We start from the raw sequence: 212,571 nt of genomic DNA, 5'->3' as shown, positions 1-212,571 counted from the left end.
CCAGGCTCTACCTGGCCTACAGGAAGCACTGAAAGCATTGCGTTTGTTGGTATCATTATATTCTCTCCTCCTCCTCCTGTCTTATCCTTATCCTTCTTCACCCCATACTCCCCACTTCTCCTATTTCCATTTCATTGCCTTAGTGCCAAGGAATACAAGGGAATAGGTGCCAAGTCCAGTAGGAAGTAGGACTTGGGCACGAGGAGGGTATAGCTCCTGGATATTGTGTATTTGTGGGGGGCAGAGGCTGGGGAGGGAGTAAAATCATGGAGCTTCAGGAAAATCCTTTCCTTTCCTGGACTCGAAGTGGAGTATATTGGCACAGAGAGGAATGTGCAGATGGACAATGGACAGATTCAGCTCTGGAAAGCCCTCTGTCTATTGAGAAGAAGTTGCTGACCTCAAAGAGATCCCAGTCTGATAGTGATCTGCAATCCTCCATCCAAGTCTGAGAGTGGAGGGCGATGGAGTCCCTTCCTTTGGGCATCTTTTTTTTTTTTTTTTTTTTTTGAGAGGGAGTCTCGCTCTGTCGCCCGACTGGAATGCAGTAGCGCGATCTCGGCTCACTGCAAGTTCCGCCTCCTGGGTTCACGCCATTCTCCTGCCTCAGCCTCCTGAGTAGCTGGGACTACAGGCGCCCGCCACCACGTCCAGCTAATTTTTTTGTCTTTTTTAGTAGAGACGGGGTTTCACTGTGTTAGCCAGGATGGTCTTGATCTCCTGACCTCGTGATCCGCCCGCCTCGGCCTCCCAAAGTGCTGGGATTACAGGCGTGAGCCACCACGCCCGGCCGCTTTGGGCATCTTAATTTGGTGGAGGCAAGTTGATGGGCTGGAGAACAGAGAGCAGACCTGGCCCCAGGAATCTCCTAGTCACAAGGGGGCAACCCTATCAAGAACTGTGAAGGATCTGAAATGTTATCTTACTTGCAAGCTACTAAGTTAACCAGTTGTAGTTTCATGGGTGCTGCGAGAAAACACGAGGCTCCAGGTCAGAGACAAAGGACTTTATTACTCGTGGCACAGCAACTTCGGCCTATTTGCCTCAGCTTCCCTTGCTTTAATGTCCGATGAGTGACACAGATGAGTGCCAGTGAATACTGGTATATGCAGAGGTTTGCATTACTAGGGAAATCCCAAGCTTTGGAAACCTGAATCTTTTTTGGTGGGGGGCCGGGGGGGACAGAGTCTTGCCGTCGTCCAGGCTGGAGTGCGGTGGTGCAATCTTGGCTCACTGCAACCTCCACCTCCTGGGTTCAAGCAATTTCCTGCCTCAGCCTCCCAAGTGGCTGGGACTACAGGCGCGTGTCACCACGCCTGGCTAATTTTTTGTATTTTTAGGAGAGACAGGGTTCCACTGTGTTAGCCAGAATGGTCTCGATCTCCTAACCTGGTGATCCGCCCGCCTCGGCCTCCCAAAGTGCTGGGATTACAGGCCTGAGCCACACTGTGCCCAGCCAAGAAACCTGAATCTTTTATAATGGGTAGTGAGCAAACCTGCTGTTTGCTCAGGAAGGAGGCACTACGTCTATTTTCCAAGATTGTTCACTTATACAAAAACCCTTGAAAAGTCAGGGTCTCTGCTTTCAAGACATGCATAAACACAAAAGGCCCAAGGAGAATTGTCTCCCAACAAGCTCATTCTCCTTAAATTTCCTGAAAGCATTTGTAGCCACCATGGCTCTTGATTGCAAAATTCAAAAGCTCCCTCTGGTTGATTTAAAGAGAAAGAATAGCGAGAGCCCACAGAATGACCAAAAGACTTGACAACTGGATAGGAATCAAGGAAGGATGGAGAATAAGAACATAGTCAAGATCACATTACAGGAACAATTCACTTTGGAGGCCACTGCTGGGGGTCACCCATGGACACTGGCACCATGAGCAATCTCAATGAGACACTCACTAAGATTTAATGCCCCTGGCAGGCACATCTAAACCAGTGAGCCTGTGCTATGGTCTTTAGGGAGCATCTAACCAAGACACCACAACAGAGTGTCCCCTGGCATGGTCATTCTTCTCATCCTGCTTCCCCAACCCTAATCTGCCCAGTAGCCATCCATCCTTAGGATGTGCATTCCCTCTTCCCAAGGCTATTTTGGGTTTTCTGGGACCTTCATAAAAAGTCAGATTTTCAAACAACCCATACTAGCATTAAAGCACCACTAAAATTTATTTTATTATTATTATTTTTTTATTTTTGAGATAGAGTCTTGCTTTGTTGCCCAGGACGGAGTACAGTGGTGTGATCTCAGCTCGCTGCAACCTCTGCCTCCCAGGTTCAAGCGATTCTCCTGCCTCAACCTCCTGAGTAGCTGGGATTACAGGCGTGTGCCACCGTGTCCAGCTAATTTTTGGATTCTTCGTAGAGACGAGGTTTCACCCTGTTGGCGAGGCTAGTCTTGAACTCCTGACCTCAAGTGATCTGCCTGCCTCGACCTCCCAAAGTGCTGGGATTACAGGTGTGAGCCACCGTGCCCAGCCAGCACACTAGAAATTGATCTCACAGAGGACTAGTACAGTCTTCATTGAAAACATGAGAGCAAGCAGGTAATCCCACTGGCCCCAGGAACATATGCATGCCTCCTGCACTCAGACATCAGCTTGGGAGACCTCTTGAGAGGGGCGAAACCGTCCTGGGAATGAGTGAAAACTCAGAATTGACTGAATCTCTGTCCAAAAGAGACTGTTTGAAACCAGAAGAGAATGGGCTATATTTTATTGGCAAGCTCAAGCATTATTTTCTGTTATTTATGGAAATCATACCTAAAGGACAAGACAAAGTCAGTTATCACAGGTAAAGCTACAATTTTTTCATATTAAATTTTAACTTTTGAAATTAATAGTATAAATAGCTCCTTAACTTCTAATAGGTATAACACGGAAATGCAATATCAGTTTTGGCTGGGCCATAAATATAACTTAAGAGAAAATAATATCTAAGTGGGGCACAGTGAGGGGAACCCATAGTCCCAGCAACTCAGGAGGCTGAGATGGGAAAATCACTTGAGGCCAGGAATTTAAAGCTGCAGTGCACAATAATTGTGCCTGTGAATAGCCACTGCACTCCAGCCTGGGCAACAGAGCAAGACCCCTGTCTCTTAAAAAAAAAAAATTATTAAGAACAATAATCCAGTAAGATAGCATGTAAGTGCTACTTGATTGGGAATATTTGTAACAACATCTTACATTTGTATAGAGAAAAGGAATGGGGCCTCCTAAACTTACAGCATCACGTCAGTGAAGATGTAACTGGCTAGTAAAATCCATAATGCCTAACTAATAATAGCTCAAACTTTATAAAATGTATTAATTTACTTAGTAAGGGGCTCCAGGATTGGTTCAGTGTCTTGCTGGAGTTATTAAGGGCCCTGCTTATTCTCACCTTTCCTCTTTGCCTTCTTTGTCTCCTCTTGGTGACAAAATGGCTGCTGCAGATCCGGGCACTGCGGCTTCATGCAGCTATGACCAAAGCAGGAAGAAAAGGAATGGCAGAGACTTCTCAGAAACTCTCCAACAGACTTCTCTTTGAATCTCATTGGCCAGAACTGGGGCACAAACTCATTCCTGAACCAACTTATGGCAAAAAGAGGGTTGTCAAGATTGTCCTAGACCAGTTGTAACTGGTACCTTTGATCAAGTGGGACTCATGGAGTATAGTTATAAAACAATTTCATTTTTGTCTCCTACAGTTTTTTAATTTAATTTTATTTATTTATTTTGAGACAGAGTCTCCCTCTGTTGCCCAGGCTGGAATGCAGTGGCTAATTCTCCTGCCTCCTCCTGAGTAGCTGGGATTACAGGTGCCCGCCACCAAACCTAGCTAGTTTTTACATTTTTAGTAGAGATAGGATTTACCATGTTGTCCAGGCTGTTCTCGAACTCCTGACCTCAAGTGATCTGCCTGCCTTGGCTTCCTAAAGTGCTGGGATGACAAGCATGAGTCACCGCATCCAGCCCAGTCTTTTTAAACATGCTCAAGGGAGGAAAATACTTCTTCCCTTGTCCCTGGAGAACTACTCAGACAGGCCCTATGACTTATTCTGAGTCCTCTTAGGAAATAGAAAACCCTGAGGCTTGCCACAGCCAGTGACCTGCAAATAGGATGGTGTGGGAGGCAGAAGACATGGTCCCTCTACCCTCTTTCCCAGCCTGTCTTTTCTCCTCAGCTGCCCAGCTACTGGTCTCTGTCTTTCCCTGCCCCAATCCATGCAATTCCTTGGATACAGGCTACACTGAATTCTGGGGTCCCTTATGCCCTCTGTAATCCTTAGGAGTCTAATCAGGAACCAACCAGATGATGATCCACTTCCAGCTTCCTATCCACTGAGGCCGGTCCACTTTCCAGGAGGGTCCATTGAATGTTTTGTGTTTGTTTTGAGATGGAGCCCGGCCTATCTTGCTATTAATTAAGGTGTTCTCCGCTGGGCACAGTGGCTCAAGCCTGTAATCCCAGCACTTTGGGAGGCCAAGGTAGGCAGATCACTTGAGCTCAGGAGTTCGAGACCACCCTGGCCAACATGGCGAAACCCTGTCTCTACTAAAAATACAAAATTAACCGGGCGTGGTGGTGTACCTGTAATCTCAGCTAGTCAGGAGGCTGAGGCAGGAGAATTGCTTGAACCCGAGAGGCAGAGGTTGCAATGAGCCAAGATCATTCCTCTGCACTCCAGCCTGGGTGACAGAGTGAGGCTCTGTCAAAAAAAAAAAAAAAAAAAAAAAAGAGGAACCTGGTCCGTTCTGTCCTCTCTGTTCTACTTCACTGCAGCCTGAGGACAAAGTTCTGGGAGGTCGGCATTGACTATGTAGGTAACAACAATGGCCTAAAGAAGCAGCAAGAAAGGAAGCAAGTGCCTGGAAAACTTCATGGAGCAGAGCCACTTGCCTACTTTGGATCATCTGTCTCTAAGAGAGAGAAATAAACTTTTCTCTTGTGTGAGCCACTGTTTTCAGTGGCCTTTTTGTTATATCTAGCAGCTTAGCTTGGCCCTAACTAATAAAGGAAGATACGTGACTGCCTCTATTGCAGAAGGGCTTTCCCTGTGTAATAGGAATGCATCCCCCAAATCTTCGCCATCTGATTGGGAAAAGAACCTGGCCCTATAGCTCCAATTTTAAAAGCCCAGGGAAGGGCTGTTTGGACTAGCTGAGTCCCATGCTTACCTCCTAGATTAGTGGCTCTCAGTGGGGAGGCAGAGGGACATTGCCCCCCAGGGATATTGTCCCCCAGAAGACATTGCCAAATGTTAATGTCTGGAGACATTTTCGGTTGTTTTAATGGGGGCAGGGGGCCAGGCATGGTGGCTCATGCCTGTAATCCTAGCACTTTGGGAGGTCAAGGTGGGTGGATTGCCTGAGCTCAGGAGTTTGAGACTAGCCTGGGGACATGGTGGAACCCCATCTCTACTAAAATACAAAAAAATTAGCCAGGCGTGGTGGTGTGCGCCTGTAATCCCAGCTACTCAGGAGTCTGAAAGAGGAGAATCACTTGAACCCGGAAGGCGGAGGTTGCAGTGAGCCAAGATTGTGCCATGGCACTCCAGCCTAGGCAACAGAACGAGACTCCGTCTCAAAAAATTAAAAATAGAAATAATAATGGGGGCAGGGGTGCTACTGGCTTTTGGTGGGTAGTGGCCAGGGATGCTACTAAATGTCCTACAATGCCCAGGACAACCTCCACAGCAAAAGAATTATTTCACCTAAGATGTTAATAGTGCCAAGGTCAAGGAACCCTATTTTGGACCAATCCTATTAACTTTTCAAGGTTACATGGAATGTGACTACTTGTCATCACCTCCATAGGCACCACTTGGTTTAAGACACCCTTGCTGTGCCTTGGATGACTGCAGTAGCCTAACTGTCCCCCTGATTCTGCACTTGCCCCTGCAGTTCTTCACACAGCAGCCTGAATCAGAGCATGTCCCTACTCTTCTCAAAACACTCCAGGGCACTTCTCATTTCACTCAGAGAAAAAGTCAGACTCTTCAGAGTCACCTATAAGGCCCTGCATGATCTAGGACCTCGTTTCCTAGACTCTTATCCTATATACTCTACCTTTCTTTGGGATTCTTCTACCTTTCTTCTCCTTTTACTCTTTTTCTCCTTCTTCTTCTTCTTCAACAGGATCTCACTCTGTTGTGGTGCAGTCATAGCTCACTACAACTTCAACCTCCTGGGCTCAAGCAATTCTCCTGCAAACCTCCCATGTAGCTGGGACCACAGGTGTTTGCCAACCACGCCTGGCTAACTTTTTTTGTTTTTGGGTTTTTTTTTTTTTTGAGACAGAGTCTCGCTCTATCGCCCAGGCTGGAGTACAGTGGTGCAATCTTGGCTCACTGCAAGCTCTGCCTCCCAGGTTCACGCCACTATCCTGCCTCAGCCTCCCGCATAGCTGGGACTACAGGCGCCCACCACCATGCTCGGCTAATTTTTTTTTGTAGTTTTAGTAGAGATGGGGTTTCACCGTGTTACCCAGGATGGTCTCGATCTCTTGACCTTGTGATCCACCCGCCTCGGCCTCCCAAAGTGCTGGGATTACAGACGTGAGCCATCACGCCTGGCCACGCCTGGTTAACATTTTTAAAAAGTTTTTGTAGAGGCCGGGCACGGTGGCTCACGCCTGTAATCCCAGCACTTTGGGAGGCCAAGACGGGCAGATCACGAGGTCAGGAGATCGACACCATCCTGGCTAACATGGCGAAACCCCATCTCTACTAAAAATACAAAAAATTAGCTGGGCATGGTTGCAGGCACCTGTAGTCCCAGCTACTCAGGAGGCTGAGGCAGGAGAATGGCACGAACCCGGGAGGCAGAGCTTGCAGTGAGCCGAGATCGCCACAGCACTCCCGCCTGGGCGACAGAGTGAGACTCCTTCTCAAAAAAAAAAGTTTTTGTGGAGATGGGGGTCTCAGAGCGTTTGCACTGGCTGTCCCTCTGCCTGAGCACTCTTCCCCTAGACAGCTGCAGAGCATGCTTCTGATCTTCTCTCAGGTCTCTGCTCAATTATCACCTTATCCCTGAGGCCTTCTCTAAGCATCTTAGAGAAAATTCCATGCACACCCTCGCCTCCTTTACTCCTTTATTTGTCTCCCTGGTATGGATCACCATCTGACTTACTATAGATTTATTTATTTATTTATTTATTTATTTATTTATTTATTTATGAGATGGACTCTATGTCGCCCAGGCTGGAGTGCAGTGGCACGATCTCGGCTCACTGCAACCTCCGCCTCCCAGGTTCAAGCGATTCTCCTGCCTCAGACTCCCGAGTAGCTGGGATTACAGGTGCCCGCCAGCACACCTGGCTAATTTTTGTATTAGTAGAGGCGGGGTTTCGCCATGTTGACCAGACTGGTCTCGAACTCCTGGGCTCAAGTGATCCCCCCACCTCAGCCTCCCAAAGTGTTGAAATTACAGGCATGAGCCATGGTGCCCGGCCTTAGATTTATTTGTCTATCTGTCATTCACCACTCGGTAATATGGAAGTAGCCCCCATAAGGTCAGGGACCTGGTCTTTTTTGTTTATTTCTGTATCTTCAGGCCTGCAGTAGTGCCTGGCACATAGTTGGTGCTCAAGATTTTTTTCTTTTTTAAGACAGGGTCTTGTTCTGCTGCCTAGGCTGGAGTGCAGTGGTGCAGTCATGGCTCAGTACAGCCTCAACCTCCTGAGTAGCTGGGATTATAGGTGCATGCCACCATGCTTGGCTAATTTTTTGTATTATTTCTGTAGAGATAGGGTTTCATCATGTTGCCCAGGCTGGTCTGCAACTCCTGGCCTGAAGTGATCCTCCTGCCTTGGCCTTCCAAAGTGCTGGGATTACAGGCAGCACTTACACCGTGATCAACCAAGATGTTGGTTGAATGAATGCATTGCTGTGGCCATGAGGGTAGGATATTATGACCGACAGCCTGCTCCAGCACAATCACATGGTTAGTGTGGGCAGTGGGGCAGGTTCTTCAGAGAAAGTGGGGATCGTGGTGCTAACAGAGCTGCTGGGAGAACTGGGACCCACCCAGACCTGTGCCTGCCTGTGAGTTCTGATGGTCTGACACTTTCTTTTTCTTTCTTTTTTTTTTTTTGAGACGGAGTCTCGCTCTGTCGCCCAGGCTGGAGTGCAGTGGCACGATCTCACCTCACTGCAAGCTCTGCCTCCCGGGTTCACACCATTCTCCTGCCTCAGCCTCCCGAGTAGCTGGGACTACAGGCGCCCGCCACCACGCCCGGCTAGTTTTTTTGTATTTTTTAAGTAGAGACGGGGTTTCACTGTGTTAGCCAGGATGGTCTCGATCTCCTGACCTCGTGATCCGCCCGTCTTGGCCTCCCAAAGTGCTGGGATTACAGGCTTGAGCCACCGCGCCCGGCCAATGGTCTGACACTTTCACATACATTATTCCTTTATCCCTCACAACACACCAAAGAGGTAAACATTATTGTCCCCATTTTACGGTTGAGAAACTAAGGCACAGAGAGGCTAGGTAGTATTTGATGGTCACACAGGATTTAAGGCTAAACTCATGAGTGTCGTGCTCTATTGCTATGTCTGTTTCATTCCCATTCTCCTGTACTCACTAAACACCAAGGGGTATGGCAACTCCTACCCCTGCTTTCCCTGCACTCCCCCAAAGTTCCCACTTGGTCAGCCCCGTGAGACAAACCAGCCCCAGCCTCTCCTCCCTCTCCCTCTGTTCTGCAGGGCAGTCCTTGCCTGCTGGGAAGGGTTAACAAGGAGTGTTTGTAGCAGCCGCGGTCTCCAAGGAGAGGGGAGGAAAGCAGAGTGGGGAGGCCGGCAGCCACCCCAGGCTCTGTGGCCGCAGCCAGCAGAGGGTAGGAGGCAGCCAGCTTGATCTATCCAGCCCTGGGGGAAGAGAGGAGTGTCCTCACCTCCACCGGGCCTGAGAAGGGTGAACTCTGAGTGGACTGGGCAGCCTGAGAGCAAGGTCGCTGCAGGGCCACCAGGGAAAGCTGTGGCAAGGACTGAGGAATGTGGGGGAGCAGGGGCTGGGCCTGGCCTGGTGGCTGAAGCCAGTGGCAAGTAGCAGCGTTGGAAGTCCGGGGCTCTCAGCGAGTACAGGGGAACCTCGGAATCAGGGAGAACCCAGCCGAAACCCAGCAGCGGTGGGAGGAGAGAGGTGGCAGTGGGAGGGGGGAAGTGTCCACCTCCTCCGCTGCTGGGGTCCAGCCATGTCCCAGCCTGCGGGAGGCAGGAGGAGGCCCGGGACCCTAGAGCCACCTGTGTGCAGTATCCGGCCTTTCAAGTCCAGCGAGCAGTACCTGGAGGCCATGAAGGAAGACCTGGCTGAATGGCTTCGCGACCTCTATGGGCTGGACATCGACTCGACCAACTTCCTGCAGGTGCTGGAGACGGGCCTGGTGCTGTGCCGGCATGCCAACGCTGTCACTGACGCTGCCCTGGCCTTCCTGGCTGAGGCACCTGCCCGAGCCCAGAAGATTCCCATGCCCCGGGTCGGGGTCTCCTGCAATGGGGCCGCCCAGCCAGGTACCTTCCAGGCCAGGGACAACGTCTCCAACTTCATCCAGTGGTGTCGAAAGGAGATGGGCATCCAAGGTAACACGCTGCACCCCCTTCCCCATCCCAGATGCTTATCTTGGGGGGTATTCATCTTTTCTCAAATGCACAGGCTAGGTCTGAGGGGCAGGATCCTGGGTCCTCATTCTAGATTTGCCTTGAACCACCTCTTTTTTTCATGCCTCAATCTCCCCACTTCATAGTAAATTCTCAATAAATAAATATGTTGATGATTGATAAATGCTGATGATTACTTCAGTAAGCATATATCAAGCACCTGTTCTGTGCTGAGCACTTTGCTGGGCGCCAAGGACACAGAGGAAAGAGACCCAGCGCCCAGTGAATTCATGGTCTAGCAAGAGAGGCAGAAGGCCAGGCGCGGTGGCTCACGCCTGTAATCCCAACACTTTCGGAAGCTGAGATGGGTGGATCACCTGAGGTCAGGAGTTCAAGACCAGGCCGGCCTAACATGGCAAAACCCTGTCTCTACTAAAAATATAAAAATTAGCTGGGCATGGTGGCAGGCTGAGATAGGAGAATTGCCTGAACCCAGGAGGCAGAGGTTGCAGTGAGCTGAGATGGCGCCACTGCACTCCAACCTGGGTGACAGAGGGAGAGTCTGTCTCAAAAAAAAAAAAAAAAAAAAAAAAAAGAGAGAGGCAAAGGGATAGATATGTAAATTAAAGGCCTGAAGTAGAGGTGTACTGCTGGGAGCCAGGGGAGGAAACAGCAGCCTGATTAGGTGGAATGGGGTGGAGAAAGGTTGCCTCATAAAGGAAGGAGATTTGGCCTGAGTCTTTTTTTGTTTGTTTTGTTTTGTTTTTGAGACTGAATCTCACTCTGTCACACAGGCTGGAGTACAGTGGCGTGATCTTGGCTCACTGCAACCCCCACCTCCCGGGTTCAAGCGATTACTTGTGCCTCAGTCTCCTGAGTAGCTGGGATTACAGGCGCCTACCACCACGCCTGGCTAATTTTTGCATTTTTAGTAGAGATGGGGTTTCACTATGTTGGCCAGGCTGGTCTCGAACTCCTGACCTCAAGTGATCCGCCCGCCTTGGCCTCCCAAAGTGCTGGGATTACAGGTGTGAGCCACCACACCCGGCTGGCCTGAGTCTCGAGGAATAAATATAATTTTGTAGGAAGGAAATTCTAAGCAGGGGGGACGACAGGGGCAAAGGCGCAGAAAAAGCACAGTGTGTGAATGACTGGGGGGAGCCTGGTGGGGAGGGCACAGGGCTAGGATGAGGAGAGAACACAGGAGGAGACAGATGGGATGACGCCAGGGAGGGGCACCGTCATGCTGGGGCTTGTAGAGTTCAGGGAGTGACATGTCAGGATCCTTCATCTCCTTGGCCTTGAAACCAGGAATGGGATAAGACTGGATGTTGCCCCATCCTCCTGGCCAAAAGTGGCAGGGGTGAGACTGGGGAAAGGGTGCGGCCTGGGCTACTGGCTGGTGGCTGGGCACTGAGGAGCAGAATTGGAAGGTTAATAGAAGCTAGTGCTTTAAGGAATGCTTGCATGTGCGGAACATTGTGAATGGTTAACAACTGTTAGCATATCCAATCTTTACAACAACCCCATGAAACAGACTACATCCCCATTTTACAGAAGAGGAAACTGAGGCTCAGGGTCTAGCTCAAGGTCATGCGGTTGGTAGTGAGTCAGGACTCCAGCCTTAGTGGTTGGCTCCAGAGCATGTCCTCAGTGTGCCTGGTTGGGCCTGGGTGGGAGCTGAGTTTGTGATGCCTGGCGGAGATTGGAGGGGAGAGGCGTGGGTGGAAAGTGGAACAAACCGCTTCCTGCTCCTGGACCCACCCAGGCAAACTGAGTGGGGAGAGGGGAAGGTGGAGTTTATCCTTCTCTCACTCACACTCACAGCCAGTCTCCAGGTGCCTTTCCTTTGCTGTCACCTCTTCCCACCCGCAGCCTGTCCTGTGAGATGAGCCGCGTGTCTGTATCCAGCACCTGAGCAATTCTGCCCAGACCCCTCCTAGGGGGCTGACTTGACCCCAAGATTCTGAGACCCAAACCACTCCCCATGTGACATGTCAGGATCCTTGCTGCCCCAGACCGGGGATGACCCCAGGGCTTTCCTCCCCGCTCGCCCCTGCCCGGAGGCTCAGGTCCTCTGGGGGCTCACGCTGCTTCTGCCCTTTTCTCCCCGCCTCCACTCCAGAGGTGCTGATGTTCGAGACGGAAGACTTGGTGCAGCGCAAGAACGTGAAGAACGTGGTGCTGTGTTTGCTGGAGCTGGGCCGCCGGGCGTGGCGCTTTGGCGTTGCGGCGCCCACCCTCGTGCAGCTGGAGGAGGAGATCGAGGAGGAGGTGCGGAGGGAACTGGCCCTGCCTCCGCCCGACCCCTTGCCGCCAGCGCCCCCCAGGCGCCAGCCCTGCCACTTCCGGAACCTGGACCAGATGGTGAGGGGCTCTGCACATGCCCTCAGGGCCCCCTTCCTTTTGTCCTTCGTGCTCCTCTCCCCAATCCCACTCCAGCCCCCTCTAATCCACCCGCTTCTTGAGCTCCACTGTCCACCCTGACACGAATTCACTGTGTGGCCTTAAGGCACGGTTCCACTCTGAGCCTCAACCCTAACCACCCGTGGTAATTAATGGCCATGTCATTTCTCAAGCATTCTTACCAGCCCAGCACTGGATGCCCCTCTCATTTAACCTGTGCTGGGACAGTTTTCAAGAACACCGACGGTGGCACTCTCTGAGACACCTTGGTTCAAGTCTTAGTTCCACTGCTTTGCAGCTTGCCTGACTTTGGGCAAATTATTTAACCTCTCTGTGTCTGGCTTCCCTTATCTGCAGCATGAGGACAGTAACAGCACCTACCTTCATTTAAACGAACCAGCACATACAAAGTGCTTGGAACAGGGTCTGCACAGAGGGTCGCTTCACAGCAGTTAGTTCTGTGTGGTTAACCCCTGGGGAAAATGGAGCTCAGGCAGGTTTCTTAATGAAAAGCCTATGATGCGGTGGATGCAGGGCACTGACCCCAGCCTGTCAGATCCCACAGTCCCCCCGTGACACTCCGCTGCTTCCATCAGCTGACCCATGAGGGCTCTGGACCTCATGGTAGGTAGGTCCATGGGTGACCACCCAGGTCTCGTTCTCACTGGGTCATTTACAGCCTTATCCACTCCCTCCTTGCTTCTCAGCCCGCAGCCCTGACCTCAGCAGAAACCTCAGGGGTGACTGTGGGGGCAGGTAGGCCCCCCATTTTGACCCAGAGTGGAGAAAAGAGAGGGCTGAGTTCACCACCCGCCCGCAGGTGCAGAACCTTGTGAGCCACTGCACGTGCCCGGTGCAGTTCTCCATGGTCAAAGTGTCTGAGGGGAAGTACCGTGTGGGTGACTCCAACACCCTCATCTTCATCCGGGTAAGTCCAGGCTGGGGGTCAAGGGACCCCCAGAATAGGGTTTCTTGGCCAGGCTTGGGACAATGACAGTAAGTCCCCCAGAATATGGGACTTTGCCCAGGCTTAATGGCAATGACAGTAAGTCATCATTCACCCCAAGCCATCAGGCCTTGGAGCTCTCCTTCTCTCCCTGGGAGAATTCCAGGAGATCCCTGGCAAAGGTGACAAGACTATCTCTTCCTCCCATCAGGGCAGCCAGAGCCACCACCCTCCCTCGTCTCCGCCACCATGGCCCAGTCTAGAGCGTGTTCTCAGGCGGAGTGGGGTATGGAGAAGGGTGCTCACACTTTTCCATTCCACTCCACCCACAGGCTTGATTAGAGGAAGCAGCTTGAGAACCCCAAGTTTGGTTTCAGTGCGTGGCCCCAGCCACACAGACCCCGTAATTCCACCCCCACCACTTGCCTGGGGGTACATTCAGCAGTGAGTAGCAGCACAGGTCTGAAATGTGCCTTCCACCCCAATACCTGGCCTCACCAGAAACGATCTGTACCCACGGGAGTGGCTAGCAGCTCGGGTCATGGCCCAGCCCTTTCCTGGGGCACAGGCCACACCTGGGAGCAGAGCCAGCCTTCTGGGCCCTCCCCTAGACCTGAGGCAACAGCCCTGTGATGCAGATAGGGGCAAGAACTTGTGGCCCCACTTTCCAAGACAGGAAGCTGAAGCTTGAAGAGACATGTAACTTGCCTGAGGGTGAAGTGGGATCAGGACTCCCATGGGCTCTCCCACACAGGCCACAGAGGCAAAGCCAGTGGCATTAGGGTCCCATTTTGGACACAGGCATGTGTAGATGCAAAACCGTTTACAGCGAAAGGAGCGCTCTGGGGGCAGCCTCTGCAATGCTTTTGGGATCCCTTGTCCAGTTGCGGGACAGCTTGCAGCCTGGCCCCCACCCTTGACCGCATGTGTTATCTGATGCCAGTCATGGAGGAGGAGATTTGGGCTGCCTTTTTACGGCACACACATACATCTATGTGTGGATGAGTACCTGGATGAGAGCATCCCCGAGTGGGTGCCGGAAGCCCGCAAGCTGGTCCAGGAAGAGAGGCTGCCCTTCACCCTGCCCTCAACCTCACCCTTGCCCCCTCAGATCCTCCGGAACAATGTGATGGTACGTGTAGGGGGCGGCTGGGACACGCTGGGCCATTATCTGGACAAACATGACCCCTGCCGCTGCACATCCCTCTGTGAGTCCCCTGAGGGTCCTCTCCCTGCCGGGTTGGTTGGAAAGGCGTAACTCTGGGTTGGGAGGCTGGAGGCAGAGGTGGGAGGTATGTCTGATCTCCAGGGGGAAGAGGTATGTGGGGAGGCTGGAGGAAGGAAGGCAGTAGTTGGGCACAGTACAGTACTAAATGTCACCACAAGATGGTGTGCAACACACGCAGAAGCAGCATTTGGCCAGGGTGCATTTTGGCAGAGCTTAGGTCTGGCTCTGGGATCCACAGTGTTGGTACCAAGTGTGACTTGGAAGGTCTTTAGTTCTTCCAAAATCTCCATCAATGCCTCCAGCCACTCCAAATAAGCACATGCTCTAAGGGAAAGTTGTGTACCTGCCCTACAAACATAGCTTTAAACAAATCCCCCAGCTGGGTCCCCAAGCCCCTCCTGTAAAGAAACTCTGGTGTTGCCACTGTAGGTCCCACTGTTTTTAGTGTGGGGTGTGGGGCATGGGACCACTGGGGGAGGAACAATGGGCCCCATCAGCAGGAATTGAACTCTTCTCTCCTCTCCTTTCTCCGGGGCACTGTTGGTAGCACACAAGCCAGGCAACTTCCTGAAGCCCCCGGCCCCACCAGTGCAGCATGAAGTAAGGGTACAGGATGGACCCTTACAGACCCAGCCTACGATGACCATCAGCCGCTCACAGAGCCCGCCACCCCCCGTGGACTGGAAGACATATGCCTCTTCAGGCCGAAGGCTGAGGTCCCCCACCCCATCCTCCTCCAGACCCCGCAGGGAACGGGGAGCAGGGATGGGGGCGTCCAGAGACATGGCACCATTCCTGAGGTATGGGGAAGAGATAGGGAAGGGGCTCTTTTTCCTTTGGAGTGCACATTCTCAGAGGCCACCACACTCCAAGATAAGAGGAGCAGATCCCCAGCAGTGACTCTATCCCGAGACCACAGGTGTTTGGAACCAGAAGCACACCCAGTACCTTTGGGATAATGTGGTTACTTCATATGCCTTCCCATTTCCCAGATGAGGCTCAGAAATGGAACAGACTTACTCAAGGTTTCCTACCATTTCACGGTAGAGCACAGACTAAGACAACCCATGCACTCCCCTCTGTCTCTCCACTGCCCTGCAACTGATCTGGGGCCATCCCTCGAAGGATCTGAAGTCACCTCAGGCCAGGATCAGGCTTCCTTCTATCTGCTACACAGGGAACAAGGGCACATAGACTTAGGCAGTGACTGTCATAAGGAGGATTTCAAGGCAGTCAGGGAGGAGAGGGAGCATAGGTTTCATTCAGCGTGAAGTCGAGCCCCCTGGGTGTTGTCACTGGGGAAAGACCGTCACTTCCCCGAGCCAGGGACCACACTAGATGACCCTGCCGGCCTGAGGAGTCTCCCTTTGCAGCCTTGTGATTCTCCCTTTCAGGTGCCAGGAGAGGTCTCTCACCCCATCTTGGAGGCAGCCGACAGCTGGGGACAGCCCACCCAGCCCCCAGTCCTCGTCTTCCCAAAAGGGCCGAGACCCACAGTGCACCTTGTCAGGAAAGAGGGAGGATAGATACCCCCCTGGACTCCCCAGGGGAAGGATTCCCACATCTTGGGTTCATGAAAAAACAGACAGCCAGGGAACTGATGCCCGGAACCCCACCCCACAAAGACTCCGAGACATTGAGGCCACCACCAAAGGGATATCAGCAAGAGGACTATCTCCCCTGCCTCGTTCCTGTAGCCCAGCCGAGCAACTGGGCCTCAGGCTGCCACTCCAGGATAAGGCCAAGGGTGCGTTCTTCCAGTTCAGGGAGCCAGAGTCTGTCTGTTCTCCAACCCCTGTCCAAGACCTAACCAAGATCCCCATCCGGCTGCCCTCTCCTCACCCCCCGACACCAGGAAGGAGCTTTCCTGGTGCTACAAGTAGAAGTCCCGGGACAGAACTTGGGAGAGACCCCATTCCACTAAGGGCCGTCACTGCGGACCTGGCTGGGTCCACGCATGGGGACTGCTCTGTGAAAGTGAGGCAGGAGGGCCAGCAGTTGGACATCCAGCTCATGGCAGAGGCCAAAGTGTCCCGGGACCTGGGCCCACAGGAGCAGGAGGGGCAGTACACACCTCTGCCCCTGGGCAGGAACAAGGAGCAAGCCATCTACTGTAGCCTTGAAGAGGAGATTTTGGGCAACATGAAGCTGCTAGAAGTCGGGAGTGCCTGTCTGCAGGGCACAAGGTCTGGGGTCATCCCTCGCAGTGGGGTCTATGTCCCCAGCCTGGGTGGGCGGTGGCCTGAGCCTGGGGGTCCTTATGACAAAGTCATCCAAGAACTGGCTCAGGGCCCCCCACCCCTCCTTAAAGTGGACCTGGAAGCCTGGAAGGCAGCCCCGACTGGCTCCCCTAAGCCAGCTGTTACCCCAGGACCGGGAAGCCTCAAAGGGAAGTTGGGAGCCATACAGAGTGGGCCCAGCACAAAGGCAAGCCTGAGTGCCAAGGGCACCCACATGAGGAAGGTCCCACCTCAGGGAGGGCAGGACTGCTCGGCCCCTACTGCGTCTGCCAGCCCAGAGGCCCCCACACCTTTGCCCTTGGACCCCAACTCTGACAAAGTCAAGGCATGTCTAAGTGAGGGCAGGAGAACTCTCCGGAAGCCCAAGAAGGTCCCGTCCATCTACAAGCTGAAGCTGAGACCCAGGATCCGGCCCCGAAGAGACCACAGGCCTGAGAAGCAGCCTTCACGAATCCCCAAGCCACTGGCCTATGTCTGCCTGGGTCCAGCCAGGCCGCCCCGCAGGGACAGACTGTTGAGAGCTGTGCTGGGCAGCAAGGGAGGGGAGGCATCCCGGGTGGACGGAGCTTCAGTAGGTGAGGAGGAGGAGGAAGGAAAGGAGAAAGAGCCAGCCGCTCCATTGGAGAGCAGGCCCCAGACTCCAGAGGACCTGCGACCTCACTGGCTTGATCAAGCTCCACTTCCACCTGAGGAGGAGTCCTGGGTCTGAGGCACATGAACGTGTCGGGGAGGAGGGAAGCAAAAAGAATGGCCATGTATACACTGGATTCACAGCTGTGGGAACAGAAGGGACGTTCCCTCATCTCCACACAGGGCCTTGGGCAGGAGTGGGTCAGAAGACAAATATAGACTCCATCTGCTCATCTGAGCAAAGGGGCAACCCACTGCTCTCACTCCAACTCCAGAGGTAGGCCAGGGCAGTGAGACCATCCTATATCTCATGACTCTCCCTCAGAACATCTCCCCACACTCCTGGCCTCTGGCCCCTGGCCATGCCCACCTGTTTCCATAACTCCCCTAAGTTATTAAACGCATGTGATTCTACCTTGAGCCCCAGCTTCTTTTTTTTAAAGTTTAGAAACAGAGTCTTGCTCTGTCACCCAGGCTGGAGTGCAGTGGCACTATCATGGTTCACTGCAGCCTCGAACTCCCAGGCTTCAAGTGATCCTCTCACCTCAGTTTCCCAAGTAGTTGGGACTACAGGTAGGTGCCATGACACCTGGCTAATTTTATTTTATTTTATTTTTTAGAGATGGGGCCTTAGTATGTTGTCCAGGCTGACCTCAAGCGATCTTCCTGCCTTGGCTTCCCAAAGCACTGGGATTAAAGATGTGAACAACTGAGCCCACCTCCCCCTTCCCCCTAGCTTCTTGAGCCCCTCTAGGACTGTGGTGGTGCGGGGAGGTATAGCTTCAGATGTTATCCCACTGCAGGAGATGGGGACTAGGAGGAAGGAGTTGGTGGTGAGAGAGGCTTCCTCTTTTGAGGCTCAGCCAATCTTTACAGGCAGCCCCATCTTTCCTGGAAGTGGCTGGTGGGTCAGCACCACGGACAGAGACATCCTGCCCTCAACACACACGCTCCTGGAAGGCACCCTTGCCCAAGACTTCAAAGCTTTGCTCTGGAGTTTGGGTCCTGAGATCACTCAGGGACAAGACGGGTGGCTGAAAGTGTTCCTAACACATCTACATCCAAGAAGTTATGACTGAGAGGCTGCAAAGTCTCAGCCTTGAGTGGGAAGGACGAGACGCAGACGGAGAAGCTGGGATTCAGTCCCATTATGGAAATTTTCCAGACAGGCAGGGGAGAAGTTCTGCTTCCCTTCTGAATGGTTTGAATTAGTTGGAGGGTTTGGGGTTAGGTGGAAAGGTGATACGTCCCAAACTCTTCACCAGTGGTCTCCCTGTTGACCTGGGCTTTGGGACTGGGGGCCACCTCACCACCTTCACCCTCCTTCCACACGGAGCTCAGCAGGCAAGCCCTGTGGGGATCCCTCCCCTCCTACCATGAGGAACGGAGCCAACACCTTGGTACAGAAACGAGGGAAAACACTCCCTGATTTTTAATCTGACTTCGGATAACAGCTCAATGGGCGTCACACACACTTCCAGACCCTGTGGTGGGAAACCCTGGGAGGGGGTGGGAGGGGAAGGACAGAGACTCAGAATGGGGGTGGAGGGACCTGAAATCCAAGACCTGGGTTGAAGTGGAGGCGGGAGGGGGCCTGTCAGAGGATACATTCCAATGGCTCCCACAGGGGAGCAGCCAGAGGCCTGGGCCCCCTCCCCCCACCTCAGGTGCCTCAGAGTTGGGGGTGATGGGGCATGTGAGATGCTGCCATCCCTCATCCCCTCCCTCTGGTGAACCAGGAGACAGGGGTGCAGGAGACTAAGGGGCAGGCCCTCTTTGTTACCCTCCCAGCCACTCTAAGGTGTGGGGAAGGGGAGCCACCTCCTCTGTGTCAGAGGGAGGCTCACAGAGGGCAGGTCACTTGCCCGAAGTCCTGCAGCACAGCAGGGACTAGAACGCAGGAACACTAGACTGCCCAAGGTCAAGGCGGTTGCTGTGGGGCTGTGCTACCCCCACTTGGTGGACAGAGTGGGAATCAGCCGGGGAAGCAGAATCATGGATTCCCCCTACAATGGATGTTGGTGATAAATTCCCCACCCACGACCCTTCCCCCAGACTCCGCTCCATCACCACTCTGGGCTACCTGATTTCCTAGTCTATATGCTGCAGCCTTGGCTAAGTTGGCCAAAGTGGAGTTGTCCTCTCTGCCCGTCTTATAACAAGGGACCCTGCTGTCCTCCCACCAGGCCAGGGCTGAGGGCTCAGCCTCAAGGACAGCTTTCTTTGGTCAGGGGGCAGGGGACAGGGCACCACTTCTCCCTCCCTCCAATTCCCGCATCAATCCCTTATGCCATTCCTAGAATCTTCACTATTATTGTTATTTCTAAATCGGTACAAAACTGACAGTGATCAGCTCCGGTGACGAGAGGTAGAAACCCGGCCAGGCAGCCGGAGAAAATGGGGCGGAGTGAGTTAGGGCATAGGGCTGACTGGTGTTGGGACAAGAGGGTGTCAGATCCTGAGGGCCTCCATCTGGGGCCGGCGGGGGGAAGATGCAGGTGTGTCTCCCCCAAGCACAGGGGTCCCCACCATTCTTTCCCTGGCTCTGTTCTTCCCCAGATTAATCAGGATAGTCTGAGATCTGAGGCAGGCAGAGTCTGGGGTAGTCAGATGGGGTTGAGACGGGGCAACAGAATCTTCACTGGGACAACCTGACCCCCTTCTGGGCACCATCCTGCCCACGACCAGACCCCAGAACCTAACATTCCCCAGTCTGACAGACCAGATTGCAGTATGCAGGAGGTAATAGAAGACTGGAACCTGGCATCATGGAAAAGAAACTATCCTTTGGGGGATTCCCTTTCCACACTCTGTCCAAAAAAAAAAAAAAAAAAAAAACGTTTTAACCCAGGGGGTGATCTGGCTTTGGGGTCAGGAAGAGTGAGGGGCACCTGGCAGGGACGGACCATCGAGTTAAGGCTGGAAGGTAGGTTGTTGTGTCTCTGGGGGCTGCTGGGCGGGGAGGTCTCCCTGGAAGCCGGAGAGCTCAACCTTCTCCCCTCACTGATCTGGGACCTCAGCCCCCGGACCCCTTGATGGTGGTCTTTGGGCCACCCGCATCTCTGCCCTGTGCCGGTGGTGCTGACAGTCAGAAGGCCTGGCCTCACAAAGAAGCTGCCAGGATCTGCGACAAGGGGATGGACGAAATGAGAGCCCTGTGAGCGGAGCTAGGGGGGACTGGAGGGTGGGTGAGACAGGTAAGGACCAACAGACGCTTGGGTGGGCGGACATGGGAAAGGAAGACACCCGGCAAAGATAGACACATTCTGGAAAAGACAGGTGGGGGCCCGGCCAAGGCGGCACCTCGCCACCCCCACCCTCCATTGCACGCTCACCCCCATCCCAAAAGGCTGTGGCACCCCCGCGGGTCGGGCCGGGCACTGCACTAAATACAGCACTGAAGACGGCTGTCCCAGGAAGCCACGGGGGCAAGGGGCAGGGCTTAGCAGTTACTGGGGGCTCCCTCTCGCGCTTTGCTTCTCACCGGGAGATGCGTGGCTGCAGGGGCTTCAGGCCGGGACCGTCACAGTTCCATTTCCCGCCCGCTCCCCGCCCCAGCCCCGCAGTACAGCCCCACCCTCCGCCCGGCCAGTGCCGGTGCAGCCCGCGGGGCGCGCAGGTGTCACATGATGGCGCAGCGGTTTCGGCGCAGCGCGCCCTGGAAGCGCAGGGCAGCGTGCACGTGCTTGCACCGGGCGCAGCCGACGCTCTTGAGCAGCTCGCTAAAGAGCAGCAGGATGTGCCAGTTGTACTTGGCCGAGCATTCCACGTAGCCGCACTTCCACGTCTTGCGCACCAGGTGCGACACGTTCCAGCGCGGGATCACGCGTCCACGCTGCAGGTCCCGCTTGTTGCCCACGATGATGATGGGCGTCTCTGAGGTGCCGATCACCCTGCGGGGCGAGGCAGGAAGCTCAGAACTCTGTCAGTCTCACAACCGCTGTACTCCCAGCAGGGCAGGCTGTGCCTGGCCAATACTACCACCACCGTATGTTCTGCTCCCGGCGCAGCCCTAAGCCCTGGAGGTGTTATAGTCTCTGATCAGCACAACTGATCTAAAAGATGGGTTCTACTGTTATCCCCATTTTACAGATGAGGACATAGGCTTAAATGTTTACTGGCTTCAAGTCATGCAGCTGAGTGGCCCTGGAAGTCTTGTTCCAGAAGTCCCAGTTCTTAACTACTGCACTACTCTAGCCACCCCCACAGCCAGGGTCCCAACATGAGTTAACAGAAATGGGGACAGCACAATGTATGCATGTTTGAGTGTATGTGTGGGAATCTTAGAACACATATACCTCTGGCTCTGTCCCTATACTGTCCCCTTTTCACAGGGACTGGCTAGCACTGGGTCATCCACAGAAGTGGCAATGGACTGTGTTCCAGCCTCTCACCTCGTCTCCAGGATCTGCTGGCGGATGGTCTTGACGTACTCAAAGCTGTCAAAGCAGCAGATGTCGTAGACCAGGATGTAGGCGTGGACGCTCCGGAGTCCCCTGCAGCAGGCGTCTGCCCACTCCTGCAATATCCCCAGCCAGTACCAAGGTCAGAGCAGCCATGAGGGCTCCCCTATCCCCCAGACATCTCCCATCAGAGGGGCAGTGCTCTCACCTGCCACTGCACCTGAAGCCTTCCATACCTGCTCATCCCCAGGAGACCAGGCCCAGGGAGAATGGAGGAGCTGTAGCCTCCCCATTCCCAAGCCAGGATGGAGCAGGTCACATTGTTTGACCTTTGTGCACATCTGGAACTTAGTTCTGCCCTGCTCCATTTTGTCCCCTCATCCATCCATCGAGGCCTTTTTTCAACAAGTACATTTATTAAGTACCTCTTAAGAGTCCAGCTCTGAGCTGGGTGTCGGACCTGTTAAAATTCTATCTTCCAAGGCTCAGCTGAAGTGCCACTGCCTCCAAGAAGCTTCCTGATTTCCCATCCTTCCTGCAAGCAGGGGACTACTCCCTTCATCTCCTGTGTTCTAACAATCCTTCGATTACACTTTCATTAGAGCTGTTCCATCTCCAGTTCCCCACTTCTGCTGTGAGCTCCTGAGAGGGCCACAGCCAGGCTGTCCTCATTTTTATGTACTCCCTCTTCCTCTCTGAGTGTCAAAGCAGGTGCTCCTTAATGCCACTACCTGGGCTGGTGAGCTCTCCGTAGCCCCATCTGGGATCAATGCAACTCCTGCCTCTGCCACTGCCCTTAGACTGCTACCTGATGTGTCCCTTCTGTATGCTCATCTCTGCCCTCAGGCTTGAGAAACAGAAAAAGATTCGGACTGGATGCATAATGGGCTGATGTAGAGCAGGGCCCCAGGGAAGCTCCAGGGAGATGAACTTCCTGAATGTTTGTGCAGCTTCTCAAGGGATTGCGGGGTACAGCTCAAGATGAAGAGACTCCTAGAAAGGCCAAGTACACTAAAGAGAAGTTTCCTTAAGAGATTCATTAGTCAACGTGCCAGTAGTTACAACTGCAAGAGTGGTTTCAGGCAGCCAGTGTGTGGAAAGAAGTGGGTCCCTAAAGTTGGGGGACAGAGGCCCCCAAGGACAAAGGAAACCAGTCTTCTCCCACCAAAGCTCAGGCAAAAGACTAGAAGAAGGTGGAGGTATGTCTCCTGTCCCAGCATCTGAGTCAAGTGGGGCAGGGGCCAGGCACAAAGGAGGACTACAGTTCTCCACTTCCAAGAAGGATCAAAAGGAAATGACTTTGGTGGCAGTAGTGCAGAGTTAAGTCCAACTTCAGAACAGCACTTCCCAACTCAAAGGCTTAGAAGATGCTGCAGTGGATTTCCCCAGGGAGATGATGTGGCATCTTTTCTTTGCGCTGAGGTTTAAATTTTTGGTGCAGCAGGAGGATGCTGAGGACAAACCTAAAACCATAGGAAACTGAACTGGTTTCTTAGGCCAGGGAAGACTGCATTCTGCTAGACACAGTGATCTCCAGGAGCCTGGAACCTGTGCATACAGATGCTCCTCTGATCTCCCAAGACGAGTGGAGATCAATGAGAAGTGGGAGGGATGAGAGGCTCCCAGTCTCTTCAATCTCTCTGCTGGGGAGAGGGAGCAGCTGCCAGCTTTTGAGGGTGACAGGCCCACCTCTCCCCCAACATGTTGCCTCCTTGAGGGGACCTCCTGGCTTCCTCCCACCCACTCCTCTCTGGGGGTTCCTAAAAGAGAGAGGAGGAAGGCCCCTGATTGGTTAGCTTGTCCCTTCCGCCTTGATTGAAGGGAGGAAGCAGGTTTCCAAACTGTAAAAGGTCATCTTGGGGCTGTGTCAAAACAGAGAAGGAGCAATGGAAAGGGAGTCCAGTTTCAGGGACATGTAGTCTGAGAGAGGCTCAGTCACCTGCGTCTCAACCATGCATTTGCTGATAATTCCTTTGGTGGTTTGCAAGCACCTGATAATCTCAGCTTCCTTCTCTGATTGAAGGGGCTGCAGCAGACACTGAGGCTCACATCCAGGAAACACTACTCTCCTGGGCTCTATCTCATCCGGCATTGGAGAAGAATGTATTACTTTATTTTCAGATGGTGGCCATCAGGAGTCTTAGGTTTTATACCTAATCTTTGGCACCTCGAGGATCCCTTTTTCACAGCATTGCTCTGCCGAAAGTCCCTTACTGGGCTCCTTGAGTGAAATCTTGGATATTCTAGAGTCCAAAACTCAGAGTCAGTCAAGAAGAAAAAAGCCAACAACCCAATAGAAAAATGGGCAAAGGACATCAATAGTTCTTGAAAAAAGAAACACAAAGGCCCTTAAACCTATGAAAAGATGCTCAATTTCACTCATGATCAGAGATGCAAATGGAGACTACAAGGAGAATATCACATCTCATCTCTCAGATTGTCAAATATACTGTCAAAAGTCTGACAATATACTCTGATGGCAAGACTGCAGGAAAACGGGCTCTCATATACATTGCTCACAGGAGCACAGCATACACCACTGCTATAGAGGGCAATCTGGAAATAACCTCCCCTCAAAACTCCAGTTACAGTCACACTTCTTTTTTTTTTTTTTTTTTTTTTTTTGAGACAGGGCCTCACTCTGTCGCCCAAGTTGGAGTGCAGTGGCACTATCTCAGCTCTCTGCAGCCTCAACCTCCCAGGCTCAGGCGATTCTCCCACCTCAGCCTCCCAAGCAGCTGGGACCACAGGCATGGACCACCATGCCCGACTAATTTTTTGTATTTTTGGTAGAGATGGGGTTTTGCCATGTTGCCCAGGCTGGTCTTGAACTCCTGAGCTCAAGTGATCTGCCCGCCTCAGCCTCCCAAAGTGCTGGGATTATAGGCTTGAGTCACCTCACCTGGCTCTGTATTCACCATACCATTTCCAGGCATTGTGATCCAGCAACGCCATTTCCAGCAATGCCATTTCTGGGAATTAATCCCACAGATATACCTACTTACGTTCAAAATGACTTATCTACAAGGCTATTCATTGTGGCACTGTTTGAAACAGCACAAGACTGGATATCACCCACTTGTCCAACAAGAAAGGACTCCATGGTACAGCTCTTCAATGGAGCAGGGTGTGGCCATGAGGAAAGAACAAGGAAGTCCTCTAGATAACAGCCTGGAAAAATCTCCAGGTTATAATAGCAAGTTAAAAAAAATTGAGGTACAGCGCCAAGCATAGTGGCTCACATTTGTAATCCCAGCACTTTGGGAGGCCAAAGCAGGATTGCTTGAGGCCAGGAGTTCGAGACCGGCTTAGGTAACACAGCAAGATCCATCTATACAAAAAATTTTAAAAATAAAATCAAGGTACAGAACAGTATGGTTCTTGTTTTTGTTTTGTTTTGTTTTGTTTTTTGAGATGGAGTCTCGCTCTGTCGCCCAGGCTGGAGTGCAGTGGCGCAATCTGGCTCACTGCAAGCTCCATCTCCTGGGTTCACGCCATTCTCCTGCCTCAACCTCCCGAGTAGCTGGGATTACAGGCGCCTGCCACCACACCCGGCTAATTTTTTGTATTTTTAGCAGAGATGGGGTTTCACCGTGTTAGCCAGGATGGTCTTGATCTCCTGACCTCATGATCCCCCCGCCTCGGCCTCCCAAAGTGCTGGGATTACAGGCGTGAGCCACCGCGCCCGGCCTCCATTTTGTTCTTTATGTAAGAAGCAGGGAAGAATGCATTTTCTTACTTGGGTAAAGAAACACTGAAAGTATGGATAAAAATCTGATAAGAGGCCAGGCACGGCGGCTCATGCCTATAATCCCAGCACTTTGGGAGGCCTAGGCAGGCGGATCACTTGAGGTCAGGAGTTCGAGACCAGCCTGGCCAACATGGTGAAACCCCATCTCTACTAAAAATACAAAAATTAGCTGGGTGTGGTGGCAGGTGCCTGTAATCCAGCTACTTAGGAGGCTGATGCAGGAGAATCGCTTGAACCCAGGAGGCAAAGATTGCAGTGAGCCGAGATCATGTCACTGCACTCCAGCCTGGGCGACAGCGGGAGACTCCATCTCAAAAATAAATAAATAAATATATTTTAAAAAAGAAAGAAAAATTCGATAAGAATGGTTATAGAGAGTGGGGCAGGAATCAGGGTAAAGGGGGCAAGATGAAATAAACAAAAGTCAGTGTCTAGGCTTGGAGCAAGATTTGAATGTCCAATCAGGTGATTGTTAAAGTCTCCTTTAGAAGAGAACTAGAAGGCCCTGTGCCCAGACCGTTTGCCCTGATAGGCTCAGCCTCACTGCTTCCAGGGCAGAGGCGGGATCAGGCTTCCATCTTGCTGCTGACCCCAGGCGCCTGGGATGGGTGAACGGGTGTCTCCGGCAGATTACGCCAGGGCCCTCCTGCCTGGTGTTGCTGAGAGTGCTGAGTGCCGAGCTGCCCGCCGGCTCCCAGCCCAGGGTCGCAGCCTGAGAGACTGCTTTATTTGCTCCGTTACACCTGGACAAGCCTTGTCTCTTGCCTTCTGGGTCTCCACCACTGTGCCTGTCCTTCCCGGAAAAGCTCTGTACACTCTGGTCAGAGGCTTCCTTCAGTGAGCAAACATGTCTTAGAGCTCAGCTTCCTTTTTCTCTCCACTCCCTCTCGAGTCAGAGGTTGAGAGAGGGCAAGAGGACCTGGTTCCAGCAGGCAGTGGGGAAGGAACACAATAAGTGAGGACCCTGGGGGCATTTAAATCCAAACCTGGCAGGGAGGGTACCCAGCAGGCAGGTCTGAGGTCAGGGGCAGAGCATCACTTAAAAGAAGAGGGCCTTGGGCAAGAGAGCTGACTGGGGTCTCCAGAGTCTCTGAGAACACACCTTTCCCAGGGCCCTGTCTATTCTGTATTCTGCTGCTGTCCCTTCTCCAGGGGACGTGGAGTGAGGCTATGGTAGGCACAACCCCGAATACTCACTGCAGCCTAGTGTTCCCTGCCCTTTTCTCTACTGCCTCTTACCTGCCTAAAACCTACTTAGTTGAGACATCACCCTCTGTGACCCCCCAACTCCACCCCAACACATCTGGATGACCTGGATGCCCCCTTAAGGGCTGCTCCAGCTCCCTGCTCCTCCAATCATAGCACTTGTCACACCATGTAATAGTTGCCTGTTAGCCTTTTCTCACCAGACTATGAGTTTCTTGAAAGCAAATTCCATCAATTGTTTGCTCACCATTCTGCACCAGTGCCCACTGCAGGGCCTGGCACACATTAAACAGTCATCAAATATTTGTTGAATAAACTAGTACACCAGTGAATGAATTCCTGGAACGACTCTAAGCACGGTGGCCCAAGGTGCAGTGTGGAGCTCCCAAACTCAGTGACGCGGCCCTGGCAATAGGGCCCGAGCTACAGCAGGTTGGAATCCAGGCTCTCCCCTACCCATCCATTTCCCCACTAACCCATGCCCCCCAGGGTCCTCCTACCTGGAGCGTATTGACAGGGAAGGCGCTGATGGGCGGAAAGTCGAGGATCTGGAGGTCGTGCACGTGGCCGTTCATCACGACAGCAGGCAGGTAGAGGCGGCGGGCGGTGGTGGGCACGCAGACCTCGCTGAACTCGTTGTACAAGAACTGGCGCACGATGGCACTCTTGCCCACACCTCGCGCCCCCAGCACGGCCACCCGGTAGGTGGAGACCATGCCTCCCGCCCCACTCCGCCACCTCGTCCTTGCCGCTGTCTGGGGCTCCCCCGGGCTGCATATTCCAGGGGCTGGGGGCTCAGCCACCGTCAGGACCAACCATTGCTGCCTCTGCTTGCCCTGGGCCCTCTGCGGCCTCCACCTGGACTGTGGGGACAAGAGGTGGGCTTAGTGCACCAGCTTATCCCTGGACATGTCCTGCACTTTTCCACGTTTGGGACTTTGCTCAAGCTGTTACCGCCACTTGGAATGCCTTCCCTTTCCCAAAACCCCGGTGGCCACCTATCCATAACCTCTCCATCCCTCCTCCATTTTTCCCTGCATTCCAGTAGTAGGACCCAATCTTTCTTGACTGATGACCTGACTTTTCTCCAGGTCCAACTCCAACCAAAACAGGCTGCAGAGCAGAGTGGGAAGGGCACTGGACTTGGTTTGATCCCAGCTTCCCCACAGAGCCTGGGATAAGACGGCAACACCTCTGAGTCTGTGTCCTCCTGAGTGGCTGGGACTGGGCAGGTGTGTCTCAGTGCCGGCACTCCTGACGTTTTGTGGGGAGAGAACTCGATTGTGCAGGACTGCCCACACATCGCAGGACATTTGCCTTCCATGGCTCCCAAGAGGGAGCTGCCAGCAGCAGCCTCCAGACACCACGATGACCAAAAACTCCCCCTCCCCCCATTTCCAAATGCTCCTAGTTGAGAATTCTGCACTAGATGACCACGTTGCCTCTGGGGTGCAACACTGCTGAGCACTTACTCTGCTGGCATGCCCATATGGGTATCCTTGGTCAGTACGACATCTCTGAGGGATAGGTACTGTTATTCCCACTTTAGAGACAAGCTTAGAAGCAGTAAGAAGTGTGTCCAATCACAACCCGAAGGGCAGCTACTCCTTTCTATGATGTCGCAGTACTTCTTCCAACTTTCAAGTTCAGTGATTCTTTTTTTTTTTTTTTTTTTTGTTCCAGACAGAGTCTCACTCTGTCACCCAGGCTGGAGTACAGTGGCATGATCTCGGCTCACGGCAGCCTTCACCTCCCGGGTTCAAGCCATTTTCCTGCCTCAGCCTCCCAAGTAGCTGGGATTACAGGCATCTGCCACCACGCCCGGATAATTTTGGTATTTTTAGTAGAGATGGGGTTTCTCCATGTTGGCCTCGATCTCCTGACCTCAGGTGATCTACCTACCTCGGCCTCCCAAAGTGCTGGGATTACAGACACGAGCCACCGCGCCCGGCCAAGTTCAGTGTTTCTAATCGATGAATGCATACAGGCCAAGGTCTGGGTCTCATTTTCTGGCATCCCCTAGAGCCCAGAGGGCCTGGCACATATTAGGTGCCCAGAAAAGGGCTGCTGGGGGTTGGCCTTGATATGAATTCATTAGCTCCTTGCCTGCCCAGTTTCAGTGACTTTAGGGCCTGGGTATAACTCTCAGCTCTGGTGTGTCCTTGCTGCATGTCAGTGGGCAAATCACCTTCTCAGCTGGAGCCATGCTTCTGCACATAGGTACAGTGAGGTAAACAGCCCCTATTTCTGAGAAAATCCACGTAAATCTCTTAGCCAGGAAAAGGAACCTTTCTTCTTTTGTTGGTGATAGTGACCAAAGAGGCTGTTACATGCCTGAGACCTCCTGTCTGGATTCCCAGGAGGGTGACATCAGCACTTGCTAACTGCGTCCAGGGCAGGTGGATTCGCTGGATTCTGGCAAGGCCATGCTTTTCCTCATGGGTGCGTACTTTTCTGCGGATGCATGTCCTTTCCACACATGCACAATCCGTAGCTGAATGTCCCCCAGGTTGTCCTGGTTCAGAGGACTCACTCCACAGGGTATGTGCGCACACAGCATAGTAAATAAAGGTCAGGATGTGGAGTGAGAACAACTAGGGCTTGATTCCTAGCTCTGCCATTCACCTGAAGTGTGACCTTGGGCAAGAAACTTAACAGAGTGTTATGATGTGTGCATGTAAAGCCCAGGGCCTAGGCCAGCATAGGTGTTCAATAAACAGTGATCACTGCTATGGGCAGGGGTCCTTCATTCATCTAAGTTCCCCACAAATTTAGCAATGGCACCTCCTAGCAATCCCAGGAGGGCTTGCTATCTACTGTTGCATGAGCTCACATGCATGCAGTGTGTGTGTGAGAGATTCTTCTCATTTTATTGAAGATTTAAAAAACAAACACACTCCAAAACAAACCCAGTGACTTAGGGAAGTGAAGACCTCATAGCCAGTCAGTTGTTAACTAAGATTAGGACCCTAAACTCCTTCCTGCCCCATGCAGTGTCCCTTCTCCAACAGGTGTTTATACACTTACATGGGCTCCCAACTAGGGGGAAGTACCTATCGCTCCTTCCTATATGTCCCTCCAGGTCCGAAGCCCCTTAGGCATCCCTGGACACCACCAGCATGGCAGAGAGACTCAGCTGGGTTAATTACATAACCAGCACAGGCAGGTGGGGAGTGGGGAGTCCTAGGGGAGTAAGAGAGGGCAAGGAACGCCAAGAGGAGTCCTGGCCTCTCTCTGGGTGTGGCAGCTCAGAGGTTTCCAGGATGCATCCTACCTGCAGACTGTCCCGGACACCACACTCCCTGCCCAGAAACCAGCCCTTTCTGGGGAGTGGCAGGGAAATGCAAGAGGGGCACTGCCCAGGAGCTAGGGAAGGGGCGCACGAGGCCCCTAGGCTGGGGCCAGCCTCCTGGAACTCACCAGGCCCAAGTGTGGCCCTGTCCCCAACTCAGAAGCGATCGGTGCCCCTTCCTTCTTTCCAGGCAGAGGTCCTGGATCTAAGAGTATATTAATCCAACACCCTTGGCTGGGTGCGGAAGGGAGGGGGCTGTCCCAAGAAGCAGGGCCCAGGCCCCTGAGCGCTTTCTCCCCAAGGCCTGCTCTCTGCAGTGAGTCTGCAGACAGCGCCCGGCAAGAGACCGCCCGGCAAGAGAGCCAAGAGACCAGAGACACACAGAGGGGGCAAAGCCTAGTTCCGTCCCCTTCCCTGCGCCTGGACAGCTGGGTCGCTGCCCAAGACTGACAGCGGGGGCTTCGCGGATCCAGAGGGCCGGGTCACAAGTCTGCCAGCTGTTTGTTCCAACCACGTTCGCCTGGGGGTGGGTTAGGGGGCGACAGAGGATGCTGCGCTCCCCATGACCTGATTGGTAGGAGTTTGGGGGGGATGTAGAAGCCCAGCTCGCTCTCCGCCTCCAGCACCTTGCAGGCACCCCCACCCCCAGCTCCAGCTCTCACGTGGCGGCCCCGCACCGCTTCCCCGCCAGCCCGCCGGCCCCCTCCTAGTCCCGGACTCCCTTCGCCCCGGCCGTCTCCTCCTCCCCCGACCCCGGCCCGACTCCCCCAGCCCCTGCCCCGGCCCCGCTCCACCCCTGACCGCTTCCCCTCCTCCCGCCGCTTACCCGGGGCCGTCCTAGCTGCCCCCTGCCCTGGCCGGCCGGTCGGCGGGGCTGCGCTCCCCCCGGGCTCTGGCGCTGCCCCCCGGCTCCCCCGCCCGGGGGGAGAGAAGTGGGGGCGCCCCCGCCTGCCCAGTCGGGGCGGGCTCAGGGCGGGCGCGCGGGGGCAGATGCGGGCCGCCGAGGGGGTAGGAACCTCCAGCCCCAGCTCTCCCTCCGGAGCGCGCCGCCCGCTCGCGCTGGAAGGAGGAGGGGGGCGGGGGTGCGGGCTGGCATTCCGCTGGGTCCCTGAGCCTGACATATTCGCTAGGGCGGCCCTGGATGAATTCTTTAATCCCTGGCCTCGACCTTCACACCCCTCCAGACTCTCCCTGCGAGAATTTAGCTCTAACCTGGAAGAGATGAAGAAAGGCATGGGAAAGCCCTCAAGGCCTTTGCTTCATTCCGACTCTTGGCCTCATATGCCCCTGGCCCAGGCCTGTAACCAGGCCACTGTGTGCCCTGCACTGTGTGCTCTGCACTGTGTGTTAGAGACATCCAGGCTCTGCTCTTCCACCCTCCTCAAGGGCTGAGCGAAGGGTGATCACTCTCACCCTTCACTGACGCAGTGAAAGGCAGAGCTGGCTGGCACAAAGCAAGGTCTCCCCTGCCAATGGGTGACCTCCATACCCCTAAAACTACCATAGGTCTCTTCTCGCCAGAATGGGAGATACCAGCGTTTGTCAGGATTGAGGGCAAAATCACCCAGGTATTTATTCTAACACTCATCATCGTCTAACCTTTGATGATCAATGTCATGTCATAATCAATGTCATCACTGATAGGCAACCTCTATTTTGCCGGTGTGCTACGAGCTTTGCATGCACCCTCAGATTGAATCCTCACGATTCTATGGGGTAGATTGTTTCCCCTACTTCACTGATGAGATAGTTGAGGTTCAGAAGCTTGTCTCACTTAGATGTAAAATGTGAATACAACGATTGAGAGTCACTAGCTGAGCAGTCACTGATGAGTTTGGTATGAGGCTCACAGTCCAATGTGAGACCAAAAGCAGATACACAACATTAAAATGTGCTGTGTGCAAAGTCAAGGCTCTGCGGAGGGCAGGGGAAGTGGGACAACTCATTAGAGGAGTCACTGAAGCTTCGCAGGAGGCAACTTTCAAGGAAGCAACCTTGAAAGAAGTAGATTTTGGGGGCTGGGGGGAGGGAGATTGTAGCAGAAGAAAGCTACAGAAGTTGGCTGGGCGCGGTGGCTCACGCCTGTAATCCCAGCACTTTGGGAAGCTGAGGCGGGCAGATCACGAGGTCAGGAGTTCAAGACCAGCCTGACCAACATGATGAAACCCCCGTCTCTACTAAAAATACAAAAATTAGCCAGGCATGCTGGTGCGCACCTGTAATCCCAGCTACTTGGGAGGCTGAGGCAGGAGAATCACTTGAACCTGGGAGACAGAGGTTGCAGTGAGCCGAGATCAGGACTCTGCACTCCAGTCTGGGTGACAGTACAAGACCCTGTCTCAAAAAAAAAAAAAAAAAAAAAGAAAAAGAAAAAAAGAAAGCTACAGAAGTCAAGAGCAATTACATAGGCTTGAGAAGTGAGTCTGGGAACCAGACAGGAGCCCACAAGGCTGGAAGCATGGTGGGTGAAGAGGCCAGAAGTTGGTCACAAAGGCCCTGATTGACAGGATGAGGAGTTCAGATCCAGCCCTGTGCTACACAGGAAGTCATTGATGAGGTTTTTTTTTTTTTTTTTTTTTTTTTTTTTTTTGAGATGGAGTCTTGCTCTGTCACCAGGCTGGAGTGCAGTGGCACAATCTTGGCTCACTGCAACCTCTGCCTCCCGGGTTCACGCGATTCTCCTGCCTCAGCCTCCAGAGTAGCTGGAACTACAGGCACGTCCCACCACACCCAGCTAATTTTTGTATTTTTAGTAGAGACGGGGTTTCACCATCTTGGCTGAGATGGTCTCAATCTCTTGACCTCAGGTGATCTGCCCGCCTCAGCCTCCCAAAGTGCTGGGATTACAGACATGAGCCACTGCACCCGGCCCTATGGAAGAGTTTTAAAGCAGGGAAAGTGCCTGATCAAATTGCATTTTAGAGCCTCCAGGGCAGGAGGAGGAGCAGGAGCACGAGAGATATCCCAACTGTTTTTACCCCGGGACCCTGCATCCTCCACTCTGACCTCCTATTATCGTGTGCTCCCAAACAGAACTCAGTTTTCCTCCACACTCTGACCTCTGCATTTTGGGCACCCTCCCAATTCCTGCCTTCCTTCTCCTGTTCAGTCACAGAGGAGAATGGGTATGAGCCTGGGCTTCAGTATCAGACAGAGCTGGATTTCAATCTTGGCTCTGCCACTTGCTATTGTAACTGAGGCAAGTAACTTGAAGTCTATAGTCTCATTTCTTAAAAGGAGTGTGATTAGTTGTCCCTCACTGTTGTTGACAGGGTGTAGATGAGCTGAGGTGTGTAAAGTCCTTAACACAATGCCTGGCATGTAGGAAGTCTCAGCACGGGGCCTTTATTTTTTGCCTTTTTTAGGGACATGCAGGCATCCTAGGGGAGGATGAGCATCACCGTGGCACAGCGGTTCCATTTATTCTAGGTAGGCTCCCAGAGGGTTGGGGTGGAGGTATGAAAGGACCAGGGCAGCAGCTAGAAGCAAGTATAGGGCTGGAATGAATTTGGCTTCCTCCTGGAACACCACTTTTGGGGAGAATAAATCAGATTTTAACTGGCCCTGTGGGATCACATGGGGTCGCTAAGAGCCTCTTGATTGCATCACTTATCCCTCCACTGTATCTGAAAATCTCTAATCCTCACCCTGCCTGAGGATCCCAGGCTTTATGTCTGCTCCCCCAGGCTGTGGCCCTCCATTCCGAAGGTGGACTAGAAGGAATAAATTAAAATACACTGGGCGCAATGGCTCATGTCTATAATCCCAGCACTTTGGGAGGTCAAGGGGGGCAGAATATTCGAGCCAAGGAGTTCAAGACCAGCCTGGGCAACGTGGTGAAACCTCGTCTCTAAAATACATACAAAAACAGCCAGGCGTGGTGGTGTGCACACCTGTAGTCTCAGCTACCTGAGGGGGATCACTTGTGCCTGAGAGGTCAAGGCTGCAGTAAGCAGTGATAGCGCCACTGCACTAGGGAAACACAAAGCCACAGGTTAATTATGGGACCTCATACTGGCCTTCAGTGAAAGGTCATTTAAAGGATTATTTTTATTTCAAAAAGCAAACAGCAATTCCATCTACATAAAGTAGAAGATTTGCCCGAAATTAGGATACAGATGTCATCTTGGTTTGCTGAGAGTCACTTTGGCCTAAGAACATGCACCCCTAGGGGCCTGTTCACTCTCCCCTATCATTAGGAGCACTTTGATGGGAACATGTGAAAAGACTCTGTACTTGGGTCTGACCTTGAGCCTCAGGTGGGTCTGGCTCAGCTGAGGATGCCTGTTCGCTGAGGTGCAAACTCAGGGAGCAGACACATGAGACTGCCTGCAGTAGCTGAGGCCCACACACGAAGTGGGATAGAAGTGTCAAAGACCCAAACCTGCCTACCTCTGCCCCTGCTCCATCATAGCTGAGGATCCTACTGAGCTTTTAGAGGCTATTTGGCCAGATCTGGGGTTTCCGACCATAAGTGAAGAGTAAATGAAACAAGGGAGGGTGAGCCAAAGGCTGGACTTGAGCATCATCCTCTAACATCTACCCGGTGGGAGAAGTGGGATGAGTGGAGTAATCCCAGCCCCAAAGCATTGAGAAATGATCCCAGAGATGGCAGTCTTGTCTCAAAATGATACTTTTGGAAACAGTCCTTGCAAGCACTTTTCCAGCTGAGAATCTGGGTCTAACCAACCCCCAAATTAGCCTTCCCTTTGTTGGCAGCATCAAGCACGGCAGGGCAAAAGCTAAATGAGAAACTGAGATGGTAAGTTTGGAGCCAACTCGGAAACTTTTCAAGAAACATCCTTGTTGCTAATAACATGTCTGAGGGCTGGTTGGGATTCTAGGATTAGTGTTCAGGAGATAGAATTGGGTAACAACGGGGGAGGTGTGATCTTTTCCAAGTGCCATACCAGGTATTAAAATAAACAGGCTCTTGCCTCCTGGAGCTGGGGGTGGCAGGGAAAAAGAATCTGGGTCTAAGCAAAACCAGAAAAAGCATTAATGCATGAAGTGGGAGTAGAAAGCCCAAACCTGCGAGTCCTCAGCTGTTTTCTGGCCTCAGAAACAATGTACCTGAGATCTCAGTGTTTCCTAGTTGTCACTTTACAGGCAGAGAAAGACAGTGTAATCTCAGGTGCAAGTCTGGGACCAGTGTGCTCTGAACATACTGGTATCCTGGGGGCTTAGCAAGGTGGGATGTGGCTGAGAGCAGAGGTAGGAGAGAACCTATTACAGAACCTCCAGTGGACGAAGGAGGAAGCTACAGTGTAGTTCTAAGGACGCAGAGAGGGAGTCAGAAGACGTGGCTCTGTCACATCTTATCTGTAAACTGGAGATGAAATTAAATTCATGAGATAGGTAAGGGAATAAGCTGGTATTGTACATATGAAAGTGCTTTAACCATTTTTCAACTGCCACAGAACATGAGTATTACTGTAGAAGAGGAAGTAGGCGAACAGGTGTGAGCCTCTCTCTGGCAGTGATTCTTGACCTTGACGGCAAGTTAGAAAACACCTGGGGAGTTTTAAAACATGCTGATTCCCCCAGGTCCCATTCCAGACTGAACTGAACCATGTCTTTTTCGAAAGCTCTCCAGGTGACATTAATGTCATTCTTAACTGGCGACCCCGATTTGACCCCACTCTCACCAAGCGTTTTTCCTATTACAGCCAGGGCCAACTGCAGCCGGGCAACACAGACAACCAGAAAGTTCCTAGCTGCCAAAGGCAGTTTGCTCATGGGGTTTGGACATCCAAGTAATAAAGGCAGCTACGGTTGCTGAGCACCCACCAAGTCCCAAATGCTGCAGGGCTTGATCTACATTCACTCTAGTGGTGAGAGAGGTTCAGGGACTTGTCCAGGGGCATCTTGGTGTTCATTCCAGCCTCTTCCCCCAATTCCAGGCAGTGGGAGATCTCAGCAGCTGTCAGCTTATCAGAACCTAGGCTTGCGGGGGGGCCTCCTGTCTTGACAACAAATGGGTCACATGCCCCCAGCAACACAAATGCAGGCCTCTAGTCTTGGAATTCCCTGGGAAACTTGTTTTAAAGCAGCATTAATTCCATTTGCTTGGGAATATGCAGGCCCTGAGGCTAGGTCTGAGAGACTTTTGTAAGTTGAGAGATGATTGAGACATCCTGGGTAGTAAACTGATGAGAAGCTCTGCCGCATTCCTCTCGCCCTGGGTCCTGCTGGCTGGATGCCAACTGACAAGTCAGAAAAAGGCCCTGTGGCTCCGGCTACTGCCCCTGGGATCGTCTGCCTGGGGCCCCAGCAGGGGAACTGCCAGGAAAGACAGATTGGCTCCTCTGAGCACTCCCTGTCTGTAGAGATGCCTGGAGTCGCAGGGTGGTTTGGGGCTTGCTCAAATGGAGCCTCCAGGAGGTATATGATTCTCCCTTAAGTTACTCTTAATTTCATGTGGCTGAATCCCTGGGAGGGCTGGGGCAGTCAGAAAAGTTTTAATAGAGTGGTTATGAATGTTCTGTCCCTCTCTGGCTGGCTGTGTTTTCTCCTAGAATGTTAATTCTGGGGGGGAAAAAAGTACATATCACAAATTTCATTTTGTGTAAATGTGAGTTTATTGACGAAGACACAAGGTCAAGCTTCCCCCAACCCCCACCCTCCCCAAAAACAGGACCCAACAAGAACAGAGGAATGAGAAGCATTCTTAGGGCAACATTTCCCCCACCCCCCTCCCCATTTCTTTCCAGAGTCTCAAGCTTCACAACACAGACACACAGAGCAGGCTTGGGTGAGGACAGACACTCAGGGAATCTCTGACCAGCAAAAGAGTTCTGGGTGTTTGCTTCTCCTGCCCTTTGTATGATGCCAGCTGACATTACAAAGACACACTCAGGCAGAGGAGGGGGGATGCAGGGCAACCTCCACCCCACTCCCCTAATTTGGCCAAGTTTGGAATGAGCCGAGAGGGAAGCTGTGGTGGAGGCACCAGGTTCTGCCCCTCAGCAGAGGTCCTTTTACGGGAAGTAGGATTCCTCCCTAATTCTGCTCAGGGGTGTGACGGGAGGTGGCCTCCCCAAGGAGTGCAGAGTTCAGGGGTTGGCTCAGTCAGGTCAGCTGAGAATAGGAGCTGTTATCCATCACTGGTGGGGAGGCTGACAGAAGCCTTGTTTTGGGGGTTGAGGGACATATTCTGGTAGGAAATTGTGTTGTCTGCTTGCCCCGACACTTTTCCTTCTGGAATGATAGTTTGCTTTGAGATGAGAACACTATTTGCAGTGTGAACCTTCTTCACTACTTGTATCCACTGACTCCAGGAATGAGTCCCAAGAAGGGAACTTTACCAACCTGCTTTTCCACCCCACACATCACCGACCTACCCACCTCCCACATACAATCCTGTGGTTTCCTACTGCCATGTGCTTGAGGGGTGGTGTGCAAGGGATATATTTCCTCCCTCCCTCCCCAAATATTCTTCTCTTGGAGATTCTCAACGTTTAAGAAAGTGCTTTGGGGGACCACTCCCCACAAGCTTTGCAACTGGTATGAAGCAGGGTTATTTCAGACATGAAATAGGGGTGTGGGGTAGTTTTGCTCTTGTTTTCACGATTCCTCCTCTGAGTCCAGTGAGTTAGGTCTCAGTCCAACATGAGGCCCGTGGAGCCTGAAGTGCCCCAGATTTAAGCAGGGCATCTGAGAAGAACAGTCTTAGTCAAGGACCCTGAATACTGGGTGCCAGGCAATGCAACAAGTGCCCGCAGATCAAACAGTATAACACTGTTAAACAGGTTGGTATTTTGGGCATGAAGCATCCTTTGAAAAATCACATCCAATGTGTTAAGGGGGGTAGGGGGAAGATTTCATATCCCCCAGTCTTTTCAGAGATGACAGGAACTGCCTGAACCTCTGGGATGATCTTAATATGCCCTGCAGCCGAAGCATCATTAAGAAAGAGCAGATCAGAGAGCTGAAGGGATAAAGAGCATTTGCGACATCTCTAAGCTCACTTCATCTCTGCACTTATTCTGCTGGCCTCAAGAAGTGGGGCTCCGGGGACATATGGGAAACACCGGCTACGCCTTCATTCTGGCATCTGGCTTTACCTTCGAGTAATTCAAAAGATACTCAGCTACCACCTGATGCCAATAAACGGGGCGTCAAAATCAATATGGAATATGTGAAGAGCCAAAAAGTAGGCACAGAAAAGGCAGGAGAAGGCATTAGGGGAAAACGACAAGAGAGAGTCCTGTGGTGAAAACCACACTGACGGGGACTTAGGAGACTCAGTCTCGGCTCTGCTACTACACAGCTGACAGGCCTTGGCAGTGACCTTTGTGCCTTTTATCTTTCTCCTTTGTAGAAAAAGAGGGTTGGTAAGTTATTACTCTGTTTCAACTCTAAAAGTAGGATTTTAGATTTGAACTGGACCTGAGAAATGCAGGAGAGGGGGTGAGGGGACAGCATCTGGGTTCTTGTTCCCCATCTCTACTCAAATTCCTGAATTAGTGGGATTAGCAGGTTTGTTCAGGGGAAAGGAAAGGAGTAAGGTGTAACTTCTCTCAGCTTTGGTGCTGACAGGCTCTATAGTTTTTGCACCCTGAAACATCATTCAAGAAGATCACCGTTCCCAATTGCAGAGCAATCAAATGAGATTATGATATGGAATGGGGGAAACATGAAGGCTTGGCCAAGGAAAAGGAGTCTGGAGGGGAAAAAAAAAAAAAAGCAAACTGAAAATCCAAATGACCAGGGATAAGGCTATCACAGATAAGACAACCCCTCAAAAGCTAGGGCAGGTAACTGCATCTCTGCCTCCAGGACTGTGTGTTAATGACAGTCATTTCAATGCTTTCTACCGGTTGCACTACTCCCTTGGTTTCTCATATGTACAAAAGTATAAAACAATAAAGTGCAGTGTTTCAGTGACACTTTTCCTTGCTTTAATATTTGTTGTCTTTTTCTGCTTTTGAAATGAGCTCTCAATTACAAAATACCAAACTACACTCAAAAGAGGGTGTAGAAAAAGCCAGCCATTGGCACAGCATGGAGAAGCCCACAAGTAAGGACAGATAGCAGCAGCAGGTGGCAAGAGGTGGGAGGTGACTGAAGCAGTGGTTACAAATGTTCACAGGAAGCTAAAACTATCCAACAGGTTGTGCCCTAATGTTAGCACAGGTTAGACTAGTTACTACCTTGCCGGGTGGCCTCAGTGTGTTTGGGTTCAGATTCTACACAGCAATACAATTTCTTCCAGTTAAGAGTTCTTGGCTTGCACTGATCACAGCATGATTGAAAGGTACTGGACCAGTCTTGTTAGTTTTTCAAAATGCTGTCGTAGACCTGATAGATGTACTGAGAGACTTCAGGAGCTCTACACTTCAGTGACAGCTGTTAGGAGAAAAAGGAGATGGAAGATTAGCACAGAGGTTGGCATTAACTCTAAACGTATCCAAGCACTCAGTTCAAGAAAACTTTTGATACAGTGGGAGAGAAACTTCTATCACAGGAGTAGCCAAACAAAGAGATTATGTTAATAAGTACTGTGGGTTTTAGCATTTCAATTTAATCAATATCGAGTTGTGCTGTGCTTCTACCTCCATTCCATGTGGGTCTATAAGATTAGGAAATAATCCATACTAAAAACACCAAAGCCACTGACTGCAGAGGAACAGCTGCTCTAATGCTTTGCTAAGAGTTATAGAGATTATTATTAAATGAAAAGGGAAGGGCTAAAGCCCTTAACTTGTTGATGGTCATTTCAGCTGCCTTCCTCAGTTTCTCAGTCTGACAAGAGGATGGCTATATCTCAGTCCCAACTTCAGGAGGATGTACAATCAATCAAGTGAAATAAAACCATAAACTAGGTAGGTCCAAGGTATTAGTCCTTTCTGTATTATGAGAAGAGTATACACCCCTAAGAGGGAAGACAAGAACATGAAAAGACACTCACTTAGTGTAACCCAACCTTAATTCATGTCAACAGCTTAATCTTTTATTTTCTGCCTCTTTAGACAGGCAAATCAGACACCTCTGATACCCCTCTACCACCCCCTCTTCTTTTAGTCTAACGAATACCAAATTAAACATTAATATTAAAAAGATCTTAATGGTGAATATTGAGAATTTCACTTTGTGAGTCAGTAAGGACAAAATTTAAACCCAGATTTAGAATCCTAATTGTATTAGATTAGGCAGAATATTATTAACAATAACATAGGCATGCAAAATGCACTCTAGAACCAGCAAATTTAATAGCTATATATTTTATATTGCTGACATCATTCCTCTTGTTAATTAGGGCAGGTCAACAAAAATTTTCTTGAATTATGTAGCACCACGAGATTTTAGACTATTTTACCTCTTTATTCTCTTATTAGAGACTAAGGACAATTTAACATAGTGCAAAAGGTGAGACTATCTTTGAATAAAAGGTCAAGAAGATTTTGGTTAATCACGAATTTCCTAAAAACTAACAACCTAAAAAGTTAAAGTAAAATTTAAAATGCAAAAAAAAACCCCAAACCAAACAAAAGAACATCAGAAGATATTCTACTGATTTACAGCTTACAGTCTCCAAGGCATTCCCAAAACTGCTGCTTGGTATAAGTCAGGAAGACAATTCTGATAAATGTGAAAAAAAAAAAGCAACTAACTTAAGAACTAACTTTCTATATATAGAAAACAGCTCCCTACTTTGGTCCAAGTTGCATCTTTAGGCATTTCCTTGACTTTCAAACTCCCTATTGAAGGAATTCTTTTTTTGAGACAGGGTCTTGCTCTGCCACCCAGGCTTGAATGCAGTAGCATGATCTCAGTACACTGCAACCTCCACCTCCCGGGTTCAAGCGATTCTCCTGCCTGAGCCTCACGAGTAGCTGGGATTACAGACGCATGCCACCACACCTGGCAATTTTTTTTTTTTTTTTTTTGTATTTTTAGTAGAGACGGGGTTTTGCCATGTTGGCCAGGCTGGTCTCGAACTCTTGACCTCAGGTGATCCACCTGCCTTAGCCTCCCAAAGTGCTGGGACTATAGGCATGAGCCACTGTGCCCGGCCTGAAGCAATTCTTGTACCTCCTTCTCTACAGCCTTCTCTACTGCCAATGTTGTGGAAAATTCTAGTGGGAGAATATGTGGGTTCAGAAATGGAAGAGAAGAGGAATCTAAAAAGAGAAACAACAGCTTAAGAGAGTTAACTCCCAGACGAAAGAGAGGTAGTCCCCAAATACTCCCCCAAAATACTATCTTGTATTTTTCCACATCTTTGTAACAATACTTGAAGTTCCTCCAGCTGGAGGTTCATTTTTATGTTTACGACTAGTAAGGAAATGTTGCCTTCCTCAACAACGGCTCAAACTGCCAAGGCTGGCATTGGTGGGGAGTCATGGACTGACCAGACCCTAGGCCCTGGGCATTACAGCTGGTCTTTGGAGGATGGGGAATAAACTTCTGTCTCTGGACTCTTAATATCCACACCTCCCCACTCTGACCTCCATCCCAGCCTCTGACAAAGTGTCAAGTTTATTAAATACAGCTAGGACTCTGGGTCTCACTTTGTATGGCTCCTAGGGAGAAAGAGGCCTTCCCTGGGGCTTAACTTTCCAACTGCTAATTGCTTATGTGACATATCTTTAACATCAGCCACTCAGGAATCCAGTCCAAACTAGACACACCAAGGGCAGAAGAGTCACCAGTCCTGCTTAATTAAAGTTAAGGGGCTACGCATCCACTTTTGGCATATGGTATGGACCATACACTGCTTCACGTGGGACAAGTTATCTTTCAGGTGAGGCTTACTTACTTACAGAGATATAGCCTCACCCTTATAGGAACAGGATAAACCTATCTTGTTAACAAAATACAGTAAAAACTGGGGTTTGGGGAGAAGTGTTTTATTAACCCCTCTTAGGAGACTAAGGTACCATCAGTCTGTCATGCATTAGTGCTGGCTCAACCAGATTTCTTTTTTTTTTTGAGACGGAGTCTCCCTTGTTGCCAAGGCTGGAGTGCAGTGGTGCGATCTCGGCTCACTACAAGCTCCACCTCCCGGGTTCATGCCATTCTCCTGCCTCAGCTTCCCGAGTAGCTGGGACTACAGGCGCCCGCCACCACGCCCAGCTAATTTTTTGTATTTTTAGTAGAGATGGGGTTTCACCGTGTTAGCCAGAATGGTCTTGATCTCCTGACCTAGTGACCCGCCCGCTTCGGCCTCCCAAAGTGCTGGGATTACAGGCGTGAGCCACCGCGCCCGGCCTTCTTTCTTTCTTCTTAGCTCAGATCAGATTAATAGTGTAATAGGAACTTAGGGTGATGAAGGGAATGGATCAGAATGACTTTAGAGTCTGGGGTGCCACTTAGGGGAACAAATTAGACCTATTTGTCAAGTGCTATGATGGGAGATTTAGATGGTATTATGGGCAGAGAGAACCTAGTCACCAGATAGGATGAAGAATAGGAAAGGGAGCAAGGAAGTATAAACAAATTCACCATTTAAAAATATGGGGTTGGAGGGGGCCGGGTGCAGTGGCTCATGCCTGCAATCCCACCACTTTGGGAGGCCGAGATGGGAGGATTGCTCGAGGCCAGGAGTTTGAGACAGCCTGCACAACATAGCGAGATCCCATCTCTCTCTCTATATATAATACACACACACACACACACATATATATAAAAAATAAAAATATATGGGACAAAGGAAGGTGGGTGTGGCTAAACCATGAGGACAGAATCTATTTTTTTAAACTTTTATTTGCATTTATTCCATGCTGAATTTATTCCCAGGCTATACATTTGTGTTTTCTTCAATTTCTTCTGGGATATCTTTTTCTTCCCTGCAAGCCTCTCTTCTGGTTTAGGAACAATTTACTCTTTTTCAGTAAGGATTATTTCAACATGTGGCAGGGGAGTTTATGGTGGGTTAATGTGACATGAGCTCTGTAAGTTCAGCAACATATCCTGGGGCTTTGTTCACCTGGACATGCTCAATGACCAGAGAATCTGCATCTAAACCCTTAGGGTCAGTATTACTCTTTGCCTTTTTAAGCGTGTACAGCCCAAATGTAGCACTCTTTTTGGGCTACCTATCATCCTGTGCCCAGCCCCTCTGTTTGGCTTAGGCACACCTACCAACTCCATTATAATAATATGGAATGACACACATTGCTTCTATAAAGTGACATCTTTCAAGTACTTGGTGGCTATTTGGATATGCATACATTTGATGGCCTGGGCACTTCCACGGGTGTTCTTAAAGTAAACATGAAGATTTGAATCTCTTGCTTTGTATGATTTTAGAGGTTTTCTAGGCCAACTGAACAGAAATCATCTCAGGCCACTTACAGGAAGAGCTCACTGTATAATTTCTTTTAAAAAATATTTTTTAATAAAAATGGGGTCCCACTATGTTGACCAGGTTGGTCTTGAACTCCTGTCCTCAAGCGATCCTCCCATTACAGCCTTCCAAAGTGTTGGCATTACAGGCATGAGCCACCACACCCAGTCACTGTATAATTTCTCACAACTGCATATGACTTTACAATTACCTCAAAACTTTTGTTTAAAGGAGAAAATATTCTTCAAAGGGTGAATGGAGAAACTGTGGTACATGGATATAGTGAACTATTACTTGGTCATAAAAAAGAACAAGCTATGGATAAATGTAACAACTAGGAAGAATGTTATGAGTATTATGTGTGCAAAAAACAATCTTAACAGGTTACATGCTACATGTGTAATTTATACAACATTCTAAAAATGACACAATTATAGTAATGGAGAAAGGCTGCCAGGGGTTAGGGCTGGGGTGAGAGTCTGACCATAAAGGTATTTTTTTTTGTGTGTGGTGACAGAACAAGTCTGTGTCTGGACTCTGGCAGCAGTTATCAAATTGATACATGTAATAAGAGTTCATAGTACCATACACTACCAATTTCCCACCCCCAAAAGTAATGTAAAAACTGGTGAAATGAGAATAATGTCTATAGTTAATTATTATATTGTAATAATATCTATTTCCTAGTTTTGAAAATGTAGTATAGGTGTGTAAGATGTTATTATTAATGGGGAAAACTGGTAAAAGAGATGTAGAAACTCTCCTGTTCCATTTAAAAAATTTGTTAAATCTTTAATTATTTCAAAATTAAACATTTTTTTAAATTTTAACAAACTATCTTTAGGACAGTGATACTAAGCAGCTCTTCTCAAAATCAAGAATATGGTGTTAAGAAGAGTGTCAAGAAACACCTGAATTCTAAACAAAACTCACCTACCAACAAATTACATGATCTTCAACTAGTCACTAATCATTCTTAGCCATGGTTTACTTATCTGCAACCTGGGAGTAATCATGCTTCTTTAACCTAGCTGAGATGGAAGATTATATATAATAAAATAATGGACAGTAAGCAAAAAGAAAAAAAGGAAAAAAAACCACACACACACACACACACACACCCATATACAAACTTTTGGCAAATTTTTAGAGAGTAAATGGAGTTATTCTCCCCTCAACCCTTTTTTTCTTCCAACTGAGACAAGGTCTCACTATGTTACCCAGGCTGGTCTTGAACTCATGGGCTCAGGTGATCCTCCTGCCTCAGTCTCTCCAGTAGCTGGGATTACAGGCATGTGCTAACTTGGTTTTATAGTAAAACTTGTCCCGCCAGAAACAGCACAGAGGGGTTTTCCTTTCTTGGGAAACTCAAAATAAATGACAGCGTATGTTACTCTTCAAAAACAGATGAGACTGGTGGGGGGTTGGGGAGAGGAGCACACATTTTATGAGGGAAGCCTAAAGTTTTTCAGCTCATAAGTGCTTGGGCAAAAGTCTAACCTGATATGCCTCAGGAGCAAGCGTGCACACATACATACACACACACACACACACACACACAGACAACCCGCACTACTCCGACTTACTTCAAGGAAGGGAACTAGTGGGAAAAACACCAAGAATGTTCAGTTCTGGATGGTACTATTCCTTTGATATATGCTAGTGAAAACAGACCTAGCTGTCAAAATTAAGGAACGGGTCACAGACTTTTCTCAGCTAAATGACTAAAAGGCTCCCTTAAGCTACTGACTATTCAGCTTCCTCAGAATTAAATAGCTCCCTCTAAAACCCTCAAACACAATAGAGGAATAAGATATTTCTCCCATCCCAAGGGTTTTTTCTTTACTTTTCAAAATGCAGATGACAAGCAGCATCCTATTGGGAAATTGCATTTTACAATAGCAAACAAATGCCTAGTGCTTGGGTATCAATCTTTGCTGTTTAACAAAGCAACTGCTTCTGCCTTATTATTGCCACAATTTTTACTTTAGTTCAGTGTGATACTGAAGGAAGTTTCCCAAACTAAAGTCCCCCTATGCGCTTCCAAAGGTGTGTTCCATTTTGCCTTACCTTTAATAACAAGTATTTCAGGTCATACAATGCTGCTGAAAAAAGTTCATGTGTTAATGACTCTGATAGCCTTAGGTCATGAACTCCAACAGCAAGAAAGGTCTTCTTGACAATAACTATGTAAACAATCCTCTCGGCAGCTTGTTATAGTACCACATGCACAGATACACTAGATTCATATTAACTGATATTGAGGATGAAGATGCCAAGTTTTGTGAGCAGCTCTGTATACACCAGAGGGGAGGGATGGATTTGAGGCACTTGCCAGAGGTACCATCCCTGTTGGATGGGGCAGACACTGCAGAGAGGAGGTCTTCCATTGAGGCAAATGGAAGCTTCTTCACTGACTACTTATTTTGTATATCTCGGGTTTGAAGCACCTCCTCCAGGTCTTTCTAGGGTACTAAGTAAAAATGAAAGGGCTGTCACCTCCCTCTTCTAATCCATCTTACCCATTCTGAGAAAGGCCTTACCGTATAATTGGGGTTTCCTGGCTGGATACGTAGCTCAGCCAAAATCCAAATGCCATTAGTGAGCTTCAGGGATTGGTACAGCATGTCCTGCCCTTCCACATTCCTCTTGGCAATAGTATAAACATTGTTGTTTTGCAACTTGCTGGAAACAGTGTCTAGAAATACAGATTCAAAATCCAACACCTTCAGTTAAAATCTCAAACAAATGTATACTCTATTCTCACATCCTTATGAGCCACGTGTGTTCAGTTCCCTGACAAGTACTGTCACAGGGACATGTGTACATTTCAGAAGCCATTCTCCCACACAACAGCAAAAAGTGAAGAACAGGTTCATGAATTGTCTGCCTATCAGATTCCAGGACTGAACACAGAATAAGGTACACCTATGGATTAGTGTGAGTTACCTTTGGAGATTATGAAATTGGTGGGCCTAAGGAGTTGGCAATCTCAAATTAGGTGCTAGACAGGTAAAGAAGGCTCTGAAGAGGACAAAGACAGAAATGAGTGTGTGGGTAAGCCATAGTGACTGTCATGTTGGTATTTGTTTCTGGATGCTGGCTCCAGATCAACGGGGACACACAGACTGATGACCACATCCACAGCGCTACTTCCCAAGTCACTACTACTTCATTGTGAGCCACTCGGGCCTCAACTGCCAGGATCTGGAAGGGCCCAGAGCTGCAGAATTCAACTGCAAATCAAATTTATTAACCTAGATGTTTAAGATTTTTTTTTTTTCCTCAAAGCAGGCAAAAATGATTTCTTAAGCCTTTAGGGAATACTATGCCTTGAAAATAATAACAGAACAAACTGTCTCAACCACAGATTTTGAGAAAGACTGAAGCTGTGCAAAGGTGACTGCTGCTAGATCCTAAGATCCCAGCTGCTGCTGCTGGTCATGACAGAAGTTTTCATAGTCACCAACTCAGGGTAAGAATGGGTTGGTGTTTTGGCTCTTCCTCATGACTATAGCCTCAAAAAGACATAACATTCCAGAATTAAAGGTTATTTCTCTCTTTATGAGATGTTGCTGTTATCAGAGAAACTTTAAGAATAGAGATGACAAGCACTGCTTCTTTGTTGACTGTTTATTATATTCATTTCTGAAGACAGCATTCAAATTACTCATGCCTACTTCAAGAACTAAATGCTCCCCACATAAAAATCTGTCATATTCTATTGTGCACTCTGGGAAAAGGTTGCCATGATGGATGGTCTTTCTACCCTTCTGAACAGTAAGCTCTCTGAACAAAGGGATCCTGCAGTTTTTCATCACTGTGTTTCCCACGTTATCTGCGATACAACAGGTACCTCTCATCACTATCTGCTCTGATAGGTGTTGGAGATGCCAATATTTACATAATACCATAGACATAGATGTGAACTACTTTTGCAGGTAGCTCTCACCCTGGTGTCTTTCTCCCACATTCAAACCACTGACAGCTCGGGAGAGGAGGCACTAAGACTCCTTTCATGAGACGTTTTTAACACACTTAGTTATTACTTAGCTTTTCCTCTTTTATTTCCAAGGTTTTCATTAACACCAAGCAGAGTAGTCAAGAAATGGCTCTATTTGAGGAGTCAAAAAATGTATCTCAGGGTACTTACATGCAATATTGCTGGAAGAAGGGGCCTTAATATGCCCTTTTAATCATCTAGTGGGGGATGAGGCAGTTCTGGCTGCCATCCTGGTTCCCACAATGAAGGGCTCTTGCAGCTTTGACTGGGTTGCTAGGCAACATCATCAGCTAGGGTTTGGCTAATGCCTTTTGACACGATTGTCTTGAACACAGAGGGGCTTGCTTTAAGTTGTAAAAATCATTCCTAACTTTCCAGGCCTTTGCTCATTTCCCAGGAAACCCAAACACACACAAAGTAGGAGCCTTTGTTGAACAGCCACCTTGCTGCACAGGCACAAATACATTCTAGCGTATATATGTGGCAAGGGCCAGACTCCTACAGAAATAATTATGAAATAATCTCAATTATTTCACCACCTAAGAGATGACAGGCTAAGAAACTCTCTCTCACTCACTCACTCTCACTCTTCTAGAATTAGAAAACATGGCAAACAGCCAGGAAGAATAAGCAAGTTGAACTGATGTAACTTTAATACATTTGGAAGCATTCTGGCCAGCAACCTAGCTCTGTTCCTAATGAATGACTGCACTGTGATTTTTATCGGAAGGCTAGAGGGTTCCATAACATTAGTATGTGTGATTTGATTTTTATATATTTTAGGTATTAGGTTTCAGTTTGAAGATTTACAGATTGCAGAATGATCAGATTTTGCTAAATGTATGATTAAGAATGGCAAGGGAAGCCAGATATAAGGAGGCTTCCTGGTCAGACAGGGATATAATTCTTGACAAGATATTACAGTTTTTAATTTTTTAAAACACATTTTGAACTTCTGGGAAACATGACGGAATCTTATAGTTGTGAGACTTTGAGAATGAGCATGTAATGTAATGTTGTTTCAGTGTGTGCTTAAGATATCATCTTAGGCATAAGACACTGAGATTTATCCCAAAGCACAGAATAAAAAAAGATGGTCAAATAGAGTTACACTTCATTCAAGATATGATTTCTTTTCTTTTTCCTTCCTTGCTTTCTCTCTCTCTCGACAGGGTCTTTCTTTGATGCCCAGACTGGAGTGCAGTGGCATGATCACGGCTCACTGCAGTCTCGACCTCCCAGGCTCACATCATCCTCCTGCCTCAGGCTCCCAAAGTGTGGGATTACAGGTGTGAGCCACTCAGCCCAGCCAAGATAAGATTTCTTATGGTTCTTTTGTATCCTTCCATAAATTTGGCATTTTGAATCTGGGGTCTGAACTCTTAGAAGGTATGGATGTGATCTTCCTTCCTTTATCTTTCTACTTTAGTTAAGGTCACACATCCTCTGACAGCAATAAGGGTGAAGGAGGTACTCATATTAGAGAGTGGGAATGGGGGAATTTACATCTGTGGACCTGCTGTGGTATTTATTAGCAAGTTCAAAACCACTATGATTGCTGAAAAGAGTGCTTTTTACCATTTAAGCAACCAAATTATAGTTAGGTGCTAGCTGGAAGTGTTTCCATTTTTGAAATATTCCAAAGGATGGGGAAAGCCACAACAAAACAATGAAACAGAATTCACCCTTACCTAGCCCCCAGGCTGGAACAAATACTGGTCTCTCATTACAGTACCTAACTAATGAAAATAGATACATTAAGTCTCTGAGCTTTTCTTAATATTATAAACACTTAATTTAAAAAACAGATTTGTAGAACTGTTTGTTACAAAGATTCCTTTCCAGATATGGCTGGAGAGGCAACTACTTCTTGTGCACTTAAGACAGTAGTCCCAGATACCTATTAACCCCAAATGTAGCTGTAATGGTAAGATGTAAAACAGATTCATAGAGATCTCCCAACATCCACAGAAATGAGCAGTGCTAGAAAGGAGAGAGTTCTGTCAGCAGCTTTCTGATCTAACATTTTCTAGTACTTAAACAATTAGTGGTATCATAAGCACTCCCATCATATACTTTTCTCTTAAGATCTGATTAATTATTAAGACTTGGGAAGACGGTCCGTTTCTTTATTCTCTAGAAAGACATGAAAGAGCAAAGTAAAGCTCAGTGCTAAGTTGGTAAGTCCTTTAAGCCTGTGACTTCCTGTAGCCCTCAGAGTGTTAGTTCCATCTGTCAAATGTCTATGCTAGCACAGAAAAGCTATTTAAAGTGTTGGTGCTATTGTGATTAGGGCAGATCAGCTGGAAAGGATGGTATTTTTAGCTCTCAGCTAGACCCAGGGTGTTAAATCAGAAGGCACTAAACCCGAAAATGTTCACGTTAATAGAGCCCTTGAGACTGGAAGGAAATCTAAAGGCCAGGGCACTCCAGACCTGGGGGTGGACTCAAAGGAAGAGCTGGAAAGGATTAGTTGCAGGAAGTGGTCTTGCAAGACTAGCTGTGATTTAGTGTGGGAAAATGATGGACTCCTGGAGAAAATGAAATGGCTGTTTTCCCGTTTCATGTGCGGCATGGCCACAGAGCAATGTATCACTGGAATCTGATTCACTGGTATTTGCAGCACCTACAGCATGGAGCGACTGGCGTGAGGCCATGACAGAATTGATCAAAACTGAATTTGCTCTGAGAAACAACATCAAAGGGCACAGCCCCACTAGGAGAAATGCCAGACACTTCCTCTTTGATAAGATCACAAAAACATGCTGAGGTGCAATAAGAGTTCAAAACTCCAGTCTAAAAGCAGGAGGATTTTTTCATTCTGTTACTTTGACACACCAAAGTCCTCAGTCACCCAAACTTCTATTTTCTTTTTTGAACAACCATGTCCCTTTCATACTGAACATGTCTGAAACCAAACCTGCTTTCCAATCACTCTGGTTTATCTTTGCTCTCTCTCAGAGAGTGTTTTCCAGATCATGTTCAAGGAACACTGGTGGTCCACATGATGTTACTAATAAGCATTTTGTGATTTTAAATTCCAAGGCCAAATAAGTTCAGTTAACACACTGAGTTAAATAGGTTTCTTCAATATAGCACTTCTCAGAACTTTTAGTCTGCTAACGTGCAATGGCAATTTCTAGGTGAAGCCTAGCATATGCTGTATATTTCAACTTTCATTGATAACAAAACCCTTTTTCTTTTCTTTTCTTTTTTTGAGATGGAGTCTCGCTCTGTTGCCCAAGCTGGAGTGCAGTGGCACAATCTCGGCTCACTGCAACCTCCGCCTCCTGGATTCAAGCCAATTCTCCTGCCTCAGCCTCCCAAGTAGCTGGGACTACAGGCGCCCACCACCACACCTGGCTAATTTTTTGTATTTTTAGTAGAGATGGGGTTTCACTGTGTTAGCCAGGATGGTCTCGATCTCCTGAGCTCGTGATCCGCCGGCCTCGGCCTCCCAAAGTGTTGGGATTACAGGTGTGAGCCACCACGCCCAGCCCAAAACCCTTTTCCTTAAGGGAAAAGTGTTCTGAGGAACATACTATTTGAAATGTTGCCATTGAACCAAGTCCCACAAAGGTGAATATAACCAGGGGCCTGGTCTCTTCCTAGCTGGGTACAGAGGCGGCTCCTCTAACAGGATCCACCAGTGAGCCTCAAAGTGAGGGACAGATGACACTGTCATCTTCTTCAAATATGGCACAAAATGAAAAAAATCAATTATTGAATTAACTTGAAACAATTATTATGATGGAAATTACAGAAGACCATGCTTCAAACACCTCTCCAAGAGCTCCAGAGGCATGAAACAATTATTATCAGAGGCAAACATCTGCCTGAAGTTTCTATATGCAAAGATGCCTGTCTGAATGTCTTTTGAGGGTTCCAGGAGGGCTTCAGTCTCCTGAATGTCTCAGAGAGGGCCTATAGGAGCATCAAGTTTAAAAGGTATCACAGGAAGAAGCTGATCACTACGATGTTGGGTTTCAAAAGGCCTAAAAGATTCATCTGAACACGGAAGATGAATATTACATAGAGCCATAAAAAACTAAAATTAAAAACAAAAAGCTGGGCTGGGTGCAGTGGCTCACGCCTGTAATCCCAGCACTTTGGGAGGCCAAGGCAGGTGGATCACGAGGTCAGGAGATCAAGATCATCCTGGCTAACAGGGTGAAACCCCGTCTCCACTAAAAAAAAAAAAAAAACAAAAAAAATTAGCTGGGCGTGGTGGCGGGCGCCTGTAGTCCCAGCTACTCCAGAGGCTGAGGCAGGAGAATGGCGTGAACCCAGGAGGTGGAGATTGCAGTGAGCCGAGAGTGTGCCACTGCATTCCAGCCTGGGCGACAGAGCGACGCTCCGTCTCGGGGGCGGGAGGAGGTGGGGGAATCTGGAATGAGAAGGCATTATTATTATTATTATTATTATTATTATTATTTGCTTTCTGTAGTGCCGTGTTGCCTCCTTCCCCCAGCGCTATGCTCCAGCTGCAATGGGAGGACGGCAGTGTGCTGCAAATCCCTTATGAGAACCACCAATGTATGCAGGAGTAAATGAGGGGTAAATGAGGAAAGAGGAGGTACCGACCAAGCACCAAGGCTCACTTTCATTCAAACTCACAAAGCCTAGTACTAACCTCAAAAGAGAGAGAAAGAAAAAGCTCTAAAGAGAAAGAGAGCAACAGTGAAACAAAGGCAGGACTCTGAATAACTTAGGGCTCCTTTCATTCCTGAGAAATCCTTGAGAGAAACACAGCCCAAGGGACTAATAGCTGCTATTGTTTCTCTTCTTGGGATACCCCTTTCAAGTTCCTTTACAGTAATAAAGTTAACTACGAAAGAGTACAGAGCTTTTTAATGGTGATTAAAGAGGTTAGTATCATCATATGAAAGCTGGCACAGGGCAGTGTAGTAAAAGGTTACCAACTAGGCTTTTTTTTTCTTTTAGAGAGACAGGGTCTCACTATGTTGTCCAGGCTGGTCTTGAACTGGACTCAAGAGATCCTTCCGTCTTGGCCTCCCAAAGTGCTGGGATTACTGGTATGAAACACCATGCTTGGCCCAACAAGGCTTTCACTAACTATGATACATTATTTAATTATAAACACAGGGTTCTAAGTACAGAATCTCAGAAAGAAAGTTAACCTTCCTCCAATACCAAAAATTGATATAAAAGAAGAAATGGTCCTTTCAATTACTAGGGGAGTGCATGTTCTCAAATGCCACTTCAGTTTTTGATTATTAGGATGTTTAAGTAACAGAACTAACACATCTTTAGTGAAGAACACATCTTTAGATGGGTCGATTCTAGCTTGTTTCTTAAATCTGTTAGCTTGTAAGTAATCTAGTACCTACATCAAAACATACCTACATCAAATATACCTTTTTAAACAGAGGTTTCCAAAGTAATGTATCTACCATATACACCCACTAGAAACATAGTAGATACAGGGGAGGATAAAAGGGTAGGCAAAAGAAAGATTAAAATTTCAAATATCTAATTTGATTTACTAAGATGAAAATGAAATTTAGAGTATATTACTCACCAGCATTTAAATGACATTCTTTAATCTGAAATTGAAGTTCATTTTCATTGGGAATATCCTTCCATGTTGCAAGGAAGACCTGGCGCTCTGTATGGGGAAGCAGAGGGGAAGGATGGATGTGCATAATCTGTCAGTATTCTGATTTTTGATGCCTTGCATCATATTTTCCTTTGTCATGCTGGCCCTTGCAATATAGCTAGCAGCAGGCTAGGACTGGAGCCAATGCTGAGTTCTGCAAAAGTGCTATACTTCAGATCAATTAATCCCTCATCAACAACACTAGGACACATTGGAAAAGAGTCTACATCTAGGGTTTCATTTTGGCTCGTTTTCCTATTTTGGTGACTTATGACCTTTCTGAGCCTTAATTTCTTTATCTATAATTACATCTGTCCTGCCTACTCCAAGAGCTATTGTGAGAATCAAATCAATTAAGTGCCAACATAGTTTAATATGCACCAATATAAGCCAGTTTTATTAGATTGTGGTTCATAAATAAGGGAAGAGAGAAATGTCAATAGGCACGTCGGGAGTTCTGATGGTTTATTACAAATTACTGAATTCTTAGCTTGAGGCAGTATGAACTTAGTACAGAGTAAAGTGCTAAATTTACATGTATTATCTCATGAAATAATTATAAAAATTATTTGCACTGCAAATTTGGAAATGGAAGTTCCAAAAAGTATACCACTTTGACCAGTCACATAGCAAATAAACGGCAGAGCTGAGACTCGAATCCATATTTACCTGGTCCCCAAACCTCTTACTCTGTATCCTGGGGTGACTGGATTATTCAGATATTGGGCAGTGTGATTTAGAGACCAATGGCAGAGCAAGAACGATTGTGACACAGAAGAATAAATAATAAACAATTATTAAGAGCTTTAGAATATCCTTACTCAATTTTTTAACCTCAAAATAACTAAAAACTTCTGGGGCTATGCTTTGACTGACATGCAGAGGAAGGGCAAAGGTATATTCAGCAGGATAGGCAGGAACGTACTTACCCATTTTGCCATCTTCTACAAAAAGCACATTGAGTGGGATGAGGCAGCTGAAGTAGAAGACATCGATATTGTTTTTCACAGCCACCTGCCAGGAAAGCAACAAGGTAAAATGAGGACATCGCAGGGAGCCAGGTAGGAGGAAAAGAACAGCGTTGTGTCTAGAAATATGCATCCCTATTTCCTTTCTCTTTCGGTCAGTGCAGGTCTCCCCAAATCAAGACAAACTGGCCCATATAATGCAAAGTACACCCTTATTTACTCCATTGTCATAGAACTGTGACAACCTGCAACTCTACCTCCTTCTAGAAGGCCTGTCTTCAAGGCACAACTTGTATACCAGGAATAATCAAGTCTGTGATTTTTTTTCTCTATGATTAATAGAAGCTGCTACCACTTACTAAGTTACCTATTAATGATATTATTTCTAATTCACATTACAATGATCTCAAACAAAGTAGATATCATTCCTCTCTCATTTCACAGATAACGAAACTGAGGTTTAGAAAGACTAACATCCAGAGTCACGTATGTGGTACACAGAATTAGGATTCAAACAGAAATTTGATGCTAAACCTTGATTTTTATTTCTCCCCACAATAACTAGTGCCATACTACCTCTTATTTTTTATTTTTTAAAATATCAGTTTTAAAGTTGTTTCTTTTGTAAAACCTTATTTCCCAGGTCTTATGGTTGGAAAAAGCTTGTTGGGCTCAACATTGGTAAACCTGATGACTATAAGAACAAAAAACCTCTAAGCAAGCAAATAAATGAATTTTCTTCTCATAATACAAACTTCTTGACTATGATTCTACCATAGCCTACTTAATTCAGAGCATGCTGTTTTTTAAAAAAGCTACAGGAAGTACTTTTATTGAGGGCAACGCTGATTGGTATATACATTCAGGAACAGGCAGATTGCAAAGCAGCAGATTATAAGGCCCTTATACTGTAAGAGGGAGTAGGAGGAGACTTGCTCTAAGTCACCACGTCCTACTGTTTTCTGTCACTAATGACTTTCCTAGCTATGCTCTTAGCGCTGTAGGAAAACATTTATCTGAGCAAGTTCTATGATCAGTAACTATACCTGTTTCTCTCTCATTTTGCTCTAAAAACAAAGTTAAAAAGTGCTTGTCTAGTACACTATTCTCACTCTCTGCCTTTCATGGCAAATGTCTACACTTCAACAGCATACTGACCTCTTAAAACTGTGGCTATGAGATCCAAATAGCCTCTTTCTCAAGTACTTCCAGTCCTTCTACATTTAGTATCAACTTACCTTCCTTACTTTAAATGGTGCCTGTATTCCCTTCTCCATAATATGTGTGTTCTCTCTCCCAGAAGTGTCCATCCAACTATTTTCCTTGCTTTTAACCTGTCAACTAACAAGGCTAGGAGTTTGTGACCTATATATAACATGGCCTGATGCCCAAAATGCTGAGACAGGATTCTCAAAAAGCTTGAATCTGGTGAATTTAAGCAGAGTAATGTCAGGAAAGAGGAACTAAAGGTATTCTTTAGGATGTACTAGAGCATGGGTGGGTGTGGTGGTTCAGGCCTGTAATTCCAGCACTTTGGGAGGCTGAGGCAGGCGGACCTCAAGTCAGGAGTTCCATATCAGCCTGGCCAACATGGAGAAACCCTGTCTCTACCAAAAATACAAAAATTAGCTGGGCGTGGAGGCGCGCAGTTGTAGTCCCAGCTACTTAGGAGGCCGAGGCGGGAGAATAGCTTGAACTTGGGAGGTGGAGGCTGCAGTGAGCTGAGATAGCGCCACTGCACTCCAGCCTGGGTGACAAAGCAAGACTGTCAAAAAAAAAAAAAAAAAAAAAAAGGAAGGCCGGGTGTGGTGGCTCACGCCTGTTATCCCAGCACTTTGGGGGGCCGAGGCAGGCGGATCACGAGGTCAGGAGGCTGAGACCATCCTGGCCAACATGGTGAAACCCTGTCTCTACTAAAATACAAAGAAGTAGCCAGGTGTGGTACCACGCACCTGTAGTTCCAGCTACACAGGAGGCTGAGGTAGGAGAATTGCTTGAACCCAGGAGGTGAAGCTGCAGTGAGCCAAGATCGTGTCACTGCACTCCAGCCTGGTGACAGAGCAAGACTCTGTCTCAACAAACAACAACAACAAGGGATGTACTAGAGCACTACTTTCAAAGATTTATGCCAGCTGTGGGCTTCTGGGAAAGAGGTATTTTCTAACTCATCTGGTACTTGGCAGATAAGAGAGGAGAACTCTTATTTCAAATAAGGGCACAAAGAAGACCTTGAGACAGCGCTAGGCTCTGTAAAGAACATTTAGAAGTGAAAACTGGGGCCAGGTGTGGTGGCTCATGCCTGTAATCCCAGCACTTTGGGAGGCTGAGGCAGGCAGATCACCTGAGGTTAGGAATTCGAGACTAGCCTGGCCAATATGGTAAAACCCTGTCTCTACTAAAAATGCAAAAAAAAAAAAAAAAAAAAAATATATATATATATTAGCTGGGCGTGGTGGCGGGTACCTGTAATCCCAGCTACTTGGGAGGCTGAGGCGGGAGAACCACTTGAACCCAGGAGGCAGAGGTTGCAGTGAGCCGAGATTGTGCCACTGCACTCTGGCCTGGGTGACAAGAGTGAAACTGTCTCAAAAAAAAAAAAAAAAAAAAAGTGAAAACTGGGGTGATGGGGGTAGGCTAATGGTGGGTCATGTAAAGGTCTCATGTGAAATGCAAGTGATTATCTTTGACTATAAAGTAGTATCCCCATTCTCTAGAGGATACTATTAGTGGTTCTTAACTGACGACCTATATCAGAATCATCTGGAAAGGTTTTTCAAAACAGATGCCAGGCCCTACCCTACATGAAATAATTATAATCTCTGAATCTGGGACCTGGCATAAATATTTGTGAAAAAGTTCCCAGGAAGATCAACCGGATAAGCAATTAATTTAGAACATTGTTATCTAAGAAGTCTGAATGGGTTTGTAAACATCTTGTTCTTCCAAAAGAATCCTTATGCCAACAGGAGCCCTTTAACAATGGAAAGGACACGATAAGGTAAGCAGTGCTAAACTCTTCTGCACTGTAGACCCTTTGGACAAACAGAGGAAAGCCACTGACTCTCTTGCTGAAAAATGTACACACAACATTTTGCCATAGAATTTCAGGAGTTTCGGGACACCCTGAGGGCCTTCCTGGGACTTCTACTGTAGAACAATTTTCTGAGGAGCTAGGATACCCATACATCAGAAGCAGCAGATACAGAGGTTCAGAGCATGGACTTGGGAGCCAGAACACCTGATTTCAAATTCTGACTCTGACAGTTTCCTGTCTGTAAAATGTAGATCACAAAGTACTGAATTCATGGGGTTGTTATGAGGATAATGAGTTAATATTTGCAAAGCACAGTGAACAGCCTTGACTCATAAGTACTGTAGTAAGTGTCTGTTCAAAAAAGAAAAATTCGGCTGGGTGCAGTGGCTCATGCCTGTAATCCCAGTAGGCGTGAGCCACCATGTGAGCTTTGGGAAGCTGGGGCAGGCGGATTACCTGAGGTCAGGAGTTTGAGACCGGCCTGGCCAACATGGCAAAATCCCATCTCTACTAAAAGTATAAAAATTAGCTAGGCATGGGGGCATGTGCCTGTAGTCCCAGCTACTCAGGAGGATGAAGTGGGAGAATCAGTCGAACCCAGGAGGCAGAGGCTGCAGTGAGCCGAGATTGCGCCACTGCACTCCAGCCTGGGCAACAGAACAAGGCTCCATCTCAAAAAAAAAAAAAAAAATTCACTCTGCTTTCACCATCTCCTGTTTTACCTCTTTTACTCAGAATCCTAATTAAGGATAACCACATTAGACTTATCTGAAATCTTACACATGCTCAGATGTAGTACCACTATCACGTTAAAAAAGAGATTAGAAGAAATTTTTAAAAAGGCTTATCGGCAAATTGTTAGCTTAATGGTTCCTTTTGCTACTGCCTTGGTAAATTATCATCTCTTTACAGGATCAACTACACAGGTCATTCATTGGGGAAAGCAGTTCATCTCTTTTACATTAGCTTTTCAAAATCTGTATTTTGCAGCTCTCAAATTTTCCCTCTAGGCTAGAACTGGGTTTATTTCAAGAATATAGGCTTCCCCAGATCTGACTCCTGCCTACCTCTCCAGCCTATTTCCTTAACTACAAATACATCAAAATTACTTCTTATTCCTCAAATACTGGAAGTCACAGCTTTGTACCTTTTTTATATGTTGTTCTTCCTTTTTTTTTTTTTTTTTGAGACGGAGTCTGGCTCTGTCACCCAAGCTGAAGTACAATGGTGCGATCTTGGGTCACTGCAACCTCTGCCTCCCAGGTTCAAGCGATTCTCCTGCCTCCTGAGTAGCTGGGATTACAGGCGTGTGCCACCACGCCTGGCTAATTTTTGTATTTTTAGTAGAGACGGTGTTTCACCATTTTGGTCAGGCTGGTCTCGAACTCCTGACCCCGTGATCTGCCCACCGCAGCCTCCCAAAGTGCTGGGATTACAGGTGTGAGCCATCACACCCAGCCTATATGTTGTTCTTTCTGCTTAATAGTGTCTTCTGCTTAAGCTTAGTACTGTCTGGAAAATACTTATTTAACCTTAAGGTTCAGTTCAAGATTAACACTTCCCAGAAAGCTCTAACCCCTCCCCACAGCACCCAACGCATTCAATTCTACGATAGCATATAATAACGGCTTACTTCCGGCTCACCTATAATACAGTGAGCTCCTTGAATGCAGGGTCTGTCTCTCATCTTCGCTAGCATATTGACTACCTCAATAAATATTTGTTGCATGAAAATAAGGGGAAGATGTTCAACAAATAAAAATGAAACACTGTGTTTCTCAACATTGTTTCTACCTCAACATCATTCATATACATAACAGAATCCCATCAGTAACATCTCTCATTAGGCACACTGATTCTCAATGAGGCAGGAATGGGGGGATGGGATGATGTATGGGTTCTTTTGGTTTCAAATCACTGAGCTAAATAATATGTACATGCTAAGAAAGGATAAAATAGGTAGTGGATCACAATCCAAAGAATGCTAGGTTCTCCAAGGATATGCCAATCATATTTTGGGTGTCAAAAAAGAACCAAGGGAAAAACACAGTACGAAGTCAGTTTAATTCCAATCCTGATGCTGACTGCTCTTAAATATAACTAAATCAGCCTTAAAGAGCATGATATTGTTGTTGGAGGGAGAGAGGAAAAGAGAACGACAGTTTCTTGTTTTCTTATTTAAAAATTCACTATCCCAACAGGTATAGAGAGTAGGAAGATAGAATCCAGACAAGTTTCTAAACTATTTTCCAACAGCTATAACATCATGCCTAGATTGCCTGAGGGAAATCAATGATCACATATATATCCAACTGCCTACTTAATATCTTCACTTGGATAATAGGTTGCTCAAAAGGAATATGCCTAAAACCAAACTTTTTTTTTTTTAAAAATTAACTTTTATTTCAAGTTCAGGGGTACATGTGCAGGCTTGTTATATAGGTAAACTTGTGTCATCAAAGTTTGTTGTACAGCTTATTTTATCACCCAGCTATTAAGCGTAGTACCCATTAGTTATTTTTCCTGATCCTCTCCCTCCTCCCACCCTCCACCCTCTAGCAGACCCCAGTGTGTGTTGTTCCCCTCTTTGCGTCCATTTGTTCTCCTCATTTAGCTCCCACTTATAAGTCAGAACATGTGGTATTCGGTTTTATGTTACTGTGTTAGTTTGCTAAGGATAATAGCCTCCAGCTCCATCCATGCTCCTGCAAAGGACATGATCTCATTCTTTTTTATGGGTGCATAGTATTCCATGGCATATATGTACCACATTTTCTTTATCCAGTCTATCACTGATGCGCATTTAGGTTGATGCCATGTCTTTGCTATTGTGAATAGTGCTGCAATGAACATATGTGTGCATGTGTCTTTATGATAGAATTATTTGTATTCTTTTGGGTATGTATCCAGTAATGGGATTGCTGGGTCGAGTGGTATTTCCATTTTTAGGTCTTACCTTTTTTTTTTTTTTTTTTGAGACAGAGTCTTGCTCTGTCACCCAGGCTGGAGTGCAGTGGCGGGATCTTGGCTCACTGCAAGCTCCGCCTCCCAGGTTCACGCCATTCTCCTGTCTCAGCCTCCGGAGGAGCTGGGACTACAGGCGCCGGCCAGCACGCCCGGCTAATTTTTTGTATTTTTAGTAGAGACGGGGTTTCACTGTGTTAGCCAGGATGGTCTCGATCTCCTGACCTCATGATCCACCCGGCTCGGCCTCCCAAAGTGCTGGGATTACAGGTGTGAACCACCGCGCCCGGCCCATTTTTAGGTATTTGAGGAATCACCACACTGTCTTCCACAGGGGTTGAATTAATTTACACTCACACCAATAGTGTATAAGCCTTGTGTTTTTCTCTACAACCTCACCAGCATTTTTTTTTTTTTTCATTTTTTTAGTAATAGCTATTCCAACTGGTGTGAGATAGTATCTCATTGTGGTAAAACCAAACTCTTAATCTCCCCTCCCCACCTCCAAGTACAACCTCCTGCTGTCTTTCCAAACTCAGTAACTACTATGGGATTCTGCAACGCCTTTAACAGTCTCTCTGCCTCTCCACTAGTTTTCCAGCCACATCCCCCTATACCTTCCCTTCACAGCACCTAGCTTCCCCGGTATATGCTCAACATAGCAGCCAGAGTAGCTTAAAATGTAGGTCAGCTCACAAATACTTCTCTGCTCAAACCTTTCCATCTCACTCAGAATAAAAACCAAAGTTACAATTGCCTATAATCCAACTCCTCCAACCTCTCTGAGGTCGTGTTAATACTCTCCTCCTTGCTAGCTCTACTCCAGCTGCAGGAGCCTGTTGTGCCTTCCTTGCACATAGCAGGTACATTCCTACTTCATGGCTTTTTGCATTTGCTTTCTTCTGTCTACAATGTTCTTCTTCCAGAAATCCACGATTCTTTCCCTGTCTCCTTTGAGTCTTTGCTTTAACCAAATATTATCTTTTCAGATAGGTCTTCCATGACCAACATATTTTTGTAAAACTGTACCACCCAACCTCCAACTCCAGTACTTCTTTTATATTTTTCCACTGTCCCCCCTACCATCTGATATACTATGTATTGTAGTGATTTGCTGGTTTATTGCCTGTCCCCATGCCACATACCCCACTTGTGGTAGAATATAAATTCCATGAGGGAAATAATTCCTATCTTCCATTTGCCACAATATTCTCAGTTTTTAGAATAGTGACTGGCACAGAATATGTGCTGAATAACAGTTGTAAAATAAACTGTACAAAGTTTCTGACCTCACTTGGGTTTACACAATAATGAACTTAAAAGTTCTATGGGGCTTGGTGCAGTGGCTCGCTCCTGTAATCCCAGCACTATGGGAGGCCAAAGGGGAAGGGAGGATCACTTAAGGTCAGGAATTTGAGACAAGTTTGGGCAACCAGAGTGAGACCTTGTCTCTACCAAAACAAAACAAAAAGCCGAGTGCAGTGGCATGAGCCTTTGGTCCCAGTTATTCAGGAGACTGAAGCAGGAGGATAAGAGGATAGGAGGATAGGAGTCCAGGAGTTCAAGGTTACAATGAGCTACAACTGCACCACTGTACTCCAGCCTGGGCAACAGAGTGAGATCCTATCTCACAAACAAACAAACAAACAAACGAAGTCCCAAAAGCACAGTATTTCTCACATTTTTCTAGTGTATTTCCCTTAACAGAAGAGGAAAGAATGGACACATCTGGGAAGGAGGCAGGGGGATGGGTCAAGAATAGTGGTATAATATGAAGTAGACTATCATAAGAACAAATCTCTTTGAAGTTCCATGCTAAATTCCATAATGTACCCATATATGTTTGAATATGTGTTTTTCCCTTTAACTTTGAGTAAAACTGATGCTCTAGGAAAATGTGCTATTGTGTATTCTTTAGCTTCCATAAAGAATACACATGGTATTTGGTGGGTCACAACCAACTGGTAGTCCTTAAAATTAACTAAGTGGGTTGAAACTGGCATTAAAAAAATAAAATGAAAAATATCACAGTCCATCTCATGAAGAGTAAGTAATGTTTCCTGAAACTGTTCAGTTTTATGTATTGTATGTGTGTATACACTATGTAAAATACATTTCTTACTGTAAGTGGCAGTCAAAAAAGTATAAAAGCCACAATACACACACACCAAAGTAAACAGTGAGAAAGGGTTCAGTGAGTAAAGGAACAGAATGCACACCTCAGCTTCTGCTTTGAGAATGCCCAAAGCAGACCACAGATGGTACCAAGATTACCTAATCCTCTGTTCCTTTGGTATGTCATGTGCAACATGTGACCATAACAATATTAACGTGCTTCTTACGGACATCAATAGGAAAGCAAACAGAAATTATAAGGCACTTTGAAAACATAAAAGTGGGCTATAAATGCTTCATAATAACAGTGATTGTTTAAAGTTACTTTAAGTGGCTGCTGAGGAAAGAGCAACCTGTCAGCTTCAGCCTGTAACCAGCTATTAGTTTCTTTCCATAGTATAGGAAGCCTGCTGCAGGAGCTACAATCTCTTTATGGTGGGACAGCTGGAGATGAACAGGCTAAATTAATATTCTAACCTTATACCAATATACTCAAAAGTACTATAAAAAGGTACAACATGAACTCAGTCTGAACTCTGGCAAATTAGGCCTCTTACCCCACCTCTCACCACAGGTAACCAAAGGAGGCACTGCCACGAGGAAAACCAAGTGAAGTAGTGCAGGGCTCGCCTTTGAGATTGTATCATCTACTCTTCCATAACGTCACTTGTGACCTTTCCTCGTTTCTGAAGAACTTTTTTTTTCTTTTATTCCTCTTCTCCATTTAGCTTTTGGAAAGATTATTTGCAGGCTGGTCCAAGCTAGGACCAGGGAGTGACGTCAACCATCTCCACTTCTCTGAGCAATGATGATTCAGATGTGTTTTAAGTACCACACAACCTAGTCAACAGATCCTAGGGGAATGGCTCTGAGTGACAGGTTTTTAATGGTACTTACTCCAACAGTGTGATATATATCATCTGAGACTCAAGCAGAAGTGGCCCTTTCTGCTAGGTGCTAGAGTTAAACTGACGGGTAGTTCTGCATTTCTCATCAACACCAAAATAGATCTACCATCTTAAGTTTATTTTATCTTTTTTAATTTCTTTTTTGATACAGGGTCTTGCTCTGTCACCCAGGCTGGACGGTGGAGGCATGATCACAGCTCACTGCAGCCTTGACCTCCTGGGCTCAAGTGATCCTCCCATCTCAGCCTCATGAGTAGCTGAAACTACACATGTGTGCCACCATGCTTGGCTAACTTTGTTGTTTTTGTAGACATTAGTCTATATACTAGACTAGACTAGACATACTAGTCTTACTATGTTGCCCAGGCTACTCTCAAACTCCTGGACCCAAGCAGTCCTCCCATCCTGACCTCCCAAAGTGCTGGGATTACACAGGAATGAGCCACTGTGCTTGGTGATCCAAAGTTTAAATAGCATTTCAAACTCTATTGACCAATAAATTATCTGGGAATTCTCAGAGACCCTGACAAAACAGAAAGGTCTATCTATGATATTAGACAATATCTGATAGAGTTAAAAACATAGCAGAAAGAGTCATGAAATGTCGAATGACTTTCCTTCCAGTACTAATTCCATTTTAAACTGAACAGCATCTTTAGTTCACTTCCAAGGCTAAGATTCAAACAAGAACTCTCTTCCCATATTCTTTCTTAGTCCACCCAATAGATCAGGTGGATTATATGATAGCTGAGGAGGCCTCAAATGGTACCAAACTGCTGTTCATCCTGAGTATAAAGCCATATTGATTTATTCTCAGGAGACATTAGGACGTTGTTCGTTAAGAGTATGTGGACAGTGGAATCTTTTACAGGGAAAATTTGACAGATTAGGCAATGGTTCCATGTCCCTAATATGCACTTCAGCGTCTGAAATTTTCATATGTAAACAGTTCTCAGAACCAGAAATGAAAGCTTTGAACAGAGCCTCCAGATGATCTCTAAAATTGTAAATCCTCCAGTAGCACATATAATTATTGGACTTTAAAAAGGCAATGAGCTCCTAAAAGCCAATCTCTCTTAGTAAGCCTTGATTCGAAAGGAAGCCAACAGAAACCAAAAGACACTGAAACTGAAATACTATGACTTCTCCTGTAGTCCCCATTCTGCTATGAGATCTGCTTAATCTCAATCTCAAAAAACTCTCAAATAATTTAGACCATGAATTAGAAATGTCCGCAAATTGCTTTTCCGAGGCAGCTGCCGAAGATGGCGAAGGTGCAGGTTCTGGTGCTTGATGGTGGAGGCCATCTCCTGGGCCGCCTGGCGGCCATCGTGGCTAAACAGGTACTGCGGGGCTGGAAGGTGGTGGTCGTACGCTGCGAAGGCATCAACATTTCTGGCAATTTCTACAGAAACAAGTTGAAGTACCTGGCTTTCCTCTGCAAACGGATGAACACCAACCCTTCCCGAGGCCCCTACCACTTCCGGGCGCCCAGTAGCATCTTCTGGCGGACAGCGCCAGGCATGCTACCCCACAAGACCAAGCAAGGCCAGGCCGCCCTGGACCGCCTCAAGGTATTTGACTGCATCCCACCGCCCTACAACAAGAAAAAGCGGATGGTGGTTCCTGCTGCCCTCAAGGTCGTGCGTCTGTTTGCCTACAAGAAAGTTTGCCTATCTGGGGCGCTTGGCTCACGAGGTTGGCTGGAAGTACCAGGCAGTGACAGCCACCCTGGAGGAGAAGAGGAAAGAGAAAGCCAAGATCCCGTACCGGAAGAAGAAACAGCTCATGAGGCTACGGAAACAGGCCGAGAAGAACGTGGAGAAGAAAACTGACAAATACACAAAGGTCCTCAAGACCCATGGACTCCTGGTCTGAGCCCAATAAAGACTGTTAATTCCAAAAAAAAAAAAAAAAAAGAAGAAGAAAAGAAATGTCAGCAAATTAAATCTCCAGAACACTAAAGATTAGATAAAGATTGTAAAGTGGTATGAATAGACATTGCTTTAAAAGACTTTGGATTACACTGTCAAAATCACCATTGGAACAGGAGAAAATTAGAATGACGAACCTTTAGGACTGTCAAATGGGAGAAGTCCAAAGCACAGCAAGGTCAGAACTACTTAAATCAAATTTTGTTAACTATTTTGCAACTGAAATAGATTCTCAAGTACTGCTTTAAAAGAGAATCCCCTGCCCCGCCCCTGCAAAGCCATTTGGGAAAAGGGTGAGTAGGTCACAATTTTCATGAAAGACTACCTTTGTGGAGGGTAGAAAAAGTAGCCCACCCATAGCCATCACTACAGCCATCTAAACTGTGGAGGCCAGGCATGGCTCACACCTATCTGTGATCCCAGCAATTTGGGAGGCCGAGGTAGGAAGATTGCTTGAGCCCAGGAGTTTGAGACCAGCCTGGGCAACATGGTGAGATTTCAACTTTACAAAAATAAAAATAAAAAATTAGCCAGGCGTGGTGGTGGACACCTACAGTCCCAGCTACTGGTCAGGTTGAGGTGAGACAATAACTTGAGTCTGGGAGGTCGAGGCTGCAGTAAGCTGTGATCGCGCCACTGCACTCCTGCCTGGGAGACAATGTGAGAACGCTGTCCCCACCTTGCCCCCCCCAAAAAAAAGAAAAGAAAAGAAAGGTAAAGAAAACTAGGGAAGGTCAGGCTAAATTCACACCCTCAAAGTTGCAACACAAACTCCAGTGCAGCTGGGTGGTTCATTTTTTAAGTCTCATTAAGTGAGACTTTAAAAAATTCATTTCCAAAGTTGAATTTCAGTTTATGGGTCTCAGTCTTTTCACTCCTTATCTCTCAATTTCTAAATAATCACGCCAATTTCCCACCAAAGTAAGCTTTCTAATAGCAAGTAAAGAAAAATCGGAAATTGAAAAGTACTAGACCCTTTTTAAAAAACCTTTTTTTTTCTGTTTAAAGGCAAAAGACTGTTTTGAGTATCTGAAAAAATTGTTTTCTTAAAAGCAAAGAGAAATAATGAATACCTATTGCCAAAAGACAACTTTTTTTGCCTTAGCTTTTGAGACGGAGTCTTGCTCTGTCACCCAGGCTGGAGTGCAGTGGTGCGATCTCGGCTCACTGCAGCCTCTGGGTTCGTGTGATTTTCCTGCTCAGCCTCCTGAGTAGCTGGGACTACAGGCTCATGCCACTATGCCCGGCTAATTTTTGTATTTTTGGTAGAGATGGGGTTTCGCCATGTTGGCCAGGCTGGTCTTGAACTCCTGACCTCAAGTGATCTGCCGCCCCAGCCTCCCAAAGTGCTGGGATTACGGGCGGGAGCCACCGCGCCTGGCAGGCCCTTGCTTTTAAAGTTTGCCTCCTTACACCTTTGTGTTTATCAGGATTATGAAAAAGACAGGCTTTTCTGTTTTCACAGTAAAAAGGGCTTGCTCAGCGCCATTTCCTATTGGGCATCTAAATGATTTTAGTTTTTCCTGAGGCTCCAAAACACTTGTAAGAGCATCCTTGAACTTCTTCATTTACTGAGTTTGAGCTTCCAAATTTACTCTAGAAATATTAACCAAAATAGTCTAAGGCTCTTTAGGATAATAATTTAATAGTCTCATGGTGGCAATTTGGTTTTAAAGAGACATACAGATATAAGTTAGCAACAGAAAAAATTCCCAAAATGTGAGCACAGTTAACTTGTGCTATGTTCCTAATCATCTCCAATTTTGAAAATAGGGTCCATTAATGTGCTGTGATCTTGCCTTTCCTAATATCAAGGAAGCAACAGCTTCTAATATTTGTTCTGCTTTCTTGAGAGAAAATGAATTTGTGATTATAGTCTTCAGATTAAACTTGGGACCAGGACCAGACCTATCCAGATAAAAGGGTATTATATCAGAGTCAGAGGACAGAATGCAAGGCTGCTGAGAAACAACAGGCAGAAGCTGTGTTTAGGGGTACTCTGTTAAGATGAAGAGATGGCCTTACTTAGTTTGGTTCAAGAACTAGATGAATCTGATGTTGGTTAATACTTTCTTAAATGAAAGCAAAAAGACTCGTTCAACAACAAATATTTATCTAGCACCTACTGTGTGCTAGACTTCATTCCAGGCACTGGGAGACAGAGCAGTGGGGGGAAAAACATAGACAAAAACTGTTGTTCCTTTGGAATTTGCATTCTAGTAGGAGAGGGGCAGGAGGTGATAATAAATAATTCAGTAGTAATTAAAATATAATGAAATGCTATGGGGTAAAAATAAGGGAGATTGGTAGTACTGGGAATGAACGGAGAAAATCTTATTAAAAAGGTACTATTTAGCCAGGCGTGCGGTGGCTCAGGCCTGTAATCCCAGCACTTTGGGAGGCTGAGGTGGGCGGATCACTTGAGGTTAGTTGTTCTAGACCAGCCTGGTCAACATGACGAAACTCCTGTCTCTAATAAAAACATAAAAATTAGCTGGGCATGGTGGCGGGCACCTGTAATCCCAGCTACTCGGGAGGCTGAACCTGGGAGGTGAAGGTTGCAGTGAGCCAAGATGGCACCATTGCACTCTAGCCTGGGCAACAGAGTGAGACTTTAAAAAAAAAAAAGAATTTATTCCTTCTATCTAACTGTATGTTTGCACCCATTAACCTACTTCTCTTCATTTCCCTCACCCCCCATCCTCTGGTAACTATCATTCTATTCTCTTTTTTGGGTACTACTTTAGTAAAAACCTAAAGGAAGTAAGTAAGCTATACAGATACGGAGATTGGGAGAAGGCACATTCCAGACAAGGACAACAGTCAATTAAAAGGTCATGAGGTGGCAGCATACTGTATTCTAAGATCAGTGAGGAGACCAGAGTGGCTACAGTGAAGGGGAGGAGTAAAAGATGAAATCAATGAGGAAAGGAGTGAGAGAAAGGCATAGCTAGATCACCCAAGGTCTTGGAGACCTTTGGTAAGATTTTGCCTCTTCTGCTTAGAAACTATTAATGCAAATTCTTCCAGGTGGGGAGATGAAAGTTGCTTAATTCTTGCTATACCACTGGCTATACCAGTTATACTCAGGGTTACCTGAGTTTAACAGTAAACTCTACTTAGCAAATAGCTCAAGTTGTCCCTCAGCCCCACCCCACCCCCACTATTAACATAAATAGTATTCAAAGATGAGACAATAGCAACCAAGGGCACATCAGCCAGTACATGCAGCTGTGTAGCTATCATTAAAGGGAAAAGATAAGACTGGTGCCTTTCGGCTTATCTGTTAGGCAGGCTGAAAGGCCTGTGAAATTATTGCTGGCTGTTTGTGGCAACTGAAACTATATAGAGTAATTCTGTTGTAGGCTGCTAGAAGAAGAGAGGATTAGGGGCCAGTAAAAAAGATTGGTCAGTATAGTATCACAGGGGGATTATACATTGGCAGAAAGCAGTCACATATACATTTGCTGTAAGTTAGGTATCTAAGTATAATAGGTAACCTACCTGAGGGTTACCTGAGTGTAACAGGCCAGTGGTATAGCAAGAATTAAGCAACTTTCATGACTCTGATAGGACCATACCTGTGTCACTGGCAGCTGTGTGCCTCACAGGGAACTCAGGGTCAAGGGAAAATCATGCGAAGATACACTGCATCTGTTCCTACTCCTGGGTAGCTTCCTCATTTAAAAAGTTTTATAAGTTAAATAAAATAAATCAAGAACTTATAGCAAATGTATATGTGACTGCTTTCTGCCAATGTATAACCCCCCTGCGATACTATATTGATCAACCCAGTTACTCTTCAGAAATCTTACTGGCCCCTAATCCTCTCCTCTTCTAACAGCCTACAACAGAATTACTCTAAATAGTTTCAGTTGCCAGAAATAGTCAGCAATAATTTCACAGGCCTTTCAGCCTGCCTGACAGACAAGCCGAAAGGGACCAGTCTTTCTTTTTCCCTTTCATGATAGCTACACAGCTACATGTACTGGCTGATATGCCCTTGGTTGCTGCTGTCTCATCTTCAAACATTGTTTATGTTAATAATCAGGGGTGGAGAGAGGGGGGTGGAGGGACAACTTGAGCTATTATTTGCTATGTAGGCTTACTGGGTTTTGTTTTGTTTTGTTTTTGGTTTTGGTTTTGAGATGAAGTCTTGCTCTGTTTCCCAGGCTGGAGTGCAATAGCACAATCTGGGTCACTGCAACCTCTGCCTCCTGGGTTCAAGCGATTCTCCTGTCTCAGCCTCCTGAGTAGCTGGAATTACCGGGGTGCACCACCATGCCCAGCTAACTTTTTTGTATTTTTGTAGAGACAGGGTTTTGCCATGTTGGCCAGGCTGGTCTCGAACTCCTGACCTCAAGTGATCCACCTGCTTCGACCTCTCAAACTGCTGGCATTACAGGCGTGACTGTTAAACTTTAAAAATGCATTTAGGCTGGGTGCGGTGGCTCACACCTGTAATTCCAGCACTTTGGGAAGCCAAGGCAGGTGGATGGCTTGAGCCCAGGAGTTCAAGACCAGCCTAGGAAACATAGCCAGACCTCAAGTCTACAAAAAGTTAAAAAAAAAAAAAAAAAAAAATCACCTAGGTGTGGTGGCATGCACCTGTATTCCCAGCTACTTGGGAGGCTGAGGTGGGAGGATCACTTGAGTCCAGCAGGTTGAGGATGCAGTGAGCTGTATCTGTGTCCCTGAACTCCAACTTGGGAAATTCAGCAAGACACTGACTGAAAAAAAAAACAAACAAAAACATTTAATAATACTGTACTGAATCAAAAAATCCTGAAGGCAAGACTAGAAAACTACCAGTTAAGGTGATTAAAATTCTACTCTAATTTAGTATGTCATAGAAGACCTAGTAGAAATTCAATAAAAGAACAGACTTCAGTAATAATAGGCAGTAATAGGTGTCAATCTAGAATCAAATCTAGGTTCTAGATATTAAGCATACATCCTCAGATTAGTTAGCTGCAAGTCAGAAATCAAATGGGTTCACGGTTGTGCCTATGTTCGGCCTGGTGGACAGTACAACTTTACATGGACAAAAGGAGGACACGTGGCTGTCAAGATGACTGGACAGATGGGCAGGCCACTGAACACACATGCTGTCTCTGGGTAGTTCCACTGGGGAAGCAGGTCATATAGAGGGACATAAATTACTGTCAGGAGCACAGCGGGAGCTATGGAATCGAGAAGTTCTGTGCTTTCCTGTTCTGAGTACTTGCCCTTCAACTCCTTCAGGGGTTCCTGGAAAGGAAGGCTGCTACCAAGTCAAGGATCATCTTTCATTCACACACTTTTCAAAAGTGATTAGATAATATTTTCCTTCAGTCTCCAAACTATAACTGATTCCAACTATATTTACCAGGGTCCCTCCTTCTAAATGGATTTTCTTCTAAAATTAGAACAATAAAACTGACATTATATAAATGTCCTTCCATAAACTTAGGCTTTCCTGAAGTAGAAAAAAAAAAAAGAAAATAAATTCAGACAAAGAGTATGTTTTCATTACAGGCCCACCTGATTGACTTTCAGGCCCTGGGTGCCTTGATTCAGAAACTTAATCTATAAAAATCTCAAAATGGGCCGGGCGCGGTGGCTCAAGCCTGTAATCCCAGCACTTTGGGAGGCCGAGACGGGCGGATCACAAGGTCAGGAGATCGAGACCATCCTGGCTAACACGGCGAAACCCCGTCTCTACTAAAAACACAAAAAATTAGCCGGGCGAGGTGGCGGCGCCTGTGGTCCCAGCTACTCGGGAGGCTGAGGCAGGAGAATAGCGGGAACCCGGGAGGCGGAGCTTGCAGTGAGCTGAGATCTGGCCACTGCACTCCAGCCTGGGCGACAGAGTGAGACTCCGTCACAAAAAAAAAAAAAAAAAAAATCTCAAAATGTAGAACTAGGATCTACAGATAGAACCTAAAGGAAGACATTTTATTTCATATAAACTACTAGGTGTGGTGGCTCATGCCTGTAATCTCAGCACTCTAGGAGGCTGAGGTAGGCAGATCACTTGAGGTCAAGAGTTTGAGACCATCCTGGCCAACATGGTGAAAAAACCTCATCTCTACTAAAAATCCAAAAAATTAGCTGGGCGTGGTGGCGGGCACCTATAATCCCAGCTACTTAGGAGGCTGAGGCAGGAGGATCACTTGAACCTAAGAGGCAGAGGTTGTAGTGAGCAGAGATCACACCATTGTACTCCAGCCTGGGTAACAGAGTGAGACTCTGATTCCCCCCACCCCTGTACCCTCCCCCCTCAAAAAAAGAAAACAAAAATAAAAAAACGCCAAATAAAAAACTGCCTAACAGAGTTTTATGAAGACAGAATGGGTCATATAGGGTAGTAAATCACTGGTGGCATTCATGTACGCACTGATTTTCCCATCACTGCCAATACAGAGTGAATTCCATCAAAAACAGATAGGGTTTGAAATAGACAAAATTAAAGACCATCCCTTCCAACTATGAGATTTTACATTCCTTATGTGTACATGGTCACATGGCTCAAAGCTTTTCTGCAGTTTTATTCAAATATGTATGGACCTTAATACTACAAAGCCTATGCATAACCCCTTCATTAAAAATTATGAATAATGCACTTTCTTCCCCATCTCATTAAACATCATGCTATAGCAAAATATAAGAGAGTAAACATGAATGAGAGCAGGGTATGGCTCTCAAATTCAATCCAGCTGAGGAAAAATCTGAGTGAGTTCTCTGTATTTCCAACCTATAATCTAGGTTTTTATCAGCCGGGACTAGAAAGAGGTAGCTATTTTACATCCAGAATTCAAAGTCCTCTACTGCATTACAAGGTTAAATCTAAAGACCACAAGGTTAAATCTATTTCTAATCATTTATTAAACTAGAAACATAAAACTGATTCCATTATTCATCATTAACTCCTCGTTTATAATCATGATAAAAAGATGGCTGTGAATTTAACAAATAAAAGCCCACAAATCACTTTTATTACCATTTTAGAACTACTGTGTGAAATTCATTATCCTTTCTCAGGATGTCAGCATGGATTTCTATTACCTGGGTAATCTGACCCAAGTTTGTAATATATTGAATATGAATACTGAATATGAATACTGAATACGAATATATAATATATTGAATTTCTCAGATGAGATTAAAGAATATGTTTATAGTCCTGATGGGACATGAAGAATATGTCAAACTGGAAGTAGCAATCTCAGTAAGTAATCTTCTATTTTATTTTTTGAGAGCACAATGTTTCAATCTTTCATAATTAAGACTCCAGTACCTACATACTGCTTATGGAATATTTTAGGAGGAATATTTTTAGGTCTACAGGGATCATTTGGATAGCAGATCCAACATTGGATCCAACTGTCTGACGTGAGAACCTCTATATAGCTCCCAAAAGATCCACCACTTCAAGGACTCATTGTCTATTCAAGCAGCATCATGGTCCCACAAATGCAATCAGTGTGTGCAGTCCTCAATTGTGGATCTTGGAAGACCAAAGAAGGCTTCAACACTGACTTGTTTGGCTTGCACAACAGTCAAAAAACGTCAGCAAATGCCAAGCTGGTTTGCTTCATTTGATGGAAGCTGCTGAAAAGGTCTTCCGTTTGGAAGCGTCTACCAGTTTTTCTGGTATAATAGCTACAGCTGTGGGCTTTCTGAGTGTGAACGGACATATGCAAGACATGAAATATCAGGGACAAGCACCATCTGCAACTAACTGTCTCACAGGCTGGAACTACATGTAGGAGTAGCAAGGGACAGAATTTCCTCAGAGCCATATACTAGCAAAATTTGGCTGACAATGATCTTAAGACATGAGTAAACAGGATTGTAAGATCATGTCCTTTGCAGCTAGTGTCTTCGACACTTTCTGCCCTAATCAAAGGTTAAATGAACAGACTGATGAATATTGCCTTTAGAAAGATATGCAAAGAAAAAAAAAACAAACAAGAGACATTGTGTCTATTTCTTTTCTCTAATTAATATTCAGCCTCTCATTCAACAATGTTTATGTGAGATTTAAAGGCAATAAAGACAGGGATAACAAAAACTATACATGGGAAAGGGTTAATTCTTTCTCCACAGGTTCACTTCTAAGGTTCCTAATTATAAAGTTGTATAGCAGGACGGAAAGGAAGAAAAATTTTTAAGGTGCTATCAGACCTCTAGGCAGAGACAGTAGATTGAAAAATCACATTTAAGTTTCTTTTCTCTTGGAAAGAGTTCTGCCATAACTAAAGGAAAATAAAAAATTTTCAAGGTATAAATTCATAGAGATAGTAAGAAAAAGATATAACAGCAACAATATCTTGGTACCTGGAAAGCAGATGGATTAGCAATACTACCACAGAATTCTCAAAGGCTTAGGACTGGTAACACCTCTGGAACTGTATGGTGGGGAGTGTTAAAAGAGAGAGGATTAAGATGTCAATAAGATTTCTAGATCCCAACCTCGATTCTACACTGCTGGACAGCTCTTAGGTCTCTAGGCTCTCCATAAAACTGAAGATTGATTCTTTTGGAGATGATAAAATAGATGGCACTTAGAAGTAAAAGCCAAACATGGCTGAGGGGTGGTGAATGAAATGAATTAATGCATACTGAATGCTAAGACTCTCCAGCCCTCTTTCCCAACTTAGCTCCCCATGAGGCTGGCAGAAAGCCTTTCTATTCTAGACAGAGACTTAAAGATAACTTTTGAAAGAACTGAGCCAGCCCAGAGAGGAAAATTCAGCAAAAAATCAAATCGAAATCCTAGAATTAAGAAGTACAATATCTGAAATGAAAATGCTCTGGATTAGTTTAACAGAAGGTTGTTGCCTATAGAAGAAAGAAGCAGTGTACTTGAAGACAGATCAATAGGAATTATCCAATCTGAAGAACAGAGAGAAAAAAAGATTAAATTAAAAAAAAGCAGCCTCGGTGATCTGAGGGATGATATTAAGTGGTCTAACACATATGTAACTGGAGTTCTAGAATGAGAGAAGAGACATAATGAAGTAGAAAAAAAATGTGAAGAATGACAAAACATTTCCAAAATTGGGGAAAACTATCAACTTGCAGATCCAAGCTCAGTGAGCTCCAAGCCAGAGAAATACAAGAAAAACACCTACATACATAATAGTCAAACTGCTGAAAACCAAAGGTAAAAGAAATACGGAAGAGGAGGCTACAGATTGGCACTGCCAACAGAACTTTCTAAAGTAAGGTAAATGTTCTATTCCTGCACTACTGTCCCATCTAGTAACCATTAGCCACACATGTATTTGAAATGTGGCTGATGCAATGATGAAACTGAATTTGTTTGATTTAATTTCAATTTACATAGCCACATGTGGCTAGTGGCTATCATATTAAACAGTGTAGCTAAAGAGACTTAAGAGCCTTAAGGGCTATCAACCCACCATAATATGTGCACTTTACTGATTCAAACACAAAGTAATAATAAAACAAAAAAAATTACAATAAAATCTGAACATTGATTTGATATGTGATATTAAGGAATTCTTGCTAATATTTTAAGTTGTGAGAATAGTTATCGTAGTTAAATTTTTTAAAAGAGACCTGTTTTAAAGATACACACCGAGCTACGCATGGTAGCTCACGTCTGTAATCCCACAAGAGAGGATCACCCAACGTCAGGAATCCAAGACCAGCCTGGTTAACATGGTGAAACACTGTCTCTACTAAAAATACAAAAATTAGCCAGGTATGGTGGCATGTGCCTGTAATCCCAGCTACTCGGGAGGCCGAAGCAAGAGAATCACTTGAATTAGGGAGGCAGAGGTTGCAGTGAGCTGAGATCACACCACTGCACTCTAGCCTGGGCAGCACAGCGAGACTCCATCTCAAACAAACAAGCAAACAAACAAACAAACAAAAAAACAAGAGCTACTGAAATATTTACAGATTAAGTGATATAAATTTCTGGGATTTGCTTCAAAAGAATAGAGTAGGGTTGTGGGAAGGGGTATAAATGATATTAACCGTGGATAATTATTGAAGCTGGATGATGGGTACACAGGGACTCATTATACCATTCTGCTTATTTCTGTAATGTTAAAAATATTTCATAAAAAAGTTTTTTTTTTTTTTTCTTTTTGAGATAAAGGCTCACGGCTCGTTCTGTCACACAGGCTGGAGTGCAGTGGCGTGATCTCAACTCACTGCAACCTCTGCCTCCCTGGCTCAAGCAATTCTCCTGCTTCAGCTTCCCGAGTAGATGGGACTATAGGCGTGTGCCACCATGCCTGGCTAATTTTTGTATTCTTAGTAGAGATGGGGTTTCGTCATGTTGGCCAGGCTGGTCTTGGACTCCTGGCCTTAAGTGATCGCCCTCCTTGGCCTCCCAAAGTGCTGGAGTTACACGTGTGAGCTACTGTGCATGTCCCCATAAACAAGGTTTTAAAAAGTAGAGCAAAAGGAAACAGGGATGGAAAACAGGAGGGGAAAACAGAGTCAGTCCAGGAGAATCAATATCCAAATAGCAAGACTTCTGATAAGAAATAGAGAAAATGAAGGGGAGAGCATCAGCAAAGAAGTTAAAGAAAAATTCCTTGACTTGAAGGACATGAGTTTCCAGTTTTAAAGAACCCAATGAGTACCCAGCATGATGGGTGAAAAGACAGTCAGAGTCACAATGAGGCATATCATTGTGAAATGTGAAACACTGAGGACAAAGTACAAGCTTTCATTGAGGAAAAAACAGGGCAAAGGCAAGGATCAAGAATCAGAACGGCTTCTGATTAGGAGGAAAATGATTTCTAACCTAGAATTTTATACAGCAGCTGTCAAACAAGTATGAAGACAGACTAAAAGAGATATTTAAAAACGTGTAAAGGCTCAAATCTATGGAATAGTCTACATACCTATTCTCAGGAATCCACTGGAAAATGTGTTTCATCAAAAGAAGGAGTAAACCAAGAAAAGGACACTGTAATAGGAGACCCTGAGTATGAGAGAGCTGATGACGGGAATGAATCCCCAGGGTTAAGATGAAAGGAGGTCCCAGGAAGATAGCTATGTTCCAGGCATTCAAGTAAATCATTCTAGAAGAGACTTTAAGAGAGGGAAACTGATAGTATACTTTGAAGGGTCTGATCTCAATGGAATTTGGGATTAAATTATAGTTAAAAACACCAACAGAAACGAGTATGAACTCCAATTATCTACAAAAAGCTTTGCTGAGGAAAAATCACTTTAATACATGGCTCAGCTTCAAAGAGTATATACAGTCATAATAATGTAAACACTGGGCAGGGTGTGGTGGCTCATACCTGTAATTCCAGCACTTTAGGAAGCTGAGGCAGGAGAATCACTTGAGCCCAGGAATTTCAGACCAGGCTGGGCAACATAGTGAGACCCCATCTCTACATAAAAATAAAAAATCAGCCAGGCGTGGTGGCACACACCTGTAGTCCCAGCTACTTGAGATCCTCCTAAGGCAGGAGGATCGCTTGAGCCTAGGAGTTTCAGGCTGCAATGAGCCATGATTGTACTACTGCCCTTCAGCCCGGGTGACCAAGCAAGATTTTATCTCTAAAAAAAAAAAAGAAGAAAAAAAAAATTGATGTAAACATTGAACACTGATTTAAGTAAATTTTAAGATAGTTCTATCAGAAAAAATGGGAACATGAAAAGTATGCAGATGATGGCAGTGAGTGGAGAGATGTACAGGAATACCTACAACAGAAAAATCCAGCTGGGTGTGGTGGCTCGCACCTGTAATCCCAGCGCTTTGGGAGGTCAAGATGGGAGGATTGCTTGACCCCAGGAATTTGAGACCAGGCTAGGAAACATGGAAAGACCCTGTCTCTACAAAAAATTTAAAAATACACACTTTGGGAGGCTGAGACAGGCAGATCATGAGGTCAGGAGATGGAGACCATCCTGGCTGGCACACACACGGTGAAACTCTGTCTCTACTAAAAAAAAAAAAAAAAAAAAAAAAAAAAAAAAAATACAAAACTAGCTGGGTGGTGGCATTTACAGTCCCAGCAACTTGGGAGGCTGAGGCAGGAGAATGGTGTAAATCCCGGGAGGCAGAGCTTGCAGCTGACCAGCCACTGCACTCCAGCCCGGCAACAGAGCTGCAGACTCCAGCTCAAAAAAAAAAAAAATATATATATATATATATATATATATATATATATGTTAGTTGGTGGTAGGTTCTGTGGTCCCAGGCCATATTCGGGAGGCTGAGGTGGAGTGACTGTTTGAGCTCAGGAGGTGAAGGCTGGTTGCGGAGCCATGACTGCACAATCAGCCTGGGTGACAGAGTGAGACCCTATCTCAAAAAAACCAAAATAAAGAAAAATCCAGGAGTCCCAATATGAGCATGTTACTTAGGTAATTATCGAAAGAATCAAAAGAGGTGAACGAAATTGGCTTTGTGGAAGGAGATATTGGAGGTCTGGTTAGGGAGAAAAGTCTGGGGACTGGGTTTTTCTTAAATAACTGTAGAATTAGTTGGCTCTTTAAACTGTGCCTTTATCATCCTGAAAACTTGAAAGAATGATGCTATCAATGTTCTCCTAAGAGTTTATGGCCCTGTGAAAACAGAGGCCAAGCAGCTGTGGGAACTCTGCAGCATCTACATAAAGACCATAAGCATGACCCTGGAGATGAACACATGTTAAATCATAATTCCACTGTCTCCTTACAGACACTGATTTGAAAAAGCAGTCACTTGCCAGGTGTCAAGTTTGAAGAAGTTCATTGGGAAACTGTTTCTAAGCACAACTAACACATGAAATGAGAAACAGGGACATCAGAGTCAGAGAAAACTCATTTAAAGGAAATACATTTAGACACTTACTAAGGTTTTTGCTTTATTTAAGCAGAGTATCAATTCTCTTTTTAAGGAATATAATTATGTGATACAAATAAACTCAAGAAAGGCTCCCAGTAGGAGCAAGCTTAACTTTACTTTGTATAATGTTCATAAGTTGACTCACAAAAGCTTTTACAGTCAATGTCAGTATAGCAGAAAAATTCTTCCAGGTTCAAATCTCTACTAGGTATTTAATTCCCATATTTAAGGCATAATGTATTTTACACTAAGAATGAATGGGCAGGGCATGGTGGCTCACGCCTGTAATCACAGCACTTTGGGAGGCAGAGGCAGGTGGATCACCAGCGATCAGGAGTTCAAAACCAGCCTGGCTAACATGGCAAAACCCGTCTCTACTAAAAATACAAAAATTAGCTGGGTGTGGTGGTGTGCGCCTGTAATCCCAGCTACTCAGAGGCTGAGGCAGGAGAATCGCTTGAATCTGGGAGGCAGAGGTTGCAGTGAGCCAAAATTGTGCCATTGTATTGGAGCCTGGGTGACAAGAGTGAAACTCTGTCTCAAAGGAAAAAAAAAGAATGAATGGTATCTTTTTAACTTTTAAATAGTGTTTCAAATAGTCTATAAGCCAATAAGTAGTAATGAGTGTTTTGATGAAAAGATTTTATAATAAGTTTTATACTACAGTTCTGGCAGCTGGGCTTGATTTAATTGTTCTACACATTGATATTAAATTAGCCAAAACAGCTAAAACCCACATGGAATTCAAAATTTCATTTCCTCAATCCCCAACATTTTTTTTCCCCTGATTTTATGCTCTGTAGTACTAGAAAAATACTAATTTTCCCACATGAGCTCTTGAATGTAAACATTATACAAATATATATAAAAGCTAGATTAATCTTTATCTGGCTTTATCTGGATCTATATAGTTTAACCTTGTTGGAATGACGTTTTGATTTTCTTCTTGTTCATATGGGGAAAAAGGCAGAATGGAAGCTGAAATCTAAAGTACCCTACATATCCCTAAGCTAGCCATTAGTTTCAACTCTCACCAGCATACACTAAGTAGAGCTGCTCACAGGGGGAAAAAGTTTTTCTCTTTCCAAGTTTTGTTTATCATCTCCATTGGGAAATGCTAATTAATGAGAAAATAGCCACAATTATGACATCCCCAAAAGAAGAGAATCCAAGGGGGAAACTTGAAAAATCAGTAGTTAACTATAGATGGAAAAATTTAAAGGTTGCTTCTTATAATATCAGGTTTATGAAAATTAAAACTTACTAGTTCTAATATCATATCAATACTTTTGAGGACAGGGTTGGACTAAGATTCAACTTCTCTTGTGAGGATTCCTATTCAGGAGTTAGTCAAACGGAAATGCCAATAGGAAAGTAAACTGACATTCATTAATTTGTTTACTGTTTCTTTTTTTCTTTTCATTTTAAGAGCAGGAAATTTGCCCTGGTTTCTGTGACCCAAATTCTCTTTCCTACTCATGAGGTAAAGCATTCTTGCGTGCATGCTGACTGTCCTCAAATATTAGGCTTGAGGCTCTGTGGCCAATGGGAGGTTAGATTTCAATGAAAAGGGAACAGATGTAGATTTGGGTTAAGTTTCTTCAGGATCCTGTGCTGGAAAAGCCCCTTAACACATTACTGTCATCATAGTAACAGCCAATTCCATCTGCATAGTAATCCTTGCTTTATTCTTCTTGTCTGAGCCAAGTTATATTGTGACTCACTCGTCTACCCTCTCAATCGTTACTCCCTTTGCTGAAAAAAAGGCAGTCAACTACTGTGGCAACAAGGTAGTTAGTGAACTGGCAAACAGGCCTGTTGTGCTGGTATTTAAATGACTGAAGAATGTTTAGTTTTAACTCCAAGATACTTTACTCTTGATGTCTCACCATCAGTACTAGTATCTTACACTGGTATTTCTAGAAGATTAAACAATGGGATCCCACCTGTCTTGACTGGAAAGTGGAAAGCTGACATTTTTCTGTCATCATTTTAAACATAGTCTCATTCAGACTGTTCTATCTTAAGTTCTAAGTGGGGGTGGGGACAGTACCAGTCCTCCTCTTTGCAATGTCTTTTGACTATCCTTCACAGTGCATCTTTCTCTCTCTCTCCTGTTAAAGTGTGAGCTCACTTTCAGTAGAGATTTTCTTTTCAGTTGGGGGTATTGAAGCCCCTAAATTTTACAACTGTTGTTAAAGGGCTACTTTGTATTTGCTTCTGACAGGACTCTAGGTTTTACCAGTCCTGGGCCAATTTTACATTAATGTATTGATTTGGAGGTTACTACATCTACGTAAGTAGTGTAAATTTGGACTATATAACTCATCTATGGTATTGATTGGGCCTTGAATTTCTCATAAGGGGCTATACCCAGAACCCAGCTCAGAACTTTCCTGTCATTTTTGGGGGATGGCGAAAACATTTTCCTAGTTCTCCTTTCTTTGAGGGAGCTGCCCTTCCAGAGTCTCTGCTTTATGCAGGGATCAATTACAGTTCCCCATTTCAGGGTAGCCCAAGGCTTTCTTGCTGTTCTTGTGAACATTAAAACCATAACCGCTAGCAACCTCCAGGGTTGCTACAGCTCTGACTTATGAGCTTACTGCTCTGCCTTCATGCTGCCTGAAGCCCAGAAGGTTTATATTTCAAAGGAAACTTCAAGGTAGGTGAAAACTGAATGAAATTCTAAGCTGATACCCAAGCATTCTAAAAAATTCAACATTTTCAAGATAAAGAGGCTCTTGTATACCAGATAAAATTCCTCTAAGATGCTGTTATACTTATCATAGATACATGCTAATGGGGTCTTGTGGTCCAGTGTTCAATGATAACCTCCACATAAATCTCTTCTTATATGAATGACATTCAAATTTTGCTGTAAAAGTCTTAAGGAAAAAAGGTGTACAAATAAGAAGAAAAAAGTTTCTAAATGTTTGTTGAGTAAAAGAATGAACATCTATGTCACGCATGACTTTTGTTTTTCTTAACAACAAAACATAAAACTCTCGTCCACAAAGATTTATCTCAAATCCTATTCCATGACTAACTCAAACCTAAGGAAGAAAGAGGGACTTTTTTACACGTAAATGAAAAATTGGGCTGGGCACAGTGGCTCACGCCTATAATCCCAGCACTTTGGGAGGCCCATGTGGGCAGATTACTTGAGGTCAGGAGTTCGAGACCAGCCTGACCAACATGGTGAAACCCCATCTCTAGTAAAAATACAGAAATTAGCCAGGTGTGGTGGCTTGGGCCTGTAATCCTAGCGACTTGGGAGGCTGAGGCAGGAGCATCGCTTGAACACAGGCGGCGAAGACTGCAGTGAGCCGAGATCGTGCCACTGCACTCCAGCCTGGGCAACAGCGCGAGACTCTGTCTTTTAAAAAAAAAAAAAAAAAATAATAATAATAATTGGTAAGATATTAACTTGTACCACCTGAGTGAAGTAAAACTCTGACCTGGAGGTTATTCAGAGGTTCCATCTTCATGACTGGGCCCAAGGTATTGAGAGGCAGGGAGACATCAATGCTCTGGTTTGGCATCAGTGGTGTATGGATGGCCAGAGGAGTGCTGGGGATGACACCAAAGCTAGAAGAGGGCATACATAAATCACAGAGGTTAATCAAGAGGTAGGATTTAGGCTGGGTGTGGTGGCTCACGCCTGTAATCCCAGCATTTTGGGAGGCTGAAGCGGGTGGATCACCTGAGGTCAGTCAGGAGTTTAAAATCAGCCTGGCCAACATGGTGAAAGCCCGTCTCTACCAAAAATACAAAACATTAGCCAGACGTGGTGGCGGGTGCCTGTAATCCCAGCTACTTGGGAGGCTGAGGCAGGAGAATCGCTTGAACCTGGGAGGCAGAGGTTGCAGTGAACCGAGAGTGCGTCATTGTACTCCAGCCTGGGCAATAAGACCAAAACTCCATCTCAAAAAAGAAAAAAAAAAGAGGCAGGATTTTGCCATATCTTTGAGTTTTAATGGCATTTTGCTCCATTAAAAGGAAAACTTTTTTTTTTTTTTTTTTTTTTGAGATAGGGTCTCATTCTGTCACCCAGGCTGGAGCAAAGTGGCGTGATCTCAGCTCACCACAGCCCTCACCTTCCAGGTTTAAGTGATCCTCACACCTGAGTCCCCCAAGTAGCTGGGACTATAGGCATGCACCATCATGCCATGCTAATTTTTGTATTTTTAGTAGAGATGGGGATTCACCGTATTGGCCAGGCTGGTCTCAAACTCCTGAGCTCAAGCAATCTGGTCACCTTGGCCTCCTAAAGTGCTGGGATTACAGGCAAGGAAACAAAATTTTTAATACAATTAAATAAAAGGGGTAGCAGGAATCAAAGTGCTCAATTCCAATTTGCTGTAACATTGGTTACATCATAACTTCTGTTTTCCATTAAATGGATTTGAGGAAGAAAATATCCATAAATGCAGAACTGCTTTGCTAGTGCTATGACTCTGAAAGTTTCTTCTCTTTAAAATGTCACTAAAGGGACAAGTTTGATAATACATTTTTAATAAGTCTTTCCTTAGATAATTCTTCAGAGAAAGAAGAATTTCTTTCTCCTGAGGCCAGGTGTGGTGGCTCACGCCTGTAATCCCAGCACTTTGGGAGGCTGAGGCAGGAGGGTCACTTAATACAATGAGACCCTGTCTTTACTGCCCACCCCCCACCAAAAAAAAAGTAATAAAAGAAAACAAATTAGCTAGGCATGGCGGCACAGGCCTGTAGTCCTAGCTATTCTGGGGGCTGAGGGAGGAGAATCGCTTGCTTGATCCTGGGCATTAGAGGTTGCAGTGAATTGTGACTGCATCACTGCAGTCCAGCCTAGATGACATAGCGAGACCCTGTCTTTAAAAAAACAAAACCAAAAAAACCCCAAAACCAATTTCTACTCTGTAAAGAGAAGTACAATAAATTATTTTACAGGCCTGATAACCTGCCTGATAAGTCCAGAGGATTATTTACTGGTAATTCTCACTTTCCCTTTTTTACACAGGACACAATCACTGGGAAAGAGCTAGTCTAAATGGAATTGACTGGCTTATAAATTCCAAATAGTTAGGGTAAGTTGTGGAGCCAAACATGGCCACTTACTAAGCTTCAGGCAGGCAATGTATAGCCACCAGTTTTCTCCAGGAAAACTTGTTTAATAATACAAGAATGGTAAAGAGATGGGAAACTCAGCCTGAATCTGAAGTTAAATAGGAAACAAATACATGTGTGGGAAGACAGATGGTCTGAGAAGTATAAGGATAAAATTTTATAGGCTAGGGCTGGGGACAGTGGCTCACAATTGTAATCCCAGCACTTTGGGAGGTGGCAGTGGGTGGATCACTTAAGGCCAGGAGATCGAGACCAGGCTGGCCAACATGGTGAAACCACATTTCTACTAAAAATACCACAAAAATTAGCTGGGTAGTAGGCAACTGTAATCCTAGCTACTCAGGAGGCTGAGGCAGGAGAATCGCTTGAACCTGTGAGGTGGAGGTTGCAGCGAGCCAAGATTGTGCCACTGCACTCCAGCCTGGGCGACAGAGCGAGACTCTGTCTTAAAAAAAAAGAAAAAAATTATAGGCTAGGCATGGTAGCTCACGCCTGTAATCCCAACACTTTGGGAGACCCAGGCCAGGCGGGCGGATCACTTGAGCCCAGCAATTCAAGACCAGCTTGGGCAACATAGAGAAACCCTGTCTCCGGAAAAAAATTACAAATATTGGCCAGTGTGGTGGTGTGTTCCTGTGGTCCCAGTTACTCAGGAGGCTGAGGTGGTAAGATCGCTTGAGTCCAGGAGGTTGAGAACTCAGAAGGTTGAAGTTGCAGTGAGCCTCAACTGCACCATGCACTCCAGCCTGGGCAAAAGAGCAAGACCCTGTTTCGAGTAGGGAAAAAAAAGAAGAAAACAAAATTTTATAAAGATGGAGCAGAAAGAAAAAAGTGGGCCTAGAAGATAACAAACAAAATGATACAAATTTATATTGAATTTATATTCTAAATAGCCTCAGGATGGAAGATGGGACTATGACGTTTATAAAATTAACTAAAGAGTTTATACAAGCTGGTGCAGTGGCTCACGCCTGTAATCTCAGCACTTTGGGAGGCCGAGGTGGGTGGATCACCTGAGGTCAGGAGTTCGAGACCAGCCTGGCCAATATGGTGAAACCCTATCTCTACCAAAAAATACAAAAAAAAAATTAGTCAGGCATGGTGGTGGGTGCCTGTAATCCCAGCTACTCGGAACCTGGGAGGCGGAGGGTGCAGTGAGCCAAGATCACGCCACTGTACTCCAGCCTGGGCAACAAGAGCGAAACTCTGTCTCAAAAAAAAATAAAAATAAAAATAAAAATAGAAAAAGAGTTTACACAGATACTCTTTCAAGAGTTAGAGTGGCTAAAGAAATATTTTCCTTTTCCCTAAACTACACCTTAAGAGTACCAAATTGTAATAATGAAATCATCTTGAGAATTCATATCACTCATTTAGGGGTAATAGTTATAAGGCAAAAAACCATTTTATTCTTTTTATTTTGCTCTCACAGTCATCAAAACTCTGTCATGAAGTCAATATTGGGAAACATGGCAGCAGCATAGTTCCAAATCTTCCAAGTGCTCATCTGAGAAATGAAATAGAGGAAACAAAGAGGGAGAAAAAAGTCCCTATAAAGCTGTAATTTCACCTTCTCCAAAACTACTAGTTAAAGAAAGCCCACAGAACTGGTGAGATGCTCTAGTGATACAGTAGGAAAGCACAAGGAGTTCAGAGGAAACCAGCAGTAGTAGCAGGTCTCAGAGACTGACCACAAATATCCATTCTCAGAAGAGAGCCCCATTCCCAGAATAGACCAAGATCAAACAGGAGCAACATATGAATACGGTTGGAGAAAAAAAAAAAGTAGCAAGTCCCTTTCTACCTAGGGAGCCCTGGAGAGGAAAGGGCTCAAGAAGCACCACCTTCTAAAGAGGAAACAAACACCTTGGAAGACAGGGCTTGAAGGCAAAGATCAGCCCTCTAGAATCAAGTTAGATTCAGAGAGGCTAAGAAGCTGTGGCTACACCAGAGCAAAGAAGGAAACATTCTTGAGGAGTAAAGTCTAAAAAACTACCCTGCCTATCTTCTTTTTCTATAGAAATCTACTAATAGCTACTCCTGCAAATTCCAACTCATTCAAATATAAGTATCAAAATGGTAAAAAACACAGCAACCATTCAAAGCCCTAGTATAAAAAAGTGGAAAGACAGCAGTACAACTTCCTTAATGACAAAAAAAAAATACTTGAAAAAACAAAACAAACAAACAAACAAACAAAAAACAGTGCTACCTACCAAGGAAGACCACACAACAGTAAAAAAAAAAAAAAAAAACATCTGGGGAAGGGATGACCAGATAATGTAAAGTGAGGGACAGACAACAGGAAAAGGTAAAGGGAGCCAATCTAACTCAGGAAAGAAATAATAAAACAAGTAAATCATGTCAGAAATGAAGACTAAATATATCATGAACACAGATGTAAAAAAATTTTTGCCAATGAACTCCATCAATACAGAAAAAAAGACAACACATCCTAACCAAGTAGGATTTATCCCAGGAATGCAAGGTTGGTTTAACATTTGAAAAATCAACTGATGTAATCCATTATATTAATGGACTAAAAAAGTTCACATAATCATTTTAGTAAATGCAGAAGAGGCATCTGGCAAAATTTAATACCCATTCATAATAAATCTCAGAAAACCAGGAACAGAATGAAACTTCCTCAAGCTCCACAAAAAAACCTATGGCTAACGTTACACTTAATGATGACAGACTGAATGCTTCTCCCATGAATTAGAACACTTTTCTTACCACTCCCACCCAACATTTACTGGAGGTTGTGTTAGTACAATCAGGCAAGACGGAAAAATAAAAGGCATAAGATTGAATAGGAAAAGATAAAACTGTCTCTTTTTATAAATAACATGATTGATTGATTGATTGATTGATTTTTTAATTTTTTTTTTTTGAGATGGAGTCTTGCTCTGTCGCCCAGGCTGGAGTGCAGTGGCCAGATCTCAGCTCACTGCAAGCTCCGCCTCCTGGGTCTACGCCATTCTCCTGCCTCAGCCTCCCGAGTAGCTGGGACTACAGGCGCCCGCCACCTCGCCCGGCTAGTTTTTTGTATTTTTTTAGTAGAGACAGGGTTTCACCGTGTTAGCCAGGCTGGTCTCGATCTCCTGACCTTGTGATCCGCCCGTCTCGGCCTCCCAAAGTGCTGGGATTACAGGCTTGAGCCACCGCGCCCGGCCACATGATTTATTTATGTAGAAAACTATAAGGAATTTACAAAAAGGCTACTAGAAAGAAAAAGTAAGTTTAACAAAGTTGCAGGAGACAAGCTCAATATATAAAAATCAATTATATTTCTATATACTAGCAACAATAAAAAATTAAAATTAAAAATACTATTTACTGATGGGCCCAGTGGCTCACACCTGTAATCCCAGCACTTTGGGAGGCCAAGGGCGGGCAGATCACCTGAGGTCAGGAGTTCAAGATCAGCCTGGCCAATATGGTGAAACCCTGTCTCTACTAAATATACAAAAATTAGCTGGGCATGGTGACGGGTGCCTCTAATCCCAGCTACTCAGGAGGCTGAGGCTGGAGAACTGCTTGAACCCAGGAGGCAGAGGTTACAGTGGGCAGAGATCATGCCATTGCATTCCAGCCTGAGTGACAAGAGAAAAACTCTGTCTCAAAAAAAAAAAAACAACTATTTACTATAACCTCAAAAATCTGAAATACTTAAATCTGACAAAAGGTGTGTAAGATTTGTGTATAAAAAATTATAAAACATTGCAAAGAGAAATTAAAGACCTAAACAGAGATATACTATACTAATGGATTAGAAGACTCAATACTGCTTAGATGTCAATTCTCCCCCAAATTGATCTACATATTCACTGCAATTCCAATAAAAATCTCAGCATTTTTTTTGTAGAAACTGACAAGCTGATTCTAAAATTTACAGGGAAATGTAGAAGACCAAGAACACCTAAAACAAGTTTTGAAAAGAAACAAAGTTGCAGGGCGTAGCATGCCATCACAGTTTCTTTTTTTTTTTTTTGAGGTAGTCACCGTGACTGTCGCCAGGCTGGAGTGCAGTAGCCTTGATCTCGGCTCACTGCAAGCTCCGCCTCCCGAGGTTCACGCCATTCTCCTGCCTCAGCCTCCCTGAGAAACTGGGAACCCTGGCGCCCACCGCAGCCCGGCTAATTTTAATGACACAGTAGAGGCAGGGGCCCTCACTGTAGTCTCGATCTCCTGACCTTGTGATCCTTAGCACCGACCTCCCAAAGTGCTAATGGCGTCAGCTTCCCACAGCCTCCCGGCCCCTGTTCAAGACCTATTATGGAAAAAATTTTTACATTGACTCTTGATTTACAACATACTTAAAAATGATCTCAAAGTGAATTTTAAAACTAAATGTAGGAACAAAAACTGTAAGGCTTATATTTAAAAACATGCCAAAAAAATCTTTGTAACCATAGGGTTAAGCAAAGATTTCTTAGAACACAAAAAGCATAAGCCATAAAAAGAAAAAAAACAGATGAACCTGACTTTATTGAAAACTTTCAACTGGGTGCAATGGCTCATGCCTGTATTTCCTGTACCTTGGGAGGCCAAGGCAGGATGACTACTTGAGCCCAGGCCATTGAGACCAACCGGGGCAACACAGTGGGACCCCATCTCTACAAAAAATAAAAAAAATTAGCTGGGTGTGGTAGTGCACAGGTGTAGTCCTAGCTACTCAGGAGGCTGGGGTGGGAGAATCACTTAAGCCCAGGAGTTTGAAGCAATAGTAGGCCTTGATTGTGCCACTGCACTCCAGCCTGGATGACAGAGCCAGACTCTGTCTCAAACAAACAAACAAACAAAAACACCCTTTTGTTTTTTTGAAGACATTATTAAGAAAAGGCAAGCCATGGACTGTGAAAAAATATTTGCAACAAAGGATTTGTATCCAGAATATACAAAGAACTTTAACAACTCAGTAAGACAATCTTTTCTCTCTCCCAAAAAACAACAAAAAGTAAAGATTTGAGCAGATACTTAAGATATAAAAATGACCAATATGCTTATTTAAAAAAAATGCTTAAAATTAGTAGTCATTAGGGAAATGCAAATTAAAATGAGACACTACTACACAGCGACAAGAATGGCTAAAATTGGTGAGGATGTGGAACAGCTGGAATTCTCAAACTTACCATATAACCTAGCAATAACATTCCTAGTTATTTACCAAGGAAAATCAAAAACATATGTCCAACCAAAGATGTGTACACAAATGTTCATGGCAACTTTATCATAAAGATGAAACTGAAAACAACCAAACTCTCCCAACTTGTGAGCACGTCAACAAACTGTATATTCATCAATGGAGTATTATTTAACAACAAAAGGGAAATCAACTGCTGATATACGTATTTCAAAAGCATGATGCTAATCGAAAGAAACCACACAAGATTCCATATTATGTAATTTCATTTATAAAAAAATTATAGAAAAGGTATAATTATAGTGACAAAAAGACTGACTTACAAAGACCAAGGAAACAGACACCATAGTAAACATGGTAAGAAACAGAATAGAAATGAGAAAAAGCAAAAAAACCCAAAAACCAAAAACCAAAAAAAACTACAAGAGAAACAGGATTTGCAATCACCACCAATTATGAAGTCTTTCTACCAGAATATGAGCCTAAATCTGATAAATCTATAATCTGCCTCCAATTTACAAGCAGAATCAGCAAGATTTGAGATTGTGGGAAACTCCACACATAAAAGACTTAATTTCTTCTACAGATAAATTTTAAGGAACAAAACAGAGAGGGAGGAGGAGATAAATTTTAAGGAACAAAACAGAGAAGGAGGAGGAACCTATAGATTTAAAGGGACTTAAGGCACTTATCAACTAATTGCAATGTATGGGACCTTACTGGGACCCTGTTCAGACAAAGCAAACAGTACAAAAACATTAGACTACTGTGAAAATCTGACACTAATTGGATATTTGCTGATATACAAGAATTTGATTTTTTTTAACGATTAGAGAGAAAACAATATATAAAAATAAACAAACAGTCAATAAATGAATAATTGAAAACCCCAAAGAAGAAAAACAAAAGCAAAACAATGGAACAGAATGAAAGAGGTTGCAGTGAGCTGCCGAGATTGCTCTACTGCACTCCAGCCTGGGCAACAGAGTGAGCCTCCATCTCCAAAAAAAAAAAGGGGGGGGGGGGAAGGCTAGAGATGAATGCAGACTCTGCATCTGCAGATTTCCTTCATTACAACAATAGATTCCACCAACAGCCTTGGCCTATTTATTTACTTATTTTCCCAACAGCCTTGACCTTTAACAAGGCCAGCTCCTCAAAAGTGGCTGGAAATATTGGTAGTCTTGACAGAAAGAAACACAGACTTTCCAGATAGTTAAATGATTTTTAACATGCCAAGCTCTCAAATTCAGAGTACAAAAGTGTTTCCAAATGATGAGAAATAAATCAGACAGTCACTGATGCAAATTGTTATTGACAAACTTTATTAAATCTGCTTTAAGGGTCCAATTACTACTTTTTATATGCAGGGTTAAATATCCTGTATTTACAAATGAATGGACATGCCATTAAGGTCTAACAGCCAGTTTCCTGCACCATAAAACTGAATACAAACCACTGATGTTTCAAAAAGAATAAGGCATTAACATTTTACTTCTTCATGCTCTCTTCCTTATTAAGGCAGAGAATTGATTGCTAAAAGGAGGTTGTCAAGGTTTATGTGATTATTTGGTCAGCATATACACTTCCATATTTCTTACATCAACCAAATATGCTAACTTTCCCCACCAAAATGTGAACTTTCAGTCAGGAGCTTTGTTTGATTCACTACTCTACCCCTAGTACCTAGAAATGTCTGACTCATACTAATGCTAAACAATGATTTGTTGAATAAATGGATTTCAGTTAAAAATTTGTCAAAAATGTTCTAATCCTAGAATCCAAGATAGTAAATTAAGTTCTGGTTTCTTCATCGCATTTGGATGAATTTCCCAACAAACTCCCTAGTGCCTCCAGAGTTGAAGCTGATAACTGAAAAGACTTGCAAGAGCCAGGGCTCACTCTACATACAGCATCTGCCAATATGTGAGGTTTGGTGTTCTTTTTGAGATGGAGTCTCACTCTGTCGCCTGGGCTGGAGTGCACTGGCGCCATCTCGGCTCACTGCAACCTTGGCCACCCGGGTTCAAGGGATTCGCCTGCTTCAGCCTCCTCAGTAGCTGGGATTACAGATACCCGCCACCATGCTCAGCTCATTTTTGTATTTTCAGTAGAGACGGGGTTTCACCATGTTGGCCAGACTGGTCTTTTGAACCCCTGACCTCAGGTGATCCGCCCACCTCGGCCTCCCAAAATGTTGAGATTACAGGCATGAGCCACTGCACCCGGACCAATATGTGAGTTTTTAACCAGTGCTAAATGGAAAGTTCTCTTGTTGGTTCTAAGGCAAACTGTTGTCTCAACGTCAAGCTAGGGACTCAGATTTCTTACCTATTCTTGTTAAACTGGATTGCAAAATCTGTCATATGCTGCAGAGCTTTATTGGTGAAGTTCATTTCCATATAGATGTGCCCTTGGCGGTGAGTAAATGTTCCTGAAATCTCCAAGCCTTTAGCCTTTACTGCAGGTAGCCAGACCTGAAACACACAATAAAGCTCAATAGAACCAGACAAGATTTATCTTGATGCTACATATTTTTTAACAAATAAAGAACAAATTAAGATTAACAATTAAGTGAACAAATTCATTTCCTTAGGCAATTATAGTAAATTTTATACCATAAGTATCAATCCAGTGCAAAAGACTCTGGATAGAGTCTTATTTTCTGAATTTTGAGATCGTTGTCAATTATTTAAGAAGCAAATAATAATAATTTTGAAAAACCAGTCTTTAAACGACCCTGGCTTCTGCTCTATCTTTTGTTCAGCTTGGTTATTTTACTGCTTTTAAGAGTACTGCTACCAAGAGGAAAAGAAAAATTCCAATGAGTATAATGTATTTTTCTGTTAGTTTTGGTAAAATGGTTTAAAGGGAACAAACTGCATCTGCTAATGAAAATAGCGTGCCTGTAATCTTTGAAGATTTTTTTTCATCATTTCCAACCAAAGCCATTATTGGTAATTTCCTTAAAGGCATCGACCATGTCTTATATACATTTTTAACTCTTGCTACAGTTTGTGGTAAATAGTAAATACTCAGATATTGCTCATATAATCTGAATGCCTATTCTATCTATCTAAATAAATCATAACACACCCCTTGGACCCGGAACCTGTGATACATCTGGCCTATACTATGAAAAAAAATAAAGATAAAAAAATTTAAGGCTGGGCGTAGTGGCTCATGCCTGTAATCCCAGCACTTTAGGAGGCCCAGGCAGGCGGATCACGAGGTCAGGAGATCAAGACCATCCTGGATAACAAAAATACAAAAAGAAATTAGCCGGGCGTGGTGGCGGACACCTGTAGTCCCAGCTACTGGGAAGGCTGAGGTAGGAGAATGGCATGAACCCGGGAGGCGGAGCTTGCAGTGAGCCGAGATGGCGCCACTGCACTCCAGCCTGGGCAACAGAGCGAGACTCTGTCTCAAAAAAAAAATTTTTTTTAAATCAGGAGTCATGAGCTGTTCTGACCACCTAAGACAGAATACCAAAGGATCTGTGGGTGGGGAATAATCATGGTAATATACTCAGCCACACTAAAAGAGTGGCAGGTGGTGGGGAGGACCAGGGAATAAACTAAATGTTCATTAACAGAGGAGTAATTAAATAAATTATGGTGTATCAATTCAGTAGATACATGGATTCAAAAGAATATGGCAGAGAAAAAACCAAGGTGCAAAATAGTATATATATTCCATTGACACAGAATGTTCAAAGGATACAAATATACAGCTATATGCATGATCTTTTTCTTTTGAAAGGACACACAAGAAAGTTAACAGTGTCTATACATGGGAAATGGGGGACGGGGAAGATAATTTTCCATCTTACATTTTCACATTATTTACATTGGTAATTTGTATACATTACTTTTATGTTAGTAAATGAGTGCATCAGATAACTAATAATTAAAAGTCTGAAGATAATATCCAATATAGTAAACCTTACAACAAAGCTACTGAGGTGTGCCAAAACACTATGGCTCAATTTTGAATATCTTCGGTTTTGCTATGTACTGTAATAACTATATACACTCAGTTATCACAGTTATGACTCCTGGAATGGACAACCGGTCTACATCTCTATAGCAGGGATCCCCCATAAGGAGTCAGATTAGTAAGCAGAGAATTCAGGAAGCAACCAGTCATATTGGTCCTAAGAAAGGCAAGACTATATGAAGCCTGGCCTAGCCTGGATGGTGCTTTTCCCAAGGGCTTAAATGAGCTTCCTTAACCGGGAGTCTCCCCTCTTGAATTTCACTGTGAGTGACATCAAGTAAGGTTAAGACAAGACAAGAAGAGCCCCAATGACACAAACCTAAATCGGAACTCTAAAAAGGTACACTAAAATCCATGAAAACCAAATCTGAGCAGTGGCATTCTAGAATCCATATGTAATACCAATGCGGAAAAGGGAATAAGAGAAATGACTTCTCTGTATTTTTTTCTCCTGCTGGTGCACTACATACCACTAGATTTTCACTAGATTGACTTCAATATTGACAAACTAGACAATATTTCTAAACACGGGAACAAAACTCAAATAATTAATATTTCTAATTTTAAGTCTAATTATAAAAAAGTTTAACAAGGATGCTAATGGTGCTTCCTACTGCTAAGTTTGAAGCCACCTTTCATCTTCCTCTTAAGTCCTCCAGAACAAGGGCCCAAACCTTTGATTTATTACCAGTAGAAGTAATACAAATGTTAAAAGTGAAACCATTTGGGTCCTGTCCATTAAGAAAGTATTGCTATGTTAACTCTTTACTTACAGCCTTAGGAGCCACATATCCACCGGGTGCCATGCCTATGCCTGTGGAGAGTTCAAACAGGTCATTCAGTCCACTGCTGACAACAGCAGGTGTAGGTGAAGGAGCAAAGGTTGCAGGCACCGATGATGGGATGAAGGATTGTCCCACCTGCAGGAAAAAAAAAAAGGGGGGGAGAGGAGATTGGGAAGAACCGATTAACAGTCCTTAAAATATTGCTACATATCTTAGTAGTTTTGATAAATCAATTTAAAAAACCATAATTACAATATTCTTAGGAGTCAAATTAGTATATTCTTCATCTTTTTAATCATGACAGTTATTTTTTCATCATTGATAAGACACACTCATTCTGTAGAAGCTTTATCAAGAGAGTACTCAGTAGGATACAGGAACACAGTGATTCAAGATTTTGTGTTTGTTTCCAATTTTAGCTTCCATGATTCTGTGCAAAAGGCCTACAGGTACCCTAAGAAAGGAGGAGTTTGTTTTTATAGAAAGAGGGAGAAGTATCCAACTTAAACAGCAGTTCCATTTCCACCTGGGTTCAGCAAAGTAGTATTTCCTTTCCCATTTTGACATAAATATCTAGTAGGAAGCTCTCCTCTGGGAGATGGACATTCACACCCCCGTAACTAACTCATTTATAAGGAGAGTCTCACTCTGAGTCCAGCTGACCCTCTCAAGTTCTTTCTAGGTGACACCAGGGAATAAGCATTCTCCAGTCAAGATGGAAGGGTCCATTTCCTTTAGCTCTTTAATATCAGAAAGACAAAGATCTCTGTAAGCACTGGAACATTAATCCTTAAAGATGTCTCTACACCACGTGGTGCATGACCCCAACAATTCCAAGTAACCCTGTACTATTTTCTACTCCCCATATACTGTTAAAGAGGTTTTGGTGTGCAATGCTAGACAGCAGCAGTGGCTGGTCTGATAATGTGTACATAGGAAACGCATCAAACAGGGGGCAGTGCTTCTCATGGTGAAAAAAACAGATGGCACTTACTGCCGGACTTCCTCCAATGCCCCCGCCAAGGTCACTGCCAAGCTGAAAGAGAGAAAGGAGAGAGAGGAGAGAGAGGTAGAGTTCATTTAGCTAAATACTAGATGCCCATATAGAATCTGTAAATTGCTCTACCAAGTTGCTGGAAATACATGCCATTCAACTTGTCTCCCAAAGCCTAAAAAAATTGTAGATTACAAAGAAATATGTATTAGGGGAACTAAGTGGTGGTAGTGATGGTGTATTAGTTTGGAGAAAACTTGGAAAGAAGATGGAGCTGGGACATCTCAGGGATGTTTCAGATCCAATCTTTCCACTGGGGTACACAGGCACAAACCCAAACAAGATTTAAAGAGTACGCATATTCTAAGAAGCTCTATCCCCAAGCGGCAACGTTTTGAATATGCTTTATTTTTTCTTTAAAAGGAAACTTATAGTGGGGGGCGGACAGAGGGGGTGGGGAGGTGTTGGAAAAGAAAAAGCCAAAAAACAAAACAATTAATGTGTTTTAATTTACAAAACCTGCTGCCCCACTGAAAAAGTAAGAGCCAAATTAGTATTGAGCTGCAATTTCAAGCTGCAAAAATTATAGGTGGAACAAAAGTGATTTTTAGAGTTTGGAATGTTCCTAAAAAAGAAAATATTTGGACTGTCTACGGAGGAAGTGGGGAAGCATGCAGTGCTTCAAATCTCTTTCACAGTCAGTTCTACTAAGGAGAAATGTGATTTGGAGATCATTTAAAAAGGACGTTAAGCATTAGAGAATGAGACTAACTGAATTACCTAGCTGACAAGAAAATAACTCCACATGGTCTTAGTCTTGCTTTTTTTCTCAGGATTCTGATAAGATATAATTCACTCTGAAGTCGGTCTTCCTTGACAAAAACATTAAAGAACTCAAGCTGAAAACAGGTGGCATACACGCAATGTAAAACACACATAAATACAACTAATGGAGCTGTTTCAAAAGCAAAATCTACTTTTTGCTACAGTTCCACAGTTGTTTCTTCCTAGTTCTCACTGTGCGTCTAAAACACTTTCTTGAATCATCAAATGCTTTGTCTGCTTTAAACACACTCTCCTTTATAGTCATTTAGTGGTAGGAACTTGCAGATCATTGAGTTGTAACAATTATTTTGTATCTTTAAGACTGGGAAAAGAGGATTTATCTTCTCAATGAACAGAGAGTAGTAGTATATAAAATGGCATTCTCAAAAATCTAAAAATTAATCTTAAATATTAAAAAATAGTGAGGACTACAACAAAGTTTTGTTTAAACCATGACAGAAAATAACCCTGGTGGGTGCTTCATAACTGGCATTAGCAAGCATGCTCTGTTGTAAACTATAAAGCACTCCCAACCAGAGCTAACATTTCCAGAATCTGATTCCTGAAGACTACTTAATGGTTGCACAGGGGATGAAAATCACATATTTAAACAAATAAAAAGGTCATCCTTGACTGGGCGCAGTGGCTCACGCCTGTAATCCCAGCACTTTGGGAGGCCGAGGTGGGCGGATTATGAGGTCAGGAGTTGGAGACCAGCCTGGCCAACATGGTGAAACCCCCATGTCTACTAAAAATACAAAAAATTAGCTGGGTGTGGTGGCGGGTGCCTGTAATCCCAGCTACTCGGGAGGCTGAGGCAGGAGCATCACTTGAACCTGGGAGGAGGAGGTTGTGTGCTGAGATCATGCCATTGCACTTCAGCCTGGGTGACAAGAGCAAGACTCCATCTCAAAAAAAAAAAAAAAGAAAAAGAAAAAAGTCATCTCCAAATCAAGAATTTGAGTAACTGGAAAAGTGTGAAGGGCATAGAAAAGATATTACACATCTGTTTTCTCCCCAGTTCTATAATAGCACACATCTGCAGCATGACATCTGAAATTTCTTTTATTCAAACAAACATTTACATAACATTTACTGGATGCAAAGCATTACAAGGGATATAAAGATGCCTGGCAATTAGGGGACTACATAGGTAAGAATAAGGCTTTGCAAACTAGCCGGAGAAATAAAACATGAATGCAAAACCATACAGAATATACTAAAGCAAAAAAGGGAAGTTCTGAAAGGAAAAACCTTCCTCTGGCTGAAAGAATGAAGCTTCAAAGAGGTGGTAGTGTGAATTTATAAAAAGCAAAAATGGGGGAAGATCATTTCTCAAATAGCATGAACAAAGGCAGAGAAAGCATGTAGAATGAAAAGGCCAATTAGACTAGAACAGAGGGTTGATATGTGTTAAAAAAAAAATACTCATATGAAATAAGTTTGCAAAGGCGGTCTTTAATTTTTAATTTCCCCTTCATAAAAACCTGGAGGTTTCTTAGACTAATATCTAAGCTTTCTAAGAATACTAATAACTACATCAATTATGTTTCGGTAGTGTGGTTTCAACCTTGGATACACAATGGAATCAACCATCTGTGTGTGGGGGTTGCAGAGAGTAGTGCTTTAAAAACTACTCGCCCCCGGAGATGGTAATTTAATTGTTCTGAAGTGTAGCCTGGGCATCAGAATTTTGAAAAGCTTCCTCAGTTGATTCTAATGCACAGCCAACGTTGAAAACACTGCCATTAGAGAGCTAGTTATTTAGAATCAGACAAGATTTCATCTGCTTAGAAATGACTTTGGAACTTGTGACTAAAAAGGAAGTCAGGATTTCAGCAGAGAGGCCAGGCGCAGTGGCTCACGCCTGTAATTCCAGCACTTTGGGAGGCTAAGGCGGGTTGATCACCTGAGGTCAGGAGTTCAAGACCAGCCTGACCAATATGGTGAAACCCATCTCTATTAAAAATACAAAAATTAGCTGGGCCTGGTGACGGGAACCTGTAGTGCCAGCTACTCAGGAGGCTGAGATAGAAGAATTGCTTAAACCCGGGAGGCAGAGATTGCAGTGAGCCAAGATCACGCCATTGCACTATAGCCTGGGCGACAGAGCAAGACTCTGTCTCAAAAAAAAAAAATTAAAATTAAAATTAAAATTAAAAAAAAAAAAAATTTTGAGCAGAGAAGAAAACCCTGGAAAGGATTCTACAAAAAATGTTTCATTTGTCCTGATACTCTGAGGTGGTTTTCGACTTTCTGATGGGCTTACTCCCTCTCCCAACTTATTCTCCCCTCTTCTGGCTAGGCTTATAATCCAAGATTGAAAGAGACAGAATTCTTTATGGACCTGCTTGGCACAGAACAGCAAGAAAGAAAAACACATTGGAAAGGAAACAGCAGTTTTGCTAAATTCAATAAAAGGTATTGAGAAAAGGGATTCATGGGTAGTGTTTAGACCAAAGGAAAGAAAGCACATTCATAGCCCTTATTTTCTTATATTTCATTCTTTTTATCTTTGAATGATATATGAATATTATCTTAGCTGGAAAGGATCTGAAAGTACTGTCCCCCAGTGCTGCTTGTCAATTTTATTCAAAATCATGAAGAACTGAAAAGCAATCTTGCCATTCCTTTGTTTATGTTCAGTATATCAGATACAACTCAGCTAGAAACATGAACTCTCATCTGACACAGACAGGGTCCAAAAGATATCAGAGACACAGTCAGGGATACATAGGTTCACCTACTTGTGCTATGTTCAGAGAGCAAAGGGAAAGGACAATTTCGATACTGTATATGTTTTCTAACTAGCAAGACTACAGCTTATCCAGACTATTCAGCAACTCTCCTCTTAACTGAAAAAGATTCTAACGGAGATTATCCTCCTCCCTGAAACCATGGCAAGGTGACAGCATGATGATGGGTGTGAGTGACTAACAGGGAGATGTCAGCAGGAATGGAAGCGAATTACCCAGTGAGTGACCTCTCCTATCTACAAGTGACAAACAGGAGGAAGCAGATATTCATCAAGAAAAAAAGAAAGCTAGAAAGTGAACAACTACACAAGAAAGCTGTTGTATATCAGCCTGAACTAGACAGTAACCATTTCAGTTCAGTAGGACACTATTTGTTTAAAAAAAAAAAATTCACTTTGTTGTTCAGGCTGGTCTCTAACTCCTGGGTTCAGGTGATTCTCCCACCTCAGCCTCACAAAGTGCTGGGATTACAGGTGTGAATCATTGCACCCAGCCTGAGATTACTGGGAGTCAGGTTCATCTGTCTGGATATACTGTAAGCCCATACTTATCAGGTAGGGTACAAAATCAATCAAACTAGAACTTGTAAAACTCAGAGTGATATCTGTTATCCAGTGAGCTAGTAGAATACAGGATGGAAAAGGAATAGGAGTGCAGGGTATGGCTTTGATCCTGATCTTAAATGTCTAGATACTGTATTTCAAGTGTCTCTTGGAGGTGTCCACTGACTATTGTTCCCAGGATTGCCTTACTGAGGCTGCCATTTTCTCCATGAAGAAAATGATGTCAATTATAGGTCAACTAAATCAGATACAGAAAGAAGGGGGGAAAGATGCCAACTTCAGGAAAAGAATATTTCAAATACTGAAAATTGAACAGTCTGTATTAAAAGTCTGTATTAACAGTAACTGGGCTGGGCACGGTGGCTCAAGCCTGTAATCCCAGCACTTAGGGAGGCCGAGGCAGGCGGATCACGAGCTCAGAAGATCCAGACCATCCTGGCTAACACAGTGAAACCCCGTCTCTACTAAAATACAAAAAACTAGCTGGGCGCGGTGGCGGGCACCTGTAGTCCCAGCTACTCGGGAGGCTGAGGCCGGAGAATGGCGTGAACCCGGGAGGCGGAGCTTGCAGTGAGCTGAGATCGTGCCACTGCACTCCAGCCTGGGCGACAGAGCGAGACTCCATCTCAAAAAAAAAAAAAAAAAAAAAAAGAGAAAAAAGTCTGTAATTGATACCTAAATCCAAATTTTCTGCTAGTGGTGTAGTTCCCCCAGTCTCCAATCACAGTAGTCCCCCATAATTGTTGTAGTCATTAAATGGCACTGAGAATAATACTAACATTTGTCTACTACCAAAGAGTGGTCACTTTACCACATCTGAAGTAATGCTGAGTGGAACCTGGTTCATGTTAAACTACACAATAATGTGTCATTACACAATAATGTTCAGTAACCAGACAGAAAACGGGTTTTATGGTGACTTATTGTAACTTATGGGCTAAAGGGATTTCGGCATAGTTACATGAGCTCTGCAGAGCCAGGCAGAGCCAAAAGTCCCAGAGCTGAGCCTGCACACAGGCTTGAAGTTATATAAGGGAACAAATCTGCCTGACTCCAAGAAAAGAAAATTTGAAAAGGAATTTTTAAATTTTATAAAGGAATATCATCTGAGATAACCAGTGAGAGGACTGGAAAAAAAAAATACCACAAATTATTACAAGGCCGGGCGCGGTGGCTCAAGCCTGTAATCCCAGCACTTTGGGAGGCCGAGACGGGCGGATCACGAGTTCAGGAGATCGAGACCATCCTGGCTAACACGGTGAAACCCCGTCTCTACTTTAAAAATACAAAAAACTAGCCGGGCGAGGTGGCGGGCGCCTGTAGTCTCAGCTACTCGGGAGGCTGAGGCAGGAGAATGGCGTGAACCTGGGAGGCGGAGCTTGCAGTGAGCTGAGATCCGGCCACTGCACTCCAGCCCGGGCGACAGAGCGAGACTCCGCCTCAAAACAAAAAAAAAAAAAAAAAAAAAATTATTACAATGACTGATCTGGGTTAGCCCCTTTGACGTATGTCTGGCCAGTCCAAAGTACATCTATTTGCTTCTAAAACTGTGGAGCTGTCTAGGTATCTGAAGAGATTCTCTTAACTGCAGGTGTATATCTGAAGCTCAGACATTTCTATGCTCCTGTTTAGAGCTAGTGTCTCTTTTATTTAATGTTTTCTAGAATTTACTGAATTAAAGGGAATCCAAGGAATGCTCCAAGCCATATAGCTTACTGATAGCTCTATTATTTAGGAGTCAACAGAATGGTGCAAAAATAGTACACAGTGACTCCCATCACAAACAATAAAACTTACTATTGTCAAAATCCTATTGGTGTCAAAATCATCAGTGTGTGTCTTTCTATCAGAGTTTAATTTTAGATGGCACACAGTCTCTTGTAGGTTAAAGTATGGTTTTCAGCTACTAGGCTGCAAATTTTAATTTGATCTTTAAAAAGCTATTCAAGGCTGGGAATAGTGGCTCACACTTGTAATCCCAGCCCTTAGGGAAGCTGAGGCAGGTGGATTGCCTGAGCCCAGGAGCTCAAGACCAGCCTGAACAACATGGCAAAACCATGACTCTACAAAAAATACAAAAATTAGCTGGGTGTAGTGGTGTGCGCCTGTAGTCCCAGCTAGTTCGGAGGCTGCGGTGGGAGGATCACCTGGGTTCAGGGAGGTCAAGGCTGCAGTATGTCATGGTAGTGCCACTGCATTCTAGCCTGGGTGACAGAGTGAGATCCTGTCTCAAAAAAAAAAAAAAACTATGCAAAAAAGCATCATAAAATATAACTAATCAAATTGGTGGAAAGACTCTGTAACCACGCAAAAGCTAATAAACTGATGGCTGAGAGAAGACTTGATAAGGAATAGCATCAATGCATTGAGATCATATAAAAATCATCAGAAGACTCCATAACCTGAGGGGGGAAAAGGCTTCTATCAGCGGAAAAGTACAGGGATGTAACGGATTACCTCCTGATGTAAGACAAAAAGTCCTTAGAATGCCACCATATGTCTCTTAGGTCAGACAGAACTCAAATGATGAATATAGTAAAAATCAACAAGAGAACCTCTTTATTCTTTCTCAATTTCTTTCACAGCATTTGCTACTTTATCATTTGTCTCCCCTACCCAAATGTAAGCTTGCAAGGACTGTTGCGGAAGGTTGCAAGGACCATTCTATATGCCTAGTATACAGAATAGAGCCTGAATACTGGGCACTCAAATACTTATTTATTCAATGAATGAATGTTTCGTAAATATATATTTACAGCTACTGGCAGTAATATATATACAGCTACTGGCAGTATTTCCTGGGAGACAATTTTGAAATGAATCATTTTATTAGGGAAAATTATCACCAAAAGGACAAAAGCCTGACAAAATCGTTTACCAACTGGCCTAGAGCACAGTATCTGTATCAACATTGCCAACAGATATGAATAGAACCAACTGAGAAAAAAAAATGAACACCCATTAGCCAAGTGTACAGCTTGTGCCTGTAGTCCCAGCTACTTGGGAGGCTGAGGTTGGAGGATCACTTGAGCTCAGGAGTTTGAGGCTGCAGTGAGCTATGACCACACCATTGTACTGTAGCTTGGGTGACAAAGCGAGACCTTGTCTCAAAAAAAAAAAAACCATCTCCCAGCCGGACCAAAACTCATTCTAGGGAGGAAATGTATTATTTGAGTGGTTTTGAGACCAAATTTTCAGAAGAAGAACGCCTGCACATCATTTAACTGCCCTGAAAGTACTACTGCTTTATTACAGCTCACCGGTGAAAAGATGGGAAAAGGAGATTTTTGTGGTTTTACTTAAATGAAAATAAAATGGCCAGGCATAGTGGCTCACGCCTGTAAATCCTAACACTTTGGGAGGCTGAGGTGGGAGGACTACTTGAGCCCAGGAGCTCAAGGTTGCAGTGACCCTGTCTTTAAATAAATAAATAAGGCTAAGATGAACCATCTGTTCCTCTTGCTGCAAGAAAGGTGCACGAACTTATTATTCAGTCTCTTTTTTTCATGAATGAACACACTTTTGTAGTCCTTCTCCAACTTTCATGTGACACATTAGCCCAAAGTCATACACTCAGGGACCTGGGATGTACACCATCAAGAGGCGAAGGGCAAGCAAGCTGTATGTTTTATCTTAAAGTCATGCAATTTTACATTCTAAGTTGTAACATACCAGTGTATATTCTGTTTATATTATTTACCATCAAGTAAGCCTGACGCTGCAAGGCAATGAGCCATATTTATTCTGCAGCTTCAAATGCACCCTGCACTCTGCTGTGTACTCCAGAGACTGCGTTTCCCAGTTTGAGAAAGACCAGTTAGGTGAAACTGTATTCTATTCTAGAAGGTGACAATAACAAACTAACTGGAAAATTACAGGATAGTATAAAGTGTATAAATTTTGAAGTTTTAAAGAAGTCCAGGGTTTAAATTCCAACTCTGCAACTTACTGTATGACCTTCAGTCTTCTGTAAAATGGGGCCCAATACCAACTATCTTCCGGAGTTGTTCTGAGGATTAGAAATTACAAAAGTTCTGCCGGGCGCGGTGGCTCAAGCCTGTAATCCCAGCTTTTTGGGAGGCTGAGACGGGCGGATCACGAGGTCAGGAGATCGAGACCATCCTGGCTAACACGGTGAAACCCCGTCTCTACTACAAAAAAAAAAAATAAATAAAAAAACTAGCCAGGCGAGGTGGTGGGTGCCTGTAGTGCCAGCTACTCGGGAGGCTGAGGCAGAAGAATGGTGTAAACTCGGGAGACAGAGCTTGCAGTGAGCTGAGATCCGGCCACTGCACTCCAGCCTGGGCGAGAGAGCGAGACTCCATCTCAAAAAAAAAAAAAATTATAAAAGTTCTAGCACAGGGAATAGCACTCAGAAATTAGTACTTATTCTCAAAACTGCCTGAGGCCAGCCTTGACTAAACGTATGCACTGATACAAAGATAGTGGTTATGGAAGCCTCACTGAGAAATTTAATGGGCAACAACTTACAAAGATCTTTCCACATAACACAAACTCTAAAAACTAAGTTTTTAAATCATTGCAAAGCTACCCCGAAGGAAGAAAAATAAAGATGTAAAACTAGTACAGATGATGGATTTCCTGTGGGCTAAAAAATCTCAAAACTATTAATAAATAGCTTATGACTTTAGATATCTGAAAGGTAAAAACCTGAAAGAAACAGTGGGAAAAACATGGACTGGGGGTCAGGAAAAGGCAGTTTCTCCTCTATTCCATACCACTCAAGCTGGGCACACAGCATATTTCTCCAGGATGAAATCCTTCACCAGCACAGAGAAAGGGCACTTTGGATAATTCTTCCTTTCCATTTTTGATACACAATAGCACTGTTTATGTAAAAGAATAAAGTACAGCACCTGGGATGAACAAAAGGCTGTAATTTAGCCAAGGCCTCTGCTGACAGACTGGAAGTAAAGGCAATAAAATAACCGAGATTCAATTATTACTTCAGTGATCCTCGCAGATGTCAGACTCATGAGCACATAACACATATGCAAGAGTTATACACACGGGCATCAGGTCACCTCCCACACTACACCAAATCAGAAGGATCTGCACGTTGAGAAAAATCACACTACTCAGAACGAGCAGTTTCTTAGATTAAGTACCAGAGTCATAAAACAAACAAACAAACCAAAAAACTCCACATATATGGCTTCCAAAAGAAACAAAAAAGTCCAAATAACTACTTTGCAAGCCTATACCTAACTAGTAAACTGTCATGCTCTACATGTAGAGCAGGTCAACTACATAAATTACATTACTTGAATTTACTCCACATCAAAGCAATAGTTCAGTTTGTACTGACAGATGGAAGACACTATCTGTAGAGTACAAGCAAAAGAGAATATGCTGAAATGCAAGCAAAAAATAAGGATGTTCTAGTAAGGAGACTAAAAAGAATAGGTAGAAATCCATTTTTATCCAAGTCTTGAGATGAAGAGGCATTCCATTCAAAGACGACTGCTTTCTTTAAAAAAGCATACAAGAACCAATCACCTGGGGAGCTACAGTATGTTTACTTTCTTTACATCACAGCAATGGCCCCACCCTAACTCCTCTTTAAAGAATCACAAATGTTGAGAGTCCCTATTATTGCTGGAAGAAGGCCATAGCTTTCAGGAATGTTGTGGCAAAGCATTTCTGACTAGTAATAATAACAAATAAATAATAAATTGATAAGTATTTCCTGACTAGGACAGTTCTATTAGGTTAGAGCAAAAGTAATTACTTTTAATGGCAAAAATCGCAATTACATTTGCTCCAACCTAATAGGAAAAGGTTGCAACTCACTAAATCTTAACCCTGGCCAAATTCCATGAGTGTGACAGTAAAAGAAGATGAAACAGAACAAGATCTAAGGGAAGATCACCAGACTATGAAAAAGGAAGAATAAAAATATCTTCTCATGAATATCAAGTTTTAAGATAGAAGAACAGAAAATGGTTAGACAATCCAAAATATACAATGCCCTCGATTTTCGGTCTCCAATTATGGCAAGTAAGCAAGGATAAAAAGGACCCTGGGACTGAGCGACCATATCTAAATTGGCCAAATTCAACTTCCGGTCAACTTCTGACCCGATGGATAACCTCACAGAAAATCATAACAGAAAAATATTCAGAGGGAAAAGAACAAAGGTAAAGTCAGAGATATCTGTTTTTGTAGGAACTGCCAAAGAGGATCTCGAGAATACGATTCTTTTGTGGCGGTCACTGTCTTGGCTTAGATATCAGTTTTTAACACCTCTACCTAATTCCATTTGGAATTTCATTTGGTTTAATGTTCTCAACCCTGGCTGCAAGATTAAAATAACCCAGGTAACTTTTAAAAAATAGCAATGTCTAGGTCCTGCCTCCCAGAGGTGGTGTTTAATTACTCCTGGACTCAAGTATTGATAGTATTTTTTTGTTCTTTGTAGTTTCAATGGCTAGAGAGAGAGTATTTTTTTTAAACTGGTAATTGTGTGATACCAATTCTGCAGATAGAGTTGAGAATCATACAGTTATTAGGAATCAGGCAATACTTTGTTAGCAGTATACCACTGACCTCTATGGGTGAGGTTCTGTTAGAAACCCATGATAAAAGTAGTACCAACAGTCTAGTGGCCTGGTTGCTAGCCTTCCTGAAATGATCACCGAGCTAACCTAAATGCTGCGTCCCAAACCACCACACAATTCTAAACAGGGCCATATTTTAAATAGGAGTTTGGGTTGAATTCTACCACTCCTAGCTACACTAGTCTCCCTACAAGGCAAAAGAAAGAGCTTTAACGAAATAATAAGTTTCTTGCCCTCTGAATTAATTTAAGGGAGAGGAGGAGCCCTCTTTCCAGAAGTCTGTTTACTACTGAAGAGAAAAAGCGCCAGGCGTGGTGGCTCACGCTTGTAATCCCAGCAACCTGGGAGGCTGAGGCAGGTGGATCACCTGAGTTCAGGAGTTCAAGACCAGCCTGGTCAACATGGTAAAACTCCATCTCTACTAAAAATGCAGAAACTTAGCTGGGCATGGTGGCGGGCACCTGTAATCCCAGCTACTCGGGAGGCTGAGGCAGGAGAATCGCTTGAACCTGGGAGGCGAGGTTGCGGTGAGCCAAGATCACACCACTGCACTCCAGCCTGGGCAACAAGAGCAAAACTCCATCTCCAAAAAAAAAAAAAAAAAAAAAAAAGCAAATAAAAAGAGAGAGAGAGAAAGGGGCATCTGCTATCTGAGCATCTAGGTAGCTATAGTTCAAACACTAAACTGAAGTGGTTCACAGTAGTCACCAGATATTCTATGTCCTTAATGTGCAAAATGTGGCCCATGGACCAGCAGCTTCAGTGTCACCTTGTTAGAAATGCAGACTCTAGGTCTCACTCTAGACCAACTAAATCATCTCTCTTAGGCTCAGTGTGCTGGCTCACACCTGTAATCCCAGCACTTTGGGAGGCCAAGGCAGGGGGATTGCTTGAGCCCAGGAGTTCAAGATGAGCCTACGCAACATAGTGAGAACCCATTTCCACAAACTAAACAAAACAAAACAAACCCTCTCTGGTACAAAATCTTTAGGAGATTCACAGGTATATAATTTATTTTGAGAAGTACTCTGTAAGGCAAGGATGCATTCAAAAAATGGCTTTGAGGATTAATCTTCTCTTTAGATAATTTGCATAAGAACAATGAAAGCATTTTAAAAGTCTACTGCTGCCTTAGAAACTCATCTTCCACACAGCCAAATTTAGGTCTTCCTTGTGATGGTCTCGAAAAAGGAACCTTGATTCTCTGAGTAAATATATATTTAACCACATACGGATCCAAAGCAAAACTAAGGGCTTTAATTTCTTCTCATCTTGATTTCTGGGATATCTTTCAAACTCAGAATAAGCTGAAGAAAACTGCACTGTAAACAATTTCTGGGCTATAACACCAAGGATACCATTTTAAATCCCAAAGTCAGGAAAAGCTAAAATTTAGAGTTACATAAAAACATAACTGGGCCTATGTAGCAAAAGTTGCATATTTAGAAATCCGATTAGAAAAACAACAACTTTCCTATCCCTGAAAGAATATCCCTTATATAAAAAAAAAGAAATAGGCCTGTGTGTAACTTTGGCTACTACAAGCAGGTTCTAACAGCTTTTCCCTTTGATACAATACTTGCAGGAACTCTAATGCAGATGACTGGGCAGCTATGTAAAATATGATAACAAAACCCATTGGTTTTGGAGTTGGCATGAGCTAATACAAAGTCAAATGAAAATAACATGTTTCTTTTTTTCTATGCTTATAGTGGGTCAAGTAGGATTCTGGTCTGGCAACATTAAAGGCAGGGCCTCTTTCTCCCCTCTATTCCTTGAACTTAGTTTGTTTCTCATTCTTAGGTTCAATGAGTCCACCATGTAGTAAGCTTCCCCACCAGGGAATGTAATAAACTTGAGGAGGATGCAATATTTAACTTGTGGTTGATATGTGAACAGAAAGGAAGAGCTATTTTAATTTTATAAGGGATTCTTAGGAGCCTCCATGAATATTTAAATGTTTGTCGCTCTCCTGAGTCTACAAGGAGGCTAGACAGCAATGTAAATAGAATCATCATATGAGAAAGCTATTCTGTTTATATAATCAGTCAGTTTCAATCATTAAAGATATGAATATAAAAAGTATTTGCTTATATGCCCAAGAAAGACAATAGAAGTGCTCATTTGTGTCAATATAAGCTGGAGTTCACAGCTTGGTCAATGTATAAATTCTAGAAGCAGTGATTTTCCATTAATGAAATGCACAACCCACAGAGATATGACTATAATCCTATTTCCTTGGACCCTCTGCCAGCCAAAAAGTAAATGAACCTCTACTGGCTGGTATAAACCCCAGATACAAAACTGCTCATAAAGTAGAAGAGAAGATGCCAGTATATGCAGCATAGAGTGCAGTTGTTTTGTATCTGTCATCTCTGGGAACATATATTTTCATATCTAAGATGTCAGCCCTCCAATGATATTGGTAAATAAATCGTTGTTGGGCATCTTTATAGTCATTGGGTTGACAAAAATCTCTTTTGCAAGGGTCTGCTAGAAAAGCCTCTCTAATTCCATCACAGTTTAAGGCAGTCATGTGATAGACTTGTTATTTTTCTGGCCTTCTCTTCATAGACTGAAGGTCACTCTCAAAATTCATTTATCTTGTACAGAAACAAAAAATAATTTTGGTTCCCATTGGTGGCAAATGTTCACAGATATTCTGGATTTTGGAGCCTTTTAGTATTAGAATCCTGGAAGCTAATTAAATTGGAAGTATGATAGAATGGAGTAGGTGGGGAAGAAGGGAAAAAAAGAACCAATCAAGCAGCCCTTTCCAACTGGAATAAAGGTACATTTTACTTAAAAAAAAAAAAAAAAAAGGCTGCCTCAAAACCTTTCAGAATTAGGGCATAAGTAAATAAAATATAAAAAAGGCAAAGGTTTGAAAGCCTCAAAATAGGATGATTTGTGTGAGGTCACTTTAATGTCGTTCAGATCAAAAGGAGAATTGATGTGGGCTATCCAGAGTTAAGAGCTAGGAACAATAATAAACTCTGGAAAAGATACTAAACGTTAAAATTGCTGAACAATAGGATGGTTAAATGTCAAAAGTTCTATTTAGAGGCAGGACAATGAAATAATCCCATACACCTGCAGACATACCCCATTACCAACGATGAACAGTATTAATTATAATTTTGCCTTACTAAAGACAAAGAATCCTGTCCTTTATCAAGGGACATTACTGCTCATCAAGGAAAGGTCTAGTTCTAAAAAGCTGAATAATTTAAAACTCTCTAGCATATCAAGAACTAAAAATAACCAAAAGAACAAGGGAAGAAAGATGCTTACCAGACTATCTAGTCCTCCTCCTAGGAGATCCACCGCTCCCATCTGCATGGAGGACACCTGTGGCACATTGACTGGGGGACCGAGGTCAAGGTTTAAAAGATCCCCTAGAAGATCACCTTGAGAGGGGATAACCTGAGGCTGTTCCAGATTCGTTGCAGTGGTAGTGCCAACAGGGCTGTCACCTGCATCAGTGCTAAAATCACATACACATAAAATGGACAAAAGAGAAAAGTCAGTTTCACCTAGGACATAATATGGCAACAGTAGTTAAACATATAGCTATATATAACTATCAAATACAAGGGGGAAAAAAACCCTCTGATTTTATAACCATTTGTTTAAGCTCATGAAGAGATAATAGCAATTCTTATTTTTATCAAATACAGTTGCTAAAATGAAAATAAATTATATGATGTAAACCTTGTCAGTTATATAATATAATTGGTCAATTTTAATTAAACATCTATGAGGGAACACTGTAAAGAGAATTCTATGGTTCTCTGTAGAAACTGTAAAATATATGGTTCCTGCCCTCAATGGCTTACACACCAACAAAAAAAAATCAGCATTTACAAAATGACTAAAAAGCAAGTTTACTGCGTAACAGCAGAAACATGTATTGTGTGTCTTATAAGTGATAGGATACGAGTAACACAACAAAAAAAGCTTCTCGGAATGGTTTTATGAGGAACTACCAGAGAGAAACCTCCAAAGAGGAAGAGAAGGTTTGTACAAAGGCACAGAAATGAACAATTTGACTTCAGGGGTGGTAAAAAAATTATATTGGCAGGAGTAGAGTTTGGGATTGGTAAAATTTGGGGGAAGAGAGAATAAGGAAAATAAAACTTTGAAAACTAGTCTAGAGAGCTGATTTTTTATAAAAGAAATGCAGAATCACTTTTATTTCTTGAACAAAGAACAGAAACTAAAAATAACATTAGAGGAACATTATTCTAGCACCTGTGTATATAATGAACTGAAGTTAGGAGAATGGACATGAAGATCAGCTAAGAGTAATCTAAACTGCTACTGTTGTCAACTATGTATGAAATAATAAAAGCTCAACAAGCTATAAAAATAAAAAGAAAGTGGTGAGTTCCAAGACATTTTAAAAGGACTAGGTAAGAGAAATGATGATCTTTTCAATAAATGGTGTGGGTTAACTGCACAGCTATGTGGGGGAAAAATGAACCTCGGCTCCCTGTAATTCACAAGGTAAACAAAAATTGAGATAAATCAGACATAAATGTGAAAGGTAAAACCTAGTTGAAAACCTGGAGTAGCATCTTATAAGCCTGGAGGAGATAATGGTTTCAACAAAAAGCAGTAGCCACAAAAGAAAAAAGTAATAAACTGGACTTCATTAAAATTAAGAACATGTCTTCCAATGACACCATTAAGAAATTGGGAAAAGATACTCTCTACAAACTGAGAGAAGATATTCACAACACATATACCTAACAAAGGACTTGCATCCAAATTATATAAGGAATTCCTACAAATCATTAAGAAAAAGACAAATCATTAAAAACAGGCAAGTCGCAAAAGAGGATACAGTAACATGAAAATGTGCTTAGCAACTTTACTCATCAGGAAAATGCAAATTAAAACTATAACAAGACACCACTATACACTCACCAGAATGGCTAAAACTAAAAAGATCAATAATACCAAGCAGTGCTGACAATGTAGATCACCTGGAACTCATACAGTGCTAGGAGTATACACTGGTACAACTACTTTGGAAAATTGGCAGCGTGTGTCTCCTACAGCTAAATAGAAACCTATTCTACGATCCAGCAATTCTACTCCTAGGTATATGCCCGAGATAAATACGTATATGTCTACCAAAAGACAAATACAAGAATATTCATAGCAGCCACAAACTAGAAATAACCCAAAGATGCAACAGAAGACATAAATAGTATATTCATGGAATGGAATACTACACACCAATAAAAAAGAGCAAACTACTAAAAACACAGATTAACCTCACATTATACAGAGCAAAAGACACAAGGCATAGAAGAGTAAAAACTGTAGGTTCCATTTATATTACACTCAGGCAGAGACAAAATGAATCTATAGCGATAGAAATCAGAACAGTGGTAATCTCTGGAGTGTGCACACTGACAGTAAAGGAACATGAGGAACCTTCTAGGGTGCTGAAAATATTCTATATCTGATCAGGGTAGTGATTATATGAGTGTATACATATGTAAACATTCATGGAACACTAAATGCTAAGATTAGTGAACTAATCTATTACTAACAGATTGGACTAATCTATTACTTAATAGAAGCAATAATGTTAATATAAGTAACATGAAGATATTCTCCACTGCATAAGCTTACATCAGACCAGAATAATCCACTGACAGCCTAACATTAATAAACAATATAATAAGCACACTATTATTTATACTGTTAATCCGACACAGGCATGCTCTAAGCAAAGATCACAAAAAGTACCCAGCTTGTTTACCAAAAACATCACCTCTAGCATTACCAGTATTAGAGGCACTGCCTGCCCAGTGACATATGTTCAATGGCCGTGGTATCCTGACCAGGCAAAGGTCAGGCAATAACCTTAATGCTAAGGTTATTATAAATTAGATGTCAATTTAAAAAGTAAAAGTCCTACCAAGAAAATTCCAGGCTCAGACGGCTTCACTGTGAATTCCTCCAAACATTTAAGGAAAAAGTAAGACCAATCTTACATAAACTCTAAATGAGACTAGAGAATGGCCACTGAGAAAATCTGAAAGTAGGTTAGCCTGCTTATTGGATGATATTAATTAAGTAATTATGTCCAATTTTGTTAGGCTTGATAACATTGTAATTTCAAGTCTTTATCTGTTAAAGATAACAAGTACAGTACTTATGGGTGAAAAGATAACGAGGTCTGGGATTGGATTTAAAATATTTGAGCCATCTCAAAAACAACTGTGGGGCAACAAATGAAATAACATTGGCAAGATACTGATAACTGCTGAAACTGAGTGATAGGTATATCCAAGTTTGTTATACCACTCTATCTTGCATATTTTAAGATTTATATGATAAAAAGTAAAAACAAACAAACAAACAAAAAAACAGCTCACACCTGTAATCCTAGCCCTTTGGGAGGCCAAGGTGGGCAGATCACCTGAGGTCAGGAGTTCGAGACCAGCCTGACCAACATGGTGAAACTCAATCTCTACTAAAAATACAAAAAATTAAAAATTAGCTGGGAGTGGTGGCAGGCACCTGTGGTCTCAGCTACTCAGGAGGCTGAGGCACGAGAATCACTTGAACCCAGGAGGGGAAGCTTGCAGTGAGCCAAGGTCATGCCACTGCACTCTAGCCTGGGAGACAGAGTGAGACTATATCTCAAAAAAAAAAAAAAAAAAAAAAAAAGTAAAAAAACACTGTAACAATTTAATTAATAAACAAATGTTTTCTTCTAAAAAAGCCTAGGTAAGCTTTGACACAAACAAAAACTGAGAAGTAAAAGATTAGTTACACCTCTAATAATCACAGGGTAATCTAGAAGGATGACAGGAAAACTTATGCGCAGCTCTCAATTCTGATAAAATAAGTAAGAAAAACAAGTAGAGAAGCTTGACAGAAACAAGGGACTGGGCTGGGCACGGTGGCTCACACCCAGAGTCTCAGGGTAGAGCACTGGGCTGGGTAATTGAGAACCTGTTCATATTCCAGCCGGGCGCGGCAGTTCACGTCTGCAATCCTGGCACTTTGGGAGGCCAAGGCAGGTGGATTACTGAGGTCAAGAGTTCGAGACCAGCCTGGACAACATGGTGAAACTCCATCTCTACTAAAAGCACAAAAAAATTAGCTGGATGTGGTGGCACACGTCTGTAGTCACAGCTACTCAGGAGGCTGTAGCAGGAGAATCTCTTGAACCCAGGAGGCAGAGGTTGCAGTGAGCCAAGATTGAGCCACTGCACTCCAGCCTGGGCTATAGAGTGACAGTCCATCTCAAAAACAAAACAAAACAGACAAACAAACAAACAAAAACAACAAAACCAAAGGACTGGCAGTCAGAGAAGTAAGCTTGGTTAGAAATTCACATACACATCTCAGGTGAAAACATGAGGGTGGGGGGCAGTGTAGGGTGGTGGTAAAAGCAGGGGATTAAGTGTTGGCTCCAGTAATTACTAGCTGCATAATTTCTGGCAAGCAACAACCTCTGTGAGACAAAATTTCCTCATCAATAAAATGGTAACAATATCACAGAAGCATAAGGTTTTATTAGAGCAAGAATCAACTGAAAACATGGTCTAACTGGTAAAGCTCTGTAATATATTAGTGGTTAGTGGGTAATTTCCCTAAGGGAATATGTAGAGAAACACAGAAAGAAAAGGTTCAGATCGAACCTTTTGATACAACCAAGATCAGTAACCAGAGAAGAGAATAAACATGGAACTGCAAAGATTAATGACAGAGATACAATCTAGGAAAGCTGATTTACAAGGAAAAAGCGTCCAGGAAGTCATGATGAAAAGGCTTTAAGAAATAAAAAGGGGAAATGATTTCATACACCTGGCAAGAAATACATAAAATCTTTCATATTCTCTACACATGAAATTCTGTCATCTTCTGACATATACCATTTAGAAAATGTGACAGAACACATGGTTCTATCAGTATGTCTAAAAAGAAGGTAGAATAGGTATTCCGCACATATTTTTCTTCACTCTAATGGAATGAATAATAGAAGTGAGTTCAATGAAAAGATATAAATGATCCTACAGATTCTACAAGAATATGATACATCATTATTATACATCCTTTCTCAATGGAAAATATAAGAAAATTAATATAATGACATTTCCAATTTTAAGAGAAATAACTGCATAACTGTCATCAAAGCAGTATTTTTTAAAGGTGAGATTTTTCCGAATTAGACAACTATTTACTACCTCACCCCCATGAAGCAGCTGACAAGTATAAGCATAGTAAGCAATATCCAAGTAAAAATCACTTCTCTCTTTCCCAGGTGATTTTAAAAGACCTAGTGAAGTGAGCATTTTTAAACCTCTAGAAGATGCAGAATAAGGCTTTAAAGTGTTGCTTTGTTTCCTATGAGAGGTGTATCACTTATTAATCTTACACTGCAGAACAGAGCTAGGTAATGTCAATATTATTACAGACATGTCATTTGCAGCAACGTATCATCCCTATTTATATCAAAACAGATTTTCCTTATATTTGCATTTCCCTTAAAAACACAAAACATGCACAAATGGACAAAAAGGAGGTTATCCAAAAAGGAACCACAAAAGAAATTGTGAAGATAAGAACTTAAAGGCTATTAATCAGATAAAGGCCTTATGTAAGACACTTTCTTTTTAGATAACTTAATGTTGGTTCTCTCCCTGCGTCTAAGAAAGGGTTGTTTTTGCTTATTGATTCATTTTCCCACTTCCATGTGAGGGTTAAAAGTTATCAGGAGGCTAGATACAAACACAGTTACAGAGGGAAGTTACAACAGAAATTCCATATCTACATCGAAACTTGAAGCACAGACTGGGAGAAATTCTTAGAAGTTAAATAGTCTCATATATAGAATGTTAAACATGTTTGCCTACAAGGAGAAACACCCTAACTTACTATAAGGACTAATCCTTATGAAGCTCATATCTCCTCTGGATTAAAATTATAGCACCTGCTGTAAAACCAAAGATTCAACTCAATCATGAAAGATTAATAATCTCCTTGGATGTTGCTGTTTCTTTTTCATTTGTCTGTATCCACAGTCTATTTACATAGAGCCCAAAATGCTGACCACACCAATTTGTAAAGCAATAAATACTACACTTTGGCCATTCACAAAAACCACTTAAACAATAATATACATCAGACAATGGAACAAGACACTCATTAATAAAAGCCCAATTATTCTAACTACTCTGGAAGGAAATCCTACTTTCATCAAGGTCTATTATGATTGATGAAGGAATCAGATTCTGAAAAGATTCTGAGATACCCATTATAAGAGTTTATTAGAGTGTTTCTTCTCCCTAATTAGAACTTTAGGACAGCTACAAAGTAAGAGCTCCATGTTACCCAAGAGCCTGTTCATATCAATTTCCTTGTTGAAATGGCCAATTTAAAAAGGTACAGGTAACTGAAAAACTAAGTCCACACAGAAGTCAGGCTTTTTTTTTTAATAAAACAATACTGAAATATTATTTCATTAACAGTTTTACAGCATAAGTTGTACCTACTAACTTTCCATAAGGCTCAACAAAAGCTACAGTAAAGGGTCAAGATGGCTAAATGTATACACAGGCTTTTTTCCAAGTTTTCAACTATGGGATTATTTCTATTCTCTTCTTACTGCAGACTTAAGCAACTTTCAGACTTCATCAATTTAGAAGGTCTTCACCACAATTTTCTAAAGCCATAATGTACTCTTAGATTGGAACACAGAGGAGTCTTTCACCCATTTTATATGTGGTCACTGGTATTCAGTTGGAGCTCCCTGGGGTTGTACAGTAGCAGGTTTGCAAAAATGTACAGCAAGTTCTTTTCCAGACTATAAAAGCATAAAGAAGACTAACTCTGTCTAAACAGAGTCATTTCTCACTCAAAGACAGTTCACACCTTCTTACCTCCCATGATGAATTGGCAAGTGTTTACGATGAATTCCATGACTTCCTTCCACAAAAGCATTAGGAGGCTTATGATACACAGAGGCCAAAGAACCAATGTGGCAGATTAGCTCATCCAGCAGAGTTGGCTCAATAAGGTCCGTCTCCTCAGAGATCAGTGGCTTCTCAGACAAGACTACTTCTTTAGCCGTGACAGGGTCAGTTGAGAGAAGGCGCCAATAAATATAGCCCCGGTCTCGAAGGTCAGGATTATCAGAATCCTAAAGAAAAGGCAAAGGCAAGGAGGTAGAGATGAAACTGTTCTCCATACAGAAACCCAAACTGCTGGATTTATCAACCAATGCTGTAGTGATTTATGCAGACGGGGTATTAAGAAGATATTTCAGGCTGGATGTGGTAGCTCGTAGCTCATGCCTGTAATCCTAACACTTTGGGAGGCTGAAACAGGCGGATCACTTGTGAGATCAGCCTGGGCAACGTGGCAAAACCTTGCTTCTACAAAAAATATAAAAAATTAGCAGGACAGGCTGGGCGCGGTGGCTCACGTCTGTAATCCCAGCACTTTGGGAGGCCAAGGTGGGTGGATCGCTTGAGGTCAGGAGTTTGAGACCAGCCTGGCCAACATAGCGAAACCCCATCTCTACTAAAAATACAAAAATTAGCCGGGCTTGGTGGCGCGTGCCTGTAATCCCAGCTACTCAGCAGGCTAAGGCAGGAGAATAGCTTGAACTCAGGAGGCAGGGGTTGCAGTGAGCTGAGATTGTGCCACTGCACTCCAGTCTGGGCAACAGAGTAAAACTCTGTCTCAAAAAATAATAATAATAAAAATAAAAAAATTAGCAGGGCAGGGTGTAGAGCCGCATGCACATGTAGTCCCATCTACTCAGGAAGCTGAGGGAGGAGGATCACTTGAGCCCAGGAGGTTGAGGCTGCAGTGAGCCATGACTGCACCGCTGCACTCCAGACTGGGCAATAGAGTGAGACTGTCTCAAAAAGCAAGCAAATGTGTTAACTCAATATGGTTCTAATGTAGTCATAATTCTGTAATCTCTAATGTTTCAAGGGATGTAACTATAAATTAAGATGGGTTAATCCTAAGACTCAAATTCAAACAGAAATAAGGAATAGAAAACTAATGCTTAATCTGGTAAAAGTTAACTGGTTGAGACGGCCTTAGAACATAAAAATTTTTTAAACTAGGGCTGGGCGCGGTGGCTTATGCCTGTAATCCTGGCACTTTGGGAGGCCGAGGCTGGAAGATCATCTGAGGTCGGGAGATTGAGACCATCCTGGCTAACACAGTGAAACCCTGTCTCTACTAAAAATACAAAAAATTAGCCAGGTGAGGTGGCACATGCCTATAATCCCAGCTACTCAGGAGGCTGAGGCAGGAGAATCACTTGAACCCGGGAGGCGGAATGCAGTGAGCTGAGATTGTTCCACTGCACTCCAGCCTGGGCAATAAGAGCAAAACTCCGTGAAAAAAAAAAAGAAAAGAAAAAAAAAGAATGTTTTAACTGCTTTAAATATTAGCAGGCTTATTAATAACATATATTATATCTTACATATATTGTACCCATACCTTCTTCCTTCATGCAAATATTTATTAAGTACCTCCTATTGAGACACTGGCTAGGTCCTGGAAATAAAGAGGTAACAATACACTGCCTGACTTTAAGGAGCTCACATAATATTAACTATTTCAATAGAGTATGAAAGATACTATTATCTAAATAATCAAAAACTGTTAAAGAGAAGACATAACTGCTTCCAAAAGGAGTAACACTTGAATTTGGTGGTCTTGTTTTGTGCTATGGTGGTTTTTAAATAATTGTATACATGTTCACGGTTAAAAAGAAATTATTACCAAATATACCGCATCACAATTTATAAGTGTATGACATAAAAAAAAAAAACCTCCCCCAATTATCCAGCCCTTCTCCATCTCAACTCCCAATCCCCCAAATAGCCATGATTAGTAATGTGGTGTATATCTGTCCAGATGGGACACACACACACTTATTTCATATAAAACCAGTTTCATATTATATATACTGTTTTGAAGTTGTTCTCCATGTTGATGTATACAATTGCACTTTTCCACTGTAACGTCCACTGCACCATTAAATATTAGTCCCCTACTGAAGGACATTTAGACTGTTGCCCGTTTTTCCCTTTCTACCTTTATTATTGTTTTATTTGTTTGTATGTATGTATGTATGTATGTATATATGTATTTTGAGACAGAGTCTTGCTCTGTCACCCAGGCTGGGGTACAGTGGTGTGATCTCGGCTCACTGCAACCTCTGCCTCTTGGGTTCAAGTGATTCTCTTGCCTCTGTCTCCTAAGTAGCTGGGATTATTGGTAAGCAACACCACACCCAGTTAATTTTTGTATTTTTAGTAGAGACAGGGTTTCTCTATGTTGGCCAGGCTGGTCTCGAACTCCTGACTTCAAGTCATCCGCCCACCTCAGGCTCCCAAAGTGCTAGGATTACAGGCATGAGCCACCGTGCCTGGCCTATTGTTTTATTTCTTTATTTTTTGTGTGATCATTATAAAGTGGCAATAAATATCCTGGTACCTACCTCAAAAGTATGTCTATATGATGGCATTTATTTATGCAGGAGTTGTTCCAATAGCAACTTATTAAAGGCAACAATAAGTCCCTGTTTCAACTTCTGTATTTCAAACTCATAACCAGACCAGGTACAGTGGCTCATGCCTGTAGTCCCAGCTACTAGGGAGGCTGAGGCAGGAGAATCATTTGAACCCAGGAGGTGGAGGTTGCAGTGAGCCTAGATCACGCCACTGCACTCCAGCCTGGGCGACAGAGTGAGACTCTGTCTCGAAAACAAAACAAAACAAAAAAAACCCCCCAAAAAAACAACAAAAAAACCCCGAAAACCCAAAAAACTCATAACCAAACAAAAAATATTTTCTTTAAAATAGGACAATTTGAGGGCTTCCATTTTAGTTTCTAAGTGAGTAGATGAATTGGTTCATGACTCAGCCACTTAAGGCCCTTATCATCCAGTTCGATTGCAGCAGTTACCCTGATTATTTTTGACTATATAGATTCAAATAGTTTTTCTCAGTCACAGATTGTTTAAATTGCACTCATAATGGATTGTTGGTTAAAGACAAAAAGCACATAGAACATTGCAATACAGCAAATTAATAAAATTATTAAAACAGTAAATTTTTTTTTTTTTTTTTTTTTTTTTTTTGTGAGACGGAGTCTCGCTCTGCCGCCCAGGCTGGAGTGCAGTGGCCGGATCTCAGCTCACTACAAGCTCCGCCTCCCGGGTTCACGCCATTCTCCTGCCTCAGCCTCCCGAGTAGTTGGGACTACAGGCGCCCGCCACCGCGCCCGGCTATTTTTTTGTATTTTTTAGTAGAGATGGGGTTTCACCGTGTTAGCCAGGATGGTCTCGATCTCCTGACCTCGTGATCCGCCCGTCTCGGCCTCCCAAAGTGCTGGGATTACAGGCTTGAGCCACCGCGCCCGGCCTTAAAACAGTAAATTTTATCTCAAGATAATTTTTACCACATTTATAAGTTGCATTATTCTAATAGAAATTATGTATATGTATATGTATGAATGTCTTATCAAAATGTCTCTAGTATTTGAAATGCCCGGGTTAAAAAAAGGAAACAGTGATAATTAGAAATTTAGCTGATTTTGTTTTTTTTGGGGGGGGGGGAGGTTGAGGGACTAAATTGCACCTAAGTGTTTATAAATAGCAGCCTGAAACCTCCTTATTTAGATTTTCATTTGAAAACAAAGCTCAAACATTATAAAACAAAAACAAGTTGATTTTTTAAAAAGAGCAGAATACAAGTTTCTCAAAATATCAGGTCAGGGAAGCAACCCCTCTCTCCCACATTTTTTTATACATAAATTAAATGTTAAACTTTAAGCTATATATGCAGTCCTTAAAGTCCATGTACTTTAGAATTTGTAAAGTATGGTTTTTATTACACAATTAAACACTGCATTTATCTTATTAACTTAGAAAATTCAGTTTGTCTTTATGTACCAGTAATATCTTAAAGGTATTCAACTTTATAATACACGGTTTAATAATATACTCATCAAAATAAAATGCTTTTTCTTCAAATTATTTCTCCCATATATAATGCAAACAATTTAACCAAATGACCCAAAAGAAAAATTCCCGGCCGGGCACGGTGGCTCAAGCCTGTAATCCCAGCACTTTGGGAGGCCGAGACAGAAGCGGATCATGAGGTCAGGAGATCAAGACCATCCTGGCTAACAGGGGTGAAACCCGTCTCTGCAAAAATGCAAAACCCAGTGGACAGGGTGGCCAGGCAGCCCAGCTCTCAGCAGGCTGAGGCAGGAGGAATGGCATAAACCGGGAGGCTGCAGTGAGCTGAGATCTGGCCACTGCCTCCTAGCCTGGGCAACAGAAATGAGACTCCGTCTCAAAAAAAAAAGAAAAAAAAGAAAAAAAAGAAAAATTCCCATAGGGATTCACAAAATTCAAAATCTAGCCAGGCATGGTGGCTCAGTAATCCTAGCACTTTGGGAGGCCGAGGTGGGCTGATCACTTGAGGCCAGGGGTTTGAGACCAGCCTGGCCAACATGGCAAAATCCCATCTCTACCAAAGGTACAAAAATTAGCCAGGCATGGTGGCAGATGCCTGTAATCTCAGCTACCTGGGAGGCTAAGGAGGGAGAATCACTTGAACCCAGGAGGTGGAGGAGGCCGCCACAGGGAGCTGAGATTGCACAACTGCACTGCAGCCTTGGTAATGGAGTGAGACTCCATCTCAAAAAAAAAAAAAGTGTATATATATACATATATATATACACATATGAAAAAAGTTTGAGAGTTCCTCCACAAATTATTCGAAATGCTGCTATATGGCAAACTGCTGGAGATAGAGTTACTGGATCAAAGTCTAAATAGACACTAACTTGAAAAATACAATCCTATGAGAAATGAGTGCAAATTTCCCATGACTGAAAAGTCAGGAGTAGGGAAGAATCTCCTACTGCTCAAACTCTGTTTGTTCTGAGGGATGACCTGTTAGTCCTACTGTAAGCCAGCCCTCACCAACTACCTCATATTTTACATGGAGGCCACAGTAATTCAGACCGTCAAGACCAAGATAAATAAAAATACGGGACCTTTTTGTGATCTTAAGCTGCCATTAAATGTTTGGTGACTCAGATAATTTGGCTTTGGATCTACTGTACTGCTAAGACCCATAGGCCCTCCTCAGGGGAAGAGCTCCCAAAATAATACTTACCAGGCCAGCACTAGAACAGTAATTCTTAAACTATAATGTGCATCAACATTTTAACATGCCAGGAATGCCACTGAAAGTGCAGAACCCAGAGGCCATACTTCAGAGATTCTGATTCATTCTATCAGAAGTAGGGCCTAGTAATTAGTATTTTTAACAGGCAGCCCAAGTGATTCTGATGACGGTGGCCCCTAGTTCATAGACAGAAAAACATGAAGACCTCTCCTCCATGTATCACAAAGAATAATTACTAACGTCTAGATATTTTTTTGTTTTATTTTGCTTTGTTTTGTTTTGAGACAGAGTGTAGGTCGTGTTGCCCAGGCTGGAGTGTAATGGGGCAATCTCGGCTCACTGCAACCTCTGCATCCTGGGTTCAAGTGATTCTCCTGCCTCAGCCTCCCCAGTAGTTGGGATTACAGGCGCATGCCACCACGCCCGGCTAATTTTGTATTTTTAGTAGAGATGGGGTTTCTCCATGTTGGTCAGGCTGCTCTCGAACTCCTGACCTCAGATGATCTGCCCACCTCGGCCTCCCAAAGTGCTGGGATTACAGGCATGAGCCACCGCGCCCGGCCTCTGTTTGTATTCTTTACTGACTTGAACCGACTACTGTATTGACTTTCTGTGTAACAGGTAAAATGATAAATTTTTGAAATGAAGCCTCAGATTCAAGAGTTGGGTTTTCCCCCCTAATAATATTTTTAATTATACTCCCATTTTACTTAAAATTAAAAGCACTAAGATTTCACATATATATACTTCACTTAATTCACAGCACAAGTAAAAACAGTATTAATTAACTCTACTATAGAGACAGAAGAAAAGCAGTATGAAAGAAATTTGCTCAGTCATGTCCTGAATCAGTGGAAGTAGCATCACCAGAACCTCACTACCCAATTAAGTTAACACAATTCAGCAGACCACATTGCATCCTAAACTTAAATTGGTACTCACCAGCCATAAATATTTAGGTTCTTATTTCACAAACTTGAGGAAAAAAGAGAACCAGGTGAAAAGACTTACATGGGCATACTTATTCTTTTTTTCCTTTTTTTTTCCCGAGACAGTGTCTCACTGTATTACCCAGCCTGGAGTGCAGTGGCACGACCTCAGCTCACTGCAACCTTTGCCTCCTGGGCTCAAGCGATCCTCCCACCTCAACCTCCCAAGTAGCTGGGATTACAGGCGTGTGCCACTATGCTCAGTTAATTTTTGTATTTTTTGTAGAGATGGGATTTTGCCATGTTGCACAGGCTGGTTGAACTCTTGAGTTCAAGTGATCCGCCTGCTTCGGCCTCCCAAAATGCTGGAATTATAGGCGTGAGCCACAGCACCCAGCAGCATACTTACTCTTTTATGATAACTTCTCAGACTTAATTAATTAATTAGACAGAAAAATTAATTGGATAGAAAAAGCAAGCCTTCAGGTGGGCTCTGTGGCTCACACCTGTAATCCCAGCACTGTGGGAGGCCAAGGCAGGAGGATCACTTCAGGTCAGGAGTTCAAGACCAGCCTGGTCAACATGGTGAAACCCCATCTCTACTGAAAAAAAAAAAAAAATTAGCTGGGCGTGGTGGCATACACCTGTAATCCCAGCTACTCAGGAAGTTGAGGTAGGAGAATTGTTTGAACCCAGGAGGCGGAGGCTACAGTGAGCTGAGATCATGCCACTGCACTCCAGCCTGGGTGACAGAGCTAGACTCAATACTGAAAAAAGGCAAGCCTTGAGAAATTGCTTATTATTTATAGTATGAAATAATCATCCACAAAGACCTCAAAACTAGCAAACACACATATACATATGGGCTTATGCTTAATATTGCTTCAGGCAGGGAATATGTATTCTCCAAGTCATTCTTAACCTTCAGACTAGAGGAAGCATAGCACAGTGGACAAGACCATGGACCTTAGAGCCAGACATATCTGAGTCTGAGTTCTACCTCTGCCCCACAATAATTAGGCCTCTCTGAGTTTCCTCATCTATAAAAACAGAAATAGTTTACTAACCCTTGCTAGGATTAAGTGAGTTTCTAGCCTGTCCTGTTCTAGGAAGCTTATGAAAATTGCATCTAAGGCTAAACAGCATTAATTGAAACTAGAGTCAGGAAACTGCATGCCACAATGGCCTACACAGTTTCCATGGGAGATGGTTAAATGTGATTCTAAGGTTTCAAACAACCAATATGGGAAAGAAAGCTATCAGGCATGCTACACTGATACACAGAAAATTCCAAAACTTGTCAGGAATTTGATGGGGCTTCACAAAGAAGAAAACATAATAAAGTAATGACTTTGATAACAAGCTAACAACAGATCCAAATTGGGTAGTTTTCCATGACGACTGTTATTAGTACAGACTGATAGTATTCGCGTAATTTAGTAAAAGCAATTTTATTAGGGGTCAAAAACAATGCAGTACAGGTATCCAGATGTCTATTAATAAGGCTTGATTCAGAGGTGAATTTCAGACTATCTGTAAGAACAGCACTACGTTGTATCCTTTAAGCAATCCTTCCTAAATACTTTATCTCAGTCAAATTTTGATAAATACTTAAGAGGTAATGAGACTGAGTGTGAAATCTGGCCAGAATGCGTAATACAGCTCTCCTATGGTGCCTGTTACATACAAACACATAGGCCTTAACAGACAATGATGATAGGGTTGAGAACTTGTGAAAACAGATGAAACTATCAAACATACTTGCTTGGATATTTACAGTAAGCAGAGAGGAAGAAAGGCCAAAATTCTCTTTAGAAATTGTTTTGATCAAATGTGAGCTGCTCTAATTCTGTCATTCTATGTGACCACTTACAGCAATCTTGTCCAACCTGGGGCCACATGTGACCCAAATCAAATTCATAAACTTTCTTAAAACTTTATGAGATTCCTTCTCTTTCTTTCTTTCTTTCCTTCTTTCATTCCTTCCTTCTTTCTCTTTCTCTTTTTTCTTTTATTCTTCCTTCCTTCCATCCTTCTTCTCTTTTCCTTTCTTTCTCTCTCTTTCTTCCTTCCTTCCTTCTTTCTTCTCTCTTTTTTCTTTTATCTTTGTTTCTCTCTCAATTTTCTCCCTCCGTCCTTCCCTCCTTTCTTCCTTCTTTCTCTTTTGCCTGTTTTACATTTCAATGTGTAAGCAAATGGTGATTAAAGGACAATAGGCTTAAAATATTCTTAAAAAAAAAAAAAACTTTACGAGATTCTTTTGCAATTTTTTTTTTGGGGGGGCTCATCAGCTATTGTGAGCGTGTTTTATGTGTGGCCCAAAACAATTCTCAATTCTTCTTCCAACGTGGCCCAGGGAAGCCAAAACATTGCACACCCCTGACTTAGGAGTTTAAAATTAAAACATGAAAGAGTGCAAAAAATAAAAAAAAAGGGGGGGGGGTGGGAGGAATGAAGAAATTGTTTTGAATTCATCTTAGAGATTCAAATGGGTTAATCAAGGATCCAGACACAGGAAATCAGAACACTCAATTCAATACTAATATTAACCACTGATGCTTATAAATTGCTTTGCTTCAGGCAGAGGAAGATGCTTAAGAAAGTTTTTAAAATACTTCAAAATAGCTTGTACAAATAAATTATTTTAAAGTTGTACAAGCTCATACAAATAAATTTTTTAAAGTTGTAAAATTAGTAACAGGAAAAATTATGGCTCAAGAACTAGGCAAAGTACTGTGAAAGGGTTTTAAATTTTGATTACGCACCAGTATAAAGGGATGAGAAAGAGAGAAAAATGGTAAACTGGATATCTGATTCATATTCCATTTGCAGACACACATCTTAACCCTGACAGCCTGCTAAAATGCCAGCCTGTTAGCAAATCCAATTAAGAACATTACTAAATCATGAAGGGACTGATGATCATTATACCAGTTATACTAGAAAACCTAATTATTTTGATTTCTGTGGATCTAATATAATGACCTGATCTTTAAGGCCAGCTGCCACTTTCCTGAGATCAGAATCCATCTAAACTTCTTTTCTTCTGACCAAAAAAATCAAGTAATTCCAAGGAGATCCAAATATATCAAATAATTCAAGGAAGCAGCATAAGCACTTAATTTCCAAGAGAAAGGCAAACACTCTGGAAGGTAGAACAATGAATGAAACTTTGCTCAGGCATCTTTTATCTGCACATGGTACTTTCATTTGAAAGCTGAAATGAAGTCACAGTGAAGCAGGTACTATCAGACCATGTCATTTTCATCTAAGTATGTCCTTCACTAAACTAAGAGTCTAGGTTCAATTTTCGTGAAATATGAAAAGTGGAGTCAGTCAACTCATTTAAAAGCCATACAATTAGCTACAATTCAGCTGAACAAGTTAAAAGGCATTGTTTTAATATTTTAACAAGATCTAAAGGTCATACTTCCTTCAAACAAAACTTCCCCAAATGAATCCCCTAGGAAGAGTTTCATAATTTCCTACAATTTGAAACAAGACAAATCAACATCTCTCTTTTTCCAGATTTCTTACCTGTGTTGCCAAACTCAAGACCTGCTGGACTAGCTCCTGTGTTTCTGATGGTTTCTTGAGAAACAGCTTCACTATGGCAGTAAGCAGAGTGAGTTGCACCTAAACAGACATAATTTGTGATACAGTGAAAGAACGGCACTGGCATTATTCCCTGCCATCATCTCCAAAGTGGTGTTTCCCCAACTATGAATTACCATGGAGCCTTTCTGATTTTGGTTAAGAGACAAAAGGCTGAAACTCAATATCAACAAGAGCAGTCAAAAGTATTTGTGGGAAATACAAAGGTATTCAACTGAAAACTCTATCCTTTTATCCTCAAAATGCATTTTTGGCACAAAATATTGCTTGTTTCTAAGCCAGATAGTTACCTGTGTTTATTATTATTACTATTATTATTTTGAGACAAGGTCTCCCTCTACTGCCCAGGCTGCACATTCATAGCTCATTGTAGCCTCAAACTCTTGGACTCAAGCAATCCTCCTGCCTCAGCTTCCCAAGTAGCTAGGACTACAGGTGCAAGCCACTACATCTAATTTTGTTTTTGTTTTTGTATTGTTTGTAGAGAGGTAGTCTTGCCATGTTGCCAGGGCTGGTCTCATACTCCTGGCTGGAAGCAATTCTCCTGCATCAGTCTTCCAAAGCGCTGGGATTACAGGCATGAGTAACTGAGCCTGGCTTACATTTCTTAAAGTATATGTTAACATACTGATGGTGATAATATTGGCTCTTGAGCAAGTCCTTCATTATTTACTTCTACCAAAAGCTACAATTTGGGGGGAATTATGGAATCATCTGTCATACTGGGGCAACAGCCAGGACAGTAGAATTATGTCAGGTTACAGCCTATTAAGAGTTGGCTGCTAAACCACAAAGCTATTGACTTGTACATATTCCTTGAATTAGGTCTATTAAAATTGCTATGGTAGATTACATGTATAATTTTCTATTTGCTTTGAGTACAAATGCCAAGAAAAAAGGGCTTAATAATTTATCGGCTTCCTGGTCCCGTGGCTCTAATTTTGGTAGTGGAAAGTGAGAAGCAGTCTCAGAATTTTCATTCAAAGATAATCTTTTCAAACCTCACCACAGCCTCAAATGAAAAATCCCTGCTGTAATGAGCCACAGCCATTACTAACAGAAAAGTGTAGTCATTTTCAGGTGACAGAAAATAAAAAAGTAGTGGTAACTACTGCTCTAAGCCACTGGTTGTCAAAGTGCGGTTCTGGATTAACAGCAGCATCAGCATCACCCTGAACCTTGTAAAACATACAAATACTTAGGCACATCTCAGACTTACTGAGTCAGATACTGTCAGGGTGAAGCCCAGCAACATGTGCTTTAAAAAGCCCTCCAGGTGTTAATAATGCTTACTGAAGTTTGAGAACTACTGGTCTGAGTTATGTAGGTTTTTAACATTAGAAATCAGTAAAACTGGCACGGTGGCTCACACCTGTGATCCCAGCACTTTGGGAGGCCGAGGTGGGTGGATCACCTAAAGTCAGGAGTTCAAGACCAGCCTGGCCAACATGGTGAAACCTTGTCTCTACTAAAAATACAAAAAATTAGCCGGGAGTGATGGTGGATGCCTGTAATCCCAGCTATTCGGGAGGCTGAGGCAGGAGAATCGTTTGAACCTAGGAGGCAGAGGTTGCAGTGAGCCAAGATCCTGCCACTGTACTACAGCCTTGGCAACAGAATGAAACTGTCTCCAAAAAAAAAAAAAAAAAAAAAAATTCAGTAAAACTGGCCAGGCGCGGTGGCTCATGCCCATAATCCCAGCACTTTGGGAGGCCGAGATGGGTGGATCACCTAAGGTCAGGAGTTCAAGACCAGCCTGACCAACATGGCGAAACCCTGTCTCCACTAAAAATATAAAAATTAGCCGGGTGTGGTGGTGCACACCTGTAATCTCAGCTACTGGGGAGGCTGAAGCAGGAGAATTGCTTGAACCTAGGAGGCAGAGATTGCAGTGAGCCAAGATTCTGCCACTGCATTCCAGCCTGGACAACAGAGCGAGACTCTGTCTCAAAAACAAAAACAAAAAATCAGTAAAACTGAAAAGGGACATCCCTGTTGGCAGAAAAATGAACATACTATATATAAATATAGACATAGAAGAAACTGCCTATAACCTTTGCTTTCTCTGAAATCTCCCCAAAGACATCTAAAACTACTAGGAAAGACAAGAGACAAGAACTTACCTGGGTGCTTTCATCGTGAAAACCCTCCAGGAAGCTTTCTAGTAACTCATCTGCATTGTCAATTCTTTCAGCATATTCTCCCACAATCCAAATCATAGCTGCTCGAGCATCTGGCTCATCCAGCGAGTCTAAGTTCTCACATAGAGTGGCAATGATACTTTCATACCTGATGTGAAAAAAATGAACTATGGTTATTGAGGGCAAAACTAAGAACTATATTTAAAAGTGAAGGTTAAAGGCAAAACCACAAACAAGGAACCCTAAACCAAACCACCAAACTGTAAAAGCTTTTAGTCAAGAGAACGTACAGGTTTTAAGTCAGAAAATGTTAATGCCTTAAATTTCCCTTCAATTATTTTTTAAGATCTAGACCTTAAAACCTTTATAAAAATTCATCAGATGTTCTTTTGTTTTGTTTTTTGAGACAGGGTCTCACTCTGTCACCCAGGCTAGAGTGCAGTGGCATAATCACAGCTCACTGTAACCTCAAACTCCTGGGCTCAAGCGATCCTCCCTCCTGAGTCTTCTGAGTAGCCAGGACTACAGTTGAGTGCCACCACACTCAGCTAACTTTAAAATTTTTTTGGTAGAGGTGGGGGTCTTGCTATGTTGACAAGCTGGTCTCAAACTTGTGGCCTCAAGTGATCCTCTCGCCTTGGTCTCCCAAAGTGATGAAATTACAGGTGTGAGCCACACTGCCATCTGTTCTTTTTACAAGGAAAAATTAACCCGTGGTGTAAGATAATACCACTACCTTGTATTTGTAACAATCTTTCATATATGTAGATTAGAAAATTTTCCTATTGTTCCAATTTGCCTTCACGGTAGAGAGGAACAGAAATTCCACTTTATTTTTAGGCAAATGAAGTTAGACAACAACGGTATCCAGACGAGAAATGGTAAATCTGTCCCTTAATCCACTTATCTCTCCTTTTTATAAAAGAGATCTTTATGTTAGTTCTTCTAAAGGTACCTGTACTAATGACTTATTTCTCCAAAGAAAGAAGTAATTCAAATACTTATTTTTACGTATCTATTGCTCTCTCGGGCTTACCATGTTGAATCCATCTCCTTGGCTAATGTAGTTTTAACCATTAGAATGACTCTGTATAATAAATTAGATGTGGACAACTAAATAGTACACTTAAACTGCCTACTTCTACTGATTAAACCAGGCTCTTGATTGCTTTCTTAAAAGTAAACCATCTAACTCCTTATTAACCATAAACCAGAAATGGACACATTTCTCCACCAATCACATTCAGATACACATCTTCACCCTCAATCAATAAGTTTAAATGTCAGGCACAGTGGCACAGGCCTGTAATCCTAGCTACTAGAGAGGCTGAGGCAACAGGATCACTTAAGCCCAGGAGTCTGTGTCCAGCTTGGGCAACACAGTGAGATCCTGTCTGAAAACAAACAAACAAAAGTTAATTAAAAAAAAGTTTAGGCAGGGCATGGTGGCTCACGTCCATAATCCTAGCACTTTGGGAGGCCGAGGTGGGTGGATCACTTGAGGTCAGGAGTTGGAGACCAGCCTGGCCAATATGGTGAAACCCTGTCTCTACTAGAAATACAAAAATTAGCCGGGTGTGGTGGCAGGCACCTGTAAATCCAGCTACTCGGGAGACTGAGGCAGGAGAATCTTTGAACTCGGGAGGCAGAGGTTGCAGTGAGCTGAGAGCACGCTACTGCACTCTACCCTGAGCGACAGAGTGAGACTCTGTCTCAAAAAAAAAAAAAAAGTTTAGAGACTGACCCTCTTCTTTATTGGGAGTCAAAAAGTATGTGGTTCTCTTTCCAAAAGAACTATTTCTAAAATTTTTAAAAATATACACAATGCTTAATAAACCACTACCTTGCCAAAATGTATCTACTAATTCTTGAGCCCACCACTAAGCTAAATTACTACAAGCTGCTTCATTTAACATTATCTTTAAAGACAATCAGAAGCGGGCCGGGCATGGTGGCTCACACCTGTAATCCTAGCACTTTGGGAGGCCGAGGTGGATGGATCACCTGAGCTCAGGAGTTCGAGACTAGCCTGGCCAGTGAAACCCTGTATCTACTAAAAATACAAAAATGAGCCGGACATGGTGGCATGCACCTGTAATCACAGCTACTTGGGAGGCTGAGGCAGGAGAATCACTTGAACCTAGGAGGTGGAAGTTGCAGTGAGCCAAGATCACACCACTGCACTCACCTGGGCAACAGAGTGAGACTCTTGTCTCAAAAAAAAAAGACAATCAGAAACTTTAGCACAAGGTATCTCTATGAGTGTAAGGCAAAATGAGATTTAAGATGCTTACAAAACCTGCTCTTATTTCATTTTCAGGTTCCTTAATTACTTGTTTTCAAAAATCAAATCTAAAAAAGTATTTTTTGCTGCATATACTAAGAGGCCTCAATCTGAAAAACTTGTGAAGTGAAAATGTAGATTTTTTAAAATATCTGTATGACAGTAACTAAAATACTTCAGAAAAGGCATGAGACTGATAATCTGTTATATGTTCTGTAATTCTCTACAATGTAGTAGGTAACATGCAAAGTGAATAGCAGAGCTGTTACCTTCCTGGCTTTTATGGTAGGGTGCTATATATCATCCAAACTTATACATTTCTGAGAAGAAAAGGTACACAATCATTAATTATGTCTGGATAACAAGTATAAACTGAGAGTATGCCTAAACAACGTAGAATATAGATATCCTATTTAACAGTAACTTTGCCATCAAAGAATCTGGTTAACTTTAAAATATGTCAATAGACAATGCATATTCAGACAGAGTTTCAATTCTTCATAAAGAAAGCAAGCAGAGTGAAAACTCAGGTTTTAATCCCTGTGCTAACCATTTCATGTTTCCAATTTTTAATAAAGTATCCTATTATGACCAGGAACATTCAAAAGAGTAATTCTTACCTACGCAATTTCAAAGTGCCTTACTTAAACATTTTCTAAGTAATTTGAGAAACAGGGCTAAAAGTATTTGGACATACTTGTTGGGGTATTTGCGGAAGATGTCCCTGATGACAACAATTGCTTCTTGGACCACATAATTCACTTTGGTCTGGATTAGATCAAGCAATGTGCTTACACAGCGCTCTGCAGATTGCTGGGAAGAATACAAAAAATGAGAAGTCAGATGATCTATGCGATAACACTACCTCAACATAAAAATTTTGAAACATGCAGGTGCATCAACTAAACTAAACTAAAAGATCAGGCACTTAATTGGACCAAGCTACACTAGAGGCTAGATACCAAGCTATATGATGCAGTTTCATTCATTATTTGAACGGATAGGTGAATCAGTTCAAATGAATCCTTTGAATACAAACAAAAGGATGTTCCTCATGATGTATAAACATTTGAAAAACATTTATGTCAGGGATATTAATTTTCAAAGGAAATTATGATCTCAACCATACTGCCAAGGCTGGGTGGCATGGCGCATGCCTGTAATCCCAGCATTTTGGAAGGTCGAGGCGGGTGGATCACCTGCGGTCAGGAGTTTGCGACCAGCCTGACTAACATGGTGAAACCCTGTCTCTACTAAATACAAAAAAATTAGCCAGGCATGATGGCGCATGCCTGTAGTCCAAGCTACTTGGGAGGCTGAGACAGGAGAATCGCTTGCACCTGGGAGGCGGAGGTTGCAGTGAGCCAAGATCGAGCCATTATACTCCAGCCTGGGCAACAAGAGCGAAATTCCGTCTCAAAACAAACAAACAAAGGCCAGGTGCTGTGGCTCATGCCTGTAATCCCATCACTAGCACTTTGGGAGGCTCAGGCAGCTGGATCACGAGGTCAGGAGTTCAAGACCAGCCTGGCCAAGATGGTGAAACCCTGTCTCTACTAAAAATACATAAATTAGCCAGGTGTGGTGGCAGGCGCTTGTAATCCCAGCTACTTGGGAGGCTGAAGTAGAAAACTGCTTGAATCCAGGAGGCAGGGGTTGCAGTCAGCCGAGATCGCACCACTGCACTCCAGCCTGGTTGACAGAGCGAGACTCTGTCTCAAAAACAACAACAACAACAACAAAAACTACCATTATAGCCAGGTGCAGTGGCTCATGCCTGTAATCCCAGCACTTTGCAGGGCGAGAGGTGGGTGCATTACCTGAAGTCAGGAGTTCCAGACCAGCTTGGCCAACATGGTGAAACCCCATCTCTACTAAAATTACAAAAATTAGCCAGGCATGGTCACACATTCCTGTAATCCCAGCTACTTGGGATGCTGAGGCAGAAGAACTGCTCGAGCCCGGGAGACAGAGGTTGCAGTGAGCTGAGATCGTGCCACTGCACCACAGCCTGGCTGACAGAGCGAGACTACGCCCCCACCCCCACCAAAAAACACTACCATGACAGTAGTATGGCAGAGGAGTAGGAGTGACATCCAATCACTGTATATACAAAAAGTCCAGAAACAGAGAAACACACACACCCATCTTGGACAGCCAGGAGATAGAAATAAGAAGAATAAGCCATCATAGGAGGAAAGAATAAGAATTAAAGAATAAGCCAAAGTAGGAGGTCTTTAACTGAAGTTCATGGATGAGTGGAGATAGTAGAGGGTGTCTTTAAACCTATTGAAATGAAATCACCCAGTTTTGTAGGAGCTGTCAAGCATATTTTTCAGTGAGTGGGTCTACAACTTCCATTACATTTTCAAAGTTACGCGTGATCCAAAAAACTCCAAAGTACTGTAGTACTCGACAATTTACCAATTTTGGGGCTATGAAACTTAAAAGTCTATGGTATTAGATAAACAACAATTTTCCATAGCCTACAATTAATCTATAAAATGGAGTTTTATCTGTTAATCTTTTATTAATGAAGATAATATGAGAGAACACAAGTGAAAAAACAAATGTACAGAAACTATAAGTGATCATTTTTTAAAGAGGGAGATACCAGAACAGAGATCCTAAAAGTCAAGGACCAGCCTGTCATATATTACAATGTACTATAATGGGTCACCCCATTATGTGCCTCCTGATAAGATATAACAGGAAGTACAGCGAATCACCTAATAGGTATTCTTGCTAAAAATTCTGAACAAGAAAATTACCAAGCCTCCAGATTTAATTATCTAAAGAGGATGGAGGAATAGATAGAATAGCATCACTAAGATACAACCAGCCAAATCCAGACTCTGGGAAATTCTAAAGGCTTAAGAGACATATTATTCAAATGCAATGTGCAGACCTGAGATACGGTCTCACTCTGTTGCCCAGGCTGGAATGCAGTGGCATGATCTTGGCTCACTGCAACCTCTGTCTCCCAGGTTCAAGTGTTTCTCCTGCCTCAGCCTCCCGAGTAGCTGGGATTACAGGCGTGCACCACCACGCCCGGCTAATTTTTGTATTTTTAGTAGAGACAGGGTTTCACCGTGTTGGCCAGGCTGGTCTCGAACTCCTGGCCTCAAGTGATCCATCCGCCCACCTCGGCCTCCCAAAGTGCTAGCGTTACAGGTGTGAGCCACTGCGCCTAGCCTAGACCGTATTTAGATTTTCATTTGCACAAACAAATTGTAAAAAAGACGTTTTTACATAATTAGGGACAATTGAACATGGACTGAGTATTCAATAAAATTAATAATTATTGTTAGTTGCTGGGCATGGTAATGTGATAATATATTTTTTAAAGTATCTTGTCTCTTAGATATACACACTGGACTACTTGAGTAAGATGATATATGGGACTTGTATTAGCATTCCACCCACCTGAAGGAAGAGGAAGAGGGAGAAGATAAAACAGAAACAGTAACATCAGTATTTGTTCAAGATGGGTGATGACTACACAAGATCTCATTATTCAGTTTTACTTTATTGTATACCTGAAAATTTCTGTAATAAAATCTTTAGAAGTACTATAACAATCTAAACCACTACAAGCAATTTAATAAAAATAAAATTACACCTTGAGATCATTTATATGAAATTATATATAGGATGGTTCTGTTGTACCATGAAATGATTCTGCAGCCTTTTTTTTTTTTTTTTTTTTTTTGAGACAGTCTCGCTCTGTCACCAGGCTGAGTGCAGTGGCGCAATCTCAGCTCACCGCAACCTCCGACTTCCTGGTTCAAGCGATTCTGTCTCAGCCTCCTGAGTAGCTGGGATTACAAGTATGGGCCACCAAGCCCAGCTAATTTTTGTATTTTTAGTACAGACAGGGTTTCATCACATTGACCAGATAGTCTCAATCTCCTGACCTCGTGATCCGCCCACCTCGGCCTCCCAAAGTGCTGGGATTACAGGTGTTAGCCACCGTGTCCGGCCGATTCCGCAGTCTTTTATGTAGTTTCGTCCTTCTTCTGATTCTATTTATGTTTTCTATTTTATTCATTTTCAGCTACTAACTCCTTTGCTGTTATTGCAACAGCAAAACAGTTGGAAAAATTTAAATATGCTATATTTATTAATATTATAATTGTTATATTAATAAATTATGTAGTATGTAGAATATGGGCCACTGTAAGCATTGAATTACCATAAATTAGTAATACAAGTAAGTGCTTAGCACAGTGTTTGATATAAAGTTCATATTTAGTAAATCCTTAGTATTATCATTAAAATGAATACAAATAAAAGGATGTTCTTCATGATGTATAACATTTGAAAAACATTTATGTCAGGGATATTAATTTTCAAAGAAAATTATCATCTCAATCATACTGCTTTTGATTAAAAAAAAAAACTACCATTAAAGCAGTATGGCAGAGGAACAGAAGTAAACATCCAATCATTGTATATACAAAAAGTCCAGAAACAGAAATACACATCCAAAATTCAGTATATGATAAAGACAACATTTCATAACAGTAAGAACAATGTGTTCTGGTGTTTGATCCCCTCTACTCATATCTTTCACTAAAATTATTTCCCGGTTGATTAAAATTACCCTTAAACATATAAAATAAGGGCTGGGCCCAATGGCTCACACCTATAATCCTAGCATTTTGGAAGGCCAAGGTCGGTGGATCATGTGAGGTCAGGAGTTCGAGACCAGCATAGCCAACATGGTGAAACCCTGTTTCTACTAAAAATACAAAAATTAGCCAGGCATGGTGGCGCATGCCTGTAATCCCAGCGACTTGGGAGGCTGAGGCAGGAGAATCGTTTGAATCCGGGAGGCGGAGGTTGTAGTGAGCTCAGATTGCGACACTGCATTCCAGCTTGGGCGACAAGTCAAGACTCTATTTCCCCATCCACCCCCCAAAAAACATATAAGACAAAATCACTGCCATAGAAGTAAAAAAAAAAAAAAAAAAAAAGGTGAATTTTATATAACTTTAGGTGAAGCACAATTTTCTAAGTGTGCCACTGAGGAAAAAAACTGACTGAGAAAAGCTGATACAAAAATCTAAACTTCTGTGAATCAAGAGAGCAAAAGAAATCTAAAGGACAACAAACTGAGAAAACAAATGCTAACTAAAAGAAGGGTTAACATCCCAGTTACAAAAGACTTTAAAACAACAATGTGGAAAAGATAACATATCGGAAAAAGGTGCACAGGACATGAGTGAGCAAGTCCCAAATGGCTAATAAGCATAACTGTTATGAAAAAACGTTCACTTCAACTAGAGTTCAAAGATTTAGCTGCAAGGATACTCCTTATACCAACATTTGGAAAAAGAGTAGAAACAACTTTAAGGTCCTATAATAAGGGATGAAGTTACAAATTCAGTAAGTTATCAAGTAATCACACATTATGTCTATAGAAACTAAAGATGACATAAATTTTTCTTTATAACTTGGATCAATGTCCATGATAGAGCATGCCAAAAAAAAAAAAAAGTAGAGTATAAAACAAAGTAAATAAATAGCATTTGTGGAATGATTTCATTTTTATTAAAAAATACATCTTTGTACAGAACACTATATAAACAAGGATATAAAATGACGTCTACCAGATCACGTCCACTGCATATCTGAGAAGGTGAAACAGAAGACGTGGGAGGTGGGGTACTCTATTTTTTGTTTAACTTGTTCTATAATTTTATATAGTAAACAAATACGGTTTTCCTAATAGGAAAAATATATTTTTTGTCTTTAAGAATGACACACAAACCAGTATTTTATTCTAATATATAAAAATCAGAAATAGTAAACACAAAAAAAACAGAAGACTAGGAAGTGAAGAACTCCTGGTCTTAACCTAATGCCTTTACCTCTACCCTTTTTAAAACTGAAAAGGACCAGGAGTATGTTTACCCCTGAAAGAAATAGGCAAAAGTTACTGAACAAAAAATAGTACTATAGGATTGCTTTTTCAGTGCTATTTATTTGCTCAACAGCTTGTTGCTTCCCAAAGCTATACAGAAAGTTCATTACAATTCTTATGCTGCTGATTCTTGTCCCATGGATGAGTTAGTGCAAACAGGCAATCATGGCCTCTCCTGGCCCAATTAACTGTTTGGCTTGGCAACTCTGTCAAACTGAAACCAAACTGAAAATCTTCATGGCTGAAACAGTTATAGGAAAAGTTCTAAGGTAAATCCGGGTAATCTGAGATGAGAGCACTAGATAAGACAGGATTCCTGAAGGGTGACCTTCAGTTTCCTGAGAAAGCTCATTCCTCACATCCTGTCACACTCCCACCAAAGCACGCTTAGTCAAAGGAAGAAGTGAAAGTCATCAGAAGTCTTTTCCAGAAGACTATGGAGAACCTTTCCATTAGTCACAATACATGACTAACAGCCTTGAGGAATCTAGATGCTTTGAGAACACTTTCTAGTAATTCCAGGGCTAGAAAGTCTCTTAACTTCAGAATAAGATATAATTTTTGTATTACTGTTTATAGCTTTGTCAGAGAGGTCATAAGACCATGGCAGTCTCATAGAAGAGATGGCTATGTACACTAGTGAAGAGAACAAAACCACCTTACTCTTAGGCTACCAAAATCTCTCTGAAAATTATCTATATTAATACTAAGTACACGGCAAGTAAGATATGTTAATGTAAAAAGAAAAGAAAAACAAGTTGTGATGTGTGGTGATAGTGGTAATAAAAAAGATGTAACGTATCAAGATCCAATAAAAAGACCTTCCCATTTCTCCAATGAAGAGAAACAAACATATTAAATATCTGAATCAAGTGAGCTAGCAGAACCAGGAAGAGAACCCAGGATCAGCTAACTTCTTGCTGTAACAGCCAGTCTACTAAATGATTTATCAACAGAAACTACATAAAGCAGCACTAAATTGAAAAAAACAAAGAAGGCCAATTAGTAGCAGGTATTTCACAGAAGATCCTCTGACACACATCTGCCTCCTTTTGTTGCTATAAAGTACTGGTTAGGCTGGGCATGGTGGCTCAGGCCTGTAATCCCAGCACTTTGGGAGGCCGAGACGGGCGGATCACGAGGTCAGGAGATCAAGACCATCCTGGCTAATATAGTGAAACCCTGTCTCTACTAAAAATACAAAAAATTAGCCAGGCGTGGTGGTGGGCGCCTGTAGTTCCAGCTACTCGGGAGGCTGAGGCAGGAGAATGGCGTGAACCCGGGAGGCGGAGCTTGCAGTGAGCCGAGATCGCACCACTGCACTCCAGCCTGGGCGATACAGCGAGACTCCATCTCAAAAAAAAAAAAAAAAATTATTCCCTCTGAGAAGAGAGTCTAGGTAGGGAAGGGAGGGACCAGAGACAGCTGCTTTCCATCAAAAATTATTTAACATTTAAATGGTGTGCTTTATTAGTTTGATAAATTTAAAAATTATTTTAAAGAAAAAAGTGAAGAGAACTCTCAGAATCCCCAATACATGATCCTAACTACCATCAGACACTTGCCTCCACCTTGATGGCACACCGTCCAATGGCCCGCACAGCTTTTCGAACAAAGTCAACATCTACCTCTGTGGCATATTCCTTCAGTTCTGCCAGAACCTGTTAAATGGAGGAAGTGGTTAATCATTAAGGATTCTCAAATAGCAATCTCACAGCCTAGCTTCTTTAAAGGCCAGACCTTAAGAGCTAAATCATTATCAACTTGAGTCTGCATAAAGTCTGACCTGAGCAATGTTGGCTTGAGATGCCAAACGAATCATGATGTCCAACTTCTCTAGTTTAACATAGATGGGATCATTGTACTTCACAAAGAAGACTTTGATTTCCTGCTTCAAGATTTCAGGCCTAGGGTACACAGAAACAGAAGAAAGGAAGGTGAAGGCATACACTGATACACCCTTCTGAGACTGTATTAATACCTAATCTGTGCCTCTCTGCTCTCCTCTCGCTCCACTCAGAAAAAAAAAAAAATGCATAAACTTCCTCTATATGCCTCTATTCTTATCAGTTCCACTTGGCAGATTATTTTTATCCTTTTTAAGCATCAGGGCACACGTTGCCATGAAGTACTGCTAAAAGAACAACAATCTGGCTCTAAACTACAACGTGAACTATATCAACCAGGCACTAGACAGTGTATCAGAAAGAGACCCTTCAGAAAACAAACTGGACTGTGCAGCAACACATGGCATTTATTATAGAAATACTGTGATATCAACTGTTAGCCTCCTGGTGCTAGGCAAGCAAGTTGTTCTGCCATATAACATTTTCATTTCCATATATTAAAAAGAGATTAACACTAGCCTAATTAACATTAACATTATTAAGCTTAATGCAAAATCACAAACACTTTAATCAACACTTCACTATTTTCCAACCTTTTCTGGACAATTAAGTTGATGTTCCTCAGGGCGACATACTGCACTTCTGGCTCCCCAGACAGCAAAGTGACAAGTGGAGGGGCTAATTTCTTCAGCAGCATATTGTAGTAGTCAGAATCCTTAGGTAACAATTCTAGAAACTTCATTAGGACTTTTACTGCTGAAAGCACCACTGCTGAGTTGGCATGGGATAGCCGGGGAGTTACCCGCTCACATATGCTGAGGGCAAAGAATGAAAATTAATATCATGAATTATAATTTCTTTGCTGAATTCATTCTATAAGGTAATATGTCAGAGTCTAATGGCCCAAGTATCAAAAAATTCAAGAATTAGTTAGAAAAGTCAAAGCTCTATGCTTAGGTAAAATTGGGATCCGACAATGCAGAAGCCTCATTCTCAGCAAACTACAGGCAGAGCAGGGACATCAGAAGACTTCAGAAAACCAGCAATAAGGGATGTTCAAACTGGAAAGAAACTAGCATTACCCAAGACACTTGAGCTCACACCATTTACCTTCTTGTTTTATAGTCCTCTTTGTCTCCCCATACTATGTTAGGGCTCCCTGCCTCTCAGCCCATTTCTACTCAACCTATAGGAAGTCAAATTAAGCATTCTGAGAGTTATTTCATAGGAAGCGCCAGCAACCCAGTTATGGCTGAAGATTTCATTGTAAGATACAGAAGGAGGCAGGTTGGTAGGGAAAACAATCCAATCTCCTGTCTTGAGGATAATGAGAATAAGGGACTCTCTGAAAAGGGTTTGTTTTTTAAATAGCAGGACACCACTACTATATTTTCCCATCTCCCTGCTCTCCCAGCCCCTGCCACCTACACTTACATGCCTCATAAAATGGTAGATATTTAATTATCTGTTGAGGGTTCTTTAGAAATTAATCCAATTTTGATAGCTTGGGCAACACAAGTAGCTAACTGACTGTATTAAAGAAACAAGATAAATAGGCGGTATTTCTCTCTTCCTCCTATTCCTGACTTCCTTTGGGTCTTTATACAAATGCCACCTTCTCAGTGAGGCCTTCCCTGGCCATCTTTTAAAAATAAAATACAACCCCCCACCCCCAAATGTCCAGCATTTCTTAGATTTCTTAGATAACGGCACTCTCTACTTTACTTTCTTGTTAGTACTTATCACCATCTCACATATTACATATTAAACTATCTATACATATGATATATTATACTATCTATACATGTTATATATTCCTACCCCCAACCTTCAAATAAGTGATCCCAGAGGGCCATGACTTTGTTCACTGTTGTATCCTCAGGGCCTAGGAACACTGCCTAGCACATAGTATGCGCTTAATAAATATTTGCTGAGTGAATGAATGAATGTGATGTCAAAGGCCAACAGAAGAAAACAGTAATTCTCAGTAATTTCCAGACTGTATTTGTACTTTCAATGATGGAAAGAAACTATCAGAGTGAGCTTTAGTTCAGTCTAGAGGGACTATTTCCCAGATAAGTGAAGATCACTTACATTCTAGTAGCTTGGAAATCAGCTTCAGCCAGACCAGTTCTTATCTACCATAATTAAAATATACCAACTTTAATGAAGAGTCAACATTTCTTCAGAAGTACTTTGCCTAGTACAGTGCCTGCATATACAAAATGCTCAATAAAAATTAGAGATAATTCCAACTTTGTAAACTAAAATGTATGTATGTGTAGATGAAATTTAGTAGTCAATTTCTAATAACTAAAGAAAATTTGCAACATTACATGGTAACAGGCTGAGCAGAACAATCTAGGTGTGCCTTCTAAAATCTTCAAATTCAGACTGACATGGTTTCCATATCTAATGGAAAGCAGGATATATTTTGCTGACTTTAACATACTCTCTCTCATACTGAATTATACATACAGGTCAGCTCGATAACTAATATGAAGCTACTTTCTATGTATCTAATAGAATGAAAAATCTGTCACTCCAAAGAGAGATACTCAATAATCTTTGCTGGCCAAATGGCCAAGAACTGTTGCATGGGAGATGTAAGACAATAAGAAAGATTTTAGCAGAAGTAACTGTATGAAAAACATACATTTCTTAGAAACAGTTTTGCATAGTTTATTCCACCACCTAAAATATTCCTAAATCCAATGAGAAAATACCTTGGAGATAGCAACATCTACCCTAGAAGCCACTGACCTTCCTCAACTGATTTATTCTAATAGCAGACTCTAGAACTTACAGAATCAGGCAAGACTATCAGAAAGTAGCCAGGAAAACAGACTGACCTCTGAGCCTCCCGATCATCTTTAGGGTTGTAATTAGACAGGCAGTCCAGGATGAAAATCTGGCCCCATTCAGTGCACTCATTTAGGGCTGTCAGCAGCTTATTAATGTTCTGTGGGTTCAGATCAAGTAAGTTGCTGTTTGGGTGAGACTCACTGATTTCAGATAATGCTGCTACGGCATTAGCCACCACCTGGAAAAGAAGGGGATATGACCTTGATTCACCAAGAACAGTACAGCTACAGACAAACACTTAATCAGCCTTCTCTGGATCACTTCACGGCTCTCAATTCATAACCATTCCTGAACATTTTACCTAGTCAGATAGAAATAAATAAACCACTTCAAAACATATATTAAACCACCAATGATATTATATATAGTGGTAAGGCAACCCTGAATTAAAACAATTCATATATTAGCAGAGTCACACATTATTTAATAGTAAAACATACATTAACCATGTTAACGGCACTCAAAACTTTCAAAATCAAGACATGTGAACAGCATATGAAAAAGGGCGAAGTCTAAATATGAAATACGTACATTAGGCAACAGAGAGAAAAATTTAGGCCAAATAATTGTATAGTTGTGTAGCTGTATGGGTTTGGGGGAGGTGACACCATCAATCATGCCACAAGTCTTAGAGTAAGAATATGTGGGCCTGAGACCCTAGTTCACTAGTATACAATGCTGAGAGAATATGTAATCTCTGTGAAACTCAGTTTTTCCATCTGAAAATGAGATAATTTAGTCTACCTCACAGATTAATTTGTTTGAGGATAAAACCAGATGACATATGTATAAGTGCTTTCTACAAAGTCTTATGTAAATTTAAGGTGGTTGGTTATATTACCATAATTCATCAAGTGTAAGCTACAGTTTTTCACATTAACATCTTTGAAACTGGGTTGCATTTTATAAGCAATGGCCTGTCAGTTCAATAGGAAGCATTTTTCTTTCTTAGTAATACAGAAAATAATAATACATCTTATAATCAGTGGCATTAAAGATTCAATGAAATACAGTATTTCAAATGTATCCTTCTTTCTGGGTAGGGTAAATGAAAAATTGCTACCCTGTTTTTTTTTTTTTTTTTTGAGACAGTCTTGCTCTGTTGCTCAGGTTGAAGTGTGATGGTGTATCTCGGCTCACTGTAACCTCCGTCTACTGGGTTTAAGGGATTTTCCCACCTCAGCCTCCCAAGTAGCTGGGACAACAGGTGCACGCCACCATGCCCAGCTAATTATTGTATTTTTAGTAGAAATGGGGTTTTGCCATGTTGGCCAGGCTGGTCTTGAACCCCTGACCCTAGGTGATCTGCCCGCCTCAGACTCCCAAAGTGATGGGATTACAGGCGTGAGCCACCGTGTCCAGCTGAAAAATTGCTACCTTACACTAGAAAGTACACTTGTATCCTGACTCACAGATCTGGGAATCCATTTAGCTGCAGGAAGAAAAGTCAACACTTTATCAAAATTACAAATTAATTCTAAGAAATCTACAACGGAAGAACATCTAAAATCATTTAAAAGTTGCAAACATACTAAAAAAAAAAAAACCATGCATACATACAAAATACTATATATTGTGGCCCTATACAAGTAAACTTAAGACCATGTTTTGCAGTGAGGCTCCCAGTTGCTGACTAAAGATTAGCAAAGTGAGGCTGAATATAAATACTCTCCAAGTATAAGTTGGCTGGGCGTGGTGGCTCACGCCTGTAATCCCAACACTTTGGAAGGCTGAGGTGGGTGGATCACTTAGGTTAGGAGTTCGAGACCAGCCTGGCCAACATGGTGAAACCTTGTCTCTACTAAAAATACAAAAAATTAGCCGGGCATGGTGGTGTGTGCCTGTAATTCCAGCTACTCAGGAGGCTGAGGCAGGAGAATTGCTTGAACCTGGGAGGTGAAGGTTGCAGTGAGTGAAGATCACGCCACTGCACTCCAGCTAGGGCGACAGAGCGAGACTCCATCTCAAAAATAAAATAAATAAATAAATATTCTCCAAGTATGAATGAGACATGATAGGAGACAGCTTCAGCAATTATATATATTGGAAAGATTCTCAAAAATGTAAAACCAGTTAGTTCTTCCTGAAGTCCCTTAATAAAACCTTGAGAAATGAAGAATTGTATGATTATCATTTTGTTAGCAAGGGAAGAAACATAATGACTACAATCTAGCGATTGATTTTAGTATTCACATTATCTGTGTAATCTTCAGATTATCCCAGCATATGATTTTATCTGGAAGATAAATGTCTAGAGAATGTGATTTATTTAACAAATATACTTACAATAATATCCATTATTATGTAAAGGATAACGATGCCACAAGTGCAATCATCTCAAGCTATACTTTGGTGATCAGAACAAAGATGCTAAGATGAAAAATCAAAGACTCACTTGGTAAATATGGTTACAGATATACTATTTTATTCTTGTTAAGACAAATCAGGAAAACTCATCTAGCCTGCCTACTGGATGGTAACATGTGTGAAGCTCTTTCCTGACTTAATTTTTGTTTGCTAACTCTATTATCAAGCATGAGAAAAGCCATAAAGAGAGAAATAATAATCCCTTCTATGTGCTTCACGTGCAGGGAAGATATTTTATTTCCCTTGCACAATGTACTTAGTCGACCTTATTATAGTCTAAAGGATCAAAGTATCATATCAGAAGGCCAGATGCCTGTTTCGATCTATAGATGCCAACACACGCCCAGTCTTGGTTACCAGTTGTCTGAAATAAATGACCACTTATGTCAGTGAAACTCTTCTCATTTAAAAAAAAAACAAAAAGATTAAATATAAGGTCTAGTAATAGGAAACACAGACAAAGAAAACAAGAGAATGGGGAGAATTAAAAACTGCAATGGGGAGAAAAAGAACAGAAGGATACTAAACAGAATGAGCAATTGGAAATCCTCTGTTATTATAGGCAACTAGAAATTAAACCAAGTGTATAATGCACCTAATGAAGTGTATGGTCTGATGTTTAAATAGGCAATTGCCACTTATCATCACATTAAAACAAGAAACGAAATGGTGAAAAGTCTGTCTAAATTAAGGATCCAGAAAGATCAGATTAGAGGATTGTTTAGCAAAGCCTGGAAAGAAAAAGAGATCACTGCCAAATAGTGACCGTCCAGAGGAGATGCTATCCTATCCCTCTATACTGAGACTCTAATGTTTCTCTAAAATTTCTTTAAGTTCCTTCCATCCTATCTCTACACTTTCATTTCCTAATCTCCACAGTCAGACTGCTACATTTTCAGCAACATACTGAGGCAGGCTCACCAGGCAGCGCTCTCAGTTTTCCTGGTCCGTAAGCCAAGTTTCTCTCACTCTTCAATGAAAACTTAAAATAAACCAGTCACACTGAATCTAAAGTAGCTAAAGAAAAAGACTGACTTTGAGACAGCAACTGCGTGGCTAGAGTGTACAGGACAACTCACTTGTCAATGTTTATACTGTTTCTTTGGAATTCTGTACTATATTGTTTAGTTTTTTAAATAAACTTTAAAAATAATAGACTGAAACTTAAGATTTACTTCCTCTTCCTCCAGTCTTCTCTAGACAATAATATCACAAAGTACAAATGCAACTCTTACAATAACTGCCTTGACTCGCCTGTATACTAAGATACAGGTGTGCTTCTTTCATTTGAACTATTACTTTGATTTAGAACTGTTAACACAACTATGGGTAACACTTCTCCTGACAGAAAATTGGCATTTCTCTTAGGAAATACTGACACAAAGAGAATGATGGTCTTTTAACTACCATTTCAGAAAAATTAGAGTTTCCAAGAAAAAAAATTGTATTTTTTTAAAGAGACAGGGTCTTCACTCTGTTGCCCAGGCTGGAATGCAGTGGCACTGATCACAGCTCACTGTAATCTCAAACTCCTGGACTCAAGTGATCCTTCCACCTCAGACTCCTGAGTAGCTAGGACTACAGGCTTGCACCACCACACCCAGTCAAGTTTCTTAATTACTTTTTTAGAGATGGGGTCTGGCTATATTGCCCAGGCTGGTCTTGAACTCCTGGTCTCAAGTAATCCTCCCAGTTTGGCCTCCTAAAATGCTGGGATTACAGATGTGAGCCACCATACCCAGCCAAAAAAGGGAGTTTCTAGAAAAAGTTTTGCTTTAAAAATTAATTTTTAAATAGAATTTCCTTGGGGTTTGTTTGGTTAGTTGGTTTTAAGAGACAGGGTCTTGCCTGTCACCCAGGCTAGAGTGTGGTGGCATAATCATATAGTTCACTGTAATCTTGAACTAGCAGATGGGACTACAGTGCATGCCACCATGCCTGCCTAATTTTTTTTTTTTTTTGGTAGAGACAGGGGTCTCCCTATGTTGTCCAGGCTGGTCTCAAATTCCTGGCCTCATGCAGTCCTCCCACCTTGGCCTCCCAAAGTGCTGAGATTACAGGTGTGAGCCACCATACGGTACCTGGCCTACAAATAGGGTCTCTTAAGAGAGCTGCCTCAGCACAAGTTGATTTATAAAAAGTTGGCATCTAGATTACAAAGGGACACATCTGCAGCATTAAAAAAAATAAATCCTTGGCCAGGCATGGTGGTTCACACCTGTAATCCCAGCACTTTGGGAGGCTGAAACAGGTGGATCACTTGAGGCCAGAAGCTGGTATCAGCCTGGCCAACATGGGGAAACCCTGTCTCTAATTAAAATACCAAAAATTAGCCAGGCATGGTGGTGCATACCTGTAATCCCAGCTACTCGGGACGCTGAGGCACGAGAATCACTTGAACATGGGAGGCAGAGGATGCAGTGAGCCAAGATCACACCATTGCACTCCAGCCTGGATGACAGAATGAGACTATGTCTCCAAAAAAAATAAAAATAACAATAAAAATAAAAAACTAAAAAAAATCCTTTATTCATCTTGCCTCCCAATTATGGTAAATTCTATTCTTGGAGAGACTGCAACTAAACATTCCCCACCCCTCATATCTCCTCAAAGAGCTAACCCAATTATGTATACTTTACAGACACAGATATTAAACACAAACATATATATAAAAGCAACATATGTAGATGTGTAAAATCATACTCAATCCTAGACAAATCTTTCTCTGCCTTAATTACAGACCTCTCTTCAATATGATTATTTCCTTATGGACCTGTGGAGTCTGCTGATTTTTTTTTTTTTTTTTAATAGAAACAGGGTCTCGCTACGTTGCCCAGGCTGCTCTCAAACCCCTGGCCTCAGGCAATCTTCCTACTTTGGCCTCCCAAAGTGCTAATACTACAGGTGTGAACCACCATACTCAGCCTGAATTTTTAAAGATAAGCAATTTGTATTTTTACTTACATTACACTAACAGAATGAGTTTTACAGAGATAAAAAACTGGAATAGCTAAAATGTATTGAACATTTACTTTGTGCTATTAATCCTCATAACAACTCTGAAGTAGCTGCTACTAAAAGCCACCTATTACAGATAACAAAACTGGCTTAGAGAAGTTCCGTGACTTGCTTAGGGTCAACACAGCCAGAAAGGGATTCCTGCTTGAATCTGAACTCAAGGTCTGCATCTGATTCCAGTGTCTGAGTACTAATACTTAGTCTCCAGCATTTATAGAGCTTCCAAGACTTGTGAACTTCAACCAAGGGAAGGGAAAGATTCAGAGTAGGGGAGGATAATATAATCCAAGCATTATTTCCAGCAAAGGTGACATGTAGATTTATATACAAGGAGAAAAATGTATCCTACTTTATATATTTCAGAGATAATCATATCCTGACAGTACTTAAAGAGGCAAAGATTTACTACCTAGCTATAAAATATGATTTATGATCTATACCTGTCTTATATGCAGCAGTTGAGGATAATAAATTTGACCTCATTTTGTTAAAGAAGGAGTAAGCTGGTACAGTAGGTATGGTTAGAATAAAAATGACCCTGTAAAAAAAAAAGACTCTCAAAGGAAATCTAGATTTAAACTGGGAGTGGAATATCACATACATAAGCTCACTTATGAGGAATCTCTCACCCATTTCCCTGTCCCTTTAAATGATTTTCACCCTGCACTCTAATTTCACTCATTTTTGTGGCCTTGGAACCTAAGAAACTTACCACTTTCCAGTTCAGTGACTTCTTCCTGTTAAGTAAATTACTATTTACAGGACTTTGACTTCCAGCAATGACCTTCAAGGTCACACACTATGAACAGATTTATGCTTCAGTTTTTCTGCTCAATTTACAATTATTTTGGCTGGTATCCCTGAAGACTTGAATAAAGTGAAAGCAGAATAACTGACCAAAATTATTATGAGGAAATACACAGGTGGTTTACATATTTTTGTTCTCTTCTAAATTAGCAATGGTTTCAAATATTGCTATCTCCTTTATAGAATGACCTCAAATGCCATGTGAGCCACAGGACAACATATTTGTTCTGAGAGTTTCCGTCATTATTATCTCCGCAAGGAGACAATGACTGCAGTACCAGTCAAACAAGTACAACTTAGAGCTTATACTTTAATCCAAAACACTGTCTAAAATGCCAATATGCCTGCTACATTACAATCTAGAATATTCCATTTTTTTCCCCATCTTCTTCCTTAGAATGAGAGGTAAACTACCTAGTGAGTCAACACATCTCATTATGAAAAGAAAGTTTGATTACATGGTAACAAGGTTTACAAAAAATAAAGTTCATTACTTAAGTGGTTTAAGATATGATTTAGCAAAATTCAAGTACTCTCAAAGCCAAAACACTACAAATAAATATCGATACACAAACAAAAGGCATGCCCCTAACCATCACAGTTATTTGGACCATGGCCTCTAAAATTTATTAAAGCAAGCTGCAACTTGAACAAAATAAAACACTTATTATCACACCACTTATGATCTCCCCATTTCTGAGAGTAAAGTATTCTCCAGCCAAATTACAGCCTTGAGGTCATGTTAAAGGAAAGTGACAAATGAGCCTTGATCTACTGGTAAACTACCAAAACAACACACAACAGATCCAGTTTTCAGGAAGTTGCTGTTGAGAACTACTTTAAACGTACACCCTTGAATAATTACCCTGTAAAAGTAGTAAGTAATGCTATTAGTAGATTTAGCTTCATTTGTAGGTAAATTGCCCTCAGAGCTTTAAAAAATTTAATCTTTAAAATTCTTCATCCTAAAAGTTTTAATCTTAATCTTAAAACTTTAATCTTATAAAATTAAAAAGTAAATTTTGCCACTGAAATACTAACCCTTTTAGAATTATTAATATCTGGCACTACAATCACTGTACAATATAGAATATACGTTTCTGCTGGCCATGGTGGCTCACACCTGTAATCCCAGCACTTTGGGAAGCTGAGGCAGGTGGATCACTTGAGGTCAGGAATTCCAGACCAGCCTGGCTAATATGGTGAAACCCTGTCTCTACTAAAAATACAAAACTTAGCCAGGCACGATGGCATGTGCCTGTGCTCCCAGCTACTCAGGAGGCTAAAGTGGAAGAATTACCTGAGCCCAGGAGATGGAGGTTGCAGTGAGCCGAGATTGTGCCACTGCACTCTAGCCTGTACGACAGAGTGAGACTGTCTCTAAATTAAAAAAAAAAAAAAAGTGTTTGTTATTATTAGGGGCTTACTCCATATGAGGACCAGTATTAAGTGCTTTGCAAGCCCTCTGTCCTTTAATGTTCACAACAATCCTATGATAGTAGCACTATTTGTAATCCCCACTTTGTAGATGAGGATACTAAAATTTAGAGACACCACATGGTTAAGAAATAGCAGAACCAGGATACAAACCCAAGTCTATTTGGTTCTAGAGTCTGAGTTTCAACCACTATGCTATGGTGACTGGATGAAAAATGCCATTTCATGGTTCTAAAGCACTTTTCTGTTTTTGAGCTACCTTCAAACAGAGTAGATTGATACATTATAAAAGGAAGTGACTTAATGCAATTTGGTATTCCGGACTGAATCCTGGAATAGCAAAAGGGCATTAGTGTTGAAATTGGTGAAATTCTACTTTGGTTAATAGTAACATCCCAATGCTAATTTCCCAGTTTTGGCAAACGTACCATGGTTAAGTAAGATGTTAGCATTAGTTAAAATTGACTGAAGGGTATATGAAAACTTTCTGTACTGTCTTTGTAACTTTTCTATAAATTTAAAAATTGTTCCTCTAAAAAATGAGGTATTTTTTAAAACCTAAGTTCGTAATAATATAAAACAATGAAATTATATTTTAAAAGTGAAAATATACAGAAAATGATTTCCACAAAGCACAGTATAAAAGGAAAACAAAAAGTGTTTGCTTTCTCTATAAGTAGAGACAGAAATACACTCAGACCAACTGGTGGGAAATTCAAGAGCTGGGAAGTTGGCTTCATATCAAAGCAGCCCCCAATGATTCCACTTACCCAAAATTCAATCCTGCAGAAATTAACGGCAGTTCCTTTTTTAATATGAAATACAATGTGAGTCATTTGGGAACTCAGATATAGACTGAATATATTACCTTCAATGTTACTCTTAACAAGTGCTCACCACATACTGACATTCTCATACGTGCCTAAAATTCTACCAGCTCTAACTCCTTCATGGACATTTGATATGAAAAATACTATACATTTTTAATTTCATTTATGTATAATATTTTAATTTTATAACTGTTACTTATTAATATATATTTAAGGATAACAGCAATCCTATAATTTAAGTACTAAATTCAGTGAAGTCATTAAGTTTTTCTATGCATTCTGGGCCTATCTTTAATAGACAGTTTAATATAGCCTACATGAATACCAAATATATTCTAACAAAAATCTTCCTTGAGCTTAGAAAGAGATCTAGACAGATGGCATTTTTCAATATCATCTTAGGTTGACAACGAATCACCATACAGGTAAACTCCCTAATGCCTAAATGAAGATTATAACAACCGGAAGGTGCATAATGTTAGGCCAATTCCTCAAGAAGAGCTGCAGTTTATTAAGCACTTACCATATATCAGGGAAGGTTTAAAATTTTAAATACATTATTCTTTCATCTTCAAAATAATTCGCTAAAATAGGCATTATTACCTCAGTTTTACATATAAGACAACTGAAGCTCATTTTAAATAACTTGTTCAAAGCCACATTTCTAGTAAGCAGCCAAGCCAGGACTCAAACAGCAGCCATTCTGGCTCTAAAGCCTCAATGCTATTTCCATAATCCAAGGTTTCACAACCTTGGCATTACTGACATTTACTGCTGGATAATTCTTTGTTGTGGGGGGACTGAATTGTACACTGAAGGATGTTGAAAACATCCCTGGACTCTACCCAATATATGCCAGTAGCACTCCTCCCATCAGGTTTGACAACCAAAAAAGTGTTACCAGACATCGCCAAATGTTCCCTGGAGAGTAGAATCACTCTTGGTTGAGAACCACTATCATAATCCCATGCTGTGTCTACGTGCTGGCTAGCACATAGTCAAAATACATACCGCTTTCTGAGAAGAAAAATGTCATTTTTCATAAAATGGTTTTCAAGCAAAAGTTCAAATTAAAAGAAGCTGGAAGTTTAACTACAACTTTTGCTAAAGATTATACTTGGCCTGAATTGAGGCTATTCTGAGAGCATGCTGCTTGTGCAGAAGAACACTTAACAAATGAGATTTTTTTTTTTTTTTTTTTTTTTTACTAATTCAGCAGTTTGTACTTTTGCAGAGAGGACAGAACAAGGAAGCGTAGGTATCCTCATGGGCAGCTCTGAAAGTGATAGAAGGTCTGGAAGATGAAGATCAAAGGGGCTAGGCAGTAAGCCAAAGGGACTTAGGAGGACTGAACTCAAAAAAACAAAAAGCAGACCAGGCATGGTGGCTCACACCTATAATCCCAGTACTTTGAGAGCCTGAGGCAGGAGGACTGCTTTAAGCTAGGAAATTGAGACCAACCTGGGCAACAAACCAAGACCCATCTCTACAAAAAATAAAATAAATTAGCTGGGCATGGTAGCATATGCCTGTAGTTCCAGTTGCTCGGGCAGATTGCTTGAGCCCAGGAGTCTGAGGCTGCATTGAGCTATGATCAAGCCATTGCACACTAGCCTGGGCGACAGAGCAAGACCGTGTCTCTCAAAAAATAAAATACAAATTTTTAAAATAAATAAAAACAAAAAGCAAAGCACATGTGGTGGGGCTGTCAAGAGCATCTCTGGAGTTGCAAATTCTAACATATGTAAGTTAACTGAAGTTGGAATACCCCTAAATGTCTCTGAGAGCAAAAAAGAAAACCACAGTAAGGAAGGAAAATCCTAATGTTTGGGCAAAAAGCTAGAGAATACTATCATTCAAAAGTGCATATCTCACTAAAACAAGTCACATGCCAAAAAGATATACATTTTTTTGCAAATATATACTGATGACATTTGTAAAAAAATCACGAAAGCTATTTCCCTATAGCTCTAAAATGTTTCCTTATTCTGGATGGAAGTTTACCTTCAAAATAATGAACTAATAAAGTCCACGTCTGACGACAAGTTTAACTCTAATTCCCTTGGAACAGATAGTCTGTACAAATATTAAAGGAATCAGAACCTTTTAAATTAATATTGTAGCAACAATGTTAACCTCTGCCTAATATCTACTTCATAATTACAGTAGCAGCCACCACTTATGAGCTCCCATAAGCCAAGCACTTTATAAGGCGCTTTTCACGCAAAAGCTCAATTAATAATCCGAACAACTCTCTAAGATAGTAACCTTCATCTTCCAGAAAAGGAAACAGACTTGGGTAAGTTAAACAACATGAACATAAAGCTAGGACTTAATAGAGTGAGATTTTTTTACTTCTAAATTCATCTTTTCTCTCTTAACTAGTATTTCATCAAAAGTTAGCTTCAACTAAACTATAAATGGTAAAACAACTGTAGGAAAGTAAGATGTATGTGATTCTCCTCAAAAGACAGGAAACAAAACTATAGTAAAGCTTTGTTACCTGCAGCAAGGCACAGTGTCACTAGGAACCAGATTTGAGGTCAACATAACACCAAGAATTTTCAGCTCTCAATCAATATTTATCTCTCATATTAGAAGATTTCAAAGTCATTTCTGCAGATGTTCTAGTGCTTTCAAATCTAGGATGCTCTTCTGAAGTGAGCTACAAGAAAACTACTAAGGCACAACCCCTTGGAAGCATTCATTCTTTTCTAAGAGAATCTAATATGTGCTGGTGCAGTGCTGCCACCATGTGGAGCAGCCTCTGAAAAAGTGGAACAAAATCACTCCTCGAGAGCAGTAAAATAAGGACTCATATCCATCACTGGAATAAGAGGATTGAGATTTCTTTTTTTGTATCTTTCGTTTTTGTTTTTTTCTTTTTTGAGATTTCTATGATGAAGCAGTGTTCAGATAATTCAGTCTTTATGTATTCAAAAATGTAAACATTTTGAGAAAATGAAGCAGTTCTGTGTGTGTGTGTGTGTGTGTGTGTGTGCATGGCGTACATACACATTTAAATTCTTTTTTCTATTTTTTTTGAGATGGAGTTTTGCTCTTGTCACCCAGGCTGGAGTGCAAAGGCGTGAGATCTCAGCTCACTGCAACCTCCGCCTCCCGGGTTCAAGCGATTCTCCTGCCTCAGCCTCCCAAGTAGCTGGGATTACAGGCATGCACCACCAGGCCCAGCTAATTTTGTATTTTTAGTAGAGATGGGGTTTTGCTATGTTGGTCAGGCTGGTCGTGAACTGCTGACCTCAGGTGATCCACCCATTGTGGCCTCCCAAACTGCTGGGATGATAGGCGTGAGCCACCACACCTGGCCTAAATTATATGGTATACATTCATCCAAAAAGGTAGTAACCAGCAATGGAGTTTGGGACTCAGAACTAGGTGGGGATCCTAGCTACATCACTACTAGCTGCATGACTTTAGGAAGAGTTCTTCAGTCTGAGTGCACATTTCTTGACCTGTAACATGGAAAAACCTCTGCTTCACAGGACAGATGTGATAACTAAGTGAAACATTATAAAGTAAAAGTATCTACCATTGTGCATGGCATAGAAGGCACTTAAATTTAAGTGTTCTAATGACAGTTATAATACTCTAAGGTAATAAGTAGGACATACAGTTGAGATGAGAAGTATAAATTCAAAATCAAAAATAGGTATGTAGCTATGTGTGCTGGCTACCTCTTAAGCCCAAGCTTTTCAGTTCTTCACTAAAACAAGAATGAAGAGCTCAAAAAATGATTTTAACATGGGTATGTGCAACAAGGCCAGGACAAGAGTAAGGCAAGTGAGGCACTCCAGGCACAAAATTTAAGGAGGCACTCTGTTCTCAGGCTTGTGAGGTACACAGCTGGCACCTGAGAATGAGTGTCTTCTTAAATTTCACACTCCAGGCACCTCTCTAGGCTAAGTCAAACAATATCAGAAAAGTTCTGCTACTGAGTTCTGACAAAACAGCAAAGAGTTTCTATTTGGAGAGCAGTTGGTCCAGTAATTCACTATCTAATGCTGACACCCTGCTCTAGGAAAATCTATAAATAGACAATAAAACATGAGGTATTCCTGAAACTGTTTCTCAAAAATCTACCAAGTAGCTCTGAACTTTCTCTAAAAGTCTCAAAGATATTTATGAAAATCTCCCCAAGTCACGTTTTGATTTGTTGTAGTAAAAACAGGTTAAAAATTAAGAACATTATACAGTTTACTATAGTATTATGATATATTAAATTCAAATAGAGACTTGCTCATGTGTTGCCTGCTTAAATTTTATATAGCTAGGGGATGGGGAAAGAAAATAAGTAAAACAAGATTGGCATGTATTGATGACTAGTGAATCTAGTGATGATAAATGAATTCATTTTATTTGTTCATTTATTTGTCCTAATTTTGAATGTTTGAAGATTCCCATAATAAAAAAACACAAATACGTAAATAGCATACATATGCCACTTGATCTTACCAACTAGACAAAAACTAGCTCTCTCCTCTGCAATGTAAACTTTGAATAAATCGGACAAACTAAGCTTGTTTCAGAATCATTTTATTCCTCTCAGTTTATCTGGATAAACATCTCTAAGTGTGCTACTTGAGCATGCATGCGTGCGCGCACATGCACACACACACACACACACACACACAAATGACTTTACTGCTAAACATCCCTTCAGCCTTATCCTTGACCATCTAACTGTGTAGGTTCTGCATTAAAAAATTTACAGGCCGGGCGCGGTGGCTCAAGCCTGTAATCCCAGCACTTTGGGAGGCCGAGATGGGCGGATCACGAGGTCAGGAGATCGAGACCATCCTGGCTAACACAGTGAAACCCCGTCTCTACTAAAAAATACAAAAAACTAGCCGGGCGAGGTGGCAGGCGCCTGTAGTCCCAGCTACTCGGGAGGCTGAGGCAGGAGAATGGCGTAAACCTGGGAGGCGGAGCTTGCAGTGAGCTGAGATCTGGCCACTGCACTCCAGCCTGGGCGACAGAGCGAGACTCCGTCTCAAAAAAAACAAAAACAAACAAACAAACAAAATTTACATTAGCCTAGAGATGCTGCCTCAAACTGGAGTTGCCTGTAAGTTAGAATTCATTTTCCCTTTGAGCCATTCCATATTCTTAGCACCACTGAATATTTGGTAAGTTTCCATGGGGTACATGATATTCTGCCCACCTGGTTGATTGTTGCAGCACAAACACTTTTCATTTCATCTGTCCTCAGGTAGAGAATTATCGATAGTTGCTCAGAATAACAGTGAATCAAAAGCAATGCCAAAATCACAAGGTGCCAGCTAAACATTCTGTAAAGTAGATACTACTAACTTTAGAAAATATTTTTTTTTAAATATTTTTGAGACAGGCTTTGTCACTCAGGCTATAATGCAGTGGTGCAATCATAGCTCACTACAGCCTTAAACTCCTGGGCTCAAGGGATTCTCTCACCTCAGCCTCCCAAGTAGCTGGAATTACAGGCATGCACCACCATATCCAACAAATTCTTTTTTTTTTTTTTTTGAGACAGAGTCTCGCTCTGTCACCCAGGCTGGAGTGCAGTGGCGTGATCCTTGCTCACTGCAAGCTCCACCTCCCGAGTTCACGCCATTCTCCTGTCTCAACCTCTGGAGGAGCTGGAACTACAAGCGCCCGCCACCACGCCCGGCTAATTTTTTGTATTTTTAGTAGAGATGGGGTTTCACCATGTTAGTCAGGATGGTCTTGATCTCCTGACCTTGTGATCCACCCGCCTCGGGCTCCCAAAGTGCTGGGATTACAGGCCTGAGCCTCCGCACCCAGCCCCAACAAATTTTTAAAAAATTTTTTTGTAGAGACAGGGTCTCGTTTTGTTGCCCAGGCTGGTCTCAAACTCTTGGCTTCAAGTGATCCTTCTGCCTCAGCCTCCCAAAGATCATGCCACTGCACTCCAGCCTGGGCAACAGGGCAAGACTCTGTCTCAAAAAAAAAAAAAAAAAAAAAAAATTAGCTGGATGTGGTGGCATGTGCCTGCAGTCCTAGCTACTGAGGAGGCTGAGGTGGAAGAAGTGCTTGAACCCAGGAGTTCAAAGTCACAGTGAGCTATGACTGCACCACTGCACTCCAGCTTGGCCACAGAGCAAGATCCTATCTGTAAAAAAAAAAATAAATAGATAAGCAATTTTAAAAAGGGAATATTCATAGGCTATCCACTGATTAACTCTTAGTGTTATGCACCTTTCAGTAAACACTGTAGTAGACCAAAAAGGTAGCACTTTAAAGAAAGTGGCTATCTTCCTCCATCTTCTTTGCAACAATATTTAACGATTCATCCAATATATTCAATTAGTACCCAATTCAAATGAGCTTTAGTTACTACTGGAGTCAAACATATCACTTGGGACTTGATCTCCTTCATTATACAAGCAAAGTTTAAAATGTCAATAAGGAAAAGAAAAGATTCAAAAACTTTAAGGTGTTAAGCTACATTCTGGCTGCTAAACATTTAGAACATAATCAAGTTGGCTAAAAATAATCTTGTCCTGAGGCTGAGGCAGGAGAATGGCATGAACCCGGGAGGCGGAGCTTGCAGTGAGCCGAGATCGCGCCACTGCACTCTAGCCTGAGTGACAGAGTAAGACCCTGTCTCAAATAATAATAATAATAATAATAATCTTGTACTAGAAATTCCCCTATAGAGAAATGCATCAAATAATTAGGTAACAAAGATCATTTTCATTCAGTTTCTAGTTCCACACCACCAGAAAATATCACAAATATTGATCTGAAGAAAATAATCTTAAATATACATAAAGTTAACACCAAACCTCCTAAAGAAAATGATGAAAGTTTATGGGCAAATATGAGCATAGGTACAACACAAAGATTTGCTTTAAGGTCCCTGCATTTTAGTACTTGGTTCTCAACTCAAAAACACCTAGGATCTGAAATATACAATCAGTGAGACACACAAAGTCATGTTTCCCATAGCTACCCCATAACCCAGTATTCCAGAGACAAGGTTCATATTAAACACACTTTAACAAGGGACTCATTTTAAATACTGCCCTCTTTATAAAAGCAGAAGCTTATTACCATTGGATTTGAATCTGCTATGAGATCCCGTAGAGAATCCAGAAATCCCTGATCTTCCACCATTTGGGCATTGATATCATGGAGTTTTGCCACGCAGACTGCTGCTGTTTTCCGAACATAGGGATCCTCATCCTTCAAGCACTTGCGGAGTGGCTCACAGAGATACTCTGTAATTTTGTCTACCCGGATGCACCCCATGGTTCTGACTGCCAAGGCTCGAATCAAAGGATTAGGATCTTCACAGTCCTGCAGAAAACAATCACCAACAACTGTAAGTATACATGGTGGCTAAAAGTAAACAGTCCAGTTTACATAAGCTGCAAAAGAATTACCTCATTGGCCGGGCGCGGTGGCTCAAGCCTGTAATCCCAGCACTTTGGGAGGCCGAGACTGGCGGATCACAAGGTCAGGAGATCGAGACCATCCTGGCGAACACAGTGAAACCCTGTCTCTACTAAAAAAATACAAAAAACTAGCCGGGCGAGGTGGCCGGCGCCTGTAGTCCCAGCTACTCGGGAGGCTGAGGCAGGAGAATGGCGTAAACCCGGGAGGCGGAGCTTGCAGTGAGCTGAGATCCAGCCACAGCACTCCAGCCTGGGTGACAGAGCAAGACTCCGTCTCAACAACAAAAAAATAAAAAATAAAAAATAAAAAAAATAAATAAATAAAAAAAAAAGAATTACCTCATTAATTTAAGCTTCCACATACATTCTACACGAGCTCCAATCTTCCACACTATTCCTTTCCTAAGTACAAATCTTAGCTGCCCTATTTAAGAGTTTAGGTGAGGAAGTCATTTAACTGTTTTAAATACAAAATGAGAAACAGCTCAGTAGGATTCATTCCAGTGCCAGGCAGAGGCTTAGGGAATTGGTACCATCCCACAGTCATTAGGATCTGCCCTGAAAACAGGAAAAGCTTTTGGGCTTGTATTCCGGCACAGAAAAAAAAATAAAATAAAAAGAGGAACTGGAAAGACCGTGCCCTATTCCACAGTGAGTTCCTAAGCATCAAATAGAGAGAAAAGTGAGCTAGATTTCTGGGGCCTGCAGCCAAGAAAACAAAGGGGAGCACAGGAGCCGGTCTGGGCTTGAAATAAGTACCTGCAGTTACGCAGCAGAGAGGGCCCTCTGAGTTCTTGACTAACATACATTCTCTTTTACTAGCAAGCGCTTCCAAATACAGTAAATAGAATATGGAGAAAGAACACTCTTTTAAACTGCCCTACATTAAAAAATGTCTTTAAGCCCATATAAATCCATGCATAACTCTAACTTCCAAAAAATGTAAACTAAATTATTCCCAATGATATATTCCACCTGTGAACCACCAATCACAGAGAACAAACTGTTATGTTCTAACTCTATAACGTAGCTAAACACAGGAAAAGAACAAAAAGTCCGTGAGAAAGAAGAAGGCATATTGCATATTTTTCAAAACATTTTAAATAGGAGCTAATTTTAGAAATGCTGTCTGATTGTTTAAAATGTACACTAAGTTCCAAACAGAGAAAAAACAACTATTAAAAAAACATTAGGCTGGGGACAGAGGCTCACGCCTGTAATCCCAGCACTTTGAGAGGCCAAGGTGGGTGGATCACCTGAGGTCAGGAGTTCAAGACCAGCCTGGCCAATACGGTGAAACCCCATCTCTACTAAAAATACAAAATTAGCCAGGTGTGGTGGCGCACGCCTGTAATCCCAGCTACTCGGGAGGATGAGGCAGGAGAATCACTCGAGCAGAGGTTGCGGTGAGCTGAGATCGTGCCATTGCACTCCAGCCTGGGCAACAAGAATGAAATTCTGTCACAAAAATAAATAAAAATTAATGGGAACGATCCCATTATTATTTTCTTTAAATCTATGATAGGAAAGATTTGACTGGATATTCAATAATAAGAAAATGTTTTGTCCATTTTTAAAGACGTGATGATATTGTGGTTATGTTTAAAAAGAAGATCTTATCTTGACAAATATAAGGACAAAACTATTTAATATATGATGCTTAGGATTTGCTTTAAAATTATCCAGCAGGAGAGAGGGTTGGAGGTCAGAAAATATGTATGAGGATTATAAACAAGAGTGGTTACGTGTCGGTAACTGTTAAAACTGCAAGATGAACATTTATGAATTTATTATACTAGTCCTTTTTCTTGAATATGTTTAAAATTTTCCATTAAAAAAAATAAATCAGGCCGGGAGTGGTGGCTCGTGTCTGTAACCCCCGCACTTTGCTAGGCCGAGGTGGGTGGATCACTTGAAGTTAAGAATTCGAGATTAGCCTGACCAACGTGGTAAAACCCCGTCTCTACTAAAAATAAAATAAGCTGAGCATGGTGACGGTCACTTGTAATCCCAGCTACTTGGGAGACTGAGGCAGGAGAATCACTTGAACCTGGGAGGCAGAGGTTGCAGTGAGCCAACATCGTGCCACTGCACTCCAGCCTCGGTGACAGAGTGAGACTCCGTATCAAAAGAAAAAAAAAAAAAAATCAAATGGTGTAAGACCTATTAAATGAAACAAAAGTAGAAACTCCTACAGTCTCCACTACTGCTGACTCATAAGCATAATTTCTACAAAGATAAAACAGGTAAAGCCGCCAGTTACTGATACTACAATGATATACCCAACCTTTGTCAGCCTCAGAAGGTAAAACAGTGAGGTTTCACCAGGTTTTCTTCTACCCATCTGTCAAGGATGCACCAAGTCCCGCTAACAGAAAGCTCAGCACATGGTTTGAATTTCCCTGGATGACACACACTGGTATATAGAATGCTAAAAACATGAACATTCCTAGTCATTGCCAACACTTCCCTACACTCCTTCCCTGTGAACAAAGGTTACTTATTTGCAATTCAGACTGTTCTTGAGGCCTTGGGAAAGGTTACCTTCACAAAGCTGTTCACGGCCATGATGGCCATGTCTGGCTGACTCTTGGCATAGTTCATCAAGTAGAGATACACAAGCTTCTTTAGTTCCAGATTGTCAGTCTGCATACAGTTCACTACGTCTGGAAAGAGAGAACTGAGAAGAGAGGGCAAAAGAGAAAAGGAAAGTAAGCAGGTGTTGGTGCCAAGCTGTTGGACAGAACATGAATAGCCTTAACTAACAGAGTGATTGATGCAAGAACAAATGTCCCCACAGTGGTAACTGTCACAGAAATGAATTACTAAAGAAACTGGCTGGGCGCGGGGGCTCACAATTATAATCTCAGCACTTTGGGAGGCCAAGGCAGGCGGATCACCTGAGGTCGGGAGTTTGAGACCAGCCTGACCAACATGGAGAAACCCCATCTCTACTAAAAATACAAAAAATTAGCCAGGCATGATGCTGCATGCCTGTAATCCCAGCTACTCAGGAAGCTGAGACAGGAGAATCGCTTGAACCTGGGAGGCAGAGGTTGTAGTGAGCTGAGATCGCGCCATTGCACGCCATCCTGGGCAACAAGAGCGAGACTCCTGCATCTCAAAAAAAAAAAAAAAAAAAAAAAACAGAAAAGAAAAGAAACGAAACTATAGGCCAGGCATGGTAGTTCACGTCTGTAGTCTCAGCACTTTGGGAGGCTGTAAGGATCACTTGAGACCGGGTGTTCAAGGCCAGCCTGGACAACATGGTGAGATCCTGTCTCCACAAAAATTTTTTTTAAAAAGCTGGGTATGGTGGTGCACACCTGCAGTCTTAGCTACTCAGGAGGCTGAAGCAGGTAGATCACTTGAGCCCAGAAGGTCGAGACGGCAGTGCGCCATGATCACATAACTGCACTCCAGCCTGGATGACAGAGTGAGACCTTGTCCCCAGCCAAAAAAAAAATAAGAAAAAAATTGTAGTGCTGTTCTCAACAAGGTCTCTATATAGTTTTAGAATAAGTTTTTTATTATGAAAAATGTTAATCTCAGTGCTGGGATTACATGCATAAACCACTGTGCCCAGCTTCATCTATAATATTTTAATGTATATCTTAAGAATCCTTTTTTTTTTATTTTTGAGACAGAGTCTCACTCTGTCACATAGGCTGGAGTGCAGTGGCACAATCTTTGCTTGCTTCAACCTCCGCCTCCCAGGTTCAAGCAATTCTAATGCATCAGCCTCCTGAGTAGCTGAGATTACTGGTGTGCGCCACCACTCTCGGCTAATTTTTATATTTTTAGTAGAGAGGGGTTTTCACCACGTTAGCCAGGCTAGTCCCAAACTCCTGACCTCAGGTGATCCATCCACCTCGGCCTCCCAAAGTGCTGTGATTACAGATGGGAGCCACCATGCCCAGCCAAGTGTCTTTTTTTTTTTTTTCCACTACCTTTATCACATCCAAAAAAAAAACAAAAACAAAAACAAAAAAGCCAGGCCCAGTGGCTCACATCTTTAATCCAAGCACTTTGGGAGGCCGTGGTGGGAGGACTGCTTGAGCCTAGGACTGTGAGATCAGCCTGGGCAACACAGTGAGACCTTGATACTGGCCTTATAAGTAATTTTTAAAATTAAGCCGAGGCATGGTGGTGTGCGCCTGTGGTCCAAGCTACTCAGGAAGCTGAGGTGGGAGGATCACTTGAGCCTGGGATGCAGAGGCTGCAGTGAGCCATGATCATGCCACTGCACTCCAGCCTGAGGAACACAGCGAGACCCCATCTCAAAAAATAAATAAATAAATAAATAAATAAATAATATAATAATTATTTTAAAATATTTATTTTATGTACAAAAAGGTAACAGGGTTTCTCTCATTGGGTGGGTGCCTTAGATAATCCATTTATGGAAGATCACTTAGTCCAACTTAATGAAATCTATATCCTTCACGTACTGATGGAAACACTGGTGGCATATAACGAGGCTGAATTTCCAGATCAGACTGTGCCCAGTTTCAGCAGACACGACAACAGCAAGAACCCTGGCTGACTTTTCATGGGTGGCTCTAGTAGAGCTGCTGATGAATCATCTTGCTTTCAGGAGTGCGAGAGGGCAAAAGGAATAATAATTCTTCATATCAATCTAGTACTGTTTCAAAGCACTTCAGTTACACTTTTTAATGTTCATATTCTTCCATTCTTGACCAGTGGGAACTTAGCTCCCGAATCCTTATGGTATGACCTGGTATTTTCCATACTTTCCTTTATGACAAGATGCTCCATCCAGGCTCATTTTGTACATTTCTAATCCCAGACCTAGAATCAGTCATCCTCCAAGATGTCCTGATTCTCTTTTAGCGAAATTTTTTTTTTAACATTACATATTCAGACAAAAGAATATTTGAGAGTAATCAAAGATAAAAAGAGTTTACACCTTTCCCAAGTTCTAGTTATTTCATGATTTACCATTCTCCGATAAGCCACAGGAAATAAATTTAAAGGAGCACCATTAGCTTGGAAGGGTTGAGCTTGTCAGATTCTAAAGTGTAAGCTGTATCTTTAAATATAGGATAAATATAACTTTACGGGAAGTTAGCAATTAATCTTCCCCACAATGCTTTATCAAAGTACCTTATAAATTTTTAATACTGCTAAACATCTTGCTACTAGCATAGAAGAAAGAAAAAACAAATGTAGGTATATTTCCACAAGGAAAGTAAGGGGAAAAAAGGGAATGAAATAGCTGGTCACATGGTATACATCCTATACACAAAAAAGGGTACAGAAGTAGAAATTATTCACAGAAAGGAAGCTGGACTCAGGTCAAAGAATCCACCATATCTCCAGTGAACCAGTAACTTCTGTCCTAAAAAGCAAACTATTTGTTTCACTTGTATGCATGGTACCTACCGTAGTTTCATGCACACGTAGATAATTTAGTAAATACTAAGAACCACTCTCCAAAAATGTGTTTTCTATTTCCTAGACTAGCTCATGCACAAAACAACCATAACCAGTAAATAAATGTGAAACATTAACCAATAATAAATTTAAGATCCTAAATAGTTTAATTCTAGCAATCTATACAAGGTCAAGAAGACTAAATAGCCAAAGATCAAGCAAGAAGCAAAACGTGTTAAGTGCCAACCTATAAACTGGAAACCTGAACTTTCCAATATGGTGACCACTAGTCACATGAGGCTACTAAACACAATGTGGCGAGTGTGAACTGAGATGTGATGTAAATGTAAAACACACACTGGATTTTGAACACTTAGTATGAAAAACGAAATGTAAAATATCTCATTAATAATTTTTATGTTGATTACATGCTGAAAGGATATTTTAGATATACTGGGTCAAATAAAATGTATTACTAAAATTAATTCATCTGTTTCTTTTCACTTTTTCAAAATGGCTATTAGAAAATTTAAAATTACATATGTGGTTCACACTGTATTTCTGCTGGACAGTGCTGCACTTGAGGTTACTTGCAGGGAAGGCTGAAATATCACAATCTACAAATAGCTAATCTCCATTTTATTTCTTTGCACTATCTTTTTAGGCACAGCTCATATTTCATCTCCAAGAAGGGTTCTTCAACTATTACTGTTAACCTGGATCTCTCTTTGGTAGAACTCATATTGCCTTTAAAATATATACTTTGGTGCCTAATTATATAAATACGTTTTATTTTTCCCTAATTTTTTAAGTTTTGGGTCTCATCAACTAGACAGTAAGTGTCATGAAGGCAAACAGACATCCACTAACCTTTCTTTTGAATAATGATAAGTGGTATAGTGCTAGGTACATAATAAAATCATCAGCAATAGTAGGCATACAAAAAAAAAAAAATCAAGAGTTTTAACTTTTCTGCAGGATACAGAAATAAGCTTGGCAAAACCACAGCAGCCCCTGTACAGAGTTATGACAATTTTTCAGGAGTTTGAGACCAGCCTGACCAACATGGAGAAACCCCATCTCTACTAAAAATACAAAATTAGCTAGGCGTGGTAGTGCATGCCTGTAATCTCAGCTACTCGGGAGGCAGAGGCAAGATAATGCCTTGAATCTGGGAGGCGGAGGTTGCAGTGAGCCAAGATCACGCCATTGTACTGCAGCCTGGGCAACAAGAATGAAACTCCATCCCCCACAAAAAAAAGAGTTATGACAATTTTTACCATTCGTTTGTACTGATGCTTTCAATCCAGATTTATTCTTTGGCAAAAACAGCCCTTCAGTGACTAGACAGATCACGGATAGGCAACTACCACCTGTGGGCTAAATCTAGCCCAGTGCTGGATTTTTGTACAATCCATGAGCTAAAAGTGGTTTTTATAGATGAACTAAGTGTTCATCTATATGAATCTTGGCCGGGTATGATGGCTCATGCCTGTAATCCTAACACTTTGGGTGGCCAAGGCAGGTGGATCACTTGGCGTCAGCCAGGACTGATGGTAGGCACCTATACAGTACCAGCTACTCAGGAGGCTGAGGCAGGAGAATCCCTTGAACCCAGGAGGAAAGGCTGCAGTGGGCCGAGATTGCACCGCTGCACTCCAGCCTGAGTGATGGAGCAAGACTCCATCTCAAAACAATAAATAAATAAAACAAATCCAATGATGAAAAATACTATGAATCCTAATTAAGCAAAATGTTATCATCCCCCAAAAAGAATCCCACTTAATAGTAGACCTCTGGTACAAAACATTATACTTAACTATTATTTTACTTTGAATATCCTCAATAAAAAATTTGTGGAAATTTATCATCTCTCTTGTTACGTAAGTACCTACCTAACAAACTCAATTTTGCTTCTTTGCCTGCTAAGCAAAGAGTACTTTCTATGCCAGCCTGATGTACTTACTATTTTGTCCTTTACAAAAAAGTCTGCCAACTCCTTAGATAGATGGTCACAGGACAGCAATTTAAAAATCAAATGTGCTTTATGTGCTAACAAACAAAAGAAAAATAGCAAAAATTCACCTCAGAAGAGCAGCACCTGGATCAAGAGAAGATACAGAGTCATTTCCTAGGCTGCCATTTCTATCTGGGCTCCCTGTCTGGCTAGGGAAGCAGCCCTTACTTTTTCGGTCTCAGGATTCCCTTATACTCTTAAAAATTCCTGAGATCCCAAAGAGTTTTCGTTCGTGTGAGTTATATACCTATTGATATTTTACCATGTCAGGAATTAAAACTGAGCAATTTTTAAAAAATTAATCCATTAAAATAAGAATAAACCCATTTCATAACATTTTCAAGGTAAAATGTACTGTTTTTAAATTAATGAGATGGTAACACTGCTTTTTTTTTGCAACTCTCTTTAATATCTACTTTAAACAAAAATGGCTTTCTCATATGTTCCTGCATTCAACCTTTTGTAGAATGTTGTTTTGAAATATAAGAAAATCCAACTTCATACATGTATAAAACTTGGAAAAGGAAATAATATTTTAATAGCTTTTTCATATAACTAGATATTCTTTACTTTCTCTTTTTTTTTTTTTTGTTATAACTAGAAATTCTTGATGTTACACTGAAGCTAGACAAGCCGGGCACAGCGGCTCACACCTGTAATCCCAGCACTTTTGTGAGGCCAAAGCAGGTAGATCATGTGAGGTCAGGAGTTCGAGACCAGCCTGGCCAACATGGTGAAACCCCATCTCTACTAAAAATACAAAAATAAAGCCAGGTGGCAGTGGTGCACGCCTGTAATCCCAGCTACTGGGGAGGCTGAGGCAGGAGAATCACTTGAGCCTGGGAGGCAAAGGTTGCAGTGAGCCAAGATCACGTCACTGCACTCCAGTCTGGGTGACAGAGTAACACCCTGTCTCAAAAATAAATAAATAAATAAATAAATAAATAAAACTAGACAAATGGTGGTTTTCCTCTTTCTGAGTCCACACACTGTAGTTTCTTAAAAGTTAGTTGCAATATAGAATCTGAAACCATATCAATAAATTTTTTGTACTTGATTGTATTAAAATCCATTCATTTACATTCTATTTTGTTTTTTTGTTTTTTCGAGACAGAGTCTTACTCTGCTGCCCAGGCTGGAGTGCAGTGGCGCAGTCTCGGCTCACTGCAACCTCTGCCTCCTGTGTTCAAGCGATTCTACTGCCTCAGCCTCTAGAGTAGCTGGGATTACAGGCACGTGCCACCATGCCCGGCTTTTCTGTATTTTTTTAGTACAGACAGAATTTCATCATGTTGGCCAGTCTGGTCTCGAATTCCTGACCTCAAGTGATCCACCTGCCTTGGTCTCCCAAAGTAATGGGATTACAACCGTGAGCCACCACGCCTGGCCTATACTGTATTTTGAATAGATCTTTCATCCGTGCATGATTTTGTGATATACATAGGCTCTGGTCATTTGGAAAAATATTGGTTCACTGAGCTATGCTGACACATTTCATTATAAAACAGCAAATAATCACAGTCAATAATTTCACCACCAATCTCCTCAGAAAAGTCTTTAAGCATTAGGAAGCTGTCAAGCTTATGATGGGAGATACAGGTTTTCCAAAATTCTAATTTTTACCTTAAAACCTGAAATGTATCTATTGTCAATTTTTTTCCCTTGAAGTAATAGGTTCACTTTGTTCATTTTTGATAAAATATCTTCCAAATACCAAAGTCTGATTAAATATAGTTTGTCTCTCAATCATTCTTTCACATAAAAATGGTGTTTGCAATTCAAACAACCCCACAAGGGCTTTTTTTCAAGTCGACCATCACACTGCTATGCAGCAGAAGAGCTTTATGGGTAATTCCTATTTCATCAAACAGAGTATTAAAAAGGTTCAAGTTTTAATAAAACAAATTTTTACTGCTCATGAAGGACATTCCTAAGTGAAACTGCTCTTTTTTAGCACACGGTGGTAAGGAATACGATGACTACCATTATGGCTGGCACCACTGCCTTGATTCATGCTGAGGCACCAGCAGTTTTACCCACCACTGCTTTGCACCATCACTGTAAACATCAAAATAGTGAAAAAGGCAAGTAACATCTAAGAATTATTATGAAAACACCTTTGACCTCATGGACCCCCTGAAAGGGTCCTAGGATAATCCTCAGGGGCCTGCATATAATCCTTACTTACTTCCAAATGGTCTTAATTACAGAAATAAGAAATAAGACTACATGGATTTGGTTAACATTGATTTTCACCTTGAATTCAGCAACTGAATGTACAGTTGTAAAGCTGAGGGCAGTGGCTTGAGCCAATTAAAGATCATGTGAACTTATGCTTCTCAGTATATTTTTATCATCTTCTAAAACTATCTCAGCCAAAACATTTGCAACTGTGCCAGCTCTCAGGAGGTGTTATGCTAGATGTGAATGCAAAAAAATCAAACTCGTTTCACTGTTCTAACACAAATACACACACACACCCCAAAACAAAAAAAAACCCCACTTAAGTAGAGCATTAATACAAAAGCGACTGTACTTCCTGATGATGTTTTTAGTAGGACAAACCCATTCTTAGAGGTTCCATGATTATGATAGTTTTAAAGGAAAAGCAGTAAAGGCCATAAGATGGGGTATGGACCTCTAAAGTGATAAATAGTGATGACTCTTACCTAACATCCTTCCCCACAGTCATAGCAGCAATCACTTTCTTCACAGCCTCCTTTCTCTTTTCTTTTTTTTCATTGTTGAGCTCAGCTTTTAGTTCAAATATTTCTCCTGCAAGAGATGAGAACAAACTGGTGAGGTCCCAGGACCACAGATTTAGAGCAGAATACTGCACTATATAATAACCAATACCGGAATAGCAGAGCAGCAACTGAAATAAGATTTTAAAATTACAGAATACGTAAAATTCAAAGCCCTAGACTATTATCTGACTCACTGATAAGGAAGTCATCAGTAAGTTTTAAAAACCTTTTAAATTATGGCCAGAGAGGAAGGTGCAATCCAGATCTTTAAGAACCACAGGAGCGGGAAAAAGTAAATCTCATTATATCTAGCTACAGTGGGGAGATAACAGTATATGAAGGATGATCTTACATCAGAATGTTAAAGTCTGGAGAAGAACATAAATGTAGGTAGGGAGCGGGCATGTATTATCTCATTTACCCACGCTCGGTTTTACAGATTAAGAAATGAGGCTCAAAGTTCACAGAGTGAGTGACAAACTTGGGCTAGCACTGTGTCTCCTGACTCTTGAATTCAAAGCTTCTCAACCCTGGCCACACACTCATATTACCTAAGAAATACTAAATATAACAAAGTACAGGCTCCACTCTGGGCCAAATAAATCATAATGCCAAGGAGAACTCATATTTATACCTTTAAGAACTCCACCAAGTGACTCTAATGCACACCCAATGTTGAGAATCACTATTTTAATCAGTACTTTAATAAATTAGTGGGCTTTAAGGCCCTTCCTATTCAATCAAACAAGAATAATCTTGAAACCAAGAATGGTATACAATGGAGTCAATTCCAAACGTGCAATCTTGAACGACTGCTTAGGCTCCGCACTGTAAAATGTCAGGGACTGTAACCACTATTTTAAAGCCTGGTCTCCAGGCTCACCTATCTTCAAGATGCTGGACCCAAAATAAAAAAGAAAGTAACAACCCTAATATTGTTTAAAAGAAATGGAAAAAAACCACTAAGCCCATGAAAAAGAGGTTGACTACTCACACCTCAACTTTCCATCTACATCCTCCAGCTCATCTACCATGCCTCAAAGACTTTCCTCCACCTTCAAGACTGTTCCTGTCATTCCTTTCCACCAGATCTCATTCACCAGCACAGAAACAGTGGGGACAGTCTCCGCTTTCGGAGGTTGCTACTGCCACCTCAGTGGCCCCGGAACGGGGGGCGCCCAGGGGTCCTTCGCCCTCGGCCATGGCCCCCGCAACGGGGCTTCGCTGCCACCCGTGTCTGAGCTGGACTGTGCGGGCGCCAGGCTCCTCCGAAAGGCGCACGAGACAGCCTTCTTCCTCTGGTTCCGCAATGGCCTCCTGGCATCGGGCATCGGGGTTATCTCCTTCATGCAGAGTGACATGGATGGCGAAGCAGCATATGGCTTCTTCCTGCTGGGCCGCCTGTGTGTGGTGTGGGGGCAGCGTCTCACACGCGGTGGGCCTGGCGGCGCTGCAGTGACCCATGCAGCTGACGCTAGGGGGCGCAGCTGCAGGGGCCGTGTTCGCCGCCAGCCTGCTCTAGGTGTGCGCCGTGGGCTTCTACATGCGGCAGCTGGAGCTGGACGTGGAGCTGGTGCCCGAGGACGACGGGGCGGTCTCCGCGAAAGGCCCTGATGAGGCGGGCCGACTGCCACCAGAGTGAGCGACATGGCCGAGGGCCCTGGCAGGCTCTGGATGACGGCGCCTGAGGACTGCGACATTAAAAGCTGACCTCCCCTCCTCCAAAAAAAAAAAGAAAAGAAATAGTGGGGACAGAACACTACGTGATTTGCCGGAAACCCTTATGTGGAAAGGAAGAAATTAGTAAGACACATAAGTAGAACACTTTTTCGTTTCAATATTCATGGCCAATAAGGCAAAAAAAAATTGTTCCAAAATTTCTATTTAATCAACTGCTACAAAAGTAGCATAGCAAGAAAAGCTGGGCCGTTTAAAGAGTCATTCTTCATAGGACCCTTCACCATGTCCCATCCTGCCAAATCCAGCTCTTAGTTCCTCTCATTCACTTCCGGGAACAGTAAAGGACAAACGGCAGGGTTTCAGAAAGTCTGAATTGTGAACAGCAGCAGGTGTTGTAGAATCAAAGCAGGATGTAACAGAAATTATTCCAATTCCAAAAGCATAAATTTAAAGAATATGTTTCAGTGGCAGTTCTGGTGGGTGTTGCAGGAAGCACAGGGAACACAATCTATCAATTTTTTTTTAAGTATGATGTTTATCAGCAGTGATTCAGTCTGCAGTCTCAAACTTTTACAAATGCCTGAATTAAAAAAAGGTCACCAGGACCCTTTTCAAGAGTAGGTTTGAAGACTTAGGAGAGTTTTAAAATTGTAACGATTTAATTGTAATTATATCCCTTTATAGAATTATAGACATTTGGTTCATCAAAGCATACAAAATGCTAACAGAAGAAATAAACATATTTCCAAAAGAAAATCAGAAAAAGCTGAGAATGAATGACAAGTGGCTAATGGTTTTTGTGAGGTGTAAGTAATAAAAATAAGGAGGAAAAAGTTGGGCAGGACCAAAGAGGGGTACTAAAAGAGGGAAAGTCATATATTCTACAACTTTATTAAATTCCTATCTTTCCTCCCTCCTCCTCCCCCCAATCAAACCTACCAGGCACTGTTAGCAGCTAGCAGTAGTTCTCAATCATGGCTACACATTAAAACAGTCTGAGGAGCTTTCTTTTTAATTTTTGTTTTCTTTTGAGACAGGGTCTCTCTCTGTTGCCCAGGCCAGGGTACAGTGGCACAGTCACAGTTCACTGCAGCCTCAACCTCCTGAGCTCAAGTGATCCTCCCATCTCAGCCTCCCAAAGAGCTGGGACTACAGGTGTGCACCACCATACAGGGCTAATTTTTTAATTTTTTTCATAGAGATAGGGTCTTACCATGTTGCCCAGGCTGGTCTCAAACTCCTGCACTCAAACAATCCTCCTGTCTTGGCCTCCCAACATACTGAGATTACAGGCATAAGCCACCATGCCTGGCCACGTGAAGAACCTTTAAAATCCCCACACCCAGACCATATCCAGGACAAATGAAATCAGGCTGAGGTTGAGACCCAGGCATCAATATTATTTCAAAGTTCCCTGCCTGAGCAATTCTAATGTGTTGCCAAGATTGAAAGCTATAGACAACAAGCTGATGTAATTAAGCAACTCACTGCAACAAGAGAAAAAGAAGAATGGTAGTTGGTGTCATGTCTGGAATACTTTGGTAAATATAAGGACTCCTGAATACAAAAGCACAGAATTCTGATCCTAAGCAACAAATAAAGCAAGCTAAGCTACAGGCACAATAAGCTGAGATGGGCTAAAATGTTTGTCTTTGATAGGAAGACCCTCCACATTTCTAGAAATGATCTATTTTATTTAGGAACAATTTTACAAAAGATGAAAGGTTGGACTTTCCCCAGAAGAATCCTTTGTTCCTAGACCCAAACACATACATAAAAACAAGCATTATATTACTGATAACAAAGATGATGAGACTAATAAGTTCAAAGCCCCTCAAGTAATTCAGTCTATGACCTAAAAATCATAGATGGCTCTAGAGATTTCCTGTTTTAAATACACATCTAGACGAAGAACAAGGTAGATGTATATGGACGGATATGAAAATAACCCATTTCTATTTATTGTTCTGCACGATTGCTTTTTCATTAAAGATAAAAATTTTTTGAATCATATGTATTAATATATACACTTACATGCATGGAAAAAGACTTGAGGATATATACCAAGTTCCCTTGGGAATGGGAACAGGAAGGGAGAACTTTCATTTTTACCTTTTACATACATGTCTGTATTGCTTTAATTGTATTCTTTGTTATAAAATGTTTATTTCCAAGTAAAAATTATTTAATAAAAGAGAAAAGGTATGCTGCTTCTTTTGTCCTCCTCACACTTAACCAATCTTCAATGGATCAGTATTGATCTCAAACAGAAAAGAGGAGTCTCTTTCACTAAACAGAACCTTCAAGTCAAAATAATGTGCATCACAGCCCTATCTTTTAAAACCTACTCTTCAATAACTTGCTTGAATACATTCATCTGTAGAAGTAGTAGATGTCCAATGAGATTGTCAACATGTAGTATGTCTGAAGGAAGAGGTCAGGAACATTCTGCTTGGGGCAGTCTTACACTACAACTTTTGAAAATTTTCAAAGATTTGATTGTATTCTCATACTTACCTTTTTTATTGGTTGTGAAATACTTGGAGTCAGTCATGACTTTGGATCTTTAATGTGCACCTATAGCAAGAGAAAAGAATTCCTTCATTCAGGTTACAGATATCCAACAAGACATCCAATTAATTTTACAAACATCCAATTAATTTTAGGAACACTTATATTTAAGAATTTCTAAAAATGAGTAACATCTTCCTTTATCACCACCGTTGATGGTTCAAGGGATGCAGAGAAAACTAAGAATGTAACTCCTCAAGTTGCTAATAGGGGCACAAATCTAAAGGCCAAATGTAATCGGGTAAAAATATGAACCTATTATGGCTTTGTGATTTTATCCACAGTAAATCCTCAAAGCTTTCAAGAGCTAAAGCTGGACCTTTTTATAAATATATCTGCAATTACTTTCCATTCAGGAAAATCTGGTAAATTCCTTGCCTCAAGCTGCAATCACTCCAAAGCATATATTCTGAAGCAGTGTAAGGTCAAAAGAAAAAACAATTTTGCCGACCTACTACATGAAACTTTCAATAAAAAGAATCTCTTTCCGAAAAAAAAAATTCGAAATTAGTAGGACAATATTCTTTCACAACAAACATCTAGAGAGGCAACCATGACCTACACATGGAATTTTTTTTTTAAGTTTTAGTTTTGTAGGTATGTAGTAGGTGCATATATTTGTGGGGTACATGAGATATTTTGGTAACAGACAATGCATAATAATTACATTAGGGTAAATAGGGTATCCAATACCTCAAGCATTTATCATTTCTTTGTATTATAAACAATTCAAGTATACCTTCTTAGTTATTTTTAAATGTACAGTAAATTATTGTTGACTGTAGTCACCTTTATCTGCTATCAAATACTAGATCTTCATTGTACCTAACTATATTTTTGGATTTAAACAAAAAAATGTTTCTTTCTTACTTCCAACAATCTAGATTTAGTCCAAGAGTATTCTCAAATAATGCCAGTTTATAGTTACAAACAAGACAAAAGACTGAGATATCTGTTCAGACACAAGACTCAAACTGGTGTTGAAACAAAAGAACCTGGATCTCAACCTCGACCTTAACTCTTCCATCCCAATTTCCAGAAGAAATAATCCAGATGACAAATGGCCCCAACTAACAAAAACAGCACTGTCTGGTCACATTTTTACTAAATAATAAGACCACGTTTTCTGATTTGAGAAACTATAAGACTTTGTCCAATGTACCTGACTTCTTTAAATATATTAAAATTTGGGGCTGGGCACAGTAGCTCAGGCCTGTAATCCCAGCACTTTGGGAGGCCGAGGCGGGCGGATCACTTGAGGTCAGGAGTTCAAGACCAGCCTGGCCAACATGGTGAAACCCTGTCTCTGCTAAAAATACAAAAATTAGTCGGGTGTGGTGGCACACACCTGTAATCACAGCTACTTGGGAGGCTGAGACAGGAGAATCGCTGGGACCTGGGAGACGGAGGTTGCAGTGAGCCGAGATCATGCCACTGCACTCCAGCCTGGGCAACAGAGCAAAACTCCATCTCAAATAAATAAACAAATAGAAATTTAGGCCAGGTGCAGTGGCTCATGCTATAATCCCAACACTTTGGGAAGCCAAGATAGGTGAATTGCTGGGGCACACGAGTTTGCAACCAAGCTGGGCAACATGATAAAACCCCATCTCTACAATACAAGAATTAGTCAGGCATGGTGGCATGTACCTGTTAGTCCCAGCTACTTGGGAGGCTGAGGCGGGTGGATCACTTGAGCCTAGGAGGTCAAGGCTACGGGGAGCTATGATCTCACCACTGCACTCCAGCCTCCATGATAGGGTGAGACCCTGTCTCAAGGGGAAAAAATATATAAATATATATATTTTTTAATAATATTCCTTCTATACTCAAAAATGAGTATCTTTTTCCTTATCACCATCACTAATAATACTTATTACCAACTTCAGGACAAGACATCCTGGCACCTGCTCATTATTATCAGGTCAATATGACATAATATATTTGGCAAACAATAGTAAATATGTATCTAGGAGAAAAGACCTAAGCAGCAAACAAATCAATGTAATTAAAGGAAAGAAAAAAGAGCCAGATAAACATAAAATAATGAAAAACTTCTGGTTCAAATCTGATCTCAAAAATGTGCTACTTGTACAATTTAATGGAAATCAGACTCATCTGCTATCTTTCCAACCAGCTAATTACTATTTATAGTCTTGATCCCAATAGCTCTTTAGATTGTACCAGAAATTCACAGAATGATCTTGTTAAAAGAAGTGAGCTAGGACTCACAAATATCATTACAGAATATAGAAATTTCTCCTTTAATACTTGTTATAACTAAAAATTATACTGAGGCTTGCCTTATGCAATGTTTTTACAATGCCTTTCTAGCAAAAATTCAAAGAATGTTATAATCATTTAATCCATTCATAATGTAAACTAAATGTGAAGTGGGCAAATGAAGAAAGGAATTCTTCACATAAAAGACCTGGAATAAATCTGAAGTTATCTATGAATTTATATATACAAACAGAAAAACCAATAAACAGAAATGATTACTTGAGCCTCAAGGAAGGACTATAGCTCAAATCCATTACAATCTGTCTAGGATGTTTACTATGCTATGCTATGTCCTTTAAAACTTGTTTAAGATTTTAAAACAAAACCTCCTTAGAATTCGTCACCCAATTTCTTTGAAAAGGGTCTTATACACACACGCATTAAATTTTTTTTGGCCAGGCGCGATGGCTCATGCCTGTAATCCCAAAACTTTGGGAGGACGAGGTGTGCAGATAGTTTGAGCTCAGGAGTTCGAGACCAGCCTGGGGAACATGGCGAAACCCCATCTCTAATAAAAATACAAAAATTAGCCGGGCATGGTGGCACATGCCTGTAGTCCCAGCTGGGACTCACTGCAACATCCGCCTTCTGGGCTCAAGTGATCCTCCCGCCTCAGCCTCCCGAGTAGCTGAGACTATATGTTGGGATCACCGTGCCCAACCCATTAAAATCTGTTTTTTTGGCCGGGCGCGGTGGCTCAAGCCTGTAATCCCAGCACTTTGGGAGGCCGAGATGGGTGGATCACGAGGTCAGGAGATCGAGACCATCCTGGCTAACACGGTGAAACCCCGTCTCTACTAAGAAATACAAAAAACTAGCGGGGCGAGGTGGCGGGCGCCTGTAGTCCCAGCTACTCGGGAGGCTGAGGCCGGAGAATGGCGTGAACCCGGGAGGCGGAGCTTGCAGTGAGCTGAGATCCGGCCACTGCACTCCAGCCTGGGCTACAGAGCGAGAAAAAAAAAAAAAAAAAAAAAAAAAAAAAAAAGCTGTTTGTTTTTTTTTTTTTTGTGAGACAAAGTCTCACTGTGGCCCAGGCTCCAGTGCAGTGGTTCGATCTGGGCTCACTGCAACCTCTGCCTCCCAGGTTCAAGCGATTCTTCTGCCTCAGCCTTCAGAGTAGCGGGGACTACAGGCACCCACTACCATGCCCGGCTAATTTTTGTATTTTAGTAGAGATGGGGTTTTCCTTGTTAGCCAGGCTCGTCTGGAACTCCTGACATCAAGTGATCCATCAACCCCGGCCTCCCAACGTGCTCGGATTACAGGCATGAGTAAATTCTTTATAGGAATTTTCACTACATTCTATTGAACAATAAATTAACCTAAGTCTTAAGTCATGCCTTTAACAGCTCACATATTTCATTATCTGTAACAATTTCAATGTCAAGGAATATATTACTGTCCTGTTCACTGTGAGCATTAAGTGTTTTCATCTTAACTAGAAAATAATGCACCCACCCACAAAATTTCAGGGAAGAGAGGAGGGTCAAGCATCTTTAGAAGCCCATAACATAGATTCTAAATTAAGAGTCCCTGCTGCTCTAAAGAGAAGGGATATCACTGTAGTAAGCAACACTATTGTAAACAATATTCCCTATCCATATTGGCAGAGAAACATGGTGCCAAGCTGGCTCTTGCCTTAAGCCAAAAGAAACTCCAAGAAAAATGAAAATAGTCTAAATAAAAACAAATAGAAGACGTGATTGTTGCACAACACTGTCAGTGTACTAAATTCCACTGAACTGTATGCCTTAAGCTGGTTCATTTTATGGTACGTGAATTTCACCTCAAAAAAAAAAATCACATATATATGATTAAGTGTATCTCTCATATAGTGAGTTCTTACCTCATATAATGAGAGACACATTTAATCACATGCTAGATATGGACACAGCCAAAGTCTCCAAAATACAGGATGGCAAAAACTGACATCTTCATTAGAAGTAACAGAAAAAGTACACAAAATAGAGCTCAAGAAAAAAAAAAAAAAAAAACTCAAATATTTGCTGAAGTGCCTCAAAAATCAAGCTGCTCCTTTGGGGGAGAAAATGTTCCTTCAGAAGAGCCAGAGAAATAAGCAAAGCCATGACGGAATTTGAACTCACACTACCTTTCTACCAGATCAAACCAGACAAGTCACGGCTGTTCTGAGGATTTATGATATGGCCTAAGGCCATTGTTAAACAACAAAGCTGCCAGAGTCAAAGCACATAATCACTCTTACTTGCCCTGACCAGAGTGTGATGTCACTGCATTTCGGAGTAGGCCTCCCTGCACAGGATTACATATCCAGATTTAACATAACCTAGTTTCTACGAAATATAGGTTGTCAAAGTCCCTCCTCTCCTATACCTCCCTCCAGTTCCCTAAAAGAAAAATTGAGCAGCAAAATAAGATTAATACTTTGGGTAGAATAAGGTCAAAAAAATTAATAGGATCTTAATTCAAATGGCTCTCTGGGAAGCTAAATTCGTTCGTAAAGTCCCTAAACCCTTCTTTTCACAAAGTTGGACTTTACAAAGCTCAGTGCTCATAGTAAAAAACAGAACAAAGTTAACCAAATTATAAAGCAGAAATGTCATTCCAGTAATCTTTTATTGTAAGGGTGAGAGGTGCCAAATTCATTTCTAATCAAATATTCAGTAATAATGCAAAGACAATAGCATCATCAGGTATTATTTTTCTCATAAGAAATTATGACACAAAAGCTAAAATCACCTATGATTTCTACTTAAACAGACTACAAAGTAGTTTCTTAATATTATATAGAAGCAAAGGAGTTCAAAAGTTTTACGTCTAATTCTTAACCAAAATAACATTAAACTCTAGAAAACTTAAGCCTGGAAGGAAAGAAAGGACAAGAGAAAGGAGAAGGTGCCCTATTTAATATATTCCTTGCTCAGCTTGGTTCAAACCTGTGTTAGTACTTCAAAATATGGATCTTTTAAGGACGGAAAGAATGAAAGAACTGGACTTCCTTCAGTTTCTTCATATACAGTCAGAATATTAGATTTATATTGATTTTACCACCCAGCTTTTAGTGAGGATGCTTGCATTATACATCACCCTTTCTGCTTCCTTGAAAGTTTCAACGGTTAAGATACCTGCAAACAGTTCTCACCTTACCAGCACGCTTAGTCATCACTGGAATGTGTTACACGTTTTCTTAATAGAGCTGCACCTCCTTCATCTGCTACTTTCTATTATTACTTTGTTAAGTGTACCCTGAGGCTAAGCAATTCAAGTATACAAGGAAGGTAATTAATAATTTAAATTGATTCTCAATTGAGACCACCTTCTTTCTTAGTCATTCTGCCTTTGTAAGTTTAATGCATTTTCTTTTAAACCACAATGGTTATGATAAGTCTTTGGCAGTTTTCAAAACATTTTTTCTTTTCAAAAGTCAAGTTTGGCTGGGCGCTCTGGCTCACGCCTGTAATCACAGCACTTTGGGAGGCCGAATAGGGAGGATCGCTTGAGCCCAGGAGTTCTAGACTAGACTGGGCAACACAGTAAGACCCTGTCACTAAAAATATAAAAATAAAAGTCAAACGTTTAATGAAGCATCCGCGTGAGTTCAATAAAAGCCTGTCCCCCCACCCCACCCCTCCAACAGAAGACTGCTCTTGAAAATAAGCAGCATGAACAAATTATTTGGATTCAAATGATAAGGAAATAACAGTAAGTTCCAGTTTCTTTACTTTCAGCTTAATCGACAGCCTTTCCCAAACCAGACCATTCCCGCAGAGCAAAGAAAAAAAAAAAAAAAAAAAAAAAAAGGTGGGTTAAGATTTACCCCCATTTGCTTCCCCCTCTCTTACATCGGGTCAATTCTGGAGGTTACTCTTCCTCCAAGAGTCAGGAATGCCTCTTCTTTCCCCAGGTGGTCAAGATTCTAGCGATATGCTCCTCCATTACGGAGCAGGGAAGAGGCTGTCTCTCACCCTCAAGTTACTGGACAGACGACGTTCGCCCATCAATGAGCAAACCTTTGAGGTTTTTCCCTTTCGCTTTTGCTGGACACGTCTCAGACTCTTAGTGACTCTTAGTGAACGACGCCGAGCGGGGAAGAAAGACGGTTCCCCCCACGGCCTCCAGGCTCTATCAGCCACACCCCTGGCCTCTGGTCCTCCTAAACCCCCAATTCCGAAGCACATCTTACCCTCATGCCCCCAACTACTTGCTGCCACACCCGAGGATTCCCTCACCGCACCACAGTCATCATGGTGGAGACCCTTTCTCCAACCTTTTTCCTCTCACTGGTCACACCCGACGGTTCCCTGTGTCCTCAACGGTCACGCTCTTAGGATTTCCTCGCTTCCGCCGGTCCTCGACCCAGCCTGGGGCTCCCCTCCTTTTCGTCCCCCACCCCGTCAATTAGGGACACACCCCAAAGGCAGCCTCCCTGAACTCACCGGAGGCGGAGGCGAAGTCGAGGGCGGGGGTGGCGGCGGTAGCCGGAGAGCACAGCCCGGGTGGTGGTGTAATGGTTTCCTGCCCGTCACGATTCTTTTCTAGGTCTAAGCCACTGCGCAAAACCCACTTTGCCAGGGACAAAGATGGTGGGCAGGAAACTCTGACGTCAGAGAACCTCGCCGCGTGACGTCATCGGGGTGCGCGGGAGACCTAGCAAGGCGGTGATCTCTGTCGCCTTCCAGACCCAAACATTTCCCTTGGTCCCAGCAAAGCTGGCCCATCTGGGCCTCAGAGGATGTTAAGTGGCTACTCCAAAGGAATATATTTAAAAAGCTGACAATGGATTTGTTACCTCGCACAGAAATTCTCTGAAAAACGTAAACACACAGATGATGAAATATCCTGTTCCTTTGTGAAAAACAAAACCCCTCAGCTCATTTTCCTTCCAGGCTCAAGAGCGGACAATGGTGATATAACCCAGGCCTATATACGGGCAGTGGGGCTAGAGGATAGTGGTGCAGGTAAAAGAGGTTGAGGAGGCATTGGATGTGAGTTTGAATCCTTACCCTGAATGTGACTGGGAAAGTTAATGTCTCCTCAATCTTCTTATCTGTGAAATGAAGACAATGATAGTATCTCTCTCGGGCATGTGAAGCGTAAACCAGATACATTAGGTCAAGTGCCTAGTAAATAATAGGTGTGCTTACACAAAAGTAAGTTTCTTTCGGAAACTAAGACCTAGATTCCAGGACCTGGAACTGGAGAACAAGATTGATGAGGTTAAATGAACTAGCTGTCCCTAAGGTTAATTTCAGGGTGTAAAGAAGGATGGAGAGCAAAGTGATGATTTATTTTTCTCACATTTTGCCCATGAACTCTGTGAGTCAAAAAATGTTTAAGTATTTTAAAACTTCATTCTTAAAAAAGTGATCAGAAGTACATTAAAATTTTGTATAACATACTCATGTATTATTATTTCCTCTGTTATTAAAATAGAGGAATAAGGGAAATTGGAAAGCCATGTATAAAGAGAGATAATGTAAACACTTATGGTAAATCAGATAGCTGCATAATGTTATAGAATATTTTATGACAGAAAATTCATAAAGTGTTAAGTAAAAAAAGGATACAAAACAATATAGTATATGGTATGACTATATATGTATAGAAAAAAAAGGCTAGGATAGGCCAGTCGTGGTGGCTCACACCTGTAATCCCAGCCCTTTAGGAGACTGAGGTGGGCAGATCACCTGAGGTCAAGAGTTTGAGACCAGCCTGGCCAATGTGGCGAAACCCCGTCTCTACTGAAAAAACAAAAATTAGCTGGTGTGGTGGCACATGCCTATAATCCCGGCTACTCAGGAGGCTGAAGCAGGAGAATGACGTGATCCCAGGAGGTGGAGGTTGCAGTGAGCCAAGATCTCGCCACTGCACTCCAGCCTGGGTAACAAAACCAGACTCGTCTCAAAAAAAAAAAAAAAAAAAAAGCTTGGATATTCAGCACAATGTTAAAAGTGGTTATTGCGGAATAGTGAGAGTTTTACTTTTCTTCCTAATATTTTTCTGTACTTTTCAAATACAATGAACATGTATTTATTTATATGATTGGGATGTGCCTTTTAAATCATATTGTTGAAAAATATGATACAGAAAAATGCTTTGAAATGATAAGAATAAAAGAAAGATACAAAACTCTAAATCCAGAGGCATATATATACCTATTAGTGGTTCTCTCTGGGTGCTGATTACAAATGTTATCTTCTTTATATTTGTTTTATTTTCCAATCCTTTCTCTGAAAAATGCATATATTTTAAGGAAAAATGAACCAATGCTATTTTCAAAATACAGCATCAATCCAAAAGCTTTTCCAACCTCATTCTCTTCCACTTTTAGGTGAAAGTATTGACCAATCTCCCTTCTTTTCACCTTTTGGGACCATCACGGGCTCATAATCTAATGGGAGATCACTCAAGAAACTGTTGAAATGATCCAGCCACATGATGATGGTGGTTTAAACAAATAACTGTTGATATTTATTGAGTGTGATTTTATGTCAGTTACTCTGCTAAGTACATTTTTACATCCTCACCACCTACCTGATAACCAGGCAGGTACCATTACTTCCTCTATTTTAAGAGATACAGAGAAGTTAAAAGGTAGAATTAAGATGGCCGGGCATGGTGGCTCACGCCTGTAATTCCAACACTTTGGGAGGCCAAGGCGGGCGGATCACGAGGTCAGGAGATCGAGACCATGCTGGCTAACATGGTGAAACCCCGTCTCTACTAAAAATACAAAAAAGTTAGCCAGGTGTGGTGGCAGGCAACTGTAGTCCCAGCTACTGGGGAGGCTGAGGCAGGAGAATGGCGTGAACCTGGCAGACGAAGCTTGCAGTGAGCTGAGGTTGTACCACTGCACTCCAGCCTGGATGACAGAGCGAGACCCTGTCACACACACACACACAAGGTAGAATTAAGATTTGAACCTAGGAAGTCTGACACTAGGACTGATAAGGCTTATGTTTTAGGTTTGGGCAAGGGATGAATGGTGGTACTCGTCACTGAAAATAGGAAAATATAAGAGATGGCAGAAGTTTGGGGAATGAGAGGGAGGTGATGAGTTCATTTTATATGTTAGGTTAGAGTGAAGATCTCTATCCAAGAGGTACTTAATTATATGTGTCTGAAGATAAGGAATGATCTGGAGTTAAATTTGTGAACTGTGAGCATACAGATGATAATTCAATCTGTGGGCATGAACATTATTCATGAAGAATGTGGAGAGCTTGGGGAAGAAACAGATAAACCCAAGAATGCAAAGAGAACTGAGAAGGAGCAGTCAGAGAGGTAGGAGGAAAAGCAGAATAGTATATTTTAGGATGTTTTCGGAGTTTCATGAAAGTAGGGACTATATCAATCTGTTCGCTCTTACCCATGTGAGGCCTAGCCCCATCACACACACACACAAATTAATATATGTTGAATAAATGCATAAATAAGTGATCAACAATATTAGTTGCTATAGACAGGAGAAGGAAGGGGTAAAAAGTGTCTACAGGATTTAGCAACATGGAGGTATTTGATGTTATTGCTGAGAAATCAGTAGAGATACGAAGGCAAAAGTCATACTGCAGATGTTTGAGGATGGATTAGAAGTGAGGAAATAAAAACAGGAATTGCAGATAACTCATAAGAAAGTATGACCAAAGAAAGAAGAGATGGTATCTGAGGAAAAGAGCGGCAAGGATTTTTTCTTTCTTGAGGCAGGGTGTTGCACTGTTGCCCAAGCTGGAGTGCAGTGGTACCATTACAACTCACTGCAGCCTCGACCTCCCAGGCTCAAGCAGTCCTCCCACCTAGCCTCCCAAGTAGCTGCGACTACAGGCGTGCGTCACTACGCCTAGCTAATTTTTTTTTTCTTTTTTGTAGAGGGGTGGGGAGGTCCTGCCATGTTGCCCAGGCTGGTCTGGAACTCCTGGGCTCAAGTGATCCTCCTGCCTTGGCCTCCCCAAATAATCCTCCTGGGATTATAGGTGTGAGCCACCAAACTCAGCCAATTTTTTAAAGTTTAGTTCTATACTCGTATATTTTTCTCTACACTAACACTTTAGCATACCATAGGTTTAATTATCTTTCTTACATATATGGCTCCAAAATCTCTATCTCTAGCCTAGATCTATTCCCCAAATTTCATCACCAAATCGATAACTATACTGCTGGCTAATTCTGTATTTATGGCCCACCAAAGTTAAATCATAAGGAGATGGAGGAGGTTAGAAAAACCTGGTTACAGAGTTGGACGCAGCGGTTTACACCTATGATCCCAGCACTTCGGGAGGTTGAGGTGGGAGGATCACTTGAGCCCAAGAGTTTGAGGCTGTAGTGAGCCATGATCATGCCACTGCACTCCAGCCTGGGTGACAGAGTGAAACCATCTCTAAAAAAAGAAAGAGAAAGAGAGACAGCGGGAGACAGGGGGAGAAAGAGAGCGGGGGGGGGGGGGGGGGAGAGAGAGAGAGAGAAACCTGGTTCAAGGTACAACTCCTAGCAGATAGACATAGATTTTGTAAAGATGTCATTAGAAAAATCTTTAAGAGGCTGGCCATGGTGGTTCATGCCTGTGATCACAGCACTTTGGGAGGCCAAGGCAGGTAGATCACCTGAGGTCAGGACTTTGAACCCAGTCTGGCCAACATGGTGAAACCTTGACTCTACTAAAAATACAAAAATGAGCCAGGCATGGTGACACATGCCTGTAGTCTCAGGTACTAGGGAGGCTGAGGCAGGAGAATCACTTGAACCCGAGAGGAGGAGGTTGCAGTGAGCTGAGATTGTGCCGCTACACTCCAGCCTGGGCGATAAAGCGAGACTCCATCTCGGAAAAAAAAAAAAAAGAAAAGAAAAAGAAAAAAGAAAACTTTTTAAGAGCTTTGATTCATACCTCTCTGCTGTTCAAAAACTTTCAACTTCTCATTGCCTAACATGTTTGAAAGTTATTCTTCCCCCAGTTTCCTCCATCTGTGTGCTCCTTTCTTTGCTTTTCTCATCAATAAAATGGAGGAAGATAGTAACCATAATATTGAACAATGAAATAAATTACATGTAAGGCACTTAGAACTATGGCTGGCACATAGCATGGACTATGGAACTATTTCCTATAATTGTGACTATTTTAATAAATTGCACTGAGCTGCACAAACCAGAAATCTAGGGGTCATTCCTGATTTCCCTTTCCTTCAGCTGACACATCCAATCCATCTCCAGTTGTGAATTCTACCTTTAAAACCTCAAAGCCGTGGCTGGGCACTGTGGCTCACGCCTGTAATCCCAGCACTTTGGAGGCCGAGGTGGATGGATCACAAGGTTAGGAGTTCGTAACCTGCCTGGCCAAGATGGTGAAACCCCATCTCTACTAAAATTAGCTGGGCATTGTGGCGGGTGCCTGTAATCTCAGCTACTGGGGAGGCTAAGGTACAGAATTGCTTGAACCCGGAAGGCAGAGGTTGCAGTGAGCTGAGGTTGCGCCACTGCACTCCAGCCTGGGCAACACAGCAAGACTCTGTCTCAAAAAACAAACAAACAAACAAACAAAAACAAGTAACAAAAAAATCTCAAAGCCATCCAACTCCCTCTATTCAATGTCATGAATCCAAGCCACCATCACCTTTTGCCTGGACTATTAGAAGCCTATAAGTCTTCTCTCTACCATTGTCCACATAGTGGCCAGGTTGTTTAACTTTTTTGGATGTATAACATACATTTAAAAACGTGCATATCTAGCCTGATGCGGTGGCTCACACCCATAATCCCAGCACTTTGGGAGGCAGAGGCAGGGGGATCACTTGAGGCCAGGAGTTTGAGACCAGCCTGGCCAACATGGCAAAACCCTGTCTCTACTAAAAATACAAAATTTAGCTGGGCTTGATGGCACATGCATGTAGTCCCAGCTGCTCGGGGGGTGTGAGGTGGGAGAATCACTTGAACCCGCGAGGCAGAGGTTGCGTGAGCCGAGATTGCACCACTGCACTCCAGCCTCGGCTACAAAGGGAGACTCTATCTCAAGAAAACACAACAAAAACAAAAATGTGCATATATCATAAATGTAAAGCTTGATGTAAATATTGCACACCCACAAAACCATCAGAGACATCTTTAAAAAATATAAACCTGGCCAGGCGCAGTGGCTCACATCTGTAATCCCAGCACTTTGGGAGGCCAAGGCAGGTGGATCACAAGGCCAGGAGTTCGAGACCAGCCTGGCCAACATGATGAAACCCTGTCTCTACTAAAAATACAAAAATTGTAAACCCGGGAGGCGGAGCTTGCAGTGAGCCGAGATCTGGCCACTGCACTCCAGCCTGGGCAACAGAGCGAGACTCCGTCTCAACAACAACAACAACAAAACAAAAACAAAAACAAAAATTAGCTGGGCGTGGTGGCAGGTGCCTGTAATCCCAGCTACTTGGGAGGCTGAGGCAGAAGAATCGCTTGAACCCGGGAGGCAGAGGCTGCAGTGAGCCATCACACCATCGCATTCCAGCCTGGGCAACAAGAGCAAAACTCCGTTTCAAAAAATATATATATATATATATGTATATATGTATATATATACACACACATACTATACACACACCTGATCTCATCTCTGGTGTGTGAATCCTTGATTGGCTTGCTTCCCATTGCACTTGGACTAAAATCCAGGGTCGTTCCCATGGCCTGTGAGTCCCTGCATGGTTTGACCTGTCTACCTCTCTAACATCATTTTATGCCTTTCAGTCACTGCTCATTTCCTCATCATTTCACATTTCGCTAGCTATAATAGCCCTCAAACACACCAAGCTCTTTCCCACCTTAGGGTCTTCACAATACTGTTCCTTCTGCCTAATATTCTTTTCCCCAACTCTTCATATGGCCGGCTCCTCATAATTTAGGTTTGTTATGTCCTCAGAAGGACATTCTGATCATCCAGTCTAAAAGAGTTGGGCCTCCCAGACCTCTTATTCGACTTGCAATTTTTTTTTTTTTTTTTTTTTGAGACAGAGTCTTGCTCTGTTCCCCAGGCTGGAGTGCAGTGGTGTGATCTCAGGTCACTGCAACCTCCGCCTCCTGGGTTCAAGCGATTCTCCTGCCTCAGCCTCGAGTAGCTGGAATAACAAGCATCCGCCACCACTGCACCACTACTCCAAGCTAATTTTTGTATTTTTAGAGATGGTTTCGCCATGTTGGCTAGGCTGGTCTCAAACTCCTGACTTCAAATGATCCACCTGTCTCAGCCTCCCAAAGTGCTGGGATTACAGGTACGAGTCACTGTACCTGGCCCTACCTTTCCTTTTTCTTTTCTTTTTTCTTTTTTTTTTTTTTTGGAGACAGAGTCTTGTTCTGTCACCCAGGCTGAAGTGCAATGGCGCAATCTTGGCTCACCACAACCTCTGCTTCCTGGGTTCAAGATTCTCCTGCCTCAGCCTCCCGAGTAGCTGGGATTACAGGCATGTGCCACCACGCCCGGCTAATTTTTTGTATTTCTAGTAGAGACGGGGTTTCTCCATGTTGGTGAGGCTGGTCACGAATTCGACCTCAGGTGATCCACCCGCCTCGGCCTCCCACAGTGCTGGGATTATAGGCATGAGCCACCGTGCCCGGTCTCCTTTTTCTTATACCATTCATTTAGTTAACTTCTGGAGTACTTCCATGGGACTATCAATCAAGACATCTTGCCTTCCCCTGGCTAAGAGTAAAAGAGAGGGTGGAGAGGGAACTTGAACCGAGAGGTCAGTCGAAATTTGTATCATGAGCACAGACACAAACAGAAATTAGTGGAATCTCGTTCATTGCCAACAATGTTGCCTGGATAAGTACTTCTAATTCCTGTTAGGCAGTCCCAATAGTATTGTTACTTTCTTATTCTTTCAGGGCTGGCTTTACCTATTTTTGTGAGGTATTCCACACACTTCTATAAATTCCGTTTTAGTTTAAATTAGCCTGTTTGTTTCTTTTGCTTGTAACCAAAGATCCCTAAGTGATAAAAATGTTTAATTTCCTGCTTTAGTTGATGCTACTTCTCAACTTTGTATTTTTGCTATTTACTTAAGAAAAGCTTGCACATAACAGTTACTATTAAACAAGCACTTAATATGTATAGAGGTGCTTTATATCGATAAACTATGTCTAGTCTTAAAACTCTGCAAGGTAAAAATCATGTATCAATATGATGGATTTTGGTAGAGTAAAAAACACTTTTTATAACTATAATTAAGGACAATTTGCAAGATTTTCTCTCCTATTGGAGTAACTAAATCCAAACCTTGTTTTTGAGGGTTCTCATTATGCAACCCAATTATTTTTATAACATAAGGGCAGTAAACAATACCTTCTATTCCCAGTTATTTAGCCCAGAGGTGGCACTTCCCAGAGGAAGGGAGGAGAGGTGGAAATCTCATAAGCCTGTGTCAGCCAACTCCAGCGAGACAAAGCTGTACATAATATAAAAGTACTTTACAAACCTTAAGGTAAATCACATTCGTTTTGGCATAAAAACGGCATGAAAGGAACCTGTCAAGTGTTCCCAGTGCATGCTAGTTACAATTCATAAAGCTCCCTCTGTTTTAGCACTGTATTCACATCGCTGGTGGTGACATATCCAACTGTGTTCAAGGACGGAGACCATTTTCTTCCAGTATAGCAAGAGCATGGAGTTATGCTTGAATATAGCCAAAACCTGGAAGACGTTAAACTACCAGCTTGGATGAAAATTAACCATCTCAAGTACTGAGGAACAAGCATGAACCTTTCTCAATCCAATCATCCTTCCTTATAATTGGCGGCAATAAATCTAAGGCTCCTATCTCCTGCTTTGTCGCTTTAAATCCTTTCTGGAAGGCGAAGACATATAAATTAACCACCATCCCTGCCGCGCGTGTACAGCAGAGTCCTTTCCACCTCCAGATTCCCTTCCTCCCTCCGCCCCTAGCTCCATCGCCTGCAGGAGGAACACAGGGCTCAGCAACTGGCCCGAGCTCTGGTTCCCGGCGCCAGACGTCTGCGCGGTGCCCCAAACAGCTTGTCAAAAGGACCTCGCAGAGAGAGGTTCAGAGCTGTAGCTTTCCAGCGAGGCTACCATGCAGACCCAGCTACGAAAACTAAAGCAAACCAGCTGAATATTCATAGCCAAAACCAGACCGCAAGACCCCTCTTCTATTTCAGCGGGGCGGGAGCGGAAGTTCAGGTGGGTCATAGTTCTCTAGTTCCGGTTCCCGGGCCGCATTCGGGACTAGAGTGCCTCTCTTCCGCCAGGCGTCCCTGAGGTCCCGGTGGTTTCTATTTCCGGGTGCGGCTTCTGTCATAAAGCGGAGACCTCCCTTCAAACGTGGCGTCGTGGGTTCTTTGCGCCTCGCGTGGGGTCAGCAAGCAAGGACGGGCGCGGGCGGGGATACTCAAAGCCAACAGCTGGAGCTAGCCTTCATGTCCCGGGCTTACAGTGACACGACTGAATCCTTAGAGTCGGCTAGCTTTTGAGCTCTCACGATTGGAGAGGAGGGGGTTTTCTGGTTCGCAGCTCGACAGGATCGCGTCCCCCACAGTCACGCTCTGCCCTGAGGTGCAGCATTTGACAAGTTACCCCCTCGCACATACCACTTCCACCCAGGTCCGAGTTAACTTTGTTATTAACCTTCTTGAGACTCCCCTCCGCCTCCACAACAGGTCTTTTTTCCCCAGTTCATTTTTGCCCTTAAGATTGAGTTTCGAGTTTCAGATATTATGCAGAAAGTTTACCTTTAAGACTGAGCACGCATCTGATACCCTTCCTTCCGAAAAAGTTCATGCTCACGGGAGAGTTTGTGGGAAAAGTGAAAGCCAGTACACACAGGAAGCTATGGCTGAGCACGGGGCTCACATCACAACTGCTTCTGTAGCCGATGACCAGCCATCCATCTTTGAGGTGGTAGCACAGGACAGTTTAATGACAGCAGTGAGACCCGCTCTTCAGCATGTGGTCAAGGTAAGGTATTAATTCTTGGAAAGGCTTTAGGGACAACTGGGTAAAAACCAACGAATAATTTGTGCTTATTTGGTAGCCTAGCGTTTGAAATAGCCAATTTGCAAATAACTCGTATCCCATGACTTAAGAGTTATTGAGTCTCTGTTATGTGTAGAGACCTGTACTGAATACCCAGCATTTCAGGGTCCAAAAGTGACTTAAGACAAAATGTGTAGACTTTAGAGGAAAAGGGGGAATGTAAATAGAAGGTGTAGAACTTGTGTAATGGAATGAATTTTACTTACTGCTTTATTTTGCTTTAGGTTCTTGCAGAATCAAATCCCACCCACTATGGCTTCTTGTGGAGGTGGTTTGATGAAATCTTTACTCTGCTAGATCTTCTGGTCCAGCAGCATTACCTGTCTAGAACCAGTGCCTCATTTTCTGAAAACTTTTATGGCTTAAAGAGAATTGTAATGGGGGACACTCACAAGTCTCAGAGACTGGCTAGCGCTGGTCTCCCAAAGAAGCAGCTTTGGAAATCAATTATGGTCCTGGTTCTTCTTCCCTATCTGAAAGTGAAGCTGGAGAAGCTGGTTTCTAGCCTGAGAGAAGAGGATGAATATTCTATTCATCCCCCTTCTTCCCGCTGGAAACGATTTTACAGAGCCTTCCTGGCAGCCTACCCATTTGTGAATATGGCCTGGGAAGGATGGTTTCTTGTACAACAACTTCGATACATCCTAGGAAAAGCTCAGCATCACTCACCACTGCTGAGGCTGGCTGGAGTTCGGCTAGGTCGACTGACAGTTCAGGATATACAAGCTCTGGAGCACAAACCAGCTAAGGCCAGCATGATGCCGCAGCCAGCCAGGAGGTAAGGCCTTAACATTTCCAAAAGATCTTTAGTTAGTAAATTCTAAAATCTTATCCCAGTTTCGTGAAATTCACCTGTTAACTTTGTGGTATTGCATAAAGTCACAGAAAAGCTATTCCTTGTGTCCATAAAATAAGGACTGTCATCCTGGTAACCTTTATCATACTAGGTATACTTTATTTATTTATTTTTTTGAGACGGAGTTTCGCTCTGTCGCCCAGGCTGGAGTGCAGTGGCCAGATCTCAGCTCACTACAAGCTCCGCCTCCCGGGTTCACGCCATTCTTCTGCCTCAGCCTCCCAAGTAGCTGGGACCACAGGCACCCGCCACCTCGCCCGGCTAGTTTTTTTGTACTTTTTAGTAGAGACGGGGTTTCACCATATTAACCAGGATGGTCTCGATCTCCTGACCTCGTGATCCGCCCGTCTCGGCCTCCCAAAGTGCTGGGATTACAGGCTTGAGCCACCGCGCCCGGCCAACTTTAGTGCATACTTGCTATGTCCCGGGTTCTGTGCTAGGTGCTTTCTTTACGTACATTATCTTAATCCTCAACACAACCCAATGAAGTAAATGTATTAGCTCACAGTTGAGGAAACTAAACCCAAGCAGTTAAGTACCTTGCCAAGGTCATGTAGCTACATAGCTAGAAGGTGGCAGAGCTGGGATTCAAGCCAAATCAATACAATTCTAAAGACTGTGCTCTGTGAGCCACTGCACCCAGCCTAAGACTGTGCTCTTAATCATATTGTTGTTGTGCTCCTTCTAGTTCATATTTATGTTCTCCTACAAGTTCAAATATATACATTCCTCAATACTGCTAAGTTTTTTGTTAAGTGAATTTTTTTTTTCTGGATCACTATCTTCCACTAAAAAAAAGGGAGGAGATTTATATAATAAAATTCTCTACTGATTTCTCTTTCAAAACACAAAACCAAACCCTAATCATTTGTTACTAAAAACAAAGCTTAGCTCCTATGCCCCTAAAATACTGTAAGTTAGAAAGAATCATTTAGAATAGATCCTTAAGGAGATAGTCTACCAACCATTCAGTCCCAGTGATTCTGATGAAAAATGTAAGAACTGCATTTATGTTAGTCACTTTGTAATTATACCTAAATAAAGTTTCTCTCTTTGCCTCCTTGTTCTTTTCTCCCAACAGTGTTAGTGAGAAGATAAAGTCAGCTCTGAAGAAAGCTGTGGGGGGTGCTGCCTTATCCCTGTCTACTGGCCTTTCTGTGGGTGTATTCTTCTTGCAGTTCCTTGACTGGTGGTATTCATCTGAAAATCAAGAAACCATCAAGTCATTGACTGCCCTGCCTACTCCACCACCACCTGTACACCTAGACTATAACTCTGATTCTCCCCTCTTACCCAAAATGAAGACTGTGTGCCCACTGTGTCGTAAAACCCGGGTGAATGATACTGTTCTTGCCACCTCTGGCTATGTGTTTTGTTACCGCTGTGTGTTTCATTATGTGAGGAGTCACCAAGCTTGTCCCATCACAGGTTATCCAACAGAAGTACAACATCTGATTAAACTCTACTCCCCCGAGAACTGAAAAGGAATTGTGTCTTATCCTCACAACAAAAGTATTGCGCTATAATGCCACAGAGCTGGTTTCAGTATGGTACTGAGTTGACACTTCTCAGCCTCAATTCATAACTATATGAACTTTAAATGACTATATGGATTTCTTTAAAAGGATATGCCCATTTGATCCTAACCTTTTAGCCTGCTCTCCAGAACCCTACTTACAGTTGACCAAACTGCTTAAAGTAGAAGAATCAGGACTGGCAGGGGATATGAGGGCCAGTGTAGAGATTAAACAGAATAATGAGTACACAAGTTTTTGTCTATCCCTTTCCTTAAAATATAAGAAGTATAGAAGCTCTTGGGAAAAACCCAGGTTAGACTACATAAAAAATCAAGTGAACAGTGAGTTGTTAGCAAGCCTTTTTAGAAAAGAAAGCATTTACTTGCCTGTCTGTAAGGTGGAAATTTCATCAGTTTGCAAACGATAAGAAATGTAGACCTGCTCTTGATAGAAATGCTTAGAAACACTTTAGGGGGGGGGAAAAAAGCTCCTTCCATATACTGTGACCCATTTGTTAAGTGACATCTATAGTTTACCAGCTTTTAAGGATAAAAAAGGACATCTTAAAAGTTGGATATTTAGGATATTTAAGGATATTCCTGTATGAGCTCTCCATATCTTTCTTGAGAAACTGGTTAAAAAAGGAATAGGGGTTGAGTGTTACAAAGAGACTAGTCTGAAGATTCCTGTATAAAAGCAAAGCTAACAAGCAATGAAGATGTGAAGCAAAATACTAATATAATTGTGTAAAGAAAGGATATTTTAATAAGTTCTTTCTGCTTGCTGCTAAGAGTTTGCTAAACTGTCATGAATTATTCTGGTTATTACTAAAGTTTCTATGAAACACTTAAGTAGATTTTAAGAATAAATGTTTCTGGAAAAGAACTTCCATGTTGTTATGATTTTGTAGAAATGTAAAGATTACTTGAGGTGTTTAAAATAAATTTTTCATTCAGACTACTGTTGACTTTTTGAGGTGTTTTTATATTGACGTTTTGCCAATTCAGTTGTTGGAACAAAAATCCTCTGCTCCAACAATAAGAATTCAGCCTCATGCGAAATACCTTGCATCAACTTAAACACTTAAGTTGCCTATGTAGGAGCATTTATGCCATTGGATTGGCAGGCTGGTGAAAACATGGTTTAAAAAAAAAATCATCACTAGAAGAGGAAGGATGAAAATGATTTTTGAGAGCCTCTGCTGACATAGGTGTTTTCCAATACTTTAACTCATTTTACCAATTCAAAGCACATTCTCTGATAGCACAGAGGTGATAAAGCTAAAACTTTAAATAGAATATCCCATGGATTTTAACATTAAGGCATTTATGATGTTAGCTGAGACAATAAAAAAAAATTTAAACTTTTATATGCCATAAGAAAAGTGTAATGGATTTTAAAATTCTCGTTAAACCTCAAAATTTTTACTAAAGCAAATATCATGGTTAATTAAACATTTTTATTTTTTTTTATTTTTTTACTGAAACAGAGTCTCACTCTGTTGCCATGGCTTGAGTGCAGTGGCGTGATCTCAGCTCACTGCAACCTCCACCTCCTGGTTTCAAACAATTCTCTCACCTCAGTCTCCCAAGTAGCTGTGATTACAGGTGTGCGCCACCACACCCGGATGATTTTTGTATTTTTAGTAGAGGCAGGGTTTTGCCATGTTGGCCCGGCTGGTGGAACTCCTGACCTCAAGTGATCCGCCCGCCTTGGCCTCCCAAAGTGCTGGGATTACAGGCATGAGCCACCGTGCCCAGCCAATTAAATGTTTTAAATACAGTAATAAGTGAATAATAGAATTGAGCCAGATTCAAGATTGAAATGATGTAGTCCTCCGTGAAGAATTCAAAGCAAGATTTTTCATCTCAACCTAAGAAGGAAAACATGAGTATCAGTAATTCAAACGAACATAAAAGAAACATCTTAAACATGATAAAACCAGTGTCCAAACAGGATACAACACACCTGTGTGGAAAAACCACAACCAGAATCAGCTCAGAGAGAAGATTAAGAGATCATACCCTGGTCAAAGCCAACATTGAAGCAATGGCAATACCAGGTCAGACTACTTCACTCATCATCGCATCGCTGCATTTCATCTTGTATTACCTAAGAGCAACCCACTGCTCTAGTTTCACATCCAAGAAAACACAGGCTTACCTATGAGAAAAATAAAGCCTTCTATTCAGGTAAGTTTCAACCATGGGTTTCTAATTAATATTTCTTTTCTTTTTTCTTTTGTTTTTTTAAAGACAGGGTCTTACTCTGTCACCCAGGCTGGAGTGCAATGGCCTGATCATGGCTCATTGCAGTCTCAATCTCCCCAGGCTCAGGTGATCATCCCACCTTAGCCTCCCAAGTAGCCGGGCCTACAGTCATAGGCCACCATACGTGGCTAATTTTTGTACTTTTTGTAGAGACAGGGTTTTACCATGTTGGCCAGGCTGTTCTCAAACTCCTGGACTCAAGCAATCCACCCTCTTCAGCCTCCCAAAGTGCTTGGATTACAGGTGTGAGCCACCATGCCTGACCTGTTTTCAATTAATATTTATTTTTATTTTTTATTTTGAGACAAGGTTTCACTCTGTCAACCAGGCTGGAGTGCAGTGGTGTGATCATGGCTCACTGTAGTCTCAAACTCCTGGGCTCAGGCGATCCTCCCAGGTGGCTAGGATTACAGGTGCATGTCACCACCCCTGGCGATTTTTCAATTTTTTGTAGAGACAGGGTCTTGGTATGTTTCCCAGGCTGTTTTCAAACTCCTGGCTTCAAGTGATCCTCCCGCCTTGGCCTCCCAAAACCCTGGGATCACAGGCTTGAGCCTATAAGCCTACCCTTAGCCTAGTTCAAAAGCAAAAGCTTTAGAAAATATATTTTCTTTTCTCTTTTTTAAATTTATGTCCTTTTTGTAGAGACAGGGTCTTGCCCTGTCACCTAACCTGGAGTGCAGTGGCATGATCATGGCTCACTGTGGCCTCAAACTGCTTGGGCTCAAGCTATCCTCCCACCCTAGGCTTCTGAGTAGCTGACATCTTAGGTGAGCACCACCACACCCAGGTAATTAAAAAAAAATATTTGTAGAGACAGGGTCTTGCTATGTTGCCCAGGCTGGTCTCAAACTGCTGGGCTTAAGTGATCCTCCCTCTTTGGCCTTCCAAAATGCTAGATTACAGGTGTAAGCCACTGTACCTGGCCTAGAAAAGATTTTTTTTTTTTTTTTTTTGAGACGGAGTCTCACTGTTTCCCAGGCTGGAGTGCAGTGGCACAATCTTGGCTCACTGCAGCCTCTGCCTCCTGCGCTCAAGCAATTCTCCTGCCTCAGCCTCCTGAATAGCAGGGACTACAGGCATGTGCCACTACGCCCAGCTAATTTTTGTATTTTTAGTAGAGACGGGGTTTCACCATGTTGGCCAGGCTGGTCTTGAACTCCTGACCTCAAGTGATCTGCCAGCCTTGGCCTCCCAAAGTGCTGGAATTACAGGCATGAGCCACTACACCCAGCCTAGAAAAGATTTTCTACTAAATTTCTTTATAAATTCCAGTTCATTTAATATGCAATTTGATTTATAATTCTTCTGCCAACAAAGATTAAAATTAAAGTCATAAAAGTTTTTAAACCAGAATCTTCTTTTTTTTTGTTTTTCCCGAGACGGAGTCTCACTCTGTCGCCCAGACTGAAGTGCAATGGCCCGATCTCGGCTCACTGCAAGCTCCACCTCCCGGGTTCACGCCATTCTCCTGCCTCAGCCTCCCGAGTAGCTGGGACTACTGGCACCCACCATCACGCCCGGCTAATTTTTTTTGTAATTTTAGTGGAGACGGGGTTTCACTGTGTTAGCCAGGATGGTCTCGATCTCCTGACCTCGTGATCCGCCCGCCTTGACCTCCCAAAGTGCTAGGATTACAGGCATGAGCCACCATGCCCGGCTAAACCAGAATCTTCTATCTGAGGAGTCGAAGAACCCAGAGAGGCTATGATTTGCCAAAGATCCATAGGAAATTAACTGCAGAGCTAGAAAGAGAACTTGAGGTATGATTACCAGATTTATAGTTTTTCTGTAACAACTAAATAAAAGGTTCAATTTCATTTCTCTTTAGGGTTCTACCTTTAGATTTACTAATGAGGAAGGACATGGAAGATAAAGAAAGCAAGGTGAAGCATGGGTAATTCACAATCTGAAAAATCAATTTGTGAATGAAAAAGCTGACCTCCACTCCACTCCACTCCATTCTCCACTCCACTCCCTCACTCTGTCGCCCAGGCTAGAGTGCAGTGGTGCAATCTTGGCTCACTGCAACCTCTGCCTCCTGGGTTCAAGTGATTCTCCTGCCTCAGCCTCCCGAGTAGCTGAGACTACAGGTGAGCACCACCATGCCTAGCTAATTTTTGTATTTTTTAAGTAGAGATGGGCTTTCACCCTATTGGCCAGGCTGGTCTTGAACTCCTGACCTCGTGATCTGCCTGCCTCAGCCTCCCAAAGTACTGGAATTATGAGCGTGAGCCACCACGCCCGGCCTCTTTATTTTATTTTTTGAGACGGATTCTCACTTTGTCACCCAGGCTGGAGTGCAGTGGTGCTATCTCAGCTCACTTTTGCCTCTGCCTCCCAGGTTCAAGCAGTCCTACTTCAGCCTCCCAGGTAGCTGGGATTACAGGCATGCACAACCAGGCCTAGCTAATTTTTGTATTTTCAGTAGAAACGGGGTTTTGCCATGTTGGCCAGGCTGGTCTTGAACTCCTCACCTCAAGTGATCTGCCCACCTCAGCATCCCAAAGTGCTGGGATTACAAGCGTGAGCCACCCCACCTGGCCTCTCCAGACTTTCAAAATGATATTGTCAGTATCTAAAAATTCTGGGGCCACCATATACTGCCTTCAGCCATCTCTCAACATTCATAGACTGATATTCCCTAGTTAAAACTGACAGCTGTTGGTCTGTGTTCACCATTCAGCAACTAAGCTCCATAAAGAGGAAAAACTAGGTTGGGCACAGTGGTTCGCACCTGTAATCCCAGCACTTTGGGAGGCTGAGGCAGGCAGGTCACCTGAGGCCAGGAGTTCCAGACCAGCCTGGTCAATGTGGCGAAACCCCATCTCTATTAAAAATACAAAAATTAGCTGGGCATGGTGGTGGACGCCTGTAGTCTCAGCTACTTGGGAGGCTGAGGCACAAGAATCACTTGAACCAGGGAGGCAGAGGTTGCACTGAGTCGAGACTGTACCACTGCATTCCAGCCTGGGTGATAGACTGAATCTCTGTCTCAAAAGAGGGAAAGTAACTTACGAAGTGCCTGTTACACAAGGGTTATGCTTGACCTTTTAACTTATCATCTACAGGTGAAATGAGTACACATTAGAAATAAGAGACTGGGCGCGGTGGCTCATGCCTGTTATCCCAGCACTTTGGGAGGCCAAGGCGGGTAAATCACCTGAGGTCAGGAGTTCGAGACCAGCCTGGCCAACATGGTGAAACCTGTCTCTACTAAAAGTACAAAAGTTAGCAGGTGCCTGTAATGCCAGCTACTCAGGAGGCTGAGGCAGGACAATAGCTTGAACCTGGGAGGCGGAGGTTGCAGTGAGCTGAGATTGCACCACTGCACTCCAGCCTGGGCGACAAGAGCGAGACCCTGTCCCAGAAAAAAAAAAAAAAAAAAAAGAAAGAAAGAAATAAGAAAACAGAGGCTGAGAGAGCTTAATAATTTAAATAAATCTGCCAGAAATAATGAAACTTGTGAGCAAAGTCAAGCTCTGAACCAATGAGTGCTGACTCTAAAACCCACGTTCCTTTTGGCAGACAATACTGCTATCTCAGTGGGCCTCCTGCCTCCAGTTTCTCTCCCATCCAATGTACTTTGAATCTTACAAACATACTAACCCTTATATATGGAGGTATGATTAAGTTATTACTCACTACTCACAAGCATTCAATTGCTCCCCATAGTCTAGGAAATAAAGTCCCACGACTTTGTTTAGCAATCAAGATGTTTCAAAACAGACCCAAATTTATCCTTAAATACACCATAAATAAAGCAAACATGTCTTTTGTTTGTTTGTTTTTCTGAGATAGAGTCTCGCTCTGTCACCCAGGCTGGAGTGCAGTGATGCAATCTCGGTTCACTGTAACCTCAGCCTCCTGGGTTCAAGCGATTCTCCTGCCTCAGCTTCCAAAGTAGCTGGGATAACAGGCATAAGCCACCATGCCCAACTAATTTTTGGAGTTTTAGTAGAGACGGGGTTTCGCCATGTTGGCCAGGCTGGTCTTACCTGACCTCAAGTGATCCACCTACCTTGGCCTCCCAGGTGCTGGGATTACAGGCATGAGCCACCGCACCTGGCCTTCAAACATATCTTACAGTCTAATCAACCCAGATTTTCCTTAGTCCTCATATTGGCTCTATTTGACCTTATGCCCTCCATCTACAAAGTCTTTTCCTCTCTGTAGAAATCCTTTCTATACTTCAAAATCCTATCCCTGCAGTTTGCAACCCTCCAAAATGCCATCTTTTGCATGAAGCCTTTTTTCATCAATCCAACAGGAGGTACCTGTCCTCCTTCTGAATTATGAAAGCACGTTAATGTCTGTTTTCTGGTACCTATTTCACTTTGTGTCTTAAGATCCAGACAGCCAGCCTACCATGTAATTCAAGATCTTTACAAGTCTAATCCCTCCCTATCTGCTCCATCATCAGCTGGGCAAACCTCCCATGTGCTCCAGCCACATGAGGGCAGGTACGCCTTCCTAGTTCCTGGAGTGCCTTCTCCACCCCTTTCGATGGGGAGAAAACCTAAGTATACTTTTTGTTTGTTTGTTTGTTTTTTAAGATTTTTAACATTTATTTGGATTCTTAGTTTGTGGGAAAAGAGTAAGATAGTCACATCTAGACTGTTACATAGTTCAAGCTTTTTAAGGGGGATATTTAAACACAGAGCATATAAATTTAAAATGCTGTATAGTTACCATAAAATAACAGCAACGAGAAACTAGCACTGTTCTACCTGTCTTCTCCCCACAACTCAGGTGTGGGATTTGCCTTATTACTCAAAAAACGGGTCAAGAGTAATCATCCCAAGTTTACGCTGAAGGGGGTGAGATGACAGCCAGAGATTAAAAGCTCACACATCCATAAGCAAGGTCCCAGTCAGGCATCTGGAAGGGCAAAGGGACGGCTCTGTGCTGGCTGAGTAAAAGGCGCTTTCGTGGAGGGATAAATACCCACCCTAAGTATACTTTTTTTTTTTTTTTAAAAAAAAATTTATTTATTATTATTATACTTTAAGTTGTAGGGTACATGTGCATAACGTGCAGGTTTGTTACATATGTATACTTGTGCCATGTTGGTGTGCTGCACCCATCAACTCGTCATTTACATCAGGTATAACTCCCAATGCAATCCCTCCCCCCTCCCCCCTCCCCATGATAGGCCCCGGTGTGTGATGTTCCCCTTCCCGAGTCCAAGTGATCTCACTGTTCAGTTCCCACCTATGAGTGAGAACATGCGGTGTTTGGTTTTCTGTTCTTGTGATAGTTTGCTAAGAATGATGGTTTCCAGCTGCATCCATTTAAACTTCACTCAAGACCAGGCGCGGTGGCTTTCGCCTGTGATCCCAGCACTTTGGGAAGCCGAGGCGGGTGGATCACGAGGTCAGGAGTTCAAGACCAGCCTGGCCAACATGGTGAAACCCCATCTCTACTAAAGATACAAAAATTAGCCGGGCATGGTGGTGTGCGCCTGTAATCCCAGCTACTTGGAAGGCTGAGGTAGAGAACTGCTTGAACCTGGGAGGCGGAGGTTGCAGTGAGCCGAGATCGCGCCACTGCACTCCAACCTGGGAGACAGAGCGAGACTCCCGTCTCAAAAAAAAAAACAAAAAACAAAACAAAAATAAGCTTTACTCAAATATCACTTTCCGTTAAATGTCCCTAATTACTTCAATCATCCCCCCTTCTCTCACAGCACTTTCTTCAACCACAGCACGCATCACAGGCCAACTACTCACCAGTTCACGTTTTCCGCCCTCACGCCCACTTGCCCAATCACAGAGTTCCTAAAGAACCAGGACTATATTTTACTGGCCTTTGTAGCCACTGCACTCGGAATGGTGCCTAGTACACAGGAATGAGCGACTGTTCCTACTAAACCCTAAGCTCCTAGATTATAAAAGCATGAACACGTTATAAATCCGACTTACCTCCAACATTTCACGTAGGTAAAGACCATACCTCAAGCACCTCCAAGCCCTCATTTCCCCAGCCTCTACCTCATGGCGCTCTGCACAGCCATCTGCGCACAACCAGTGCTTACACACAGGAGGCCCTCAAAATAATACTAACAATCTAAAGTCCAAATCTCACGAACTCCCGGGAAGACAGAGTAAGGCCAGAGCCAAGGCTTGAACCAAACACCCAGGCAGGGGTCTGCACCCCGCTTTTTTAACTCGTAAAACTCCTACGACCTGGACTGTCTCAGGAAGCCTGTTCTGGCCTGAGGAGGATGAAGGTAGCCAAGCTCTCCAGATTTCAGTCCCAGGTCAAACATGTTTCCCGCGTCCCTCTCCTCTGCTTCTCCGGCCCGCTCTGGTCTTACAGCCTAGCGTGGCTCTCGCCGAACAACCAATCCCACGGCGGACATCGGGTCACGTGGGCTACCCTGAGGCGTGGCTGGTGCGAGGAGCAGCCAATCGAAGGTCGAGGCGAACGTCAGGGGTGGAGCGGAAGCGATGGCGGACGCATCTTTTTCGTCGTCTCTTTGCGTCGCTATTTCTACCCTGAGAGTTAAGCCAATCGCTTTCCAAGTTCTGAGCAATTCTCTCCCGCCCCCTCTACAATTCTCCGCCCTCGGCAGTCGGGACGACTGTTAGGCAGAGTGATTTCGCCAGTACTCTGTTTCGTAACTGGGAATGAGCATCTGAGGCAGGATTATAGTAGTGTGTGTGTGCCCTGGGATTGCGGGAAGAAATGGTTTTGGGTTTTTGTTTTTGTTTTTGTTTTGTTTTGTTTTGTTTTTGAGACAGGATCTCACTCGAGTCGCCCAGGCTGGAGTGCAGTGGTGCGATCTCCTCTCACTGTCACCTCCGCCTCCCAGGCTCAAGCGATTCTCCTACCTCAGCCCTACGAGTAGCTTGGATTACAGACAGGCGTCACCACTCCCGGCTAGTTTTCTTTTTTCTTTTTCCCCGAGATGGAGTTTCTCTCTGTCGCCCAGGCTGCAGTGTAGTGGCGCGATCTCGGCTCACTGCAACCTTCTTCTCACAGGTTCAAGCGATTCTCGTGCCTCAGCCTCCCAAGTAGCTGGGATTACAGGCACCCACCATCATGCCCGGCTAATTTTTGTACTTTTGTAGAGACGGAGTTTCACCGTGTTGGCCAGGCTGGTCTTGAACTCCTGACCTCAGGTGATCCGCCCGCCTCGGCCTCCCAAAATTCTGGGATTACAGGCGTGAGCCACCGCGCCCGGCCTCAACTGTATTTAGATTATACAGGGGGGTAGAGAGTGAAAGCAGAAAAAGCTATTGCAATGGTCCAAGTGAGAGCTAATAGGAGCTTAAATTAGACCGGCAGTGGAAATAGAGGAGTGGCATATGAAAGGCGAATGAGGATTGTGATGAATGTTAGATAGGGATGGGTAGAAGGACACGAAGAAATAAAATGGAGAGTCTTCAGTACCAGACCCACTCAAGGCCTCTTTCGTTCGTTAAGGATTGGAGAGATTAGACAGTGAAGACAATGTGCCTTTGCGTGTGCTATTTCTTCTACCTGGTTTATCTTTCTCCCATCTATCTCCCTTTCTCTCAACCTGTTGCCTTCTTTCTTTTTTTTTGAAATGAAAGGTCTCACATATTTTTTACTGAAGCCAGCCAACCAACGCGTTCATAACAGATTCAGAGAGTAAAAATATATTCCCAATAAAAATATTCAACTCCCCAGATAGTGGTGACATTTTCAGCTTGATATGGTAATGTGATTGTGACCGTCAGACAGCATAAATATATGTGCCATTTCATGTGCAATTCCTTATAGACCCACCTTGGTTCTTCTCCAATGTCTCCTTTTGGAGTTTTACCTGATTTTATTATCGATTTTCATCCAAATCCACTGGAGAATGGGACGATTTTGCTTTTGTTTTTTTTGCCAGGAATCACTTAATCCTGAAAGTCTTGTGAGAAGACATGGCAAGAAGCAGAGTCAAGCACACACCATGATGGCAGAGAAAGGAAGAGAGGGGCCAACCTGTTGCTTTCTTACTTACAGGTTCCAGCCCACAAATCATCTCATTTAGGAAATCTTTTCTGATGCTCACTCATAGTTATTGTCACTCCTAGGACACCTAGAGAACACTGCTCATACATTGCAAACTCTCCAGAGTGGCACTGGGGTGTAGTGGTCATGTATGTGGACTATTTTGGCAAGTAACTTGAATTCTTTGTTCTTCAGTATCACTATTTGTAAAAAGGAGGATAATAATAGCATCTACCTGATAGAACTGTTACAAGATCAATGACAACAATGCCTAATACATAGAGTGCTCAGTCAATGTTATCGTATATGTTGTACTGCCATGAGTTGCTTAGTACATGTTTTCCCTCTTTAGGTTGTGAATGATCTCAGCTCAGCTTACTGCAACCTCCGCCTCCTGGGCTCAAGCGATTCTCCTTGCTCAGCCTCCCAAATAGCTGGGATTTCAGCGTGCACTACCACACTACCACACCGGGCTGATTCTTACATTTTTAGTAGAGATGGGGTTTCACCATGTTGGCCAGGCTGGTCTCGAACTCTTGACCTCAAGTGATCCACCCACCCACCTTGGCCTCCCAAAGTGCTGGGATTACAGTCGTGAGCCACCGAGCCCAGCCGGGATGTGTGTCTTATTCTTCCAGCTAATACTAAGGCTATGTGGCAGGATGAGAGTAATTGGGCTTTGGATTCAGATAGATCAGTGTTCAGCTCTCAGCTCTGCTACTTACTAGATGTGTAACTTTGAGCTTTACCACAATGAACTCAGTTTTTTTCATTTATGTAATGTGAAATAATGCATGTCTTGCAAGTTATTCTGAGGATTATATTTGAGAATGAAAGTTGCATATTTGGCTCAAGGAAGGCAAGCTTTTATTTTGATGGGTAGCCCTAAATTGTAGCACCATGTTTAGAACATTGTAAGTGCTCAACAATTGATTATCATTATTATTATTTGAGACAGAGTCTTGCTGTGTCACCCAGACTAGAATGCAGTGGTGCAATCGCGGCTCACTGCAACCTCCGCCTCCTGGGTTCAAGCAATTCTCATGCCTCAGCGTCCCAAGTAGCTGGGATTACAAGTGCGTGCCACCATGCCCCGCTAATGTTTGTATTTTTAGTAGAGATGAGATTTCACCATGTTGGTTAGGCTGGTCTTGAACTCCTGACCTCAAGTGATCTGCCTGCCTTGGCCTCCCAAAGTGTGGGATTACAGGCGTGAGCCACTGTGCTAAGCCAACAATTGATTATTGAATGAAAATGACAGTACATGCCAGGCACCATATGCTGCAAAGAGCACATGACAATACACATTTACTCTTTATGTATATCATCTCACTTCATTCTGACAAATATTCTGTGGAGGAGACTCTGTTATTATTTCCAGTTTACACAGAAGAAATCAGAGGCTTAGGTTAGTTTAACAAAGTTCTCATAGCTAGAATGTGGCAGAGCTGGGATTTGAACACCTTAGGCGCCCCAAAATAGCTGATTGAATGAAAGAATGAATGGAAGTGAGGAAACTTACACGGAGTCAGGTAGTGGCATAATGGAGCCCTTGGTCACTATTCTATTTATACTCACTATTCTATTTATACTCTTTGGATCATCTCTATGAAAGAACTGAGGTGAGATGAAGGCACCTGTGGGTAAAGAGACCAACTTTTCCCCTTTAGTTGCTATTTGACAGTTTATGTCTGATGAACATGCAGGCTTGTGTCTGGTGAACATAAGTAGAACTGTTGATAAACAGAAATGCTTAGTGAATAAACACATCTTAAATAAATTCGGGGTTCTTGTTCTTAGCAATCATCAATAGCATGGCCAGATGAATTTTCCTGAGACAGGAAAACGCATGATCTAAGTTACTGATTTCAAATTGCTTTGTATCAGGAACATTTGCTTGGGAGCTATCAAAGCCAAGATGTGAAGTCCTCCCTGGCCTGACAACCTAACTATTCATATCCAAGGGACTTGACTAAGGAGCTTTGAAGAAGGAAAAGAAGTTCCCATTGCTCATTTTCCACGTTATTCCCTGCTTCTCCTGATTTGATCCCCAGTACCACCCTGCAGAAGAACAAGAAGAAAACAGTAATCTAGTTCCTAGTTCTCCTGACCAAATGATGTTATTCCTCTTGACTGGGAAGAAAATGGGGAGATGCTTATAAGACTTCTGATTTTGAAGGCTTTCAAGCAATCCAGGATCCCAGACTTGAAAGAGTGAAAGAATACAAGTCTTTGAATTAGACAGACCTAGTTTTGAATCTTCACTCTTCCACTCACTGGCCATATAGTCTCATTTTTTGTGTGATGTGTAGTGCTCCCAGTATGGTCTCTTGCATCTGGTAAGCATATTTTCAGTAAATGGTGGTCATTTTTAGTCTTTGAAATGTAAATGGTATCAGAGGGATTTCAATATGAAAGTGAGGCTAAGAATTAAGGTAAACAGGAGAATTAAAAGTGAGACTGGATTCAGAAGTGACACGAATGAAAAATGAGTTAAAGTCAAAGCTGAGAGCAGGCCTTTGGAGGTTTTTATGTTGCTGTGCGAATTATACATCATAGTACCCATTCTGACTCCTCTCCTGGAAACTCCATTTAGCCAAACATGTACAAGGAGTGATGCCAGCAGAGCAGAACTTTGTAGGGCAGTGGCCTCAGCTAACAACGATGACAAAAATAGGGATGTCCAGAGACTTATTTAAGGATGTCATTTCATCATAAACAAATTGAAGTAGAGACACAGAGTAGTTTGCTGGTTTGATTTAGAGGGAGAGAGGTGTATTAGTATTCTGTGGCTGCTGTAACAAATCACCACAAATTTGGTGGCTTAAGACAACAGAAACGAGGCTGGGCGCGGTGGCTCACGCCTGTAATCCCAGCACTTTGGGAGGCCGAGGTGGGCAGATCATGAGGTTAGGAGATCGAGACCATCCTGGCTGACATGGTGAAACCCCATCTCTACTAAAAATACAAAAAATTAGCCAGGCGCGATGGCGGGCGCCTGGAGTCCCAGCTACTTGGGAGGCTGAGGCAGGAGAATGGCCTGAACCCAAGAGGCAGAGCTCACAGTGAGCCGAGATCACACCACTGCAGTCCAGCCTGGGGGAAAGAGTGAGACTCCATCTCAAAACAAAACAAAACAAAACAAAACAAAACAAAACAAAACAAAAAAACAACAGAAACGTATTGTTTTATGAAAGCTTATTTTAGGTTCAGGAGTACATGTGCAGGTTTATTATACGGGTAAACTCACATCACGGGGGTTTGTTGTACAGATCATTTAATTACCCAGGTATTAAGCCTACTACCCAATAGTTATTTCTTCTGCTCCTCTCCCTCCTCCCACCCTCCAACCTCAGGTAGGTCCCAGTGTCTGTTGTTCCCCTCTTTGTGTCTATGTGTTCTCATCATTGAGCTCCCAGTTATAAGTGAGAACATACAGTATTTGGTTTTCTGTTCCTGTATTAGTTTGCTAAGGATAATGGCCTCTAGCTCCATTCATTTGGTTATTTTTGTTGTTTTTGTTTTTGCTTTTTTTTTTGAACAGCTAGAAGTTCAACATCAGTTTCACTGAGTTGAAATTAAAGTGTTGGCATGGGCCAGGCATGGTGGCTCACACCTGTAATCCCAGGACGTTGAGAGGCTGAGGCAGGCAGATCACATGAGGTCAGGAGTTCGAGACCATCCTGGGCAACATGGCGAAACCCTGCTTCTATTAAACTTACATAAATTAGCCAGGCATGGTGGTGCGCACCTGTAATCCCAGCTACTCTGGAGGCTAAGGTGGGAGAATTGCTTGAACCCAGGAGGCAGAGGTTGCAGTAAGCCGAGATCACGCCACCGCACTCCAGCCTGAGCAACAGAGCAAGACTCTGTCAAAAAAAAAAAAAAAAAAAAAGAAAAGAAAAATAAAATAAAATAAAGTGTTGCCATGGACCTGCTGGAAGAGGGGATACTCTTCCAGCTTCTGGTAGCTGCTGGCGTTCCTTTACTTATAGCTGCATCACTCCAGTCTCTGCTTCTATGATCACATTGCCTCCTCCCCTTTTGTGTGTATCAAAGCTTGACCCAGTTTAGCCACCATCCTCAAATGAGATAACTAACTGCCTCCCATCTGTTGTTGTTTTTTTTCTTTTTTTGAGATGGAGTCTTGCTCTGTCTCGTAGGCTGGAGGCTGGAGTGCAGTGGCGCAATCCCAGCTCACTGCAACCTCCGCCTCCCAGGTTCAAGTGATTCTCCTACCTCAGCCTCCTGAGTAGCTGAGATTACAGGCGCCGGCCACCATGCCCGGCTAATTTTTGTATTTTTAGTAGAGACGGGGTTTCACCATGTTGGCCAGGCTGGTCTTGAACTCCTGACCTCGTGATCCACCTGCCTTGGCCTCCCAAAATGCTGGGATTACAAGCATGAGCCACTGTGCCCGGCATCTGTTTTTTTCTTTTTTTGTTTTGTTTCGTTTGTTTGTTTGTTTTTGAGACAGAGTCTTGCTCTGTTGCCCAGGCTGGAATGCAGTGGCACAATCTCAGCTCATTGCAACCTCTGCCTCCCGGATTCAAGCAATTCTCCTGTCCCAGCCTCCCCAGTAGCTGAAATTACAGGCGCCCACCACCATGCCCAGCTAATTTTTGTATTTCTAGTAGAGACGGGGTTTCACCGTGTCGGCCAGGCTGGTCTTGAACTCCTGACCTCAGGTGATCTTCCTGCCTCGGCCTCCCAAAATGCTGGGATTACAGGCATGAGCCACTGCCCCCAGCATCTGTTGGGTTTTCTTTTTCTTTCTTTCTTTCTTTCTTTTTTCTTTCTTTGTTTCTTTTCTTTTCTTTTTTTGAGTTGAAGTCTTGCTCTGTTGCTCAGGCTGGAATACAGTGGCACGATGTCGGCTCACTGTAACCTCTGTCTCCCAGGTTCAAGCAGTTCTCCTGTCTCAGCCTCTCCAGTAGCTGGGATTACAGGCACACAACACCATGCCAGGCTAATTTTTGTATTTTTAGTAGAGACAGGGTTTCACCATATTGGTCAGGCTGGTCTCGAACTCCTGACCTCAGGTGATCCACCCACCTTGGCCCCACAAAGTGCTGGGATTATCGGTGTGAGCCACCACGCCCAGCCCATCTGTTGGTTTTTACCATTTGTTTTTTAATTATGAAAAACAATTTATACTCATTATGAACCATTAAAAATACAGATCAGTTAAAGATAATGAAGGGAAGAAAAATAAATGGAAAAATTACCTTTAATCCTCCTACCCAGGGATAGCCAGCTCCTAATCTATGAGGATTTTTCTAGGCTGGGTCTTGTGTTTAACAAAGATGAAAAGTAGGAAAAAGAATAAAATTAAATAGAATAGAACAAACCATTTAGAAGGTAATTTAATAGGTTAATATTGCCCACAATGAATATGTACAGGACAGCTTAATTGAAAATAAAAATAGAGCTTTGCACACAAAATTTTCCAGGGCTGAAGGTACTTGTATGATATGTGGAAATGAAGCTCAGTCTCTTAGAAGTGCTAAGTTTTAACTTTTGCCTTTCACCCCTGCATTTTCTCATTACGACCTCATTCACTCCCTGAGGTCAGACCCTGGCCTGCTAATCTGCCCTGTCACAGGCTCTTCATGAGTCCTTATCAGCCTTCCTCAGTATGTCAGTGTTATGAAGAAGTGGGGAGTCTGCTCCTCCCAGGCTAATATCGAAGGGCAAAAGGGGCTGTGACAGAGGCAAACATTCAGACTACAGCCAGATGTGAAACTGAAGCAGCGAGAGGAAACACAAGAACATAGGTAAAAAAGATAAAAAAAAAAAAAAAAGAAAAAAAAATTCTTTTTTTTTCCCATTTATCTAATTTTAGGTGCAGTCTACGTCTAAGGGCATGAGGGATTAGTAAAATGTATTTAAGGGAAAATTTGTGAAGGAAAATGAGTAAAAAAATTCTGGGAAGGCCGGGTATGGTGGCCCATCCCTGTAATCCCAGCACTTTGGGAGGCTCAGGTGGGTGGATCACCCGAGGTCAACAGTTCGAGACCAGCCTGGCCAACATGGTGAAACCCCACCTCTACTAAAAATACAAAAATTTATCGAGAGTGGTGGCTCTTGCCTGTAGTCCCAGCTACTCTGGAGGCTGAGGCAGGAGAATCGCTTGAACCTGAGGGGTGGAGAGATCGTGCCACTGTACTCCAGCATGGGCACAGAGCCAAACTCTGTCTCAAAAAAAGAAAAAAAAAATTCTGGGAAATGTGGAAAGGATATTCATCTGAAGCTAGAACCTCAGTAAATGTTGTATTTATCATAATTGTTATCAGTATTCAAATAACATTGATGAGACTTAGGAGTCACGAGACCATAGGGTCTGCTAGTTCAAAATCAATTAGATTTGTTTTGTGGGTCCCATCAGTGGAAGTTATGGGGAGACAAACTGCAGCTTAAAGTAAGGAGACCATTTCTAACACAGATGTCAGAGAACAGGAGAGACTAGAGGGACTATTTGATAGGTAGTGAGTTGCTCATCGCTGGAGGTTTGCATAGCAACTTGTTGGGAGTTGGGAATATTATAGAGGAGATTTTAGAATCAGATAGATTGTTGAACCGGAGGCTCTTTAAAGGCCTTTCTAATACTTCTGTGATTCTATGATATAAATAGAATGTTATGGGAAATTTCCCTAAGGAGCCATAAAATACTACATTTACATGTACCTATAGAAGAGGCTCACATTCTAAAAACAATTCCCCAGGTCAACTCTGGTTTTCCTGAAGGAAGTGAGAAGGCAACCAAGAACAAACTGATGTCAGAGGAGTGCACATGTCTTGCCGGATGCCTGCTTTCTTCCTCTTGGTGAGTACATACAACACCCACAGGGCCCCTGTTTTGCAAAGATCACGCAGAAAGATGGATTCTCTTCTCCTAGGGGAATAATTTTGGTTGAGTTAGCAAATATTTTGTTTTGCAATTAACTAAAGGTAAGGGGATCTTTTCTAAAATATTTGTTTCAGAGCTCAAATTTCAGTTTAGGTGGCTGTTTTCTGGTCTAGGAAGCAAAAGAAGGGTGACAATAGTTTAGTGACCATGCCCCAAAAGCTCGTGTTCTTTTCCAAGTCTTAGAGGTTTCCGCAGCACAGGGCAGAACTATTAGAAGGAAAGGAAAATGCTGCTCTCACATCACACTATACATGAAGAAATGTACTTTTGAGATTTAGAACATGTGAAGAGTTAAAAAGGTTTCTGCATTTGGTATCAAATGACATTCTTTCAGGAGTAAAATAAAGCTTTTCAAAGTGCATGAAATACTACATAAAAATACCGAATTTTATTTATTTACTTTTATTTTCATTTTTTTTAGACAGAGTCCCACTCTGCCACCCAGGCTGGAGTGCAGTTGTGCGATCATGGCTCGCTGCAGCCTCAAACTCCTGGGCTCAAGAGATCCTCCCACCTCAGCCTCCTAGGTAGCTGGGACTGCAGGTGTGCACCACTATACCTGCCTAATGTTTAACATTTTAAAAATCTTTTGTAGAGATAGGGTCTTGCTATGTTGTCCATGCTGGTCTCAACTTCTGGCTGAAAGCAATCCTCTCACATCCACCTCCCAAAGTGCTGAGATTACAGATTGTGAGCTACCACACCCAGCCTATGTTTGTGTTTATAGCAAGATCTTCTACAGTACATATACTATAAAATGATACTTCCTTAGTTCTCTAGTGCCTTCCTTTCTTCCCCTTTTGAATTATAAATAAGAGCATCTTCTCACTTCGACTTCTATTTCTGCATATTCTCTAATACCTTCCTGGGCTCCTGTGCCAACCCATGCCCTTTACATCCAGGCTCAGTGTTGGTGTTTACTGATTTGAAATGCAAAACGGCTGAAAATGTTAGCAATTAAATTTTTCCATTATGACAAATATTAAGCATTCACCTTTATCTATGCCTACTTATTCTGGCAAGGCTAAAGATATTTGGCAAAATGATTAGAAAACAGCAGTATCAAAGATAATTTCCAGTTGGGTGTGGTGGCTCACATCTGTAATCCCAACACTTTGGGAGGGAAGTCTAGGCAGGAGGATTGCAGCATAGCAAGACTCCATCTCTTGCCAAAAAAAAAGAAAGAAAGAAAGAAAAAGAAAAATTAGCCAGGCATGGCACGTGTCTGTAGTCTCAGCTACTAGGGAGACTAAAGTTGGAGAATCACTTGAGCTGGGAGGTTGAGGTTGCAGCCAACTATTATTGCGCCACTGCACTCCAGGCTGCACAAGAGAGCAAGATCCTGTCTCAAAAACAAACAAACAAACAAACCCTAAAAACCCAAAGTAAACAAACAAACAACAACAAATATACATATATAGAGAGATGATTTCCAACATTAAAATGTATCTCCAGTAATTGATAGTTTTGAAGAAAATAATGTAATCTTTGGAATTCTTGTTAATGTAGAAACATTTCTATCCTGATTATAGGAACTCCTTTCTTTTATTGTTTGGAGCACAGAGGGGCTGCTGAAATGGAGAGTCTCAAGACTGATACTGAAATGCCCTATCCTGAGGTAATAGTAGATGTGGGCAAAGTGATTTTTGGGGAAGAAAACAGGAAGAAGATGACCAACAGCTATTTGAAAAGATCCGAGAATTCTAGAATTATCCGGGCTATATGTGCACTGTTAAATTCTGGAGGTGGTGTGATCAAAGCAGAGATTGATGATAAAACCTATAGTTACCAATGCCATGGGCTGGGACAGGATTTGGAAACTTCTTTTCAAAAGCTCCTTCCTTCAGGTTCACAGAAATACCTTGACTACATGCAGCAGGGGCACAATCTCCTCATTTTTGTGAAGTCATGGAGCCCAGATGTTTTCAGCCTTCCACTAAGGATTTGCAGCTTGCGCTCCAATTTATATCAGAGAGATGTGACTTCTGCTATCAACTTGAGTGCTAGCAGTGCCCTGGAGCTTCTCAGAGAGAAATGTTTTAGAGCCCAAAGAGGAAGACCAAGGGTGAAGAAGTTGCATCCTCAGCAGGTTCTCGATAGATACGTTCAGGAAGAGGAAGATATGAGGATATTGGCCTCAGAGTTTTTTAAAAAGGACAGACTCATGTATAAGGAGAAACTCAACTTTACTGAGTCAACACATGTCGAATTTAAAAGGTTCACCACCAAAAAGGTCATACCTCGGATTAAAGAAATGCTGCCTCATTATGTTTCTGCATTTGCCAACACTCAAGGGGGATATGTCCTCATTGGGGTGGATGATAAGAGCAAAGAAGTGGTTGGATGTAAGTGGGAAAAAGTGAATCCTGATTTGTTAAAAAAAGAAATCGAAAACTGCATTGAAAAATTGCCTACATTCCACTTCTGCTGTGAGAAGCCAAAGGTAAATTTCACTACAAAAATCCTGAATGTGTACCAAAAAGATGTCCTGGATGGTTATGTCTGTGTGATTCAAGTGGAGCCCTTCTGTTGCGTGGTGTTTGCAGAGGCCCCAGATTCCTGGATCATGAAAGACAATTCTGTCACACGGCTGACAGCTGAGCAGTGGGTGGTCATGATGCTGGATACTCAGTCAGGTAAAGGGAAATGAAGTCATTGTCCCCATCAGCAGGGAGGAACCCCTTTCTCTGTCTTTTGTGGATATTTGATCGTATATTTTAGTTAAAAAAATAGAAATTTATATTTGCTTATAAGTGTTCTCCCATTACAGTGTTCCTTATCTAACATTTTTAGTTCCAAAGACTCAGAATATAAACCATTTGAGGTCAAGAAACGTTTGGATTCTATGGCCTAAACAACTTTTTTTTTTTTTTTTTTTTAAGACTCTGTCACCCAGGCTGGAGGGCAGTGGTGTGATCTTGGCTCACTGCAACCTCCACCTCCCAGCTGCAAGTGATTCTCCTGCCTCAGCCTCCCAAGTAGCTGGGATTACAGGCACACGCCACCATGCTGGCTAATTTTTGTATTTTTAATAGAGATGGGGTTTCGCCATGTTGCCCAGGCTGGTCTTGAACTTCTAACCTCAAGTGATCCACTCACCTCAACCTCCCAAAGTGCTGGGATTACAGGTGTGAGCCACCACTCCTGGCCAGCCTAAGCAACTTTTAAAGGAAAGTTACCATATGCCATCAGCCATGAGTTAGGAAAGGTCTCCTTTTATTCTCTACAAACCTGTTGAAAAAGTTGTGTAGGCTGATCATCCCAGTCAAAATTGGAATAGCCTCATTTTAGAGATGATACTCTAGAGAAACACTGTTTAAGAATGACTCCGAGGCCGGGAGCAGTCCTAGCACTTTGGGAGGACGAGGTGGGCAGATTGCTTGAGCCCAGGAGTTTGAGACCAGCCTGGCCAACATAGTGAAGCCCCATCTCTCTCCCAAATATAAAAATTAGCCAAACGTGGTGGTGTACCCCTGTAGTCCCAGCTACATGGGAGGGTGAGGTGGGGGGATTCCTAGAGCCTGGGAGGTAGAGGTTGCAGTCAGCCAAGATCACCCACTGCACTCCAGCCTAAGCAACAGAGCAAGACCCCCTCTGAAAAAAAAAAAAAAACAAAAAACACGACTCCACTATTCCACTAATTCTTTCAAGCAAAACATTGTTGACAAATTTGAACTGTTTCAGTAACATTAGGAGCTAATAACCTTAAGCCACTGGGCTTAGGGCACCACCAAGTGGGGGAAAATGATGCAAAAGAAGATGCGAACTAAGCCTATAGTCCTTTATGGATTATCTGCTTGCTTTCACGGCCACTGTGTTCCAAATTTGATCAAGACTTGAGTGATTAGAGAATTTTACTGGGTCATTCTTTCTCTTGTTTTAAATTTGTTTGAGTTCACTTCTCTCCTCCTCTCCCCCAAAGATCCTGCCACTTTGGATTCCATCTAACCTTAGATGGGGACATAAATAACTGTAACAACTTTTTTTTTTCTTTCTTTCTTTTTTTTTTTTTTTTTTGAGACAGGGTCTTGCTCTGTCACCTAGACTGGAGTGCAGTGGCACAATCTTAGTTCACTGCAGCCTCTGCCTCCCAGGTTCAAGCAATTCTCCCACCTCAGCCTCCCGAGTAGCTGGGATTACAGGCGCACCACCATGCCCAGCTAATTTTTGTATTTTTAGTAGGGACAGGGGTTCATCATGTTGGCCAGGCTGGTCTTTTACTCCTGACCTCAGGTGATCCACCCACCTCAGCCTCCCAAAGTGCTGGGATTACAGGTGTGAGCCACCACACCTGGCCAACACCATTTTTCAAATACTGTGCTTTAATCCTTGCTGATCCCCACGAGATGCTTTTTCTTCTTAGAGACAACTTGGAGTCAGAATATTATAACTGGAATGAACCTGAGGGATTATTACTTCACTCCTGCGTGAGAGAGAGGTGAAATGACTTGCCCAAGCCAAGTCACACAGTGACCTAGAATATGTGTGATATGTCCCCTGCAGGAATCCCCAGACTTCCTTTCCTGACATATGTGAGCTGTCTGAGGCACAGTAAGTATGACGGCTCAGGCACCCATGCACATCACAGGTCTCCAGTAATAAGAGCCAAAAAAAGAGGCTTTTTTTTTTTTTTTTTTTTACTTTTTATTTTTTGTTTGAAACAATTTTCCATGTAATTGTCTAGCTCTTTCCAGCTTGGCCACAGACTACAACTCTTACCTGATTTCATCAGCTTCATCTGCACGAAAAAGTCCTGGATATCCCATAAAAGTCCATGAATTTAAGGAGGCTCTGCAACGACATTTGTTTCCAGGTATTCCCTCTTGATTTCAACTTAGGGGACTATTTGTTTTCTAAAATTGAGTTGGGAGGTATTAGTAGCAATGAGTTCAAGTGTTTCTCCTTAGAGAAGGTCAAATGAAGGACTTAGCAGACATAATGATCCTGAAATTTTACACACACATATATATCTATATCTTATATATATATGTGATAGATAATATCTATATATCTATATATTTGACCCTTGTTTCCAGTCATCTGATTCCCACTGTTACTATTTCTGTGTGCTTTCCAACTTCTCATAACATATGGCTTTTGTTTTCCAAATTTGAGAGTGCAGGGAATTTCTCAGGTCTCAACCATCAAAAAACTGCCCCTGGCTTTCCAATGGAGAATGAACTATTGGGTTATCTTAACTTCTTCTGAAGCAGGGTTTCTCAACCTTAGCACTATTGTCATTTGAGTCAGATAACTCTTTGCTGGGGGAGGGAGAGTCCTGTGAATTGTAGAATACTTAGCAGCATTCTGGCTGGTACCTACTACATACCAGTAGCTCCCCTCCAATTGTGACAATAAAAAATTCTCAGGCCGGACACGGTGGCTCATGCCTGTAATCCCAGCACTTTGGGAGGCCGAGGCGGGTGACCTCACCTGAGGTCAGGAGTTCAAGACCAACCTAGCCAACATGGTGAAACCTGTCTCTACTAAAAATACAAAAATTAGCCAGGTGTGGTGGCGTGTGACTGTAATCTCAGCTACTCTGGAGGCTGAGGCAGAAGAATCGCTGGAACCAGGGATGCAGAGGCTGCAGTGAGCCAAGATTACGCCACTGGACTCCAGTCTGGGTGACAGCGAGACTCCATCTAAAAAAATACATATATATATATATTCTCTAGACATTGCCAAATATCCTTGGGGATGGGGGAGAGTTGGGGAGTAAAACTGCTCCTGGTTAAGAATCACAATTCTAAAGGAAAGCTCTTATTTTCCCAAGTGCACCAGGTATCATTTTTTTTTTCTGCAATGTTGCAGGAATACTTACCATATGCTTTTGTAAGTTTTGGTAACATCTATTCCTTGAATTTTCAGTGACACAGCAAGAGGTACAATTTAAACCAGAATCCCTCTGTAAGAAGCTGTTCTCAGATCATAAAGAACTGGAGGGATTAATGAAGACCCTGATACATCCTTGTTCTCGGGGGATTGTGATATTTTCTAGAAGCTGGGCTGGTGATGTTGGCTTCAGGAAAGAACAGAATGTCCTGTGTGATGCTCTCCTAATAGCAGTTAACAGCCCCATGGTACTCTATACAATCTTAATAGACCCCGATTGGCTTGGAGGACTTGAATATGCCCGAAACACAGCTCATCAGTTAAAGCAGAAATTGCAAGCTGTTGGTGGTTACACAGGGAAAGTGTGCATCAGTCCAAGGCTGATACGCCTGACCAGCACACAGAGTAGACCTGGTGAGATCCCGCTGCGCTACCCCAGGTCCTACAGGCTTGCTGATGAGGAGGAAATGGAAGACTTGCTGCAGGCTCTTGTGGTGGTCTGCCTGTGCTCCAGATCTCTTCTGAGTGACCAGCTGGGCTATGAATTTTTCAACTTGCTCATAATGGAGCAGAGCCAGTTGCTTTCTGAGAGTCTTCAGGAGACGCGTGAATTATTCATCCACTGCTTTCCAGGAATCAGGAAGACAGCCCTAGCCATAAAGATCATGGAGAAAATTAAGGACTTGTTTCACTGCAAACCAAAAGAAATCCTCTATGTTTGTGAAAGTGACTCCCTAAAGGATTTTGTGACGTAAGAGTTTTACCAACTACACACACACACAAATGTATTTAGTCAGTCTTTTCAAGAGTGTCACAAAAGTAATTTGTGTTTTTAGTTTAAGTTTTTTAGTGCCTCAGCTGCATAAGTGCAAGAGCCCAAACTATATACACATTTCCAAATAATCACAGAATTGAGCTGTAAACAGGTAATTTAGAATGTTCAACCTTAAACATCTCATTATAAATAACCCACATGTGCATAACTTAAATTTATAGAACCAGAAACTTTCTTTTTTCACAATCCTTAGCCTTAAATTTAAGAGAAGTAGAAATGAACCCATTCAGCTTTAAGTATACTTTTTGTTTGATACGTAATGTCTTAAAGTCATAGGGTATTTCTGCTAATTAGACATTGTACCTAGTGAAACTTAAATTTAAATACAGCTTGATTTTGTTCATAAAATATTTTCATTTTTGACTTGTAAAATCAGTAATTTTAGAAAATAAACAAATTCACTTCTGATTTAAATCTCTAACTTTTAATTTAGTAAAATGAATTGGTCATTATGGAATTCAGCAAATGAGGGTGAAATCATTATGATTTTTGGTTTGGTTTTGTTATTCAATACATCTTTTTGAGCACTGTTGATATGGTATCTACTGTGCTACATTTAGTGTTAGAGGAGAAAACACATTGAAGACCTTGCCATAAAAAAACCATGTGTGTATTGTATAATAATAAAGGCATGCTCATTTTAATTAATTAATTAATTTATTTATTTATTTATTTTTGAGACGGAGTCTTGCTCTGTCGCCCAGGCTGGAGTGCAGTGGCATGATCTCAGCTCGCTACAACCTCTGTCTCCTGGGTTCAAGTGATTCTCCTGCCTCAGCCTCCTGAGTAGCTGGGATTACAAGTGTTCCTCACCATGCCTAGCTAATTTTTGTGTTTTTCATAGAGACGGGGTTTCACCATGTTGGCTAGGCTGGTCTTGAACTCCTGACCTCAAGTGTTCT

The 212,571-nt window shown here is 42.7% G+C and overlaps 5 protein-coding genes, 1 long non-coding RNA gene, 1 other non-coding gene and 2 pseudogenes across 13 annotated transcripts in view; 5 read left to right on the top strand and 4 right to left on the bottom strand.

Annotated features, from left to right (window-relative positions):
* Positions 1–8,300: 8,300 nt before the first annotated feature.
* On the top strand, positions 8,301–17,449 carry GAS2L2 (growth arrest specific 2 like 2). Its single transcript, XM_003912631.5, has 6 exons — positions 8,301–9,565; positions 11,709–11,950; positions 12,810–12,917; positions 14,047–14,143; positions 14,711–14,963; positions 15,558–17,449. Exons 1-6 carry the CDS (start codon positions 9,181–9,183, stop codon positions 17,110–17,112), a joined length of 2,640 nt encoding a protein of 879 aa, XP_003912680.2. The 5' UTR covers positions 8,301–9,180; the 3' UTR covers positions 17,113–17,449.
* Positions 17,450–18,434: 985 nt separating this feature from the next.
* Positions 18,435–30,746, bottom strand: RASL10B (RAS like family 10 member B). Its single transcript, XM_003912632.4, has 4 exons — positions 30,512–30,746; positions 26,894–27,256; positions 21,428–21,552; positions 18,435–20,926 (listed from the first exon to the last, which is right to left on the bottom strand). Exons 2-4 carry the CDS (start codon positions 27,107–27,109, stop codon positions 20,656–20,658), a joined length of 612 nt encoding a protein of 203 aa, XP_003912681.1. The 5' UTR covers positions 27,110–27,256; positions 30,512–30,746; the 3' UTR covers positions 18,435–20,655.
* Positions 30,747–38,558: 7,812 nt separating this feature from the next.
* On the bottom strand, positions 38,559–176,423 carry AP2B1 (adaptor related protein complex 2 subunit beta 1). Of its 6 annotated transcripts, none has more exons than XM_021928937.2 (22): positions 175,901–176,423; positions 169,149–169,208; positions 164,874–164,979; positions 157,335–157,470; positions 154,447–154,692; positions 138,901–139,091; positions 136,642–136,863; positions 135,988–136,108; positions 135,767–135,862; positions 128,970–129,085; positions 125,971–126,136; positions 123,770–123,868; positions 114,012–114,271; positions 107,392–107,584; positions 93,373–93,414; positions 92,367–92,513; positions 89,926–90,071; positions 80,801–80,930; positions 53,532–53,616; positions 52,525–52,611; positions 45,523–45,677; positions 38,559–39,036 (listed from the first exon to the last, which is right to left on the bottom strand). In XM_021928937.2, exons 2-22 carry the CDS (start codon positions 169,183–169,185, stop codon positions 38,962–38,964), a joined length of 2,856 nt encoding a protein of 951 aa, XP_021784629.2. In that variant the 5' UTR covers positions 169,186–169,208; positions 175,901–176,423; the 3' UTR covers positions 38,559–38,961. The 6 variants fall into 6 exon arrangements, with proteins under 6 accessions (XP_021784629.2, XP_021784633.2, XP_021784631.2 ...); XM_021928939.2 differs by having other exon boundaries at positions 38,566–39,036; positions 175,732–176,047; XM_021928938.2 differs by lacking the exon at positions 175,901–176,423 and adding an exon at positions 175,648–175,842 and having other exon boundaries at positions 38,566–39,036.
* Positions 63,850–64,506, top strand: LOC108582623 (annotated as a pseudogene). The gene has a single exon (XR_001896321.2). The product of XR_001896321.2 is annotated as a 60S ribosomal protein L13a pseudogene (transcript).
* On the top strand, positions 165,310–166,685 carry LOC110741563 (annotated as a pseudogene).
* Positions 176,424–184,679: 8,256 nt separating the features above from the next.
* Positions 184,680–187,815, top strand: PEX12 (peroxisomal biogenesis factor 12). The gene is given in 5 exon segments (XM_003912627.5): positions 184,680–184,887; positions 184,890–184,940; positions 184,943–185,397; positions 185,700–186,253; positions 187,413–187,815. Coding segments are annotated over 5 exon segments (1,488 nt in total). The 5' UTR covers positions 184,680–184,859; the 3' UTR covers positions 187,813–187,815.
* A 996-nt stretch (positions 187,816–188,811) lies between these two features.
* Positions 188,812–196,482, bottom strand: LOC116271040. Its single transcript, XR_004179392.1, has 2 exons — positions 196,043–196,482; positions 188,812–189,721 (listed from the first exon to the last, which is right to left on the bottom strand). It is a non-coding gene; the product is annotated as an uncharacterized LOC116271040 (long non-coding RNA).
* Positions 189,843–189,937, bottom strand: LOC116271135. The gene has a single exon (XR_004179574.1). It is a non-coding gene; the product is annotated as a Z30 small nucleolar RNA (small nucleolar RNA).
* Positions 196,483–203,169: 6,687 nt separating the features above from the next.
* The window catches only part of SLFN14 (schlafen family member 14), a 15,689-nt gene continuing 6,287 nt past the window's right edge, over positions 203,170–212,571 (top strand). Inside the window, exons 1-5 of the mRNA XM_003912626.5 lie at positions 203,170–203,866; positions 204,815–204,915; positions 206,532–207,635; positions 209,684–209,812; positions 210,871–211,585. Of these exons, the coding sequence (XP_003912675.2) occupies positions 206,576–207,635; positions 209,684–209,812; positions 210,871–211,585 (1,904 nt within the window). The 5' untranslated portion in view covers positions 203,170–203,866; positions 204,815–204,915; positions 206,532–206,575. The remainder of the gene's footprint in view (positions 203,867–204,814; positions 204,916–206,531; positions 207,636–209,683; positions 209,813–210,870; positions 211,586–212,571) is intronic.

The sequence above is a fragment of the Papio anubis genome, chromosome 17 (assembly GCF_008728515.1).
Source record: "Papio anubis isolate 15944 chromosome 17, Panubis1.0, whole genome shotgun sequence".
In the NCBI taxonomy this organism is placed as follows: Eukaryota; Metazoa; Chordata; class Mammalia; order Primates; family Cercopithecidae; genus Papio; species Papio anubis.
This window is presented reverse-complemented; position numbering and strand designations above follow the sequence as displayed.

Bases quoted from the DNA above. Each gene is read 5' to 3' on its own strand.
- GAS2L2 (XM_003912631.5), top strand. From the start codon at position 9,181: ATGTCCCAGCCTGCGGGAGGCAGGAGGAGGCCCGGGACCCTAGAGCCA. The intron at 9,566-11,708 runs GTAACACGCTGC...CCTCCACTCCAG, and splicing joins AAAGGAGATGGGCATCCAAG to AGGTGCTGATGTTCGAGACG. The intron at 12,918-14,046 runs GTAAGTCCAGGC...TTGCCCCCTCAG, and splicing joins ACACCCTCATCTTCATCCGG to ATCCTCCGGAACAATGTGAT.
- RASL10B (XM_003912632.4), bottom strand. From the start codon at position 27,109: ATGGTCTCCACCTACCGGGTGGCCGTGCTGGGGGCGCGAGGTGTGGGC. The intron at 21,553-26,893 runs GTAGGAGGACCC...GGGATATTGCAG, and splicing joins TCCCTGTCAATACGCTCCAG to GAGTGGGCAGACGCCTGCTG. The intron at 20,927-21,427 runs GTGAGAGGCTGG...CTCGCCCCGCAG, and splicing joins CAGCAGATCCTGGAGACGAG to GGTGATCGGCACCTCAGAGA.
- AP2B1 (XM_021928937.2), bottom strand. From the start codon at position 169,185: ATGACTGACTCCAAGTATTTCACAACCAATAAAAAAG. The intron at 93,415-107,391 runs GTAAGCATCTTT...TCTCTCTTTCAG, and splicing joins GAGGAGGACTAGATAGTCTG to CTTGGCAGTGACCTTGGCGG. The intron at 52,612-53,531 runs GTAAGTACGTTC...TTCCCCATACAG, and splicing joins TGTAGAAGATGGCAAAATGG to AGCGCCAGGTCTTCCTTGCA.